General features: G+C 37.6%; 1 protein-coding gene and 1 non-coding gene across 2 annotated transcripts; one reads left to right on the top strand and one right to left on the bottom strand.

Moving 5' to 3' along the window:
- Positions 1-18,262: 18,262 nt before the first annotated feature.
- Positions 18,263-211,364, bottom strand: MUC19 (mucin 19, oligomeric). Its single transcript, XM_034935026.2, has 186 exons — positions 211,253-211,364; positions 207,020-207,158; positions 206,370-206,551; positions 202,197-202,264; positions 197,762-197,794; positions 195,593-195,619; positions 189,474-189,623; positions 187,273-187,422; positions 183,461-183,610; positions 180,958-181,143; positions 180,652-180,816; positions 180,383-180,565; positions 179,375-179,557; positions 179,245-179,286; positions 177,421-177,471; positions 176,347-176,406; positions 175,146-175,374; positions 174,260-174,377; positions 173,683-173,743; positions 173,382-173,479; positions 168,992-169,202; positions 168,113-168,235; positions 167,516-167,639; positions 165,936-166,071; positions 163,889-163,981; positions 163,136-163,220; positions 162,834-162,971; positions 161,685-161,834; positions 159,408-159,502; positions 158,856-158,982; positions 157,219-157,465; positions 154,973-155,025; positions 154,775-154,875; positions 154,387-154,538; positions 153,601-153,739; positions 152,430-152,534; positions 152,150-152,344; positions 151,294-151,533; positions 151,065-151,221; positions 149,966-150,091; positions 148,981-149,122; positions 148,256-148,287; positions 147,417-147,446; positions 145,852-145,893; positions 145,287-145,319; positions 144,866-144,910; positions 136,805-136,843; positions 135,239-135,337; positions 132,067-132,132; positions 131,369-131,452; positions 131,074-131,151; positions 130,359-130,433; positions 129,983-130,117; positions 129,534-129,599; positions 122,358-122,456; positions 120,736-120,837; positions 120,402-120,503; positions 119,934-120,029; positions 110,449-116,544; positions 105,367-110,388; positions 102,657-102,722; positions 102,496-102,549; positions 98,366-98,419; positions 97,657-97,710; positions 97,220-97,264; positions 96,918-96,971; positions 96,440-96,493; positions 95,452-95,505; positions 95,247-95,300; positions 94,564-94,617; positions 93,129-93,182; positions 92,941-92,994; positions 92,215-92,268; positions 91,492-91,545; positions 90,474-90,527; positions 90,282-90,335; positions 89,249-89,302; positions 89,047-89,100; positions 88,391-88,444; positions 87,350-87,403; positions 87,172-87,225; positions 86,230-86,283; positions 85,360-85,416; positions 85,190-85,243; positions 84,199-84,252; positions 84,014-84,067; positions 83,275-83,328; positions 83,065-83,118; positions 82,440-82,490; positions 82,264-82,320; positions 81,247-81,300; positions 80,322-80,375; positions 80,112-80,165; positions 79,484-79,537; positions 79,310-79,363; positions 78,110-78,163; positions 76,750-76,803; positions 76,548-76,601; positions 75,889-75,942; positions 75,308-75,361; positions 75,118-75,162; positions 74,841-74,894; positions 74,190-74,234; positions 73,874-73,927; positions 73,674-73,727; positions 71,279-71,332; positions 70,644-70,676; positions 70,328-70,381; positions 70,131-70,184; positions 69,215-69,268; positions 68,733-68,762; positions 68,411-68,464; positions 68,220-68,273; positions 66,500-66,553; positions 65,751-65,804; positions 65,554-65,607; positions 64,628-64,681; positions 64,090-64,125; positions 63,767-63,814; positions 63,576-63,629; positions 62,870-62,923; positions 62,047-62,100; positions 61,852-61,905; positions 61,410-61,442; positions 61,087-61,140; positions 60,890-60,940; positions 59,966-60,019; positions 58,885-58,932; positions 58,694-58,747; positions 58,095-58,148; positions 57,943-57,996; positions 57,125-57,178; positions 56,925-56,978; positions 56,129-56,182; positions 55,924-55,974; positions 54,998-55,051; positions 54,462-54,494; positions 54,142-54,195; positions 53,951-54,004; positions 53,398-53,442; positions 53,247-53,300; positions 52,721-52,765; positions 52,229-52,282; positions 51,777-51,809; positions 51,490-51,543; positions 51,298-51,351; positions 50,355-50,408; positions 49,737-49,769; positions 47,626-47,679; positions 47,430-47,483; positions 46,991-47,023; positions 46,682-46,735; positions 46,469-46,522; positions 45,450-45,503; positions 44,911-44,943; positions 44,603-44,656; positions 44,413-44,465; positions 44,198-44,246; positions 43,897-43,959; positions 43,293-43,340; positions 42,850-42,903; positions 42,643-42,696; positions 42,115-42,162; positions 41,472-41,525; positions 40,666-40,719; positions 39,413-39,460; positions 39,108-39,161; positions 38,899-38,952; positions 38,522-38,575; positions 38,323-38,376; positions 31,858-31,908; positions 31,536-31,589; positions 30,919-30,960; positions 29,765-29,818; positions 28,465-28,518; positions 28,000-28,050; positions 27,660-27,713; positions 27,443-27,490; positions 25,493-25,522; positions 23,510-23,541; positions 23,259-23,421; positions 22,891-22,928; positions 21,340-21,454; positions 20,009-20,044; positions 19,249-19,357; positions 18,263-18,590 (listed from the first exon to the last, which is right to left on the bottom strand). The coding sequence occupies exons 4-186, from the start codon at positions 202,246-202,248 to the stop codon at positions 18,407-18,409; spliced, it is 24,021 nt and encodes an 8,006-aa protein (XP_034790917.2). The 5' UTR covers positions 202,249-202,264; positions 206,370-206,551; positions 207,020-207,158; positions 211,253-211,364; the 3' UTR covers positions 18,263-18,406.
- On the top strand, positions 34,781-34,887 carry LOC112436718 (U6 spliceosomal RNA). The gene has a single exon (XR_003025424.1). It is a non-coding gene; the product is annotated as a U6 spliceosomal RNA (small nuclear RNA).
- Positions 211,365-226,858: the final 15,494 nt, after the last annotated feature.

Below are 226,858 nucleotides of genomic sequence, written 5' to 3' on the forward strand. Positions count from 1 at the left end.
ATGCTTAGATATTTAGGGAAACTAAGAAATAGGTAGAAGAGAACTGAAAAGATTGAAGAAAGTTGTGGTCTCTTCCTTCATATATTGTGACAAGTGAAGAACACTCAGCATAAAGAATCTTTTCACAGAAGGACAGGCACCAGAAGGAGTAGGTTAATGAATTTGCACTGAAACAAAAAATAGAAAGCATAAAAGGTGACATTGAGGGTGAAACCATTTGTATATCCTAGACTAATTCTTTAATTATTTGATTGTGGTTTATGAGAACTATCTGCTAATTCTACTATTCTTTAATATGCAAAATGTGGTGTTCAGAAAGGCATTGTTTTCTATACTACTATCATGATGAAATTTAACCGTGGATTATAAATTACCATTGGTACTTGCTAATTTGCTGTTGTGTCTATGTTTTCTTAGTTTTTAATTAAACAAAATAAGTTTCTCGTAACAAGAGAGAAGACCTCTGCAGAGATACATGTCAAATATTTCAGAGAATGTTGAAAAAGTACTGAACATTCGAACCTCAGGAGAATTCCTCCTACTTAGCACTGCCATGGCAATAGACAAAGGTTTCCATAATATTATATACATTAGTTGCTGGGTCAATGGGAAATAAATTAACCTGCCATACTCTTGCTCTAGATAATTCGTTAGCTTGCCCAAGCAGTAGATAAAATAGTTTCTAAAGTCCTTCAAATGTGCATTTACTGGTCTTCTGTCCTTTTATAGAACTGAATGTCATAAAGGAAGAAACTATTTGCCCGTACTTGCTCTTAATTCTTTTAAACGTCTCTGTTTAAGAATTCAAAATATACACATTGAAGAGAAAGAACTTGGAAGTACTGACTGTTGTGTTACTCATAGAAATGAATGAAATCGTGTCATGTGTTGGTTGTTGACATCACTGAATTTGATTACTAGTCACTCAAGATTTAGATCTGGGATGGATTTGGATCCTACTTTCTCTTTACATTACAGTTTAGGTATTATTATGTTCACTTATTCCTTGAAATCCAGTCTCCTTAGGAAAATGTTACTGAGCCTTGATTATTTTAATTGATTTTATTCTGCAAATATTTTCTCCCCTTTCTAATCAATCAAACTTAGAAAATGAATTATTAGCCCTATCTTCAGCATAAAATATTAAACAGTTTTTGACTGTTTGGATTTAAATTTGATCCACATAATAAAGTAAAATAACTCACATAAATACAGGACTAAAGAAATCTAAAATATTGTGTTATTATTTATAGACATTTACAATAATTCATCCTCAGTGGAGAGAACATCAGTTATGCCCCACTGCCCTTATTCCACATTTCTTCATGACAGAGATCATGACTAATTTGGATTGATTGTGTCAGCTTGAATTATGACCAACTCATCAGCTGGATTACTGGCCTGAGGTTAGGTAAATGCAAGTTGAGAGTTTAGAGAAGACATAAACACATTTGGATAATTTGATGGTTTGCATATTTAGCTGCAAGCAATCATGACTCAGTTGTGATCTGTATTCAGGAATACTTCATTGAGTTACAATATGAAAAACACATCTGTAAACCAAATGATACATTTTCATAAATTTCTTCCTTATGCATAATATATAAATGCTAAGTTTAACATTTGATGTTTCTTCTTTTACCCTTTTTCCAATCCATTTTCCACACAGCAGCCAGTAGATATGTATGTAGGTAGATAGATGAAATTATAATTAGAATAAAATTAAAAAGCCATACTTGACATATAATGCCTTATACATTTGGCACCTGCTTGCTCTCCAACCTCATCTCAGGACACTATCTGACTTAATAAATTGAGCAACACGAGCTATTTGCTGTTTTTTGCTTGTTTGTTTGTTTGTTTTTTGAAGATGGCAACCTTTCCTTGTTTCTTCTGCCTATAATTCTTTTCTCAGTACTCATACCCTGCACTTTCTCATCTTTCAGGTCTTATCCAAAACCTCATCTCCTCAGAGAGGTCCTGTATTGTGTCATATTTAAAGTAGGTTCCTTTGATCTCCTTTGTAATCACATCATGTAACCATCCATGAATGTAGGAACACGCTCATGGCCCACTTACAGGGCTTGAGACACAGATGCTCAACTGAAATTTATTGAATAAATGGATATTTAGTAATTATGATGATGTATAAACAGAATGAGCATTCACCTGCTTTCTTGAGATATATTTATTCCTAGTAAAATGTCAGAATAACTTAAATAAGCACAGTTTTCCCCATTATCTCCTTCATAATATTTACATTCTCCATGCCCATTTTTTCCAAAGGTATTAAAATGAACTCTAAAAATCTGGCAAAATTTATTCTTATGGTACAAAACTAGGACAAAGCTTGTCTCTTCTCAGATCCTGCATAGTTTTATATCAGATGGTTAGAGCTATACAATTCATTGTTTATCTTTGGTGAGACAGCCAAGTAACTTAGATGTGAGCTTGGGCATACTTATTATCTATGTCCTATCTTTCCTCTTCCCTCTTTTGTATTTTGGTTGTTTGGCACTAGTACAGAAATGTCTAAGCCAGACCCTGGGTATGGCTTTTCAAAGATTATGAATGAATGGACAGGGTCCTGACCTCCAAAATTCCCACTTCGACTCCTAACTCCATTCACCCACTTGTCAGGCCCTCAGTGTATACCATAGTGTTTTCTGACTCACAGCTGGATACTCTTTGAATTGAAATCTGTTCTTATTCCTTATCCTGCCTTTCCAACATTTGCTAGGATCTTGCCCAAACCACACATAGCCTTTTTATCTTTTTATTGAAAGTTCTTTTAAATAATCTTATTGCAAGAAGATGGGGTATAATTAAAGTTTTAAAAAAAGAATTATTACTAAAGGATTCATGTATACAACAGTAATTTAGGCTTCTCTCCAAAAAAATATAAAACAACTGAAAAATAAGTCTCTCCAATACACAGCTATAGATTTAAATATCATATAAAAATATTTGTGTCTCCCCAAAATTCATATGTTGGAACCCTGACCTCTACAGTAATGATGTTAGGAGGTGGAGACTTTAGGAGGTAATTAGGTCATGGGAGAGGAACCCTAATTAATGGGATAATCACCCTTATAAAAGACACCAGAGGCCAGGCGCGTTGGCTCACACATGTAATCCTAGCACTTTGGGAGGCCAAGACAGGTGGATTGCTTGAGGCCAGGAGTTCAAAACCAGCCTGGTCAACATGATGAAAGTCTGTCTCTACTAAAAATACAAAAACTTAGCCAGGCATGGTGGCAGGTGCCTGTAATCCCAGCTACTCGGGAGACTGAGCCAGGAGAATCGCTTGAACCCCGGAGGTGGAAGTTGCAGTGAGTCAAGATCATGTCACTGTGCTCCAGCCTGGGCAACAAGAGGGAAACTCCATCTCAAAAAAAAAAAAAAAAAAAAAAGACACCAGAGAGAGACTTCTCACCCCTTAAACTAAGTGAGGACACAGAGAAAAAGTGCTGTCTATAAAATAGGAAGTTAGCCCTCACAAGACAGCCAATCTGCCAGGACCTTTCTTCATAACTGTGGGCAATAAATTTCTATTGTTAATAATCCATCCAGGCTATGGTATTTGGTATAGGAGCCCAAATGAACTAAGTTAGTAGTAATTTGACCATTTGACCCACAAAACCAGAATCTTCTAAACCGAAGACTTAACACTTCCTCTACGCAAAGTGCTTGCAAAATTCTGTTGTACCATAGGACATTAAGTTCCAATGTATCATGATTTTTAAAGTAAATAACCTACAGCGTATTCCAAAGGAATTTTTTGATCCAATGTATCATGATATTAGAAGGAAATAGCCTACAGATTATTCCAAAAGAATTTGTTGAGCTCCAACCATGTCACAGGCTCATTTACCTTCAATATTTTGGTGAAAGGGGAATCAAGAAAATATATAAGTAGCTCTATCGTTGGGAATACCTACCAAAATAGGTGCAGTAAATGTGACTATGGCACTTAAACTGTATGTCTCAAACTCCATGGGCAGGCTTGCCCATTTTTGCTCTATGTAAATTAATTGAATATGCCTGTTATGACAGCAATGTCAGACAGCGAAGCTTTGAAGATGGCACCAAAAATAAATCTCATTTGTATTGAAATATGCAAGAACCTTTGACTTGTGAATGTATAAGAGTGCATAATCAGGGCAATAAAGCACAGTCTACAGTGCTGAAGGGCAGTCAAGGAACTGGCATAGTAACAGTAAGAGTAAGATGCTCTACTCACCCTGTGAGCTGTTGTCACACTGAGTGTGAATATCCTGCAGTGTTGATGGACTTCTTTCTTGTCATCTTGTGTCTTTAAATCCCTTAAAGTTTTCAGATAGTAACTATAATTGTTGGAAATATTGAATGTGCACAGAAATATTGAGAACCTAGTATAAGTTTCCTATGAAAAGAAGAAAACACAGTCTGGGGGTTTCTCTGAAATATAAGTGATCTTATTTCAAGTCATTGTGTAGTCAAAGCCTGACATTATCCCCCTTGTACCACATTGCCCCTAGAGAATCCCTTTGCCAAATTCCACCCAGCATATGACATAAGAAGCACACAAGAAGATCACTGCTTTTTGTCCTAGAGTATTCTAAAGCAAATAATTTTACTACTAAATAGGCAAATGAATATATCTAACAGATAAGGATTAAAAAAGAAAGCATAATCACAATAGCATCATTATACCAATGTAATTAATATCAGTTCCTTCATATCACTTAATACACAATCTATGCTCAATTTTTTTCTGTCTCAAACATGTCTTATTGTAGTTGATGTGTTCAAATCAGGACCCAGACCACATCTACACAACACATTTAATTCCTGATTCGTATGTCCCTTTTAATATATATCATTTCCTCCTCCTTTATAATTCTGTTACTGAAAAATCTGGGTCATTATTTCCTGCTTTGATTCTGTATCCTCACAATATCATTAGTATGTTTCTATAATTGGTCATTAAATATAGATGTATGGTTGGATTCAGGTTTAATACTTATAGCAAAAATAGTTTATAGTTAGTGCTGTTTCTGAGTATTGCATCACCAAACATAATTTCTGGTTTCTTCACTGCTTGTAATATTAATACTACAAAAGTGTAACAGGAGGTGTCAGCCTTTACAAAGTCATTCTCAATCTGTTACACAATGGTATAAGCAGCCACTGGTGGTCATTGCCTAGATCCATTATTTTACTAGGAGTCTGAAATTCCTATTTTTGCATTCTATCATTTCTCCTACATGTGTTAGTTTCCATTACAAAGAAATTTCTCTCATCAACTATTCGGTTTCTTACCTGTACATATAGGATTTACTGTGAAAATACTTGATTCTTTCCATTTATCAATTTCTAGAAAAACATATTGATATCTAGAAACTGTTAAAATAGAAACTTTAGATTAAATAAATTTAACAGAGTTTATTTGAGCAGCACTCAAAAGTGGAAAATGTTCAGTGAGCTCTACTTCAGCAGTGTGAGCAGTGGTGCTTTTATGGGCTGAACACAGAAGTAAACAAATTGTCCTATTGGCCACAGCTAGGCATTTGCCTTATTTGGGTACATAAAGGGATGAGAGGCATTTGTGACCTTTTTTGCAATCTATCACACCATGCATGGCCAAACCACTACTCTCATAGGGATGTTTTCATTAATACTCTGCTTCCCCTTTTGCCTTCATACAAACAATTATCTTTATATCAGTTAGTTTGTGGTTTTAAAAACATAAACCAAAACATGTCACTTCTCTTTGTAAACAGCTTCAATGGTTTCTAATCATAGTGACGATAAAACTGAACTACTTGCTACATTGTGCTTACGTGGTTAGTTCATTGATTTCCTCGTTGATACAAACTCATGTCATTCTTTCCTTAGTGCACTGATCTTCTTTCTGTTCCCACATTAGAACCCTTACTGATATGGTTTGGCTGTGTCCTCACCAAAAATCTCATCTTGAATCGTAATCCCCACATGTCAAGAGAAGGACCAGGTAGAGGTAATCAGATCACAGGGGTAGTTCTCCCATGCTGTTCTCATGATAGTGAGTGAGTCTCATGAAATTTGATGGATTTATAAGTGTCTGTCATTTCCCCTGCTTTCACCCACTCTGTCCTGCCACCCTGTGAAGAAGGTGCCTGCTTCTTCTTTGCCTTACACCATGATTATAAGTTTCCTGAGGCCTCCCCAGCAATGTGGAACTATAAGTCAATTAAATCTCTTTCCTTTATAAGTTACCCAGTCTTGTGTATTTCTTTATAGCAGTGTGAGAATGAACTAATACAGTAATTTGGTACTGAGGTAGTGGGGCATTGCTATAAGATAATTGAGAATGTGAAAGTAGCTTTGGAACTGGGTAACAGGCAGAGGTTGCAACAGTTTGGAGGACGCAGAAGAAGACAGGAATATGTGGGAAAGTTTGGAACTTCCTAGAGACTTGAATGGCTTTGACCAAAATGCTGACAGTTATATGGACAATGAAGTCCGGCCTGAGGTGGTCTTAGATAGAGATGAGGAACTTTTTGGGAACTGGAGTAAAGGTCACTTTTGCTATGTTTTAGCAAAGGGACTGGTGGCATTTTGCCACTGCCCTTGATATGTGAAACTTTGAACTTAAGAGAGATGATGTAGCATATATGGTGGAAGAAATTTCGAAGTGGCAAAGTGTCCAAGAGGAAGCAGTACATAAAAGTTTGGAAATTTTGCAGCCTGATAATGCAATAGAAAAGAAAAACCCATTTTCTGGGGAGAAATTCAAGCTCACTGCAGATATTTAGAAAAGAAATGAGGAGCATAATGTTAATCACCAAGACAAGGGGCAAAATGTCTCCAGCGCATGTCAGAGACTTCACAGCAGCCACTCGCATCAGAGGCCTGGAGGCTTAGAAGGGAAAAATGGCTTAATGGGCCAAGCCCAGGGCTGCACTGCTGCTGATCTGGGCAGCCTCAGGACTTGGCACACTGCATCCTAGCCATGGCTAAAGGGGCCAAGGTATAGCTGGGCCCATTGCTTTAGAGGGTGCAAGCTCCAAGCCTTGGTGGCTTACATGTGGTGTTGGGCCTGCGGGTGCACAAAAGTTAAGAACTGAGATTTGAGAACCTCTGCCTAGATATCAGGGGATGTATGGAAATGCCTTGATGTCCAGGCAGAAGTCTGCTGCAGGGGTGGAGCCCTCATGGGAACCTCTGCTAGGGCAGTGTGGAAGGGAAATGTGGGGTTGGAGCCCTCACACAGAGTCCCCAATGGGGCACTGTCTAGTGGAGCTGTGAGTAGAGGGCCACCATCCTCAAGACTCCAAAATGGTAGATCCACTGAAGCATACACCATGCACCTGGAAAAACCACAGGCACTCAACACCAGCTGTGAAAGCAGCCAGAAGTGGGGGCTGTACCCTGCAAAGCCACAGGGGCAGAGCTACTCAAGACCATGGGTGCCCAACTCTTGCATCTGCCTGATCTGGATGTGAGACATGGAGCCAAAGGGGATCATTTTGGAGCTTTAAGCTTTAATGACTTCCCTACTGGACCTTAGACTTGCATGGGGCCTGTAGCCCTTTCATTTTGGCCAGTTTCTCCCATTTGGAATGGGTGTATTTACCCAATGCCTGTAACCCCATTTTATCTAGGAAGTAACTAACTTGCTTCCAATTTTAAAGGCTTATAGGTGAGAGGGACTTGCCTTGTCTCAGATGAGACTTTGAACTTGGACTTTTGGGTTAATGCTGGAATAAGCTAAGAGTTTGGGGGACTGTTAGAAAGGCATAATTGTGTTTTGAAATGTGAGGACATGAGATTTGAGAGGGGCCAGGGGTGGAATGATATGGTTTGGCTGTGTCCCACCCAAAATCTGATCTTGAAATGTAATTTTCACATGTCATGCACAGAACCAGGTGGAGCTAATCAGATCATGGGGGTGGTTTTCCCCATACTGTTCTTGTGATAGTGAGTGAATCTCACGAGATCTGATGGTTTTATGTGTATCAGGCATTTTCCCCTGCTTGTACTCACTCTGTCTTGCCACCTTGCGAAGAAGGTGCCTGCTTCTCTTTGGCCTTCTGCCATGATTGTAAATTTCCTGAGTCCTCCCCAGCAAGGTAGAACTGTGAGTCAATTAAACCTATTTCCTTTGTAAATTACCCAGTCTCAAGTATTTCTTTATAGTAGCATGAGAACAGACTAATGCACTTACTCTAACTTCTTCTACCTGCACTTTTTATCACATTTATCTTCAAATGTCTGCCTTTTGCTTATTATTCAAGCATCAGGGAGACCTTCTGAGGTGGGGTACATATCACTAGTATTGTGGCTTTTTTGCTCTCATATTTCAGCAAGGGGAGGGAGTGGCACCCAGCAGTTTCTTCATTCCCATAGCTTGGCAAGTGGGCATGTGTGGTGCCCAGTGCCTTTTTCAATCCCATATGTCAGCAAGCAGGAGAGAATGGCACCCAGTGGCTTCTTCCCTCCTGTTGTTTGGCAAAATGGTTACAGTTAATTTATTCCTGCTATCTGCAGCTTGGCAGGCAGTAGCATTACAGCTCTTTCACTCCCACCATTTGGCGAGTTCCAGGTTCTTGCCCCGCAACCAAGAGGAATGAGGTATATGGATACTGTAGAATGAATAAAGCAGAATAGAATTTTATTGAGTGAAAGAAAAGCTCTCAACAGTGAGAGTGGACCTGACGTGAATAGCTGTCCGTGAGCCTGAGTCTGGGGCTTTTATGGGCTTAGAATAGGGAATTGGGTGCTGATTCTTCCATGGGTGGTCTTGGAAAAGGCACTAGTTGATTGGTTAAAAGGCATCATTCAGAAGGAACCAGTTGAGAGGGAATAGGTAAGACGGGGAAGTTCTCACTTCAGTTGTGGATTCTATCTGGAGCTGGCCATTTGGTTTTCAGGCTTTCAGCTGCCCTTGACTTGAAGGTTGGGTTTCACCGGAGATCCATTTCTGTTTGCCTAGGAATTTGTCTGTCTCCTGTTGCTATCACTAGCACACAGCTTTTTGCTAGGCACATGGATTATCATATGTCCAAACTCTGCTGCAAAATGACAAGGACATTGGATCAGCTCTGGTTACTAGACCGTGAGCAGAAATAAAATGTGTCATTTCTGGGTTGAGTCATTGGGAATATTCTAATCTCTCTTTCTTTCCATCACAACTGGGATGGTCTCATATTGAGATGTCAACAAGATTAAAGAGATCTTGATTGCTGAGTCATTACATGGAGGACTACTGACTTGGAGAGTTTACAAAACTCATAGTAGACTTTGCATGAGTGAGAAAAGTTTGTTATAAGCCACTATGATTTTGGAGTTAATTTTTTTACGACAGCATATCCTAGCCTGGCCTAACTGATACATTTAGAACACAGTACTAAGTAGGTTTTTTTTTTTGTTTTGAGACAGGGTCTTGTTTTGTCCCTGAGGCTGGAGTGCAATGGCCTGATCATGGCTCATTACAGCCTCAAACCCCTAAGCTCAAGCAATCCTCCCACCTCAGCCTCCCAAGTAGCTGGGACTTCAGATGTGTGCCATATACTTGGCTAATTTTCTTTATTTTTAGTAGACATGAGGTCTCACTGTGTTGCCCAGACTGGTCTTGAACTTCTGAGCTCAACCAATTTTCCCACCTGGGCCTCCCAAGGTGCTAAAATAACAGGCATGAGCCACCACACCAGGTCTGTTTTAAGTAACTTCTTCATCATGCTCTCATGTTCTGTCTTAGCAATGTGTTTCATTTTTCTCAGAGCTTCTATTTATTTATTTACTGTTATATTCCCACTGTATGTAAACTACTACTGTATATACTTATTATATATACTAGTAGTATGTAAACTAAACTATATGTAAACTGTACTACTATTCTGAACTAGAAGTAAACTCTGTATAAGGAATCTTTGCTTATGAATCATTGTATTTTCAGGGCCTAGAATAGTAGCTGTTCAGTAAATAATTATTAAAGAAATCAATGCAGTGTCTATTACATAGTACTCTCTGGTGCAGATTGGATTTTACAACTGGACATGATTTGAAAAGCCAAATTGAACAGTAGGTGAATTCTCAGCCAAATATATTATGGGACATTAATGCTAACTTTAATGATGTCTTTTGATAACTTTCCAATTACAAAGTGTATCAAGACAACTAGAATGCTCATTTCATTATTAGAAGCAGGTGGATACATAGGCATAATGAAAAACACAAGAGAAATAGCTACACAAACATGCAGGCAGTATTTCACTGACACTCCATTTATTTCTTTTCCATGACAGCCATACAATAATTTACCATAGACTTGGCATTAAGTTCACTGAAATAGGTTCAAATACAGGGTATTGGGAAGACAGGAGAACACTTTGTTTCCTTATCTGACCTCTATTACCATCCAAAGAGAAGGGAATATTTCATACATGCCACCAGGACAAGCCTGGCTAACAGTATCAGGGCAGCTTGTATCCCACTCTCATTTTTTCCTTAAGCATGTAGCACTCTCATGACCCTCATAAAAGAAATAGTTGATGCTTCATGAAGATTCTGGTATCAATCTCAAACATAGTTAAATGTAATTCTAACCTACAAAGAAAATAAGTCTATTTATGCCTGAAGCCCTTATGGACAGGCTTATATTCTTTGTCACAAGACTCCTGAGCCCCATGCAAATCAAACAATATGGCTGGACAACTCTTTCAATTACCTTCAATAATCTATAATAGCAAAGGTGTTTCTTGAACATTGTATAGTGGGGGAGTTATGGCCCAGGACAATAGAATTCTTTTGAGGGCAGTATTGCCTAAGTCACATGCTAGTTTAACAAAATTACCTGAGCCAAAATATGTTGGGAAATCAAGGCACGCTACAGGTAGGAGAGAAGAAGAGTGTTTCCAAATAGTAGAATCCAAGACTCAGAGAGTAAGGTGGAGGGGAGAAAAGAAGGAGGAGGAAGGGGAAGATGAAGGGAAATAACAAAATAGTAAGGCCAACTCTCTGAGATGGTGCTATTTGGCAAGTGGCCAAGAAATAGGTTCAGGCTCTAGAAAAATAGAGCCAAGAAAGAGGTTCAGGTACTCAGAGGTTCTATTTTCCTAGAGCCTGAACCTCTTTCTTGGCCAGTCACCAAAATTGGAAAACAAAATGAGTCTGGATTTCAGGAACAAGATGAATGTTCAGGTATCAGAGTTGAGGCACAAAGTCAATGCCAAACTGGCAACAATTGTGTAGAAAGTTGGGTGGGAGCTGATGCTAGAGGAGGAACTGACCCTGGTGATGCAGGACTGTAGCTGGAGGTCAGCCTCAAGTAACTCCAGCACTGGAGAGGGTAAGAGAGAGTCGGAGAACCAGCCAGGGTCTCTGAGGGACCAGATAAGGAAAGCAGGGAAAGCAGTAAGAATGGCAATGAAACTCATTACATGTGACTAGCTAGCATTTTCTAAGGAAATCCCAAATATCAAGGATCTCATTTAATCCTTACAACCACCCGATGAATTAGCTGGTGTCTTTAAGCCATGGGTAAAAAGAGAGAATGAACGAATGATGTTGGTCCCTTCCTTTATCCTACGCAGTAACAAATTTGGAATTTTCTTACTGGGAAGTTTGGATTCCTACATATAGGTGAAAGAGACATTGGCTTTTGATAATTCCAGAAAGATGGCAGTTCTATCTCAATTATTTACCAACCAGCCTAACAATAGAAATAAAATGAACAGAAATGATTTCCAAAACAAATTACTCCAATTTTGAAAATAGAACCATGGAACATAATTTACAGGGACATAATAAAATTATTATAAAAGTAATTGAAAATTTTTAGATAGTTATTAAAATAGTGATATTAGCAATACTGTTACATTTAGAGCATAATGAAACTTTGTGTTGACCTGTATTGCTACCATCTTCTCAATTCCCAAAGCTTGACATATTTCTTTATGACAAAACTTGATTATGATAATGCCCCTAATTGTAGGTATTCTTATGAATTACTATCATGAAATAGTTATTTCCTATATACTTAAGAATGTTATGTGTATTTCTGTTTTGTCAATTTCTCTAAGTAGAGATAAAGTAAGCAGTGTGCAAATCAGTTCATCTAACTGTCATAAGCTGCTTTGCAAGGTTGAGGAAAAGCAGAATAATCACAGATTGCAAAACTATGATAGCAGATGTTTATACAACCTCAAACCTCAGGAGTACATATTTTTATTCTGTTTTACAAATAAGAAAATTGGGTACAAAAGGGTTAAATAACCTACTAGAATGACTATAATTTAAAAAGACAATAATAAGCATTGGTAAGGATGTAGAGAAACATTGCTAATGGGAATGTAAAATGGTGCAGTCACTTTGGAAAACAGTTCAGCAGTTCCTCAAAATGTTAAAGATAGAGGTACCATATGACCCAGCAGTTCTACTGCGAGATATATACCCAGGAGAATTGAAAATATGTATCCACATTAAGACTTGTACATGAATTTTCAGAGAAACATTACTCATAATGGCTAAAATATGGAAACAATGAACTATCTATAAATGAATAAACAAAATGTATATCCAAATAATGAAATATTATTTAGCAGTATAAAGGAATGACATAGTGATATATACTACAACAAAGATGAACCTGGGAAACATTATGCTAAGTGGAAGAAGCCAGGCACAAAAGGTCACATATTGTATGGTTCCATTTATATAAAATGTCTAGAATTGGCAAATCTGTAGAAATAGAGTGTAGTTTAGTGTTTGCCAGGGACTTGGGGGTGTGGAAGGATGGGGAGTGCCTGCAAATCAGTATTGGGTTTATTTTTGGAATGATGAAATATTCTGGAATTATATAGAAGTGAGGGTTGCACAACCTTGTGAATATGCTAACACTCACTGAATTGCACATTTTAAGAGGATGAATTTTATGGTATGAGTTACGCCTCAGTAAAGATGTTATTTTGTAAAATAAGGCTAAGTTATATAGCATTAGGTCGGGGGAGCCAATATTTGCACCAAGACAATCTGGCTCCACAGCCTGCGTATTTAACTGCTCTGCATTCCATATCTCTAGTGAGAAGACATACACTAGGAGATGTCACCTTCTCATTTATTTACTCCAAGGATATAATTTAGTATATTAAGAATGGCCAGACTGAATGCAGGCAATTTTCCATGAATAGTTTTCTCAAAACAGAGTTTTGGACAATAATTAATTAGATATAATTAATTTTAATTACTGACAAGAACCTGCTATTTCATTGCAAAGAAATTATTTGATGAATATATTCCTAGATAAGTAACTGAATTGTTTAACTGGCTGCCTTTGTTAGATTTTTTTCACTCAAATATCAACAAATGTTTATTGATTACCTACTCTATGCCACATCCTCTTCTAGGTATTAGAGGCAGAGCTGTGGGATAGAGATACAAACTTCCTGCCCTCTGAAAACTTACATTAAAACGGATAATAAAGAACAAATAAATGTTAACAATAACTGTAATTAAAAGTATATATAGGACTACCATCTGTAGAAAGGCAGATGATGAAAAGAGAGTGACTAGTATATGGGGGATGGATTATAGGCAGAGAAAAAGATAGAATAGTCACAAATATTGAGTTTTCAAGGTGTTCTGACAAAATTGTAGTTCTATATTTTGAGTGTCAGTAATCAAATTTACTCCTTGTCATTAATTTTACAGTAGGATCAGTTGTCTTGAGGCTATTAAAATAGTCTCATTGGCATATAGGAAAGCATATATTTTTTATTTGTACAATGGAAGGGGGAAGGGAATGAGAGATAGGGTAGTAGAGGAGGCCTCATACATTTAGTTCTTTTCAAAGCCACCATCAAAGACTTGAAAGACATAGGTAGGCTGCTTTCTGTATCCTTCCCCATTAAATTCTCAGACTTGAATGCTACAAATAATTGATGGGCTCTAGAGAATGATGTTAAATTCCTATAAGTGGCACAGGTTGTGCTGCCTAGGAGCAGATTCTAAGATGGAGATTTACATGCAGCAGGTTTGTTGTAAAGTGTTCTTGGAATCCATATTTGTGGAAGAGAAGGAAGGAAGCAAGATTGGGAGTCAAGGCATTGTGCATCTTCAATGAAAGCCTCAGCAACTTTCTGAGTAAAGAATTCATAGACCAAGTTGGGGAGAGAGCGCTGAGCCTTTCTACTTTCCTCTGCCTTTCACTTCATGCCCCTCTTTTCTCCAGAAGGTGGACATATCAGTGGGGGATGTTGCTGTCTTTAGCTGAGGCAAACCCCTAAGGAGGCTGACAGCTGAAGGCAGTCTTCTGGCAGCACTCTCAGCAGCTGTGGAATAAGCCCTGTTTTTCTGAAGGGGAATCTGAGCAGTGCATCACCATATCCTTCACAATAAACTTAGTCTGGTGATGACTCAAATTGTAGCTGTTTTTCTGGATGTTTCCATTACTAAATGGAACAATATGGCCCCTAGAATTTTATTTGCAAAAATTGATTTAGCTACCTGCTTTCTGATCTACTGAACGGGACTTCTCAGGATGAAATTCATAAACCTGTATTTTTATAAAGATCCCCAATGATTACTCTATAGACAGTCTATAGACCCTCATTTTGGAAGCATTGGTTGTGGTTCCAGACAGTTGTGTCTCTCTCATTCTGGCCAAAGGGATGTTAGTGGAAGTATGTGTGCCACTTCTGAGTTTTGCCCTCAGAGGAGGAGGAACACACACTCTCCTCTCCCATTCTACTTTCCTGCTGATTGGAATAAGATTGAGATGGTAGCAGCTAGTGGGAACCATTGTGGGCCAACAAGATGGAAGCTGGACAGTTCATTGTGCAATAAGACCAAAGAGACTAGGCACAGCCATGCCTCTCTAGGTCACCTACCCAGTTTTGTGTATGAGAGAGAAATACATTTCTATCTTTTTAAAGTCACTGTTATTTAGGCTTTTTCTGTAATCAGCTTAAATCTTAGTAATATGAAGATAGTGCGTCCTCATCATTGAAGTGAAGGACACTCTCTCACACTTTGTTCACCTACACTAGGAAATAGACCCATTGGATTTTAGAAAAATCAAGAAACCTATATGGATATAAATGTCTTTCTTAGGTCTACTCACTGGATGACCTAAGACCTGATGACTTTAGAGGGACTCAGACAAAATATAAGATCAGTTCAGATTATCAAGTTTTCGGTAAAAGCTACCTCAATGTTTAACTCATAATCTGTGTTGATCCAATGGTTCTAGAAGAATCTATAACAGAAAAGTAAATCCTAGTGGAGGGGCCAATGACAAGTCATAAAATGGTCACAGCAATAGCAGCTTCGGAGCTTTGGGAGCAAGACCACACTACCTCCTGAGGCAGTTTTTCTATTTTCAGCAAATACTAGCTTTCTGTCAATACTAAAATAACAGGTGACCGTGAACCAAAGCCCCTCATCCTGGAGGGGACGTTAGCTTTTCTATGTTGCCATGGATTTGAGCATTCTCAGCAGCAATCCATCATCAATGCAAAGTCATATATACAGAATAGAGTCCATTCAGGTCTTAAAGGCACAAGTCAGAAAGTCAGATCCATGCAATAATTTCTTAAGGCCCACAATGCGCTATTATCTGGCTGCCACATTTCTCTGAATTAATGCCTTTTGCTTAGAGGAGGAATTGCTTATAATCATTTAACACAGGATGAAAAGACTCAAAGCTAGATTGCCTATAGACCCAGTGTCAGTGAAAAGTGAGACTATCTTAGGAGTGCTGTGAACAACAACTGTAAAGGAAAATTCTCTATAGCCACTGTGTTTGGCAGAAGGTTGGCCTGAAGTGAGGATTCACACTAATTTCTCAGATACAGCAAATAACTTGTATAGATAGCCCAGGACTTGAGGGGAGAAAAAATGGAGAACGCCAAGAAGGGTTGGGGGAATTGTATGAATAATTCAGAACAGATCCATACCTGAATATAAGTGAATGCTTAAAGAAGAAGGTAGCAATTGTAACAGAAATAAGGGTCATACATGGGTTCAGCAGCCTAAATTCCCTCCACTGAAGCCACTTGGGATACCACCATGCTAATAATCATGGTATTGTTATATAAATGGAAGACAGTGATCTTCTATTTTCATAGTATCACGTCACTCAGCTACTTGGTAAAAAGGAGACAACTTTGATCCTTTTCTGGTGGTGGGAAGACAGCATTTATTTTCTCTGAGATAACCAAGTATGGATTGGCATTTTCATTTTGTGTCTAATATGCCTAGACAAGCACATCTATCTATAGGCTTATTGAATACTTTATTCACTGCCATGAAATGCTGTGCAGCAATGCTTCTAACCAAAGGAATTTATTTTCAAGTGAAGAAAAGAAAAGTTCATACAGCGTCAAATCAAAGAAAAAAAAGGTACATACATACCTCAATAAATGTATTATGCTTTATTGTTCACAGATGGTAAACCTTAAAGATCAGCCTACTGAGCACTCCACTCTGATACCAGCTGAGGGATTAGTTGGTGTGCTGTTGGCAGGATGTAATATATTAGCTGGACCAGAAATCAATGTTCATTTTATCTCCCTTGTTCTGAAACTCCCAGCTAGCCATTTGGGGTCTCTCATAAGTCTAAAGCAGGCTTACTAAGCAGAAAATGCTGTCAGTATATTATCTGGGATGATCAATTCTGACTGTCAGGTGAAAATAGAGCTGCTACCACATGGTAAGGACTGTAATGTGGGTATAATGTTGACTCTGTGCTCTACTATTTCCTGAGGTAAAAGCTATTAAAGAAACTCCTGCAACCTCACCCATTTGGATTTTCAAGGCCTCAAGCTCCTCATAATTTTGTGAAATGATGAACTCTGGTATGCACTGAGAGGAAGGAAAACCTGGAACCAGTTACAGACATAGAGGAAAGTCAAAGGCCCTGGAACTGACTGTAGAAGTGAGATCTGTAATGTCCACTCATAAGGAATTGTTATCCACCTTTGGTAGCAATTACCAATATACTAACACATCTATTTTCTTCTCCACCATTAGACATACAGTGTTTGATGGTAGTTAAATTTACCACTAGTCCAACTGATACAGAAAAGTAAGAACTTGTTCATAAATAGGTTATGATAATTTGGGTTTGCCTTCATGTTGGGAAGGGGATAAGGGTGTTAATAATTGCACACATTTTACATTTTACCTGTGTAAATAATTTATCCAAGGCACATTTGAATATATATGTTCAGGAAGAAGGATGTGTGTGAGACAGCAAGGCAGTAGAATGTATTAAAGATGACAGCCATAATGTTAGTCAACCTCAGCCTCTTCTTTTTTTTTTTTTTTCAGACAGAGTCTTGCTCTGTCACTAGGCTGGAGTTCAGTGGTGCGATCTCGGCTCAGTGCAACCTCTGCCTCCCAGTTCAAGTGATTCTCCTGCCTCAGCCTTCGGAGTAGCTGGGACTACAGGTACGCGCCACCATGCCCGGCTAATTTTTGTATTTTTTTAGTGGAGATGGGGTTTCACCGTGTTGGCCAGGATGGTCTTGATTTCTTTGACCTCTTGATCCACCTGCCTTGGCCTAACCTCTCTTTTTAGCTACCTATTTCACTGGTATACAATATACATGCACAGGACTGAGATAAAGAAAGATATTTATTTTGGTTTTGGTCTTGCTGAGTTTGTGGTACCTATACAGCATCCACTGAGAGATGTTAAATTCAAAGTTGTGTCAATGTGTCTGAGACTCAGAGGATGAGGGTGGTGATACAGACTGGAAATCCTCAAAGTGTAAATATATCTACTTAAATTGACGAAATTGGCCAAAGACTGAGTAAAATGTAAAGCAGAACAGGATGCAACTAGAAAACTAAACTTTAGAGGATTGGCAGAAATAAAGCTGTCCACATGATGTAGGAACATTTAAAATGATGTCACAGAAAGAAAAAAGAAATATCATAGAAACAAGGAGAAAAATGTCTCAAGAAAGGAAGAGTGGAGATGCTGTCAGACCCTGTAGGCAGAGCTAGAGAAGGTCACTGGTGTCCTAGCAGGAGGAGTTGTAGTAGGATGGGAAGAGTGATGCAACTGGCACAGGAAGTGAGAAAAGGAAACCAAGTCTACATTTTCAGTAAGTGAAGGAAATGAAACGGGAGAAGGGCATAAGAAGCTGAAGGATAAAAGGAAAATATATTGAAGAGTCATGATATGATCCAGTTTCTGCTAGACTTGCAGAATTCGTATTGCCGTAAAATAAATACCCTTGCTCACGAATTGCTTGTCAAGTTGTGTTTATTTTTCAGATCCAGTCAACAAGAGAACAAAATTCCTCACAATGAGAACTCATTGTTTTGAGTTATTCTCACATTGTTTAGTTTATTCTCACTTTTTAAATGATTATTTTTCCTCACTTATAAAATAAATACCAGGCCTGTTAAAACTGGGAAGGTGATGTCAGCATTAACTGTACATGAAGGTCGTATATGGTTGGCATATGTCTAAACAAGAGCAGGTCGTGATATGCTTGTATTGGTAAGGGATTGTACTGCCATCAGGACAGTCAAGTACAATGTCTCTGAGTTCATAGTTTTCTTCTCGGCAGCAAAGGCATGAATGTTCCAAGAGTAAGATATCATAATTGTACCTAAAAGAAAAATTCAGTAATAAACATTTTTAGAATTTTAAAAATAAATTGACATCAGTGCTCAAACTGTAACTGTCTAAGTGACTTAGCAAGCCTTGTAACCAATTTATTCTTTTTCTAGACCTTGCATTCCCCCTGTCACTGTAAAGCTCTGATGTTGCTCGGTGGTATTTGGTATGCGAGACCAAGAGAAATAAGAAATCTGAAAGGAAGTTATAATCTCATAACTGGAGCATTATGGCAAAAAAGTAAACTAAATACAATTTTAAATATAACTTAATATGAGATTATTATCTTTATATTAATCTATACATAAAAGTGTACATAAAGGAAAAGCATACTATCTAAATTTCAAGTTTAAGTAATTCAAGAAATTCACTTCTTTGCTTAAATATTTTCTGTAGTCACTGTATGAGATGACTAAATTTGTTACAAATGTATCATGTATATTTAGAAAACTACTTCAGAATGACTCATCACTATTTTAGGTGAATATTTTAGTTCTCAGATCTTAATATCTTAGATTCTTCTTTCATTTGGTCCTGATAACAGAATAGTATTGCTCTCACATAAAAGTTTTTCCAAGTAATATTTTAAAAGATCCATTTTCTCCACAAGGTTACAAAGTTTACACATGATACACATTCAAAGAACTCACTTGGCAGTCTTTTCACATTCCCCTGTGCATTTTGCCATCTGAACTCTTTTCTTGCAACCACTGTAGATAACAGTCACATTTACAACGGAAGATCTGCAATTATTCTTACCTAAAATGAAATGGAAAAGAGAGTCAGAAGTGAGGTTTAACATTAACAATTGCTAATCCTTCATTTTCTTAACCTATAAATAATAGCAACTACTTCACAACATTATTGAGGTGATTAACCATCTCAGCATCATTACAAGGTAGCTGGTTAATACTCAGATTACTGGTATCTTGTTGTTCCTGTTATCGCTATCACACTATCACAGGTGAAGGGGTTGAGGGGAGAAGTAAGAGGAAGGGAGAAGGGAAGACATGGGCGAATGGATTATTTTGATATCCATCAAAAACGGGTGGATTAATTATTTTTGACATCCATTTTCTCATCACTGATTATCCTTATGATCTAATGCACCAGTTTACAACACAACTTGCTGATGCAAAAGAACAAGCTCATCTTTTCCATGAAAATTACATTTGTTCCCTTGTAAACATTATTATTTTTACTGAGAAGAATGTTGCAATCAACATGAATACGTGACCATAATACATTATGTACAAATATCAAATGGAAATTTATACATGTAGGCTAGATTACCTGTTGTGTTAAAAATACGAGATACTTTCTCTTAATGATCTACCATTTTGTTTTAAAGAAATTAAACTTTTGTCAACAGCTTACATTTCTCTCTATGCAGAACTTAACTTTACTCACATGTATAGCAACATTTTTTTGAATCATAGATTCTGTCTTCCTGTAAGGGTAAGAAAAAAGAAAAAAGACTGGAAACATTATTCCAAATTTTTCTGCAAATAATATAACACTTCTTAATTTGTTAAAATGCCTCATATCACAAACAGGAAATGGGACAGATGGACAATCTTACCTCAGATGTAGTAAGCAAAGGACAGAAAAAGAGAAAGATCAGCTGAGTAATAAAAATGTGACAAATTTTTCAACAAGGGGTCAAGGAAAAATAAGCTTTAAACTAAATTCTTGTCAAAGATAACATTAAATAATATTAAATTATTTCTCATTTACTGAAAAATACTTTAACAATAATATTACTACTAATACATTAGAAACATAATTAGAAGCAGCACCTCTGAGAAATTGATAGTTTTTAAATTATAACAAAGTAAAAGCATGATAAATATTGAAATCCGGTATTAGAGCTCAAAAATAAAACTTTAAACCATATTATCAATTATATCTTCAGAAAGAAAAATGATAACTTAAACCTCCCTTAATAATTGAAACTTAAGCATTCATTAATATAAAACCCAGTCATATTTGGGGGGCATAGAAATGGAGAAAACTGTGACACAAAGAAAGATCTAAAGTACCCAGACATGATTATACAGAAAAATTGGTATTCTTATAGACTGAGCTATTTTTAAAAGTTAGTGAGTTTTTTAGTTTCAAAATAGCAAAATGCTTTCTATAATAACTTACTTCTTCTAGATTAGCACTAAATTAAGTTTTATAAAGCCTGTAAAACATGAGAGCCTTTCTTGATATGAAAATAATTTATACTTAACAATAAAACATGAGCATGTCTGGAATCATCTGGGCTCTGGATATGATGAATTTGTTTAAAGAGCTATACAACCTACAAGATATTTATGTCTGCTAGCCAGACACAAACGTTTTCTAATGAGATAGAAGACAGGTTGATTTTTTTTCTTTTCTTTTTTTTTTTTTTTTTTTGAGATGAAGTCTCACTGTTGTCCCCCAGGCTGGAGTGCAACGGCGCAATCTTGGCTAACTGCTACCTCCGCCTCCTGGGCCCAAGTGATTCTCCTGCCTCAGCCTCCTGAGTAGCTGGGATTACAGGCACCTGCTACCATGCCCAGCTAATTTTTATATATTTAGTAGAGACGGGGTTTCACCATATTTCCCAGGCTGGTCTCGAACTCCTGACCTCAGGTGATCTGCCCACCTCGGCCTCCCACAGTGCTGGGATTACAAGCCTGAGCCACCGCGCCCGGCCAGGATTTGTTTAATATGAGAACTGAATCTCAGTGTTCATTAGTTAAGATGACTTACTTCTGCACACCAGGTTTGCTTTGGGCAGTCCTGGACTACTGCAGCAAAGCCAGTGTCTTTGCAGGAGTAGGAGACACAGGGGTTGCTGGGGTCATCGAATGAAGCACCAATCTGGGAGGAAAAGAGGGGGAAGAAAACAAAATAATTATTCACCTTGATTTCTTTTAGAGGTTGGCAAGAACATCAGTTTAAAAATTCAAATTCATGTTTAGTGATTTTCCAGAGGCACTTTGTCATTAGGTTAGTAGTAAAAAAGAAAAGATGGTTTGAAAGTCTTCCACTTCCATGAATAAACCAAATTTGTTCATTGAGAGCACAGAGTGTGTCAAGATTCTCAATCCTCAAATTAAGATTCACCAACAGTTACTCTATTATATTTTCAAGAAATTTTCAAGACAGGTTTTTTATAGTGATCAAGCAGTTAATCAATTGTTATGTTCTAAGCTTAAGGGGAAACAAGAAATTTAAGTGGGGAAAAAATGGCACAAAATAGGCTTATCATATTAAAACAAATGACAAGTGTCACAAGATGTCTTACTTTTCTCTTGGCCTATATTCCTATACTTTTAAAGTTCTCTGGTGTTACTTTATAATTAGCTTATGTTAAATAGTCAAACAACAGTTAGAGAAACTGCATTTATTTCACAGCCTCAGACAAGATGAACTTTCTGATAAATTGGAATTTTATTATTAAATGACCAGAAGAAAACTTTCCTTTTGTTCCTTAAATATCATCATATTTTGTGTTTAAAAACTATCACAGGTTCAAGTCAGATCAACTTTGGAAACTAAAAATTAAGAAGTCCAGGTGGAAATTTGAGTGTGATAAATGGGTTATCCAAGTAAAACTCTCATAGGTTGTTTTATCTATTTCCTAATATACCACATATATTTCACTTTAGATTTTTTAATATTTACTATCACCATTTCAAGTGTGTTAATATCAATTTGAGAATCATCTGATTTTTACGGCTTCCTTATACTTTTTTCTAAAAAGTTAAATTACTGTCCAAAATGTCAAATTCGTTGTCAAAATCCAGCCTTGAATGTATTGTGTTGCTGTAGCTGCATAATAGGGTTCTAGCCCTTTGGGTTTTCTTATTTGATCTCTGACAGCTTGACCATCTGATCTTTCTGGTTATAATTACAGTTTGACTCTATTCATTGATTTGAATGTTACAAAGTATGTCTTCTCCATCTGGCAAGGCCCTTGGGAAATTTTGTTCAGAAGCTCTACTGCTGAGTAGTTAATGATCAAGTACTATGTTTTCCTCCTTTGCAGAGTCATGGTGAGTGTTACATTTGATGTTCCTTTGGAAGTGGGGGTGGGGAAAAAAATGAACGGATTCCAATCCATTGTTACTAGGGTTAAAAATATATATATATACATACATATATATTTATTTATTATATAATTTCTTATGTATATAATATATATACTTATGTATATTACATATATAAAATAGGCTGAAAGTCCCTTAATGTAGCCCAGCATTAAATTTATTCTTATAATTAACAAAAACATTTTAATGAAGAAAAGACCTTACCTCATAGTCAGTATTGTTAAATAAACATGTTCTTGGTTCTGAAAAATAAACATATTGTTTTATTCTAAAATACTATAATTTCTATTTATAAAACAGAAATTGTAGATGAGATCATACATAGAAACCAACTATGTTTCTACCCATAATAGCATAGTGTTCCTTTAATCTACTGATTATATTCATAATTTAATTCTGGGTAACCCCCATCCTGAAGATGGTAAGTTTTAAGAATGCAAATATTATTATACTAATTCTGTATTATTTATTACACCTGCCTAGTATTATGTTCGACAAAATTGGTAGCTCAAAAAGTATCTCTTGAGTATGTGAATAAACAACCAACAAACATATTCAATTAAAATACACACCACAGTATCCGATTTCACAGCAGGTGTCATTAGATTGGAACTTCACAAGCTTCTCGCCGGTTTTGCATGTGGGTGGAGAAGGGCACTCCTCAGGTTTACAGTCTATAGTCTTTGCATCAGTACAGGTACATCTGTGGCAATTGGCAGTCCATATGTCTCCAGGCTACATAAACAAACCAAGTTTAGACTTCTATTCAAATACAGGAATGAGAGCAAATTTGGATTAAAGTAGAGCAAAACTGTGTACTTACAGATTTCTCTTCTCCCAATGGACCGTGACAAACTGTTAACATAAATGATAAATGGTAATTAAATTTGGCAAAATATAACCATCTGTTATTTATAGATAACCACCAGGTGGCCAGTACTGTAATTGGCATTAGGATTTCAGAGTGACTGAATTATAGAAGATTTTATGGTGCCTTAAGGAGAATAAAATCACGTCCACCTGCTTCAAGCAAACTGTTCCCAACAGGCATATCCTATTTTTACAATCCTCCGCAAAGGATAATTCTTAATTTCTCCAGGCAGTGGTCAATCAATCTTATGGCTACTAACTGACTTACTGTTTTGCAGTCTGACTTCCGCTTTTCCAATCCTACAAGTCACCATGGCTTCATAATTACCAGACCCAAGGGCCCTTTCTCAGTTTTTCTGTGCCATAGTTGACATTTTTCATTCTTACCTTCTTGAAAAATGCTCTCCTTCTTCAGATTTAATACTCTGAAATTTTTGTCTTCACTGGCAGTTTGTCTTACTGCCTCTCATTTTGGCTCTAATTCTTTCTTCTGTCTCCACAATGTGCACCGTAACATCAAAAGAATGGCTCTAAAATGCCCAGCTCCAGCCCAGACCTCTCTCATAGCTTTGGAGCCAGTTCTCTCTCAACCTATAGACAGAATCCTGGCAGACCTATAGAAACCCGAAACTTGATGTGCACACAACATATTTTATCATCTTCCCCCCAAAACCAGCTTCTCTTCTAGATTGGCTTCCTTCTCTAAGGATAGAACTATACTTTCAATCATTCAAGCTTAAAATCAAGGAGCCGTTTGATTTCTTCCTTCTAGCACTGGCATCAAATCTACTGCCAAATCCTGTATCTTTACACTCACATTCATTTCTTCCTTTCCTTATTCTACTTGCTAAAATGCCACTCCAAGATCTTATTAAAGTTTTGATCTAGCATACTCTACTGGCTTTTTTAAGGGAGTTATTCTGACTCATATCTCTTTCTGATCCAATGAGGTAATGTAATTTTTCTAAGGCCTAATTCTCATCTCATTTACTACTTTGATGGCCCCTTATAGTTGTGTAAAACAAACACTTTATTCTAGCATTCTAGCTTTTGAGGTCTCTCATATTGTGACTCAAACTGACCTTCTCAACTTTGTCTCACTTCTCTCATTTACATGCCCTGGACTGGTCTATTTGTGTTCTCCAATTCCAATACTGTAAAGAAATTCCTAGATATACCTAATGCTAAATGAGGAGTTAATGGGTGCAGCACACCAACATGGCACATGTATACATATGTAACAAACCTGCACATAGTGCACATGTACCCTAAAACTTAAAGTATAATAATAATAAAATTAAAAAAAAGAAATTCTTGGGGATACCTTAAAATATACAAGTGACATACAATATGCACTCTATATATAATACATAGTTTATATTTTTACTTGGAAATTTATTTTCTGCCTGATATGAAAATTGCCTATGTCTTTGAAGACCTTCCTTCTCCCACTATGTACTATGGTCAGAGAATTATTTTTTAGTAATTTTTTTTTGCTCACTGCAAAGCACACCACATTGTCTTGAGAATGGTAGGGACTTAAAGTTCTCTAAAATTACTTATCTCTGGCTAAGTGGATTTTTTTTTCTACTACAGCTCATCCCTCAAGTTGGAATTATCTAGTTTAAAAAGATGCTCACTATCAAGTGATAATATTTTGGTTAAGGTATCATAATTATATGAAACATTTAGTAGGTAAACCTTGCTTTGATCTAAGTAACAAGGTATATTTGTTTGGTTTGGCTTCATTGGTTTGTGAAGGAGGAAATGAACTATTACTCACTATTTGGTGAATAAAAGCTAAGTTAATCCAATACATGTTTTCCTATTTTATAACATTTCCATGGCTAGTGACTTTTATTAGCGTGACCTCTGAAATTTGATTGACAAGAGGAATCATTAATGCGGAACAATACTGAAGTCGTGGAATTCTTACCTGGAGCTGGTGGAAGTGAGGCTAGACATTCTGTGTAAAAACAGGAACCTTAAGTTAGTCTCTGAAGTTACTGGAATAGTATTGGGGCAAGTATAGTTATCTAATTCATTATTCTATTGCTGAAAATAATTGTCTACATAGCTAGTCTTACAAATAGATATATTCCCATCTATCCCCCCTTCCTGCTCCTCGCTGCATTTGAAATTCCACTGTACAGTGCTTCCTTTGGACCTCACATTTTAATGAGAGAAAAATATAAGTATCAAAAGGAGAAAACATCAAGGTAAACTCTTCAAAAATTTTTTGAAGGCAGATCTAATGAATAGAACAATAAAAGAGATTTAAAAAGGGAAAAAGATAATTCTGCTACAGTATAAAATGAGTATTATTAATTACCCAGTTTTAGTCATTTAAAAACTTTTATTCTCCTTAACTTCTTGAAATACTTCAATTTTGCTCTAACTTCTCCCCCAACAAATGCTTTAAACTGGCAATATGTATCTTTTTTAGCCTTTACACGTCACATATTTTGGTCAATCGAACAATTCACTCATAAATTTCAAATTTGATTCCAAAACTTCTAAAAACAAAATGAATATTGTATGCAATCTGGTCAGATGCAGTGGCTCACGCCTGTAATTGCAGCACTTTGGGAGGCCAAGGTGGGCAGATCACTTAAGGCCAGGAGTTTGAGACCAGCCTGGCCAACATGGTGAAACCTCGTCTCTACAAAAAATACAAAAATTAGATGGGCATGGTGGTGCTTGCCTGTAGTCCCAGCTACTAGGGAGGCTGAGGCAGGAGAATTGCTTGAACCCAAGAGGCAGAGCTTGCAGTGAGCCGAGACAGTGCCATTGCACTCCAGCCTGGGCAGCAGAGCAAGACTCTGTTTAAATATATATATGTTTTTCTTGGTAGGTTTTTCTTGGTAGGTTGATATATATATATATGTGTGTGTATATATATACACACATATACACACATATATGTATACATATGTGTGTGTGTGTATATGTATATCAACCTACCAAGAAAAAGGCTGACCTAGGAGCAACAGAATATTTGAAAAGAACTCAAAATTTCTACATGTTTAGGTAAAGTGATCCCAACAACTAATAGGCCCAAAATATAGATTACAAAATGAATTAAAGGTATGGAAATTTGGGTAATCAAATGTCTCCAACTCTACGTAGGGAGGCTAAGCCAGGTGCTAATTATGGATGCTTAGCAAATTAACAGAAACCAGCAACAGGAGAGAAAAAAGATCAATTAGGCATAAACACAAGAGAAAATATTCCCTGACCAGTGTTTGCAAGCGTTCATTGGAGATATTTGCAAGAGGAGCCATAGAGAACAGTCTCCTAATCACTACATTGGCATCAGAGTAATTTCTCAACTATCTGATCATGTCAGGCTGTTGATCAAATCCTTAAGGGTACCCCATTACTACAAGGATAGTCTTGTTGAAGTTTGGTTCTTTATGAACTTTTCTCTACTTACGTTTCCAATCTCATTACCTCCCTGAACCTCATTCAGTTATTGCCAACATTTGGTTGATTCCTGAACTTCCCCCATGAGGTCTCATATCTTTATCATTTCCAGGGCTGTTTGGCAGAAATACCCTCCCCATCCATGCCAATTTTAAACTCAATCATGCCATTTCTCATGTCTTTACTCCACACTACCAATTAATAAGCAGAAATTAGCACTACTCTCACTCCACCCCCGGGACCACATTTTTTGTGCATATTTTTGGGTATCACTAAATATATACTATCTGTGCCCAAAATAATCTCTTCCTCCCACACACACAGAATAAAAAATGGCAAGTGCTGCATCTTGCTGATGTTTTTGCTTTTAATGTCTGCTAGAGAGTCTAGCACACATAAGGTACTAAAGAAATATTAGTTGAAATAGTAACAAAGAAATTAGGGCTTTTCCTATACTGACCTGTTTTATTTTCAGTTTCTACTTCTCTGGTTGCCACGACAGTGGTTTCTGAGAGGACATAAATGGATGGTATTGTGATTTTAAAAATTAGAATAACCTACACATATCAAGTCTGTGTTTATGTACATGCCCAAATGATGGCACAAATTCATACTCAAGGAAAGCTTTGGGTGGAATAGACAATTTATTCCAGTTCATTTCGGTCATTTGATTTTACCTGGCTGGGATACTTGTGGTCTTGTTGTCATTCCAGCTGTAACCAAGGTAGAGCCTTGCAAAAGGAAATATAAGACATTTTAGGACTAGCACCCTTCATAATTCTCTGCTCAGAATTCTCGGTCTGCACGAAGGAGTCTTTAGGAGGGGAGCCCCAGCAAAAGCCTGAACCAAAAACTCCCAGAGGAAAAAAAAAAAAGGTATCCCCAGTGGAATTTCGAAGTTGTGTTCCAAAACGAAGTTGAATGCCATCATCCTGGCCTCAGTCTTTCACTTCTCTCCTACCCCTCTCCTCCTAACTCAACTTCTTATGTATAATCAAAGCCACACTGAATACTCACCTGTTTGCACTCCAGTTTCAGAAGTTTCTTTGACTCCTGTGGAAGCAGTGACTGCTTAAAAAGGAACAAAAGTGGTGAGTACAGGGGACTAGAGGAGCTACAGCTTAACTTCATTTAAAAATAATTTTTTATTCTTCATGTTTTAGATGGACAGATAAAACTATGTATTTTGTACATGATGTTCTGAAGAATTACATTATGCCACCCTCTTAGCATTTTTCAAGAATATATTATTAACTATAGTCATGATCTTGTGCAATAGAGCTCTTGAATTTTTCCTCCTGTCTATATGAAATTTTGTATCCTTTCACCAACATCTCCCCACCATACCCCTCCCCACATATACAACTACCCCAGCCACTGGTAACCATCATTCTACTCTCTACTTCTGTGAGAACTGCAGATAAGCTATCCTGTCTTCTGAGGTGCCACCAAGACAAATGCATTTATTACTATCTGACTTACCTGTAGTAGGAGGTCCAGGAGCAGTGGTTTTGTCAGATGCTTCCTTGGAAGGACCTAAAACGAGCAAGGGAAGAGCAATAAACTTTTTTTTTATTTTTTCTTTGTTTATAGCTTTATTGAAAATATTAATTTACAATAAATCACACATGTTTAAAATGGATAATTTAATGACACCTATTTATACATCTGTGAAACCATCATCCCAGCCAAGATAATGAACACATCCATCAACACCCCCCCAAATTTCTTTTTTTTTTTCTGGTCTCAGAAGAGCATTTACCTAAGACACGTCCACGTGGAACAAGAGTATCAAAGCACTTGGAATATACTAACACATCTACTAATGCTAGCTCATGCCCCTGCCATGGAAACACTAAGAACTTCTTATTGTAGCAATCCCTTGTTCACAGAGGTGAAGTGAAGATTCTCCTATGACCCTGATACATGTTTCTCTTCTGGGTGCCCTTTCTCTAAATGATGAGAGCTTTTCTCACACTTTACTCTATACATGTTTCACTTCTGGTGCCCCTTCTCTAAATGATGAGAGCTTTTCTCACACTTAAATCTTACTTCATGTAACTTGGTTTCTTAGTTCTCCTGTATTAATTTTGGAGGGAGTGAGTGGGAGAAAATGAGAAAATGAGAGACCTAATGTTGCCCTCAGCTTAACTACATTTTAGACAGGTTTATTCCTAGCTATTGGCTCTTAATCTCCCTTTTCTTATTTACTTTAGAAAACTTGCCTTACTTTTAAATTCTTCCTCTGCCCCTTCAAGATGTAAATCTTCTCCCAGTCTCTTGTCAATCTTGCAATTCATAAATATCTTTCTCAAGGACCTGATAGCCATTCTTTTGAAATACAATTATCAAGAAAAATAATGCCTCTATCTCCCAATCTTTGTGGGAGGGTAGGGGCCTAACTTTGACCTGATTAAGTGCCAATTACCAAACACAGATGACCTAATCATATAGATTAAAGTCTCTCCAAACATCCGCCATTAGTTTTCCACTAGCTTAGCCAAGCACTAAACAATTCTCCTGCCTTTTGCTTTATCAGAGCTGAATTCAATCTCTCTCCCCTATTGTAATGGTTTTGACGCTTATTGTAATAGTCTTGAACAAAGTCTTCTTTGCCTGTTTACATCTGGTGCAATTTTATTTTACAGTTGAAGTGTGACATTCATTCATAGAGATAAATATTGGCTATCTGTATTTACTTTGTAAAAAGTATTTACTTTTGTGTTAAAGACAGAGAAATGTTGAGCATGTAATCTTCATTTGAGACAATAATTTCTATTACCTGAGATGGAAGTTTCTGGGATTCCAGTGATTCCACTTGATACCACAGTGGTTCCTGCAAAGGAAAATGAGGGCAAATTCATATCAGCCACAGCCCTTATTCCTATCCTCAGAGATAAACATGAGGAAGAGAAAGCAAATCAGATGACTTTCTGGGCCAGTGCTGCAGCTAGCCCACAGGGCACCTTGTGAATTACAGACACACAAATAACTCCTCTGTCCAGATGAGAATTCATGGATTTCAGTGTCTGCTCTCTCCTTTAGTGGTGCCCTGTGTGCCTTTGCAGCCTGACCTGGGAACTCTGGCATGAGCCTGAGAAACCCCAAAACAAGAAAACAACCATAGATGGCTAGGAAATGTAAATTTCCTAATGGGACTTCCTGAGTCTTATCTTTACCCCCAATATTTCCCTATGCTGAAGCAATGGATAGGAGTCATTAATGAGAACCCAGTGGAGTTAAACAGATTTAACCACTGACAGACACTCATTAACCCTAAGAAAGGCAAAGAAGAATGAGGTAGGCAATTGATGTGTGGATGCTACAGTCAGTTCCACAGAAGGGATCTTAGTTTTCTAGCCTTAGGTTCTTACAGCTACCTACTAAATATTTACATACCTGTGTTTGAGCTTCCAGAAATATTTATGCTAGAGGCTACCTCAGTGGTGCCTGTAATAAGAGGGAAGGACACAACACCTTTCCCATCATCAGAAATGTATGGCTTTTCCACATAGCCTCGTTTCTCTGAAGCAACAGAAAACAATTTAACAAGTTTTCTTGCACCAAATGTTAAGCCTGGCATGTTTTCCAATGGACTCTTTCATAATTGTATGTTCAAGGGAAACATGGGGGAGGAAAGTCACAATTGCCTCATAGATCTCACTTCTCTAGATCCAGAATCATCCAGACTTCAATTACTAAATTTGAGAATGTTTTTCTTATATGCACATGATTTACCTCCAGTAAAGATTTCTAAAGTAAATGTAAGAAAAGGGACAAGTTCTCCAGGGAAAGAAAACCAGACAACAAAGTGTGTCTAAACTTGTGATCAAAGGTTAAATATCTAAATCAAAGCCTTAATCAGCACAATTACCTGCATCTATTGAGTAATCTCTTAATCAGCAAAATTACCTGCATCCATTATAGTAATCTCACCTTCTTGGCTGCTGGTGACTCCTGTTGATCCTGGGGTATTGCCTGACAAGACAAAGGGAGTAAAGAAAGAATGTGTCTAGAGAATTTTTAATACATCTACAATATATCTTGGAAAATTCATAGAATTGATCTAGGTTGGCCTCATGATCTCTTATTAAAGGGTAAGCAACCACTTTCCAGCCACATTCATTTTCATTCAAAATCTGTACATAGTAAACTCAAATGGAGACATCATGGAGAATCCAAAATGTGAAAAAACTCACCTGATGAAATTTCTGCTTCAGTGGTTCCAACATCACCTTTAAAAGTTGTGGCCTCTGTAAGAGCAAATTAAGAAAAGTGGAAAAGATGGAGAATCTGTCAACATGAAAATGATATGGCAATAGATGACATTGTTTTGAGAGCATTTATTATTTTTATTAATATTTTTAAATTTTGTGCATACATAGTAGATGTATATATTTATGGGGTACATGAGATGTTTTGATACAGGGGTGCAATGTGAAATAAGAACATCAATAAGAATGGGGTATCCATCCACTGAGCTGCAAACAATCCAATTACACTGCTTAACTGAGAGCCATTTAAAGGAGAATTCCTTTTACGACTTGACTTACCTGTTCTGAAACCTCCAGGTAAGGCTGTTGTTCCAGAGCCTGTTACAGTGTAGCCTGGGATGAGATGTTGAAAGAAGAGGGGGTAATATGAGCAGTGTTTTATGGGATCGAAATCATGGTTTAGAACAAATCCATGTGTTTCTGTGAAACAATGCATTCCTTCTCCAGGATTCCTTTCCCAAGAGGTAAATTAAACATGGTTTTCCCTGTTTTATAGTATTCATTTTGGATAGCTTCAGTCCTCTGGGATCCTTCTTTTCCAAGTTAGTATCATGAACGAGGGCCTTTCCCATCCTCACCTTTTTCAATTCCCCACGCTCACCTGTTTTACTTGCTGTAGGTTGGCTTCTCCCTGAAATTATGTTGGTGATCCCTAAAGTTTAAAAAATGAAAAGGATTGAGAATCTTGATATTTTAATTCTTTCAAGAGAGATTTCCCCCTTCTACTTTCTACTTTCAAAGTTTCATAACTATGAGGCTAGGTTCTCTGAAAAAATGAAATATTAAAAAAACACATCCCCAGCAAATTCTGGCTGATCCTGTTTGAGATTCTGAATCCCAAAATTAGAGGCAATATGGTCTCCTGGTATAATGTGGTATATCCCAGTACTTCAGTACACAGTGCTAAGTCAAACACATTGGAAATTGCTAAACCAGAACTCCTCTGCTTTTCAGGCTCTTTGCCTGTGTCCACCCTTTAGGTCCTGGAGAGCCCAAGGACTATCTTTGTCTGTTTTCTCTTCTCCCTGTATGTAAATAACATACAGTGGGTTATTTAGGGCTAATGTAACCCTAAATAACTCATCAGTACCCACAGTTTCAAATATTATTTGTAAGCAAATGACTGACAATTCTCTATTCCAGTATAGGCTTCTCTTCTGGGCCTCAGTCACCTTCATCAACTCTTCTGGACATCACTACCTGGAAACCTCAGAGTAATTTGAACTCAAACGATCAAAATCAGACCATACTGTATCATCTATCAAATATTATTTTTAATTCCTCTAGTATATTCCCAAACTTGGTAGATGGCACCATCATCTATCCACCCAAGCACTCAAATCATGAACTAGGAGTCATCTAAATTTATTCCTCTCCTTTATCTCCTCAGCCACACTTGTTGATTCTAACTGGCCAACATCTTGCACACTCTTTCTGCCTCTGCATCCCCTTACGACTAGCTTATTTCAGTCCCTAATCATCTGTCACTTCCAAGAGACTTCAAACTATACAACATACCTCCACCCTTATTCTTACTCTCCTTTCATATCAATCTTCTACCTGTGACAAATTAATCTTCCCAAAGAATCCAACCTGGGCATGATAATTAACCTCTTTAAAAATCCCTTCTCATTGCCCATGGAATCAACTTTTTAATTTTTTGTGTTATAATTGAGGCCAATATTATAATATTCTCATAGAATATAGAATTGATGAGTGATCTTTTTTTCTTCATTTCATGATATTTCTGTCCCAACTTTGCAATCTAGAAGCTCTAAAATCTTCCCAACATTCCCTCTTTCAATGTTCTCTCAACATCTAGGTTGTTTTCCACAAGTATATTGTATTATTGTATTATACTTCCCTGAAAATTCCATATTGTTTTACATCCCCCAGACATTTTAATAGAAAAGAGAAAATATTCTTTTCTGTCCTAATTCTTTCAAGTAAACAAAAGACCCCCAAGATGTCTTAAGCTTATTTCAGTCATCTTTTATTTATCCAGCCTGGAATTCTTGGTTAGTGGTGACTTTATTTGATATGACAGTAGTATTAGCAAAGACAAATGTGGAAATACTTTACTTAAAAAAATTCCTGTCCCCATTTAGGTATCTACTTCTGGGAAGCTATGTCCTAACAATGATGTTTCAAATTAAATCTTTAGTTCAGGGTATTCCACAGCATTAATATGACTACCTTCAACGGACTTCAATAAGTCTTCAAATGAAAAGCTTTATCATCTCCTATCAGGGCCTAAATTTCATTAATTAATGAAATCCCCTGTTTGTAATTAATTTCTAATAGTGGTATTGTTCAGTAATGAAGTTGTAGTTCCTGGTAGTAGAGGAAGAAGTTGAGATGACTTAATTTTGAAATCTGGAAAATATTTCATGTTATAGTAGAAGAAATATTCTCAAAGAAGATGGCCTTTTGCCTGAGGTACTCAGACACAGCTTTCTTTTGTAACTTTGACTAATCCCTGTCGAAACTTCCAGCAAGTGTGATGAAAGAAGATATTCCAGGGGATTTGAAATGAAAATGAAATTGAGGGAAAGATAGTAAAACAGAGAGAGAGAGATCAAGAGAGACAGAGATCATAGTAATGACTTTTTTTTTAACCCAGAGAACAGCATAGACTTGGAAAAATTCACATTTCTTATAAGCCATCCAAGGGCTTCTCTATGCAAAGAGAAACAAAAACCGTACTTTCTCCTAGGCTTCCTCAACTGTGGCAAAACTCTATTCTGGAGCCCTTTTGCTGTGGTTAAATACTTTGGAAAGAAGTGCTTTTCCTTTGCTCCTCAGTTTTAATTCCTGTGGTGTTGCTCCCTCACGTTTCATAGGGACTTCTTGGAAGTGTGGGGGTGAATTTTTTTTAATTAAATTTCTTGGAACCTTAGTCATGAGGATAAACCCATGAGAATAGGCTTAATATGCAATAGAAGTCCAAGATGGGCAAATTAAACACTTTTACTAACCAAGACTGGCATTTTCTAGGCTCTTGAAAACTCCAGCTGACCAAATGAAGGCAAGATGGATAAAGGATTCAGAATAACATATCATTCTTAGTTTCATAAAAATCACATCTAAAAAGCTGGTGTGGAGTGGCAAGTTGGAAATAAACAAAAACAAACAAACAAAAACAAGAGCCATCCATCTGCTGTCTTCAAGAGCTCCATCTCACATGTAATTATACCCACAGAGTCAAAACAAAGAAAGAAGGATCTACAATGCAAAAGGAAAGCAAAAAAGATCAGAAGTTGCTATTCTTACATAAAGGACTTTAAACCAACAACAGCAAAAAAGGACAAAGAAGAGCATTACATAGTGATAAAGTGTTTGATTCAAGAAGAAGAATTAACTATTCTAGACATATATGCACCCAGCATTGGAATATCCAGATTCATAATGCAAGTACTTCTAGACCCACAAAAAGACAGCTGCACAGTAATCGTGGGGACTCCAACACCCTACTGACAGCATTAGATTGATCATCAGGGCAGAAAACTAACAAAGAAATTATTGTGCTCACTTCAGCAGCACATATACTAAAATTGGAGTGATACAGAGAATATTAGCATGGCCCTAGTATAAGGATGACACAAAAATTCGTGAGGCATTCCATATTTTTTAAACATACAGCATACCAGAATCTCTGGGTCACAGCTAAAGCAGTGTTAAGAGGGAAGTTTATAGCGCCAAATGCCCACATCAAAATGTTAGAAAGATCTTAAAGTAACAACCTAACATCACACCTACAGGTACTAGAGAAACAAAAGCAAACCAACCTCAAAACTAGCAGAAGACAGGAAATAACAAAAATCACAGCTGAACTGAAAAAAAATTAAGATGTGAAAAACCATACACGTTATCAATGAATCTAGGAGTTTGTTTCTTGAAAGAATAATTAAAATTGATAGACGGCCATCTAGACTAATAAAGAAGATCCAGATAAACACAATCGGACATGACAAAGGAAATACTACCAATGACTCCATAGAATTACCAAAAAACAACAACAACAGCAACAACAACAACAAAAAAACTCTCAGAGACTACCACAAATGCATCTATATACACAAACTAGAAAACCTGAAAGAAATGAATAAATTCCTGGAAACATATAACCTCCCAAGATTGAACAAGGAAGAAATTAAATTCCTAGACAGACCAATAAAGAGTTCTGAAATTGAATCAGTAATCAAAAGACTGCCAATCAGAAAAAGCCCAGGACCAGAGAGATTCACAGCTGAATACTACCAGATGAATAAAGAAGAGATGGTACCATTCCTAATGAAACTATTCCAAAAAATTGGGAAGGAGACATGCCTCCCTAACTCATTCTATGAGGCCAGCATCATTCTGATACAAAAACCTGATAGAGACACGACAAAAAAGAAAACTTCAAGACAATAACCTTGATGAAATAGATGCAAAAATTCTCAACAAAATACTAGCCAACTAAATCCAGCAGCATATCAAAAAGCTAATCCACCATGATCAAGTAGGCTTTATCCCTGGGATGCAAGGTTGGATCCACATACGCAAACCAATAAATGTGATTTACCACATAAACAGAGCTAAAAACAAAAACCACATGATCATCTCAATAGATGCAGAAAAGGCTTTTGATAATATTCAATATCCCTTTATGTTAAAAACCCATAAAACACTAGGTATTGAAGGAACATACCTCAAAATAATGAGTCATCTATGACAAATCCACAGCCAACATCACACTGAATTGGCAAAAGCTGGAAGCATTCCTCTTGAGAACTGGAATAAGACAAGGATGCCAACTTTCCCCACTCATATTCACCATAGTACTAGAAGTCCTAGCCAGAGCAATCAGACCAGAGAAATAAATAAAAGGCATCAGAATAGGAAGGAAATAAGTCAAACTATCTTTGTTTGCAGAAGATATGATTCTATATCTAGAAAGCCCCATAGTATCTGCCCAAAAGCTCGTAGACCTGATAAATAACTTCAGCCAAGTTTCAGGACACAAAATAAGTGTCCAAAGATTAGTAGCATTTTATACATCAACAACATCAAGGCTGAGAGCCACATCTAAAAACACAATCCTATTCACAATAGCCACAAAAATAAAATACCTAGGAATACAGCTAACCAGGGAGGCAAAACAGCCCAATAATAAGAATTACAAAACACTGCTGAAAGAAATCAGAGATGATACAAACAAATAGAAAAAGATTTTATGTTCATGGATAGGAAGAATTAATATTATTAAAATGGCCATACTGCCCAAAGCAATTTACAGATTCAATGCTATTTAAATCTACCAATGACATTCTTCACAAAATTAGGAAAAAAAAGGTTTTTAAAAATTCATATGGAACCAAAAAACAGCTTGAATAACCAAGGCAATCCTAAGCAAAAACAACAAAACTAGAGGTATAACATTACCCAACTTTGAACTATATTACAATGCTACAGTAACCAAAACAGCATGGTACTGGTACAAAAACAGACACACAAACCAATGGAACAGAATAGAGAGCCCAGATATTATGCTATACACCTACAACTACAACCATTAGATCTTTGACAAAGCCAACAAAAACAAGCAATGAGGAAATGACTCCCTGTTCAATAAATGGTGCTGGCATAACTGGCTAGTCATGCAGGAGATTGAAGCTGAACCCCTTTCCTTACATCAGATACAAAAATCAACTCAAGATAGATTAAAGGCTTTTATGCAAAACCTAAAATTATGAAAACCCTGGAATATAACCTAGGAAATACCATTTTGGATACAGGCCCTGGCAAAGATTTCATGACAAAGATGCGAAAAACAATGGCAACAAAAACAAAATTTGACAAATGGAACCTAATTCAACTAAAGAACTTCTGCACAGCAAAAGAAACTATCAACAGGTTAACAGACAACCTACAGAATGGAAGAAAATACTTGCAAACTATGCACCTGACAAAGATCTAATATCCAGAATCTACAAGGAATGTAAACAAATTAGCCAGCAAAAAACAACCCTATTAAAAAGTGGGCAAAGGACATGAAGAGTTATTTTTCATAAGAAGGCATACACATAGCCAACAAGCATATGAAAAATTTCTCAACATTACTAATCATTAGAGAAGTGCAAATCAAAACCACAATGAAATACCATCTCACACCAGTCAGACTGGCTGTTATGGAAAAGTCAAAAAACAACAGATGCTGGTAAGGCTGCAGAGAAAAGGGAATGTTTATTCATTGCTGATGTGGATGTAAATTAATCCAGACACTATGGAAAGCAGTCTGGAGATTTCCCAAAGAACTTAAAACAGAACCCCACCATCTGACCCAGCAATCCCATTAGTGGGTACCTATCCAAAAGAAAACAAATTTTTCTACCAAAAAGACACATGCATTTGCATTTTCATCACAGCATTATTCGCAATAGCAAAGACATGCCCCTCAATGATGGACTGGATTTTTAAAATGTAGTATATACACACCATGGAAATACTATATACCATGTAGTATATACAACCATAAGAAAGAACAAAATTATGTCCTTTGCAGCAACACGGATGGAGCTGGAGATGCAGCTGGAGGCCATTATCCTAAGTAAATTAATGCAGGAACAGAAAAACAAATACTGTATGTTCTTACTTATAAGTGGGAGCTAAACACTGGATACTCATGGATATATGGATAGCAACAATAGACACTGGGGACCCCTATAAAGGGGAGGAAGAAGGGGGCATTGAAAAAATTGACTGTTGGGTACTCTGCTCAGTACCTGGGTGACAGGATCATTCATACTCCAAACCTAAGCATCATGCAATACATTCAGGACATCTAACAAACCTACACATGTACCCCCCCCAATCTAAAATAAAAGTTGAAAAAATTTAAAAAATATAAAAAAGACTAGTGTATGGAGAAAATCAATCTGAAGAGCAAGGGCCCAATCTTGATTTACCTGACATGTCTCTTCAAGTGAAATACAAAATCCTATTTCAGCTCATCTTTCCATTCATTCATCACTACCACAAACTTAAGCAAAGAACTGTTGAGAACCCAAAACAAACCACTCACCAGTTGCCATTCCAACTCCAGTGGCAACTCCAAAGTCTGTAGAAGTCGTAGCCTCTGAGGAGAAATAGGAGAAAGTGATATAGAATGCAGACATTTGGAAAAATGTGTAACAGTCTTACTTTATGTAATATCCCTATGGGAGCCATCAGGTCCCCAGAAGTTCATGTAGGCAGGCTTCTCCAACTCTTTCATGACTCACTTGTGTTGAAACTCCCAGGTACAATGGTCGTGCCAGTAGTTATCCCAGTGGTAACTGCAATCACAAGAGGAGATAATCAATTTATGAATTCCTTTTCATCTAAAATTAGGATTTGGTTTAGAAAAAAAAATCATAGGTTTCTCAAGTGAACTAAAAGGTTTATCAGGAACTTTCTTGCCTTAAGTGATACATAATGCATGGTCTCATGATGTCATTGTATTTCAAATACGTAACCAGCAATTCACAAGGAGTAAACTATTTATATCCTGGTAATTTGTACTCAATGATTGAGGAAAATGTCCACTAAGTTCATTATAGCCAATTTGATTTAGTTTAAGATGAAAAGAAAAAATAATCATTTGATTGCTAGTGCCCACCTATTTTACTTCCAGCCTCAGTGGTTCCACCATTGCCCAAAGAAGTTGTGGCTTCTAAGTGAAGGGAGAAAAGAAGTAAATTCAGAAGAATCCTATAACTGAGAAAATCCAGTGGTATTCCCAGGGTATGGCAGGGAGTGTGTATGTTTGCGGGGAGGGAATCAGTCATATTCCATGAATGAAGCCCCTTATATTCCCCATTAGGTTACCTGTGTTGGAACTTCCAGGTGCAACTGTTGTGCCAGAGACTATGCCAGTGGTGCCTAAAGCAGGGAGAGAGAAAGAGAACCCAAATTGTGATGCATTTACCATCCCAAGAAGAGCATGGACAACAATGACTGTCTGTGACTTGAAAGCAGCAAAAGACCTTTCTTGTGCTATCCTGTCACCATGAAGTGTGCTCTCCATGTTTAAATTCAGACTCACAGTAAACACATTAGGTTGTAGTCCAGCCTTGATTATTTGGCTCCTTAGAGTTAAATGTCGGAGGTTTTGGGGTCTTTTTCACGCTTACCTATTTCACTTCCAGGGTTTGGCCTCTCAGATGTGCCACTGGTAGCTTCTAATGAAAAGAAATGAAAACAATATTTGTGTAAAGGTATTCAACTGCATTCAATAAACTTATAATATCTGAATTCCAAAGTATGACACATCTAAACCTCCAGAGTAACTTCTATCATCTCTGCTGCGTTAAATAGAACTATATGGATTTATATTGCCTCTGTAGGTACTAGGGTAATAGCTTGAATGTTAAAAGGGGAATATTTCTGGACTCTGAGCCTCTTTTTTCTATAATTTTAGTATAAGGTTTGGCCCCAGGATAAATGATACAATTTTTATAAATACAAGCTTTGTTTAACAAATATCTCTATGAAAAGGCAAAAGCCCAATGTAGATTTGTGGGAACTCAGGAGTTGCCAATGCTTTGGCCAGGCTCAGTGGCTCACGCCTGTTATCCCAGAACATTGGGAGGCCAAAGCAGGCAGATCACTTGAGGCCAGGAGTTCAAGACCAGCCTGGCCAACACGGTGAAACCCCATCTCTACTAAAAATACAAAAAAAAAAAAAAAATAGCTGGGTGTGGTGGTGCACACCTGTAATCCCAGCTACTTAGGTGGCTGAGGTAAGAGAATTGCTTGAACCCTGGAGGTGGAATTTGCAGTAGGCTGAGATCACACCACTGCACTCCAGCCTCTGCAACAGAGTGACACTGTCTCAAGAAAAAAATTATATATATATATATTTGTTATTTTTTTCTCATTTCTCATTTTTTCTCATGTATGTTAATATATGCATATATATTTATGTGTGTGGGTATATATATAAAAATATATATATATAAATATATATAAATATATATATAAATAAATATATAAATATATATATAAATATATATATAAATATATATATAAATATATATATAAATATATATATAAATATATATATAAATATATATATAAATATATATATAAATATATATATAAATATATATATAAATATATATATAAATATATATATAAATATATATAAATATATATATAAATATATATATAAATATATATATATAAATATATATATATATATTTGCCAATTCCACTTTCATTGGTTATGCTTCCTTCCATGGAAGTTATATCTTCTGAGAATAAAAAGGAAGAAAGTAGTGAGGGCTAACAGAAAATCATCAAAATATATAATGTACCATTGCTGCAGAGTTAGCCCCCAACCAAAAAATAAAAACCAACAGCATCTGTTTCCTCATTGACTCACCTGTGTTGAAACTGCTAGGTGAGATGGTGTTGCCAGAGACCACTCCAGTAGTACCTAAAAACAAAATGGAAGGGTACTACTATATCAATTTTATTCTTATAATAAAAGCACATTCTATAATAGAATGAGGCAACCTCAGAATTCTTCATTACGCAAAAAGAACATTTTCAGGCATAGCTTGTTCCAAAGTTATTTTGTGTGTTTGCAAATGTAATGCTCCATTCTCACTATAAACTTGGTGGGGGAAGGGTGCAATGTGAAGTGGTGGTGGAGTCTCAATGAGAACGTCTCTTTTTCTGGGCTCAATGTCAGTAAAACAAAGGTACTTTATTTACCTAGTTGAATGCTAGTGACTTGGCTACCTGATACCCCTAGAAGAAGGAACAAAGCAGGACTGATTACCTGTTGAATTTTCATTTGGGCAAAATATTGGTGTTGTAGACATTGTAGTGTTCTAGATGAGTTGAGGCATGACAAAAGAGTGTAGTGGTATAGTGTAGTGGTGATTTAGTATCACGGTTATGAGGATGGATTTTGAAGCCAGAGCGCCTGAGTTGAAATCTGTTGTTTAATCGATGTGTGATCTTCATTCAGTTAGTGAATATCTTCGAGCCATAGGTTTTCTCACCTGGAAAGTCTGTGAGAACAATAGTGCTTACCTCACAATTTGGGATGAGGGATAAAAGAAATAATAATGAGAAAAATGTGTAGTAGTGCCTGGAACATAGTTCATGCTAGAAAGTGTTAGCTACTGTTGCTTTTATTTTAAGTGAAAAGTGAGCAGGTTAGGAAGCTTGTGTGCTCACCTGTATTCATTCCACTTCCTGTCGTCCCAGTGCCTCTAAAGGACGTCGTAGCTTCTTAGAGAGGAAAGGTAGGAAAATATGAGGTGAGAGGAATTAGCATTGTGAGGAAAGTGAAGGATGCACTATTCTTAATAACAGAGCCATGGGAGGCACTTTACTACTAAACTGTTCTGTGGAGGACTCTCACCAGCTGGCTGGCTCACCTGTGTTTGAACTCCCAGGTTTAGATGTGTTGCCAGAAGCTACCCTAGTCTCTCTCTGTCACCCAGGCTGGAGTGCAATGGTGCTATCTCTCACTGCAACCTCCATCCAGGTTCCAGTGATCCTCCTGCCTCAGCCTCCTGAATAGCTGGGATTACAGGCTTATGCCACCACAGCTGGCTAATTTTTGTATTTTTAGTAGAGAAGAGGTTTCACCACGTTGGTCAGGCTGGTCTCAAACTCCTGACCTCAGGTGATTCACCCACCTCAGCCTCCCAAAGTGCTGGGATTACAGGTGTGAGCCACCATGCCCGGCCTGTGTTTTCTCATGCATAGTTTTATTCCCAAATCAAATAAAGATGCAAATTCCTCAACAGAGGACTCAATTTTTCTGGAATTCAATGGCAGTAAGACAAGTGGCTTTCTTTCCTGCCATATTTACCTATTGTGCTTCTAGTTCCTTGCTTTGCTGACCCTCTAGTGGTAGCTCCTAAAAGGATAAAAATAGAAAAACTTTTTAATATAAAGGTAGACTAGAGTTACAGAGATAACTACTGTACATTTCAGTCATTATTGTGCTCAAGGAAAAATATATTGTTTGAGGCAAATCTGTGTGCATTTTGGCCTTCTGTTGACCTGAAATAGAACCCTCTGAGCCAGTAATTAATTTTTCTGATATACCTAAAATGGAGATAACTAAAATGTATAAAGAAAACTTTTCATACAATTATCACTTTCACTCTCATTTGCAGAGACATATATGTGAGGCTTGGCCCTGGAAATAGAAGGAAATCTTCCCAAGTTAATTCAAAATCAAGTAACAAAACGCTGATCTTAGATGAGAGTTCCTCAAAAACTCCTCCTCAAAAAACTATCCTATTAAGAAGCAAAGTATAATTGTAATTTATTATCACTCAAAAGTCATACATGCATGCACACACACACACACGCACACACCATTAATTCTCACCTGTCTTCCGTCCCACTACAGTGGTTCTATGGACTCCTGTGGAAGTTGTGGCTTCTGGAAGAAAAAGAGAAGCAATGCGTAAAGGATGAGGACTTACAAGGACGGGGAAATACACTGTGATGCTCTTATAGAAGAAGAGCAATGTGAAAGACATTTTTGCCATCTTATTTCCAGAAAGGGAGCTTTCTTGTCAGCTTGTTAGCCTACCTGTGCTGGAACTTCCAGGTGCAACAGTTGTGCTTAAGGCCACACCAGTAGTGCCTGAAATGAGAAGGCTATGGTGTCATCATGAAGATTCTTTTGCATGGAGGCAGTCTAGGTATAAAATAAATCTGTATTTCCAGGGCCATATCACTCTTATTGTGCACTGGCCAGCTCCAGGAGGCACCATTGACACAGAGTAGTTTGTCCATGTGGCTGTTCTATGAGCATGTTCTTCCATTGACATTTTTGCTCCTGGATTGAATTATGTATTTTTCCTATATTTTAATTATTTTGTTCCTTCAGTAAACATTTATTGAGCCCTGTTTAGTACTAGGGATCAGTAAACAGAGACTTTTGTCTCAAGCCTATCTTGCAGTAGGCTTACCTAGCACATATAATATAAAACCCTCAAATGTGAGACAAAATAATTTCTTTAACATATTTACCTGTTTTACTTCCAGTGACTTGATCATCTGATGCACCAGTGGTGGTTCCTAATGATTGAAAGTAGGAAAAAAGATTCTGAGTATGTTTTGACATGTAATCAATCACTGAGGAAACCATTCAGCAATTAATATTTAAAGCTCAGGATGGAAAGCAATTGCTGGTTCATTTTAGTCATCTGTTCACCTGAGACAGAACCTTCTGGGCCAGTCTTGACTCCTGCAGATTCTGTAGTAATACCTATAATATCCACTGGGTTAATAGTCCAGGGAATTACTGCTCCTACTACCCTCTCCAGAAATCTATGTCCTAAGGCCAGGCATTGGAAAAGGCTGGTTCAGAAGCCAGCTCAGGGGAATGGATGGGAGGACCTGCCCTCCCTACACGATAATCTTTCAGATCCAGAAGCAAACTCATGACACAACTCAATGGCTATGCTAACCTCCAAGACCCCTAGTTCTCAGTGATTTCACAACAGTGACTCTGATGGCTTCTAAGGAAGCTTTGGCCTCTGGAAGAGGAAACGAAGCAGAAAAGATGTTTGGGTTTACATATTCCTCCTTGAAATTAAACAAGTGATGACTGCCACTGAAAATATTCACTTACCTGTAACAGAACTTCCAGGTGCAACAGTTGTGTGAGAGATGATGCCACTGGAACCTGGAATCACTAAGAGGAAGAAACTTATGTCATTTAATTTACATTAACAGAAGGATTAGAAGAAAAACATTATGTTTTTTGTTAACTCAGAGGGCCTATTCCAGAATTCCTCATACACCTTTCAACAAGGATACTTCATTCCAAAAAAGATTTAAAAAAGCAAAGGCTAAGCTCTCATATTAGAAGTATCCTTATTCTCTGAATACTGGTAAATATCAGGCAGCTATTCACACTTTCCCATGCTCACCTGTTTGACTGCTGGAGAGTTGGCTCCCCAGTGCAGTGGTCATAGATCCTGTAGAAGAGAAAAGAGAGAGAATATTCTGCTGTCTATAAATGTAAAAATTAGAGTGAAACACTAGTATTCTGAAATTTGGGGGCTTGGACAAAGATTTCCATAGGAGATCACTCTGTATTTATTTCAATCAATTTGAATTGTTAGAACTATTTCACCAACTTCCCATTTTTACTTGGGACTGTTACTGCTTCAGTGATTCCAGAGAAAGTTGTAGCCTCTGAGAAAAAGGGAAAAAGAATAGCAGTGAGGGCAAAGATTAGAAGAATCTGAGAAAAGCATGGTAGGATCACCCAGGCAGACACCTCACTGAGGAGCCCTTCCCAAACAGTGGTTCCTCCCAGCCTGGTGCTTTACCTGAGTTGGAGCTCCCAGGGGCAACTGTCGTACCAGAGAGCACTTTAGCTGTGCCTAGGCAGGAAGGAAAAGAAAAAGATCAACAGAGCGACACATTTGTAACCCTTAGAAGAATGTGGCCAGCATCATGTCTACCTGGGACCTTGGAGCAGCAAAAGATACTTCCTGGACCTATAAATGACAGGAGGTGGCATTTTCTATGTTTACCATGTACCTTTGTAAGGCCAAGGTTAATGCAGTGGCTAATGTGCCTGCTGATCATTTTTGCCAAGATTGAAGGTCATATAGAAGGCTTTCTCCAAATTTACCTGTCTTACTTCCTGGTGCTCCAGTGGTGGCTCCTAATGAAAAGGAAAAGAGAGAAGGAGGAGGAGGAGGAGGAGGAAGAGGGAAAAAAAGGAGAAAAAGAAAGAAGAAAGGAAATTTTGAATTTTTACTCTTGAACTAAAATGTGAAAGCTTAATGATTTCTATGCCAAATACAAGTCAGTACTGCAATGATACACATACTGAGTTATTTTCAAAGGAAAAACCCTTTCAGAGCCACAGCTACTGTAACTCTCCGCTCTAGAGGCCTTGAACCCTGAGGCTAGTCCTAGAGAAGAAAAAGCCTTTTGGAAATTTGGGCCCAAGTTGTTCCAAATCTGAAAGGAAATCCTTGTTCCTTTGAAACAGCTTCAAAAGGAAATGAAAAACTCTACTCCACATTAAAGAGATCCTTTGCATAATCTATGCAAACTTTCTATAATTTAAAATTATTCCAAAATAAAAAGTTCATTGAGAAAATGTTTTCCCTAACAAATCTATCAAAATACAACAGTAAATAATGAAACCCCCATAATCTTCACCTGATTTTATTTCCGCTCCAGTGGTGCTACTTCCTCCTAGGAAAGTTGTGGTCTCTTAAAGATGGAAAGAAAACCAAAATTAATTGAGTGTTAAGGAAAAAGGATGAGCTAAGTGATATCATTACATGAGAGGAGTCAATTCAAAATGTCTTGCCACCTACTAAGTTAGAAAAGAAACTTTTCTGACTTTAAAAGTGATGTAAACCTTCAATACACAAGTGTATTTTTTAAAATAGGGAATAAAATAATTTTAACTCATACAGTTCTTAATTAGACTTTAGGTAGTTCTTAATTGGAATAAGATATGTAAACCTCTTAATAAAAATGTTTATATTACAAACTCATCAATGATAGATATACTCACTACTATTATCATTTTCATTGATTTAAGTATCAGAATTTTCATATGCAAGAATTTTGCCAGAGGGAGTGGAGACAATCTCAAGGCTGGCCACAAATTGCCTTTGCTTGGATGTCCTCTCTTCAAAAAAAAAAAAAAAAAAATTGCCAGCAGCTACCACGTCGGAACTTGGAATTAGAGAGTGAAAGGAATCAATATCTTTATTCTTTACCCAAAATAAAAATAAGAAAGAGAATGGCTGAGGATGAAGGTGAGGAAACTGTGTTTTCTCAATGTGCCAACAAGCTCTTTTTTAGACGTTTCTAGACCCAGGAGTCGAATCTGTATATGTTTTCCATGCACCATTTCTATCTCAGAAAATTTAATGGCAAAAATTTCGTTATCTCGATTACTTCCTTTAGATATCAATGAGAGAAAGAAAGACATTTCTCTCCAATCACCCAACTGATTCTCTGTGCCTTAGCTCCATGGTGAAGTCTCCCTGAAGCAGGGGAAAGGAAGATAAAGGAGTCTGAGTGTCACATTTGGTAATTAGGTAAAATCCTGCCAATCTGATAATGCTTGTTCTGAAAATACTCTTCACAGGAAGTACAAGCATTAGATGTGATTCAGGCAACGTTGTCTACTGGGAAGCAGGTCATGCTTCATCAGGGCTTACCTGCAGTGGGTCCAGTGCCAGTCACTCCACTTGCTCCAGGAGAAGTTGTAGCTGCTGAGAGTGAAAACAAAACAAAACAAAACAAAACAAAATGGAAAACATTCCGGGATTTAGAAAGGGAATGGTCTGCTTTTGCATAGAAGCAGCAAAAGGGAAGACATATGATTGTAGAAAGCATCCAAGAAATGGCTGTGTGCCAAATTGTGGACTCACCTGTGCTGAAACTTCCAGGGGCAACTGTTGTGCCAGGTGCCACCCCAGAGGTGCCTGAAACACAAAGGGATTGAGGTGACCATGGTGAATGAGTAAGTCAAATGAAGACCTGAATCTAAAAGGGATATACTATATTTATTTTCTATAAAAGAAGTCATTTCCCCTTAGGATATGGCAGTTGGTGAACTAGATGCATTTGCCTGCTGTCAATACTTCACAACTAGAGCAGATAGAGAGACAGTGCCCTCAGCTTCAGGCACTTCTGGAGTTTGATAAAAGGGAAACTAGATGGATTTCCCCAATGCTCACCTGCTTGCTTTCCTGGTGCTGCAGTGATGCCTGCTGTGAGATAGAAAGGAGGGGGGAAAATGTTTTAAATGTGCTGAAACCATCAGATATAGGAGAAAATAAAAAGCAAGAAAATGTGTAAGCATGCGCACACATATAAATGCATGTGTCCTGGGTCCATGGGGCTCTTTTGTATTTCACACACTCTCATGGAAAACTTTCTGAATTCCACCTCAAATGCTAGTGACAGTTGTAATACAAATGAAAAAATTCCATTCCGTCCTCAGACATAAATCTGTAAGTCTCCATTCTGGAATTATTAGATTAAAAAAATTGTATCTCCACCAGCAAAACTATCTTGAATCACTTGCAGAATCCCTAAATAAAACACAAACTCTCTCAAGCGAAGCTTAAGAGACCTAATACTTATGATGCCAAATCAGGGGCTGTTTCTTCTCACCAGTTTTGAATCCAGTTCCAGAAGTACCAGTCTCTTCAATGGAATTTGTGGCCTCTGAGGGAAGAAAGAGTGGTGAAGTCTGTGAATTTGGAATACTGGGAGAGGATACTGAGGTGGGACTTTATCATAGCAGCCCTAAAAGACATAGCATGACATTTGACATTAAGTAAGACACATTTCCTTCTTGTTAGGCTACCTGTGTTAGAACTTCCAGATAGAATGGTCGTTCTAGAAGATTCTCCCATGATATCTGAAATGGAAAAAAATAGAAATGGAATAATAGAGCATTGTCTCCCCATTTAAGCTTGGAAGGATCAACATGGCAACCCTAAAGCATTGAAGCCCTTTCCTGAGAACATTCTATGTCTATAAAGAACAGAAAATGAACAACTTCCTAGCACTTCATTTTCCAGGCCAACCAGAGATGAATGTGTTGCTACTGGGTTTCTCTTTCACTATGTCACAAGGGTAGACACCAATAACAGACAAATAGAGAGCCAAATCATGAGTGAACTTCCATTCACAATTGCTTCAAAGAGAATAAAATACCTAGGAATCCAACTTACAAGGGATGTGAAAGACCTCTTCAAGGAGAACTACAAACCACTGCTCAACAAAATAAAAGAGGTCACAAACAAATGGAAGAACATTTCATGCTCATAGATAGGAATAATCAATATCGTGAAAATGGCCATACTGCCCAAGGTAATTTATAGATTCAATGCCATCCCCATCAAGCTACCAATGACTTTCTTCACAGAATTGGAAAAAACTACTTTAAAATTCATATGGAACCAAAAAAGAGCCCGCATCACCAAGTCAATCCTATGCCAAAAGAACAAAGCTGGAGGCATCATGCTACCTGACTTCAAACTATACTACAAGGCTACAGTAACCAAAATAACATGGTACTGGTACCAAAACAGAGACATAGACCAAGGGAACAGAACAGAGCCCTCAGAAATAATACCACACATCTACAATCATCTGATCTTTGACAAACCTGACAAAAACAAGAAATGGGGAAAGGATTCCCTATTTAATAAATGGTGCTGGAAAACTGGCTAGCCATATGTAGAAAGCTGAAACTGGATCCTTTCTTATACCTTATACAAAAATTGATTCAACATGGATTACAAACTTAAATGTTAGACCTAAAACCATAAAAACCCTAGAAGAAAACCTAGGCAATACCATTCAGGACATAGGCATGGGCAAGGACTTCATGACTAAAACACCAAAAGCAAAGGCAACAGAAGCCAAAATTGACAAATGGGATCTAATTAAACTAAAGAGCTTCTGCACAGCAAAAGAAACTACCATCAGAGTGAACAGGCAACCTACAGAATGGGAGAAAAATTTTACAATCTACCCATCTGACAAAAGGCTAATATCCAGAATCTACAAAGAACTTAAACAAATTTACAAGAAAAAATCAAACAACCCTATCAAAAAGTGGGCGAAGGATATAAACAGACACTTCTCAAAAGAAGACATTTATGCAGCCAACAGACACATGAAAAAATGCTCACCATCACTGGCCATCAGAGAAATGCAAATCAAAACCACGATGAGATACCATCTCGCACCAGTTAGAATGGCGATCATTTTTTAATGATCAAGTCAGGAAACAACAGGTGCTGCAGAGGATGTGGAGAAATAGGAACACTTTTACACTGTTGGTGGGACTGTAAACTAGTTCAACCATTGTGGAAGACAGTGTGGCGATTCCTCAAGGATCTAGAACTAGAAATACCATTTGACCCAGCCATCCCATTACTGAGTATATACCCAAAGGATTATAAATCATGCTGCTATAAAAACACATGCACATGTATGTTTACTGTGACACTATTCACAATAGCAAAGACTTGGAACCAACCCAAATGTCCATCAATGATAGACTGGATTAAGAAAATGTGGCACATATATACCATGGAATACTATGCAGCCATAAAAAAGGATGAGTTCACGTCCTTTGTAGGGACATGGATGAAGTTGGAAACCATCATTCTGAGCAAACTATCGCAAGGACAGAAAACCAAACATGTTCTCACTCATAGGTGGGAATAGAACAATGAGAACACTTGGACACAGCATGGGGAACTTCATACACTGGGGCCTGTCATTGGGTGGGAGGAGGGGGAAGGGATAGCATTAGGACGTATACCTAATGTAAATGACGAGTTAATGGGTGCAGCACACCAACATGGCACATGTATACATATGTAACAAACCTGCACGTTGTGCACATGTACCCTAGAACTTAAAGTATAATAATTTAAAAAAGGCATTTCTGAAATCGACCTGTCTTAATTCCTGGTGTTCCAGTGGTGGCTCCTAATAAAAAGAAAAAGAAGAAGAAGAAGGATGAGAAAGAAGGAAGGAAGGAAGGAAGGAAGGAAGGAAGGAAGGAAGGAAGGAAGGAAAGAAAGAAAGAAAGAAAGAAAAGAAAGAAAGAAAAAGAAAGAAAGAAAGAAAGAAAGGAGAAAGAAGAAAAAAGAAAATTTTGAATTTTTATCTCTGAAGTAAAACATGACAACCTAATGGGTTCTGTGCTGAATACAGGTCTACACTATGGTGATATGCAGACTATGCTCTTCTCAAAAGGAAATCATTTCAGAGCTGTAGCTACTACAGCTCTCCTCTCCAGAGGCCTAGAACCCTGAAGTTAGTCTCTAGGAAGGGAAAGCCTTCAGGAAATTTGGGCCCACATGTTTACAAATCCAAATCTAAGAAGAAACTCTGTTTCCCCTGAAATATTACAGCCTTAAAAGAAATTTAAAAGTACACTCCACATTAAAGCAATTCTTTGCATAATCAATGCAAATTTTCTGTAACTTAAAAACTTATTGTTGAAAAATGTTTCCTGTAAGAAATCTATCAAAATACAACAATAAATAATGAATACTGCAAAATATTTACCTGATTTTATTTCAGTTCTAGTGGTGCCAGTTCCACCTAGGGAAGTTGTAGTCTCTTAAAGATGGAAAGAAAACCAAAATTAATTGAGTATTAAGGAGGAGGGATGAGCTAAGTGGATGTCAAGATGTGCAATAAGCCTAATTCAAAATGTCTTGTCACCTACTGTTAAGTCAGAAGAGAAATCCTTCTGACTGTAAACATGATGGAAACCTTCAATATCCAAGTTTAATTGTTAAATGGTGAGATAAAATATTTTCAAATCATATTGTCCTTAATTGAAATTTAAGTGTTTCTTAATTGGAATAATTTATTTAAACTTAATTTCAAAAGTATACAGTCAGAACTGAAATTAATCATAAATGATTGATATGCTTATTACTATTATCATCCTTATATATTAAGTATTAGATTTTTCACATGCGAGCATTTTGCCAGAGGCTACCACATTGAAACTTGGAATTAAAAAGTGATAGGAATCAAAATCTGAATTCTTTACCCATAATGAGAATGAACATGTCGTATCATGAAGGTGTGGGAACTATGTGTTTTCTCAAAGTGCCAAGAAGTTCTTTTCAGAGGTTTCTAGAACCAGGATTTAACGTATATATGTTTTCCATGCACCATTTCTGTCTCACAGAAAATTTAAATGACAAAACTTTCAATAACTCAATTATTTCCTTTAGATATCAATGAGAGAAATAAAACCATTTCTCTCCAATCACACAACTGATTCTCAGTGCCTTAGCTTCATGGTGAAGTCTCCTTGGAACAGAAGAAAGAAAAACAAAGGAATTTGAGTGTCGGGCCTTTAGTCATTTAGGTAATATCCTGCCTATCTGGTAATCTATGTTCAAAAAAGACTCTTTACAGGAAATACAAATACTACATGTGATTGAGGCAATGTTGTCTACTGGGAAGGAGGTAGTGGATTGTCAGTGCTTACTTGAAGTGGTTCTAACCCCAGTCATTCCACTTGCTCCAGGAGAAGTTGTGGCTGCTGGCAGAGGAAGGACATGAATGGAAAGGATTCAGGGGGGATGGAATGGAACGGTGATGCTTCTGCATTGAAACACTCAATGGGAAGATATTATAGCAAGCACCCATAAAAGGATTCCCCGCCACACAGTGGATTCACCTGTGCTGAAACTTCCAGGGGCAACTGTTGTGCTAGGCGCCACCACAGAGGTGCCTGAAACACAAAGGGATTGAGGGGACCCAAATCTTAAAGGGATATGCTGTATTTATGTATTTATTTATTTCCTACAACATACATCTCTCTCTGAGCATGAGGCTGATGGTGAACTATATATATTTGCCTGCTTTCAAAAATTCATAACCAAAGCACATAGAAAATGTTTCCAACTTCAAGCACAACTACAAATTTGATAAAAGGGAAACTAGATGCATTTTCCTGATGCTCACCTGCTTGCCTCCCTGGGGCTGAAGTGATGCCTACTGTGATGTATATAACAAGAGAGAAAAAAGATTTAAATGTGTTGAAACTTCATATGTTGGAGAAAATATTGGGAAAGCCAATCGTAAGATACATATACACATATGCATGCATGCACCCTGGTTCCACGGGGCACTTTCCTACCTCACACACATTCACACATGTACACACAGAAAACTATCTGGCTTCCAGCTCAAATGCTGGTGATACTAGTAACAAAATGGGAAAATCCCATCCCATCCTCAGCCTTGATGAAAGGAGACTCAATTTTAGAATAAGTAGCCTTTCAAAAAAGATTTCTCCCTAATAACAAACCTGTAGTGCATCACTTGCAGTGTCTTTATAAAAACCACAAACACCCTCAAGGAAAGTTAAAAGACCTAATCTAGATGACCCCAAATTATGGGCTTTTTAGTCTCACCAGTTTTGAATATAGTTCTGGAAGTTCCAGTTTCTTCAATGGAAGTTGTGGGCTCTGAGGGAACAAATAGAGTAGGGAAGTCTGTGAATTTGGAATACTGAGAGGAGATACTGGGGTGTTATTTTATCATAGCAGCCCTAAAAGAGATATCATGACATCCGACATTAAATATGAGGCACTTTATTCCTGTTAAGCTATGTGTGTTAGAACTTCCAGATATAATGGTTGTTCCAGAAGATTCTCCAGGGGTACCTAAAAAGCAAAAGGGATAAATGCGGCAATAGAGCATTTTCTCCCCATTTATGCTTGGAAGCATCAATGTAGCCCTAAAGCACTGGAAGCCCTTTCCTGAGGATACTCTGTCTCTGTAGCGAATAGAAAATGAACAACTTCTAGCACTTCATTTTCCAGGCCAACCTGAGATGGATGTGCTGCTGCTGGGTTTCCCTTTTACTATAAGGCAAAGTAGAATAGGGTTTAAATCACACTGACCTGTTTCCCTTCCAGGGACATATCCTCCTGATGTGCCAGAAGTGCCTACAGGAGAAATACAGGAGAAATCCTGCTTAAGGTTTTAACCTTATAAGCAGGATTTTTGATACAGCTATAGGGGCATTTAAATAATCAGTTGACTTCATGAAGCTTTCTAGTGAGGGGAGAGAAGAAATAAACATCTTGTATAGCTAAATGAGAAAAATGATAGAAAGTGTCCAGCTGTGGGTGGAAAGGTAAATTGGGTAAAGGACGGCTAGACGTTCTGGAAGGATGGGATACGTGTAATAGACTCTCAAGCCTCATATCAGAAAAAAAATGTCTCCATAAGCCAGGGTACTGAAGACAGCCTAGCTGAGCCATCTGAGCTCATGGAATCACAAGCAGAATAACTGACCAGATATAGGACACAATATGGCCCCAGAGAAAATTCCCCCTCCCTCAAAAGCCTTCACATTATTTATTCCCTGTATCCACCCAGATAGAGAGATGATGAGAGCCTCAGGCCTCAGCCTAACAAGCTCACTGCCCGGTGGTCCTGCTCGGGTGGTCCCACTGCCTCCTGAGAAAGTTGTGGCCTCTGACAAAGAAAGGAATTGGATGTATGAAGACTGCACAGGACATTCTGGGGCCCCATAAGCTGTATTGCCCAAGGGGCCATGTTGAGAATTCCTGACCTGTGTGGGCACTTCCAGCTGCCAGAGTTTTACCCTCAGTAGTACCTGAAATAAGAGAGGATTGTGATTAGTTGGTCAATCTGTTGTCATTAATGAAATGGTTATAGACTCCTATAGAAAAAAAAAACATTTTTATTAAACACACCAGAAAATTTATTTCTCTAGAGTTTCTGTTTTTTTTTTTTTTAAGAGTTAATCCATATATTGCCCATGGACCATATAGTTCCTTTGGCAAGTTTATAGAGAAAGTCCTCTACCACAGAGTTCCTTATTTAGGGTATTGTTACAGATAGATAGATTTGGGCCCACGTCACCTCTATAACTGTCAGAGAATGGGCTCCATGATGCCCTGATGAAGGGTCCTTAGACCCAAAGCACAAGACATAAGGAGGAAATGTTGAAGTGTCTGAACTATATTTATTGATGTTAAATATTGATAATCTGCTAAATGTTTTTCTAATATGCCAAATATGGGAAATTCAGACTTTTGCCTTATTCTAGCAAGACATGGAAAATCATATCAATGTACACTTAGTTCCTTAACTGAGCTCACCTGTGATTGTTTCAGCTCTTGTTTTTCCACTTTCTCCTAAAGAAGTCGTGGCCTCTGTAAAAGAGGGAAAAAGAATAGCAGTGAGGGCAAAGATTTGAAGAATCTGAGAAAAGCATGGTAGGATCACCCAGGCAGACACCTCACTGAGGAGCCCTTTCCAAGCACTGGCTCCTCCCACCCTGGTGTTTTACCTGAGTTGGAGCTCCCAGGGGCAATTGTTGTAGCAGAGGGCACTCCAGCTGTGCCTAGATAGGAAAGAAAAGAGAAAGATCAACATAGAGACCCTTTTATGACCCTTGAAAGAATGCGGCTGACAGCATGTCCATCTGTGACTTCAAAGCAGGAAAAGACGCTTCCTGGTCCTATAACTGACAGGAGAGGCATTTTCCATGTGTATTGTGTTCCTTGGTAAGGCCGAGGTTAACGCAATGGCTAATATGCTTGTCCTGACTTTTTTTTTTTTTTTTTTGCCAATGTTGAAGGTCATTTGAAAGGCTTTCCCCAAGTTTACCTGTCTTACTTCCCGGTACTCTGGAGGTGGCTCCTAATGAAAAGAAAAAGAGAAGGAGAAGAAGGAGGAGGAAAGAAAGAGAAAGAAGGAAGAAAAAATATTTTGAATTTTTATCTCCGAACTAAAATATGGGCATCTTAATGATTTCTACACTGATCTGAAGCTAGTACACTAATGTTATATAGACTGTGCTCTTTTCAAAGGGAAAACCATTTCAGAGCCAGAGCTATTATTGTAACCCTCCTCTGCAGAGTCCTAGACCCCTGAGGTTAATATCTGAAAAGGCAAAGCCTTTAGGAAATTTGGGCCCACATATTTACAAATCCAAATCCAAGGAGAATCTCTGTTTCCCTTAAAATATTATAGCTTTAAAGGAAATTTAAAACCACATTCCATATTAAAGTGATTTTTGCATTATCAATGCAAATTTTCTGTAACTTAAAATTATTTCAAAATTTAAAGTTCATTAATAAAAGTTTTTCTCTACAAAATCTATCAAAATACAACAATAAATGTAAATACCCCAAAGTCTTTACCTGATTTTATTTCTGCTCCAGTGGTGCCACCTCCTTCTAGGGAAGTTGTGGTTTCTTAAAGATGAAAAGAAAACTAAAATTAATTTAGTATTAAGGAAGAGGGATGGGCAAGTGGATGTCACTACATGAGATAAGCCCAATTCAAAATGTCTTGTCACCTACTAAGTCAGAAAAGAAGACCTCCTGACTATAAAAGTGATGGAAACCTTTAATACACACATTTAATTGTTAAAATGGGGAGATAAAACATTTTAACTCACATGGTTCTTAGTTGGACCTTAGTTATTTCTTAATTGGAATAAGATATGTAGAATTCTTAATAAAAAAGGGTATATAGTAAGGAACTCATAAATGATAGATATGCTCACTACTATCATCATCATTATTTATTGCTTTAAATATTATAATTTTCATGTGCAAGAATTTTGCCAGTGGCTACCAAAAATGAACTTGGTATTAGAGAACTATGGGAATCAATATCTCAATCTTTAGCCATAATGAGAACAAAATGGCCTACAATGGGGTAAGGGAGCTATGTTTTCTCAGTGTGTCAACAAGCTCTTTTCAGAGGTTCTAGAATCAAGAGTTAATTTATATATGTTCTTCACACCATTTATATCTCATAGAATATTTAATGACAGCCATTCCAATAACTCAATTACTTCCTTTAGATATCAGTGAGAGAAAGACATTTTTTTCTAATCACCCAACTGATTCTCAGTGCCTTAGCTCCATGCTGAAGTCTCCTTGAAGCAGAGGAAATGAAGATAAAAGAGTTTGAGGATCTGACGTTTGGTTATTAGGTAAAATCCTGCCTAACCAGTAATCTTTGTTCAGAAAATGCTCTTCACAGGAGGTACAAACAGTAAATGTGATTCAGATAACCTTGTCTACTAGGAAGCAGTTAGTAGTTCATCAGTGCTTACCTGCAGCAGGTCCAGCCCCAGTCGTTCTACTTGCTCCAGGGGAAATTGTGGCTATTGAGAGAGGAGGGACATAAATGAAAAAAATTCAGGGGCCTAGGGATGGAATGGTGGTGCTTCTGCATAGAAGCACCAAAGGAAAGACATTATTGTAGCAAGCACTCAAGAAACGATTCCTGTGGAATCAGTAAAGAAGCTGTGGACTCACCTGTGCTGAAACTTCCAGGGGAAACTGTTGTGCCAGGTGCCACCAGAGAGGTGCCTGAAACACATTATATCTCTTTTAGGGTCAGGTCTTCATTTGACTTACTGACCATTATGACTCAGTAAGTCAAGTGAAGACCTGACTCTTAAAGGAATATAATGTATTTATTTGCCATAACTGAAATCTCTTTTTTTGAGGTTGTGGCAGAGGGTGAACTAGATGTATTTGCTTGCATTCAACAATTCATAACCAAAGCAAATAGAGAAATACTGTTTGCAACTTCAGGTGCTTCTCCTGGAAATTTAATAGAAGGGAAACTAGATGCATTTCCCTAATGTTGACAAACTTGCTACCCTGGCACAGTGATGCCTGCTGTGAGATAGAAAGAAGGGGAAATAAGGTTTAAGTGTGCTGCAAACTAGATGTAGGGCAAAATATTGACAAAGCAAAGTTTTACCCATATACAGATACACAGATATGCATGCATGCATCCTGTTTCCATGGAATTTTTTTCTATTTCACACACATATACACACTCACACACACACAAGGAAAACATTCTGAATTCCAGCTCCAATTCTGGTGATAGGTGTAACACCACTGGAGACATCTCAACCCATTTGCAGACCTGGAGCAGTGAGGCTCAATTCTAAAATTAGTAGATTTCCAAAAAAAATTTATCTCTATAGAGAATTCATTTGTAATTGCTTGCAGTGTACCTAAATAAAATGTAAATACTCTTCAGAGAAGCTTGATTCCTAATCTGGATGACCCCAAATCATGGACTGTTTATTCTCACCAGTTTTGAAGCCAGTTCCAGAAGTACCAGTCCCTTTTGTGGAAGTCGTGGCCTCTGAGGAAAAAAAGTAGGAGAATAGTGACATCTGGGAATTGGAATACTACAGAGAATATTGGGGTATTACTTTATAATAGCATCCCTAAAAGAGATATCATGACATCTGACATTAAATAAGAGGCATTCCCTTCCTGTTAAGCTACCTGTGTTAGAACTTCCAGGTATAATGGTTGTTCTAGACAATTCTCCAGTGGTACCTAAAATGCCAAAAAAGGGAAATGGAGCAACAGATCATTATCTCCCCAGTTAAGCTTGGAAGCATCCATGTGTGGCCCTAAAGTACTGGAAGCCCTTTCCTGAGGACACTGTATCCCTGTAGAGAATGGAAAATGAACAATCTCCAAGTACTTGATTTTCCAGGCCAACCTGGGCCGTGTGTGTTGCTACTGGGTTTCCCTTTCTCTATGAGGGAAGGGACAAATAAGGCTTAAATCACCCTGACCTGTTTCCCTTCCAGGAGCATAGCCCCCTGGTGTGACAGAGGTGCCTACGGGAGAAACAAAGCACACTTCTATATTTATAAGTAGGACTCTTTGACACAACTTGGAGGATTTTAATAATCAGTTGTTTTCATTAAGTTTTGTAGGAGGGGAGAAATATCATGTGTAAGTAAAGGAGAAAAATGATAGAAAATGTCTCAAACTGTGGGTGGAAAGGAAAACTGGGTAAGGAGAGTTGGAAGTCCTGGAAAGTTGGAATATATGCAATATACGCTCATACTTCATATCAGAAAAAAATTGTTTCCATAAGCCAGGACACTGAAGACAGCCTGGCTGAGACATCTGAGGTCATGAATTCACAAGCGGAATAACTCACCAGGTTGATATGACACTGTGGCCACAGAGAAAATGCAGGACCCTCCCTCAAAAGACTTTCACTGCATTATTGTTCATTACTGTTCACTGCAGCCACCCACATAGAGAGATGATGAGAGCCCCAGGCCTCAGCCTGACAAGCTCACCTCCTGGCGGTCCTGCTCGGGTAGTCCCACTGCCTCCTGGGAAAGTTGTGGCCTCTGAGAGAGGAAGGAATTGGAGGTATAAAGACTGGACAGGACATTCTGGGTTTCCCAAAGCTAATATTGCTTAAGGGGCCATGTTCAGAATTCCTGACCTGTGTGGGCACTTCCAGGTTCCAGAACTTTGCCAGAGGTGCCCTCAGTAGTACCTGAAATAAGAAAGGTGGTCAGCTGGTCAATGTGTTGCCTCTCATGAAATGGGCATGGGCTCCTAAAGGAAAGATAATAACTTTGTTTCTTCAATATACCAGTACATTTTTTTCTCTGGGCTTTCTAGTTTTAAGAGTTTATCCATATATTGCTTGTGGAATATATAATTCCCTCGGTGAGTTTACACAGAAAGTCCTCCACCACTGAGACCCTTTTTTAGGGTTTAATTACAGGGAGATAGATTCAGGCCAAGTCACCTCTATAACTGCAAGGGAATGGGCCCCACGCTAGCCTGATGAAGAGGGCTTTGACACAGGGAACAAAACACAAGGAGGGAATGTTGAAGTGTTGGAACTGTATCTATTGATGTTAAATATTGAACATCTGCTAAATATGTTTTTAATATGCCAAATGTTGCCATATTAATATGCCAAAAAATATGGCATATGTTTTTAATATGCCAAAAGTCAAAGAATTTTGCTATATTTCAAGTGAGACATGGGAAGTTATTACAAAGTACACTTAGTTCCTTAACGGAGCTCACCTGTGATTATTTCACCTCTTGTTTTTCCATTTTCTCCTACAGAAGTTGTGGCTTCTGCAAATGAGAGAAGAGGAATAACAGTGAGGACAAAGATTTGAAGAATCTGAGAAGAGTATGGTAGGATCACCTAGGCAGACAACTCACTGAGGAGCCCTTCCCAAGCACTGGTTCCTCCCAGCCTGGTGCTTTACCTGAGTTGGAGCTCCCAAGGGCAACTGTTGTACCAGAGGGCACTGCAGCTGTGCATAGGTGGGAAAAAAAAAAAAAGATAAATGTGAGAACAATTTTGCGATCCCTGGAAGAATGTGGGCAACAAGTCTATCTGTGACTTTGAAACAGCAAAAGATACTTCTGGACCTATAACTGACAGAAAGATAAACGTGTTGCATGTCTACCATTTGACTTTGCAAAGCCAAGGTTAACACCATGGCTAATATACCTGCCAATCTTTGCCAAGGTTAAAGGTCATGTAAAAGGCTTTTTCCATATTTACCTAATGAAAAGAAAAAGAAGGGAGAAGAGAAGGAGGAGGAGGAAGATAAGAGGAGTAGGAAGAGGAGAAGGAGGAGGAAGAAGAAAGAAGCAGCAGAGGAGGAAAAAAAAAGAAGCCGGAGGAGAAGAAGCAAGAGGAGGAGGCAGAGGAGAGGAGGAGGAAGAGGAGGAGGAGAAAGAGGAGAAAGAAGAGGGAAAAAAAAGTATGAAGAGAGAGAAAAAGAACAAGGAAGAGGATGAGGTAGAGAAAGAGAAGAAAGGAACAGGAGGAGAGGAAAGACGGGGAACAAGAAGAAAAGAAAAAGGAGGAGGAGGAGGCAGAGAAGAAAGAAGAAGAAAGATTTAGAATTTTTTCTTTGAACTAAAATGAGACATCTTAATGATTTCTAAGCTGAATAGAAGTCAGTACTGTAATGTAATACAGACCAAGCTCTTTTCACAGGAAGAACCATTTCAGAGCCAGAGCTATTATATCTACTCTCTCAAGAGGCCTAGAACCCAGGGGTTAGTCCCTGAGAAGGGAAAGCCTTTAAGAAATTTGGGGCCAAGTGGTTCCAAATCCGAATCCAAAAAGTATTGCTGGTTTCCTCGAAATACCATAGCCCCCAAAGGATATAAAAACTTCATTGCACATGAAAGGGATTCTTTGCTTTATCTTTGCACATTTTACATAATGTAATATTTCAAAATAAAAGGCTTAAAAAACCCATTTTCCCTAAGAAATCCATGAACTTGGAATCAAACTGTAACAATAAATAACGAAAATACCCAAATCTTCACCTGATTTTATTTCTGCTCCAGTGGTACCACTTCCTCCTAGGGAAGTTGTGGTCTCTTAAAGATGGAGAGAAAACCAAAATTAATTGAGTATGAAGGAAGAGAGGTGCGTTAAGCTGATGAGACTACATGAGACAAATACAATTCAAAATGTCTTATCATCTACTACTAAGTCAGAAAAGAAACCCTTTTCCATGTAAAAGTGTTTATCTTCAAGACACAAGTTTAATTGTCCATTTTTAACTCATGGGTCTTCTTTGGACCTTAGGTAGCTGCAATGGTAATAAGGTATGTAAAGGCCATACACGATATGTACATAGCAAGGAAATTATAAATGATCAATACGCTCATTACTATTATCATCATTATTTATTGCTTTAAGTATTAGACTTTCCATGAGAAAAAATGTTGCCGGTGACTACCAGTGTGTAGTAATTACATTGTGGAATTAGAAATAAGAATCAATATCTCAATTCTTCACCCATAATGAGAAAGAGAATGGCCTAGGATGGGGATAAGAAAACTATGTGTTTCCTCAATGTGTCAACAAGCTCTGTTCAGAGGTTTCTAGAAGCAAGAGTTAATCTATATATGTTTTCTACACATCATTTGTATCTCGTGGAATATTTAATGAATAAAATGTCAATAACTCAATCACTTCACTTAAATATCAATGAGAGGAAGAAAAACATCTATCTTCAATCTCCTAACTGATTCTCAGTGCCTTGGCTCCATGATGAAGTTTCCTTGAAGCAGAGGAAAGGAAGGTTAAAAAGTTTGAGTGTCTGGCCTTTAGTTATTAGATAAAATCTTGCCTATGTGATAATCTTTCTTCAGAAAAATGCTCTTCACAGACAGTACAAACAGTAGATGCGATTCAGGCAACGTTGTCTACTGGGAGGCAGGTAGTGGTTCGTCAGTGCTTACCTGAGGTGGGGCCAGCCCCAGTTATTCCACTTGCTCCAGAAGAAGTTGTGGCTGCTAAGAGAGGAAGAACATAAATAGAAAAGATTTAGGGGACTTAAAATGGAAAGGTGGTTATTCTGCATAAAAGCACCAAAAGGAAAATCATATTATCACAGCAAGTACCCATGAAAGGATTCCCCACCACACTGTGGACTCACCTGTGCTGAAACTTCCGGGGGCAACTGTTGTGGCAAGAGATACCCCAGAGGTGCCTGAAACACAAAGAGACTGAGGTGATCATGGTAAATGAGTAAATCAAATGAAGAACTGAATCTAAAAGGAATATGCTCTATGTATGTATATATTTATTTATTTATATGCCACCACAGAAATCTCTCACTGAGCATGAGGCAGATGGTGAACTACATGTATTTGCTTGCTTTCAACAATTCAAATCAAAGCACATAGAAATTGTTCCCAACTTCAGGCACACCTGGAAATTTGATAAAAGCAAAACTAGATACATTTCCCCAATGCTCACCTGCTTGTTTCCCTGGGGCAGAAGTGGTGCCTGCTGTGAGGTAGAAAGAAGAGGGAAAAAAGGGTTTAAATGTATTAAAACTTGAGACATAAGAAAGAAAATACTGAGCCGGCATTTTTGTTCACATATACACTTATAAATGCATGTGTCCTGGGTCCATGGGGCTCTTTTCTGTTTCACATACACACACTGAAAACTTTCTGAATTCCACCTAAACTGCTAGCAATAGTTGTAACACAAATGGAGAAATTCCATCCCATCCTCGGAAATGGAACAGTAATGCTCCATTTTAAAATTAGTAGATTTAAAAAAAAATGTATCTCCACCAGCAAATCTATTTTGAATCACTTGCATTGTCCCTAAATAAAATAAACACAAACTCTCTCAAGAAAAGCTTGAGAGACCTAATAATTATGCCAAATCATGAGTTGCTTCTTCTCACCAATTTTGAATCCAGTTCCAGAAGTACCTGTCCCTTCTGTGGAAGTGGTGGCCTCTGATGGAAGAAAGAGGAGAATGAAAAAGGCTGGGAATTTAGAATACTGGAAGAAGATATTGGGATATTACTTTACCATAGAAGCCATAAAAGAAATATGACAGCTGACATTAAATAAGAATTTACTTCTTGTTAAGCTACCTGTGTTAGAACTTCCAGATATAATGGTCGTTCCAGAAAATTCTCCAGTGGTACCTAAAATGCCAAAAAAAAAAAAAAGTTGGGGGGAAGGAAATAAAGCAACAGAACATTTTGTCTCCGATTAATCTTGGAAGCATCAGTGTAGCCCTAAAGCACTGGAAGCCCTCTCATGTGGACACTGTTTCTGTAGAGAATGGAAAATGATCACCTTCCTATCATTTCATTTTCCAGGCCCGCACGTTGGATAGGTTGCTGCTGGAATACCCTTTCACTGAGGCAAGGGGGGAATAGGGCTTTAAATCACCCTGACCTGTTTCCTTTCCAGGAACATATCCCTCTGGTGTGACAGAGGTACCTACAGGAGATATAAATCATTGTTTATATTTATAAGTAGGACTGTGTGATACAACTTGGGGCATTTTAATAATCAGTTGTCTTCCTGAAGCTTTCTAGTGAGGGGAGAGAGGAAACAAACATCATGTGTAAGTATATGAGAAAAATGATAAAAAGTATCAAGCTGTGAGTGGAAAGGCTGGGTAAGGGTAATAGGAAGTCCTGGAAGGTTGGAATATATGAAATATTTTCTAATATGTTTAATCAGAAAAAAATAATGTCTCCATAAACTAGAATAGTGCAGACAGCTTGGCTGACAATCCAAGTCATGAAATTTACAAGTCTAATACCTGACCAAGGTTGATATGACACAATATGGCTGAGGAGAAAATGCAGGCCCTTCCTTCAAATGCGTTCACATTATTTGTTCCCTGTACCCACCCTGATAGAGAGATGATGAGAGCCCCAGGTCTCAGTCTGCCAAGCTCACCTCTGGGTAATCCTGCTTGGGTGGCCCCGCTGCCTCCTGAGAAAGTTGTGGCCTCTGAGAGAGAAAGGAATTGGAGGTATGAAGACTGCACAGGACATTCTGGGGTCCCATAAGCTGTATTGGCCAAGGGCCATGTTCTGAATGCCTGACCTGTGTGGACACTTCCATCTTTCAGAGTTCTGCCAGAAATGCCCTCAGTAGTACCCCAAATAGGAAAGGATCATGGACAGTTGGTCAATTTGCTGCCCCTTATGATATAAGCATAGGCTCTTAAAGAAAAAAACTTTTTTCTTCAATACAACAGAAAATTTATTTCTCTGCAGTTTGTATTTTAAGACTTAATCCATATATTATTCATTATATAAACTATAATTCCCTCAGCAAGTTTACAGAGAAAGTCCTCTACCAGCAAGTTCCATTTTTTAGGGTTTAGATACAGAAAGATAGATTTGGGCCCAAGTCACATACATAGCTGTCAGGGAATGAGCCCCATGATATCCTGATAAAGGGATTTTAGAGCCAAGGCACAAGAAACAAGGAGAAAATGTTGAAGTGTCTGACCTATATTTATTGATGTTAAATTTTGAACATCTGCTAAATTTTTGCCTAATATGCCAAATATGGAAAATTCAAAAACTTTTGTCATATTTCAAGAAAGACATGGGAAATTATAACAAAGTACACTTAGTTCCTTAACAGAACTCACCTGTGATTACTTCAGCTCTTGTTATTCTGCTTTCTTCTACAGAAGTTGTGGCCTCTGCAAAACAGGGGAAAAGAATGGCAGTGAGGGCAAAGATTAGAAGAATCTGAGAAGAGTATGGTAGGATCACCCAGGCAGACACCCCACTGAGGAGCACTTTCCAAGCAGTGGTTCCTCCCAGCCTGGTGCTTTACCTGAGTTGGAGCTCCCAGGGGTGACTCTTGTGTCAGAGGGCACTCCAGCTGTGCCAAGGTAGAAAAGAAAAGAGAAAGATGGATATGGGAACTCTTTCATGACCCTTGGAAAAATGTGGCCAACAGTATGTCTATTTGTGACTTTGAAGCAAGAAAGCATACTTCCTGAAATTATAACTGACATGAGGACTAACAGGCTTCAGGTTTATTGTGTGCCTTTGCAAAGCCAAGGGTAATGCAGTGGCTAATATTCCTGCCCCAAATATTATTACCAAGATTTGTTCAAAGTTGAAGGTCATATGAAAGGCTTTCCCCAAGTTTACCTGTCCTACTTTCTGGTGCTGTAGTGGTGGTTCCTACTGAAACTCAAAAGAGAAAGGGAGAAGAAAGAAGAGGAGAAAACAAGAAAGAACAATAAGGAAGAAAGACAATTTTGAATTTTTATCTCTAAACTAAAATATGACATCTTGGTGATTTCTACATTGTAGAAATCAGTACACTAATGGTATACAGACTAGGCCCTTTTCAAAGGGAAAACCTTTTCAAAACCAGAGCTATTATTGCAAGTCTCCTCTCCAGAGACCTAGAACCCTGAGGTTAGTCTCTCAGATGGGAAAGACTTTAGAAATTTTGGTCTCAAGAGTTTACAAGTCCAAATCCAAGAACAAACTCTGTTTTCTTAAACTATTACAGCCTCAAAGGAAATTTAAACCCACATTCCACATTAAAAAGATTCTCTGCATTATCTATGATAATTTTCTGTAATTTAAATTTATTTTCAAATAAAAAGTTCATTAAAAATTTTTCTCTAAGAAATCTATCAAAGAACAACAATAAATATAAATACTCCAAAGTCTTTACCTAATTTTATTTCTGCTCCAGTGGTGCCACTTCCTCCTAGGGAAGTTGTGGTCTCTAAAAGATGAAAAGAAACCAAAATTAATTGAGTATTAAGAAAGAGGTATGAGCTAAGCTGATGTCATTACATGAGATAACCTCAATTCAAAATGTCTTGACACTTTCTATTAAGTCAGAAAAGAAGGCCTTCTGACTTTAAAAGTAATGAAAACCATAAATATACAAATTTAATTGTGAAAATGAGAAGATATATCATTTATAAATTTATTTTACTAATTGAAGCTTAGGTATTTCTTAATTGGAATAAGATATGTAAACCTCTAATTTAAAAAGCAGATACAGTAAGGAAGTCATAAATGATCGACATGCTCATTACTATTATCATCATTATTTATTGCTTTAAGTATTAGACTTTTCATGTGTAAGAATTTTTCCAGTGGCTATTACATTGGAACTTGGAATTAGAGAGGTATAGGAATCAATATTTTTACTCTTTACACATAATGAAAAGAAAATGGCCTTCGATGGGGTGAGGTTAATCTGTGTTGTCTTAATGTGTCAAAAAGCATTTTTCAGAGGTTTCTAGAACCTGAAGTTCATCTATATTTTTTCATGTACCATTTCTATAGATTATTTAATGAGAAAAATTTTAATAGCTATTATTTTCTTTATATATCACTGAGAGAAAGAAAGACCTTTCTCTCCAATCACACAACTGATGCTCAGTGCCTTAGCTCCGTGGTGAAGTCTCCTTGAAGCAGAATAAAGGAAGATAAAGGCATTTGAGTGTCCAACTTTTACATATTAGGTAAAATCTGGCCTATTTGTAAATTTTTTTTAAAAATGCCCTACACAGGAAGTACAAACGGTAGATGTGATCAAGGCAAGGTGACCTACTGGGAAGGAGGTAGTGGATTGTCAGTTCTTACTTGTAGTTGTTGCAACCCCAGTCATTCCACTTGCTCCAGGAGAAGTTGTGGCTGCTGGAAGAAGAAGGACACAAATGGAAAAGATTCAGGGGGCATGGAATGGAATGGTGGAGCTCCTGCATAGAAGCACCAAAAGGAAAGACCTGTTACTGTAGCAAGCACCTGTGAAAGGACTCTTCACCACACAGTGGACTCACCTGTGCTGAAACTTCCTGGGGCAACTGTTGTGGCAGGAGCTACCTCTGAGGTGCCTGAAACACAAAGAAACTGAGGTGATCACAGTGAACGAGTAAGTCAAATGAGGACCTGAATCTAAAAGGTATATGCTATATTTCTGTATTTATTTGCCATAACAGAATCCTCTTTCTCTGAGCACGAGGCAAGTGGAAAACTTGATGTATTTGCCTGCTTTCAGCAATTCATAACAAAAGGAGATACAATGTTTCCAAGTACAAGCACAACTGAAAATTTGATAAGAGAGAAACTAGATGCATTTTCCCAATGCTCAGCTGCTTGCTTCCCTGGTGCTGCAGTGATGCCTGCTGTGAGATAGAAAGAGGAGGAAAAAGAGTTTGAATGTATTGAACTTCACATGTAGGAGAAAATATTGAGCCAGCATTTTTGTTCAAATATACACGTTAAATGTATGTGTCCTGGTTCCACAGAGCTCTTCTGTTTCACACACATGCACTGAAACTTTCTGAATTCCACCTAAACTGCTAGCGAGAGTTGTAACATAAATGGAGAAGTGCATCGTATCCTCAGAAATGAAGCAGTAATGATCCACTTTAGAATTAGTGGATTTTCAAAAAAAAAAGTACCTCCACTAGCAAATCTATTTTGAATCACTTGCAATGTCCCTAAATAACACAAACACAAACTCTCTCTAGAAAAGCTTGAGAGACCTAATACTTACGATGCCAAATCACGGGCTGTTTCTTCTCACCAGTTTTGAATCCAGTTCCAGAAGTACCAGTCCCTTCTGTGGAAGTGGTGGCCTCTGATGGAAGAAAGAGGAGAATGAAAAAGACTGGGAATTTAGAATACTGGAAGAAGATATTTTATCAGAGAAGCCTTAAAAAAATCATGACATCTGACATTAAAATAAGAGGTATTTCTTGTTAAGCTACCTGTGTTAGAACTTCCAGATATAAAGTTCGTTCCAGACAATTCTCCAGTGGTAACTAAAATGCAAAAAAAAAAAAAAAAAAAAAAAAAAAAAAAAGGAAATAAAGGAATAGAGCATTTTTGTCTCCAGTTAAGCTTGGAAGCATCAATGTAGCCCTAAAGCACTGGAAGCCCTCTCCTGTGGACACTCTATTTCTATAGCGAATGGAAAATGAACAACTTCCTAGCACTTCATTTTCCAGGCCAACATGCGATGGATGTGTTGCTTCTGGGATTCCCTTTCACTATGAGGCAAGAGAAAAATAGGGTTTAAATCAACCTGACCTGTTTCACTCCTAGGAATATATCCCCCTGGTGTGACAGAGGGGCCTACAGGATGAAAAAATCATTGTTTTATACTTATAAGCAGGACTGTGTGATACAACTTGGGGCATTTTAATAATCAGTTGTCTTCATGAAGCTTTCTAGTGAGAGGAGAGAGGAAATCAACATCATGTGTAAGTGTATGAGAAAAATGATAAAAAAGTATCAAGCTGTGAGTGAAAAAGCAATGTGGGTAGGGGAATAGGAAGTCCTGGAAGGCAAAAATATATGAAATATTTTTAAATATCTTTTATGAGAAAAAATAATATCTCCATAAGCTAGAATAGTACCTGCCTGACTATCCAAGGTCATGAAATTCAGGAGCAGAATAACTGACCAGGTTGACAGGACACCATATTGCCCAGAATAAAATGCAGGCCCTACTTCAAATGCCTTCACTATTTTTTCTCTGAAGCTACCAGATAGAGACATGATGAGAGCCTCAGGCCTAAGCCTGACAAGCTCACCTCCGGGTGGTCCTGCTTGGGTGGTTCCACTGCCTCCTGGGAAAGTTGTGGCCTCTGAGAGAGAAAGGAATTAGAAGTATGAAGACTGCCCTGGACATTCTATGGCCCCATAACCTGTATTTTCCAAAGGGCCATGTTCAGAATTCCTGACCTGTGTGGGCACTTTTAGCCTCCAGAGTTCTGCCAGAGATGCTCTCAGTAGTACCTGAAAAAGGAAAAGATTGAGGTCAGTTGGTCAGTTTGTTGCTCCTCATGATACGGGCATAGGCTCTTAAAGAAAAAAAACAAATTTTTTCTTTAATAAAACAGAAAATTTATTTCTCTAGAGTTTGCATATTTAAGAGTTGATCCATCCATTGCCCATAGAACCTATAATTCCCTCAGAAAGTTTACAGAGAAAGTCCTCTGCCACTGAATTTTATTTTTAGAATTTCAGTCCAGAAAGATAGATTTGGGCCAAAGTCACCTATATAACTGTCAGGGAATAGGCCCCATGATGCCCAGATGAAGGGTTCCAAGACCCAAGGCAAAAGACATAAGGGGAAAACGTTGAAGTATCTGAACTATATTTATTGATATTAAATATTGAACATCTGCTAAATTTTTGCCTAATATGCCAAATATAGAAAATTTAAAAACTTTTGCCATATTTCTATCAAGACATGGGAAATTATAACAAAGTAAACTTAGTTCCTTAACAGAGCTAACCTGTGATTGTTTCAGCTCCTGTTTTTCCACTTTCTCCTACAGAAGTTGTGGCCTCTGCAAAACAGGGACAAAGAACAGCAGTGAGGGCAAAGATTAGAAGCATCTGAGAAAAGCATGGTAGGGTCACCCAGGCAGATGCCTCACTGAGGAGCCCTTTCCAAGTAGTGGTTCCTCCTAGCCTGGTGCTTTACCTGAGTTGGAGCTCCCAGGGGAGACTGTTGTAGCAGAGGGCACTCCAGTTGTGCCTAGGTAGGAAAGAAGAGAGAGGGATCTACATGGGAACTCTTTTGTGACCCTTGGAAAAATGTGGCCAACAGTAGGTCTATTTGTGACTTTGAAGCAAGAAAACACACTTCCTGGACTTATAACTGACATAAGGACAACCATGTTTCAGATTTATTGTGTTTCTTTACAAGGCCAAGGTTAATGCAGTAAGCAATATCTCGCCTTCATCATAATGATTATTGTTATGCCAATGTTGAAGGTCCTATGAAAGGCTTTCCCCAAGTTTACCTGTCCTACTTCCTGGTGCTCCAGTGGTGGCTCCACATGAAAAAAGATTAGGAGAAGAAGAGGAGAAGGAAAGAAGAAGAAAGAAGAAAGAAAATCTTAAATTTTTATCTATGAACAGGACACTAATGTTATACAGACTATGCTCTTTTCAAAGGGAAAACCACTTCAAAGCCAGAGCTATTATTGCAACTCTCCTCTCCAGAGACCTAGAACCCTGAGGTTAGTCTCCCAAAAGGAAAGATTAGGAACTTTGGACTCAAGAGTTTACAAATTCAAATCTAAGAAGAAACTCTGTTTCCTTGAAATACTGTAGCCTCAAAGGAAATTTAAAACCACACTCCATATTAAAGGGAATCTCTACATTATCTGTGATAATTTTCTGTAATTTAAATTTATTGCCAAATTAAGAGCTCATTAAAAAAATTTCCTCTAAGAAATTTATCAAAATACAACAATAAACATAAATACCTCAAAGTCTTTACCTGATTTTATTTCTGCTCCAGTGGTGCCACTTCCTCCTAGGGAAGTTGTGGTCTCTTGAAGAAAACCAAAATTAATTGAGTATTAAGAAAGAGAGATGAGCTAAGCTGATGTCATTACAAGAGAACCTCAATTCAAAATGTCTGGACACTTTCTATTAAGTCAGAAAAGAAGGCCTTCTGACTTTAAAAGTAATGGAAAACATAAATATGTAAGATTAATTGTTAAAACGGAGAGATACAGCACTTGTAAATTTATCTTCTTAATTGGACCTTAGGTATTTCTTAATTGGAATAAAATATGTAAACCTCTAATTTAAAAAGTGGATATAGTAAGGAATTCATAAATGATCAATATGCTCATTACTATAATCATCATTATTTATTGCTTTAAGTATTACACTCTTCATGTGTAAAAGTTTTGCCAGTGGCTACCACATTGGAACTTAGAGTGATAGGAATCAATATTTTTATTCTTTACACATAATGAAAAGAAAACGACCTTTGATGGGCTCAGGGAACTCTGTTTTGTTAATGTGTCAGCAAGCTCTTTCAGAGGTTTCTAGACCAGGAGTTAATCTATATGTTTTGCATGCACCATTTCTACAGAATATTTAATGAGAAAAATGTTAATAGCTATTATTTCCTTTATATATCATTGAGGGAAAGAAAGACTTTTCTCTCCAATCACACAACTGATGTTCAGTGCCTTAGCTCCATGGTGAAGTCTCCTTGAAGCAGAGGAAAGGAAGATAAAAGTATTTGAGTGTCTGACATTTATGTATTAGGTAAAATCTTGTCTATTTGGAATAGTGTTTTTTTTTCCAACAAAAATGCTCTTCACAGGACGTACAAATGGTAGATGTGATTGAAGCAATGTGACCTACTGTGGAGGAGGTAGTGGATTGTCAGTTCTTACTTGTAGTTGTTGTAACCTCAGTCGTTCCACTTGCTCCAGGAGAAGTTATGGCTGCTGGAAGAAGAAAGACACAAATGGAAAAGATTCAGGGGGCATGGAATGGAATGGTGGAGCTCCTGCATAGAAGCACCAAAAGGAAAGGCATGTTACTGTAGCAAGCACCCATGAAAGGATTCCCCACCACAGAGTAGACTCACCTGTGCTGAAACTTCCTGGGGCAACTGTTGTGGAAGGAGCTACCTCCGAGGTGCCTGGAACACAAAGAGACTGAGGTGATCATAGTGAATGAGTAAGTCAAATGAGGACCCAAATCTAAAAGGGATATGCTGTATTTCTGTATTTATTTGCCATAACAGAAATCTCTTTCTCTGAGCACAGGGAAGGTGGAAAACTAGATGTATTTCCTGCTTTCAACAGTTCATAACAAAAGGAGATAGAGAGACAATGTTTCAAGTACAAACACAACTGAAAATTTGACAAAAGAGAAACTAGATGCATTTTCCCAATGCTCACCTGCTTGCTTCCCTGTTGCTGCAGTGATGCCTGCTGTGAGATAGAAAGAGGAGGGAAGAAAGGCTTAAATGTGTTGAAATTTCAGAGATAGGAGAAAATGTTGGGCAAGCCAATTGTGGGCTATGCAAGTATGGATAAATGCACCGTTTCCATGAGGTTCTTTTCTACTTCACGCACATTCACACAGAAAACTTTCTGGTTTCCAGCTCAAATGCTGGTGAGACTTGTAACACAATGGAAAAATCCCATCCCAACCTCAGACTTGATGAAGGGAGGCTCAATTCTAGGATTGGTAGTTTTTCTAAATAAATAAACAAATAAATAACAGCAATCCTATTTTGAATTACTTGCAATGTCTCTAAATGAAACACAAACTCTCTCAAGGAAAGCTTGAGAGTACTAATCCTTACGAGGCCAAAGTATGGGCTGTTTATTGTCACCAGTTTTGAGTTCAGTTCCAGCAGTGCCACTCCCTACAATGGAAGTTGTGGCTTCTGAGGGAAAAAATAGAATAGTGAAGTCTGGGAATTTGGAATACTGGAGGGGATTTGGGGGTGTAATTTATCATAGCAGTCCTAAAAGAGATATTGTGACATGTGACATTAAATAAGGGCATTTCCTTCTTGTTAAACTACCTGTGGTGGAATTTTCAGATATAATGGTTGTTCCAGATAATTCTCCAGTGTCACCTAAAATGCAAAAAAGGAAAATGGAACTATAGAGCATTATCTCCCCAACTAAGCTTGGAAGCATCAATGTGGCCCTAAAGCACTAGAAGCCCATTCCTGAGGACACTATTTCTATAGAATAAAAAATGAACAGCTGCTTAGCACTGGGCTTTCCAGGCCAACATGGGATAGATGTGTGGCTACTGGGTTTCCCTTTCACTACAAGGCAAGGGGAGAATAGGGCTTTAAATCACCCTGAACTGTTTGCCTTCCAGAGACATAGCCCCCTGCTGTGACAGAAGTGCCTACAGGAGAAACAAAGCATGGTTTTATCTTTATAAGTAGAACTCTTTCATGCAACTTGAGGCATTTTAATAATCAGTTGACTTCATGAAGCTTTCTAGTGAGGGGATACAGAAAATAAGCATCATGTATAATTAAAGGAGAAAAAGGATAGAAAATGTCAAGCTGAATAAAAAAGAATGAGATCATGTCCTTTGCAGGGACATGGATGGAGCTGGAGGCCATCAACCTCAGCAAACTAACACAGGAACAGAAAACCAAACACCGCTTTTTCTCACTCATAAGTGGGGGGTTGAGCAATAAGCTCACATGGACACAGGGAGGGGAACATCACACACCAAGGCAAATTAAAGGATGGGTCAATAGGTGCAGCAAACCACCATGGCACACACATCCCTATGTAACAAACCTGCACATATCCCAAAACTTAAAGTAAAATAAAAAGAAAAAAATAAATGAAAAGAAAAGGAAATGTCAAGCTGTGGGTGGAAAGGTAAACTGGATAAGGAAGACTGGAAGTCCTGGAGGGTTGGAATACATGCAACATACTCTCAATCCTCTTATCAGACAAAAATGTCTCCATATGCCAGGATACTGGAGACAGCCTGGCTGAGACATCTGAGGTCATGGAATTTATAAGCGGAATAACTTTTCAGACTGTTATGACATAATATGGCCTCAGAGAATGCCGACTCCTCCTCAAATGCTTTCATATTATTTGTTCACTGCAGCCACAAAAATTGAGAGATGATGAGAGCCCCAGGCCTCTGCCTGAAAAGCTCACCTCCAGGTGATCCTGCTCGGGTAGTCCCGCTGCCTCCTGGGAAAGTTGTGGCCTCTGAGAGAGAAAGGAACTGAAGGTAAGAATTAACAGCATTTGCAGTGACCTGGATGAGACTGGAGACTATTATTCTAAGTGAAGTAACTCAGCAATGGAAAACCAAACATCATATGTTCTCACTGATAACGTGGGAGCTAAGCTATGAGGACGCAAAGGCATAAGAATGATACAATGGACTTTGGGGACTTGAAGGGATGAGTGGGAGGGGGAAAGGGATAAAAGACTACAAATATGGGGCAGTATATACTGTTTGGGTGATGGGTGCACCAAAATCTCATAAATCCCCATTAAAGAACTTACGCATGTAACCAAATACCACCTGTACCCCAATAACTTACGGAAAAATAAAAAATAAAAAATTTTAAAAAAAGACTGCACAGGACATTCTGAGTCTCCCATAAAGCTTTCTAGTGAGGGGATACAGAAAATAAGCATCATGTATAATTAAAGGAGAAAAATAATAGAAAATGTCAAGCTGAATAAAAAGGAATGAGATCATGTCCTCTGCAGGGACATGGATGGAGCTGGAGGCTATCATCCTCAGCAAACTAACACAGGAACGGAAAACCAAACACTGCTTGTTCTCACTCATAAGTTGGGGTTGAGCAATGAGATCACATGGCCAAGAGGCCACGTTCAGAGTTCCTGACCTGTGTGGGCACTTCCAGCTTCCAGAGTTTTCCCAGAGATGCCCTCAGTAGTACCTGAAATAAGAACGGATTGTAACTGGTCAATTTGCGGTCCTTAATTTAACAGGCATGGGCTCTTAATAATAAAACAAATGAAATGTTTGTTTCTTTAATATACCAGGAAATTAGTTTTTCTGGACTTTAATTTTGAGAGTGAATCCACACTTTGCCCATGAAACATATCATTCCCTGAGCAAGTTTACTGTGATTTGTTCTCAGAGAAAGTCCTCCACCACTAGTCCCTTTCTTAGGGTTTAATGATAGCAGTGTACACTTGGGCCCAAATCATCTATGTAACTGTCAGGGAATGGGTCTCATGATGCTGTGATGAAGGATCCATAGACCCACGGTGCAAGACATAAGGAGGAAAAGTTGAAAGGTCTGTACTGGATTTATCGATGTCAAATATTGGACTTCTGTTAGATTTTCCTTAATATGCTAATTCTGGGAAATTCAAAAAGTGTTTACATATTTCAGGCCAGACTCTTGGGAAGGTTTTAGGAATAGTTAATATCTTAACAGAGCTCACCTGTGATTATTTCAGCTTTTGTTGTTTCTCTTTCTCCTACAGAAGTTGTGGCCTCTGAGAAAGAGGAAAACAGGACAGGAGTGATGAACAATATTGCAAGACCATGGAAAACTTACGGTGGTTCTCCTACCCAGGATAACACTGGAGGAGAATTTGTCATAGATGGACTCCTGGAGGAATCTGCCACCTCAGGGACTCACCTGTGTTGGAATTGCCAGGTGCAACAGTTGTGCCAGGAGCTACCCCAGTGGTGGCTGAAACACAAAGGGTCTGTGATCATCACAGTGACTTGTGTTTGTCTTCTGAAGACCTGCCTCCAGAAGGAATCTGGGTGTATCTTTGTTATATCAAAGGGCCCTTTCACTGCTTCCTGATTAACTGAGAATCATATGCCTTTGCTATGACCCATAGCATTAAAAGAGCAATGGAAATAGTAATGTGCCCAAATTGAGGCCCCTCCACTTTCACACATTCACTCCCAGACAAGGAAACAGGGTGGCTTTCCCTCCCCTTCACCTGTCAGGCTCCCAGTTGCTTGGCCTCCTGAGGCTGCAGGGGTGCCTGCCATGGGATGAAAACCAGAACAGTGTTTTCATGTGCCAAGAACACTGGAAAATATTTCATATCATTATTGCTTTTTTGAGTAAGAAAACTTTTATATAGGATATGCTTGCTTCAAGAATTTATATTGTTTTCTTTCCAGAAATACAATATTTGTCAGCTCCCTCTACACCACAGTGGTATACATGATTTTGCAGGAGAAATCTGTTATGCTGACTGTACCACCAGCCCCTCTTTAGAAAGTTACAGCTGTGGGGCTAGATGTTGGTTTTAAGAGTTTTCCAGAATGTGTTCAGTGTAAGAAAACACTGAAAGTAAATGCAAACCACTACCTAGGAAAACACACTCCCAACAGGCGAGCCTAGGGAGAGTCATAATTTATGCTAAACCCTAAGCTGTGCTCTGCTCATTCTCACTGGGGCTGGATCCAGATGGAGGAACACTGCGGCCTTCTGTTAAAAGTTGCAGCCTCTGAGAGAGGAAGTGGTGAATGGTGAGATCAGAATTTGGGATATTGAGAAAACAATGAGGTTGGTATTTCATCAAAGCAGCGCTAATAACTATATTATGTGGTTAAACATGGAGATTTCCTGCTTATTAACCTACTGGTGTGGGAAGTTTTAGATATAGCAGTTGTCCCAGATAATTCTTTTGTAGTAACTAAAAGTGGAAAAAGAAAGGTATCAACATGGCATTACCTCCTAAATCAGTTGTGGAAATAGCTATGTGGCTTTAATCCACTGGAAGAACATTCCTGAAAGCCTCTGTTTTGTAAGGAAATGAACTATAAGTGACTACCACTTCATGTCCTGGCCTGTTGCTCCTGGGGTTCCCTTTCCATAGAGCACACTGAATGTGGATGGTAACTTTATCTCCTCCTCACCTGTTTCACTTTCAGATGCTGAACTCTCTGGTGTGACAGAGGTGCCTTCAGGAGAAAAAAAGCAGATGACAGATTCATCTTTCTGAATTTTACTCATCAATTACCTCAGGCATTTTGATACTGAGAATTTGAAAATAGAACTTGTTAACTCTAATCCTGGCATATGAGGACTGTATTTAGTCCTTCCTACCTGGCCTGGAGCTCTGTGAACTGCTGCTGGCTCCAGGTGAAACCACAGTTGTACCTATTAAGGCAAGTGGAGTGAAAAATTCTTCAAATAATACATTTCACCTTTCAACTAAGCTTTATTAAATATCTCTTTCATGTGATATTGTTTTAGGCCCTTGGGATGTATCAGTGAGCAAAATGTTCAAAGACCCCTCTCCTAATGCACCTTACATTCTAGTAACTGGAGGCCAGCAATGAACAATAAATGTAATAAATAAGTCAGTGTGAAAGATGTTAGTAAACACTTTAGGAAAAAGGCAAATTGTATAAAAGGGTCAGGGACCCTGATAAGCAGGGGTTATCCAGCGCTTGCCCTCATCCTTGCTATATAACAAGCTCTGCAATCCTGGGCTCCTGGAAATCCAGAGGGATAAGTCAGGTGAGACCAGGGAATTCCTAGGCACACCCAGGTTTTGACTCTGGCATGTTATATTTCCAGGGCAAATGCAGGCTCCTTTCCTCTACCCACTTGCACACCCATGTTTTCACTGCAGAGAACAGGGATTTGATAAAAGCACCAAGGCCTTAGAGTAAAAAGCTCACCTCCTGGACGTTCTGCTTGGCTGGTGTCACTCCCTACTATGGAAGTTGCGGCACCTGAGAAAGAAAAGAAAGGAAGGGGTAAAGATTAAGGTTTGGGAGACTATACACAGTGCTGTGAGCAGAGTATGTCAACCAAGGTGCCCATGTCCAGATTTTGCATGTATTTTCAGACTGGCTTGTGTTGTAACTTCCAGGTTTCAGTGTTTTCCCAGAGACTACACTAGTAATACCTACAATAACAAAGAGATGGTGGCACTAGTTCAACTGTTTGTCCACTGATTTGAATAGGGATCTCAAATCCCCACTTAGAAGCAAATTATTACTCTGACACTTGCAGTGCTAGAAGTAATTCGTATTTGTCCCATGCAACATTTCTTTCCACAGCAATTTTACTGAGACAGTTCTCAACTATAATGTCCTTCTTTTTGGCAGGGAAATTGGAATTTTCTCCCCATATTACCTATTTGTCTGTCATGGTTTTACGTTACGATGCTTTAATGAAAGCCCTTGTAAGCTCAGGAAATAAGGAGGCAATATAATGACGTCTAGTCTTTTTCTCTGAATTTTCACAATATAGCATATGCAAATCATGTAGATATTTTCAGAAGACTATTGAAGGTGTCATTAGGAATTAAAGGTCTTAGTCTAGCAGCACTCACCCGTGGCTCTTCCAATGCTTGTTGTTCCACTTACTCCTAGGAAAGTGGTGGCCTCTAAGGGAAACAAAGAGATAAGAGTTACCTGGAGAATATTTAAGGATTGTGGAGAAGATATGGTGCTACTCCTGCAAAAAATAATACAAAGGAGATATCTAATTATGGAAGGGCACGTGGAAGATTCCATGTCAACCTGTTGACTTACCTGTCTTGGAACTGCCAGGGGCAACAGTTGTGCCAGGAGCTACTCCAGTGGTGGCTGAAACACAAGAGGAACTGGCATCACCACAGTGACTCCTGCTTGTGTCCTGAAGACCTGCCTCTAGAAGGAATCTGTTTACATCAAAGGCCAGTAGTAACTGGATGTCAAAGGCCACTTTCTCTGGCTGCCACTCAGATGTGTTTTCCCATTCATTAATAAACTACCAAGATGGGGCATTATATCTAGCATCCCATGACAGTGAAACAGACAGTTTTCTCCCATATTTACCTATTTCACTGCCAGGAGTAGAAGAAAAAAAAATTTACTTTATGATAATTGTATCTATTTCTAATTACATTTTTAATTGACACATAATTTTACATATTTCCAGCGTGAGGTTTTGATATAGATGTATACACATTGTAATAGTCAAGTCATGGTCTTTAGCATAACCATAATCTCTGACATTTATCATAGCTTTGTGGTAAGAAAATTTAGAATCCTCTTGATATGGTTTGACTGTGTCCCCACCCAAATCTCATCTTGAAATGTAGCTCCCACAATTCACATGTGTCATGGGAGGGACCCGGTGGGAGATAGTTGAACCATGGTGGTGGGTCTTTCCCCTGCTGTTTTTATGACAGTGAATAAGTCTCACAAGATCTGATGGTTTTATAAAGGGGAGTTCCCCTGCACAAGCTCTCTCTTGCCTGTTGCCATGTAAGACATGCCTTTCGCCTTCCACCATGATTGTGAGGCCTCCATAGCCATGTGGAACTGTGAGTCCATTAAACCCCTTTTTCTTTATAAACTATGCAGTCTTGGGTATGTCTTTATCAGCAGCATGAAAATGGACTGACACATATCTCTTCAAGGTATTTTCAAATATATACTATAATATTGCTTACTATAGGCACTCCACTGCACTATAAACCACCGGAACTAATGCCTGCTATCTAATTGTGATTTTGTACCCATTGACTTACTACTAATTATTTCTATTACTTTAGGGCAAAAAAAAAATCTATGTAGGCATGATTCCAAGATTCATATATCTCTACTTCCCAGGGTTAAAACTGCTTTTAGTTCCTACTACTATGCGGAAATTGTTTCAATGTAATGTTATGGGGAAATTTCTCAGAACAATTACATTTCATTTACACCCCAACTAGAAGAGTCAACCCATTTGAAAAGTGTATATTAAGAGGTTAAGGAAAATATTAAATTAAAAGATATATTTGGCCTCAGATAGATTGTCCCTAAATAAATTACTTAATATTCTGTAGGAAAGCCTACTTCCAAGCAAGTTATCCCAAAAGTCATGGTTCTTGGTAACTCCCAAATCATAAGCTGCCATCCTCACCTGTTCTGGATTCACTTCCGGTACTGCTCCTGTCTCCTGTGAGAGTTGTGGCCTCTGAGGAAAGAAAGAGAAGAATCAAGAGGTCTAGGAAATTTGAGATGCTGGTAAAAAGTACTGAGTTGCTATTTTATCACTGAATTTCTATAAAGTTATCACCCATGCAAGATGAGGATGTCCTTCTTATTGAACTACCTGTGCTGGAACCTCCCAATGAAATGGTTGTCCCAGAGAATTTACTGGAAGTCCCTAAAATGAGAAATTAAAGAAACTAATAGAGCAAGCAGTACTGGAATCAGCAACGTGGTCCTGAACCACTGGAAGACCTTTCTTGAAAACTTGTTTCAGAAAATATGAACCATGAATAATTTTTGCCAACTTACTAATGTTTTTATACTGACTATCCCTTCCCCTGTACTCTACTGAAAAAGGAAGCTTAACTTGACTTTCTTGATTTCACTTCAAATGTTGTGCTTTCCTTGTGCTCCCAGGAAGGAGAAAAAGACTTGAACATTATAAATGTTCTCATATCAATAACTGGCAATATTGTGCTTATCAGATGCTGAGCAATGCCCTCTTATGAGATATTTATACCTTCCCCTGCTGACTTTAAGTAGTTCATCCTACCTTGCTTGGGACCCTGTGAACTGCTGCTGACACCAAATGAAACTGTGGTGGTAGCTGCTAAATTAAACATAGTGACACTCTTCATAAGAATATACCAGTCACCCATCTCACATTATGGAAGCATTTCCTGTGTGCCTGACATCCACTTCTCAGAGGCAAGAATAGACAGAGGTCTCTGCCTCATGTGATTTACATTTATGGGAGAGAGAAACCATGAAATAAACAAGAAGTGTAATAAATATTCTCGAGAGATGGCAGTAGGTGATAGTGCTATGCAGAGTCATGATGACCTGAGTGGGGAGAATCAGGGTTCTGGGGATGCTGCTGCAGGTCAGTGGGTCTCAGACAGGTGTCCAGAGAACTAACACTGTCACACGGGCCATGGGGCAACACCTAACTTAGGTAACCCTGTGTCTGAAACTCCTTAGCAGAACTACTCAGATTGGCCAGAATACATGTTGTCCTTACAGACAAGAAGTAACCCCCTTTCCTTGGCCCCGTTTCTCATTTATGTGTTATCCTGAGCACAAAATGACAATGATGAGAACTCTGAAGCCTGGGACTGATGAAGCTTACCTCCTGGAGCTTCTGATCTGGTGGTCCTGATCCCTCTGGTGGAACTTGTGGCCTCTGAGAGAAAAGAAAGCAAGGATGACATCTACAGTACGGGAATTACAGGGTTATGTAACCCCAGGAGCCTGTTGCCCGAGCAGCCATGGTGTTGCATTCCCTGTGTGCTTGTAGACTTGCCTGTGTTGTTGTTCCCAGGTTCCAGAGTCTTTCCAGAGAAAGCCCTAGTGGTAGCTATTAAGAAACAGATGGGTAATAATGGGTAAGTACCTCATCATCATCAAGTGGACAGAGAATAACAACCTCATAAATGGATAAATCTGTATGCTTATTCAATATCTCAGGAAACTGGGCTTTAAACCCCAAAAGGTCAACTATATATTCCTCATGTAATATCCTTCCCACAGTATAGTACCAAAAGAATTTAACTTATTGGGTCTCCATTTAGCTAGAGTTCCGGAAGAGGCTTCTAGCAGCTATCACTCTAGATTCTCTACATAACTGTCCAATGGCTGCATGATTACCTTGGGGACTAGTGGGAGGGTCTGTTTAAAGTACAGAAATATATTAAATTTTGAGTTTCTGATTTGCTATCACTGAGTTGCTATTTCTGTGTGTCTGATTTGCTATTAATTTCAATAGCAAACCTGCAGTTACTTTTGCACCAACTTGATATACTTAATAAATGAAGGTAAGATCTTACCTAACAATGTTCCATGTGAAAAAATATGTGACATGCATACATTTCAAGCAATAACCTTGAATGGATATTATTAAAGAGTGAGTGCAACGACCGAGCAATGCTCACCGGTGGTTATTCTACCTCTTGTCAATGCACTTCCACCTAGGGAAGCTGTGGCCCCTGAGAGACAGAAAAACAAGGAAGGCATATTAGGAAATATTCAAGGACCATGAAAAGAAGACGATACAACTTCTTGAAAGAACAGCAGCAGAGGAGACATCAAACATCGAAATATGGGAGGAGCTCTGAAGGTTCCCTGGCAACCTGCAGACTCACCCGTGTTGGAACTGCCAGGGGCAAGAGTTGTGCCAGGAGCTGCCCTGGTGGTGGCTGAAACACAAAGAAGAGTGGGATCACTATGGTGATCAACCTTTCCCTTTCCTATAGGTCTGCCTGTAAAAACTACCCAGACTTATCTGAATTATTTATGAATGGTGCTTTCACTGATTCTTCCTGATATGGTGCCCTGTATGTTTTCTCCTTGTCCATTTTACTAGCGAAACAATCAAGAGGTCCGAATCCTTAACTTGAGACCATATGTCTGGTCTCTATCAGGAGACAGGTAGTGTTCCCCTTATTTACTATTTTATGCCCCAGAATATGGAAGACCAAAACAATTTCCCTGGGACTCTTATGCATCAAGAATATACTAAACATTTCTGTTGTTTCTGAGGCATGAAAACCATTATTTACATATGTTTCTAAGGTTCATTTAAGTTATCTCTTCTTCCCTAGATCAAAACTGTTCATAGTTCCCAGTAACACCCTGGCAACATTTCTATGTAACCTCACAGGAGAAACTTCTCAGAACAAATGCAATAGATACCCCACTTTAAAAGAGGCTACTGGTAAAGTTTTAGAAAATATAAAATCTAAAGGAAGTTCTACTGGGCCTAAGATTCATTATCCCTAAATAAATGCATAATATTCTGCAGAAAAGTCCACTTCCAAACAAGTCATCCTAATGAGAGTCACGCTTCACAGTAGCATGTGAATTATGGGCTGCTCATCCTCACCTGCTCTGGATTCAGTTCCAGTACTGCCCTTACCTCCTGTTAAAGTTGTGGCCGCTGAGAAAAGAAAGAATAGGATCAAGAGGTCTGGGAGACACTGGCAAAAAGCATTAAGTTGCTATTTTATGATTGCAGCACTACAAAGTCATCATGCATTCAAGATGAGGATTTCCTTCCCATTCAACTACCTGTGTAGGAACCTCCAGATGTAATTCTTGTCCCAGGGAATTCACCAGAAGTACCTACAATGAGAAAGTAAAGCAGCTAATAGGACAAACAACACTGGAAACAGCAATACTGCCTTGATACACTAGAAGACCTTTCCTCATAATCTCTGTTTCTGAAGGAAATGAATCGTGAATGGTCTTCCCTACACTGTATACACTATTGTTTTGCTGCTGGCTATTTTTTCTATCACAGTCTATTTAAAAAGAGGGAAGTTTAATCTCACTTATAGGTTTCACATCCAGTGACTTGGCTCTCTAGTGATCCAGGAGCAAGAAAAAGTCTTGAACATTCTAAGTGTTCTCCTTTGTGGAAAAGGTAATATTGTAATTATCATGTTTTTAAGAATAAACACATTGGAGATGTTTATAGATTCATTTAGTGTTTTTCTGTAGCCTGTGCCAGCTGGCATGGGATCCTGTGAACCGCTGCTGACACGAAGGGAAATGAGGGTGGTAGCCATTGAAGTAAACAGAGTGACATTCTACATAAGAATATGCCTGTCACTCCTCTCATATTCTGGAAGCATTTCCACTGTGTCTGACAGTCTTCTGTCAATGAGAAGAAGAGACAAGGGTCTCTGCCACATGTGATTTACATTTGTGGGAGAAGGAACAGAGGAAATAAACAAGAAGTGTAAAAAACATGTTAGTGAGATAGTAGCAGGTGATTGTACTTTGCAGAATCATGATGAGCAGAACGGGGAGAATCAGTGTTCCAGGAAGGCTGCTGTAGCTCAGTGGGCCACAGACAGGTGTCTAGAGAACTAACATTGTCACACAGGCCATGGCTCAATGCCTGACTTAGATAACCCAGTTTCTGAAATCCTTAGCAGAACTACTAAGGATGGCCACAGTACATGTTGTCCTTCCAGACAAGAAGTAACCCCCTTTCCTTGGCCCCGTTTCTCATTTATGTGTTACCCTGAGCACAAAATAACAATGATGAGAACTCTGAAGCCTTGGACTGACGAAGCTTACCTCCTGGAGCTTCTGACACGGTGGTCCTGACCCCTCTGGTGGAACTTGTGGCCTCTGAGAGAAAAGAAAACAAGGATGACATCTACAGTATGGAGAGTGCAGAGTTATGTACCCTAGGAGTCTGTCACGTGAGCAGCCATGGCATAGCATTCCCTGTGTGGCTGTGGACTTGTCTGTGTTGTCATTCTCAGATTCCAGAGTCTTTCCAGAGAAAGCCCCAGTGGTAGCTATTAAGAAAGAGATGGGTAGTCATGGGTCAGTACCTCGTCATCATCAAGTAGGCAGAGAATAACAACCTCATAAATGGATAAATCTGTATACTTTTTCAATATTTCAGGAAACTGGGCTTTAAATCCCAAAAGGTCATCCATATACTCCTCATATAATACCCTTCTCATGGTATAGTACCAAAGGAATTTTTACTTATTGGGTCTCCATTTCTCTAGGGTTCAGGAATAGGGTCCTAGCAGCTATCACTCTAGATTCTCTATATAACTGTCCAATGGCTACATGATTACCTTGAAGACTAAAGGAAGTGTTTGCTTAAAGTATAGAAAGAAATTAGTTTTCAGTTTCTGATTTGCTATCACTGATTTGCTATTTTTGAGTTGCCAATTTGTTATGATCTTCAATAGCAAAACCACAATTACTTTTGCAGCTACCTGATATAATTAATGAATGAAGGTAAGATTTTACCTAACAATGCTCAGTGTTGAAGAAATGTGTGACATGCATACATTTCAAGCAATAAGGTTTATTGGATATTATTAAAATTGAGTCCAATGACCCAGCAATGCTCACCGGTGGTTATTCTACCTCTTGTCGTTGCACTTCCACCTGGGGAAGCTGTGGCCCCTGAGAGACAGAAAAACAGGGAAGGTATATTAGGAAATACTCAAGGACCATGAAAAGAACATGATACAACTTCTGGAAAGAACAGCAGCAGAGGAGACATCGCACATTGAAATATGGGAGGAGCTCTGAAGGTTCCCTGGCAACCTGCAGACTCACCTGTATTGGAACTGCCAGGGACAAGAGTTGTGCCAGGAGCTGCCCTAGTGGTGGCTGAAACACAAAGAAGAGTGGGATCACCATGGTGATCAACTTTTCCCTTTCCTCTAGGCCTGCCTCTAAAAACTATCTAGGCCTATCTGAATTATTTATAAATGGTGCTTTCCATGATCCTTCCTGATGTCATGCCCTGTACATTTTCTGCATATCCATTTTACTAGCAAAACAATCAGAAGGTCCAATTCCTTAAGTTGAGGCAATATTTCTGGTCTTCCATCAGGAAACAGGTGGTGGTCCCCATGTTCACCATTTTACTCCCTGGAATATGGGAGACAAACAATTTTCCTGGGACTCTTACAAATCAAGAATATACCAAACATTTCTCTTGCTTCTAAGGCATGAAAACCACTCTTTAGGAATGTTTCTAAGGTTCATTTAAGTTATCTCTTCTTCCCTACAACAAAACTGTTCATAGTTCCCAGTAACACCCTGGTAACGTTTCTATGTAACCTCACAGGAGAAACTTCTCAAAACAAATGCAATAGATATCCCACTTTGAAAGAGGCTATTGGTAAAGTTTTAGAAAATATAAAATCTAAAGGAAGTTCTCCTGGGCCCAAGATTCATTATCCCTAAATAAATGCATAATATTCTGCAGAAAAGTCCACTCCCAAAAAAATCATCCTAATGAGAGTCAAGATTCATGGTAACATGTGAATTATGGGCTGCTCATCCTCACCTGCTCTGGATTCAGTTCCAGTACTGCCCTTGCCTCCTGTGAAAGTTGTGGCCTCTGAGAAAAGAAAGAATAGGATCAAGAGGTCTGGGAGACACTGGCAAAAAACACTGAGTCACTATTTCTTGACTGCAGCACTACAAAGTCATCATGCATTCAAGATGAGGATTTCCTTCCCATTCAACTACCTGTGTGGGAACCTCCAGATGTAAATGTTGTCCCTGGGAATTCACCAGAGGTACCTACAATGAGAAAGTAAAGAAGCTAATAGGACAAACAACACTGGAAACAGCAATGCTGTCTTGATCCACTGGAATATCTTTCCTCATAATCTGTTTTGCAGGGAAATGAACCATAATGGTTCCCTGCAATGTATCCACTATTGTTTTCCTACTAACTACTTCTTCCATCACAGCCTATTTAGAAAGAAGGACGTTTAATCTGACTTTACAGATTTCATGTCCAGTGACTTGGGTCTCTCGTGATCCAGGAGCAAGAAAAAGTCTTGAACATTCTAAGTGTTTTCCTTTGTGGAACAGGTAATACTGTGATTATCATGTTTTTAAGAATAAATACATGGATGTTTATAGCTTCCTTTAGTGTCTTTATGTAGCCTATGCCAACTGGCATGGGATTCTGTGAGCTGTTGCTGACACCAAGGGCAACTTTGTTGGTACCCATTGAAGTACCATTCTACGTAAGAATATGCCTGTCACTCATCTCATATTCTAGAAGAATTTTCACTGTATCTGACAGTGAGAAGAAGAGAGAAAGGTCTCTGCCTCATGTGATTTACATTTGTGGGAGAGGAAACACAGGAAGTAAACAGGAAGTGTAATAAGTACGTTTGAGAGATGGCAGCAGGTGATAGTACTTTGCAGAATCATCATGAGCAAAGTGGGGACAATCAGGGTTCCGAGAAGACTGCTGCAGGTCAGTGGGCCTCAACCAGGTGTCCAGACAACTAACACTGTCACACAGGCCGTGGAGCAATGCCTGACATACATAACCCAGTGTCTCAAATTCTTTAGCAGGAATACTCAGGATGGTCAGAATACATGTTGTGGTTCCAGGCAAGAAGTAACCCCCTTTCTTTGGCCCCCATTCTCATTTATGTGTTCACCTCAGCACAACAGGAAAATTAGGAGAACCCTGAGGCCTGGGACTCGTGAACCTTACCTCCTGGAGCTTCTGTTCTGGTGGCCCTGATCCCTCCTGTGGAACCTGTGGCCTCTGAGAGAAAAGAAAGCAAGCATGAAGTCTTCAGTATGGGAAATACAAGGTTATATAACCCTAGGAGCCTATCACTTGAGCAGCCATGGTGTAGCATTCCCTGTGTGCTTGTGGACTTGCTGTGTTGTCATTCCCAGGTTCCAGAGTCTTTCCAGAGAATGCCCCAGTGGTAGCTATTAAGAAAGATATGAGTAGTTACGGGTCAATACCTCATTACCATGAAGTGGGCAAACAGTATCAAACAGTATACAGACACAATCTGTATACTTATTTATTATTTCAGTAAACTGTGATTTTTTTTTTCAGACAGTCTCACTCTTACCCAGGCTGGAGCATAGTGGCACAATCTTAGTTCACTGCAACCTCCACCTCCTGGGCTCAAGCCATCCTCCAGCCTTAGCCTTCCGAGTAGCTGGGACTACAAGCACATGCCACCATGCCCAGCTAATTTTTGTATTATTATTATTATTATTATTGTTATTATTATTTGTAGAGACAGGGTTGCACCATATCACCCAGGCTGGTCTCAATCTCCTTGGCTTAAGTGATCCTCACGCCTTGGACTCTCAAAGTTCTGGGATTACAGGCATGAGTCACCATGCCCAGCTGTAAACTGGACTTTTTATGCCTAATAGTAATCTGCATATTCTTCATACGATATACATGTGACAGAATATTTACCAAGTAATTTTTTACTTATTGGGCTTTCTTTCTTCTAGCGTTCAGGACTAGGGAGATAGAAGCTAACTCTCTACAACATCTAAATTAGTGTCAGTGGAATGGCTGCATGATTGCCTTGGGGGTTATGAGGATAGCTGTTGAAAGCATAGGAAATAAGAACAAAATTTGAGAATCTGAAACCTCAGTCAATGAATAATGGTAAGATTATCTCTAATAATACTCAGTATTGGAAAAATGATTAGCATGGATACATTTCAGTCTGTAATCCTTTGGAGTTATTATTGGCAGGTGAATGCAATGCTCACCTGTGGCTAATCCACCTCTTGTGGTCCCACTTTCTCCAATGTATGTTGTGGTCTCTGAGAGAGAGAAAAACAGAGAGGACATACTTGGAAAATACTGAAGGGCCATGAAACAGATATGATAGTATTCATGGATAGAATTGCACCAAATGAGGCATCTAATTATGTAAAGATCCTTGAAGAGTTTCCTGACAACCTGTAGATTCACTTGTATTGGAACTGCCAGGGGCAAGAATTGTGCCAGGAGTTATCCCGGTGGTGGATGAAACATCAAGAGGACTGTGGTCATCATGGTGCTTATGTTTTTTTTTTTTTTCCCAAAGATCTGGCTCTAGAAAGAATCTAAGCAAATCATCATTATATCCAAATAACGCTTTTTCTGGTTCTTCCCTGATGATAGGCCAGATGTATTTTCTCATTAACAATTTTATTATCAAAATAGTAAGGGTGAACAATTTCTCAACATGTGGCATTCTTGGAATTCCATTAGAGGAAGACAGGTGGTTTCCTCCCATATTCATTGGTTTTACTTTAGAAAAATTAAGTTTAATGAGAATTTCAGATATTCATAAAATAATAATTATTTGCATTGCTTTTGGGACATAGAAACCTTTACTAGGCATGATTTCAAGGTTCATTTACCTTGTCTCTACTTCCCAAGAGCAAAACTTTTCAGCTCATACTAAAACCCTGGCAATGTTTATAACGTTATAGGAGAAATTTCTCAAAACAAATTCAAGAGGCATCACATTCAAAAGACACTATTGGTAATTTGTGTTTTTTTTAAAAAAGAAAACATTAAATGTAAAAAAAAAAATTATTTGGGCTTAGATTCATTTTCCCTAAAAAAATGCACAATGTTCTGTAGGAAATTTCACTTCTAAACAAGTCATAATAATAAAAGTTATAATTCACATAACTCCCAAATCATGGCCTGCTCCTCACCTACTGTGGATTCAGTTCCAATACTGCCCCTGCTTCCTGTTAGAGCTGTGGCCTCTGTGGGAAAAAGAAAATCAAGGGGTGTAAGGAATTGAAGATACAAGGAAAAAGCTATTTTATGACTGCAGCTCTAATAAGTTACCGTACATTCAACATGAGGATTTCCTTCTTATTGAACTACCTGTGTGGGAATCTCCAGATGTAATGGTTGTTCCTGGGAATTCACCAGAAGTACCTAAAATGAGAAGAGTAAAGGTGCTAATAGAGCAAAGAATGGTAAAAGAAGTGATATGATCCTGAGCCACTAGACGCCTTTCCTAAGAACGTATGTTTCAGAAGGAAATGAACCATGAATGACTACCCCTTTGTTTCTTTGCCCCTCAACTGAACATTGTTGCTTCTGGGGTTCCCCTTTCCATAGATCCCAGTGAATGCAAAAGGAGACCTTATCTCCCCCTCACCTGTTGAACTTCCAGAAGCTGGGCTCCCTGATGTGACAATGATGTGTGAAGAAGAAAAAAGCAGACTACCTTCTATTTTTATAAATATTTCTCATCAATTACTTGAGGTATTTTGATATTCACGTTTAAAAAATAACTCTCTAACTCTAATATTCCCATGTGATGACTTTATTCAATCTATTCTACCTGGCTTGGAATTCTGACTTCAGGTGAAACTATAATTTTATCTATTAGAGTAAATAGAATGAAGAACTTCAAAATAATTTCTTTTATCATTCCACTAATATTTATTAAGCATCTCGCCTGTGTAATATTGTTTTAGGACCTTGGGATATATCAGTGAGCGAAATGTTCAAAGATCTTTCTCCTAATGCACCTTACATTCTAGTAGCTGGAGGCCAGCAATGAACAATAAACGTAACAAATAAGTCAGTGTGAAAGATGTTAGTAAACACTTTGGGAAAAAGGCAAATTGTATAAAAGGCAAATTGTATGCCCTGAATGGTGGGGGGTATCCAGCAGCTTGCCCTCATCCCTGCTACATAATAACTAGCTTTGCAAGTCTGGGATCCTGGAAATCCAGAGGGATAACCCAGGTGAGGCCAGGGAATTCCTATGCACACCCAGGTTTGTGACTCCGGCATGCTGCGTTACCAGAGGAAATGCAGGCCCCTTTCCTCAGCCCACCTTCACATCAATGTCTTCACTGCAGAGAACAGGGATTTGCTAAAAACACCAAGGCCTCAGAGTAAAAAGCTCACCTCCTGGATGCTCTGCTTGGCTGGTGTCACTCCCTGTTATGGAAGTTGTGGCCCCTGAGAGAGAGAGAGAAAAGAAAGGAAGGAGTGAAGACTAGTTTTTGAGAGAGTACACACTGCGCTGTGGGCAGAGTATGTCAATCAAGGTGCCCATGTCCAGATTTTGCATGTATTTTCAGACGTGCCTGTCTTGTAACTTCCAGGTTTCAGTGTTTTTCCAGAGACTACAACGGTAATACCTACAACAAGAAAGAGATGGTGTCACTAGCTGAACTCTATTTCCACTTCATTTCTATAGGAATCTCAAATCCCCACTTAGAAGCAAACTATTACTCTGAGACTCACAGTGCTAGAAGAAATTCATATTTGTCCCATGCAACATTTCTTTCCACAGCAATTTTACTGAGACAGTTCTCAACAATCATGTCCTTCTCTTTTGGGGGAAGATAAGAATTTTCTCCCCATATTACTTATTTATCTGTCATTGGTTTGATGTCATGATGGTTTAGTGAGGGACTTTGTAAGCTCAGGAAATAAGGAGACTGTCTAGTCTTTTTTATGAATTTTCTCAATATAGCATATACAAATCATATAGATATTTTCAGAAGACTATTGAAGGTGTCATTAGGAATTACAGGTCTTAGTCTAGCAGCACTCACCCGTGGCTCTTCCAACACTTATTGTTCCACTTACTCCTAGGAAAGTGGTGGCCTCTAAGGGAAACAAAGAGATAAGAGTTACCTGGAGAATATTTAAGGATTGTGGAGAAGATATGGTGCTACTCCTGCAAAAAATAATACAAAGGAGATATCTAATTATGGGAGGGCACGTAGAAGATTCCATGTCAATCTGTTGACTTACCTGTCTTGGAACTGCCAGGAGCAACAGTTGTAGCAGGAACTACTCCAATGGTGGCTGAAACACAAGGGGAACTGACATCACCACAGTGACTCCTGTTTGTCTCCTGAAGACCTGCCTCTAGAAGGAATCTGTTTACATCTTTAAGATGTCAAAGGCCACTTTCTCTGGCTGCCACTCGGATGTGTTTTCCCATTCGTTAATAAACTACCAATGGAGTCAAAGGGGCAAAATTTCAGGATTATACCTGACATTCCATGACAGCAAAACAGGTGGTTTTCTCCCATACTTACCAGTTACACTGCCAGGGGTAGAAGACAAAAAATTATTTATTTCATGATAATTTAATCTATTTTTACTTTTCTTTTTAATTTTCATATAAGTATACATATTTCTGGGGGTTATATGGGAGGTTTTGGTATATGTGTATATTTTGTAATAATCAAGTCATGATATTTAGCTTATCCATCATTTCACTTATCATTGCTTTGTGGGTAGAACATTCAGAATCTTCTTATCAAGAACATTTGAATGTACACCATAACATTGTTTACCATAGGCACCTCATTGCTACAAAACACCAGAACTAATTACTCCTAATTGCTCCCCATTAGGTCAATGGGGCAAAATCATTGCCCCATTGACCTAATACTATAATTATTTCTCTTGCTTTGGGGGCAAGGAAATATCTATGCAGGCATGTTTTTAAAGTTCATTTGTGTTATCTGTACTTCCTGGGATCAAAACTTTTTAACTTCTACTATTACACTGGAAATATTTATATATAATATTATATGGAAATTTCTCAATACAATTACATCCCATTTACACCTCATCTAGAAGAGTCAACCCATTTGAAAAGAGGATTTCAGGATATTTATAGGGAAATATTAAATGAAAAAATATATTTGACGGCAGTTACATTGTCTGTAAATCCATATTTAATATTCTGTAGGAAATCCTACTTCTAAGCAAGTCTTCCTAATGACAGACATGATTTATGGTAACTCCCAAATTATGGGCTGCTCTTCCTCACCTGTTCTGAATTCACTTTCAGTGCTGTCCCTGCCACCTGCGAGAGTTGTGGCCTCTGAGGAAAGAAAGAGGAAAATCATGAGGTCTGGGGAATTTGAGATATGAGTAAAAAATATTGAGGCGCTATTTTATGATTGCGGCTCTACAAAGTTATCATTCATGCAAAATGGAAATTTCCTTCTCATTGAACTACCTGTGTGGGAACCTCCAGATGAAATGGTTGTCCCAGAGAATTTACCGGAGGTACCTAAAACGAGAATATAAAGAGCTAACAGAGCAAGCAGTACTGGAATCAGCACTGTGGTCCTGAACCATTGGAAGAATTTTCTTGACAACTTCTGTTTTAGAAAAAGTGTACACCATAATTTTTTGTGAACTTATTGTTTAATGTTCTCATACTGACTATTCCTTCCATTGTACCATAGCAAAAAAAAAAAAAAAAAAAAAAAAAAAAAAGAAGGAAGCTTAATTTCACTTTACTGATTTCAGTTTCACTGATGTGGCTCCCTGCCATTCCAGAGGGAAAAAGGAGGAAACATTTTTATATTTCCAATGTTCTTATTTGTGTAATTGGTGGTAGTGTGATAATCAGGTATTTAAGAATACACTCATGTCGATATTTTTACATTTCCATGGTGTTTTAAGTAGCCTCCTTGACTGTCTTCAGACCCAATAAACTGCTGCTGACACCAAGTGAAACTGTGAAGTAAACAGTGACACTCTACATAAGAATATGACTGTCACTCATGTCATATTTTGTAAGCATTTCCTCTGTGCCTGACATAATCCTCTCAGTGAAAAGAACAAAGTAACTGCCTTGTGAGATTTGTGTTTGTGAGAGAGGAAATAGAAAATATGCAAGAAGCGTAGTAAACATGTTAGAGAGATGGCAACAGGTGATAGTGCTTTGTGGAATCATGATGACCTGAGTGGGGAGAATCAGGGTTCTGGGGAAGCTCCTGCAGGTCAGTGGGCCTCAGCCAGGTGTCCAGAGAACTAACACTGTCACACAGGCCATGGAGCAATGCCTAACTTAGATGGCCAAGTGGCAGAAATTCCTTACCAGGACTACTCAGGATGGTCAGAATACATGTTGTGCTTCCAGGCAAGAAGTAACCCCCTTTCCTTTGCCCCCATTCTCACTTATGTGTTCACCTCAGCATAACAGGGAAATGAGGAGAACCCTGAGGTCTGGGACTGGTGAACCTTACCTCCTGGAGCTTCTGATCCGGTCGCCCTGATCCTTCCTGTGGAACTTGTGGCCTCTGAGAGAAAAGAAAGCAAGCATGAAGTCTGCAGTATGGGAAGTACAGGGTTACGTTGCCCTAGGAGACTGCCATCTGAGCAGCCATGGTGTAGCATTCTCTGTGTGCTTTTTGACTTGCCTGTGTTGTCAATCCCAGGTTCCAGAGTCTTCCCAGAGAATGTCCCACTGGTAGCTATTAAGAAAGGGATGGGGCAGCGGTGGGTCATTACCTCATTACCATGAAGTGGGAAACGAGTATTAAGCAAATAAATGGACACAGGCTGTATACTTACTTATTATTTCAATAAACTGGCCTTTAAATGTCAAAAGCTAATCTCTACACTTCTCAAATAATATTCTTCCCATGGTATATTTGCCCAATTTTTTTTAACTTATTAGGCTTCCTTTTCTCAATATTTCATGAATAGGAAAATAGAAGCTAACTCTAGATTTTCTATGTAACCGTCAGTCAAATGGCTGCATGTTTACCTTGGGGGGGCAATAGAAGAGTCTGTTCAACCACAAAAAATAAGAATGAAATTTGAGATTCTATATTTAGTCAGTGAAAAATGGTAGGAACTTTCCTAACAATGTTAATATGGGAGAAATGAGAGTATGGATACTTTTCAAACCACAGGCTTTATTGGATATTATTACCAAGTGAGTGCAATGACCCGGCAATGCTCACCTGTCAGTATTCCACCTCTTGTTTTTGCACTTTCTTGTAGGGAAGTTGTGGACTCTGAGAGACAGAAAAACAGAAAAAACATATTTGGAAAATATTCAAAGGCCATGAAACAGATATGACATTACTCTCATAAACAATAATACCAAAAGAAATATCTAATTATGAGAGGAGCTCTGAAGAGTTCCCTGTCAACCTGTAGAACCATTTAATTCTCAATGCAATCAGAGGGGCCACTTCCTCAGCTTGAAGCAATATACATTCCATGAGAGGGAGACACACAATTTTCCATACTCACCAATTTACTGCCAGGGATGAAACATAAAAAATTAAGTTTGCTGGCAATTTGAGACATCAAGAAAGCACTAATAATTGTATTGGTTTTAGGGCATGGAAACCTCTATACACGTATTTCTAGGATTCATTTACGTTATCTCTCCTTCCCTGGATCACAAATGTTTTTTGCTCCTACTAATATCCTGGCCATACTTATATATAACATTACAGGAGAAATTTCTCAGAACAATTACAAGAGCCATCTCACTTCTAAGATGATATTGGTAAATTTTTGGGAAAATATTTAATTTAAAGGCAGAACTATTTGTCCTAAGATGCATTGTCCAGAAATAAATGCAAAATATTCTGTAGGAAAGCCCGCTTCCAAACAAGTCATGCTAATGAGAGTCATGATTCACGGTAAATCCCAAATCATGAGCTGCTCCACCTCACCTGCTCTGGATTCAGTTCCAATACTGCCCCTACCTCCTGTGAGAGTTGTGGCTTCTGAGAAAAGAGGAGAATAAAGAGGTCTGGGGAATCTGAGATACTGGGGAAAAGTATCACAGTGCTAGTTTATTATTGCAGCTCTGCAAAGTTATCATGCATTCCAGATGAGGAACTCGTTCTCACTCAACTACCTGTGTGGAAGCCTCCAGATGAAATGGTTGTCCCAGAGAATTCTCCAGAAGTACCTAAAATGAGAAAAATAAAGGAGCTAATAGGACAAATAATACTGGAATCATCAATGGGTTCCTGAACCACTAGAAGACCTTTCCTAAGAACTCTGGTTTCCAAAGGAAATTAACAATGAATAACTTTCCCCCAACTATTCACAGATGATTTGCTATGGATTATCCTTTCCCCTGCAGCCTATTCAAAAACAGTAATAGCTTAAATTCAGTTAAAAAAGGAAAGATGCTTAAATTCACTTTACTAACTTCACTTTCAGTGATGTAGTTTCCTGGTGTTCCTGGAGGAGGAAAAATGTCTTGAACATTCTAAATGTTCTCGTTTGTGTAACTGATAATATTGTGATAATCAGATGTATAATAATACACTTCTATGAGATATTTATACCTCCCACTGGTGATTTTAAGTAGTTCATCCTACCTGGCTTGGGACCCTGTGAACCGCTGCTGGCACCAGGTGAAACCGTGGTGGTAGTTGTTGAAGTAAACAGAGTGACACTCAAAATAAGTACATACTTGTTACTCATCTTATATTCTGTAAGCAATCCTTTGTACCTGACATTCTCTTCTCAGTGAAAAGAACAGACAACGGTCTCTGCTCTGTGAGGTTTCCATTTGTGGGAGAGGGATCACAGAAAATAAACAAGTATAATAAATATGTTCAATAGATGTCAGCAGGTTATAGTGCTTTGTGGAATCATGAGGAGCAGAATGGAAGAATTGGGGGTTCTGCAGAGGCTGCTGCAAGTCAGTGGGCCTCAGCCAGGTGTCCAGAGTACTAAAATTGTCACACAGGAAATGGAGCAATGCCTGACTTAGATAACCGAGTGATAAGGATTGACTCTCAGTCCCCACTCATATCTCATGTTGAATTATAATCCCCAGTGTTGGGGAAGGAACCTGGTTGGAGCTGATTGGATCATAGAGGCTGGATTTCCCCCTTGCTGTTCTTGTGATAGTGAGTTCTCACAAGAACTGCTTCTTTAAAAGTGTGTAGCACTTCCTCTTTCACTCTGTCTTTCTCTACTGTCACCAAGTAAAGATGTACTTGCTTCCCCTTCACCTTCCACCATGATTGTAAGTTTCCTGAGGCCTTCCCAGCCATGCCTCCATACAGCCTGCAGAACTGTCCATCATTAAACTCGTTTGCTTTATAAACTACCTAGTCTCAGGTAGTTCCTTAAAGCAACGTGAGAACAAACTAATACACCCAGTTTCTGAAATTCTTTAGCAGAATAACTCAGAAGATCAGAATAGATGTTGTGCTTCCAGATAAAAAGTAACTGTCTTTCCTTGGCCCTCATTCTCATTTATGTGTTTACCTCAGTATCCCACAACAGGGCAAAGATGAGAACTCTGAAGCCTGGGGACTGATGAAGCTTACCTTCTGGAGCTTCTGATCCAGTGGTCCTGACCCTTCTTGTGGAACCTGTGGCTTCTGAGAGAAAAGAAAACAAGAATAAAGACTGCAGTATGAATACATACAGGGTTATGTAGCCCTAGGAGCCTGTCACCTGAGCAGCCAAGGTGTAGTATTCCCTGTGTGCTTTTGGACTAGCCTGTGTTGTCATTCCCAAGTTCCAGAGTCTTTCTAGAGAATGCCCCAACGGTCTTAAGAAAGTCGGTAATGGGCAACAAGCAAATAAATTGATAAAATCTATATACTTATTCAATATGTCAGTAAACTGGGTTTTAAATGCTAAAATGACATCTGTATATTTCTCATATAATATCCTTCCCACAGTATATCTACCAAAGACATTTTCACTTATCGATACTTTTTTTTTTCTAGTGTTCTGGAACAGGGAAATGGGGGCTATCTCTAGATCATCTATATAACTGTCAATCAAATGACTGTACGACTGCCTTGGGTGTGGAAGGAGAATCTGCTTACAGCACAGGAAATAAGAATGAAATTTGAGTTTCCGATCTTTCATCAATGAACAACGGTAATATGTTCTCGATCAGTACTCAATATGGGAGAATCCAGTCACATGGATTCATTTCGCACCACAGTCTTTATTGGATATTATTGGCAAATGAGTGCAATGACCCAGCAATGCTCACCTGTGGCTATTCCTCCTCTTGTTGATGCACTTCCTCCTATGGAAGTTGTGGCCTCTGAGAGACAGAAAAACAGAAAAGACATATTTGAAAAATATTCAATCACTATGAAATGAATAAGATATTACTCTTAAAAAGACAAGCACCAGAGAAGAGATCAAATTATGGGAGGAGCTCTGAAGAGTTCCCTGCCAATCTGCAGACTCACCTGTACTGGAACTGCCAGGGGCAAGGGTTGTGCCAGGAGCCACCCCAGTCGTAGCTGAAACACCAAGAGGACTGGGATCACCATGGTGATTAATCTTTCTTTCCTATGGACCTGCCTCTAGAAAGAATCTAAATCTAACTTATATCTAACTAGCACTTTCCCTAGCTCTTCCCTGATGATGAGCCCTATGTATTTTCTCAAAAACCGTTTGATTACCAAAGCAACCAAAGTGACAATGTTCTCAACCTGTGATAATCTTCCTGGTATTCTCAGTCAGGAGGACAATGTGAGTTTCTCCCATGCTCACCTGTTCTCCTCCCTGTGTCTTGGCTGTCAGATGCAAGAGTGGTGCCTGCTGTGGGGTGATTGCTGAGAATGCCATGAGTGTGCTGAGAACTCCAGACATCGTGAAAATATTTAGCTCTTCATTTGTGAAAAGGAAGCATTGATACAGGGCAGGTGTGTTTCCTGGGTTCTTGTAGCTCCTCTGTGTTTCTCAGCAAGTTTTATCACCCCCTCCTGTTTTAAAAGCTTCTAATGTTTGTAATTTCACTGCAGAAGTTACTTAGAACAATCAGTATAATCATCCTGTCTTCCGGGATTAGAAGTATGATTCTGCAATCTGTAATTAGTAGCTTTTCTGGAAAAATGTCTAAACTGATAAAGAATTTGTTGGCCAAAAATGTAGTATTAGTAAAGTAAATACAAACTGCTCTCCAGAATCCTCCTCTCTCTAGTCTCACTATGAGTGTCAAAATCTGAAAACAACAAAGACATGAGTTGCTCCTTCTCCCCTATTGTGAATGAAGCTTCAGTGGCGCCAACGTGTTCTGCAGAAATTGTAGCCTTTGAGACATGATATGGAATTGTAAATTCTGGGGAGTTGCACTAGTGGGAAGACAGATTTTGTGTTATTCATCAGAACAACTCTACAAAAAAACATCATGTCATCTGTGTGTCCATAGAGATGGTTTTCTTTCAACTTTACCTGTGTTGGAAATTCCTGTTTCAACAGATGTCTCAGAGCCTACTCCAGTGATACCTAAAACAAGAAAAAGCAAATTTAGCAAATTCATCATGGAAGCAACTAAAAGGGCCTTTCTCAGGACTTAATGTTATAAATGGTGCAAATGCTAAATTAGGAGTGTCCTTCTCTCATTTCATTTCCTTGGCTCATTTATTCGCAGGCGACTTGCCAGTGAACACCCCTACATTCTAGCCTGCTGACAGAGGGATGGAGGCTCATTTCATGCCTGCCTGTTTCAATTCCTGTTATGTCTCCCTGGTGTACCAGGGATGACTACAGAGGGAGAAAAATGAAATATAAAGTTCTTTAGAAATGTCTCTGTGATACTTTTGTGGTTGATTTCATGTCATCCTTAAACCATTCCCATGCACACACATACACATGCACAAAACTCACATAGGAGTAAGAGCCAGCTTACATTTTCTTTATGGAATTTTACCTGTGTTGGAAACTTCTGAAATGGTACTGACTTCAGGAGAAATGATAGTGGTGCCTGTGAAAAAAAATTCTGTGAACTTTAAAGCAATGACGGTCTCATTCCTGACTTCAGAGAACTAGTTCTGAAAGCCAGGACTCAGGCACACTTGTTGGAGGGTCATGAAAATGGCAGTTCCAGAGGGATTCACAATTTGACTTGGCCTTGTGTAAAATGTGTCCTCAACCTTCGTATTCTTCTGTTTTAAGCTGCAATCCCAAACAATGAATCAACAGAACCCAAAGTCTTGGAATGAGAACACTCACCTCCTGACGGTCCTGCTCCAGGAGTCCCTGTAGCAGTTGTAGCCTCTGAGAAAGAAAAGAAAGGGAAAAAGTAAGAACATGCTGACGGTTGGGTGTGGTGACTCACACCTATAATCCCACCACTTTGGGAAGCCAAGGCTGGCAGATCACTTGAGTCCAGGAGTTTGAGACCAGACTGGACAACATAATGAAACCCCATCTCTACAAAAAATAGCCTGTAGTCCCAGCTACCTGGGAGGCTGAGGTGGCAGGATCACCTGAGCCTAGGAGGTCAAGGCTGCAGTGAGCCAAGATCATGCCCCTGTACTCCAGCCTGGGCAACAGAGTGAGACCCTATCTCAAAAGAAAAAAAAAAGAAAAGAAAAAGAAAAGCATGCTGGGTCAACTGTATTACCTAAGTGGCTCCCTCCAGGATGTCCTGGTATGTGGTGACTTACCTGAGACATAACTTCCAGGTTTGAGGGTTTTCCCAGAAATTCCACCAGAAGTTCCTGAAATAAAGAAATGGTGGTCAACATGCCATGACTAGGGAATTGCTTTTTCAAAAATTTGTATGTCTTACAATATATTAGGATGCTCTTTCTTTGAGCTTTCGAATGGCAAGAATTAATCTGTGTTTCCAATGTAGCATCTCTTTCTTATAGCAAATTTCCTAACAACATTCTAGGCGCTTTAGTGTCTTTGAGATTCGGTGCTTGGAAATGGAAGTTTGCTCAGTACACATATATCCAGTGGCCAGTGACTTGACTTCTTAGTGCACTGAATGAGCTCTTTAAGGTAAAAGGAAGTCTTAGGCTCCTCAAGCTTGTCATTTGTTATCTAGTAACTGCGTTGCATTTTTTTAAAGGTTTAGTTTATGGAATAAAGCAGTGTGGCTGCATTTCAGGCAACACTGCTTAATGAAAGATGATCAAAAAGTGCAGTAATGGCTTAGCAGGCTGAGCTGGAGCTATTCCACCTACAGAGATTCTGCTTCCTCCTAGGAACTTGTGGCCTCTGAGAATGAGGAAAAGAAGAAAGACACAATTGGGAAGACATTAAGGATTTTGGATTATTATCATGATAATTTTGCCTAGAAATAAAACCTGAGGAGATAGCTCCTTGAAAGAAGTTCCAATGGGAAAATTCTACTCAGCTTGTTCTCACCTATGTTGAAACTTCTAGGGGCAAGAGTTGTGCCAGTGGTTACCCCAGTGGTACCTGAAACACAGAAAGTCCAGAGGTCACCATACTGACTCATTCTGCCATGAGAAGATCTGAATCTAGACACTATCTGTGTGTTCTTTGCTATAGCAATTAGCCTTTTCTGGGTACTTAACAAATCTATAATTCTACGAGTTTCTCTGCTTGAACTATTCCATTTGTAAATCATAGGGAGTGGCAATGTTCTCTACTTGAGATGTCCTTTCCTGGCCTTCCCTGACAAAGATGAAAGATGATCTCTTGTGTTCACCTAGTTTGATCTCAGTATGCCTTAGCTCTCTGCTACAAAAGACAGTTTATATATACTGAGTACCTGAGACAATGAGAAACTGCTGAGCATTACTCCTTCTTAGTGGGGTCAAGGAAGGCTTTCTGGAAAAGACAGCATCTAGATCTTTACCATTGCTTAGGATTTGTCTATGTGAAGTCCAGGAAGGGAACATCAGGCAGAAGACATAGTAAGAGCCAAGGTTTAGGGAAACATAGCAATATGTGTTATATGAACATAGAATGAGTGAAAAATAACTGAAAACTTAGCTCAAATTCAGTGAGAAAACAACTTCCTAGTGATCAGTTTATAAAATTTTATAAAGGAACTTCTAACAGTGCCAACAACTAATTCAAGTGAGGCTAAAAGTTGTTATGTGAAGGGGGCTGATGAGAAGTTTGGAAAGTAGATGGGGTCTCCAAGGACTCAAATACTACACTAAAGCATTTAGAATTTACTTGAAGGGCAATGGGTAGCTGCTAACATAGACTGATGACAGAAATGACATGAACAGAGATAACAGTCAATAGAGGACCACTGACCACTGCTTCGGATAGAACACATCTGAGAATAGAGAAAACTGGAAGAGAGGAAACTTGCCTACAATAGTCTAGACTAAAGGAAATGCAGAGGAGTAGAAAGAGCTCAGGCGTTGGAATCAAAAGAGTTGTGTGGTTTTAAACAGGTTAAAAATCTCTGAATCTCAGTTTCCTTACCAGCAAATTAGGGAAAATAATGCCTACATTATTCAAATAGATAGTGAATGAAAGCTAAACATATTTCAGCTGTATTGAGTGTTTGTTATACACAAAGCTCCCCAAGTAAGACATTAATGATGCATAAGGCTTGGTCCCCTTTCAACAAAGGTAGAATCTAATGGAACAGGGGGACAAGTATGGAAATCAATCACCTCATCAGATAAGGGCCATGAAGAGGTTTTAAATCAGGGAAAAATAAGACAAAAATGCCTGTTTTCAGGGAGCTTATATTCCAATGTTAAGTGCTAAAAGGATCAGAAGGAGAAATCATTTTTTTTTAAAGTGAGATGTTCTAAAGAATCAGCTTCTTGGCCAGGCACGGTGGCTTATGCCTGTAATCCCAGCACTTTGGGAGGCTGAGGTGGGCAGATCACCTGAGGTCAGGAGTTTGAGACCAGCCTGGCCAACATAGTGAAACCCCATCTCTACTTAAAAATGCAAAAAATTAGCCAGGTGTGGTGGCACGCACCATAATCCCAGCTACTCAGGAGGCTGAGGCAAGAGAATCACTTGAACCCAGGAGGTGGAGGTTGCAGTCAGCCAAGATTGTGCCACTGCACTCCAGCCTGGGTGACAGAGCAAGACCCTGTCTTGAAAAAACAAGAACAAAAACAAACAAAAAAAAGAATCAGCTACTTTTGCTAATTTTTTTAAACTGTTTTTAAGTTTAAAAAAGAGATATCAGGATACATTAAAAGCTAAATAATTTTCTTGTAAATAGTAGGTGACAAATAACTCAATATGCTGAGAAATACTGTGCTACCTCTTTTTAATAAGGGGGATGTTTTGGTAGTGATTTTGGTCTGTCTGAGTTTGTATACTTGTATACAATCACTGTAGAATTTAAGTATTATATAAAGGATTCAATACACCTTTATTATGATTTAAGAAGGCATGAGAATAGAAATATCAAAAGCCCTATTCTACAAAAATCAAATTTGAAGTTCATGTTTTATTAATCAGATAAAGTAAGACTTCTGGTACCATGTGTTCTATTCCATTAATGTAACATTATATTTTCAAATGCACATTCATAATCTCATATTTTTTCACCTGCTACTTCAGGCTTTTTTGATGTCACCGAAATTTAAAAACAAATATATTTATAAATGTAAATATTTGATTTATTTCCATTTACAAAGATTAATTTGTATATTAGGTTATAATTTGAGACGCATGTCAGACACAGTCCTTTAAATGTTTTTCAGTGCTCAAATGGAAAAGATAGAAATTCTATTTCAAGCACATTGTGCAGAAATAAATTTTCATGTCATTGAATTTCAGCTTACCTACAATTAGTTGTGGTGGAATTCTAACAGAGCTTACTAAAGGATAAATTAATCCACATTTAAATTAAAGAATTTATTTGAATTTCCTTTAAAAATTTTGCTTCAGTGTGGCAAATGCCATGATAATTAAATTTTGTTTAAGAAACAGATGTTATTCCTATAGAGGCTTATCTTAGAAATTTAAGTCAGAGTAAATGTTCTCTTGTGAGACATATTGTAAAGTGCTCTTTTAAATAATCATGTATGATTTCTATGATTACAGATTATCAAACTGAAAACAAAACACTGCCTTTTTTCTAAGAAAAATATTTATACACAGGTAATTATTATTTGGTTACATTTAATTAAAGCTGTTTTGAGATTATAAAGTGCCAAAAATGATAAAAGACATACTATGCCCCAATAGTCACACACTGTGTCCCAATAGCTACCTGTTCATGGCCATGTTGTTAACTTATAATTATGTTGTTCAATATATAATATGAATCATGCCAATTTGTTTACATTTGCATAACCACAGATTGAATAAAGAGCCAATACAAATTTAGTTTGAATTAAATTACTGAATTAATTATTTTCTAGCAAACAGTTGGTAAAATTAATTTACACAGGAGACTATAACACTAGTTAGAATAATGCGGCATAAATCTTCACAAGAAAAAAAAAAAAGGTAAGCATTCTGTTCCTTAAACTATTAATGAGCAATGTAGTCATTAGATTCTGGGTTCTGTTAGAGACCTGCACATTGAGAAATGATGTATTTTTCAAGTGCTATCATACTAAGTATATTACTAGTTGAGAACCTTAAGCAATAATATACTGTAGCCTTGAAATAATAATTTTGTTCATTTACTCAGTGTTAGGAAAAAGAAATTGCCCTATAAGTATTTGTGAATCATTGTAAAAAGAACTAAAGTTATAAAATTTGGACTTATTAAACAATAATATTATAGTTTTGTCAAATAAAATTCTCCAAATCTTATTTCAGAATAGGAAGTGCCACAGTTTATTACAATAAAAAACTTATTCTTCTTAACCTGCTGCTCCAATTCTTTTAGTTAGAAATGGGAAACATTTAAGCTTTGTGATTTTAAAAGCGAGCTTTATTGGTGTTTTTTGTTTGTTTGTTTGTTTGTTTGTTTGTTTTGAGACGGAGTCTCGCTCCGTCGCCCAGGCTGGAGTGCAGTGACCTGATCTCGGCTCACTGCAATCTCCGCCTCCCAGGTTCAAGTGATTCTCCTGCCTCAGCCTCCTGAGTAGCTGGGACTACAGGTGCACGCCACCACGCCCTGCTGATTTTTATATTTTTAGTAGAGACGGCGTTTCACCATGTTGGCCAGGATGGTCTTAATCTGTTGACCACGGGATCCACCTGTCTCGGCCTCCCAAAGTGCTGGGATTACAGGCATAAGCCACCGCGCCTGGCCTATTGAGGGGTTACTAAAAACATCGTATATTTTGCTTTAGCAAAGGAAGGCGTCACACTGAAGAGCACAGTTTTGGAATCAATAAACAATCGAGAAAAATATTGATTTCACCATTTGGCTTGCTGTAGGAACATATCAACTTAGGTAATATCTTCGTCTAAGTTCCTAATGAGCAAAAAGAGATGATAATGTTCATTCAAGTAATTTATGAGATAATATGTTTAAAGACATTGTAATTAACTGGCATTATTATTATTGACTTTACTGTTTTAAATTAAGCAATGAGCATGAAAACAAATCAAAAATACATGACATCCCCCTGCTTACTTACCAGTAGTGGTACTTCCTGGTGCAATTGTTGACCGAGGGATGGCTCCCATGGCAACTGAGATTAAAAAAGTGTAAAGTCAGGAGCAGTGTTCTTATTTTATTGGAGCACTATCCAGATATTTATCAACATAACTACTTTGAACCCAGTTGTGGTTCCAGTACCTGACGTGGAAGCTATGCTTTCACCTTCAGCTCCTGGGGAAGTTGCAGCAGGCACTCCAGTTGTAGCTGAATTTAAAACAAATGAAAAAGAATCTTAATAGCATAATTCGAAATTTTCATTTGTACTTCTCCCTGACATCTCAAATTCAACTTCCAAACATGAACCTGTGATCTTCTCACCACAAACTGCTGCTCCTTCACATTCCCTATTTTAATAATTGATAGAACCATCATCCTAGTAACTAAATATTAACTTGAAAAGTACCCTTAACGAAATCCCCATCAAACCACCGCCAAATTCCCTTGATGGTTCTCCAAAAATAGGTTTTGAATTTTTCCCTTTTTTCCATCCACCACCATAATTTATCCTAAACCATTGCCTCTTACCTTGATTGAGCAATAGCTTCCTAGCAAATCTCTCTGCTTCCATTTTCACTTTATACAATTCTTCACATTTGCAGTCTTATTGATCTTTTAAAAATGGGAAGCTGATCATGTCACTCTTCTGTCTCTCACCTTCTGGTAACTTCCCATAGCTCTTAGCAACAAGTCTAAAATCCTTAACTTGTGCGGCAAGGCTCTGTTGTGTGTGAACAGGGTCCTTCTGACTTCTCTGGGCTTGTTTTGTACACCCTCTGGCTTCCTAACAGAGCACTGGGAACCCTGGCCTCTTTCTACCTTAAACTTTCTAAGATCCTTTGACTTCCTTCCCCATGGAGCTCTCTTAGCATTTCCCTCCCTGTCTTATCCTCTTTATCTGACAACTGCCTCTTCATTCTTTGGGACACCAGGTGGAAGGTCACTGTCCTGGCACCCTCACCTTATTCTTAGCACTTAACATTAATTGTAATACTATTGAGATACTTCTCTCTTACTGGCTAAATCCCCCACTAGACAGGATGCCCTGAGAGTAGTGGCCCTGTCAGACTCATTCACTTCTGTGCCCACACACTTATCACAGTGCCTGACACACAGATGGCAATAAAAATAATTAAACAAAATTTAATTAAATAGTAAAACATGAGACACTGCTGTTATAATAGAAAATGTCCAAATACTTCGGGTATAGTAGACTTTTCATCAATCTGATTTTCTTTGAGAGGTTGCATTTGGCATATCTGAGACTCCATTGAGATATTCCCTCCAGGGAATATATTTCCTTTCTGCTCTAGTTTATACCCACTGCCATAGGAGGGAGGATGGTGTAGAAGGTAAGAAATAGGCTCTGAGGACAGACCTCTCTGGTGTACATTATCACTTGCAGCAGCTAACTAAACTTCTCCTTGACTTCCTCATTTGAAAATGTGAATAAAAATAGCATTTATCTCAGCAGTTGCTGTGAAAATTAGTGACATGTTTACATAACTTATAACAGTTCCTGGCTGACCAAAAAGTGCTCAATTATTTTCTTGCTTTAAGCTTCTTCATTTAAGGTTTATTTCCTGATAAAATCAGCACTGTAAAGACAGATAATTTGTTTTCCTTCCATCCTAGTCCTAAAACACCTAATAAAATATAAGGTCCTAAATACTATTAGGTTGGTGCAAAAGTAATTACGGTTTTTGCCATTACTTTTGCACGAACCTAATAGATGATTTGGATCTGACTTTCCGATTTCCTTATTTACAATATACTCATTATGATAATTACATTGATCAGAAAACCTTATGTTCAGTTTGGGAGGCCAAGGCAGGCAGATCATTTGAGGTCAGGAGTTCGAGACCAGTTTGGCCAACATGGTGAAACTGTCTCTACTAAAAATAAAATAAAAACAAAAATTAAAAATTGCCAGGCATGGTGGTGCGTGCCTGTAATCCCAACTACTTTGGGAGGCTGAGGCATGAGAATTGCTTGAACCTGGGAGGTGGAGGTTGCAGTGAGCTGAGATCTTGTCACTGCACTCCAGCCTGGGTGAGAGTGAGACTCTGTCTTTAAAAAAAAGAAAAAGAAAAAAAAAAAAGAAAAGAAAACCTTATGTTGAGCTACAGTTGGGACCAAATTCTTCCAACCCCACTTGCCTGATTTTCCAGGTGTGGTTAATCTGGTCCTGCTTTCACCTGCTCCAGGTGTAGTTCCATGTGGTTCTTCAGTTTTGCCTGGTTAAAGCACTAATTGATTATCAGCTTTACATGGTTCATCTTAGTAAATATAATGAACTTACTGCCCTTTATGTAAAATTCAAATTTAGACATTGATAAATCTAGGTCATCTCTTAATCATTTCTCCACGATTTAGGTTCTTGGTTAAATCATAATTGATTGGTCTTACGATCATAATTGGACGTCTCAGCCACGCTTATGTTGGACCACACCAGAGTACCCAGGTGAGCTGTGCCTGCTGGGTTCCCAACTGTAGTGGCCCGAGTCTGGTCCTCCAGCTGTGCATCCCTTGCCAACACCTACAGTAGTCCTCATGAAAACATAAACTCAAAAAGTCTAAGGAATCTATAATATTCTGGAAAGCCCCCATCATTGTTCACCAATTTGAGTTCTTAATAACATATTTAATTGTGATAAATTTACACAGATTCAAGTCTGGAAGACCAAAGATTACATTATTCACATTAAATGACCCATCTTTAGCTAACTAGATTTGCCTTCAGGGGCTGTAACCTTACTTCCTGGCTCTCCTGTAGTTCTTCCTATTACAGTGGTTGTGCAAACTGATGGTCCAGTTGTCCCTGTCACTCGAGCTGATAGTCCATTTGTACCTGTTATTCCAGCTGATGGTCTAGTTGTCCTTGATTCTTCAACTGATGTTTTGGTTGTTCCTGTTTTTGCAGCTGATGGTATACTTGTCCCAGATTTTGCAGATAATCCAGTTGTCCCTGTTACCCCAGCTGATGATCTAGTTTTCCCTGTCACCCCAGCTGATAGTCCAGTTATTCCTGTCACTTCAGCTGATGATCCAGTGGTCCCTGTCACCCCAGCTGATAATCCAGTTGTCCCTGTCACTTCAGCAAATGGTCCAGTGATCCCTGTCACTCCAGCTGATAGTCCAGTTTTCCCTGTTGCTTCAGCTGACGGTCCAGTTGTCCCTGTCACTCCAGCTGATAGTCCTGTTTTCCCTGTCACTCCAGCTGATAGTCCAGTTTTCCCTGTCACTCCAGCAGATAGTGCAGCTATTCCTGTCACTCCAGCGGATGGTTCGGTTGTCCCTGTTACCCCAGCCAATGGGACAGTTGTCCCTGTCACTCCAGCTGATAGTCCAGTTCTCACTGTTGCTTCAACTGACAGTCCAGTTGTCCCTGTCACTCCAGCTGATGATCCAATTGTCCCTGTCACCCCAGCTGATAGTTCATTTGTCCCTGTCGTTTCAGCTGATAGTCCATTTGTACCTGTTATTCCAGCTGATGGTCCAGTTGTTGTTGATTCTTCAACTGATGTTCTAGTTGTTCCTGTTTTTCCAGTCAATGGTATATTTGTCCCTAATTTTGCAGATGAAACAGTTGTCCCTCTCAATCCTGCTGATAGTCCAGTTATCCCTGTCACTCCACCTGATGATCTAGTTGTCCCTGTCACTCCAACAGATTGTCCAGTTGCCCCTGTCACTTCAGCTGACTGTCCAGTTGTCCCTGTCACCCCAGTTGATAGTCCAGCTGACCCAGTCACAGCAGCTGATGGTCCAGTTGTCCCTGTCACTCCAGCTGATGATCCAATAGTCCCTGTCACCCCAGCTGATAGTCCAATTGTCTCTGTCACCCCAGCAGATAGTCCAGTTGTCCCTGTCACCCCAGCTGATAGTCCAGTTGTCCCTGTCACTCCAGCTGATGGTCCAGTTGTCCCTGTTGCTTCAGCTGATAGTCCATTTGTACCTGTCACCCCAGCTGATGATCCAATTGTCTCTGTCACCCCAGCTGAGAGTCCAGCTATCCCTGTCACCCCAGCTGATAGTCCAGTTGTCCCTGTCACCTCAGCTGATAGTCCACTTATCTCTGTCACCACAGCTGATGGCCGAGTTGCCCCTCTCACTGCAGCTGTTGATCCAATTGTCCCTGTCACCCCAGCTGATACTCCGGGTAGCCCTGTCACTTCAGCTGATGGGCCAGTTGTTCCTGTCACTTCAACTGATAGTCCACTTGTCCCTGTCACTCCAACTGATGGTCCAGTTGTCCCTGTGACTTCAGCTGATGGTCCAGTTGCCCCTGTCTCTTCAGCTGATGGTCCAGTTGTCACTGTCACTCCTGCTAATAGTCCATTTATCCCTGTCACCACAGCCGATGATCCAATTGTCCCTATCACCCCAGCTGATAGTCCAGTACTCTCTGTCACCCCAGCTGATTGTCCAGTTGTCTCTGTCACCCCAGCTGATAGTCCAGTTGTCCCTGTCACCCCAGCTGATAGGCCAGTTGTCCCTGTCACTCCAGCTAATGGTCCAGTTGTCCCTGTCACCCCAGCTGATAGTCCAGTTGTCCCTGTCACTCCAGCTAATGGTCCAGCTGTCCCTGTCACTTCAGCTGATAGTCCATTTGTACCTGTTATTCCAGCTGATAGTCCAGTTGTCCCTGTCACCGCAGCTGATGATCCAATTGTCCCTGTCATCCCAGCTGATAGCCCAGTTGTCCCTGTCACTTCTGCTGATAGTCCAGTTGCCCCTGTCTCTTCAGCTGATGGTCCAATTGTCCCTGTGACTCCAGCTGAAAGTCTAGTTGTCTCTGTCACCACAGCTGATGATCCAATTGTCCCTGTCACCCCAGCTGATAGTCCAGTACTCTCTGTCACCCTAGCTGATAGTCCAGTTGTCCCTGTCACCGCAGCTGATAGTCCATTTGTACCTGTTATTCCAGCTGATGGTCCAGTTGTCCCTGTCACCCCAGCTGATAGTCCAGTTGTCCCTGTCACCACAGCTGATGATCTAATTCTCCCTGTCACCCCAGCTGATAGTCCAGTTGTCCCTGTCACCCCAGCTGATAGTCCAGTTGTCCCTGTCACTCCAGCTGATGGTCCGGTTGTCTCTGTTGCTTCAGCTGATAGTCCATTTGTACCTGTCACCCCAGCTGATGATCCAATTGTCTCTGTCACCCAAGCTGATAGTCCAGTTGTCCCTGTCACCTCAGCTGATAGTCCAGTTATCCTTGTCACCACAGCTGATGGCCGAGTTGTCCCTGTCACTGCAGCTGGTGACCCAATTGTCCCTGTCACCCCAGCTGATACTCCAGGTAGCCCTGTCACTTCAGCTGATGGGCCAGTTGTTCCTGTCACTTCAGCTGATATTCCACTTGTCCCTGTCACTCCACCTGATGGTCCAGTTGTCCCTGTGACTTCAGCTGATGGCCCAGTTGCCCCTGTCTCTTCAGCTGATGGTCCAGTGGTCCCTGTCACTCCTGCTGATAGTCCATTTATACCTGTCACCACAGCTGATGATCCAATTGTCCCTGTCACCCCAGCTGATAGTCCAGTACTCTCTGTTACCCCAGCTGAGAGCCCAGCTATCCCTGTCACCCCAGCTGATAGTCCAGTTGTCCCTGTCACTCCAGCTAATGGTCCAGTTGTCCCTGTCACTTCAGCTGATAGTCCATTTGTACCTGTTATTCCAGCTGATGGTACAGTTGTCCCTGTCACTCCTGCTGACATTCCAGTTGTCCCTGTCACCACAGCTGATGATCCAATTGTCCCTGTCACCCCAGCTGATAGTCCAGTACTCTCTGTCACCCTAGCTGATAGTCCAGCTGTCCCTGTCACCCCAGCTGATAGTCCAGTTGTCCCTGTCACTCCAGCTGATGGTCCAGTTGTCCCTGTCACTCCAGCTGATGGTCCAGTTGTCCCTGTTGCTTCAGCTGATAGTCCATTTGTACCTGTCAGCCCAGCTGATGATCCAATTGCCTCTGTCACCCCAGCTGAGAGTCCAACTATCCCTGTCACCCCAGCTGATAGTCCAGTTGTCCCTGTCACCTCAGCTGGTAGTCCAGTTATCCCTGTCACCACAGCTGATGGCCGAATTGTCCCTGTCACTGCAGCTGGTGATCCAATTGTCCCTGTCACCCCAGCTGATACTCCAGGTAGCCCTGTCACTTCAGCTGATGGGCCAGTTGTTGCTGTCACTTCAGCTGATAGTCCATTTGTCCCTGTCACTCCACCTGATGGTCCAGTTGTCCCTGTGACTTCAGCTGATGGTCCAGTTGCCCCTGTCTCTTCAGCTGATGTTCCAGTTGTCCCTGTCACTTCAGCTGATGGTCCAGTTGCCCCTGTCTCTTCAGCTGATGGTCCAGTGGTCCCTGTCACTCCTGCTGATAGTCCATTTATACCTGTCACTTCAGCTGATAGTCCAGTTGTCCCTGTCACCCCAGCTGATACTCCAGTACTCTCTGTCACCCTAGCTGATAGTCCAGTTGTCCCTGTCACCCCAGCTGATAATCCAGTTGTCCCTGTCACTCCAGCTAATGGTCCAATTGTCCCTGTCACTTCAGCCGACAGTCCAGTTGTCCCTGTCACTCCAGCTGATAGTCCAGTTATGCTTGTCACCCCAGTTGATCCAGTTGTCTCTGTCACCACAGCTGAGGGCCCAGTTGTCCTTGACAGCACAGCTGATAGTCCAGTTGTCCCTGTCGCTTCAGCTGATAGTCCATTTGTACCTGTCACCACAGCTGATGATCCAATTGTCCCTGTCACTCCAGCTGATAGTCCAATTGTCTCTGTCACCCCAGCTGAGAGTCCAGCTATCCCTGTCACCCCAGCTGATAGTCCAGTTGTCCCTGTCACCTCAGCTGATAGTCCACTTATCCCTGTCACCACAGCTGATAGCCGAGTTGTCCCTGTCACTTCAGCTGATGGGCCAGTTGTCCCTGTCACTACACCTGATGGTCCACTTGTCCCTGTCAGTCCACCTGATGGTCCAGTTGTCCCTGTGACTTCAGCTGATGGTCCAGTTGTCCCTGTCACTCCTGCTGATAGTCCATTTATCCCTGTCACCACAGCTGATGATCCAATAGTCCCTGTCACCCCAGCTGATAGTCCAGTTGTCCCTGTCACCCCAGCTGATATTCCAGGTGTCCCTGTCACTCCAGCTAATGGTCCAGTTATCCCTGTCACTTCAGCTGATTGTCCATTTGTACCTGTTATTCCTGCTGATGGTCTAGTTGTCCTTGATTCTTCAACTGATGTTCTAGTTGTTCCTGTTTCTCCAACTGATGGTGTACTTGTCCCTGATCTTGCAGATGATCCAGTTGTCTCTGTCACTATAGCTGATAGCCCAGTTATCCCAGTCACTCCAGCTGATAGTCCAGTTGTCCCTGTCACCCCAGCTGATGGTCCAGTTGTCCCTGTCACTTCAGTTGATATTCCAGTTGTCCCTGTCACTCCAGCTAATGGTCCAGTTGCCCCTGTCACCCCAGTTGATGATCCAGTTGTCTCTGTCAATCCAGCTGATGGTTCGGTTGTCCCTGTCACTTCAGCTGATTGCGCAGTTGTCCCTGTCACTCCAGCTGATGGTCTGGTTGTCCCTGTCACCCCAGCTGATATTCCAATTGTCCCTGTCACCCCAGCTGATAGTCCAGTTGTCCTTGTCACCTCAGCTGATGGTCCAGTTATCCCTGTCACCCCAGCGGATAGTCCAGTTGTCCCTGTCACCTCAGCTGATAGTCCACTTATCCCTGTCACCACAGCTGATAGCTGAGTTGTCCCTGTCACTCCAGCTGGTGATCCAATTGTCCCTGTCACCTCAGCTGATTCTCCAGATAGCCCTGTCACTTCAGCTGATGGGCCAGTTGTCCCTGTCACTTCAGCTGATACTCTACCTGTCCCTGTCACCCCAGCGGATGGTCCAGTTGTCCCTGTCACTTCAGCTGATAGTCTACCTGTCCCTGTCACCCCAGCTGATGGTCCAGTTGTCCCTGTCACTTTGGCTGATGGTCCAGTTGCCCCTGTCTCTTCAGCTGATGGTCCAGTTGTCCCTGTGACTCCAGCTGATAGTCCAGTTGTCCCTGTCACCACAGCTGATGATCCAATTGTTCCTGTCACCCCAGCTGATAGTACAGTTGTCCCTGTCCCTCCAGCTAATGGTCCAATTGTCCCTGTCACTTCAGTTGATAGTCCATTCGTACCCATTATTCCAGCTGATGGTCTAGTTGTCCTTGATTCTTCAACTGATGTCCTAGTTGTTCCTGTTTCTCCAACTGATGGGATACTTGTCCCTAATCTTGCGGATGATCCAATTGTCTCTGTCACTATAGCTGATAGCCCAGTTATCCCAGTCACTCCAGCTGATAGTCCAGTAGTCCTTGTCACCCCAGCTGATGGTCCAGTTGTTCCTGTCACTTCAGTTGACAATCCAGTTGTCCCTGTCACTCCAGCTGATAATCCAGTTATCCCTGTCACCCCAGTTGATGATCCAGTTGTCCCTGTCACCCCAGCTGATGACCCAATTGTCCCTGTTGCTTCAGCTGATAGTCCAATTGTCTCTGTCACTCCAGCAGATGGTCCAGTTTTCCCTGTCACCCCAGCCGATAGTCCAGTTATCCCTGTTGCTTCAGCTGATAGTCCAGTTGTCCCTGTTACTCCAGCTGATATGGTAGTTGTCCCTGTTATTCCAGCTGATGGTCCAGTTATCCCTGTCACCCCAGCTGAGAGTCCAGCTATCCCTGTCACCCCAACTGATAGTCCAGTTGTCCCTGTCACCTCAGCTGATAGTCCAGTCATCCCTGTCACCACAGCTGATAGTCCATTTGTCCCTGTCACTCCAGCTGATAGTCCAGTTATCCCTGTCACTCTACCTGATGATCTAGTTGTCCCTGTCACTCCAATAGATTGTCCAGTTGTCCCTGTCACTTTAGCTGACTGTCCAGTTGTCTCTGTCACCCCAGCTAATAGTCCAGTTGACCCTGTCACACCAGCTGATGGTCCAGGTGTCCCTGTCACTCCAGCTGATAGTCCAGTTACCCCTGTTACCCCAGCTGATGATCTAATTGTCCCTGTCACCTCAGCTGATAGTCTAATTGTCTCTGTCACCCCAGCAGATAGTCCAGTTGTCCCTGTCCCTCCAGCTAATGGTTCAGTTGTCCCTGTCACTTCAGCTGGTAGTCCATTTGTACCCGTTATTCCAGCTGATGGTCTAGTTGTCCTTGATTCTTCAACTGATGTGCTAGTTGTTCTTGTTTCTCCAACTGATGGTATACCTGTCCCTGATCTTGCAGATGATCCAGTTGTTTCTGTCACTACATCTGGTAGCCCAGTTATCCCAGTCACTCCAACTGATAGTCCAGTTGTCCCTGTCGCCCCAGCTGATGGTCCAGTTGTCCCTGTCACTTCAGTTGACAGTCCAGTTGTCCCTGTCACTCCAGCTGATAGTTCAGTTATCCCTGTCACTCCAGCTGATAGTCTTGTTGTCCCTGCCACTCCAGCTGATGATCCAGTTGTCTCTGTCACCCCAGCTGATGGTCCAGTTGTCCCTGTCACCACAGCTGATATTCCAGTTATCTCTGTCACTTCAGCTGATAGTCCTGTTGTCCCTGTTACCCCAGCTGATGGTCTAGTTGTCCCTGTCACTTCAGCTGATAGTGTAGTTGTCCCTGCCACTCCAGCTGATTGTCCACTTGTCCCTGTCACTCCAGCTGATAGTCTTGTTGTCCCTGCCACTCCAGCTGATGATCCAATTGTCCCTGTCGCCCCAGCTGATAGTCCAGTTGTCCCTTTCACCCCATATGATAATCCGGTTGTTTCTGTCACTTCAGATGATAGTCCTGTTGTCCCTGTCACTCCAGCTGATGATCTAGTTTTCCCTGTCACTCCAGCTGACAGTTCAGTTGTCCCTGTAACCCCAGCTGGTGTTCCAGTTGTACCTGTTACTCCAGGTGATGGTCCAGTTGTCCCTGTCACTCCAGCTGATAGTGTAGTTGTCCCTGTCACTTCAGCTGACAGTCTAGTTTTCCCTGTCACCCCAGCTGATATTCCTGTTTTCCCTGTTAGCCCAGCTGATGATCTTGTTGTCCCTGTCACTCCAGGTGATAGTCCAGTTGTCCCTGTCTCTCCAGCTGACAGTCCAGTTGTCCTTGTCACTCCAGCTGATGGTCCAGTTGTCCCTGTCACTCCAGCTAATGGTCCAGTTGTCCCTGTCACTTCAGCTGATAGTCCATTTGTACCTGTTATTCCTGCTGATGGTCTAGTTGTCCTTGATTCTTCAACTGATGTTCTAGTTGTTCCTGTTTTTCCAACTGATGGTATACTTGTCCCTGATCTTGCAGATGATCCAGTTGTCCCTGTCACTCCAGGTGATGATCCAGTTGTCCCTGTCACTCCAGCTGATGATCCAGTTATCCCTGTCACTCCAGCTGATGATGGTCCATTTGTACCTGTCACTCCAGCTGTTGGTCCAGTAGTCCCTGACCTTACAGCTGATGATTCAGTTGTCCCTGATTCTTTAACTGATGATCCAGTTATTTCTGTTTGTCCAGATGATGGTCTAGTGGTCCCTGATACTGTAAGAGATTGTACAGTTGTCCCTGATATTGCAGCTGATGATCCAGTTGTCTGAGTCACTGTAGGTGATTGCCGAGGTGTCACTGTCACTCCAGCTGATGGACCAGAGGTTTCTGTGTATCCCGTAACTGGCCCTGTTGTCACTGATTCTGCAGCTGATTGTCCAGTTGTCTCTGTTCCTCTAACTGATGGACTTGTTGTACTATGTCCTCCAGATGAAGTTCCAGCTGTCCATGATTCTGTAACTAATGGTCTGGTTGTTCCTGATCCAGTAATAGATGGTCCAGTTTTCTCTAATCCTTCAGTTGATGGTCCAATTGTCCCTGTAGCTTCAGCTGATAATCCAGTTGTTCCTGATCCTATAAGAGCTTTTCCAGTTGTCCCTAAGCCATCAACATTTAGTCCTGTTGTTACTAGCACTCCAGCTGATTGGATAGATGTCATTGTCACTCCAGCTGATTGTGCAGATGTCCCTGTCAATCCAGTAAATGGTCCTGTTGTCCCTGATCTTTCAGGTGATTGTCCAGTGGTCCCTGTTCCTCCAACTGATGATATAGTTGTACTTAATCCTCCAGATGAAGTTTTTGCAGTTGTCTCTACTCCTGTAACAGATGGTCCAGTTGTCACTGATCCTGCAACAGATGGTTTAATGGTTCCTGTTACTCCAGCCAATGGTTCAGTTGCCCCAGTCACTCTATCTGAGTATCCAGATGTAACTGTCACTCCAGCTGATGGTACAGTTGTCTCTCCTACAATAGGTGGTCCAGTTGTCCCTGATTCTTCAGCTGATAGTTCAGTAGTCTCTAATCCTACAACAGATGGTCTAATTGTCCCTAATCCTTTACTTGCTGGTCCAGTTGTTCCTGTCACTCCTACTGATGGTCCACTTGCCCCAGTCATTCTAGCTGATTGTCTGGATGTCACTGTCACTCCAGCTGATGGTCCAGTTGTCTGTGCTTTTACAACAGGAGGTCCAGTTGTTCCTGATCCTACAGCTGAAGATCTAGTTGTCTCTAATCCTACAGTAGATGATCCAGTTGTCACTAATCCTTCAACAAAAGGACTTGTTAGTGCCACTCCAGCTGATTGTGCAGATGTCCCAGTCATTCCAGCTGATTGCCCAGATGTTCTTGTCAACCTAGTAAATGATTCTGTTGTCCCTGATTTTACAGCTGATTGGCCAGTTGTCTCTGTTTCTCCACCTGATGATCTTGTTGCACCTGATCCTCCTGATGAAGTTCCAGTTGTCCTTGTTCCTATAACAGATGGTCCAGTTGTCCCTGATTTGACAACAGATGGTCTTGTTGTTTCTGTAACTCCAGCTGGTGCTCCAGTTGTCCCAGTCTTTCTAACTGATTGTCCAGATGTCACTGTCACTCCAGCGGATAGTCCAGTTGTTCCTGATCCTTCATCTGATGGTCCAGTTGTTGCTGATTCTCTTGATGATGATGGCCTTGTCCCTGTCACTCCAGCTGATGACTCAGTTGTACCTGATTCACCAGCTAATGGTCTAGTTGTTCCTGATCCCACAACAGATGGTCCAGTTGCCCCTGATCCTTCAGTTGATGGTCCAGTTGTTCCTATCACTCCAGCTGATGCTCCAACTGTTTCAGTCACTCTGGCTGATTGTCCAGATGTCACTGTTACTCCACCTGATGGTCTAGTTGTCTCTGATTCTAAAAGAGGTGGTCCAGTTGTGACTGGTCTTTCAACAAATGATCCTATTGTCACTGCAACTCCAGCTGATTTTTCAGATGTCACTGTTACTCCAGCTGATTTTGAAGATGTCCCAGTCACTCCAGCCAATTGCCCAGATGTTCCTGTCAATCCAGAAAGTGGTCCAGTTGTTTCTGATCTTGCAGTTGATTTTCTGGTTGTCCCTGTTGTTCCATCTGATGATCTTATTGTACTTGAACCTCCAGATAAAGTTCCAGTTGTCCCTGATCCTATATCTAATGGTCTAGTTGTTTCTGATCCAATAACAAATAATACAGTTGCAATTGATCCTTCAGTTGATGGTTCAGTTGTTCCTGTCTCTCCAGCTGATGGTCCAGTTGCCCCAGTCACTCTGGCTGATTGTCCAGATGTCACTATCACTCCAGCTGATGATTCAGTTGTTTCTGATTCTAAAATACGTGGTTGAGTTGTAGCTGATCCTTCAACCAACAGTCCTGTTGTCATTGCCACTCCAGGTGATTTTTCAGATGTTGTCACTCCAGCTGAATTTGAAGATGTCTCAGTCACTGTAGCAGATTGCCCAAATGTTCCTGTCCATCCAAAAAGTGGTCCAGTTGTTTCTGATCTTGCAGTTGATTGTCCAGTCGTCCCCATTCCTCCACCTGATGATCTTGCTGCACCTGAACCTCCAGATGAAGTTCCAGTTGTCCCTGATCCTATAACTGATAGTCTAGTTGTTTCTGATCCAATGACAGATGGTCCAGTTGCCTCTGATCCTTCCGTTGATGGTATAGTTGTCCCTGTTGTTTCACCTAGTGGTCTACTTGTACCTGATTCTGTAGCAGATGGTTCAATTCTTCCTGATACTTCAGCTGATGTTCCAGTTACATCTGTCACTCTAGCTGATGGTTCAGTTGTTCCTGATTCTGCACCTGATTGTCCAGTTGTCCCAGTTCTTCCAACTGATGGTTTTGTTGTGCTTGATCTTCTGGTTGATGGTACAGTTGTTCCTAATCCTGCAGATGTTGGTCCAGTTGTCCCTGATCCTACAACAGATGGTCCTGATTCTATAAAAGATTTTCCAGTTGTCCCTGATCCTTGGCCTGATTGTCCAGTTGTTCCTGTCACTAGAACAGATGGTCCTGTTGTTCTGGATTCTTCAGCTGATGGTGTAGTTGTTCCTGTCACTCCAGGTGATGATTCAGTTGCTCTTGTCACTCCAACTGATAATCTAGTTGTCCCTGATCTCACAACAGATGGTCCAGTTGTTCCTGACCCATCAGCTGATGGTCCAGTTGTCCGTGTTTCTCTAGCAGATGATCTACTTGTACCCAATCCTCCAGTAAAAGATACAGTTGTCCCTAATTCTGTAGCTGATAATCCAGTTGCTCTTGATCCTGTAACCGATTGTCCACTTGTCCCTGAACCTTCAGCTAATGGTCTAGTTGTCACTGATTCTCTTGATGAAGGTCCAGTTGTCCCTGATCCTTCAGCTGATGATCCAGTTGTCCTTAACCCTGAAACTAATGGTCTGGTTGTCCCTGATACTTCAGCTGATGGTCCAGTTGTCCCTGATACTCCAACTGATGGTTCAGATGCCACCGTGACTCCTGACGATTGTTCAGAAGTGCTTGTCACTGCAACTGATGGTCCAGATGTTGCATCTGATTGCCCCATTGTCCCTGAAACATCAGATGATGATTTAATTGTCCCTGGTATTTCAGATGATTGTCCATAATTCCCTGTTACTTTAGCTGATGGTCCACTTGTCTCTGTCTGTCCGGTCGATGATCCAGTTGCCCCTGTCACAAACACATAGTAAAAGTAGAATGATATTAATAGCTGTTTTGGTCCTTGGTTAACCTTTAAGACTCATGAGGCTTTATTTCTCTAGTACAGCTTTTATACCTCTTCATCTCCATAACCACCATATTATTTCATACTTGTCTTTTTGCTACATTGTAACTTCTTTTTAAAAAAAGAGTCTCACTTTGTTGCCCAGGCTGATCACAAACTCCTGGGTTCAAGTAATCTTCCTGAGTACCTGGGACCACAGTGATCTTCACTGTGCCAGCTCTAGCGTAACTTCTTTCTGTTTGTTTATTTTCATAAAAATCATTTATCTAATGTCTATTGTGTGTCAAAGAAGTTGTCAGCAACTTACAGGTATCACTTCATTTTACCATTAGATTAATACTATGAGATATATAGTATTACTTTTCTCTTTTATAAAATAGAAACTAAAGCGAGATTAAGTAGCTGTTCAAAGGGGATGCAGATAAACAGTTCTCTGCTCCGTGGGGCATTCTAGTGGGAAGAGAGAGGTAGGCATAAATAAAATAACTAGCCAACCAATAACCAAATTCACAAACAAGAAAAGCTTCAGAGCATTAATATAAAGTGAATTGATACTACAAAATGGGATGTTCTATTTTAGACTGTCTGGTTAGCAAAGGCTTCTGTGAGAAGATGGTCTTTATTTTGAAGTCTGATAACAAGAAGCAACCTGCTAGTGAAGTTCTAGGAGAATGGAATTCCAGGCAGAGGTAACAGCCAGTACAAAGGTCGTAAGTCTGATGGAGCTATGCTTGCTAGAAAAGCAGAGCTAGAAGTTGAGTATATCTGGATAATGGGAGCTGAGGCGGGGAATATTATAAGGTAAGGTCAGATATGTAGGAGCAAGCGAAATGTTATGAATCAGGGGAGGAAGACTGAAGGTTTTTCTAAATGCAAGGGGCTATAATTTTAAAGAGGGGAGAAATAGCATAGAATTGATATACATTTAAAATCCCTCTTTACACTCTATAGAAAATATATGGCAGGGGGTGCATCATAGAATTAGGAAGAACAATTATGAGGTGATTTCAGAAGTTCTGACAATTTATGAGTGGCTTGTGCTGAAACTGTGATAAAGGAGACTGAGAATAGTGGATAGGGTCAAGATATGTGTTGGAAGTAGCAGTAACAGGCCTTGTTTAGATATGAGAGGTACAAAAAAAAAAAGAGAGCCATCAAGGATAACTACAATATTTTTACCTGAGTGAATTGAGTCAGTGATGGTAACATTTTCTAATATGGGGAAGACTCAGAGAACAGATGTGAGTATAAAGGGAAATCCAGTATCACCCAGAAGGCTCTGGTTCTGAAGATCCTAATATATCAAGAATACCACTAAGGAACCAGATGAAGATGGAAACCTTGGATCTGTAGAGACATGGATCTGCACAGTGGTGCGTCTATGTGTGTATGGGTACATGTTTCCAGTGAAACTCCACTACTTGGGTAGAGCAGAAAAGAGTTCACTACCCCCTGACAGCTCCAATCCTTCCAGAAGGTTCCCTTCCATGTGACCTGTTATTTTACCTCACTGATAAGAATAAAACCACTTCATCCTTTACCAGACTGGGAATTACTATTCACTTATTGAATTATTTACCAGATATCCACCAGATCTTTATCAAGTACTCAAACCAGGAACTGAGCTATGCACTAGGAACACAACTGTAAACAAAAATAGGCAACGTGACAAGATCTTTCTCTAGTTTTAGCAGAAATCCACCATGTTGGTGGTCTGTCTAGTAAAAGATAATGACTGGATGAAGAATCAACAATCCAGGCCCTGACCTGGCCTAACAACATACTTGTCCTGTGATTTTGGGGTAAACACATGGATTTTTTCATAGATAAAATGTGAATAATTACTAATATATTATTGACTGCATAGGGTGTCTGTAAGATTCAAGTAAGTTAATATATGTGAAAACATTTGTCCATTTTATACTTTGTATAGTTGTTTTCTGATGATCATTTTTACTTTTGTTAAAACAGATTAAGATAACTTATACATGATATTATATAATGGTTAATGACTGCTTCATATGTTTATATTATAAATAACATTGTATTAAATATAACCAGTAGAAACTAAGATATAAGAATGGTTTTATCTACTAATATTTTATCCTACTAATTATATTTTTCAGGCACTTTTTTGGCTTATTTTCTGAGAAGTATTTAAATGTTAATAAATAAATTGATTCGTAATCTATCTCTTTGGTCATTTGAAGCAAGTTAAGTCTTACGAGACACAAACATTGTTTAGCAAGGGATCTGCAACACCCATTGCATAGTTTACATATTTCCTCAACAGGTCAGCTTTGAGCAAATGAGTTATAGACAAGCCCTACTTGCAAATTCTAGAAAAGAAGACTTTTTAAAAACCCATGTGTAGAGGTTTTAGGAAGAAAACTGATTTCTGAATGTTTAAACAATTCAGAAGACAGTGTTGCTTATTAAATTGTTCTTAGAAATGGGGAAAGCTGTTCATCAAGGTTCTAGGTCTCTGTTCAATAAAGAGCATATGGGAAAATAGGCTAATACTTTAAACCACAACAATTTCAAATACTAAAGACAGTGGTGTTTTGCAAAAGATTGCAAAAAAAGAATTCTAGTTTGAAATTTGAATATTCTTGCTGATGTAAGGTAACCTTATAATGCCCAACAGCATATTATATTATTCATGGCAGAGAAGAATTTATTGAATTCTCAAATATTTGTACTATAGGAAAATCATATAATTAATTAATGATCTGCAAAAATAGCTAACATGTTATTTTGTAATTATTTAGTATTTTAGCCTATATTGAATTATGTTAGCTTGTTGTCTAAATGATTTTGTGTGGAAAAATGCAGAACTTAGACAATGAAATTGTAACTAAATGAGCAAATACATCCTAAGAAGCCCTTAACTCCAAAACAATAATTATGGACCAACCATGAGATAAAGTGTTAGAGGGTCACTATTGCTTTTTTTTTTTAAACTTAACTCCATTATGTTTGTATCAAGTAACATTCCAGTGATTTCTAAATTGGCCATGTGGCAATATCAGATTTAAAATGCTGCACTAGTCTAGTTTAATAATGGAAAATATCTAAATTATCAGATCATTTTTATTATATGTGATTTCAGGTATTGCACTAATTGATATCCCAATAGTGCATAAATACTGAATAACAAAGCATACAATGGCAACCTCTTTAAAGGATTCACAGAATATTTAAATAACAGTGCTCTAAGTTTCAAGCAGGAAAGATTTTCAACTGAATTAATACCCTACTGAATAAGCTTTTATAAACAAATTTCTACACTGACTCCCATTTTTGTGACCTTTTAGTGCTTTGCTAATCTCACCTGGTGTATTTGAAGAGCCCGTGCTGGCGCCACTGCTGGACCATCCAGATGTAATTTTGCCTCCACTAGTTGCACCACCTGGTGTTCCAGGTGTACCTGTGGCAAAGGCAAAAATGGAAAGGACACATTCACAGAATTTCTTAAGCTATGATATAACCAATTCTCACTTAAATTAACTTCCACCTAAAAATTACAGAAATCTTCATTTTTCTGTATCAATAACAATAATGATCCTTTCCACATTTGAAAAATGTACTTTGACTTACACTATTCACTATTTTCTTGGCTCCTCATCCCAAGTTCACAAAATAGATCACTTTGACCCACATTTTACAGATACGAAAACAGAGGTTACAGAGGTTAAGTGATTTACTCGCTTAACAACATGACATTGATTCTGAGGAACAGTATTCACACGAACATCCCATATTGCCCCTTGGCAAGTGCAGGGTCTCCCATTTTACCTACCTGGTTTGCTTCCAGAGATTGTCACTGCTGTGGCTGAGGCTGCATCGGTGTGTTTACTCACAGGGCTACTGGTAGTTGAGGCAGCAGATACTGTTGGGGTCCCTGGTTATCAACAACAATGGTTCAGGCTCACTGCTGCAAATGTACTGGTCCCTATTCTGTGCTGATAGCACAGAACTGAGATTTCTAAAGTATAGTGGATTAAGGGCATCTCCCCTATGCTTTCCCTTTGCTCTGACACTTAATGTCAGTTATAGCCTGACCAATAGTCCACATCACACACTTCTGAGGAAGGCAGGGTTGAGAACTGTTAAGAAGTCATGTCCAGACTTGCCTGATTTTCCAAAACTGGTGGTTCCAATGTCTGCTTCCCCAGGGGTGCTGCTACCTGGAGCTCCAGGAGTTGCTCCAGGTGATACCACAGGTGTGCCTGAGACTTTCAGAGAAAACAAACAGTTTAAGAAACTCGCTTTTATTCAATCACTGTGACCTGAAACAACTTGGAAATCTCTTCCAGAATATTTATACTCATAGTTTCTTGCTCAGGAAGAGTATACATGTTAATCTGATAAGGCACTATTACCCCATCACAATCCTTATTTGCCTTCAACACTGAATGTGCCTCTTTCTAGAATTACCTACAAATTATAATTCCAGAGTAAATTCTTCTCCAAACTGCATTTACCATTTGCTGTATTACTTAACTTTTTGCTTTTTTCATGTGTTTAAATATTACTTTATTCTAAAAATTCTAACCTTTGTAAATATAAGAGCATCTTCTGGCACCTAACACATTACTAAGCTCTCAATAAATATTGTCCGACCAAAATACAAGTGTTTGTGTTACAGTAGGCAGATAGCCAGAAATGAGCAGGCAAGGGAGCCCCCTGGGAAAAGAAGTCCTGGAGACGCTGTCAACTCATAGTCAGTGCCGCCTACTGACAGGCAGCAAAAAAAGACAACAGCTACACTGGCTACTTCTGGCCTTGTGATTGAGCTCCTCTTGCCTTGAAGGGGACTTACCAGGCCCTAGCTGGAGATAATCAGGTTAGGGACTTTCCCCACTGAGGAGCATGCACACTCCTCCAAAAAATTGTCCTGGAGTAGACTTTTGCTCATTATAAGAGTAAAAAGCACATCCCTGGGTGGAGATTTTAAATGCTAATGAGACATGCAATGTGTGTACCAGCATGTACAACGACAGAGCATGCGCGCCCAAAAAGACATCCTGAAACATGCATGCAAGTAATACACCCCTCACGCCCCTTCATGAATAATCAGGTAAGATTCTCATAAAAGCAGTCCCCCAGCACTAGCTGCTGCTGGCTCATTCTTTTAAGCAGCCCACTCTGCCTTGTGTTTCAGAGTGTACTTCATATTTAAATAAACCCTGCTACTACTATTTTTTCAGCCCTACCAGCTCAGAACTGTTTTCCACTCCTCTCTAAGAATGTGCTTCATCTTCCTTCAATAAACTCTGCTACTTAATCCTTGCTATGCATCTCTTGGCTGAATTATTTCTTCCAAGTTAGAAAAGAATCGAGGATTCCCACACTTTTCGGTAACATTTGCATTTATCTATTTACAAGTACTGAATTCTTCATAATCTCTTTTGATAAATTAAATTTTGAAATCAGAGCTCACACTTCTGCTAATTAAACATAATTTTAGATATAAATAATATTTCAAATGTGACTTCACGGGAAGCTAAAGTGGTTGCGGCATCTGATCTTCCAGTTGTATCCAATTTGAAAAATAACGATGTTCTGCCTATAGATTGTTGCCATGCTGCAAATGCTTTTTGACAAAAGTTCATTATTAAACATTACTGCTAGAATTTTCCTCATTCTCTTATAATTAACTTCTTTTTTTGAAACTCACTTGGACTTATGCTAATTATATATAAGACCTTTGTGTTTGACCATTGCTGTGACAACAAGATGTGCTTTGTCTTACCTGCTGTGTTTCCAGGGCCAGTGTCCCCAGTACCTGATGTTCCAGCTGTGTTTCCACTGCCTGCGCTGGTGGTGGCTTCCACAGACCCTTCTGCTGAACCTGGTCAACATACAAAGGCAGCTAGGATTACATTAATTTCCAAAGTTTCTAGGAAATTAAGGCAACTGTTAAATATTCTTAGACATCCCCATTATTTATCCTTTTGTCTGAGTATTTCAATAGCTTTGTTTCTGATCAGTGTAATTGATTTGAATGAATAAGCTTCTGTGATTATTTAGCCATTTACTCGATACTAAATCCCAACTCACTGCCTAGCATCCCAGTCATTCTTCCTGCCAGTGTTGTCAATTCACCTGATATTCTGGTTGTTCCTGTTTCATTTTGTTTTGTTTTGAAGAAGAGGGAGGAGGAGGAAGAGGAGGGGGAGGAAGAGGAGGATAAAAGTAATATGATAAAATTTGTTAAACTCAACTTGGTTATTTATGATGTTTCCATGGCTACTTTCACCACCCAAATTCATGTCTTCCTTCCTCCTACCTAAAATATTGCAATTGTTTCCTCTTTATCCAATTAACAGGTCAATATTCTTCATCACGAATATATTCTCTGTTCGAGAATATTGAATGATAGTAATTCTTCAACATTAATGTGTGTAAGAATCATCTGGTGAGCCTATTAAAAATGCAAATTCCCTATCTTTCCAAGCAGAAATTCTAATTCTATTTTATAACGTTGAAGAGGCTGGTCTTGTATTGCAATTAAACACCTATATTCATTTTCAGTTTGCAGAGCATCCAGAGGATAAAAGAATAACTTAATTGACATCATGGAGAATAGCTAAATTTAGAATATCTAGAAAGGGATATAAGAACTTGATTAGTTTCAGGTTCATCATTTTGGGCAGGAATAATTTCTAGGTGATATATCACGAAAGGAGACACAAAACATCAGGTCCCCACTATCAGTGATGCTATGTTTGATCACTAGGTTTAGGTGGTGACAGCCAGAACTCTCCAGTGTAAAGCATTTTTCAATTCTGCAATTAGCAAGTAATCTGTTGGGTGATACTTTGGCATCAAGCAAACATGCAAGTCCTAGTCAACCTTTCACTCAATGATTTCAGCATTTATTTATGCTCCTTGTCTATTTCATTCAGCATTTCAAAACAGTGATTTTTCCAATTGTGTCTTTTTTCAACATTTATTAGTTGGAATTTTTCTTTAAAAAGACAGATTTCTCTGATCAACTGGAACTATTCGAATATCTTGATTCATAGTTTCTAATAAAAATACTTAATAATTGATTAATTTTTCTCTTGAATTACCAATCTTCAGAATAAGGACTTGACATGATAGTCACCACTAACATTATCAAATGTTGCTGTGGTTGTTTCTTTTTATTAATTATCATTGGGGGCATGTATGTTTCAATATTATCAATGTGCCTCAATCTATTACAAATAATTTTTTCAGTGCTCAAAATTCTCCAAATTTGGCCAACAGGAACTCATGCAGTTTAGCACCCTTGTCATTTAGGCAGAGCTCCCTAAGTCTTTGAATGCTTCCTCATTTTCTGACTTAAGAAGTCCCAAGCTCACCTTGTACTTTTCTTGTCCAAGACCTAGAATTAACCATTTCTCCAAGCAACAGTGAACACAGAAATTTAGGAGCCCAAACTGGCTGACAAGGGGTGCACACTACTGTTAGGGTACCACTGCTTTTAGGCCATTTCAGTGGCCAGAGGTGGAAGATATAAAGACAAATAAATATATAGATAATACATGTATTATATTGGAAGATATAGATTTCCATATATTAGAAGTATATATATTTATACCTATATTTGAGTATATCACATATATTTGTAATAAGTTTGTATATATTTCTAATATATGAAAATATACATTTTCTATATATATCATATATTTAGATTTATATAAATGGTATATATAAGTTTATATATATATTTCTAACTCAAATGGAACATTACAGAAGAAATTTATTTGATTTCTTTTCTTTTTTTTTTTTTTTTTTGGAGGCAGGATCTCACTCCTTCTCCCAAATTGGATTGCAGTGGTGCAATCACTGCTCATTACAGCCTCGACTTCTGGGCTCAGGTGATTCCCCACTTCAACCTCCCAAGTAGCTGGGATACAGGCATGTGCCACCATGTGTAGCTAATCTTTTGTATTTTTTTTTTTTTTTGTAGAGATGGGGGTCTCACTGTGTTGCCCAGGCTGCTCTTAAGCTCCTGGGCTCAAGCAGTCTGCTGGCCTCAGCCTCCCAAAGTACTGGGATCTCAGGCATGAGCACTTCGTCCAGCCCTGATTTAATTATTGTATTTCTTTTCTCTTACATTTAAAATCTTGATTTCTAATAACATTCATATAACTACTAATTGTTTTATTCTGTAATATATAAAAAACCATTTCAAAGTGAGAACACTCATGTAACTACTAAGAAGAAAATTACTGAATGAAGTTTAAAATTTCCTAGCAGTCTTTTTGCCATTAAAATACATGATACTAGCATATACTGTCTAATTACTGTGTGTTAAAGTCATGTGAAATAATTATTTTCTCCATGTGATTATAATTTGATATTCAATTAGGTTCACTTGTTTTGGTTGGTTTTCAGTTTTAGGGTTTGCTTTTTTTATTTTGATTTAATTGTGTTTTTAAAAATACTTATGACATTTTCCTTTTTGAAAGCCAAAATTATATTTAAAAGAATACTCAAAGAACTCAAAATTCTGCTGTTCTGATTTGTTTCCTATAAGTAATGATTTTCACTAGTTTTTAGTTTATCTTCTGTGTTTTTTGTATACATATTTGCATATGTATATATAATTCATATCCTTACAAAACATATAAACATATATGTACACACACATACACACATCCCTCTTTTTTCATAAAGGTATAAATGGTATATACAATTCTGATTTGTTTTTTTCCTTTACAATAAATTCTGGAAATAACTAGATCAGTCCATAGAGATCTTTCTCACTCTTCTATTAGGATGGTCTAGTGCTGCTTTTTGTCATCTTTTATTCAATGTGTCTTTAATGAGTTGCTTCCAGGCTCTTTCTATAAAAAAACAATGCCGGTATGAAATGCTTATACATATGTTATTTTATACTTTGGTTGTCTAGCTTCAGGAGCACTGAAAGCGGGATTTCTGGGTCAAAGGATAAACGAGACTGTAATTCTGTTAGATTTTGCCAAGTTATCCTCCTCCGGGCTGTAACATTTTGTGCTCCCACCAGCAATGCACAGAGCACCACCTGTTTCTTTCCAGAACTGTCAACAGGGCTGTTGTCACACTTTTGGATTTCTGCCAATCTAAAAAGTGAGAAATGGTATCTCAGTGTAGTTTTGATTTGCATTTTTCTTGTGTGAAGTTGATCATTTTCTCAGAGGTTTAAGAATCACTTATAGTTCTTTTTCTCTGTAATTCAATTCACATCTTCTATTATTCTAGTTTTTGATTTGCTCTATGCACTTTTTCCCTTTGCTGATTTCGCTTGGCATCCTTTTGTGCAATAAATCATAGCCACAAGTATGATTCTATACTGAGTCTTGTGAGTCCTTCTAGCAAGTCCCAAAACTTGAAGGGCTCTTGGGCACGCTGATATGGATTGCCTTCCCATTTGGTCAAAAATGTTTTTATGTCTTTAAGGAGAGTGTTAAAGTTTTCTTCATGTAAGTTTTATCTTGTTCAGATTATTCCAAGGTAATTTATCTTATTTGTTGTTTGCAAAAATTGGAGTTTTCTCTTCAAATATATATTTTAACTTGTTATTATTTGTATTTATGAAGACTTAATTTTTATAGATTAATCTTGTATCTTGGTACCTTATTAAATTATCTTACTGCTTATAGTTTTTCCATTGATTCTCTACAGTTCTGCAGGTACACTATTATATCATCTGTAAATAGAAATACTTTAATATTTTCTATTTCAAATTCTATGCTATCAATTGCTATATAATCCAATTTATTAATAACTCCAGAAACTGTTAAATAATAGTATGATTGCATATCTCCTTACCTTGTTCCTGAAGTTAGTGGAATAGGTTTAGAAATTCCTTATTAAGATGCTACTCGTGTGGCTGAGTTATATGTACTTTATATTTATTTATTTATTTATTTTTGTGAGATGGAGTCTCACTCTGTTGCCCAGGTTTTAGTGCAGTGGTGCAATCTCGGCTCACTGTAACCTCCGCCTCCCAGGTTCAAGCAATTCTCCTGCCTCAGCCTCCTGAATAGCTGGGATTACAGGCACCCGCCACCATGCCCAACTAATTTTCGTATTTTTAGTAGAGACGGGGTTTTGCCATGTTGGCCAGGCTGGTCTCAAACTCCTGACCTCAAGTGATCCGCCTGCCTCGGCCTCCCAAAGTGCTTACAGGTGTGAGCCACCAAGTCTGGCCCTGTTTTAAGGAAGTATCCATTCATTCCTATTATTTTGAGTGGTCTTTTTTTCCCATCAGAAATGATCATTCAATGTTTATCAAATACCTTTTTAGCCTCTGTGAGTCGTTTTGTTTCCCTTAGATCTACTATTAATATTATGAATTACATTAAAAGATGCCTTAATTTTGAAAAAGTCACTAAAAATCAGTATTAATAAAAATAATCAAGCATTAGTTTCTTCCTGAATGCTCATTTTTCCTTTTTTGTAAACTGAAGCTTCTTGTACTTAGCTCATGAGATTTAAATAATTCGCTTGACTACTTACTACCTGTTATCTATGAGTACAGCAAGTCCAATTGTTTTTCAGAATACTTTGCATAATTGACTCTTCAGGATTAATTCTTCCAGGTATATGATAGGTTATTTCACTACATAGATTTAGGGGTTTTTTCTAAATTCAGAATGTTTTTCCTTATTTATAATTTTAAATATTAGTTCTGTTTCATTGCTTTTTCTTCTCCAGATACGGCAATAATATATCTTGGATACTTTTGTTTGTTTCCTAAAACTATATCATTCTCTAGCCCATTATACCTTTTGTGAAAGTGTCTGCAATATTTCAGGGGTAGGGTTTACCTCTTCTCAGTTCTATCCTCTATTATCCTTGCTGTATTTTCAGTTTTATTTATTCTCAATGGAACACCTTGCTATTTGGTCTTTTGAGATAATTTTTCTTTTTCTTCAATTTTCTCCTGGGTTTTTACCAATTCCAATTTAACATTCCTGCTGTTTATCTATTTCCAGTCTTAATTTTTAATCTGTAATTTTGATGTATCTTTGTAGCTGCAGTTGTTTCCTTAGTTATTTTACGTTAATGTTATGTTTTTGTATTCTTTTGCTTCATGACTAGATCTTTAGAATTTGCTTGCTATTGCTGCAAAGTTTTTGAAAATGTATATAAAGGAATAGCTGTGTATCGATACTGGAATTTCTTTATTATTATTATTATTATTATTATTATTATTATTGTTTTGTGGGCCAGTAATAGCGGGAGATTCTATGCAGGGGGCAGCAGGGAGGCTTCAGTATACTTCCCAGATTTCTCAGATAAAGGGCTCCCCTCTTACGTTCTTACAGTGAAGGAGCTTCGTTTATAAGTGGCACTTTTTCCTTGTCTGTCTTCTGATGCTTTCATTATTATCTTGTTTTATTGAGACCCTTATTTTTCCATACGTATTTTTTTCCTTTGGCACCCAGGCTCCAAGGGTTGCTCCCCTGTCCAAAGACTTCCATGCATTCTCCAGTACTCTTTCAACTCCATTCATGGGGGCTCTCTGACCTGCCAGGTCCCAGATTTTCTCTCAGCATTTTCCACTCAAGTTGTGGGGCTTTCCTTTGGAGGCTCAACTCTAGTTGATTGAACCACTAGAATCATGGTATTCTACCACTATTAGGACCTCTCTATACTTCTCTATTTTCTGTGATGCCCTTACCTATATTTCAGCCCTATGGTGAGCCTCAGAGCCATCGTTCCCAGTTTTTGGAGTCTGGCTCTTCTCTGTCTCCTCTACACACCGTAGGTGTGGGCTCTGTTTTGATCTTTATGATTTGAAGAAAGAGGTATCTATAGACTCTAATTTATGCAGCCACTATTTTCCTGTTTGTTTTTTTTTTTTTTTTTTTCCATTGGTTTCTTGAGCTTAAATCCTATTCGATTCTACTAGTGTCAGTGCAAATTAAGGATCAGGTTGATACTATGACTAATTAAATTACATTCTGCTTGTGATAAAAGGATTTTTAGTGTGTTTGAATATTTAACCAGGTCATCAGATATTTACAACAGAGATATAATATGTAAGAAATTAGGTTAAGGAAGGTTCTTCACAGATTCAGCTTACTCACTTGCTTCATTTCCAGAGACGAATTTAGGGTGAACTATGTGTAATAAATGGTGCTCTCAAGTCCTTCTACTTGAAGACTATAATCATTTATATTGAGAACATGTGTGTAGTAGGTCATATCTGCTTGGCTATATAATATAAAAGAGTGAAATATCTCTCTGACTTTGCAGTCTCTTAACAGACTGCCTCTGATGTGCATCATATTCTGTTTTAATGCTTATTCAATAATAAACCTATATTTTATTCTGTACTACCTTTGTGCAGGGGGTTCTGGATTCGAGGAACATTTTGTTTTTAATCCTCCTTCCCCAAAACCTGAATAACTACTTTTTATTCCCTTGCAGTTGGATAGATTCTTAAAATTTCACTCAGCTTCCTTGTATTTTGAGTTTTTGTTCAAGTTGGGGCATACAGACACAGCTTGTAGTGCACTGATTATAATACATTCTTTTCAAAATAGAATAATTCTGTTGTTTTAATCAAATTAATCAGTCACTTTACTAGAAGTGCCTCTCAAGTCTTACTCCAATGCGTGTCATTGAACAATTCCTCCACTTTGATTATCTTTTGCGTTGCATGGTTTTGCTTTTGTGTGTATTATAAATATTAATTTCTTTTGCTCAGAAATGAAGTTCTATGAGAACAAATACCTTACTCTACTCCTCTTTTATGTTGTCTGTATCCCCCAGGATAATACTGAACACACAACAAATATTTCTTGATTTATTTCTGATCTTCTGCAGTTTTGACATTACACAAATAATAATAATTAAATTCCCCAGGAAAACTTGTCTTTTGTAATTTTAAAAAATTACACTTCTACTCTCTAGATTTATTCTGATTATGCTCTTTCCATACCTGATGCTCCAGAAGTGTTTTCACCAGCAGCTCCAGTGGTGGCTACATTTCCCCCTTCAGTTGTTCCTAATTGAAAAGAGCAACAGTGCTCAGTCTGCATCAGAGTTTTCAAAATCATGAAATAAAAATACAGGGCACCCAGTTAAATATGAATCCCAGACAAACAATAAACACTGTGTTTTGATTATTGCATGGGACATACTCATTCTAAAAGAACTGTTCCTGATTTGTGTGAAATTCAAATTAACTGGTATCCTATATTTTCTCTGGCAAGCCTAGTCTACATAAATGGTTACAATGAAGTAACTCTTTGAAAAAATTTCAGGGTTTCTTTAAAGAGGTAGGTGGTCAACTTAAACTATCCATGATCATTTGTGGTAAAATTACATCCCTTCTAAATTCACTTAAACTTATAAGAATTTGAAGTTCCAACTAGGTTTGTGACTCACCACCACTAAAGTGACCAGGTGAGCCCGGGCTTGGCCTGGTGAGTTTCCCAGGTGGACTGGAACCAGGGAAAGATGTTTTAGCTGTGATTTCACTGTCAGATCCAGCTGTAGATCCAAGAGACTGTCCTGTTACACCTGACAAACACAGTGTTGGGAGAGCATATACATTATTGTGACAACCCAGTGCCATAGTAGTTTTGAAGGAAATATTTAGAGAAAGCATAAATTAAAACTTTTCTTGAAAAATGTTAATAAGTTATATACCATTCTATCTTTTGTTGGATGGCATTTATACTTAGTGAAATTTGCAGAGGTCTGATGAAATATTGTCCTTTTCACCAAAAGCCACAGCCTCGGAATGACATCCTCTACTCACCTGACATGCCTTCAGATGATGTCGCTTCACTGCTTGTGGCTCCAGTTTTTCCACCCACTGAGGGTCCAGTAGTTCCTTTCAAAATAGACAATAAATATGTATCATGATCTTTGATTTAGCAGAACATAGGGTGCTACTCTCTGCTTTCAAAATACCTTTTGTTTACACTTCTTCATTTCCAGAAATGGCTCATTCTTTCTAAAAATTGATCATAAGAATCGTATATGATTGTTGGCATCCCTCAGAGTGCTTATTTACTTATTCCTTGTAAATAAGCTTGTTTATTATTTACTTGTTCAATATTCAGATATTTGAACCTAGCGGTTCTCAACCCAGGTTGCATGTGGGACCCATGAGGCTTTTAAAAAATATTTAATGCCTGGTCCCTTCTTCCAGGGACAGATTCAATTAGTCTGTGAAGGATTCTTCAATATGTATTTTCAAACATTTCTCTAGTTGATTCTAATTTGTAGTTAGGATTGCAAACTATGACCCTAGCCCCACTCCAGACTCACAGACTCAGAAGTTCCAGCACAGGAACCTCTGTCTGAATCTGCATGGCCGATTACTACCTGCAATACCTGTGGTCAGTAACTGGGCTTCCTAACTCCAGTTCTTCTCATTCTTTACAGTGCTGTTAAATAAAGAAAATGTGGGCAGATCCACATGCTCCATTTTACTCCTGCACACTCACTGACTTTTCCCTTTTACTTACCTGATTTGCTGCTTTCAGAGGTTGTGGCTGAGGCTCCAGGGCTGGCAGTGGTGGAGCCTGCAGAAACTCCTGTACTTCCTGAAACCAAGGCAGGAGCAGGTATGCATGTTATTACTTCTGTTACTATGACTACTTGGAAGTTTCCAGAAAAAGGAAGTGAAAGAAACTATCCCTCCAACTTTCCTCAGCCCTGCATTCTAATACTAGTTCTAGCCTGAATTTACAGAGCATCACTTAGTGTGGGAGGTATGGTTGGGAGCTTCTGAGACATTATGTCCAGCCTGGTTGATCTTACCAGAAACTGTGGCTCCAGGGCCTGCTTCTTCAGGGGTACTGCCACTTCCGACTGCAGGGGTTGCTCCAGATACCCTCGGTGTGCCTAATTTTTTATCATGGAAAAAAACAATGTCTGCTAAGAAAGTTAAATCTGTATAAAAGTGACCTAAAATATACATTTTTTTCCTTTAAAAAATGAATCTATCTCATAAATATCCTAAGTTCTTGTTCAAGGTAAATCAGATAAATCAGGAAACTCTGATATTGTACTGATTATAATAAAGGAGTCTTTCTTTGTAAAATATAGTAATCATGCAGATAATTCATTGTTCAACACTGAGTAGTTCAGCATTGAATTATATTGTCTCTTCTTACTACAATTGCCTTATGCTCCAGCATGCATCTTTTATTTGTTTGATTAACTCCTGCCTTTCTTAGTCTTTATCATCTACATCTGTAGGAATATTTATTCCTTCCTCTCTATAGTAAAGTAGAGTGAGAACAAATGTATGTCCCTATTCTTCTCCTGTATCCCACAGAGAATCTATCACAGTATTAGATATACAGCATATACTTGTTGGTATAGTTCTGATCTTCTGGACACACAGCCTTACATAATGTTTGGATTCCCCAAGAAACCTTGTTTCTGACTAACTTTTGAGCAGAAAGCTCACGTGTCTATAGGACAGCATCATGATGATTTTGCTCTTCCAGTACCTGCTCTCTCAGATGTATTTTCACTAGCAGCTCCAGTGGTGGCTGCATCCACTCCTCCAGTTGTTCCTACTTGGAAGAATAATGGTGCTTAATGTATATGGATAGTTAGCAAAAAAAATTATTTCAGGATATTCAGTTTCATGTCGTTTTCCTAAAATATCGTCCTTGGTTTTCTTTACTTAATCTCGTTATCGTATTCTGGGGTCTTGGGAAAGCTTGTGTTAGACCCCAATCACAGCCCCCAAAAGGGTCTCTGTCTTGCCTGCTGGGTTCCCAGGGCTGGTGGCCCCAGTGCCTGACGCTCCAGGTGTGCTTCCCCTGCCTGCTCCTGTGGTAGCGCCCATGGATCTTCCAGTCGTACCTGACAAACACAGTAGCAGTAATTTCAACATATGGTACTTCTGAAGGAAAAGACTGGGAGATTCAAGTCAAATTTCAAGTTTCTTGAGCAGCTTACATGTTTTGCTTATGCCCATTTGTCAGGCGCTAAAGCATGTTTTGACTACACCCATTTAACAAGATCTAAAACACGTGTCCTGATTTGCGTGATTGTCCTGGGGTTGTAGCTCCTTTGCTTGGTCCCCTGGGTGTGTTGCCCTCCTCTCCTCTCCTTGTTAGGGCAGGAGGGCCTCTGGTTACTTTTGATTTTAAAAATATATATATTTTAAAAAATTCCCTGGCTGGGCGCAGTGGCTCACACCTGTAATCCCAGCACTTTTGGAGGCAGAGGCAGGTGGCTCACCTGAGGTCAGGAGTTCAAGACCAGCCTGGCGAACATGGCGAAACCCTGTCTCTACTAAAAATACAAAAATTAACCGGGCCTGGTGGCAGATGCCTGTACTCAGGAGGCTGAAGCAGGAAAATCGCTTGAACCCGGGAGGCGGAGGTTGCAGTAAGCAAAGATCACACCACTACACTCCAGCCTGGGCAACGAGAATGAAACTCCATCTCAAAAAAAAAAAAAAAAATGTCCTACACATAAACCAACTCATTTACTCTTATAAAATTCCTCTGAAACAAGTCATAATATTATTCTTATTTATTAGATGTGATTAAATGATTTGCTTCAGGTCACCAAGTTGGTCGACAGCAGATCCAGGAGCCAAATTCAAGCAGTCTACCTACAGTTAATACTCTACCTGTGCTTCTCAAACAATCTGTAGCAAAAGATCAATTTTGTAAAATTTCCAGTGTGTGCTAGATGGATACTTTGAAAAAGGCCATAAAATAGAGAAATGAAATTTTTAAAAGTAAAACCATATGAAACACAAGTCTTTATTTAATAGACAAAAATCATCCTGTAAAATTGCTATGTTTTTAAATGCTTAGTCTCTGTTTCATTTCTTATTACATCAAAAACTGGTAACAATCTGGCTTGTATTCATCTGTCAACCAAACTTTGAGTAGCCCTGCTCAAAATCCTTATACATACTGCCTCATAACCAAAAGAGATAGCTGATTGACTTATCATTATTATCCAAGTAATTTTGATGCAGGTTTTAAGAAATGTAAACAAATGGTCATTACTCTAAAATTTAAGTTTACTGACCTAATTGGAATGAACCAGTTTCTTAATTTGTGCTAGTGTACATTGATTATATCCTTTAAACCATTAATTGTTACGTAAATTATATCTTATTCCAAAAAGTGTTTAAGTTATAACGTTTAAATCAAGAAAATTGCTAAGGGAAAGTAAATGTAGAAAAAATAAAATTAGGCCATGGATTTGTTAGCAAATGCATAAAGAGAAATAGTTCCATGTATACACTAAAGAAATGGCTTTTAACCCACGTACGTATGTAAAGAAGTTTTGATTTATATTAAAAGCAATCAGAACAATTGAAGAATTGTAAGTAGTGGAGTGACATGATGATAGTTGAGATTTTGGAAGTCCATTCTGCCATGGTATTGATGGCAGCATAGATTGGGAGGGAAGTGAGGAAGGAGTGGAAATGTTAGAGCAGTAGTTTTCCACTTTGATGAGCATCTGTTGCATGGACTTGTTAGTAAAGTGTTTGCTGGGCTCCACTCCAATAGCTTCTGATTTTAGGCAGGTGGGCCCAGATATTTTCATTTCTAACGAATTCCCAGAAGATGCTGATGCTGCTGGTCCAGAAACCACACTTTAAACACCATTGTGTTTGGAGGAAGGTGAGCAAGGTGGAGGCTAGGTTGAAAATGTTTAACATCTGAACAAAAGCAGAGGCAAATTGATGCAGAGAAGAAACTTAAGAGATACTTAAAATTAGTAGCTGATTACATGGTGGACAGGGGTGAATTGTGGCTTTTTTGTTTTCTATCCAAATTACCTCTGCTTAAGGAAACCAAAAATATTTTATTCATGAAACCAACAGTAGTTAAAATTCAGTCAATGATGTGTACGGCAAGCATATCCTCATTGGCTTTTGTTGGATCTAGGTTTTTATACACACACAGAGCTGTGGAGCTAGCTATTCCACAGCAGACAGGACTCTGTGTTCTAAACCTGCCTCTTCCAGCTTGGAAACCTTTTATTATTTTCTCACGTACTGCGAATAACAACAGATAACTACCGTGGTGTAATTGTTGATTAAATTACATACTACATATTTGAAGACAATTCAGAAATCTTCCTGTGCCACAGAAACATATCATTAGTATTTTATTAAATATTAATCATTGAATTTTTCTCCATGGTCATTTAGCTGACTTCAATAGCTCTGACATTTGGCCCTGTTATTTAATGTTGTACTCAGGGTAAAGTTGTTGCCAAGTTGAAACAGAGGATTCCTAGTAGAAATCGGCTATGGAAGAGATAGTATTTGACTCATTTATTTGTCTCATCTGTTCTGAAGTCACTTAAATTTCCATGTTCAGCTCCTGTGGTTATACCTGGTAACACTCCAGTTGTCCCTGATAAATGTAAAGAAAAAACAAACATCTGGCTAAAAAAAAAAAAAAAAAAATGCATAGGTGCCAACAACTATCGAGGTCATGATCACATATAATTGTAACATGATATACTTTAAGGAAGCAACTTGTGAAAAGACTAAAGATATGACATTTCAATTACATATGAGGAATAATCACCTAACTCTAATACTTTTATTTTGCAAAATATTGTCCTGAGTAGCATCTCCTAAAATAGGTTGCTTAGCTGAGGCTGGTATACTTTGTTCTGAATTTAATTTACCTGCCATGCCTGAAGCACCAGTGACGGTGGGGCTCACTACTCCTGTCATGCCTGCATTTCCAGATGTTGAGATGATGGGAACTGAAGTTTCAGTAATGCCTGAGAAAAACGTAAAATTAACTTCTCATCTGAAGTCTATTAGGACTTTATTACCATGGAGTGAGTTAACTGTTTAATCAATTTTACTATAGAAAATAGAATCAGTAAAGCCAGTGACTTTCTGCCTAGAGTTCCCCAAGAATTTCTTTTAATATCATTGCCTTTTTTTCCTTTTTACAAATATAGCTTTCTGCATCTTGAACTGAGTCACACTAGGTCTTCATATATTTTTCTAAATAACTGTTTTAAAATAAGCAGAACCTACAGCCACTGTGGAGAACAGTTTGGAGGTTCCTCCAAAAACTAAATATTGAGCTACCATATGATCCAGCAATCCCACTGCTGAGCATATACCCAAAAGAAAGAAAATCAGTGTACCAAAGACATATCTGCACTCTTATATTTGTGACAGCACTGTTTACAATAGTTAAGATCTAGAAGCAACCTAAGTGTCCAGCAACAGATGACTGGATAAACAATATACAAAATGGAGTACTATTCAGCCATAGAAAAGAATGGGATTCAGTCATTTGCAACAACATGGATGGAATGAGAGATCATTATGTTAAGTGAAATAAACCAGGCACAGAAAGACAAACATCACATGTTCTTACTTTGTGGGATCTAGAAAAATCAAATCCATTGAACTCATGAACACAGAATGTAGAAGGATGGTTACTAGAGCTAGGAAGGGTAGTGAGGGGTGGGGGAGAGGTGGGGATGGTTAATGGGTATAAAAAAAATTAAAAGAATGAATAAGACCTACTATTTGATAGCACAATAGGGTGACTATAGCCAATAATAATTATATATTTTAAAATAAGGAACATAATTGGATTATTTAGAACACAAAGGGTAAATGCTTGAGGGGATGGACACCCCATTCTCCATGATGTGCTTATTTCACATGACATGCTTGTATCAAAATATCTCATGTATGCTATATATGTATATATCTACTATGTATCCACATTTTTGAAAATAATTTTTAAAATTTAAAAATAAAATAAAATAAGCAGATCCTTATGCCCTAATCACTGTTGCCTGGCGCTGATAATAACAATAAAGAAACACTATCATGAAATAGTTAATTGCTACTTTTAGGCTTAGAACAGCTAAGAGAGTAACATATGTTATTAGATGTGCAACCCATATTCTTTAAAAAAAAATAAAGATATTTACTACTGTTGCAGATGCTATGCTAATAGTTAATGATAAAGAAGAAAATCAAACTAGAAACCATGTTTCTATAGCCAGTCAATATAAACTGATCGAAAACAAGTAAAATTCAAGGTTTTTAAGAAAAATTTAAAACCAGTGGTAAAAACCTAGTAAACTACTTGTTTGAAATATTTTTTCTAAAGCCAAACTGTCCTATAAATTCTTTCTTAAAACCCAGAGTGACTAATAATTTATACAGTTGGATATTTTTATTTAACATGTAAAACCAGGAATTAATATACTGACCTGTAGTAAAAGGTTCGGTGAGAGGACCTAGAGTTGTTCCTAAAAAGGAAAACAGAAATGTGAATTTTTCCAACCTCAAGGAAAAAATACTAGAGAGATTGTTCTGCTGTCGTGTAGTTTTCAATATAGAGTAATTTGTAATATATTTAGTGTTTAGAGTTAATAATAAATTTCTATTTCATTTTTAAAATAGTGACATATATGATGTACTTTCCAATGTATATATACACACACATACACATATGCTGAATTCTACTAAATACAAAGTAAATGGAATGTATATCAACAATGGCAATAAATTCTCTGTTAAGCAGAGGCTGATTTTTGCAGTTTATGGTTTCTTCAACATTTCTCAGCTTCTGGTTGTCTGCAGCTTGGATATTTTTATATTGAGTAACACTTAGTCTATAAGGACTTGGAGGGAAAAGGAGAAATATTTTTTAAAATTTATATTTATGATTTGATATAGCAGGTTTATAAAAATAAATTTGAATTTACCCTAAACAGCTGTTGTGGATTATCAGTGAACTCCTGAAGGAAGAGGCCATGTTTTACCTTTGTATTCCCAATGCCTGCCCATTGCCAGGGATGTGATAAAACTCATCAAATGTTTATTGAGGGCCTGTGCACTTAAAAATAAGCCTTTATTAATTTGAGGTTTTCATAAATAATAAATAGTCAGGTATTTTCTCTATTTCAGTGTTAATTTTCATTGAAAAATCCATGGAAATCCATTGCTTACTTTATGTAAACAATACCATTTTGCAATTTTATAGTGTTTTGGAACTTCAAAAAAAGAAGGAGAGAAACAAACTTCTCACACAATCTATTTGATCCTCACTCCTCATCCAGCCACACTGGTCTTTCTATCTTTTCTACCTGCTGTTTGCAGTTCTCTGTACTTGGAACATGGTTCTTTCCTCCTCTTCTCCTATTTGAGCTTTCATTGGTCAGTTCTCAACTCAATCATCTTTTCTTCAGTCTTTCCTGAGCTCCTTGACTGGATTAAATCCCTTCCCTCTCATCCCATGCCCTTTTAGGTACTCCATAGCTCTTGTGTTGATGTAAGTTTCCATTTGTTTTTGTAATTACTTAATTGATATCCATACTCCTGACTAGTCTGTAGGCTTTATAAAGGCAGAAACCACATCAATTTTATTCACTTTAGTATCTCCAAGGCCTATAAGAGTGCCTAGCACATAATAAGAGCTTGATAAGTATTTGTTCATAGACTGAATGAATGAATGGAGTAAAAATATTTTACCCATTTTTCTTATAGAGAATGGGGCTCAGAAAAGTTGAGTGATTTGTTCAAGATCACACTGCTGGTTAGTGACAAAACTAGGACTCAAATGTTAAGTCACCCAGTAATCAGGACTGTGACCTATACTGCTTTTTATGTTATTCTGCCTGTGTGTATAACACATCACCTCTTGCACTTTTCAAGTTTTCTTAATTACCCATTCATCTTGTTAATGGAAATATTAAAAATTAGACTAGAAATTGTAGAACACAATATCAAGTAAACAATAAAATATCCTGTCTCCCCAAATTTCTTTACAGAATGTATATTTAAATAAGTATGGTAAGTAGTTTAAGAAAAAGTTTTTGTGACAGTTCTCAAGAGCTGACAAGGTTTAGTTAAGAATTTTCAAAATCAGTATCACACAGACTCCACCAACTGACCAAATCAGATCTTAATATCTTTTCTCACTAATGAGCACAATAGTTGGACATTTGAATCAAAGTATCTTGCTGATCTAATTGCAAGAATAGCATGGAAAGATTGTTATGCCATGATCCACAGAGACTATCAAGATTAGAATGATGTGGAAGAATAGATAGACCCTGATATTCCCAAAGATTTTGGTGCAGATTCCATTTCCCAGTATTGATTTAAACTTTATGGAATTCCAGTGATCCAGTTTGAGCACTTTCAAATTGAAGACGATTACATTTAATTAAAAGCAGCATTATCATGTGGAATAAAATCAAATCTCCAATATTTACACATCTAAATAAATATGCTCTAATCAACATGGATTCAAGAACACAGTTGCACATCGTAGGTGGTAGTGCGCTGATCATCACTATTTTTACCATATGCACAGAAGAACATATTTATAGGCCTTTCCTTATAATTGATGTTGCTGAGATGGCAACATGCTCACGTGCATTTCGAGGACCGATCTTTAATCAGGGTCGTAGAATTATCTAAACTAGGCACAGATTGGAGTGCATACCAGTCAGGCTACTATGATATAGCTCCTTTTTCCCATGAATGAATTTCAGAATATGTAATCTGAAATTATTGATACAGCAATAAAAGTAGGCATAAGCCTTTGCTGACAGGAATACATGAGAACTCACTTTTCTTCTGGGTTTAATTACCAAAACTGATAGAGACAGCATTCCCGTTCTCATTAATTTTTACATCCATAACCACTACAGTTTCAACTGATTTTTCCATTACTTGCAAATGAACATACATGCTGGAAGTACTTGATACTGTCAATTATATGCATCAGCTTCTTTGTGGACAAGACGCAAATAGTAATAGGAGGAGCTGCCTTTACCAAAACACTAAAAGCTCTGCATGCCTACATGGTAGTATGATACTCCACCCTAAAAACTTTTCCAAGTGGCTTTCTCCACTTGTGTTTCACCTCGTTATAAACTTAATATAAAGTCTTTTAATTAATTTTTTAGCTACCACTAAGTTTTTAAATTACTTCTAAGAATCGTTTTAATTTTTACAAGGAAAAAATATTTTGGCATTTTTTTCATTGAATTTTATTTTACTTAAAATACATGTCTGAAAGATAAGCTTCAGGAGTATCCATAACATTTCCCCTTATAAACAACAAATTCAGTACTGCAGAGCTATAGCTTTTGCAAAATATCTTATTCTGAAAAAATTTAAAAATTCATAAAATTGGCTTTAATTCAGGAAGCAGTATGTTTCGGATTAGTAACCGAAAAAGTATTAAACTCATTCACCTAGTTAATTATTCCTTATAAAATTCACCAATAATAAAGTTGCCTTTACTGAATACTTACTATGTATTACACTAAGCTGCACTATCACATTTACTGTTTTCTCAAATCTTTCCATGTAGAGATTATTATTAGTTCCCACTTCACAGATGAGAACACTTAAACCTCAGGCTGCTTGAGGGACTTAAAACAGGGTCAAACTTTAAGGGGAGGGATTCAAATTCTTATTTCTCGAATTCCACATTCCACTATACTCATCTACCTCCCTTTGCCTGATGCGATTCTGTTTTTTTATGATTGATGCTATTTTATAATAAGCACATTGTATAAACAAAATTTATATATAACTTAACAGTGATAACATTCTAAGATTTTGAATTTTTGAGCAAATATGCATTTTAACAGATTATATTGTTGTGTAACAGAAACCCACTTTTAAATTATATGTCAGTATCATACATACTCATTCAAAAAGGGGATTTTTTGTTTTAATATAAACCTACTAAACAACCTATGATTTTAACGTAAGTCCCAATTTGAAATCAGAATCTGTAATTACATGTTGCTACTTCAATAACTGATTTAAATTAAATTCAACGTCATCCTCTTCTTTAAACATGGAAACACAGGGGCATTAGGACTGGAGTCTAGGAAATATGTTCTGAATTTTAATTATCTCTGCAACTTATTAGCAAGTAACCTTGAATGTATAACTTAACCTCTTTGTGTTTCCATTTATTCATTTGTAAATAGGGGGAAATGATGGCATCACTTCAGGGAATTTTCTGTATCAAATCAGATAGTATATGCCACATACGTAGAGTAGCGCTCAGTAAATATTAGCTCTCTATCAAGATCAGTCAATCTAAAGAGGAAAAGCACCATAACTGCATAATTTTTCTTCTAAAAATAGCATGTTTATTAGAATGGTTAGTTAGGCATCTCTCAGGGTATTTTAGCCCTTTGAAAGCATTCACTGTATGGAAAAGAAAATTGATACAGAAAGCATGTGGAGAAATTAAAGTTTGCATATTGCTTCCCTTTCACTTTAGAGTTTTCTGTGATGTGTTTCTAAACTCCTCAAAAGTTACCCTTTACTTCTATGCTATTTACCTCAACAAAAAAGTTAAGATCTATTGAACAATGAAGTCATACCTTGTCTTCTATTCAGTACTTATCCAGAGAACAAGTTAGTGGCAAAAACCTGCACTCCCTAGCCCACTGCCCCACTGAGACTCTTTTAAAAATAAATCTTACCTTTGTGTTCAATAATTATAGGTTTTTATGTTTAATTGATTCATTTTAAGACAAAGCAAAAGTAAAAGTAGGAAAGTTTTAACTAAGTTAATTTATCCCACTTATCATATTGGTTCTGCTCAAAAGCACTAATATATTATCCAAAATGAAATGGGTTCCCATGTCCAAGAAACAAATCCTTTCATTTATTATAGATAGCTCATGGAAAGGCAATACATATTTGAAATGAAGTGTCTTCTTAGTTATATTATACCTGAATATAACCTTTTACTTTTCAATCTCTATTTAAATATCTTTGGTTTATGCATACTATATTTTGAAAGAAACGAACAAACAAAAAAACCCTTTGCTAGTGATGATGTCCAAACATTTATTTTAAAATAAAACAAATGTGGGATTCATTGTTCTCATCACTGATCAAGTGAGGCTTACCACTAGAAGACTTAAAAACAAAAATCATTTTGTAGTTATGGATTCATCACAATTTGTCAATTCCACTTTTACGCCACCATTGTCAGTAAAAGAAATAGGATGCATCTTTCAAGCCTACAATTTGTGCAAGACAATTGCCTACAAAAGACCTTTATTTCTTTTAAAAAGAATTCCATAAGTAAACAATTTAAACTGTTTTGTTTTCACAATGGCATAATGTTTATTGGATGAATTTAGAAAGAAAAAGTGTAAAAAGAAAAAATAAGTTGGTATCTCTTAAAGGAAAATGTTTTATTCTTACATGAAAAATGAAAAATAATAGATGTGACTTTTTTTCCTTTGGAGCTCCAAAATAAAAATATCAGTAAACACCTATCTAGCACTTTCTGGGTTTCTTCTGATTACCATCCTCACTTTATATAAATGATCATGATTCCTCGGTCATAAGAAAATCGGCATGTCATCTCTTAGTTGTTAAAATTCAGAAATATCACGTTTTATTTTGAATAGTTTGTACTCAGTCCAAGTCCCTAGCACAAGTTGAAGTAGACTGTTTATGATTTCCAGTTAATTGAATCAACAAAGATGGCCAACTGGTATGCTCCAAGCTCTCAAGTAACAGATTTAAAGGAAAACTAAGTTAATCATTATTTGAATGATTTCTAAATGCCCATCTGTATAGTATGATATGGTCATAGCCTCAGAAAAGATAAGGAACTAAGAATTACCTCTAATTCTTACCACTGATCATTATTTTTAATTGAAATTTGATACATCTAACTAAAATTTAATTAAAGTTTTGTATGCTTCAGTTTATCTGGAAAATTAGCACTTCCTAATCTGTTCCAGCAACAAGATAAGCCACACATACATTATTAATAAATGCTGGGAATATATTATTAATTTGATAATTTGATAATCAATGTTTTCTGTACCTTGGGATTACTTGACTAAGTTTATTTGAAACACATACATTTTGTGGCACAATTGGAAAATTTTAATATGAGGGAAAAAATAAACATTTTTATACTTCTTTGTCTCCTGATTTTAGAATGATGTTGACTACGGTTTCTGGCTTTCAAGGATAACAAGGAAAAGAAAACCAATCCTGACTTCTCTCTAGATCATGCCAGAAAGTCCTTTTCCTTCTGATCCTTATAACCCTGAAAATGTTACTTAAGCTCTTTACATTTCCTCACCTATAAAATGATGAGGTGAGGAGGACTGTGCAGAATAACAATCAGAGGATTCAGATTTAATGAGATGCTGAATGAAAAATATTTAATATAATGACTAGAATGAGGTAAATCCTCAATAAAAGTCATTTTAGGATATCTTTCAATAAAATACTAACATAGCATTTTGTTAATTATTAATATTATACTTACAGAGCATGAAATATCTACCAGAATTTCAGGGAAATTAAATAAAACATTAGGATTCAGTAAGGCAAAGCACAAAAGTCATAAATAATGCCAAATGAATTCAGGGAAAAAATCACCCAGGTAATCTTTCCTATAATTCAACTCTGCATTTGATTTATAATTTTTAAAATGCTGCCATGAAGATGATTGATAAGATTTTTATAGTGTTTTACAGTAAATGAGACAAAATATTACATCTAAAACTTAATCAGTTGCTCACAAAAACCCTGTCAGGGTAATCTACTTATGTTCTTCTGTTTTCCATGGACAGTTTGCTTGCTACAGTACAAAGTGGTTGACAAAACTGAATATTACATTCCAAACTAGGTGTTTGAAATGAAAATATATATATATATATATAAGCTAGAAAAATCAAACCACTTTTAATAGTTTTAGGTAAGTATTGTGATATAGGATATAGATATCATCATCATGATACTGAAGAAATAGATGAAATTGTTATCTAAGCTGCTTATGATTCACGCATATCTATGCAGTTCATCAAATCAAGGAAAAAATTATTTCTTTAAATGATCACAAGATTCAAAAGTTTTAATAGCTGATGAACGACTTTGACTAAAGGAGAACTTAGTAACTGAACCAAATTAATCACCTTTGAAACAGAACCAGGCTGAGAATTAGGGATGCAGTCCACTGCTTGCGACTGAGGGTAATATGTAACTAGAAAATTACTCTGCAGTGTGTAAGAAATAATTCAAAAAACCATTGGGATGAAACTATTATTGGTCTTCGGAAATGAATTTATGATTACAGACTGAAGAAGAACATTTGTGAAATGTGTCAGGCTTTCTGAGATTTACATTGAAAGAGCCAGTAATGCTTTGTGTTGCTAATGGTATCCAACATAAGAGAAAGTTTGACAGGAAGTAGCATGCTGTTTTCGGCAGTTTTAATAATATTGTGCACCGATGGCTGATGCTTTAAGCTATACATATATTTACTCCTTTAATATAAAAATATATTGATTAAAAAATAACTCAGACAATACTTAGATTTAGAAAATGTTTTAAATTATAGTCATAATTCTATGTTATGATATCAATTTATAATCCAATAATAGTCTTGGTTTTACACTCTATCTTTGTATAGAAGATTAGCTCTAATGAGTGAAATGTATGAACTGTCGGATTTACCAGTATAACTAATATCTAATAAATTGTTTAACCTTCACCAGAAATTCTGCGCTAAAATTCTAAACCTGAGTTCTAAATTTTCCACGGGGAAAAAGAAGAGTTGTTTATTCACTCCGTAAATACTGAATGCGAACTATTCTGTACCTTGCCATTAGGTACAATTGGGAATACAAGGATGGCGAAGCATGGTCTGCGACTTGAAGGAATGTATTCATTTAAGACTGGATAAATTAATAAATAACAAAGAAAGAGAAATAGTGCTAAGTTGGGGGTAAAGACCGTAAGTATAGAAAAGTGAGTATGTGAAAAATAGCGCAGAGTTGGAAGGGAGAAATCTATGGATGATTTTCTCAAACACATAGGCTCTAGAAAGAAATGACATACATTACGCATGTGAATCTTCAATTGAGCAAAACTGACATCTTTTTAATTGCATAATTAATTAGTTTAAAGAAAAGAAGGTGACTATCATATATTAAAAACAACAATAACGTGTAGAGTCACAGTGCTAAATTGTCTGTTAGCCATTGTTTTCAAATTCTTTTTTTTCTCATATTTTCATTTTCATTAAAGACACTGAAGCATACTCAATGGATTTTTAAATTTAGGTGGAAAGATAAAATAGCAAACTAAACTAGGGAAACTGTTTGGATGGTCCGAAGGAAAATTCAAACCCAAATATTTTTAATGTGTAATCAAACTGATGTTGATTCCAATATTTAAGTTGTTCAAGGTTTCAGATACAAACCTTTATTCAAAACTTCATTTTTCACTTATGGATTTTCTGATTTACCTACCTGTTGTTTCACTGCTTGATGTTGTAATTGCTGGAATGGATGCTGCTGAATTTGAGAAAACAATGGAAAAACTAAGTTTTATGTGCAGGGAAAATTATACTTCCAAGAACATCTATGGTCATATGTAAAATGGATCAACTTGAAATGACTGTATCAGACAAAAAAATCATCATATAGGTGAATAGAAGCCCAAATATTAGTTTTAAAATTTATAGGCCTTGAGTAAAAGGTCAAAACCTTATCATTTGGTATAATGCTTTTTTTCCCCAAAAGCTTTCTATAAAAAATTCTTTTTTAAAAAAGAAACTTTGTCTATTTCTTCTAAAAATGTCATTGCAAAGATATAATACTGCAAAGGAAGGTTTGGGTGTTTTTAAAAATCCCCCATTGATTAAGTTGTGGCTTAGAGGTTACAGCTTACCTGTGCTTGGGCCACCGGTAACCAGTGTAATTGCTATGCAAAGAAGAAGACAAATATTTGGAAATGAACATTAAACTGGTATTGAAAGATGAAGTTAACCATATCTATTTAAACATGTTTTGAGATCTCCAGAATGCAAATAAATGATTAAATGTAACAGTTAAGTTCACTTATCAGATGTTTACACATTTCAATATACTTTTGTACTCCACTAGCTACTGTTTTAACGATAAAGCATCCAATTAAAGTTAAAATTTTCTTGATGTTAATAAAAGAAATTGTAAATTACTTTCAAGGAATTTAACATAGAATTTTCTGACATAGCCACTTCCTCCACATCAGTAGTATGTAGAATGTTCTTAGGACAGACAACCTTTGAAAAGGGAAGATGTTCTTTACTAATGTTACAATTACATACAGACCTCCTACTTGGCATGGGCCTTTAGCAAATACATAAACGGAGAATGAAAAATTTGAAAAAAGGGCCATGATTCCTGAACTAAAAATTATCTTTGCTGCTCACTTAGGAGCTATAAAAATAATTAGCACTTTTTAACTTATTTACCTGCTCCGGTGCTTAATATGGTGGTAGCTGTTGTAGTGGAAACTGTTTAGGAAACACAATATTTATGAAAATAAATTAATTGAATAATTTTTGCTTGGAAATATAGTTCAAGAAACCAGTTGTCGTAAACTAAAATTAAAATTTCTGAAACGTGTACAGATGTTAAGTGACAAAATAATTTTTTATTTATATCAATACAAATAACACCATATATTTATGTACGTCCACCAAAAATAACTATTTCCTGTTATTATCACTTAACCAAAATCCCATAGGAACTTTATAAGGTCTCTTTATGGGCCAATAATAACTTAAAGGAATGTGGTTCAGAACCCTGACATGTGATAACTTCACTTCAGATAAGTGACCAAAAATAACTAAAATTTAACTAGCATTTTACAGCAGGCTGCATAATTTTAAAGAAATTGTCAAAGCCTAAGGTTTCCTATTTTCTGTACTATCTCTTAATTTATACTACCCACCTCCAAGTATCAATCAACAGGAAATAAAATCCCAATTTATATCACACAAGGCAGGAATATGTAAGTGTACTACAGCAACTCAAAGTGTACTTATATTGCCAAGAAGTTAAATGTCCCAAAACTAACATCCAGCATCCTCCTGAGTAAACATAATTGTAATGCTCTGGGTGGGTGATGGTTCAAGCCTATAATCCCAATGCTTTGGAAGCAGTGAGCTATGATCATGCCACTGCACTCTAGCCTGGGCAGCAGAACAAGACCATGTCTCTACAAAAATAAAAAATTAGCCAGGTATGGCAGCACATGCCTATGGTTCAAGCTACTCGGGAGGTTGAGATGGGAGGAGCACATGAGCCTAGGCAATAGAGGCTGCAGTGCACTGTGATCGCACCATTGCACTCCAGCCTGGGCAACAAAGTGAGACCTTGCCTCAAAACAAGAAAGAAAGCAAGACAGGAAGCAAGAAAGCAGGCAAGGAAGGAAGGAGGGAGGGAGGAAAGAAGGAAGGAAGGAAGGAAGGAAAGAAGGAAGGAAGGAACGAAGGATGGATGGAAGGAAGGAAGGATGGATGGAAGGAAGGAAGGAAGGAAAGAAGGAAGGAAGGAAGGAAAGAAGGAAGGAAGGAAGGAAGGATGGATGGAAGGAAGGAAGGAAGGAAGGAAATAATTTTTTATTTCTGTTTTCAAATCATCCTCCAGCATGATGATGGTTTTAAAATATTTACTTCACAGAAGGCAACATTTACTTCTACTTCATCCACTTATTCAATTATTATCTAAAAATATCAAGCTTTGGATGATGATATTTAACTAATATGCAGTTAAAATATTAATGAATTAATAACATAAATATTAACTAATAATACCTATTGTATGTTTAATCATATTCCTAACTTAATTAATAGAAATATAATGAAATGATATTCTGACATATTTCTAGTAACTGTTCAGTTTAATTTAAAATTTTTATATCAGCAGATTTACCATCATACCTTTTACTGGCATAGATTGAAGTGAAACCATAAAGGATTAGCTACACAAATAAATCAGAAATACAACATTTAAAATATAATGATGATTTTACCTGCAAATGTTGAATTGGTAGGAGCAGTTTCTGAAATAATCATACATTACTGTTATTGACAGGAATTTTTATATCTTGAAAAAATTCTACAACTCAATTTGTCTATAAGTCATGTCTCTTTTTATTTTACTTCTTGCAATTCCTAATATAAAAAGGAGTAGCTCACGTATTCTTTTGAAGGTTTTTGAGATTTATTATTAAGATGTGTGTTGTGGCCAGGTGCAATGGCTCATGCCCATCCATAATCCCAACACTTTGGGAGGCCAAGGCAGGTGGATCACCCGAGGTTAGGAGTTCGAGACCAGCCTGGCCAACAGGGTGAAACCCCATTTCTACTAAAAACATAAAAATTAGCTGGGTGTGGTGGCAGGTGCCTGTAATCCCAGCTACCCGAGAGGCTGAGGCAGAAGAATCACTTGAACCAGGGAGGTGGAGGTTGCAGTGAGAGATATGTGTTGCTCACGAACAATCCTTCAGTTATTTAATTCATTCTATATTGATTCTCATCTTCTATTCCTTCCCTTCATTAAGCTGTTTTCACTGACTCCTCACTCCCTCAATTCCCAGAATCTACAGTTAGGCAGGGGCATGTATGCAGTAGGTGCACCCCCTGAGTATCAGCCATGGCCCCATCTGACAGTTGTTCAGCATATCTTGGCAGCACTGGTTTCCAACAGCGACTCACCATGGATAATCGCTCTGGGATGGAATTGTACCAGTCCTCGGAGGGACAGCCTAATGCATTAAGTCCCTGCCCTTCTGGTGATTGGTCTAAAAAAGATTCCCAGCCCCTCCTCTGATTTTTCATAAATCAATTAGTGTAAAATTTAATGACTTACCACTGCACACCAACTGCCCTGCAATACAGTAGCTGAAAGTTAAATTTAGAAAGAAAAAAAGAAAGAATTGGAAAATTTGACTCTTATTTGCATACAGCTCACAAATTTAAAACAATGACTTGTCTGATTGAAAACAAACAAAACCAAATAGAAGTAAATATTTGTTTCCCCAAAAGAATACTATTGATTCAAATTGCTTGTTTTTCCATGTGCTGCTATACCCAATCGTTTCACTGAGGAGCTCTGGGCACCTGAAAAATGGTGTACAGGTGACCCTTAAAGGTAGTTCTTACATAGTCAATTTCAAATACGATGTTATTTGATGGCCGTGGTGACCTACTATGACCCTGTCAATTTGCTTCCATGTAACTGTTTGAAAGCCTGTGAACATAATCTTACATTTATAGAATTAAAACTCTTTTCCCCTAAAACTACACAATGACATTTTCTGTCCTGTGTTCTGCATTATTAAGTATAAGATTACACAAACCATTTGTTGACATGTGAATTGTCTGAAAATAAAAATAACTAACATAACTGATATAAAGTGAAGCTAAAGCTGGCCTTCTCATTTAGAAATGGCAGGATCAAAAATTATAGATATATACATGTATACATAACATATATATTATTAACATAATATATTCATACATATATTTGGTTTTTCTCCTAAATGAAAAGGCAAAAGTCAAAATTGCTCATTGAAAAGTTAGTAGAGAATATACCATGTTCTTCCACAATTATCTTCAATCACTCCCCCTGCTGGTATGACATCATTATAGAAACAGCTGCACTCAGATAAACCGACACATTTCATGGTGTTCTCATCCAGGTAAGGAGCACTATCTGGGCACTTAGCATAACAACCTGTGTGTAAAAATACCCACAGTTCATCTCTATCTACTGAAACACATTATACTGTATATTATATATTTGTAAAATTACTTAAATGATGCCATGAAGTGAAGTAGATAATAGCAAAACAACATCACACTCATAATGAAAATATATAAATAAAAGAAGGTTCAGATTTTCTTGCAGTGAAATGTCAAACTAAGAACTTACAGATTTTGGTTGATTTATTTTTTTCTAAAATGATTCTTAAAGTAATTTTAAATGATTTGCTACTTTCATAATGGGTGTGATGCTGTAACATAAAACAGGCTCTGGTAAATACACATCTTGAAATGTGAATGCCAGTTTCAAATATCTGTCTTTGCAACAGTAGGTAAAGATACAGAAGTCATAGCAAAATAGGCTAAAAGTACGCCAAAGGATTTAACACAGATGTGACTTTTGGAAAAGTTTCATGTTATCCTGTTTTCTTGCCCGTTCTTTGTTTCTCTCTAAAATATATAATGCTAAGAATAAAATGCTGCTTAAGTGTGAGATACAGTTAATTATTACGGTAATTACACTACTCAAGCAAGACTGTACTATATGTTGCATTCTGAAACTGCATTCACACTAAACAACATTGTCTAATCAAAGATATAAAGAGTGACAATAGGATCAGAGTGCTGTCTCCCATCCCCCACTAAGCTTATGTTTAGAGAAAATGTTTCTAATGTAGAAACATTAATGTCATAATAAAGATAACTATTCATTAAATTACGAAATGTTAGACACGAAATTGGGAGAAACAATCCTTTCCAGTTAAGATGAATATCATTTGCACTTCTTTATGGATATTCTTAAAATATGTCTTACCTTCTAAAAGTGAAGAAAATTTCTGGCCAATGAGCTGATCTTTGCATGTTTTTGCAGTCACTGTGCCACAAGGTTCATAATGCCATCTGCATTCCCCAGGCGCATTGTAGTAATCACAGTAGACAGCTGTAATTGAATTATATTAAATTACTTTCATTCATTATATGACAATTTTCACCTTTCATTTTCCAAAGCATTTTAACAAGGGATTTGGGGTGATATTAATAATAAACATATCTAAAGTATATCAGGTCTTATCAAGTTCCTTTGGCTTTATCTAAACTGTCATATAAGTCAAAATAGATCACAAGAGGGGAAGGCATATAAACTCAAAATAGCACTTTGTTTTGCCATCTCACAGTCAGGTTAGTTTGAGATTAAAAAAGTAAACATTAATTTTATCATTTGGAGATATTTTAGGTCATAGTCTAGATTCACGGTTTCAATTTCAGCTTTAAATTGGAAAACTAAATCCTAGACAATTAAGCTCTTTAATATGTAAATAACAGTTCTTAAATGAAGTAACTAAAGATGTCAATATAATCTAATCCTGTGCATAAAAAACTGAATAAAATGAGGGTTCTATTTTAACCTTCTTATATTTTCTCTCATAATACTTAGAAGGAAGAGAGCTGACTCATTTCTATTAAAGTTATTACATTCCATATGTATCGAGATTCAGTCTATACTCAATTTTCAGTTCATCTTCTATAGGGCTCTATGAAAGTTTTCAAGGAAACATGTGTGAGCACTTTAAGCAAAAGTAATATATTCGGTAAATATTGAAAGATATGTAAATATACCAAGATAGGTAAACAGTTCATCATCTAAGTATGAATGAGAAATAGTCTCCATCAGTATTCATTATTCCCCCTGTGAAAATACAAATTTTTAAACTAAAATTAAACTTGAAGCGCTGGGCCAGGTGCTTTATTTTTTAAGTTAGGTATTTTTGCACATCATAAACAAAAATATTAACATGTTTCTAGGTATACAAACATGTGTTTTATAGAAAATATGAGAGGAAGACTGAGGGTCTAACAAAACACTTCTATCTAATTACGCTTTGAAAGAACAACAACATGTGGACTTCACTTACGACACAGATTTGGTTTTCTCCATGAGACACAGACTCCAACTGCACTACACGCCTCTGCGTACATAGCCACGGCAGTGCAGAATCCCAGGTACTTCCCCTCCATGTCACATGCACAGGCTTCTTCAATGCATGCATCATAGTAAGCACTGGGGTCAACCTAGGCAGAGCACAGCACATGAGTCTCTGGGTGGAAACCCTGTGTAAGTCACTGCTGTCAGAACAATGATACCTTGTTGTGGCAGTCTCTGAAGGTGCTGTCTCTGAGGATTTCACATTTCCGCACAGCCCAGGCTTTACAGTATGGGTTTGAATCACATGGGAAAGTCTGAGCCACTGTATCTGAACATTCTTGGCTTGTTTTCCAACTATTCCCAAATTCCAGTGCTCCAGAAGCTACTGAAGAGTATCTTGTTGTGAAATCATCCTTGAGATCACCATTGTTATTTCCACAAAGACCACACACTTTGCCCTGTATTGATCAGAAAGGGAAATTTAAAAATTAGTTGTACTAGGGACATTGAGATAGGTAGACAAACAGATAGATGATAGATGAATAGATAGATATCATGATTATGTATATTGGAGCATGAATCTATATAAAATTCCAGTTTCCATGGATAAGATTCCAGAATTTGTGGATAAGATTATTCTCGCATTTAAGATACCCCATGTCACAAAATGATCTAGTATCACGCAGAAAAAATGTCTAAAGAACCAAAACAGGTATGTCTGCTAGTTTCAAATTACACATGAGACTACTTTGGTTTCTTAAAATATTTACTCCAAGGAAGACATTTAATTCAAAATATATCAACTACCTGAAAATCACATCATGTGATAATCTCAAGTAACCAAATATGGTTAAGCTACAATGCCTCAGGTTATTGCATTTACTTTTTAACCAGATTTTATTATCTTTGATTGCATTTCCTATTTCACAATAAGGTTGAAGAAAGGTGGGGGGCTTGTTACTCTAACAGAGACCCTGCCATTCTCCTACACTCTGCCTATGAATACCCGTCTTTAATTTTAGTAACAGAAATGATTTTGCTTCCCCATTATTCACTTGTTAGCGATATACATACATTCCAGTTTGGATCCAGAATAACAGACAGTCTTGTATTTTTGTCCCAAATCACGATTATTCCATTTTGAAATTTCAGAATTAAGTACAGGCCAACAGTATGTATGGAGTATGCATTTGCATTGAGTTCACATTTCTTACTTTCTGTAGATTTGACCGCTGTTATTTTACCATCTTGCAAGACAATATTCTGATCCTGTAAATTCAGACAGATTTACAATAACAGTTTTATTTGGCTTCTCACAATGTGAGAGGAAAAAATAAAGAAAATAGTACTGTACCTGAAAAGCAACTATAATTTTTCTTGAGCACGTTAGCCCATCTTCACAGCATGGAACACTCTCCGTTAGAATACGAAATGTGCCATTTTCATGACCACAATAATCCTTTAAAATAAAAATTATAATATTTTGTGAATATTAGAGACACAGAACTCGACTACAGTATTTGTGTCAGACAAATATTCTTAGAGAAAATATTTTCCTCAAACTCAATAAATCGCCATATGCTGTGTTACGGAATTTCCAAAAAAACAATAGTTTAACACATTTACAGATAGTTAGCCTTGACTAAGTCCACTCTAGCTAACTTGTTTTGACTCAGTTATTTTCCCATTACTTCTGCACAAGTTCAGAATTATTCTATAAATATGTAAGTCTTTAAAGTATATATGTTTGTAATCACAGATTTATTTCTAGACTCTATAAATAGCTAGATAAATTTGGCCTTATTTCCTCAAAGACTTTTATGAAACTTGATATTCAAATAAAACTAATGAATAAATACAATACAATCTAAATTTTACCCCTTAAATGTTAGTTAGGAAGCTTACAGCTTAACAAGATGAACTCTGGAATGTATGTAAGCATGAACTCTGTAATCAGACAGGTCTAGGTTTACTATGACATTTTCTATTTGGTAGCTTAAGTTGCTTAAGCTCTCTAAACTTCAATTTCTTCATCTGCATCATAGGAATAATAATATCAGTCTCATCATATTATAATTATTAAATGCAATGAAATATATAAATTTGCTTGGCAAAGAAGCACTCATAAATGGTAGTCATAATTTTTGCTGCCAGCGCTGTTGTTAGAACAATCATATCTTGCATTTATTTATTGAGCACTAGTATGTCCTCCAGTGTGTGCTCTAGTGTGGTTTCAAGTAGGGGCTACTTTCATGCCCATTTTGTAAATACAGAAGCTGAGACACTGAGAGGTTAAGGAATGTCCCCAAAGACATGCATCTGATAAAAGATGGAGCCAGTATCGAAATCTAGTCCTAGCCTCCAGAGCCAGCAGTACACAATATAACATTTTACTGCCTTCTGGAAACATACAAGGGACCTTTTAAAAATATTTCCCATTTTGAAAATAAAATTATTTGGAACTAATCTACAAATGAATAATTAAGAAGTACAGAAACATTTTAATAAGACATACTCATAATTACCTCAAGAAATGAATACTGGCAGAGACCATCAAAACTGTAACTCTTCCCATCAAAAGTTCTAACATGACCTTCCCCATAGATGTGGCAGATGGTTTGACATTCATTTTGGGTACAACTCCAAGACCCTTTAATGCAGGTACTAAAAGGAAAAAATGAGAGAGTGTAGTGATTATATTATGTCAGGATTCATATACTAATATTGCTTTTGTAAAGAAGCACAAAATAATGTTTCATATTGATTTAAATTTTGGAGTTGTCTTCATTATAAAGTAGGATGTTCAATATATACAATGCTACATAAAGTTCTGTTTTAAGCATAGCATTTTGGCCGGGCACGGTGGCTCACGCCTGTAATCCCAGCACTTTGGGAGGCCGAGGCAGGAGGATCACAAGGTCAGGAGATCGAGACCATCCTAGCTAACACGGTGAAACCCCGTCTCTACCAAAAATACAAAAAATTAGCCGGGCATGGTGGCGAGTGCCTGTAGTCCCAGCTACTGGGAAGGCTGAGGCAGGAGAATGGCGTGAACCCGGGAGGCATAGCTTGCAGTGAGCCAAGAAGGCACCACTGCACTCCTGCCTGGGTGACAGTGCAAGACTCTGTCTCAAAATAAATAGATAAATAAATAAATAAATAAATAATAAAACTAGCATTTTTTCTAACTATATTTGGTCATTTTTTTCAAATATCCCAAAGTGTGACTTCTTCTTTCCTATGAAAATAAGAACAGACTGCATATTTTCTAATATCCAAAAGAAATAAAATAAGAATCCGTTATTAAGCACCATTCATTGCAGCCAACAGAAGTGACACTTCCTTCATCATATTCTCGTCCACCAAAAGAGCATGGACAGTCATTAGGAAAGACACATATCCCTTTAGAATTTCGAACCATTCCTTCTGGACAAAAGCACCCACGTTTGCAAGGCAAGTTCTCCTACAAGAATAAATATAAAATATACACCATGAGCCACCATTCTAATCATGTCATATTATCAGCATTAATTTAAATGCTTAAATATACCAAGTATGTATTTGGAGTCAATCTTTGACAACTGAAAATAACACACAAAAAGAGCATGACCTTCTAATTATTTTTCATTAAAATTGTAGCTTTCCTAGGACTCGAAACAAAACTTTTCAATGGCTAAATTCTAATACTATGTTACTTACATCAAAAACAGGTATGTTCCGAGTACTGCATGTTCTGTCGGTTCTTCTCTGTGCCTTGGGATCACTGCAGTCTACATACTCAGCCCCTCCAGAACAATTTTCTGCAGAATAAGAATTGTCATTAATCAAGAGCCTATTGATCTGTTTTCTTTAGCCAAAGTGGATATTTTAAACTTGCACTGTGATTTTAACACTTACGTAGGGTTAAATCAATGGGAATCTGGCAAAGAAGAATTCCATCCCGACAGACGCTGGAAATAAAACAATTTTATAAATTTAGACATAAGTTTCAAGGACAATTAGTTAAATGAGTGAGACACCATCCCCAGAAGATGCATAAAATGTACCAAAGGATAAGATATCACCTTGTAAATATTACAGGAATATACAAACAGGGTTTTATGGACATCAGAGAAAACCTCGTGGAAAGGATGGCTGGATCTTGATGATAAGTGAAATTTAATACTTCTGATAAGGTGCCAAACTGTGGTGTAGGAGAGAATAAGATATGTTCCAGTGACTCAAATGAGTCATGTTTGGATGGAAGGCAGGATGCAAAATGGGCGGAAGTGGTATATGTAGGTTGAGGCCAGACTTTAGATGGCCTTAAATGACTTGCAAATTTGTATTTGTTCTCCAGGTAACTGTCAGTCACTAAAGTTTCCGAGCAGGGAGGTGGCCCTATCAGAATAGTGCTTTAGGCTACATATTCTTTATTATTATTATTATTATTATTATTATTATTATTATTATACTTTAAGTTCTGGGATACTTGTGCAGAACGTGCAGGTTTGTTACATAGGTATGCATGTGGTTTTAGGCTACACATTCTTGCAGCAGTGCAGGAAACATGAGACAGAGAGACAGAGCAATAATGAGCAACCAAGTTAGCTATCACAGTGGTGCCAGCTGAGGAGAGTCTCAAATAGGGTAGTGGTGAAGGGAACTGTAATTTGAAGGTCCTAGCCTGATTCATTGAAAAGTTAATTTATTGATTCCCATGAAAAAAAGAGCAGACTGCATATTTGCTAATATCCAATACAGATAAAATAGTAATTCTTTATTAAGCACCATTAAAAAGTTAATCTATTGATTCCCCAAAAACTACAGAGAAAAAGAAATTATCATTATCAAACCCCAGCAAAAGGCTCATGGGCTTTGATATAAAGGGGTTACCTAGGCTTTCCTTTTGAATGACCAAGAAAAATTACTTACTGTTAATGATAGCCTCATGAAACCAAAGAAAAGAAAGGAAGCATATTCAAAATATTTTTGAGTGGCTACTTCATTTTGGCAAGAATTCCTACACCTCTCTATGGAATTAGAAACATGCTTAAATTACTTTGCTCCAGGCTGAGCACAGTGGCTCATGCCTGTAATCTCAGCACTTTGGGAAGCCAAGGCAGGTGGATTGCTTAAGTCCAGGAGTTCAAGACCAGCCTGGGCAACATGGTGAAATACCGTATCTACTAAAAATACAAAATATTAGCTGGGCATGGTGGCATGCACCTGTAGTCCCAGCTACTCAGGAGACTGCGGTGGGAGAATCACTTGAGCCCAGGGAGGTTGGAGCTGCAGTGAGCCAAAACTGTGCCACTGAACTCCAGCCTGGGCAATTGAAGTGAGACCCCATCTCAAAAAAAAATAAAAAGAAAAAAAAGAAAAAAATGAATTTGCTCCAAACTGTAGAAATCATAGCCTCCTCAGCCATTACAAAATAGTCAAAATTCTTCAATTCTTCAGAAACTAAGTCCAAATTCTTGGTTATGATCTGACCACTGTCAATGTTTCTAGCCCAATCCTATACAAAACAACCCGCATGTGTAAAATTTTTTCAAACATTTCCTACATCTGTGCATTCTCTTTACTCTACAGGAAATCATCCTCTACATTTCAATTTTGTCTGGAAAAAGATTCATTCCCTAGCACAATTCATATGCCTGTCTTCTCTGAGAAGTTTTCCTTAATCTCCTCAGGTAGTGCCTGGCCACTTCTGCTACCATGTTCTAGTATATAAACCTCCTTCTATTGGTTTGTGCCCTGCTTACTCGGAGTACAGGACAATGTTCGTTCAGCTTTGCAACTCCAGCACTCAGCACAAGGCCTGGCACACTGCAGACACTTAATGAGTGTTTGTTGAATGATGACTACTGAGAGACAGCTAGAGAGCATCTTCTGAATATGAAATCATTTCACATCTGGTATATAGAAGCTACCAGAATATTTTTCTACTGGTGTTTAAAACAAAACCAGAGTGGGATAAGTCATCTATATCCATTAGGATGCAATGAGCCTTCCAGAATAAAAGAGATTTTTGTTAATAAATAAGAATCATAAGTATGGCAGGTCTAAAAAGACTTCATACTGACAAAAGATCATTTATCTGAAAAGAACACAGTCTCTTGATTTCAGTGTCATAGCAAGTATACATATAATTACCATACCATTTATTGTCATCAATATGGATGAGTTTGCCTGGTTGCATGACCTCGTCATTTATGTAACAGTCACACTGAGATTTCAGTACACAGTTTCCTTCATTATTCTGGTACATTTCATCAGGGCAGGTGCATCCATCAACTGGAACATCTTCTACATCACAGCTCCTATCTCTTTCTGACAAGGATCGGCAAGAACTATTACAGGCTTTTACATTGTACTTGAACACTAGGCCACTTGGGCAAGAATGTTCTGTTGGTACAGAGACAAAAGAAAGAAAGAATATGTACATATCCAGGGAAACAAACAATTTTACTTCAGCTTGATGTTTATAGATATTATCATGAGTTTTCATAATAGAGATTATGAATTTTTTAAGTCCTTGTTCATTGAGTTTTTTAAATTATTTTTTATTCTCAGTCAATACTGAATTCCTATTATATGTTTAAACACTTTGCTGGGGATTAAGCCCATAAACAGGAGAGGCAATACATTGCTTTCACATGGCTTATATTCCTGGTGGAAGGACAGTCGTGGTACATGCTATGAAGAAACAAGAGGGGAAGCACTAAGTATGTACAGATGAGGATCTACACTTACTGAAGAGGGTGGGTTAGATGAAGAGCAATAAGACAGTCTAGGGAGAGGTGATTCTGTCTGGAGAATAGCCTAAGTCGGAGGGAGAATTCGTCTTTTAAAGAGCACATAGAAGAATAGAAGCTGTATGGCCAGAGATAGAATGAATCAGTGGTTAAAATTTACAGGGCCCCCTTAAGGAGTTTGGTATTTAGCCTTAGAGCAATGAGACACCATTAACTTGTTTTAGACTGGAGTGTCACATAGTGAGCTTAGTTCGATTTGGCTTTGTTTTAAAGATTACCCTGGTTTCTCTGTAGAAAATGGATTAGAGGAAGCCAAGAGTGAATATTGAAAGAGGCTACTGAAATCACCCAGGAGAAAAACAATGGTGGTTTCTTGAACCTGGTTGGTGGCAATATAGATGGAGAGATGTGAATAAATTTAAGAGAGATTTTGGAGGTGAAACGGACAGACCTTACTGATTAACTGGATACAAGCAATGAGGTGTTAAATATGATCTACAGGAGGTGTGTTTCTACAAAGTTTGTTGTTTGTTTTTGTTTTTCTCTTGGTGAATCAAGCGTTTTTGTGAAGTCATATTCAAACAGTGCAATAAATATTTTAAAACAAAGCAAGGTTTTAAAAATATGATAGTTGAGCCCCTAATTTATTGGTTCATTTTGTTTTTTTCTCAACATAAATTATTCATATTAAAATGTCATTTACGAATGCATTAGCGGTCACAACATTATTTAAATTTCAGCACATGATAATTGAACAGAAACATATATTTATATATAAATACACATATATTCTGCTTTTTCTTTATATGTGAATATATTAAATCAAGATCAATAAATCAAGAAGTAAAATATATAAGGATTGCACAAGGATATTAAAAATAAAACAGAAAAAATCATCTTTGAAAGAACCAGGTAAAAATTTGTAAACACATGTGCCTAAACCACACACGCACACAACACACACACACACACACACACACACACACGACTATAGCGAAACTGAGAAGGAAGTAGTTATTGAAATCTTCTCTGCTGCTTACCACATAGGCCAGTTCTCCATCCCACTATGTATGTTTCCTTCTCAGCACACGCTTTCACATAGTTGCCTAAAATTGTACATAGGCAGTCCTGACTGTTTTCACAAGTGCAAGTATATTTTTTGCATTCCTTGAAAATAAGAAACAAATTTATATTGCATTATGAAGTTACTCAGAAGAACAGGTAAACTGAGTATAATAATTTAGTTCCTAACCACTCTTCTACCCCAAAAAAGTTTCTTTGAAACTTTCAAAAACATTTTTAAATATGCAAAATAGTAAATGAATTACTAGCCTGCTTGTCAAAACATTTAGAAAAGGCAGAAAGAGAAACTTATTCAAGACTTTTCTTATTTGGGGTTATTTTCCAGAACCACTTTTGAAGTTGGTATATCTAACACAACAATAAATTAATAGAATCTAATGCATATCTAAGGATATACTTTAATCTACTGACAATGGTTGTTATTTGAAAATATTTAATATCTACATGCTTTTGTCAATATCAGCAAAGTATTTCTCAAAAAGAGGTGTTAATGTTAGAGCCTCACATACCTCATGATAGGGTTTAGGGTTCACAATTGGGTGGCAGGAAGCAAAAGGCCCACTTGAATCAAGAAGAATTCCACAGTGCCTTTCAGCAAATTTTTCTGGAAGAAAATCAGTGCACTCAAAATTAGTTTCAGTAATGATATAATACTATACTTTCATTTTTTTTTTTTTTTGAGATGGAGTCTCACTCACCCAGGCTGGGGTGCAGTGGCATCTTGGCTCACTGCGACCTCTGCCTACTGGGTTCAAGTGATTCTCCTGCCTCAGTCTCCTGAGTAGCTGGGATTACAGGTGCGTGCCACTAAGCCCAGCTAATTTTTTGTATTTTTAGTAGAGATGGAGTTTCACCATGTTAACCACGAAGGTCTCGATCTCCTGACCTTGTGATTCGCCCATCTTGGCCTGCCAAAGTGCTGGGATGACAGGCATGAGCCACCGCACTCGGCCATAATTCTTTAATTGAAAGAAAAGATGTAAAATTTTAATAGTTCTCACTATTAAAACAATTTTTAAAGTGTTTTGCTGTAATGCATCTAACTTGTCACTATGTGCAAAAATGGCATGCTGTAATTAAAAAAAATCTTACACTAAGAGGCAAAGTCTTTGTTAGCTTTGGATTTTTGGATTAAATCAATTTACCTTTCTCTGAAATGCAGTTTCCATATAAAAATGGAATTAGGGGGCCATATTATATCTTTAGATGTCTTTTAACTTTAAAATATATATTTATAGCTAAATCGTGATGAGTTGGCAAATAAATCAACAACAACACGCCCCCTCCGCCCCCACTACACGATCCCTGTCACCTCAGAAGATTATATCAGTTTTCCTGAAGGTCATATATTAGCACAACCAGTATCAATAATTCCAATACACTAAGTTTGTTGTGTTTTTTAATTGGTATTTCGTTGGCTTATAAATAACTAGCATAGTATTAAATTAACAAAAAAAATCATAACAATAGCATCTGAGTAACAAGTGCTTGGCTTAATGATTTTTGGTAATAAAGGAAGCTGTCTCTATTAAAAACAAACTGAGACCAACTATTTCAAAATTTTTAACAAATTTGCAACCCAGTGTCACCACTTTTTATCTAAATATTACTAACAGGTTAGTAAAATACAGTTTAATTTTCTGTATTTTATGTTAAGTTAAATGTAAAGCACTGAAAATTAAATTTAATTAATTTATATATCTCTCCAAAGTGGTGGCATATAGTCTGCTTAACATAAATTGACTTGGTTTCTTACGAGATATACATTCTCATTATAATTGTTTTCACTGCAACACACCAAAACCAAAATAATATGATAATCAAAACCCTGAAATATATATTACGATGTTTACATTAATGCTTCTAACAACTCTCTTAAATCAAAATTAGTAGACAACGCTTTCAAAAGGAATTGCCTTAGTAATGTTAAAATACTATTATAATCTGATAAGACTATTTCTAATATCTGTTAATTTAGAAACAACTAATTAACATGTCAATATAATATATTTTAACTTAGCTTCCATTGCACTCTTTTTTTAATGAAAGAAGCAACACAAAATAAAGCATTTGTTAGTATCAGCAATACCAGGGGAGCAACCAAAGCATGACTTGGATTCAAAATACTTGGATTTCTGATCTGTCATCCTTATTCACTAAGGATCTTTATTAACCCTCTCTGTGCTCCATTATCAATATCTACATTAGTGGGGATAATAGTCCCACCTATACTGTTCATGAGTTTTGGTAGAAATAAATTGCAGTAATATTTTAAAAGCCTTTTGGTAAGCATAAATGTAAGCTGAATCATACCAGTGTAAAGTTTAATTAATTTCTGTATTGGGGCTTGGACAGCAGTGGTTAGGACACCTGGACCTAGCTATAGCTCTTTCATCAAGTGGCTTCACCAGTTTGGGCAAGTCTTGCTATTTCAACCAATGACCATTTTTATAACTAAGTTAAAGGAGGGAATAATTGAAGAACTAAATGTGCCCCAAATCTCTTCTAATCTTGTTATTCTATAATGATGGTGAAAATTGTGTAAGGAGGAAAAGAGTAGGTATAGAAAACCAAACAACCAAGATGAACTCCCAGTGAAATATTTGTTTTGTAGGAATAAGATCAGCCAGCCAGACTGCTTCTCTGCTGTGTCCTCCAAAATTCAGACAGTACAACAAAAACTAGCTTAAACCAGGATTATCATATTATTACATACATACATACATAAGTACATAATTCCTAGCACCAAATATGTAATTACAGATTTGATAGTCAATTAACATTACCTTTTTCTATACTAATACATGAAGAGGGGTTTCCTTTAGGACAGGACATCATTTCCCAAGAGTTAGCAAATGCCTGAGATGTCTTCTCCAATATATTCTGACTTGACATGAAATCATCCTCTGCTTTGTTGTTGTAGGAACCACAGAGTCCTGTGTAAGAGCACACAACAAAGTTTCACATCTCCTCACCTACTCAATTTTTTGGATTCACATCCTCACTGCACATTCAGTTCTTCGCCCAAGTGAAAACCTGTAGAAGCTACCTGAGAATATGTCTTGTTTAGCCTTCATACATTAAGAAAAATTTCATGGCATTTCAGATTTCACCCAAATGCCCTTTCATTAGAATTCCAGGAGCACTGAAACGCCATTTGCCATGAATACTGTCTTTTTCCTATTTGTCACTGTAACTTTATCTCTTTTGAGGAGCCAACAGAAAGTGTGCTTATAAGTAGGAACTTATGACTCACATTTGCACAATTTCAGTGTGGAGAGTTGAATCATGTTGAGTGCTATATGCCTTTTTTACCTGGACCCTTCTGACCTATGAGTTACATCTATTCCTTTGTGTAAATAAGTTACCTTCTCAAGTAAAGGTGTGTTACAAAAGCTTCTACTGTTTATAAGTAAATAGTCTTTGTGGCACTTGCCATAATCTTTGTTTGTTTTGTTCAACTTTTATGGTTGTAGTTAACTGATTTCTAAGATAGAAAAAATCAGTGAAAGAAATGACCATATGATCTTCCAGAAAGACAAGTCACAGTGTAGCTTTTATATGAATTGTGATTTTCAAAACATTTATATCTACAATATTTTCATTTATTCAACTACAGGTTAAAGCCTTAGTAGCACACACTAGCAAAGTGATACATTAACACATATATCCTCAAATCTCATTTAAATAAAAGCCTTAATTTAAAATGTTTAAAATATTTAAATTGTTCAAATCTTTAGGGAATAGATTTTGTAATAAGTAAAGGCATATTTACTAGGAAAAGCAAGTTGGAATTATTTTACTACAATGTGGAAGGAAAGATTAAGTCAAAATGGTTTATTGGTTTAATGTTATTAATTAAGAGACAATGGAAATTAGAATAAGTGATGGTAATATTTCAGCCTTGGGAATAAAACTGTATCCAGAGGACTTACCCACAGTGTCTGTGAATTGGTTGGGTGGCATAGAAACATACAATTGCATCACAGGAACAATTTGTATTTGTAGTTTCACATGAAAGTATGTTTCTACTTGAAGGTATGAGGAAGATGCATTGAGTATCTGTATTTTATCTGTTAAAATAATTATGAACATTAATAACATGTTCAACAGTTTTCACTTTCTTAAAATACTTTAATATTTTTATATCTGTTAAAAGTCAGAAACGTAATAACTTTAAAAATTGAATAAATGACTGCATCTTACACTTATTTTAAAATGTTGTCATTAAACTTACCTGAATAGTAATAACCTTGATTTCTAATCTTGTCATTTGTGACTGTTCCATCACTGTTGAATATGTATTTATCAACTGGAACAGACTAATATTTAAAACACTTTGTTAGTTAATATTAATTTACAGTATTAATTTTAATGTAATATATGAACCCAAATTTTTATGTCATAAGATGTTTAATGCTATTGGATTAATTAATAAATATCTAAAATATAGACATTTTTAAAGCATTTTTAAGGCACACTTTGCTTCATTGTTTCTCATACCAACTCTGTGTAGCAGATTGTAAATAAATCTTCATCCCCAATGTGTGGATGCAGAAATGGAAACCTAAGACAGTAACTTGGGTATCCAAAGGTTAAACAGCTTGTAAAGGCCAAAGTCCAAACTACTCGTCTTCCCTTCCCATTTAGGTCTATTTCCACTTATAACATCAACTCCAAATAAATAAAACTCTAAACTAATGCCATTGCCTTCCTTCATAAATGGTCCGCAAAGTTTAACACTTCAATGAACACATAAATTTGATCCATAATCAACATATTAATTATATACGTATAGTAATTTTGATATACTTCAGGACCTTTGCAACTAGCCGGCACTTCCAGAGACTTCATCAATTTTCTATGCAATTTTACTTAAGCTTTGATGATACATAGTAAAGCTTCTCTTCTTCAACCTCAAAAATCCTGAATTTATAAAATAAGTGATATGATTTGACTCTGAATAAGCCTTAGAAAGCTTATTACTTACAGAATTCAAGAGAAGTGTAACGCTATTTAAGCACGTTCCTGTCTGACCACTTGGGCACGGACGGAGCTCAACACTAATAGACCAATCTTCATTCTGTAAAAAATGAATTTCATTAAAATGTTTATTAGAATGTCATTTAATGCTATTTATGGTATGCTATTACTAGGTAATTCATTCAAAATGAATGTTTGAATTTTAAATATGTACAATTCCTACTACAATCAGAGTGCTCTGAGAATAGAAACCTAGTTCAGCCCATAGTATAGCCTCAGGACTGGCCAAGAGCTTTATAGATGGTCCAGGTATCTTGCATAAACTATATCCGTGTAGTTTACCATTGATGAATTTTCATAGTCATCATTTTTTAATTTTATTTTTACTTTTTGTCTTCCCAAAGGGAATGTGCTGCCATGTAAGGACTCTTAGGAATTAGCAGTAACATAGTTTGCCTCTCTTCTCTGGACAGTTCACAATGTCTATTTAAATCCAATGTGGGAGGTATTTAATTTGTTAAACTGTAATATAAGTCATATCAAACATGGACTTCCAGATCTCATTTCAATGTCTGGAAATCTGTAATCTATAAGAAGCAAATGTTCCCTACGCTTTGTCATTTTTCCCTCTTACTTTCCCCATCCTGTATCCTAATGGATTTAGAGGAGCATAAAAAGAAGGAATGGCAGGCCTGGCACAGTGGCTCACGCCTGTAATCCCAACACTTTGGGAGGCCAAGGTGGGAGGATCACCTGAGGTCAGGAGTTCGAGACCAGCCTGGCCAATACGGTGAAACCCCGTTTCTACTAAAAATACAAAAATTAGCCAGGCGTGGTGGCGGGCGCCTGTAATCCCAGCTACTTGGGAGGCTGAGGCAGGAGAATCGCTTGAACCCAGGAGGCAGAGGTTACAGTGAGCTAAGATCAAGCCATTGCACTCCAGCCTGGGTGACAAGAGTGAAACTCCATCTCAAATTTAAAAAAAAAAAAGAAAAGAAGGAAAGGCAGATTATGCTGGTAGGCAACCAAAAAGCTTTATTTTGGAAGAGTGACTTTCAGTAGCAGCAACTACATTTTGTAGCTTATAGGACATTAAACAACATTTCTCAGTTCAGGATTCATAAATTCTGTTCATTTCTTACCAGACAGATTATATAAAATCGCTAATTCTCAGGTAGACTAGATTGCTAATCCTCTGTAGCACAAAATACAAAATGGAATCACTCTTTCATTGAAATTCAAATGACTTAAAATTTTAGTACTGAGAAGAATATAAATGTAAGAATAGCCTCTATCTTAGTGGTATTATTATATTATAAAAACTAAAAATAAATTTAAGGGAATAATAATGGAAGTGAAAGATGCTTCATGGAATGTAAAAGATTATTTTGACTGGGCGCGGTGGCTCACGCCTGTAATCCCAGCACTTTGGGAGGCCAAGGCGGGCAGATCACGAGGTCAGGAGATCGAGAACATCCTTTAAATGGTGAAACCCCATCTCTACTAAAAATACAAAAAATTAGCCAGGCGTGGTGGCGGGCACCTGTAGTCCCAGCTACTTGGGAGGCTGAGGTGAGAGAATGGCATGAACCCAGGAGGCGGAGCTTGCAGTGAGCCGAGATCATGCCACTGCACTCCAGCCTGGGTGAAAGAGTGAGACTCCATCTCAAAAAAAAAAAAAAAAAAAAAAAAAGATTATTTTATTTGAAGCAGTAGTGAACAGTGAGCACACACAAAGAAAAGCAGAAAAATGAAATAAGTTCCCTGTGTATTTAGATGATTATGAGTGAATGAAGAGCGTTCTATTTGTTAGGTTGTTTTTTTGCAAGGAATTTCCAAGGAGGACAGGTAGTGTTAATTTAATACTGACAGGTAATACCATCAGTGCCAGTATGTGATAGAAAGCATACGGAAATACATAGCCAGTAACTGAAGGATTGTTCACTTTTTATTTCTTTAAATACTAATTCAAGGTGAAGATTGTGTTCTAAATTGGTTGAGGAATAGCTTTGTTTGTATATCAGTTTGCTCAAATATTGCAGGCTATTACATACGTGAATGGCCAGGAAGTGGCAGTTTCCAGGAAAGTCGTACTTAACACCATCAAAGGTGGTAAGGGAACTTCCTTCCACCTTACATCTTCCAGGGCATAATGCTTCGGTGCAAGACCACTTTGCATCTTGGCATGTGCTATTAAAATGTAATGGTTATATTGAGGGTTATCAATTGTATTTTCTCTATGGTGAAAATAAAATATCACACTAAAAAATCATCACAAGTTAAGACATTTGGTTAAGCTTTATTAGACCATCTTTATTTCCCACCCAACGTCTCAGCTCTGATAAAATGTCTCATTGATGGTGGTAGCATGATATTTTAGAAGCCCTGACTATAATGATAACTTCTCATGAATTAAGCATATGAAACTTACAAGCTGGATTTCAGAGATTTTTAAAAATGGAATACGGTTCATTATCAGTATTAAAATACCTGCCACAAGCCACATTGTAGAATTGCACCGCACAATACATTGAGCGAGCTTTTGAAATGTGTCTCATCTAAATTGAGACCCACTATAAATGTAAAAGACATACAGATTTTGAAGACTTAAGCAGGAAAAAAAATTGTAAAATCTCTCATTAACTTGATTTCATATTAATTTTATGTGTAAATAATAGTATTCTAGATATATTGGGTAGTATAAAATACACGACTAAAACTAATTTCACCTGTTTCTTCATGTCTTTTAAAAATTTGTCAACTAAAAACTGTTGAATGATATATGTGGATCATTTTTGTAGCCTACATTATATTTCTCTTGAACAGTACTCTTATAGACATTTAATAAATTATAGCTACTATTATTTATAATTCTTCATACAAATTAAAATTAATTAATATGCATATAATATAAATTAATATTGATTATTATTACCAAAATAAAACATTTTCCATTTATAGAGAAAATAGATTTTTTTATTAAGCCAAATTATGTCCCCAGAAAGACACAATACATTTCAGGAAAAGCATTTTGTAGTATTGCAGAAATTTAGATCTTCAGAGAAAAGCCATAATGAAGACTGGGGAAATCTCAATGGTCATTATATTGTTGTGGAACTCAGAAGGAAGACTCAAGCTGGGTATTCAATTAATGGTGAAATCATCTACAATAACTTTTGGTACATTAAAATTTACTGATGAATAGATATATTATTCATCTTCACCAATCTAGCCACATATAAAAACTATTAGAAAAGTATTTGGCTCTTTCTAACTGTATGTTTTATTAAATATTCTTGGCAGAATTAGCATCATTATTGTTTCATTATTATAATCAAAATCTTATAGTATACTTTGTTCTATATTTGCAACTGCCAAGTGGTTTACTATTGAAAACACTGTTTTGGTTAGTGAATATTATCTTTTAAAGGTACCGAGAAAGATCATATATTTTATAATAAAAAACACACTGAGTCTAAAAACAAAACATCAACAACACAGAAAATGCAGTGAGATTGCTTTTTATTTCTTAAAAGTTTATTTTAAGGGTGCATTTAGGAATTTTTTCAAATTATATAAAAATATTGGTATTATTTTACCATCAGTAATATGTGAACAAAAAGCACACACATACCACTGAGAACCACAAGGACCTTCTCGGACTTCTCCTGGCTGATACACTGTTCCACTGGATTCACAGGGACATTCAGCTTTTAATACACATTTTCCTTTCTCTCCAACGTCATCCAACAGATAACCTAGAACACATCGTATAAGGCTAACCTCAAAACTCTACAAACATCAGTAAATTGTTCAGCAGTGTGTTGTGAAATTACTCTTGAGATAGTTCTTTCGAGCATAACATGCACTGAAAATGATAATTTCTTGTTAAAGCAATTACTCCTAATTTGAAAACTGGCAAGAGTATAGAAAACAATTTTCTGAGTTTGAGTTACTGCTACACAGTGCACAGTCCTATTGCACTCAATGTGGGACTAAAGCATATTCTGTGGAATACAGAAGCCCTCAGGTATTGTAGAGATGGAAATACGCATTAGCTTTAAAATTCTCTCTAACCCTCCTCTGCAGTTTGCTAAGAGGATATATTAGAAGTAGTTAAATTGTTGGAATGTTGTGCTATAAATAAGACACCACTCTGACATGACTTGAGTTCCACTTTGTTTTTGGCTTTTGTTTTGTTTTAGTGTAAATACTCTCATTGGTGTACTACCTTCTGGGCAGGTGCAGCCGCTCACACATTCACTGTCTTGAAAAGGAGCCACATTAGAACAAGTTGCAGGGTTGGAGGGTCCACATTCTTTGTAGATATGTTGTTCTGGACATCTTTGTGTTTCTGGAGAAATATAAAAATATGTGTACACGGATATTAGAGGAAACTAATGTAAAAATACACACTCTTCTAAGGAGGAGCTTTTCAAATGGAATTCTTTGAGTCTGAGTTACAAGGTAGAAGTCAGCCTTTAAAGGTACTCAGTACAACTAAATTATGCCAATTTCCTGTGCATTATTTTATGATACAATATCTAATTTACAGGAAATATATATTTTCTGTAATTTCATTTCATCATAAGTTGAAATTTATATTCTGCTTGTATTATGAGGATTGACTTAAGCATATGTGGAAAGTATGTTTGTATATGAAGCTCATATTTACATTTTATTAATCTTTTTGAAAGAAAATGATAACACTAATCAGTATACATTTGATAAACTGTCCAGTTATTTTTTACAGAATTTACTCGTGGTTTTCAGTGACTTTTTTTGATTGTAATGAGTACAACATTTTAAATTAGATCTTAACACAAAGCACTGCAATTTAAGGTGAGTCACATCACCTAAAAGAACCTGTTTCCTTGTAAGTACATGTGACAAACGAGACTTCATCATCTCTAGGATCCCCTTCCAAGGCTTAGAATCATTTGAGATTACATTGCAATAGAGCTTAACTTCAAAGTACTGTATACCTATGTATCAAACCTGCATGTTGTGCACATGTACCCTAGAACTGAAAGTATAATTTAAAAAAATAAGAAAAAAAAATACTGTAGAAACTTACAGAGTTGTAACTACAATGAAGGTAAAAACCTACCACAAACCACATCGGAATCGCTTCGCCAGGATTCAAAGGTGCCAGGACCATCTGAGGCACAGAGGCGGGACAGTTCTGAATAAGTGTCACATGTAGATGTTTTGTCTCTAGTTTGGCAGTATTCATCAATGCAGATCATTTTGTAGTCATTGGATAGAGCAGCAACCTTTCCACATTTCTCAAAGTAGGTTCCAATAATTTTGTTACAGTGCTACAAAATAAAGCATGTTATTTTATTAAAATGGGCAATAAAAATAAGAAAAATGGGCAATAAGGATAATGGGCAATAAGGAATTGTTTAAAGGATAAATACAGAAGTTTTTTGTTTTTGTTTTGCATTATATCCTGTAGCTTTGACAAGGAAAGTGCTTGGATGCTGTTTGAAATAGAGGTTTTTGAAGTATTATAGTTGGTAACATGACTCCTAAATGAATACTGTTGGATTCTTGGCATTTTGGATTGTTGTATAATGATGTTCATTGAAATGGAGGTTTTTGAAGTATTATAGCTGGTAAAGTGACTCCTAAGAGAATACTTCTGGAAACTTGGCATCTTGGATTGCTATGTAATGACTTCAAAATTTATTGTACTTCAGCTTATGCAAACCATCTTTAAAGGTGACATGAATTTTAGAGCTAGAGAAAATGGAAGCAGTGAGAAGAGAGATTGATTAATGCCAAAGATTGGGATGGTACCTGATAGAATACCATAATAGACAGAAGGGATATTGTCCCTTTAACTGTTAATCTCCTCATATTTTATAATCAAACAGATGACCATAAAATAAAGTGACTCTGTCCTTTCTTAGTCGGAGTCATGGGTATTTGCTCTGGGAACAACATATTTGTTCTGTTTCAGTAAAGGAAGTAATGACATATATTATTGAATGAAAAAAGTTCTAATTTCAACATAGTTCAACCACCATATCGCTGTTTTCTATTGTAACAATTTGTTTGTTTTTAGAGAAACAAAAAAGCTACTGTCGAACAAATGTACAATTTTTTAAATTATTATTATTTTTGAGACAGAGTCTCACACTGTCTCCCAGGCTGGAGGGCAGTGGCGCGATCTCGGCTCACCGCAACCTCCACCTCCCAGTTCTAGCAATTCTCCTGCCTCAGCCTCCCGAGTAGCTTGGATTACAGTTGCCCACCACCACGCCCAACTAATTTTTTGTGTTTTCAGTAGAGACGGGGTTTCACCATGTTGGCCAGGCTGGTCTTGAACTCCTGACCTCGTGATTCACCCGCCTTGGCCTCCCAAAGTCCTGGGATTACAGGTATAAGTCACCTCACCCGGCCCGAACGTACAATTTGTACCAACTAGGCTGGAGGCAGGCTGATAACATTCTCCAAATGTATAAAATTAAGTGAAACAAAATCTTCAAATATTACTCTTCATCTATTTATTTTTTGTACATTTTTCTCACTAGATTATAGATTTCTGTAGAGTAAGAAATATGAATTTTTATGCTCTGGGCTAAACACAATATCTTGTACATAAGTTGGTCCTTAGTAAATATACATTGGTTTGAATGTAAATTGATGTAATCATTTAACTAACACTTTTGAGCAGCAAGGAATAAGTTTTCAACGTATTATGCAACTACCGCAATGTATAATCCCTATTATCACGGAACTTCTAATTTTATGGGGAACATATGAGAAAAACTTGGGCAATTTTTATAGATGGTATCTTATTATAAGTACCAATGAGAGCCATAAGGTAAAAAAAAGAAAGAGAAACCAATTCCAACTGCAAAGATCAAGTAAGATTTCACAACGAAGATGCCAGATGATCTTGTATAATGCCACTGTGTAATTTTTTTTTTTGCTGTAAGATGACTGAATGGCTATAATTGCAACACCCTCTTTCAATAAAACAAAAATATTTTTATCAATACTAGCCACACATTTCTTGATCTTGAGAATCCTATTCTAGTTGCAATAGGAATGTGTGAACATTCATTCAGTCACCAAATGGATGCAGTCTATCAAATTCAACATAATAGCATTACAGAAGTGCAGAAAATTCACAGAGTAAATGATAACTATTTGCAAATGCTGTTGTCAAAAATATTACCTGTAACTTTCTTAAAAAGAAAGTAAAAGATATGAGGGATGACAATTCAGACTGGCTATCTGGGGCGAAAGTAAGGGAGTGGAACATAGTACATGGATTTCAAAACTGTAAGAGAGGAATCAAAGACAGTACCCATCAAGAGATGACAGCGCAAAGGTGAAGCATGTCAGTTTCCATAAAGACAAACTAAAACACTATGCAAAGGAAATTATAATTGCCACACTAATATATGGTAAATATCATAGTGTTTGGGGGGGAAATTATTTTGGCACATACAGCTAGACTAAAGCTGAAAAACAGAAAATAGGAACATTGGAGAGGAAGTAGTTACAGAATTCTAAGAAGAAGATATGAGTGCTTAGGAGAATATGGAACCAAGGGCTTAAATTGGAACCAAGGGCTACAAAGCCATGGTAATAAAAACAGCATAATAATGGCATAAATACAGACACACAGACCAGTGGAACAGAAGAGAGAGCCCAGAAATAAATCCAAACATACACTGCCAACGATCTTTGACAAAGGCACCAAGAAGACACAATGGTGGATAGGATGGGTTCTTCACTAAATGGTGCTGGAAAAACTGGTTTTCCACATGCAAAAGAATAAAATTAAACCCATATATTATACCATACACAAAAATCCATTCAAAATTAATCAAAGACCTAAATTTAAGGCCAGAAAATATAAAATCTCAAAAGTAACACAGGAGAAAAGGTCCTGCACATTGGCCTTGGTAGTGATGCTTTGGATATCACACCAAAAGCTCAGGCCACAAAAGCAAAAATAAACAAGTGGGACTGCATCAAACGGTGCTTCTGCATAGCAATGAAACAATTAACAAAATTAAAGCATAGCCTAAAAATTGGAGGTGAAATTGTAAACCATATATCTGATTAAGGGTTAATATCCAAAATTTATAAAGAACATATAAAACTCAAAAGTGGAAAAAGAAATAACCCAATTAAAAATGGGCAAAAGACTTAAATAGACATTTATCAAAAGAAGACATACAAATGGCCAACAGGTATATGAAAGGTGCTCAACATCATTAATCATCAGGGAAATGCAGCTCAAAACCACCAAGAGATACCACCTCACACCTGCTAGGATGGCTATTATCAAAAAGTTAAAAGATAACAGAGCTGGCAAGAGTGTGGAGAAAAGGCAAGTCTTATACACTGTTGGTGGAAATGTAGATTGGTACAGCCATTATGAAAAACATGATGGAGATTTCTAAAGAGATTAAAAATAGAACTACCCGCCGGGCGCAGTGGCTCACGCCTATAATCCCAGCCCTTTGGGAAGCCAAGGCGGGCGGATCACTAGAGGTCAGGAGTTTGAGACCAGCCTGGCCAACATGGTGAAACCCCATCTCTACAAAAAATACAAAAATTAGCCAGGCCTAGTGGCATGTGCCTGTAACCTTAGCTACTCGGGAGGCTGAGGCAGGAGAATCCCTTGAACCAGGAAGGCGAATGTTGCAGTAAGCAGAGATCATGCCACTGCACTCCAGCCTGGGTGACAGAGTGAGACCCTGTCACAAAAAAAAAAAAAAAAAAGAACTACTATATGACCCACCAATCTCTCTTTTGGGCATATACCCAAAGGAAATACCACCTTGTAAAGATATTTGCACTCCTGTGTTCATTGCAGCATTAATCATAATAACTAACATATGGAAACAACCTAAATGTTCACAAATAAACAAATGGATAAAGAAACTGTGGCTCATATATGCACAATGGAATATTATTCAGCCCTAAAAAAGAACAAGATCTTGCCATTTGGCATAACATGGATAAGCATGGATGACATTATACTAGTGAAATAAGCCAGAAACAGGAAGAAAGATGATCATGCAACATCTTTATGTGTAATCTTTTTACACATAAAGATGTGCAAAACCTACATGTGTAATCTTTTTTAAAAAATTAAGTCTGGAGAAATAGAGAACAAAACAGTGGTTACAGGGGCTGGGGAAGTCTTGAGATCTAATGTACAATCTGAAGACTGTAAGTAATAAAATTGTACTGTATCTGGGATTCATGCTAAATGAGCAGATTTCAGCTGCTCTTACCACAGAAACAAACAAACAAAAAAAAGTTGAAGTATCTTTCAGATGAGATGATGGATATGTTAATTTGCTTCCCTGTAGTAAATTTTTTACTATCCATGTGTATCACATACCAGACAAACATATATACATGTTGTCTATCTTAAATATACACAATAACATTTATTTTAAAAAAGAAACCAAGGGAACTATTGCTAGAATTTGCTACACAAGGAAATATAAATTTCTTACCTGTATTCCATCTTCACAAACTTCATAGCTTTTACCAACAGCATTGGGACAATCACCAGGAATTTTACTATTGGCAATGTGCTCATTAATATCTTGCCCTTAAAAAGACAGGATTGTTTAGTTTAAGTTATTCTTTTAATGTGTGCATTATTTTCAAGCTACATATGAACTTCGCAATGTAAAATTCTTTTTCATTTTAATGAGTTCTCATTCTTTAGATAAAAGAAAATTGAAAAATTATTTTAGTTTTTAGCTTTATTTTGGAAAGCAAGTTCTTAGGAATGATACATTGGAATGTTACCTGGAGTGCTGTTGAAGTTACCACAAAGACCACAAGTTGGATACTGCTTGTGAAGAGTGAGCTTTAAAAATAAATTACATGTATATGTTCATGAAATGTTAAACATATCTCAAAACAAAATGTACCCAAACCAAAGGGCCATGCCTCCTCAAATTCAATTCTATCTAAGCTGGTTACTTAGAGATGTTAGAGGGCTTTTTCTTAAGGACCTGGCTCTGGAATTTGAATAGGTCCTGAGGCCACCATTTACTAACTATGTGTCTTTGAAAAAATTATTTGGTACAAAAGTAATTGCAGTATTTGCCATTTAAAAGTAATGGTCAAAACTGCAATTACTTTCGCACCAGCCTAATAACTTTCTTATTCTGCATTTCCTGAGTTTCATCATTTGCAAAATATTATTAATAGTATTTTAAGATATTTTGAATATTAAATGAGATAATGTTTAGTATAGTAAGTAATACATAGAGATTTCTCAATAAGCCTTAGCTCTTACTTCCCTAATAATGTATTGTTTTCGTAACTTAACTAAAGGACAAAAAGCACAGGATTATAAGAAAATCATAGATAGACTTACTGAGAGTTTGTTATTTTTGTCCCACATTAAAGTCAGGATTCCTCTACGGCTATTCAGAACATTATGTTCTCCATATTTTTTTATGTGAATCAACTTATTGTTATATGGTATATGTACACTGAAAAATATAAAATACAAGTATATGTAAAAAGGTAAGAATCATACTATTATAATATGTTTTCTGATAATTCATGTCACCCAACAATTTAGTGTCTTATACTTGCTGGTAAATATTGAAGTTTTTTTTATCAATTCAGAGAAAGAGAAACAATGGCTTTTTTGAATATTGGAAGAACTTCTAAAAAACAACTAATAGATCCTTGGGGCTTTGGAGAAATAAACAGGATGAAACATTGGTTTGGTGTCAGAAAAAATAACTTGAAATGTTCACAAGTAGAATATCATGCCTCATTTTCTTATCCTGGAAAGTATTCAAATATGCCATTCCTTCCAAATCTGAATTGCTCCCTCTAAAAATTACGGACTAAGAGTTTTAATCTCCTCAATTTCTAACTTATAAAATCTTAAATTTATACTTGGTGTTAAACTTGCAAATGAAAACTGAAATGTCCTGAGATGTTCAACAAAAATATTCAGTTTTGTTGAATACACGTTTCCCATAATCTAGATAGTCAGTATACTCAAACAACAGAATTTTTTTCCTTCTTGTTATAGGAATAAATATAATGTCTTCCAATCCGAAATAGGTCAAAGTCTTACACATTTATCAAATTCTTGGCCAATGATCAATTATAAATATCGATAAGAGCATCAAAATAGGAAGAAAGTATCATCTCCCTTTTTATCTTTTTCTTTTTTTTTCCTTTTTTGCTCAGGTTACTTCAAATAATTTTATATCATTTACCCAAAACACTACGTTATTTACCTTTCTCCATTAACTAAAATGGTGTCACCAAAAATAGAGATGTCGTTATTGTCAATTAGAACTGTTATTTTTTCAATCTCACTATCATTGTTTCGTTTGATCTCAATATTGAAATCCCCTCCAGATTCAACGCAGTGACGGCAGAAAGTGTACGGGCATGAAGATTCAAATAAAAAGATGCGGCCGTTGAAAGATTTATATGCTCCTTTGCTCCAGGTAGATATTTCACCTATAAAATATTCAGAGGAACGTGTACATAATTATTTAGAACAATTAGCATACCTTCTAGGTCTGTTTTAAAGTGTTTTTGTCCTAAGAGAAATAAAATCACTGACAGGTTCAATTCTCACAGCCACCACCTTAAATCAGTGCTTTCTTTCTTTCACTACTGCAAAGACTCACTAAAACTAGTACATGAGTACTTCTTTAGCATACCCTAAGTTGGCTATTCTGGCTAAAATAAAGCAAGATTTAAAACATCTTGCTTCCCATAGGAAAACAAAAATTGTCTCTAATATGGGAAGGAATATATGGAGGGACGTGGTGGTTTGTATGCTTTCTTGCTTTGCTTTTTTTGTAGAGATAGTTTTTCTAAGTCTGAATAAAGTCCCATTTATATTGAATGAAGGTAAAGAATTATGTCATTTATCTCTATACATATAAATGTGTGTATATATGAATGTGTATACATGTATGTATATATGTGTGTGTGTATACATGTTTTTTGGAGAAAAAATAGTACAAATGTGATATCACTCAAACATACAACGATTAAACAGACAGATGATGGGGACATTTTAAAAACTAGTTTCAGGCTGGGCACAGCGGCTCATGCCTGTCATTTCAGCATTTTGGAAAGCTGAGGTGGGAGGATCATTCGAGGTCAGAAGGTCAAGTCTGACTGGGCAACATATCAAGACTCTGCCTCTACCAAGAAAAAGGAATATCCAGGCATGGTGGTGCCTTCCTATAGTCTCAGCTACCCAGGAGGCTAAGGCACGAGGATTCATGCCCAGGAGTCAGAGGTTATGGTGAGCTATGATTTCACCATTGCACTCCAGCCTGGATGACAGAATGAGACCTTGTAAATAAATAAATAAATAAAGCTAGTTTCAAATTTTGTAAATTTTATTCTGTGACCTCATTAGGTACTGGCTTGGGCATAAATATATGAATGAATATCACAACCATTTATACTTACCAATAATTGCATTTGTTTCTGAGTATTTTGGAGTTGCTTCTGGAATGTGGGATCCTTTTTCTGTTCAACACAATGCATAGATTATTTCAATGTTAAGACATATATTCATTTTAAATATACAAGATATTGGAACTTCTACATGGGAACTTAAAAGTGGGCATTGAAGGCCATCAATGAATTTTTTATTCTGTATATTATATGACACATATAATAGATAACTTTGTGAGAGCTGGGACTTGCCAAAGTCACTCACATACATGATTAACTCTACAGTCCACACTTTTTCAGTATGTTCACGAATCATTAAGAGCTTATGCATTTGCAGTCCTGTACAATTACTAACATATGCTGCACCCCTTAAAGAAATATTTTTCAGCTTTGGAAATAAAACATTGCATGCTCATTTTTATCAGGAGCCATGACACAAATAGGACCGAGGTACATTTTAGTAAATCAGTCTATTATCTAATACTAATAATTTAATTATCTATAAGGAAAATTCAATTCTCCCACTCACAGGGCAAAATCTGTATACTTTAAAACTTTACATTTCCCATGATTGTTTATATCTAATGACCCTTTTTTGTAACCAAATAAATTTATATTCAATCATAGGGTAAAGCCTAAAAGCAAGCAACAACAACAATAACAAAAGTAGATGTTTTGATAGAATTGTAAAATCTTTTCCAAAATGCTCTTTATCATCTATCTTGAAGCTTCTTCTCTTTGCTACAGGTTGTATTTACTCAGACTGAGAGGAAATATATTGAACTCCTAATTTATTTATGAGGGCATTTTAAAAATACTATGTCTAAAATAGTAAAGGAGTTGTAATATGTTTTATTTGAATTTCCCTAAAATGTGGTTTAATCTCTCTATTTCATGAAATTGTTTCAAATACTTAGTTGGCCATCTAAACTTTAGTATCCAAAGAGAAGTAGCACTTAAGAGTTCAGTATGAGAAAAAATAATATCAAGTCCTAGTAAATCAATAATCAGCAGAACATTACAACATTGTAAGTGTATATATATGTGTGTACCTTTTTAAACACCCAAAGTCATAAATCAGATTACCTGGAGTACTGAGTGGTCCAGACGTACTATATTCAGACGAGCTTGTGACACCTATTTTAATACAAATTATCAGGCTATTTTATATGTATAATTTTACTTGGTAAAGTGATTTTTAAAGAATATCTGACAGAGAGACCATAGGTCCTAGTCCAGCAATGCTAATGCTAGCAGACTAAGACCGTGTAAAGCTGTACAAGAAAAAAAATATCAACTCAAAAATTTGCTGGGGTAAGAAAATTAAATGCCTTGCCTCTAAATCAACTGACACCAAATCAATTTTTTTCTAGATCATTTGTCTTAAAACTTGTCAAGGATAAGAGAAAAGAGTTCAGTACACAGGGTTCTAGGTCTCCTATCCCAGTGTCAACCTAACTGTTTCCCATTCTGAATTGTTTTACTTTTAGGAAACCTGGCTACTATTTCAAGAGGTCAATTAAACAAAAGATTCTGCACTCACAGAAACCAGAAATATGAAAACCACTAATCTAAATGAACTGACACGTTCATTAATGTCAAGAGATTCAGACTTCCCATTTCAAAGCCACTAGATTTACTGCCATTAGGAACACTACCCAAAATAACACTACTTAGTAAAGTCTATCTCACGTGGAAAAATCAAAGCAGTTAAAATCTAACATCCAAATAGCCAAAAAAAAAAAAAAAATCCACAAATTGGTAACCACTCCACACTAGAAACATAAGATGTAATTATTCTGAATACATTTCTCAGAAAGAAAACCTAAATATGAATACCTGAGCTAATGGTAGCCTATTTGGAGTTCCTAAATTAGGTGTCTTTTAAACCATTTGTACCAACTGTGATTAAAAAAAATCCGTGCCAATAAATAATAAATGACTTCAAATTTCTTAGTTCTATGGAAGTGTTGACTTCAAAACTGATGTCCAAAGTTTAAGAGCGACCAAAATTAAAATTATTATTTCTGTATGGCCAGGCCTTTCTTGGAACAGGTTAATTGATAGTCAATCCTGTGTCAGGTCAACTGTTACTACACTACACTGTATGTCTTGCTCATTACATTTCACTTTTTAAGAAAAAGATATTAATCCTGAAGTTGAATTCTAAAGATTAATCCTGAATATTTTCCAGAACCTCCATTTTACTGGAAGTGATCCACTGCCCCCAGTTCTATTGTCGCCTACTCTAGTGGTTCCCAGGACATTCCAGCCCTGGTAACAGCATCAAAACAGTTTCTGCATCAAGAATACATATTATTTTAACAATTTGTACTACAAATTCCAAGACTATACAATCAAATGTTTTCATTAAGTGGAAATATTAAATTTTATAAGGATTTTTAAAATGGATGAAAGTCTTACTCTTCTCAGCAATGGGCTTGCAAAGAAAATTAAAGCCGCCAAATCCAGATTTGGGATACAAAGTTTGAGACCAACAGTTCAGCTGCTACTTTAACTATCTCTTCAACTGACTCTAAATCAATTTTACATAAAAGCAACAAAAAGAATTCCACATTGATATATTCACAGCTGTGAAACCGGTTCCACATCTTACGCCAACAAATGTTAAATATCATTTGCCTGATTACATCTAAGTATATTTCAACATTCAAGAATGCAGACTTGCTTTTAAATTACTATTAATAGTGTTTCCAATTTTCATTGTTATTGTTAAGATGTATCTTAGAATTCTGATTTTCTGATCGTCAGAAATCTCAACACCTATGCCATAGGAATAAGATCCAGTAACATTGCTTCCATTATCACAGGTACCTGAACCACTAAGGCCAGTTTCACCAAATTCATTTAGTCCAGAAGCACCAACACCAAGTCCATCTGCACTCTTACTTCCTCCACCACTTCCAGAATCAGAAGACCAAGTGTTTCCTCCTAATGGAAAATCAAAATGTGAGTAAAAGAAATAAAGAAGAAAGAAATTAATTGGAATTTCTTGGAAATAGAGTCCAGGTTAGGATACCTGAGTCACTGACATCAGATCCAGGACTCAAGTTTCCAGCCTCAGCAGGTTCACTGTTTCTCTTTCTATTCCCACCAGTTCTACTGAGTTCAACTTCATGTTGATCAGATGACCCCAATATGACTCCTGAATCTTCAGAGATACCACTAGAATTTTCAAACCCATTTCTTGCACTTGAATCACCTGTTGAATACAAAATTATGGTCACTAGAATTACTTTCAATGCATACTATGATTCAGAATCATTCGTGCACAGAAATTAACAATTAATACCTAGCACTATAGCCTCCAGAACTACCTACTCCATTTCCATCAAAATCTTTACTACTATTGCCATTGTCACCAGATTGATTTGAACCAGAATCTCTAAAGTTAAATTCAACTCCACCCTTCGTTTCTCCAAGTCCAAATTCAAACAACCAGGACTTTTCCACTGGTGAAGAAATAAAATGTTAATAAAATAATGGATGAAAGGTTGAAATCAATTTAAATTTCACCAGAGCAGAGTCCAGGACTAAACCACCTGTGCCACTGACATCAGATTTACTGCTGCTCTGCTCATTCCATCCAGATCCACTTGTTCCAAATCCCTTTTGACCAAATTTCTCCAAACCGAAGCCCAAATTTTCTGCTATGTCACAAAAAAAAAAAAAAAAAATCCCTTTTTTATTGCACTGGTACCAATTTCATGATATAAAATGGTTATCATCAGAATGCATTTCAATAAGTTTATGATTCAAACTTTAATGCAAAGAAATTAAATATTGATACCTAAATCACTGGAACTAGATTCTCTAGTAACTTTTATTCCATTTTCACTAAGCTCATTACCACCAAATTTCCTTGAACCAGAATACTTAAAATCAAATCCAGCTCCAACTTTTTTTCCTCCAAGTCCAAATTCAAGAGACTCAAGCATTCCCACTAACAGAAAAATCAAAATGTTTTTAAATAAATGAATATTTGGAATTCAGGTGGATATCTCAGGAACAAAACTGGCTAGAATACCTGAGCTACTTGAATCAGATCCAAAACCTTTGAATCCAGCCTTAGCAGATACACTGCCACTCATTCCATTCCCTCCAATTTCATTGATTCCAAATCCCTCTTGACCAGAATCCCATAAATTGGATATCGAATTTAGAGAGCCACCACCAACAAATTGATTCTCACTTCTGAAACTGGTATCACCTGCAGAATATAAAATAATTGTCACTGTGTATTGAAAATATTTTATGATTCAGACGTTTTTATGCACAAAAGTCAGATATTAATACCTAGATCAATGGAAACAGATCCTCCAGAACTACTCGTTTGAGTTCCTTCAACTGTTTTGCTACTAATGCCAGTGTCACCAAATGAATTCGAATCAGAAACTTCAAAACCAAATGCAGCATCACCTTTCCCTGCTCCAAGTTTCAAACCAGAAGAACCAGTTCCAACTAATGGAAAATCAAAATGTGATTAAAGTTAATATTAATTAATTAATCTCATTGTTAAGTGACATTAAAATAAAAGCATCTTAACCAATTAATTAACTGAATCAATCTAAAATTTTGAGGAATGAGTCTTAGTTGGAATACCTGAGCTACCTGCATCAGGTCCAAAGACTATGGTTTCACCCCCAGCAGATCCACTGCCTCTAGTTTCTCTCCCATCAGCTTTACTGACTTCCAATCCCTTTTCATCAGATATCCCCCAACCAAATCCCACATCCAGAGAGGCACCACTGCTACTAAAGTCAGCACCATATCTTGTGTTGGTGCTATCTGTTGAAAACAAAAAGAAAGAAAGAAAGAAGGAAAGAAAGAAAGAAAGAAAGAAAGAAAGAAAGAAAGAAATCATTCTCACCAAGGGAGTATTTTAACACATCTTATGATTCTTTATTTTGATGCAAAAACCTGAATAGTAATATCCAGATCACTGGAACTTGATTTCCAGCGCTCTGTATTTCATTTTCACCAAAGCCTTTTGTTGAAGACCACTGACACCAACTGAGCCAGAATTACCAAAACCAAATCCTAATTCACTCTTCTTTTCACCACCAACTCCAAAATCAAAAGGCAAAATGTTTCTGCCTAATGAAAAATTAAAGTGTTATTGGGAGTAATATAGAAAGAATAAGAATTATTTGTATTTTGTATTAATAGTCTCTGGATCAGAATTCCTGAGTCACTGACATGAGCACCAAGGTCCATGGATTCACCACCAGTGAACTCCTTGTTCTTGTTTCTACCAGTGTTCACATCTTTTCAGGTAAATTGCTCTAAATCAAAAATACCTAGAGCTACTATGCATTCTTGTCATTCACTTCCTTCATTGGCTCTAGTTTCTGAATGTGAAATGCTATTCATCCATACTTTTGTAAATTTATTTTCTCCAGCCTTCTTTTTCAAGAAAACTAGTTCAAATATTGTTAATGGGATTTTAAAAGTTGACATGGTAGATGTCATTCAAACATAAGAGCCCAAGATTTATTTGTTCCAGATGACAAAACTTGGGAACAAGAGAGGTTAAATGGTTTCCCCAAAGGTTAGTGTGAAAGAGTGGGGATAGAAACTCTTCTTCCCAGGTCTAAGCTCCTGGGAAGTCTCAATCCTACTTGCCTCTTCACTAAATTGTTTAAATTACTGATTTCTGTTGAAGTTAATATAGATTTTTTATGAACCAGACAAAGAGTTTACAAATTTTTCTCATTAATTCCTCTAACATTAAATCTGTATTTGTCAAAAACACCACCAATTCCTGCTTTGCTAATTAAATCAATTAATTAATTGATTATTCTGACAAAAGCATAAACTAAGAAACAACACAGAGTACCTGGTTTCCCTGGCAGCAGAGGCAGAGTCAGCTAATCCATTTACTGAACCTACATCTAATCATTTTGATCGGGGACCCCTACCAATTTCATTTTGATTTGAAGCAGTACCACCAAACAGTACCACCTGCTGAACTGGTTTCATCTGCCATACAAAAATACAATCATTACCACAGAAAAGTTTTATTCATTCATACAATACAAGAAATTAATCCCTGCACACTGCTTGAAGCAGAGCTACATTTTAGTTTCTGATATATTCCTTGATCTCCCTTATTCCATATCTTTCCATATATAATTCTACGTAGTAGAATCAGGAGTAAGAATGGCAACCAATTTACCATGAGATTTGAAATAATTCCATAAGAAAGGTGAAACTTTGGGGCCATCAATGATAAACTTATTGTGCTCTACAGAACTTGAGAAAATGACTAACACCTAATGTAAACAAGTGTAAATGGATGTGTCTTATCTCCTTAGTCCTACTGAGTTTGTCAGTCCCAAAACAGGTGAGCGAAAAATAGAAAATTTTGTGTCCTTCATAAAGATATTACATCCAAAGCTGTTTCTGCCTTTTCACCTCAGAGACAAAACTATTAATGTTTAATGTAAAATATAGAACTTATTTTCCTCACTGGGACTGCTTCCTTCCCATTTTGTAGAGGTACAAACTATAGAGATTTCAGGGACCAGGCAAGTACAGCAAAAATTTGAGTAGAACAGTAGGAAAAATTGTATTGAACCAGCAGGACCCCACCTCACCTAAACAAATTTAAATTTTTTCCTCTGAAAAACAAAATTGCAGGCCACAGACTGTTTAGGAACTCTTCCTTATCATATCACTCAACAAACTGGATATGTTAGTTTAATAGAGAATCATGATATAGAAAATCAATTGTGGTTAGATACAGAGAGAAACATGAATGGACAGAATCTATACTACATTTGGGCCCGGGAAGCATTTTTGATTATTAACTTATACAGTAAAAATGTCAGAAAAATAATTCATCATTAGAATAATAGTACCAAGTATGAAGAGCACATATGAAAATAATTATCAGGAGAACAATTAATTTAATGTATACATCTTTGCCAACATTCTCTAAAGACAGAATTTATCACTCTCATTGGCCCTGAAATCAGTGCCTTTAGAGTATCTATGACTATTAAAGCCATGTGCTGCAAACAAAAGAAAGATTATCAGATGATCCAAAATGAAAACAAAAAGCACTTGTTTGCTAGGTAAGTATTTTTTTCTGGAACAGTACCTGCTGGGCTGTCTTCTGACCTTGAATTCCCAGCATCCCAGCGTTCTCTGGACTTGTCTTCATCCTCTCCTGTAGCACCAAATTCAAAGCTAAAGAGTGGCTTTTTTTGGTCTGAGTCACCAGAGGATGAACTACCATTAAAAAAGCCACCTACAGTGAAGAAAAAAACATTTACATTGCCAGCACAGACTAAAAAGGTAGTCTAATTATGACACCATGAAGAGCCACATTTTATTTTGAGTAGGTCTCATTATCCTGACAACACTTGGAACAATATACACCACTGGTTGACTTAATCACCTTATCTGCATCTTTTGGTCATGGTTCTAAAACTTCAAGAAAGAGAGGAGAATCAAGCTACGAAGATTCAATAATTGATGTGTACTAGATACTCTTCTCCTGGACAGAGCAGAAACTCCCCAGTCTGCTTCCTTCCCCATTCCTAAGCCCCAAGTTCTAGCATCCCACTTCCCCCAATCAAAATATTCTGCCATGTTGAATCCACATGGTCCTTGGCTACTGTTCTTTATAGCTGATAAAGTGAAGATAACATGCCTGATTCTCTTTTCTGTATTTCTGCAAGGAAGAAAGCATGTAAACATTTAGTCATGAATTAATTGTAGCATCCACCTCCTTAAGTTTCATCTCAATGAGGCACACTCTGACAACTTAAAATTGCAACCCTACTCCACTATTACATTCCCAATAACCATTATATTACTCTATTTTATCCCACAGACTTTATCACCTTGTAATACACAAGGTAAAATATATCCCCTTGGGATGCACCTTTTATCACTGTCTATAATGCTTATTGAGTATTAACTGTACCCTTCTTCTACATTTTAAGCTCCATAAACTCAAGTTTTCTTTGCCTGTTCTGTGGAGAGAGGGATTTCAGGTGCCCAGACCAGTGCCTTAACAATAGAGAGCACTCAGTATTTATTTAATAAGTGTAGTCACCAAAAAAGACCACTTCTTAAGGTAATAAACACCGTGTTACATGAAGTGTATATGCTTTCTATCATGCCATTTGTATATTTTTTGAAATCTCTATATAAAATTTAAACACGTCAGAATTAATAACATCTTAATAACTGTGATATTCCTGTAGAGCTGTGGAAGACATACATTTTGGTCACCAAATAGACCAAAAAATAAGTGAATGATTTGTAAATAACACTTGAAGACTGTGTAATCACAAATACAATAAAATAAGTGGCTTAATTCTGTCTATTAAAATAAGGAAAGAGACTTCTCCCTCCACAAATACCTTTTATTTGGTCATTTCCTGAAGAAAATTTGTGTGTACTTCCTCTAGCTCTCTGAAATGTATATAGACATTTTTAAAGACTAAATAAACACCCCAAGAATGTTTCTTCAAGGGGCTGGGGGCCAACACTTTGAAATGTAGTCATAAGGAAGATGCTTCCCTATCTCCTAAATTCCTGGGAGGTAGGAGGCTAACTTCAGCTGGTGTTTGGCTACAAATCACAAACCTACCTCCAGTCATAACATACAAGAAATTAGTTTTTATTTTAAAGCAATCAGTAAACACAGATGGCTACCCCAACTACCATGTAAATGTAGGATGAACCCTGTAGCTAATGATGCTGTCAAGTCCACTCGAAAACTAGTTATTTCTTATCTTCACAACTTACATGTAATTGTTTTATCTGCTTGTTTTATAAAAAAGAAATATTTCTGTGTGTCTGCAATCTTTATAGCGAGATGCCTGTCAGAACAGGTTTTCAGAGGTGGCAGGAGACTGTTTTTAAAGACATTTCCCCAACAACCTCTCTTGGAATTCTTAGCCATTTTCCATGTTTCTAGCAAGTATATCTCTACTTTTCTAAAACAAATAGGAAAAATAAAATATGTCTGTGATTATGAGAATAGTCAAAATAATAATCTATTATGTAGTGTTAAGGAAAGGCATTCAACATTCAAGAGATTTTGAAATTATAAAATTTGCATGTAGGTGTTTGTTTTAGGACTAAAGCAATGTTTAAATTATGAATAGCCAATATATACTATTGTTTTATTACCTAACCCTTTAACCACTATTACCTGTACTACTCTTCCTATATACAGTATTTCCCTTCTTTCTCTCCTCTTTCCCTCTATCTACCATTCTTCGCTACACACTCTTCTTTTTCTCTTTTACCATCTTTCTTATTGTCTTTTTCAATGTGACATAGTTTCAGAGCTGCATCTCAATATATAAATATTTTAGTTTGGTGGAAAGCAGAAGGAAGCAAAGCAGTATTCAGTCAGAGCAAAAGTATAAACTCTTAAGTCAAACCCATCTGGGTTCCTCCATTTGAAATTGGTAGCCTTGGATAGTAGCTCTCTTCCACTCAGGCAACAGGGATTCTTGTTCTGGTCTACCCACATCTTCCTCTGGCCTTCCTGGGGTCATGCCACTCCTCAGAGAGCACAGAATACAGGCCAAGAGTGAAGGGATTATGCCTACCCAGAGCCTGTGCTATCCCAATCTCCCTTTCTGGATCACATTGTAGGGCCCCAGGGCTGCAGTCCCTAGTCTGCTACATGGGCATGCATGGGCCTGTTTCCTAAGACCTTCTTCTCCAGGTGAGACCACATTGCAAATACCATCCCCTAGGTCTGAGGGATGGAGAAGGGGTGGTCAGTGTGCAGGAGATGGACTGAGATAGAAAACCTGGCAAGTCCCTCCCAGTATGGGAATAAGCCAGAGACAGAAGGAGCATGACTGTGGGGACTTTAGCCAGGACACAGTCCTCACTGATCTTGCATTGAATTCCAATAAACCTAAAAATTCTGCATTGGATCCTGCCTTCCAGGTTGTCACAAGTGTACTTTTGTCAAGGTAGAAAAAGCAACACATTTTATGTCCTATTATGTTCCTTTATTGGTAACTTTTAATTATGTATATACCTGCATTTATACTCTTGACCATGACTGGGCCCTTGGCCTGTCCTCAGCTAACCAAATTAACATTTTTAAAACAAAGTTTCCTTAAACAAAGTTTATTTCACTATTAAATGGGCACTACATAATGTATGAGGATAAAATATTACCAAACTCATGAAAAGAGATAAAATTTTATGTCCTGCCTAAAGATATTACAACCACACCTCTATACCCAAAGCTATTTCTGCCTTTTTATTACATGGACACAGATATTAAATTTTCATATAAAATATTGGAGTTATTTATTTCACTGAACCTCTTTCTTTCCCATGTAGAGGTATAAACTCTAAAGATTTCAGAGACCAGGCAAGTACATTGAAAGTTTAAATAGGCCAGCAGGGAAAGATATGTCAAACAAGATTAAATGTCTCACCTAAAGACATTTAAAATTTTTCCTAAAAAAAAAAAAATGGAGTCTGCACACTGTTTAGAAACTCAGCTTTATGCTACTATTTAGTAAACTGAGTGTGTAAGAGAGAATCCTAGTGTAGAAAATGAATGGTGGTTAGATTATAGAAATGTGAATGGAGAGATTCTATAGTACATTTGGGTCCAGGAAGCATTTTAAATTATTAATTTATACACTGAAATATGTCATAACAATAAACATACTAAATATAAAGATAACATTAAAAATAAATATTATCAGGACAATAATTAATTTAATGTAAACTTTTTTGCCACAATTCTCTAAAGACAGAATTTATCACTCTCATTGGCCCTGGAAATAGCATCTTTAGGGTTTTCACCATTTCTATGCAGGCTTTGTCTTCAATAAAACGTAGGTTATCAGATTATCCAAAATGAAAACAAAAATCACTTGCTTGCTAGGTACATATGTTTTTCTGGAACGGTACCTGGTGGGGTGTCTTCTGACTTTGAACTTCCAGCATCCTGACTGTCTCCGGACTTGTCTTCAGCCTTTCCTGGAGCACCAAGTCCTAAGCTAAAGAATGGCTTTTTCCTGTCTGAGTCACCGGAGGATGAACTTCTGTGAAAAAAGCCACCTACAGCAAATGACAGAAGATGTTATTTGAAAACAGCATTATTAGCACAGAATATAAATGTCGTCTGATTATGACAACATGAAAAGCCACATTTTATTTTGTATAAATCCCATTGTCCTAGCAGCACTTGAAACAACATATACCACTGGGACTTAATCATCTAATCCATGTATTTTGGAAGTTCCTAATCTGATCTACGCAAGTCTCACTCTGGCCTTCCTTGGGTCATGATGCTCTCCAGAGAGCAGAGGCTGCAGGCTGAGGGTGAAGAAGGCATGCCTACCTAGAGCCTGTGTGATCCCCTACCCCATTTCTGGACCATGTTCTAAGTCCCCAGGGCTACAGCCAAACCCGGGATCTGGGCCTGCATGGGCATCTTTCCCAAGACTTTCTCCTCCAGGTGAGACCACATCACACTGATTGAAACCCTGGATCTGAAGGATGCACAGGGGATGGTGAGTGTGTGGAAGAAGATGGACCGAGATAGTAAAGCTGGGGCATCCCTCCCAGTATGGGACTAAGCAGAAGATACAAAGAGCGAAGCTATAGGGACATTGCCTAGGGCACAGCCAAATTTATTCTCTCATTGAATTCCAGTAAACATGAAAATTCTACATTGGAACCTGCCTTCCAGGTTGTCACAAATGTATTGTTGTCAAGGAAGGAAAAAAAAACATATTTTATGTACCATTTTGTTATTTTATTTGTAACCTTTAATTGTCTATATACCTGCATTTATACTCTTGACCCTGACTGTGCTCTTGGCCTGTCCTTGCTTAAACAAATTAACACTTCTAAAACAAAGTTCCCTTAAACAAAATTTATTTTACTATTAAATGAAGACTACATAATGAATGTGGATAAAATAATATCAACCTCATGGAAAGATATAAAATTTTATGTCCTGCCTAAAGATATTATAACCACATCCCCTACACCCAAAACGGTTACTGCCTTTTCATTACATGAACTCAAATATTAAATTTTCATATGAGATATTGAAATTATTGATCTCACTGGACTTCCTTCTTTCTCTTTTTTGTAGAGGTGCAAACCATACAGATTTCAGAGACCAGGAAAATACAGAAAAAATTTGAATTGGCAGGGGGAAGAAATGTGTTAAACAAGTGATATGGTATTGCTCTGTGGCCACCCAAACCTTATCTTGAATTGTAGTTCCCATAATCCCCATATGTGGTGGGAGGGACCTAGTGGGAGGTAATTGAATCATGGGTGCAGTTTCCCCCATGCTATTCTTGTGATAATAAGTAAGTTCTCAAGATCTGATGGTTTTATAAGAGGCTTCCCCCTTCACTCATTCTTCTCTCATTCTTCTCTCTCCTGCTACCATTTGAAGAAGGATGTGTTTGTTTCCCCTTCTGCCATGCTTGTAAATTTTCTGAGGCCTCCTCAACCATGTGGAACTGTGAGTCAATTAAACCTCTTTTCTTTATAAATTACCCAGTCTCAGGTATCTCTTCATAGCAGCATGAGAATAAAACTAATACAAAAAGAGATGAAACACCTCACCTAAAGATATTTAAAATTTTGTACAACAAGAGATGAAATACCTCACCTAAAGACATTTAAAATTTTTCCTCCCCAAAAAATTGCAGGCCATGAACTTTTTAGAAACTCTGCTTTATAATATTGTTTAGCAAATTAAGGGTGTAATTTAAAGAGAGAATCCTAATGTAGGAAATGAATGGTGGTTAGATTACAGAAATGTGAATAGAGAGATCTTGCACTATATTTGGGTCCAGGAAGAACTTTAAATTATTAATTTATACAATGAAATATATTATAATAACAATAAAGATACTACATAGAAAGACAGCATACAAAATAAATATTACCAGGGCAATAATTATTGTAAACCTCTTTGCCAGAATTCTCTAAAGACAGAATTTAGCACTCTTTGGAACTAGCATTAGTGCCTATACGGTCTTCACATTTCTATTAAGGCCACATCTTCAATAAAACAAAGGTTATCATATTATCCAAAAAAAAAAACCATGCTTGCTACGTAAGTGTATTTTCTGTAACAGTACCTGCTGGGGTGTCTTCTGACTTTGAACTCCCAGCATCCTGACGTTGTCTGGGCTTGTCTTCAGTCTCTCCTGGAGAACCAAATTCCAAGCTAAAGAGTGGCTTTTTTCTGTCCAAGTCACCAGAGGATGAACTACCATAAGAGAAGCCACCTACAGCAAATAACAGAAGATTTTATTTGAAAACAGCATTGTTAGCACAGACTATAAAAGTGGTCTGATTATGACACTATCAAAAGCCACTTTTTTATTTTATACAAGTCTTATTATTCTGGCAGCACTTGAACAGCGTATACCACCTATCCATGTCTTTTTGTCATGGTTCTAAGACCTTAAGAAAGAGAATCAAGCTGTGGAAATTCAATCATTGATGTGTGCTAGAGAGACTCTTCTTCTCCTGGACAGAGCAGAAACTCCCCAATCTGCTTTCTTCCCCATTCGTTAAGTCCCAAGTTCCAGCGTCCCACCTCTTCCCAACTGCTATTGCTTAGGAGTTTGTCTCCCCACAACCCATGTTGAAATTTGATCCCTGCGATGGAGGTAGGGCCTGTTGGGAATTGTTTGGGTCATGTGGGCAAACCCCTCAGGAATAGCGTGGGTTGTCCTCCTGGTAATGAGTGAGCTATCGCTCTGTTACTTCCCACAGAGCTGCCATTCCTCCTCGTCCCTCTCTCTTTTTTTTCCTCTCTCACGGTGTGATCTCGGCAAAGGCTAGCTGCCCTTGGCCGTTGCCGTGAGCGGAAGCACCCAGAGACCCTCACCAGAAGTAAAGGCTGGTGCCATGCTTCTTATACAGCCTTCAAATACAGGAGGTGAATAACCCCCTTTCTTCATAAATTACCCAGCCTCAGATATTTCCTTATGGATAGCAAGGCAAATGAACGTAGACACCCAGCAAAATATTCTGCTATGTTGAATCCACACTGTCCTTGGCTACTGTTCCTTATAACTGACAAAATTAAGATAACGTATCTGACTCTCTTTTCTGTATTCCTGCAAAGATGTAACCATTTACTCATTAATTAGTTGTAGAGTTAGCCTCCTTCAAGTCTCAGTTTAAATTTCATCTCAGTGAGGCACACTCTGACAAGTTAAAACTGCAACTTCATCCCCATCTTTATACTCCCAAATACCATTATATTTAATATTACTCTATTTTATCCCACAGATTTTGTCACCTTGTAATATAACATGTTTACTGCTTATAATGTTTTTTGTTTATTGACTGTATCCTTCTAGGTTTTAAGCTGCATAAACCCAATGTTTCTTTGCCTGTTTAATTCACTGAAGTATCCCAGGTGACAAGAGGATTGCCTGAACTATACAGGATACTCAATTCATATTTATTTAGTAAATACATTCACCAACAAGATCACTTTTAAGAGAAGAAATACTGTCTTACATGATGCATATGTGCTTTCCGTCAAGGCATTTTTTTAATCTTTACGATAAAATTGAAATACTTTAGAATTAATAATGTCATAATAATGATGATATTCCTGTAAAGTTGTGGAAGACATACATTTTGAACAATGAATAGACAAGAGAATGAAGCACATTATTTGTAAGTAAAACTTGAAGAATACGTAAGAGCAAATGCAAGTAAAAATAAGTAGTTTAATTCTCCATACTCAAAATAGGAGAAGAGACTTCTCTCCCTACACACTTTTGCTTAGATTATTTACTTCAGAAAACTTGCGATTTCAGCCGGGCGTGGTGGCTCATGCCTGTAATCCCAGCACTTTGGGATGCTGAGGCGGGCAGATCACGAGGTCAGGAGTTCGAGACCAACCTGGCCAACATGGTGAAACCCTGTCTCTACTAAAAATACAAAAATTAGCTGGGTGTGGTGGCACATGCCTGTAATCCCAGCTACTCGGGAGGCTGAGGCAAGAGAATCATTTGAACCCAGGAGACGGAGGTTGCAGTGAGCCAAGATTGCACCACTCCACTCCAACTTGGCGACAGAGCAAGACTCCATCTCAAAAAAAAGAAAAATAAAAAGAAAAGAAAAGAAAAAGAAAACTTGTGATTTATTTCTCTACCTCTCTGAAATGTATAAAAATATTTTTAAAGACTAGACAAGCACCCCAAGAATGTTTCCCCAAGGGCCTGGCACCATCACTTTGACATGTCATCACAGAGGAAGATAACTTCCCCATCTCCTAGGTTCCTGGGAGGTAGGAGCCTAACTTCAGCTGGTGCCTGATTACAAATTGCAAACTTACCTCCAGTCATAATATACAAGAAATTTATTTTTGTTCTTTTAAAGACAATCAGCAGACACAGGTGGCCACCCCAACTACCCTGTAAATTTAGATTGAACTATATGGCTAATGGTGCTATGAAGTTCACTTGAGAACTAGTTGTTAATCTTGAGAACATGTATGTGATAGATTACATCTGCTTGGCTATGTCTTTCTGTTTTGGCAATCTTCTTAACCTGTATGTGCATCACATTCTGCTTTAATCTCTATTCTATAATAAAACTTTTTATTGTAGGAATACAAGTGCTTAAATCATGTATAGTCGATTTATATTATTACCTATATTAGGTAACCTTCCAATGACTATACTACCTTTCTCCACATGCAGCGTTTCCTCTCGTTGTCTCCTATTTCCCTCTATCCACCCGTGTTTTCCACATACTGTTCTTCCTTTCCTCTTTTACCCTCTGTCTCATTGTCTTTCTTCGGTGCCATGCAGTTTCAGAACTGCACTTTAATATATAAATATCTTAGTTTGATGACAAAGCAGAAGGAAGAAAAGAAGTATTCAGCTATGTGAAAAGTATGCACTTTTCAGCAAACCCATCTGGGCTCCCCCTCTTGCAATCAGTGTGGTCTTGGCCACTACCTCTCTTAGACCTAGGCAAGAGAGGTTACTGCTCTGATCTATGTTGGTTTCATGCTGGCCTTCCTGGGTCACGGCCTTCCTCAGAGAACACAGAATACAGGGTGAGGGTGAAGAGCTTTTGTCTACTCAGAGCCTGTGCATACCCCTCCCCATTTCTGTACAATATTCTAGGTCCCCCAGGCTGCAGCTCCAAGCCTGCTACTTGGACGTGCATGGGCATCTTTCCTGAGATCTTCTGCCCCAGGTGAGACCACATTGCAAAGACTGAAGCCCTAGGTGTGATGAATGAACAGAGGGTGGTCAGTTTGCAGAAAGAGGTGGACTGAGATAGGAAAGCTGGGCTGTCCCTCCCAGTGTGACTAAGCCAGAGATAGAAGGAGCAGGGCTACTTCTTGGATAGGGCACAGGCAACCCTGTTCTTGCATTGATTTCCAATGAATCTAAAAATTCTGCATAGGAAGTGTCATTCCAGCTTGCCATGAATGTATTTTTGTCAAAGTAGGAGAAAGAAACACATTTTATTTGCTACTTTATTCCTTTCGTTTGTAACTTTTTTATTATTTACACACTTGCATTTGTACTTTTGCCCCTGGCTGTGTTCTGTGTTCTTGGCCTGTCCTTGGATAAACAATTTAACATTTCTAAAACAAAGTTTTCTTATCTATTAAATGGGGAGTACATCATAAAAAAGGATAAGATCATGTCTGCTTCATAATAGAAGTATTAATTAAATGACTGTATTAAGTGAGATGAGTGCACCTAGTCCAGTGTCTTACACACAGCATTCAACTGGGATAAACCCTGCCCTTTAATACATATGACTTGTCTCAGCAAACTTACTGCGTCAAACTCATTTAGATGCATTTTATATCACTTATTTAATTCATGATGTGTTTGTTCACCATACTCATCATACCTCTCCCAAGTTCAAGCCCAGAGATATATTAGATTCTTCATTTTATTAGAGCAGTATTTCTTCATTCTAATGTTGACATGAGTAGACCCGGCATCCTAGATATTTAGTGTGTCACATTCGTCTTCACTAACTTTATTAACTTTACTTTATCCCTTTTGTTTTTATTATATAAAACTTGCTCAGAAATATTTGCTGCTGAAGTTATTAGGAGTAATGGTCAGTATGTTTTTCAAATGTACAACATCTGTATGACAGTACTTTATATGCCTTACTGCTTTAATAGCCTCAATTCTATGGGATAGGTGCCATTAAACTACTTCATTTGTAGATGAGAAAATAGATATTTAGAAGAGACTGAATAATTTGTCCAAGATCACACGGTTAGAAAAATCTGCCAAGAAATCCTTTGCTCTTAAGTGCGATGTACACTGCCTTCATCTTGCTTAAAGACAGGTTGCTTATACAATGCACAAAGATAAATAAAATGTTTATCTACTTTATAGCTTAAGGATAAATGAAATGTTTATATTTTTCATAATAAAGTCATACTAGATTTTGCATACATTTTGCACAAAATTTCGGAAGGTTTAGCTTACACTTTAATTTTAAACCACAGAATGGAGTAGAAAAGAAAAATAGACATAATTCTGCTTCTTCATCCCTACCTCATGGAGAGAAATGGCTGGATAAGAGAGGTGAACATGATTCCACTGTGCGGATAGGAAGATTTTTAAAGTAACGGGAACAAATGAATTATGTTTCTGACATCAGTAAAAATCAGTGGATATCAAAAAACACGAAGTCCTGTATTGGCCTATAATCCTTATCTCAAATGTAGGAATCTTGATCTCATTGAAGAATGAAGAGTTTGAGGGATAACAATGCCCTGAAGTTTGTCCAGTTTTTTTTTTTTTTTTTTTTTTTTTTTTTTTTTTTTTTTTGAGATGGAATCTTGCTCTGTTGCCAGGCTGGAGTGCAGTGGCGCAATCTCGGCTCACTGCCAGCTCTGCCTCCCGGGTTCAAGCGATTCTCCTGCCTCAGCCTCCCAAGTAACTGGGACTACAGGCCCCCGCCACCACTCCCGGCTAATTTTTCTCTTCTTTGGAAGAGACGGGCTTTCACCATGTTGGCCAGGATGGTCTCGATCCCTTGACCTCGTGATCTACCTGCCTCAGCCTCCCAAAGTGCTGGGATTACAGGCATGAGCCACCATGCCTGACCAGTTTGTCTAGTTTTATGTTGACTGGTTGAGTGGTTGATGGGGGCTTTCTTGCTTGCCATTTTTATTCACTTAAGGCAGCTCTAGCTTTGGAGAACCTCATGTACCTCCTAAATAATACCCAGACCTGGAAGGTTCCCTGAGACACATAGGAATAAATTCAATTCCTCAGAATTTTAAAGAACTTTCAGAGAACTATAGAACCCCAAGCGTACCCTTACTTCCCTCTCATTTGTGAATGGGGGCTTCTAAAGGAATGCTGAAAACTCGTATGCCCCAATTTACAAAAGTAACAACCAGATTTTGTAGAGAAACTCTTACTATATCACTGTGATGGAACTTAATGAGTCCTGTCCATGGCTGTGAAAAATAATCTTGCTGTCTTCCTGACACAACTGAGCTGCTGCCTAATCTCAGTTTATGTTTTCCCTCAAAGAAGGCTGTTTAAAATTACATTTTATTTATGTTGTAGAATGAGGTAGAGATGTAAAATGCCCTATAAGAAAAGCACAGGAATGTATATTGGGCTATTTTGATTGCTGTGTACAATAGACCAGAATAAAATTGAGTCTAAGTTGATATTAGCAATAATCTTAATGTTGGATTTCAGAAAAACTTCATAAAAGCAGTCTTGTTGATTTGCTATGGCTCATTTTTTCATTTCAGTGGGTAGAGAAACAAACAGTAAAGGATAATGGTGATATTCAATCACCTGATGGGATCTAGTAAAACTGTTGAAACTAGATTGATTTTAAAGCAGATCACTAAGGAATTAATCTTGGAAGAGAAAAGCAACAGCATGTCCTGCCAATGAAAATATAGGAAAGTAAAGCCTTAAATTTACATACACATTTCTATCACAGGTTTAAGATATTTTAGGTTAAACAAATAACCAGAACAATTTTCCGTTTTAAATTTCACCAACTGTGTAAGTATTGATCAAAGATTAAAATGTCTGGCCCAGATTATACAAAAACACATTAAAGCATGTCTGTAATAATAAGAGAGATTATATTTTAAGCATCTGAAGGATTTTTCCAGGGGAGATATGCCCTATGTCCAAAGCAAAGCACTACCACCCTATTGCTTTTGAGTATAAACAGTATAAGAAAAGAGAACAAAGTAATTTACCTGATCTGCTTGCTGCTATTTTACCATCTGAAGAAAGAAAGGGAGAATTGCTGTCATTAGTAGTGTCTCTAAATGATAGATTTGCCATTAGAAAGTGAATCTTGATTACAGCCATTTCTTGTCTTTGGGAGGTGCTCCCAAAGAGATATACTCATTGAATTTAATACTCAGGCATAAATATGGTAATTAGCCATTGCCCATGGTACACTTCTGCTTCTCCAGAATACCGCCATAAAGGAGAAAGTCTGGGCTAATTTTCCAGTCACTCTCACGCCCAGTCTAAATGCATAAATTAGAATTCAGCAAAACTCAATAATTTTTAGATGCCTGAAAAGGTGCTTCAAAAGACTATTATTCTTTTGGTAAAACGCAGAAGCTTTAGTTAAAAGATATTTTCACGTGACAAAGGTACTGAATAGACTACAATTACTTAATCTGAGTCAAATGTCTACAATTTCTAGTTTACAGCTGAATACTAAAATGTATGTATACACAACTTACAAATTATTTAAATGTCATTATTGTAAATCAAGGTAAATTTTCTCCATACTTAAATAAATGGCATGTAAATGTGCAACCTTGTCAAGCTATTGTAAGTACAGCTGAGTCAAAAACTCACGATAAGAATGGGTACTTTACAACAAAAAGTATAATTTACATACACACACACTTATTGAGATTTACAAATACAAAAATATTTGTATTAAATACATCGTCATTGGTTTCCAAAAGAATTTTCTCAATAATTCTGTGAAATAAAGTACTTAACAATGGCAATAGAATTTTGCATAAAGTTGCAAGTTGATTACATATTAAAGAAACCTCAAAGATGTTTTCAGTAACATTTTTATTTGGAGACTTACAGGATTGTGCTTTGCTTTTAATGCTTCTCTATGCTCTGTAACCTTTAAATTTTCTAAACCCAAACTGAACGCATTATTCAAATAAATAGTCAAGGCACATGGTCTGATACTAAGATAAACTTTTAGAAATTTGAACTAAAATCCAATTCAGGAAAATCCAAGACTTACGGTCAGTAAACCTATCCCAGAGATGAAGGAGTAAATTAAGACAAACAGTAAATAGCACATTTAAAAGATAAAGCATTTCTCATATGTTCTCATAAATTGTTGTCAAAACCAAATCTTATGTAGCTTCACAAACAAATGCACACACACAGATTTAGCCAAAGGCTAAGAAGAAATGGTTTACAGATGTGGATTGGAGACACTTAATATAAATGCTTCAAAAGAAAACTGCACAGTAATATTCTTTATGTAAGTTAAACACCTGGAAAATTCTGACTATCTGAAATGTAGATTGCAGTCAAGAAGTTGTCCCCAAATCCTCTTGCAGCAAATAGAGATATCATTGAGCCCATGTATGAATTCTTGCTTATTCACTGTACCCATCAGGAGAAATCTCTTGAGACCTCACTCAGAGTGCACATCCTTACCACAGTACAAGGCTAATGAGCTTGGATCGGTGGTGTTCTCAGCCCAGTGGACTGAAAACAATAGGTAAGAATTGGAACTGACTGCTAAAAGTAGACATGATGATCCCATGAGAATATAGAGCTAGTTGTTGAACAGAAGACAGGGGACAGAAAGGCAAATCAAAAGCAGACAAAGAAACTCAGAAACAATCTCTGGAATAGGGACAAACTGTCTTACTCAAGTCAGTAGATTCCAAGGGCATCATTGTATAGATATAATATGATAATGGACATGCATTTTCATGTCCTTAAAAAAAGATTAAGCTATTTTCAGAAGTCCCATGTCTTCTTTGGTAAGAAGTTAGGGTATCCTTGGTTTATTTCAGAAAGTTTACCTTGCAAAGCATTTGGTTACTTTCATGTAGAAAATTCTTGTAGGCAAAATAAATCTTATATTGATCATCCCAATTTATTTTATTCATTTAAAACAAAGATGTACTGAGGACCTACTCCATTGCAGCCAGTGCTCTTGGCATTATGAATATAGGGTGAACAGCATAGACCAAAATCCTGTCATTAAGGAGTTCAGGGTCACGTGGGGTAAATGAGACATCATGGGAGCTCATTCACAAAACCAAGTGTGTAAGAAACACACTAATTTTATGATTCCAAAAGCAGCCTCACAATGCAGCATAATGTTTCAAAGTAAAGATTAATTCCTGAAAGATACTGACCTGATTTTTGTCGGTAAAGTAAGGCTTCCACATCTATTTTAAAAATGAAAAAAAAAACAGGTTATTTTATAATTCTCTATAACATATTTTAAGACAATGAAAAAGATGTTCTTTTTGTTTTCGTTCTTCCCTAAAATTCAATATAAGCAATCCACTGTTTTTATCTGATAAGTGTAATACTTCAATAATAATTTATTATTTCACAGCTTTTCTATTTAATAGGAAATGATCTATGTAACACATTTACCTACCAGCATACTTGATATCAAAATTTTCAATGCCAACTAAGACTTGAAAATATGCATGATGAAATAAATTAAGCTCACAAATTAATATTAGCCAATATTTTATATCTTCTTCACATGACTACAGCTGTTGATCTAAAGTATATTTTCTGATCTAAATTTTACATGCTTTTATTTCCCCTAAACATTTTCTGGGTAATGTGTTCATAAGCAGTGAATTAGACAAAAAAGAAACAAGAATAAAAGAACAGAATCAATAATATGGACTTTAATGATAATATACGATAGCCTGAGAAAAAAAATAAAAGTAGATTATGCATATTTATGCCTGAACTATGTCTCTTATAACTGTTTTTTTCTACTTAACCAGAAAAATTGTTTTTCAATTTTTTTCTTTCTGTATAGTTATGCTTGATTAAACAATGCAAATGTTTCTTGCATTGTTCAATTAGTTATATGGATACTGCCTAAATACTTGCTTTCAGCAACTTCCAGTCCCCAAGATTTATCAACCTATAACCTACTGAAAACGATGAGAGTCTGTATTTGAAACATGAATCACACTGACTAATAGCAACAAAAATTTATTTCAAATAAGGCACCTAGGATTTCTGCAAAGAGCAGTTTTCCAAGTATGTTTCTTAGTTCCCACAATGACATCATGAATAAATACATAAAATCTTTGAATTTTGTTGATAAGTCGTCTATCCATGGAAAGCCTATTGAAATAGTCACAATCATTTTCCAGATCTACAATGGATGGATATATAGGAATTTACCTTAGAAACATGAGCCAATTCTTCAGTAAATTTAATATACTTTAACAAGTAATTTTAAAATTATTTTTATGATGATATGACATTTAATAAATACTTTGAAAATAATGTGCTCTTTGCTCCATTACTGAGGAAACAAGAAACACATTTATGCAACAGGAAAAAAAGAATATAGCAAAGCACTATGTAAGATTATGAAAATCAGTATTACACAAAGTAATCATTTTCTAATGGTTCATCAGACAATTTCCCAGATAGTTGGATTAAACAGAAATATTTTTTCTTAATTATAACAAATAATTGCAGTTCTCTATATTCTGACATCTCAGAGAAAAATAAGACATATGTTTTGTGTTCTACTTTCAAATTTAGAGAATAGACTTTTAAGTTTAGATATGGAAAAAACCTGCTTTTTGCAGACTTTTTCCCTTACATTTGGATAATGTTATCTTTTCTGCCATTTTCAGGAACAGAACAATGTTTGTTTCTAGGCATTTTTTCATTTTGCTTAGTATTTAATTTTCTCAAAATAAATGATATCTTACCTTTAAATTAATTTCTGAAATTAATTAATGAACTTTCTAAAATATCCAGGAAAGATGTTAGTTTAAAGTGTTGTTTTTAATGATGACCCAGTTTTTTAATTGGTGATAATTTCTTGATTTGTGAAAAACATGATTACCTGTTTGCGTCTTTAGTCTTAATATGGATATGCATTCAAGATAGAACCGTCAAAGCATAAACTGTGATGAAAATGAGTAACAAACAACACTATGTATCTTGTGTGACCTGCTTAGTAATAGTTCTAGGCAGTTGCTAAAAATAAATATATCTAAATGTGTATACTTATATTTAAAAGCACTCTTCATTTTATTGTGCTTTACTTTACCGAGGTTTACATATATTATGTGTTTTACAAATTGAAGATTTGTGGCAACCCTGTGACTAGCAACTCTATTGAAACCATTTCTCCAATAGCATGTGCTCACTTCAGGTCTTTGTATCACATTTTCATAATTCTCACAATATTTCAAATTTATTATTATTATTATTATTATACCTGTTACGGTGATCTATTATCAGTGATTTTTGATGTTGCTCTTGTAATTGTTTTGAGGCATCACAAACCACACTCAATAAGATGGCAAGCTTAATATATGCTTATGTTCTGACCTTTCTACCAACAGGTCATTGCCCCCATCTCTCTCCCTCTCTTTGGGCCTCCCTTTTCCCTGAGACACAATAATATTGAAATTAGGCCAATTTATAACCCTACAATGGCCTCTAAGTGTTCAAGTGAAGAGTGGCAGATCTTGCATTTAATATTAAAAAGTGTGAAATGATTAAGCTTAGTGAGGAAGGCATGTGGAAAGCCAAGGTAAGCTGAAAGCTAAGTCTCTTGTGCTGAACACATAGCCAATTTGTGAATGCAAAAGAAAAGTTCTTGAAGGAAATTAAAAGTGCTACTCCAGCGAACACATGAATGATAAGAAAGCCAAACAGCCTTATTTCTGATATGGAGAAAGTTTGAGTGGCCTGGAAAGATCAAGCCAGCCACCATATTCCCTTAAGCCAAACTGTAATCCAGAAAAAGGCTTTAACTCTCTTCAGTTGTCTGAAGGCTGAGAGAGGTAAGGGAGCTACAGAAGAGAAGTTTTAAGTTGACGGAAGTTAGCTCATTAAATTTAAGGAAACAAGTTGTCTCCATACTATGAAAGTGCAAAATGAAGTAGCAAGGGCTGATGGAGAAGCTGCAGCAAGTTCAGAACAGAAGATCTAGCTAAGATAATTCATGAAGATGGCTGCACTGAACAATAGATTTTCGTTGTAAACAAAACAGCTTTTGATTGGAAGAAGATGCCATCTAGGACTTTAATCGCTAGAGAGGAGAAGTCAATGCCTGGTTTCCAAGCTTCAAAGGACAGGCTGATTCTCTTTTTAGGGTCTAATGCAGCTTCTGACTTGAGGTTAAAACCACTGGTCATTGACCATTCTGAAAGTCCTAGGTCCCTTAAGAATTATGCTAAATCTACTCTGCCCATGCTCTAAATATGGAATAACTCAGCCTGGATAACAGCACATCTGTTTACAACAGGGCTTACTGAATATTTTAAGACCATTGCTGAGAGCTACTGCTCAGTATAAAAGACTCCTTTCAAAATATTACTGCTCATTGACAAGAGTTCAAGAGCTCTGATGGAGATGTACCTGGAGATTAATGTTGTTTTCAGGCAGTTAACACAACATCCATTCTGCAGCCAACAGGTAAAGGAGTAATTTTGACTTTCATGTCTTCTTATTGAAGAAATAAATACATTTCATAAGGTTATAGTTGCCATAAATAATGATGCCCCTGATGAATATAGTCAAAGTAAACTGAAAATCCTCTGGAAAGGATTCACCTTTCTAGATGCACATTCATGATTCATGAGAGGAAGCCAAAATATCAACATTAAAATAATTTGGAAGAAGCTGGCTTTTAGAAGTTCAAGACTTCAGTAGAAGAAGTAACTCTCGATGTGGTAGAGAGAGCAAGAGAACTAGAATTAGAAGTGGAGCCTGAAGATGTGACCGAATTGCTGCAATCTCATGAGAAAACTTGAACAGATGATGAGTTGCCCCTTATGAATGAGCAAAGAAAGTGATTTCTTTAATTGAAATCTACTTCTGGTGAAGATGCTGTGAACACTGTTGAAATGACAACAAAGGATTTAGAAGAGTAGACAAAGATAGATGCTAAAGCAGTAGCAGGATTTAAGAAAACTGACTCCAACTTTGAAAGAAGTTCTACTGTGGGTAAAATGTTATCAAGTAGCATTGCATGCTACAAAGAAATCTTTCATGAAATGAAGAGTCTATCAATGTGGCAAATGTCATAGCTTTCTTATTTTGAGAAATTGCCACAGCACCCCCACCACCTTCAGTAGCCACCACATTGGGTACTCAGCAGCAGTCAACATCAAACCAGCAAAAAGATTACAACTCACTGAAAACTCATATGATCATAGAATTTTTTAGCAATAAAGTATTTTTAATTGAGGTATATATATTGTTTTTATACATAATGCTATTGTATACTTAGTCTACAGTATAGGGTAAACATAACTTTATACGTGTTGGGAAGCACAAAATTGTGTGTGCTTTATTGCAATATTCACTTTATTGTGGTAATCTAGAAGCAAACCCGAGATATCTCCAAGGTATGCTTGTATCCACACTCTTAAGACACGATTGTTAAAGCTGAGGTAATACACAGTAAGATGAAAAATCCAGTTTTCTTATCCTACTTTAAAGTGTAGTGTAAGAAAGATTGCTAGGAAGAAAAATGTTTGATGTACAGAACACTAAACATTCAAACAAATATATACTTGGGGTCCATCACATTTGAAAGAATTCTTTAAATTAGTTTCTTACCTTTGCAGAAGCACCAAAGTGCCACAACCAAGTACCATAAGATCAACTTCATGGTTGTGATTTGGGACCTAGAAATGGAGGATAGTCATTCTGGAGAGAAAAGTCTACAAGGGCCCCAGTAACTTTGGTTTTTATACCCACTCATCCCACTGTCTGCCATCATGGGCTAGGTGTGGTAAACTTGGTGACGAGAGAGCAAAGGTAAATGTCATAGGCTGCCAAAGATGAAATCCACTTTCAGTCTGTTTAGTGCCTTACTCCTATGACATCTTCTATCTTGAACCAAATCCAGCTCATACCAAACCCAGAACATGCCTTCTTGCCACCCTGTGCAAACAGCAGAACCAGGAACTAAAAGCCCCAGGATTAAAAACTAAATATGCTGAGGATACACACATTGATCTGTCCCCTATTAATCACTGCAGAAGTCTTAATACCTCAAGAAACTCAAATATTGTGATTAAATATTGTAATTGCCTTTCCCTTAACAACAAAATGTATTTTAAACATTAACCTACTTTGAAACAAAGAACTCTTTGCTTATCAATACGTTATTAGACATTTTCTTAGAGAAATACGTGTCATAAGTATAGGTATAGATGCACTAAGATGTATAACTGTACAGTAATAGCTTTATTATTCACAAGGATATGTAAGACTCTAATGGTATAAGTTTTTACTTTACAATAAGATATGTAAATAAGTAGAAAATATATTAAAATGAAAACAACATAAAAAGAATGTTTTAGGACAAAAACAAATTTAAATAGAAAATGTCATTCATCAATATATATCTAGATATCCTGGGTAAAGAGAGAAGTTCAAGTTAGAATCTGAGAGGAGTTCTGGTCTGGTCTGTGATGAGCAGGGTAGAGAGGAATAAAAAGGGAGGAATCTCTTGCACTAGTCAGGTGGACCTGGAAAATGGAAAGGCCACCTCCACAGCTTTGTTGATGCCATTTGCTCCTCATCTGCTCCCAGTTGCTATGAAGAAAAGACTTCAGCAGTTAAAACGAAAGCAGTCCTTAGTTTATCTCCCCAGAAAAGCAGAAGAATCCAGGAAAGGGGGAAAAGGTATGGACCAACATCCTTTTTCTTCCCCTTTATTTACTCATGACTCAACTCACTTAAAACAAATAAATAATTCCTACCTTTTCAGAGGGCCTCACCAATACATATTGAATGCTTTTACACATGCTCCTTGGCTGGCCAAATCTGTTTAGTCTATTTGTTGAGTCTTAAATTATTTCAAAAGGGGACAGAATTTAACAGATTACAACATTTTAATTGCATTTACCTGATTAAGGTGGCACATTTACTGAAGGCCATGCAATATTAAATATGACACCAGTGTAAGTATCAGAGCTTTTTCTATGAGTCAGGTATTTGGAGATGGTAAACAATAGACATTTTAGTGCTGGAGAAGAGGACTCACTCCAAGAACAGAGAAAGAGGTAACAAATGGAGGTTAAAGAGACTAGCAACTCATTGACTTTGTCATTTTTCCAAAACCCAGCCTTTTTTCTTTCAATGATTCACAAATTCATTAAGATGGTACATAAAGGACTTTTCTCCAACATAGAAAAAAACATAGTTCAGAGGGAACTATCTTATACATTGAGACATATGACTCACAATAACACTGCCATTGATGATGTTCTTTTCTTTATCATACATGACTTCATTGTGAAGAAGATTTGATCTCAGGAAACCCATTTTTTAGATTATCATTATGACATAATTATTCTGCTATATGCTTCACAGTAGGCTTAGACTTGTAGGAGCCAGAATGATACAAAGTTATCAGGGGCTGTTGAGCAACTAAGAATATATGCAAGATACAACATTTCAATAAGCAAGATTGAAGGGGAATGCTATGGAAGCTCCAAGGAAGGTGAGATTACTTTTAGCTTAGGAGAATCGGGGAACATTTCATTACATTTGCTTGGCACAACCCTAACCATGGCTTAAATTAAACTCTTTCCTCTTCCCAACTACACTATGCAGATGAACACAACTGGTTCATCTATGAACCATATGCTAACTTGTCTCTCTTAAATTAATTACCCTGAATGGACCCTTAAGACAGCTAGGCAATTATATTTTCTAGTCCATTTGCTGTCATATTCTTCTATTTCATATCTTCTCTCCTCTCCAACATCCAACACCTCTTTCCCATCATCCCTGTCTGTTAATAACATTATTTCCAGTTTTACTGAAAAAACAAAAGCTATCAAAAGAAATTCTGCCAGATTTCTACTCAAACTTTACCTACGTTCTTATTTATCCAGATGAACTCTCTGTGCCATGATCAAAGGCCAACTCTTTCATTTGTATACTGGATTCCATCCAAGAATATTATGCCAGCAATTCATTCATCTCTAGGTTTTCCCCCCTTTTGGATTATTCTCAACAGTATAAATGCATGAGCTTATTTCTCCTAACTCAAAATAAATAAATACATACATGAAACAATGCTATGAAACGAGAATTATATCTCAATAAAGCTGTTTAAGAAAAAAAATTGTGGAACTCACTTCCTTCTGGCTCTCTTCTCATTTCTCTTTTCCCTTTAATGATTAAATATCACAAAAGAAGTATTTGTGCTCATGGACTCCACTTCCTGACTTATTCACTCATGAACTTTGTTCCTTCAAGTTTTCACTGCATCACTGAACAAGATGTGCTCTTGGCAAGGACACTGGTGATTGATCCCCTTTTGTGAATCTAATGGTCAATTTTCAGTCCTTATTTTATCAACCTCTCAACAACAGCATTGAACACAGTTGATCAATTCCTGCTTTTCAGTACACTTTATGTCACTTCTGCAAATTCCAAGCTTTTTTCTATTTCATTTGCTGCTCCTTTTTATCCTCTGTTGATTCCTTCTCATATCCCAAGGCCTGTTAACATGAGGACCCTGAGGCTCAAATTTGAATCTCTCTTTTTGTTATTCACTCCCTGGAGGATTCTATTCAAATTCTATGAATTTAAATACCATGTATATGCTCATTACTTTCAAGTTTATATATCTAGCCTGGCCTTTTCCTCTGAGCTCCAGGCTCATATTAATCATCTTCACTTGAATGTCTGCTAGGCAGCTGAAACTCAATGTGCCCAACATGAAACTCCACTTCCATGTTCCATCTCTTCCACAGATGTGCTTCTCCCAATGTCTTTTCATCTCAGTTAATGGAGCCTCTGTTCTTCCAGTTACCTCTACCTACAGTTTGGAGCCATCCTTGACTCCTCTTTTTCTCTCACCCATCTCCTACTCATTCCATCAGAATGTCCTCTTAATTTTTACTTTAATCTTGAGTCCAACCTCTTCTCTGCACCCCTACTGCCACCACCCTGATACCCCTCATTTATGCTGCCATCGCCTCTGGCCTAGATTACCATAATGGACTTTCAGCTAGTCTCTCTATTCATCTACTTATTCACTGTGGCTAATCTCAGGACATCAGCCAGCATGGTCCTGTGCAAACTCACTCTTATGCTGTGTTTCTCCACTCAAACCTCTGCATGGCCTCATTTCATTCAAAATAAAACCAACACCATTAACATGGCTTACAAGGCCCTGCTCCATCAGCCCCAACTCTCTCATCTCACCTCCTACCTACCTATTCTTACTGTCTCCACTCCAGCCTCAGAGGCCTCCCTACTATTGGTGGAGCTCACCAGGTACACTCATACCTCAGAATCATGCTCGGAATCTGATATGGTTTGGCTGTGTCCCCACCCAAATCTCATCTTGAATTGTAGTTCCCATAATCCCCCTGTATTGTAGGAGAGATCCAGTGGGAGGTAATTTAATCCTGGGGGTGGTTACCACCATGCTGTTCTTGTGATAGTGAGTGAGTTCTTATGATATCTGATGGCTTTATAAGGGGCTTTACCCCTTTGCTAGGCACTTCTCCTTCCTGCTGTCATGTGGATAAGGATATGTTTGCTTCTGCTTTTGTCACCAGTGGATCTTTTCTCCTAGAGCTCCCAAGGTGGTGGCAGGCCACACCCAAGATGGCAGCAAGCCTTCTGTTCTCTGACCTGGGGTTCTTGGCCTCATGAATTCCAAGGAATGGAACCTTGGGCATGCGGTGAGTGTTATAGCTCTATTAGAAGCTGTGGGTCATGGAAGAGAACCGTGGAATGTTCATCTCAATTAGGACGGACCCGGGCACTTAGCTGCACAGGAACAATGGTAAGCCTCTAGTATGATCAGGAGTCACAATGGTGCCTCGCTGGATCAGAAGCACAGCAGACACCCTGCCAAATCCGGAGGGGTGGGAGTCAACGGTGGGTCTGCAACAGTGGCATTCAGCAGTAGTTGATGGTGAGCAAAAGCTCAGCTTGAGCTGGAACAAACATGGATCAGAAGAGTGTGCAGTTGCAAGATGTAATGGAGTGAAAACAGAGCTCTCATACAATGGGAGGGGACCCAAAGGGGGTTGCCACTGCCAGCTCGAATGCCCTGGGTTTATATCCCAATCATTGTCCCTCCCCTTGTGCTCTCAGGTAATAGATGATTTCACTATTTCTTTACCTCCTGCTCTTAGCCTAATTGGTGAGCCCTCTTTACTACCTGATTGGTCAGGTGTGAGCTAAGTTATAAGCCCTGTGTTTAAAGGTGGGTGCGGTCACCTTCCCCAGCTAGGCTTAGGAGTTCTTATAGGAAATCCAGCTAGTCCTGTCTCTCAGTCCCCGCTCTCAACAGGAAAACCCAAGTGTTGTTGGGGAGGTTGGCCAATGACTGCGCTAATTGCTTCCTGCTGAATTGGGGTGTAGTAGGGGTCATGCAGTTGATATTTCGCCAGAAGGGGTACCTTCGATGTCATCAACATTGGAGCATGGGCTAGCAGGCCGGTCCAGGGGTCCACGGTACATCTTCGTCATGGACTGCATCTGGGGCTCCATTTGAAGAATGATTTGTAGTTTTACAGCTTTGATTCTAGAAGAGACAAACTTAACAAGGAGGTTAAAGATACAGGGATGCAGAAAAAGGCATCTTTAAGGTCCAGGACCATAAACCACTCTGCTTCCCCTGGTATTTGGGAAAGCAGGGTATAAGGGTTAGGTAGAGCTGGGTATAGAGGTACAACGGCCTTATTGATAATCCTGAGATCTTGCACTAACCTCCACTGTCCATTAGGTTTCTGTACTCCTAAAATTGGAGTATTGCAGGGACTATTGCATGGTTTTACTAAGCCTTGGGCTTTTAGGTCTTTAACAATCTTTTGGAGTCCTTGCTTGGCCTCGGATCTAAGCGGGTACTGCCTTTGGTAGGGAAAGGAGATGGAATCCTTTAGTTTAACTTGAATGGGATGGGCATTCTTCACTTGTCCATATTGTCCTTCTGTTGCCCAGACTTCAGGACTAATTCCTTCCTCAAGTAGGGGACAATAAACCTGTGTTCCCTCTCCTATGCTCAGGTGTATAATGGCCCCTGCTTTAGCTAGGATGTCTCTCCCTAACAAAGGAGTGGGGATTTCAGGCATGATTAGAAAGGCAAGTGAAAAGAGTGAAGTTCCCCAGTCACAAATTAGTGGCTGGGAGAAGTATCTAGTGACTGCCTGTCCTACGACCCCTCGGATAGAGACAGATCTGGAAGACAGTTGTCTGGGATAGGAGAGTAAGACTGAGAAGGCCGCACAAGTATCCAGAAGACAGTTAACCCCCTGGCGCTCAATAGTCAAGCATACCCGGGGCTCTGTGAAGGTGATGGCATGGGCTGGCTCTTGCTGCAGGCACCCTCAGTCCTGCTGCTGGATTATCTGGTTAGTGGCTTCTGACTCAGAGGACCTTTGTCCCCTGGGGCAGTGGGCCTTCCAATGATTCCCTTGACATAAGGGGCATGGATGAGGGGGTTGCTTATTTCTATTCAGACAATCTTTTTTAAAGTGTCCTTGTAGACCTCACTGGAAGCAAGCCCTATTAGGCATTTGATTTGCCTAGCCTTTCCCTGTTCCAGAGCCTCTAAAGTCCACTTGCCTGAGGGCCATGACTAAAGTGGTGGCCTTTTTCTTATCCTGTTTGTCCTGTTCCACCTGCTCCTCCTGATCTCTGTTATAAAAAACCGAGGTTGCCAAGTTCAATAGGGTTTCTAAGTTTTGCTCCAGGCCTAAGGTGTAATTTGAAGTTTTTTTCTAATGTCTGCAGCTGACTGAGTGATAAACTTATCCTTTAACATTAGTTGGCCTTCAATAGAGTCAGGTGACAGTGAGGTATGCTTCCTCAATGCCTCTCTTAGTCTCTCCAGAAAGGCAGTAGGATTTTCTTCCTTTCCCTGTGTTATAGTGGATATCATTGAATAATTTATTAGGCTTCTTCCTAGTTTTCCTTAGTCCTTCTAGCACGTCAGTTAGCAAATATCTGTGGCACCAATCTCCATGTTCTGATTCTGTGTCCCAATGAGGGTCTACACTGGGAACTGCCTGCTGGCCTGTGGGGAATTTTTCTCTTTCCTCTGTTATCTTCCTATCATTGACCTGACTGAGATACCAGCGATCGCCAAACTCTCGGACTGCAGTTATGGCGGCACTTCTCTCATTTGGGGTTAGTGTCTGATCTAGCAGTAACATTATGTCTCTCCATGTCAGATCAAAGGGTTGTCCTAACCCTTGTAAAACATCAACATAGCCATTGGGGTTATCTGAGAATTTACCTAGGTCTATTTTAATTTGCTTCAAGTCTGACAGAGAAAAAGGTATATGCACTCTGGGCTGAATTCTCCAGAATACGTCTTAGTGGCATTTTTGCCTTAGGAGAAATGTTTCCCATCTGGAAAAAGAACATAGGGATGCCAGCACCCCTAGTCATTTTCCAATGAGCATTAGTCCTAGAGCGTCCTCTATGGTCCTAATGCTTATTCCTTTCCAGGGTGCGTAACCACCCATGGACCTCTGCTTATCGGATTAGTTACGCTCACCGATGTAGTAGTCCTGCACCCCTTTTCCTGCCTTTCTTGACCACAGAGAAACGGGTCTGGGCTGCTGGATTCTAGTGGTCCTTTACCAGCGTGCCCAACATTGCCTTTGTGCTAGGGGTGAGTTCTAGAGCTGGGCTGGGCTTCTGAATATTTCATAAGAACCCAGCTGCCGCATCAAGATGCATTCCCATAAACAACAGTTCTTATGCAAATTCGTTTCAGAGAGGGTGTAGACAACCTTTTGAGTCAGGACTGAGATAGAGTTTTTGCCCACTAGGGCCTTTGTCCTTCTTTTCCTTTGTAGAAATACACCCTGATTATCAATCTTAAACTTTTTGTTGCCCTGGATTAAGTCCTTTTGGGTATGAAATATGAGAGATGGATCTTGTTTATCCTATGTGCCTTTTTCCTATGAGAAGGAGAGCGAGGAGAAAAAGATGGGCTTGCAGGTTTTTTAAGTACTTTAAGGCTTGGCTGAGTGCAAAATTGGTCTGCACGTTTGAGCAGACCAATTATTAAGCAATTTTCCTAACTCTGCTTTTACGAGAGTTTCCCTCAATTACTGAATACCAATTGTGTTTTTTTCCCTCAATCACTCGGGAGGAACCATCTATTGCCCTGTCCTGAAGGGAGTTCCTCCTAGGTCTGGTCGGACCTTTGCATAGTAAGTAAGATTTAAATCCCCTGTTATGAAATCTGCTGGGTTAAGGGAATTATCAGTGGTTAGTGTTAAATCACCTTTTTCTAACAGAAGAGCCCTATACTTTAAGATTTTTGAGTTAGTAAGCTACCTTTTTGCTTTTTTTGACTTAGGATAGCTCTGAACTGGTGAGGTGTGCTCACAATGAGATTTCCTCTAAAAGTTATTTTTCTACTTTCTTCTGTTAGCAAAGCAGTTGCTGCTACAGACTGAATGCATTTGGTCCATCCGTGGGTTACTGGGTTAAGGATTTTTGATAGGAAGGCTAAGGGTTGTCTGTGGTCTCAGTGTTTTCAGGCTATGCCCTTGTTTACACTGACAACAAGGTAGTATTGGAGTGTTATAGGGTCATGGAGAAGACCTTCAATTATCAATTATAGGTTTTAAATTTAGCCTGGCTTTTAAAGGAATAGGGCACACTGTTTTTTCTTTACCACTTCTATCTTTCTCTCTTTCCCTCTTTTTCCCTTTTTTCTCTCTCTTTTTTCTTTTCTCTGACTTTCTCTCTTTCTCTCTTTTCTCTCTCTCCCTTTTTCTCTCTTTTCTCTCTCCCTCTCTCTGCCTTCCCTCTTTTCCCTTTAATTGACTCATTTTGCTTTCATCCTGATCTATTATGTTGTTGTAGACCCAATTCCAGTTGTTAAAGTACTGGGTCATCAGCTCTAAGGCCCTGGCCAAGGAGCCAAGGCTTGGAGATTGTATTGCAGGGGGAGGGTAAGCTGGGTAGAAATTGGGAGAGGAGAGTATCTTGCACAATGGGAGAGCAATCCTCCTAGCCACTTACAAACTTGGGGCCCTGGCAAGGGTGGTGGGGAACGGGTCCCACATAACTGCCCATGTCAAGAGCTGTATACCTAAATTGGGAGGGATACCAGGGGCAGACTCACTGGATTCATAGCCTAGATGCCTGAGGATGCAGCATTGAGCTTCCTTAGATCCCTTTGGAGATACAACTTGCTCTAATACTTGGGATAGGAAATGAAAGTCTGAAGCATTAGTACCTAGGAGGCAGGGATCAGAGGTAAGGAGAATTTTGGGGCTAAACTTTCAAGAAAGTCTTGGTCAGGACCCAGGAGGTATGGGTCAGAAGGAGAGGTAGGGGCACATTCATGGGCAACTATTGAGTAGAGACTTCTGGCTGTGCCATGAACTCGACCGGCCAATGCCGGGAGTTCAGGACGACAGCTTTCTGCCTCTAGTTGGCCCTTGGCTTCCCCCAGGAATTGTGAAAGTGGAAGCTGGTTCCAGGCAGACCAATGCTCCCAACCCAGAAGGGTTGGGGGTCATTAGAAAGCCTTTTTCCAGGAAGCCTCACACCTGAGTCTTAAGTCCGGTGGCCACGCTAATCATTTTTAACCAGCCAACAGGTGCCCGGTATTTCCTCCAATTCTAAGGAATAGGACAGAATAGCAAGCAAAAGTGGTCTATTACTCATCGCTTTGGAGAATCCCCGTACAGGCAACCAGATGTTACCAGCAGGTCTTTGTTCTTAGAGCTCCCAAGATGGTGGTGGGCTGCTCTCAAGATGGTGGCAGCTGCTCCCAAGATGGCAGCAAGCCTTTTGTTCTCTGACCTGGGGTTCTTGGCCTCATGGATTCCAAGGAATGGAACCTTGGGCCATGCAGTGAGTGTTATAGCTCTATTAGAAGCCTTGGGTCATGGAAGAGAACCGTGGAACCCGGTGACTAGTGTTCAGCTCAATTATGATGAACCCGGGCACTTAGCTGCACAGGAACAATGGTGAACCTCTAGCCTGACTGGGAGCAGCAATGGGTGCCTCACTGGATCAGAAGCACAGCAGACACCCTGCCAGATCCGGAGGGGTAGGATTCAACAGTGGGTCTGCGACAGCAGCATTCAGCAGTGCTTGGTAGCAAATGAAAGCTCAGCTCGAGCCAGAACAAACACGGACCAGAAGAGTGTGCAGTTGCAATATTTAATAGAGTGAAAACAGAGCTCCCATACAATGGGAGGGGACCCAAAGGGGGTTGCCACTGCTGGCTTGAATGCCCTGGGTTTATATGCTGATCATTGTGCCTCCCCTTATGCTCTCAGGCAATAGATGATTTGATTATTTCTTTACCTCCTGCTCTTAGCCTAATTTGTATTTTAGTAAGCCCTCTTTACTACCTGATTGGTCAGGTGTGAGCTGAGTTACAAGCCCTGTGTTTAAAGGTGGCTATGGTCACCTTCCCCAGCTAGGCTTAGGAATTCTTATAGGAAATCCAGCTAGTCCTGTCTCTCACTTTTGCCATGATTGTAAGTTTCCTGAGGCCTCCCCAGCCATGCTGAACTGTAAGTCAATTAAACCTCTTTCCCTTATAAATGACCCAGTCTCAGTTATGTATTTATTAACAGTGAGAGAACGGATTAATACACCATCCCACCTTTGTACTGCTGCTTCTGCTCCTTAGAATACGCTCCTCAGATAGCCACACAATATGCTCCCTTACCTCACTAAAACTCAGATTTTTATGACATATTTTACAAATAGCTAGTATTTACTTCTGTTCCCAGACCAAACTGAGGATTGGGCTATTTCTCAGGGCCGAATAGTGAGATGCAGATGAAATAGGGAGGGAGAGAGTTTTAATTTCTGCAACCAGTTACAGGGAAAAGGCCTGGAAATTATCACCAGGCCAACTCCAAATTACAAATTTTTCAAGAGCTTATATACCTTAAGCTATATAGTATATAAACTATATGTCTAGGTGTAAATGTGCATTCATCTAAAGACATTAGTGATATAACGTCTTTTTTTTTTTTTTTTTTTTTGAGATGGAGTCTTGCTCTGTTGCCCAGGCTGGAGTGCAATGGTGCGATCTCAGCTCACTGTAACCTCCACCTCCTGGGTTCAAGCAATTCTCCTGCCTTAGCCTCCTGAGTAGCTGGGACTACAGGCGTGTGCCACCATGCCCAGATAATTTTTTGTATTTTTGGTAGAGATTGGGTTTCACTGTGTTAGCCAGGATGGTCTCAATCTCCTGACCTCGTGATCTGCCCACCTTGGCTTCCCAAAGTGCTGGGATTAGAGGCATGAGCCACCACACCCGGCCTAACTTCTTTAAATCTATAACTAACGTCTGAGTTCTGAAGGAGTTCCTATAGAGCCTCAGTAAATTTACTTAATCTGAATGGGTCCAGGTGCTGGGGTGATTATCCTTATCTTGTCTCCTGCTAAATCTCAGAGGTTTGAGGAGTTCCTTCAGACTCCCAATAAACTTGTTTATGGAGGCCTGGGGAGTTTCTTTAGACCCACAATAAAACTTATTTAGTCCTCAGTGGTCCTGTTAAGAATTCCTTCATTATTTTGTCATGCTTTAAGGCCCAGGAAATGCCTAGGCAAAACTATTGATGGGCTTTTGTTAAATCTCAGCCTTTGTATAAGGGCACTGGCTTTTAATATTTAACTTCACCACTCAGTCAGCATGGAAACAGTTGTTATGGAGGCCTGCATTAGTGAGACCTGGCCTGACACACTTCTACATGCTATAATTAGTTCTTCCTCCAAAATAACTTTTTCAGAGTTATAATTAGACTTCAGCTTTAATGAGTTAAAACCTCCCTATATGTAAGAGATTTAAAATGTGGATAATTTGCATGTTTTAAGCAGATGTCTAAGAAGATGGATAATAACATAATAAGATTATATTATCACTATTCTATACCAAATTCTGTAATAAATTAAAAGACTTTTAAATTTCTTGCAGACCCTTTTATACTTTTGTGTAATTGCTATTTCTCCCAGATTCCACTTTCTCACCCCATGTATGTCTTTGCTCAAATACTAATTTCACTTGAACTCCTTTCCTGAATACCTTACTTTCAACTGCAAATCTTACCCCACTCCACTCCTTCCCTATCCCTATTCTCTGAAGCACTCACCACCAGCTGATGTATACATCTTAATGTAATCTATTTACTACATGTAGTTATTATCTGTCTTTAGTAGTAGAATGTAAGTTTGATTAGGGCAGGGATCTCTGCATGTTTTGTTCACTCTTGAGTCTCAATGCCTGGAAGAGAACTTGGCACAAATAAGTGCTTAATAAATATTGAATGATTGATTTAGTGAATAATTTTATTGGGCTCAAAAATAGGTTACATTAAGGCTGGGCACGGTGGCTCACACCTGAAATCCCAGAACTTTGGGAGGCCAAGAGAGGGCAGATCCCAAGGTCAGGAGTTTGAGACCAGCCTGGCCAACATGGTGAAACCCCGTCTCTACTAAAAAAATTCAAAATATTAGCTGGGCTTGGTGGCAGGTGCCTGTAATCCCAGCTACTCGGGAGGCTAAGGCAGGAGAATCGCTTGAACCCGGGAGGCAGAGGTTGCAGTGAGCTGAGATCACGCCACTGCGCTCTAGCCAGGGTGACAGAGTGAGACTCCATCTCAAAAAAAAAAAGGTGACATTAAATAACAATGGCAATAGTAATAGTCATAATAGTCATTTAGTCTTAAATAGACTTAAATAGTCTATTCAAAAAACCAATTCTTAAATAGGTTTTATTATTGCAACTATTTACATTGAGACGTGATTCAGTTTAATACAACATGCAGTTATTTCACACAGTACTTAAACTGGGAATACATGATGGATAAGAAGAGAGTCCTACCATTAGAAACTTCTAGCCTAAATTCACCCTCAGTGAGTTATTACAAAGGACGAATGTACTGGTGGTGTTAACAGTTCCTGTTTGATTTTAACAGTTCAAAATCACCTAGTAGTGAAAAATAATCACTAAGTTTTAATGATGCTTTCTAGAACTTCTCCACTGCAATGTTAATAACCATAGATAAAATTTGGTTTACACTGGAACTAAAAGTCAAGATAACAATAAAATGACAGCATATTATGTTTATATTTGTTGCTTTTCTATGAGTATTTTAAAACTTTTATGAAGACCCTGATAATTTGATGATTATGTATGAAAGCTTTTTTATCCTCTCAGATTTCAAAGCATGTGTAATTGAGAACATAATAGAAAAAGTATATAATATATACACATGAATTAATACTATCAACTTAGCAAATGTTAAGTAGAATGCAGAAAAAGAAATTTTTTAGGAAAAAGATTCATTTTGTTCAGGAACTTCTCACTAGGTAGCTTGTTTTACAATGACATTAAACATGTAACTCTTTTGTAACAGCATATCAATTGGATAAAGTCATCTAATAATATGAAAACATATACTGCATAACTTCTATACCTAGACTAAAAGCATATCCATCAGAAAAAACAATAGTCAAATATCTCCTTCTTGTTTTAAAATGTTGTGGCTTAAATGTCTGCACACTTAAAGATACAATGCCAGAGAAAAGGTCAACTGTTGAAAGAACAATAGCATCAGTATGTGGAAGGCAATTTTAATTTAATTTTATTTTATTTTAAGTCCCTGGATACATGTGCAGGATGTGTAGGTTTATTACATAGGTACATGTGTGCCATGGTGGTTTGCTGCACCTCTCAACCCATCACCTAGGTATTAGCTATTTATCTTAATGCTCTCCCTTCTTCTGCTCCCCAACAGGCCCATTGTATGTTGTTCCCCTCCCTGTAAATCAGTTTGTTTTTATGAAATGTTTGTACTAGGAGAAAATACAGAAAATGCTAAATAATATCTATTTGGATTGTGGAAAAGAAGCTCCCCATTTTCTATATATTATAAGCTGAAATTACATTTGAAAATGGGTTGTCTGAAAATCTAAAAATTTTTGTTATATGGAAAGTTTCATTCCAAGAGAAGTAAAAGTACAATTAAATTTTAAAATAAATATTATTTAAATTAACATAATTATGTAAAACATAAATAATGTTATTAAATGTAAACAATAAGTAATTTTCTAAAGTGATTTATCTCCTCCAATTTAACTTTTCAGCATTTTCCTAGAGTAGTATTTAGTATGCAGAAGAAACTCACAATGTTGGAATGGACTTTCGGATAGTGATTTTAAAAAAGCATACATGAGAAATTTTGTCAGTGTTCTGAATAGAATATTATGTTGGTATTGATACTTGCAGTTGTCATATGAACTCCCCTTAATAACATTTTAAGAGGAATTTGAACACTGGCCTTCCCCTGGTAAATAGGTCTCTATAGTAAGCTGTATTCCTGACAAAAGTTCTATACCTGCGTCTTCTGTCTGCATTTGTATCATTGAAATGATTTCTTGTGCTCAATCATAAGCCATATTTTAATGGTCACTCTATCATTTGTCCTGCACAATCACCCACATAGTTATTATATCAGCTCCTTCTTTCTACATCTCCTCTTCTACTTCTTAACATTCATTACTGTCTTTCCATTCTCATTGTGCCTTTTTAGATGTACTCCTTTATGCACTTCAATCGGCCTTCCACTCCTTCCCACTCTGTAAACTCTGTTCTATCAGTGGTCACCACATATAGCTTCATCAAGTTCATTTGCTTTACTAAGTCCAGATAGATCCTCATTGAATGTTCTGCCATTTTTTACTTCACTGATTATCTCTTTTAACTATCTCCTTCTCAGCCTCTGTCCTCTTCTAACTCTTCTGAATATGGCTTTTTTCAGAGCTCTCTTTTCTCAACGTGCTCTGCACATTGGCCAGGTCATCTTGTCTCAGGATTTAATTGATAGTGTTATGGGCTAAATTTCCTTGTACATTGAAAAAATTCCTATGTTGAAGTCGTAATCCCTAGTACCTCAGAATATAACCCTGTTTGTGGATAGGATCTTTAAGGAAATAATTAAATTAAAGTAAGGCCATTAGGGTGAACCCAATAGATTGGTGCCTTATAAGAAGAGAAAGTCTGGACAAAGACAGGTGCAGGGGGAAGACGATGTGAAGACACAGGAAGAAGACAGCCACCTACAAGCCAAGGAGAGAGGCCTGGAACAATAGTTCCCTTACAACCCTCAGAAGGAGCCAACACTGCCAATACCTTGATCTCAGACTTCTAGCCAAAATAAATTTCAGTGTTTAAGCCATCCAGTCTGTGGTTTTGGCAGTCCTAGCAAACAAATACAGATGGCCTCTCAACAGATGACTTACAAATCTGCTTCTGACCCCCCAGTCTCTTCTGAGTTTTGGATCAGTATTCACAACCATCTATTGAATATTTCCATCTGTATGTTTTATAAGAAGTTTAAATACATATGTCAAACTTTAAATAATTATCTGCACCAGACCTGCTGCTCTTCTTTACTTCTCAGTATATCTCTGTACCCAACAATCTAAGCTTAAAATCTCACAATTTTATTGAATGTATAGTCTTAATTTTGATGTTAAAACTGAAAAGGCATGATGTAGCAATGTTAAGTGGAAATGAATGGCTTTTTTCATTATCTGTGAATCATTTATATTTATTAAACCATATGCTCTAGTTGACAGGCTGGAGAAAATCAACAACTAAAACTGAGATGAGAAACTCAGACATTTGGGAAATGTATTACCAAATGTTTTCAGGACAATTTTCGTTCATTCAGTGAAAGTAAATTAGTTTGTTTCATCTTTAAATTTAGAGACATAATGTACTAAATAAATATATAAAACATAAAATTATATTTTAAGGAATTATTATACAAGAAATACCCATTTACCCACCAGCTAGGTCAGGAAATAGAACATTTTCCAGCATCTCAGAATCCTCTACCTGCCTACTTCTCAATTGTAAAACTTTCCCTTCTTTATAGAAATAACCACTCTCTTAATGTTTCTATTTTTCATTTTCTTACTTACCTTATAATTTTACCACTTATATTTATACATCCTTAAACAATCGAGTTCAGTTTTGATTTTTAATTTTATGTGAATGGAAGCATACTATATAAATTATTTGCATTGTGTTTCTCTCACCCATCATTTTTTGTGGGAGTCATCCATGCCTTTTCTTTTTATTTTCTGCATTTTCACTTTAGTGTGTCAATGTGGGGATGTCCTAATTTATCTTTATTTGGAGTCTCAGTTTCTTGTATGTATGCAAATTGGTATCTTTCATCAGTTCTAGTTATATCCTAGTCATTATCTCTTCAAACATATTTCTCCTCTATAGTCTCCTTCTCTGGCATTCCAATCAGACATAAGTTAGACATTATTACTCCACCTTGAAGAGTCTTGACTATTTGGTTTACATTGTTCATCTCTGTTTCTGTCCATGTTGCATTCTAGAAAATCCCTTTTGCCTTATCTTCCAGTTAATTAATTTTTCCTTCATCTGTATCTAAAATGCTATGAACTCCATATACGATATTTTAAATTATACATATTATATTTTTTCTTTTTAGAAGTTCTACTTGACTCTTTTTCAAATCCCCTTAATCATATTTATAGCTTCCTGCCCGCTGAAGAAATGTTCAAATGTGTCTTTATTTCAGATCCTATGTTTCACCTTCTGGTATTTGGACTCTTAGCTGTTATTTTTTCTGCTCTTAGTTGATCCTGAAGCATCTCTTTCACATCGTCATTTTTCTCTTAAGCTTCATTTATTTGAACTGTACATTGTACACTGCTTATTGTCTTTAGAAAGCATATTATTTGAGAAATATTAATAGGATAAATATATATTTCATTAGAGAAGATTTAGATTTTCTTATCCCAGGCACCTAACTACTAATGGAACTACTTTCAATAATAAACCTCTCAATGTTTTTAGAAACATCTGTGATATAAATTTGACCTGTAAATCTCTTGTGACTTCAGAGTTACAATGACTCAGATGCTTTTCTTACCACCTTGCTATGCTCAACACCAAGACTATTTTACTTTGTGCAGTGAGGGACTGTAAAAGTGTGGCATGGGTGAAATCTGGTCTACCATTCTAAGAATAGCAGTTATGCATCACTTAACAACAAGGGCACTTTCTGAGAAATGTGTCATTAGGCAAATCCATCTTTGTGCAAAGATCACAGAGCGTAGTTACACAAATCTAGAAGGTATAACTTACTACACACTTAGGCTATATGGAATAAGCTTTTGCTCCTAAGCTGCAAATCAATACAGCGTGTTACTGTACTGAATACTAAAGGCAATTGTAACACACTGGTATTTGTGTGTCTAAGCATATCTAAACATAGAAAAGGTACAGTAAAAATGATATCAAAGATTAAATATGGTATGCCAGTATAGGGCACTTACCATAAATGGAGCTTGCAGAACTGAAAGTTGCTCTGGGTGAGTCGGTGAGTGAGTGGTGAGTGAATGTGAAGGCCTAGGAAATTATTGTACACTACTGTAGGCCTTATAAACATTGTATACTTAGGTTACACTAAATGTATTTTAAAACAATTTTTTTTCTTTTTTCTTTCCATTTTTATTTTTGGAGACAGAGTCCTGCTCTGTCATCCAGGCTGGAGTCACAATCACAGTTCACTGCAACCTTTGCCCTTCACCTCCTGGCCATAAGCAGTCCTCCCACCTCAGTCTCCCAAGTAGCTGGGACTACAGGCATGTGCCAACACACTCAGCTAATGTCTTGCATTATTGGTAGAGATGAGGTTTCATCTTGTTGCCAAGGCTGGTCACGAACTCCTGGACTCAAGAAATCCTCTTTTCTAAGCCTCCCAAAGTGTTGGACTTACAAGTGTGAGCCACTGCACCCATCCTATTTTTTTCCCCTTAAATAATAAATTAAACTTAGCTTACCATAACTTTTTACTTTATAAACTTTTTAATTTTAAAACTTTTTGATTCTTTTGTAAAAACACTTAGCTTAAAACAGAAACATATTTTACAGCTGTAAAAATATTTTTTCTTTAGATTCTTATTCTATAAGCTTTTGTCTAATTTTTTTTTAACTTTTTGGTTAAAAACTAACACAAACACAAACCATAGCCTAGAGTACTGCCTTCTGGGACAACTCCTGAAGGATCTGCCTGAGGCTGTTTTACAGTGAACTTTATATATCTATATATATACATATATATACACATATATATGTGTATATATATGTGTGTGTGTATATATATATACATATATAATATTTTGGTCAATGATGGACTGCATATACAATGGAGGTCCCATAAGATTATAATGAAGCTGTGTATATATATATGTGTGTGTGTGTGTGTGTGTGTGTGTGTGTGTATATATATATATATATATATATATATATATATATATAAAGTACACTCTAAAATAGGCCAGGCACTGTGTGGTGGCTCATGTCTGTTATCCCAGCATTTTGGGAGGCCGAGGCAGGCAGATCACTTGAGGTCAGGAGTTTGAGGCCAGCCCAACCAACATGGTGAAACCCCATCTCTACTAAAAATACAAAAATTAGCCGAACATGGTGGTGCATGCTTGCAAATCCAGTTACTCAAGAGGCTGAGGCAGGAGAATCCCTTGAACCCAGGAGGTGGAGGTTGCGGTGAGCCGAGATCACGCCACTGCACTCCAGCCTGGGTGACAGAATGAGACCCTGTCTCAAAAAAAAGAGAGAAAGAATACACTGTAAAATAATGATTAAAAGTATACTGTAGTAAATATATAAACCAGTAATATCACGTTTATTATCAAGTATTAGGTAATGCACATAATTGTAGGTGCTAAACTTTAATACGACTGGCAGTACAGTAGGTTTGTTTATGCCAGCATCACCATAGGCACGTGAGTTACGCGTTGTGCTACAGTGCTATGTCACTAGGGGGCAGGAATTTTTCAACTTCATTATAATCTTATGGGACCACCATTGTATATGCAGTCCATCATTGACCAACACGTTATGCAGCACACGACTGTAGTTATTTTGGGTTTCAGCTTTTACTGAAGAGTCAATCTGTAATTAGTATCTCCATGTTTTATGTCTTCTATTCCACATATACCTTAAGTCCTTTGAAACCTCATCTCAATTTCACTAGAATCAACAAATGCCTTCACCAAGGCAATTATTTACACATGCATTTATTAATTTATTTATTGAGTTTTCTTTCATAAATACTGTTCAGTGCCACCCAGACCTGAAGAAACTCATTTTCCCCAGCCACTGGGAAGGTTGTCAACTTACCTTACAGCCCTCTCCCAGAAATACCTCTGCTGAAAATGTGACCATGCCCAAGCTCACTCTGCCTTCTTCAGGCATCCCCCATCTAACAACTGGTCTACGTGGGTATAAAGACACTTCTATCATTACACAACACCCTTCTTTTCCTTGATAAACTTCCTTGCTTGAGGTCTTCTCTGTGTGAAATTTTCATTTAATTAAAAGCTTGAGTAATTTTTTTAAAAAAAATAACATACATGATGTGAATTTGAGCAACTCCAGGAGGAAATGCTTATGAGCCTTCTCTGGGTCTTGTCAATGAGTAGAAGGTGGACGGTTTTGCTTCTGATTGTCACACTGACTTGTATCCCTTTGGTGCCCCAGCCTAATGGAAATACCCATGTATTTGACTCCTGACCTTGAGATGTGATCTGATCCTTTCAAGGCTGGGGAAACTAAAGGTCAGATTCACCAGGTTAAGCAAATGCTCACAAGAAAACACAGCTTTGGTGTTCTGCTTACATCTTTGTGTTCCCACCTTCACTTTGATTTTGGCCATATAGTTCCATACCATCTCATCAGATCTTTGGTAATTTTAGATGTTCATTTTAATGTTCTTCCTTTCCTTTTAAGCTAACATTTTTAGTTTTCAGGAGGTGGACTTCTCCAAATCATTATCTTGTTACTGGAAATGAAACCAAAGCCAATTTGTTTTCATATTATTTTTATTAACACAAAGTCAGTTTCTCCCGGGTCCCACTAAATAAATGCTAAACACAAAGTATGAGTTTGATAGGATGCCAAATTACCAGCTTTTCTGGTCACTGCTCTATAATCCAGGGACCTTAATCTTTCACTCACTCAAGTAACTCAGTTCAATGAATAATCACCAGAATATTGGTTCCACCTACCAGCTTCAAACTTTAAAACTCTCCTTTTTCTTATCAACAAATAGAAAGCACCTAAAAGTCCTTTTAGGCTTGGGTATAAGGAGAATCTGAGAATAACATGCTCCTCACAACAACTGTCTGTGGTAGTATTTTTATATCTTTTTGCATATGAGGACATTTGTACAAAGAAAGATTGAGCAACAAAGTGGCATAAGACAGGGGGCCAGGCCCAACAGCCCAGGGCCCATGTCCCTAACCTCTATGATGTGTTTGATTCTGACTCACAAGATGAAAAAAGAAAAAAAAAAAGGATTAATTCTTCTGCTTGTGTAGATTTGCAAGGGAGATTTTTTGCATCAGTTTTTGATACACAAGATTCCAATTAGTGATTAAAGATTTAGGTTGACTGTTTCTTCTCATTTTCCATAATTTATAATTGTGCTATAAAAATCTTCTTCAGTCAGTGTTTCAAATTATGTGTTTTCCTTCTTCCTGTTTACGTTACCTTGAAAGCATAAAAGTTATTTGAGAGAGAAATTAAATAATTTATGCCTCCGTTTATGTGATGACATTTAGAAAACGACACCTGGAAAACCATTTTCTTTAAAGAAAGTCAGTAACACAAAAGGAAGAAGTAAAAAGCAAAATGTCAGCAGCCCGTGGATGAAGGACAGCTTATTTCTCAGTAATTGACACATACTAATTATCTTTATGGAAGACCAAAGTGTATAAAATAACTGAGAGCATTTAGAGAAGAGGTGACTGAATTTACCTAAAAGCTTAACACAATATTTAACTTATGGTATTACAACATATTGCTACCACTTATGTTTACTTTTGAAATAAGTACATAACAATGAAGACATTCTATCGTATGTGGCAAAAACATTTATCTTTAAAATAAAATCCTTCTTGCTAAACACGCAGTTTATTGAGAGCCAAAGATACTCCCAGCTTTACCTAAGGACAATGACACACAAAACTAAAATGATCTCAATTATTTTATAATTTTCCACTCTAAGAATAAAGAACTGTCCAAAATTATCAGAAATGTGTAGATGGTTTTTAATGTGAAATTTTATTCTCACATATAATTATGTCTTACATGCATTGTACTAGTTAGTAATGTTACTCAGACAGATTGGACACGAAATGGATAAATAGTAAAATTCTATATTGTAGGTGGGGAAGGGAGGAGCACAGAGGAAAGTAGAGGTTGTTTGCAATGTGTGTAAGTTACATCAAAAAAATAATTCTGGCTGTAGCAGAAGAGTTGTCACCCAGTGATCTTCAACCTCAGTATTGCTCTTTTCTCCCACCCCATCCATCAAAATCAACAAAAAGAGCAAACTCACTCTCCTTCTTGTTGCACAAAACATTATCTCACTCAGAATGGATGATGTGTACTATCCAGAAATCAACAGCTTCAGGCAATTCATTGGAGTAAATTGTTTAAAGAAAAAATCATAGATGTTATCCATTGCACTGCTCTTCATACTAGCAAATGAAGCACATCTGTAATTAATACTGTTAATAGAGATGAACTTAATGTGTTTATTTTAGTAATTGCAGACTGATAAATTGCAGACTGATAAATCTTTGCAACTACCACTTTGGTTTCCTACTACAAAATCCTCTTGATGTTACAGGCCGAAATGAAATTTAGACCCACGTAGTATAGAAATGTAGATCAGTAAGTGACAATGGAAACAGATGAGAAGGCAATCATAAGGACATCATGAGGGCAGAGATCATTTTTCTAGCTGTATCTGGCCGTGGCTTTCACTAAAAGCATGAAAACATAATGTAATGAGTCAACATCTTGATAGTAGTTTCTTTTCACACTTTGGTAAATTAGATTAAACCCCTTGGCACCCTGAACTTATTATTAGTAGTTTCCAGGAGCAACTTCCAAAGATCCAAAACGTGTAGTAATGTGTGCTTTATTAGAGAAAAGTATTTTTAGTGACACTGATTTCTAATGTGAATTCCCTCATAAGGTGGTGCTTGTGTGTGACTTGCCTGGGAATTAATTGCACAATTCCTTAATTTACACTCATCCTTCTAGAAGGTGGGTATACTACTCTTGCCATTTTACAGGAAAAAAAGGTGATTCTCCGGTCATTTGTGCAACTTGCTCCAGTTCAGATTACTAAGTAAATGCCAAATCTAGAATTTAGACCAAGGTCTTTCTCAATTCTAAATGTATGTTCTTTCTGGCTGCTTTCTTTTGCAACTGTTTCTGGTTTTTTTTTTTTCTTCTGTTTTCTAAAGTGAATGCAGGTAATTAAGAAAAACTGAACAATAATGGCAGCATTTATGGAATAAATGCAGAGCCCTTAAAAATGACATTATTAAAGAATATGTTCCATTTGAATATACAAGTTTATTTTAGATTTCTTTTTAGGCATACTTTGTCTACCTTGAATTGTGTAGTCTCGTCAAAGAGGTCCACATCCCAAGCTATATTAATAAGCATATACTCTTTCTTTTCCTAAAAGCAATTTCAGCCAAAGCAGAAAGTTTTTATTTATCTGCTTGTGCAGAGATTTCCTGATCCAATACTAGCACAGATTTATGAATTTAGTGATTGCAGCAAGGATCCATCTAAACTAAGCTTATGGTCAGAGAATACTCTTTTGCCCGCATGCAGCTTCTATCAGTGGTTGCCTTCTTACTCTGATGTACAATCTCATCTGTGTTACCTAACGTAGTAGGAAATGAAAACATTGCCAACATGAGACAATCAGCTTGCAAATATTTTATCCCCTGGACCCCCGTTATAGTAAATCACATTTCTGCTATGTACTAACCTTTTAAACTTTTATCATAATAGCAAAAGCTTTGAGTTAGTTACTTTGTGCTCATTTTGTAATGAGATGGGGAAATCTCTTGTCATATATTGTATATATACATAAAGTCATGGATTCCTTCTAGGATTTCTTAACCTATAAGATAAACTTGGTGTTTGAAACATCTCTCCCCATTTCATCCTAACAAATACTCCCTCTGCAAAGAAAAGCTCATTAGCTTTATAATCTCTCAATTAATGATAAAATGCTATATCCATACACAAATACATATTTCTCTTGCATCTTCAGTCACTTAAGTGTATCCTGTAAGTACTCTAGGAATGGGAACTTGTCACAAGTTTTAGCACGTATTTGATAGGGATGCTTTCAAAATAAGCTCACATTCCTAAGACAGCACATGTGTGATTTATCTGCCTAGAATGTTTACTTCACTCTGGAAATTGTAGAATGCCCATGTGTCCTAAATTGTTGAATGCCCGTTTGTCCCAAGTCTCTGCTTAAATATTTGTACTTTTTTTGTGATCCAGATCCTCTATTCTCTGGCCAGGTAGACATATTCTCTATTTTTCCATAATACTTCTAATAGAGTATGTATCACATAGTTTGGAATTTTCATAAATAAATGGTAACAACCTTCTCTTGGGAGTGTTCAGTGGGTAAATGTGGTGAAGCCCTGGTCAGAATGATACCTATTGTTTACTCCATAAAGTCTAGTTTTCTAGACTGTGATTGCTGTGAAACAGTGGATTCTCACAGAGGCCAAGAAGTAACCCCAGAATCTAGATGCTAATACTCGTTCCCTTTCTCTTCTCTTTTTCTTAGCCTAAGACAGACATCAAGTACAGACTTCCCAGGTAAGGGTAGAAATCAAGAGCAGTGTGAGGGCAGCACATAGAGAGAACCACCTTAGGTTCTATCTTAAAGCACATCTCTGCTCACCCATTCAGAGTGTGTTCAGACAGCAGACCTTTGGGTCAGGTGCCTCCCTGTCTTTTGCTTGAAATCAGGGTGATAGGATCACTCCAAATGCCTCAAGAAATTAGAAAGAACCAAGTACCTAGGTGCCTTTAAGCAGCCAGATTCTGAATTGTTATTAGAAACAATGACACCCTGGATGAGAAACTGGCTAGCATGGAGAATGAGGATGTCAGTTTCTCTCGAGTTGACATAGTTTACTATTTTACTGAATTGCTGATAAGCCTCCACGAAAAACATTCAATTTACCAGGTTAGGTGTTCAGCTACCCAAAGTGATGGATAAAGAAGCAAAGTCCCAATGGTTTTGAATTTTATCTCCCCTCAATATTAGAACATTTGCATCCTTACATTTAACTTAGGAAAATTGACAATCTTTTTTTGGTAATTCTGCTATGTTTCATCAATATATTTCACTGCCTTGATGAAAAATAAGTTGCATTTTAGTTAAAATAGTTCACACATAATCGATAGAGTACCTACCAGAATTAGAGTCAAAGAGGCTCCCTTTTCTTAATTCAAAATTTTCCCAAAAGAGTATTTTGTTACAATAATATGCTTGTATTTTGATCATAATTAGCAAGTTATTTTAGGCTTCTAATCAGAAAACAGTTGAAGTGACTGTGCCTTTTTTTTTGTATATGTCATTTGCTCTAAAGTCTTATATTTTGTTTCAGTACTCAAGAGCAAACAAGTTTACTTACAAAAACTTTTTAAGAGAACTTGAAAATAGAATGTATCATGCCCATCAGATTTTGTCCTGGGATACTGGCAACTATATGTATTATAGAAAATTAAATTTAAATATTCCATAAGTTATCAAGGAAAAAACTTTAGTTGCACTTTCTTATTGTGGAATGTCCCATATACAAATTAATACAAATTCCCTATGAGATGGATAACAGACCTATATGTGAAAAGCAAAACACTATCACAAAGTTTAAAAATTCATAAACATGCTTAAAAGCATTTAAAGTTTTTAAAAAACCTTTATTATTCCATTTAAATATGGTATTCGTTTTTTTAATTTGTCTTTGGTAAAAAAAATTGCAAATACAAAGTAACAATGAAAGAGATAACACTGGAACAAAGAGCTCTATTATATATGATTTTTTTGTTAATTACATAACAAGTTAAAGCATAGCTTCCTTTAAAATACAGAAAATCTTTCATCTTTAAGAATTTGATTACCCTTAATATAAATAAATTTAAAGTTTTCACATAGTAAAATGCCATAAGTTCTGAGAATATTAAATGTACTAGTTGTCCTATCACAGGGAATTATCTGAAATAATGAATACTGGTCAGGGCCAAAGAATTTACCGAAAGTACTTTTCCTAAAGCAGAAATGACCTCAAATTATTACATACGTATTTGGCCCTGATACTCCTATTGTGGT

This window comes from Pan paniscus, chromosome 10 (genome assembly GCF_029289425.2).
Source record: "Pan paniscus chromosome 10, NHGRI_mPanPan1-v2.0_pri, whole genome shotgun sequence".
In the NCBI taxonomy this organism is placed as follows: Eukaryota; Metazoa; Chordata; class Mammalia; order Primates; family Hominidae; genus Pan; species Pan paniscus.

Excerpts from the sequence above, each read along its gene's own strand:
- MUC19 (XM_034935026.2), bottom strand. The coding sequence starts at position 202,248 with ATGAAGTTGATCTTATGGTACTTGGTTGTGGCACTTTGGTGCTTCTGC. Across the intron at positions 116,545-119,933 it reads GGGCTCTTCAAATACACCAG|GGGCAACTGGATCATCGACC; the intron begins GTGAGATTAGCA and ends TGTTTGTGACAG. Across the intron at positions 76,602-76,749 it reads CCCTGGCAGTTCCAAGACAG|AGGCCACCACTTTCCTAGGA; the intron begins GTAAGTCAACAG and ends TGTTTCCCTTAG.